Here is a 256,687-nt window from a genome sequence, read left to right as displayed (position 1 = left end):
AAGAGTAGTTTTAACAAGTCAGAAGCATGAACATGATGTTGAGCAAAAGAAAGCAAAGTAGTACAATTTTGTTTATAGGAAGTTCTAGAACAGGCAAAACTAGTGAGTGGTGATGGGTTAGAATGGTGGTTACCTCTGGGGCTGGTGACTGGAAGGGGCCACAAGTGAGACTGGGACATTCCATGTCTTCTTCTTGGGGTAGCTACATAGATGTGTTCAATTTGGAAAAGTCATCAAATTGTACACCTATGAGTTGTGCACATTCCTGTGTGTATGCAATACAAAAGGGTTTTGTTTTTTGTTTTAAATCAAGAAGGCTGTGCTATACCTATCTTTTTTTTTTTTAAGATTTTATTCATTTGAGAGGGAGCACACAAGCAGGGGGAGTGGCAGGCAGAGGGAGAAGCTCCCCACTCAGCAGGGAACCCGATGTGGGGCTTAATCCAGGGAGCTTGGGATCATGACCTAAGCTGAAGGCAGACGCCCAAACGACTGAGCCACCCAGGCTCCCCATGTGGTATAACTATCTTAAAAGCAAAATGCAAATTTTCCACAGAATGTCTTTGGTGGTATAGGGTTGGTATTTCCCAAGTCCAGCTGTGCATCAGAATCATCACAGAAAGGTAGTTAAAAATACACAACCCTGGCTTCATCTCAGTGCCTAACACACAGTTAAGGACTCAAAACCCACCACCGCCAGGGCGCCTGGGTGGCTCAGTCAGTTAAGCATCTGCCTTTGGCTCAGGTCATGATCCCAGAGTCCTGGAATCAAGCCCCAAATTGGGCTCCTTGCTCAGCGGGGAGCCTGCCTCTCCCTCTGTCTCTGTCTGCCACTCCCCCTGCTTGTGCTCTTTCTCTCTCTCTCTCTCTCTCTCTGTCAAATAAATAAAATCTTAAAAAAAAAAAAAAGAATTACAGGGGATGCCTGGCTGGCTCAGTTGGTAGAGCCTGTGACTCTTGATCTTGGGGTCGTAAGTTTGAGGCCCATTTTAGGTGTAAAGATTACTTAAAAATAAAATCTTAAAAAAAAAAAAGAATTGTAAGAGACAAAAACTATTATCATCCCACTTTATAGAGAGGTTTAGAGACCAAACCGGGGTCACCAAGCTGGTAAGTTGATGGACTGGGGATTTGAACCCAGCTTTGTCTAGCTCCAGAGTTTGCCCTCATAACCTCTCTACCAAGGGCTTGCCTAAGTTCCGGGGGTCTCAAGTCCAGGAAGAATTCTGTGGCCAAATGCTGCAAACTGTGTCAAAACAGTGGGTGCTTCCCTTAATTGCCGCCATTTTTCAGGCAAAATTGATCATCTACTCATATGGAAGTGTCACCAGCCTGACCCAGGAACTCAGGAAATTTCTAGAAGCTTCTGCTTCACTGTCCATTTTACTTTTAGGAACTAAACTCCTAGCTGCTTCTGCCTGTCTACCTTACTTTTTAGAAACAAACTAACAAACTGCCAGAACAGAAAAAGAAACATCTGAGGAAGATGCATGCAGAGATGAATCAGAGAGTGCTAGAAATGACCAACAGTTACCTCAGCCTCGTTGTAATGTTGAAATCCCCTTTTGAGTATTCATCCCAAGGACCCTGCTTTCCCTTGTTCGGAGAGTCACAGCTTTGGAAATTATTCCCCACAATCTCCTTATTTGTACAAATAAAGATGACGTGTATGGCAACTCCATCTGATGTAAGTCTCTGTCTTATAACTCACCAAGGAATAGACCCACTTCCGTCTGGTAACAGAAGGGGCAGAAAAGTTGCCGGAAACTCCATGTTTTTTCCCTCTGGCACCACACACATTGGGCACACAGGAAATATAATCTGTATTTTGGTGATTGGTTGGAAGGAAATCATGAGTAGCGGCCTTTGGCACAGAGAAAACTTAAAATAAGACTTCTGGCAAAAATGTATGGGTGAGTTTCATCTTTCCTTATGGGTATTAATATCACCAAGGTTTTGGAGCTAAATAACAGACCTGTAAAAAGACAAATCAACCAATAAGACAACTAGCTTCTCCAAATGTGTCTCAGTTTCCTCAGCTGTTAAAAGGGGTCATTAATACCCACTTCATGATCATCAGGAGGTTTAATGAGATAATATAGACAATGCCGGGGACGTGATAGGTGCTCCAGAAATTTATTGGAGAGGAAGAAAGGAAGGAAGGAAGGAGATTCCCTATTGGTTGGAGTGTTGACCCTTATATTTCCTTTATCTCTGTTTCCTCTTCTTTGCCAGAAGAGATTAATAAGGAATGTGAACTTCCAAAGGAGACATCTTTGTCTAAGCTAACATATGTCCAATTGAATTAAATTAAAAAGCCACTTTAACAGAAGAAGCCTTAAGCTATACATTAGTCACACAATATGGAGGAATTGGGGGCTTCAATTCTCTAGATGAAAAGAAAAACAACAAATAGCTTACTTTAAGAGCAAATATTTAGGTTGACAATGAAAGTGAATTGTCTGTGGTGCCCGTAACCAATCAAATCTAGGGATATCTTGGGAGAAAAACTGTCAGTAGTTGGAGCTGGAAAATCGGCATAGGACTATCTGGGCCTGAATCCCGCGGCCCCGATGCTTGGAGCCACCTAAAATGAAATAGTATCATCTTAGTGCTTCACTCTTTCAGCAAGTATGTGTCCATGGAGAACCCATTGTTGGGTTAGCTGTTGTGTGGCTCACCCAATGTTCATGTCCTCTGTTCACCTTCCCACTAAAAGCAATTTGATTACTCCTCAGGGAATCATTCCTTCTACTTCAGTCCACATGGAGTAGGACTGATTCCTTACCCAAAGTTGAGGGATAAATAATTTTATTAGTTATGTCTGCTGTTCAACAAATCACCCCAAAACTCAGTGACTTAAGGCAATAATTATCATGGGGTGCCTGGCTGGCTCAGTCAGAAGAGCACGTGACTCTTGATCTCAGAGTCATGAGTTTGAGCCCCATGTTGGGTATGGAAATTACTTAGAAAAAAAAAAAAGAAATTAAGAAAACACTTCTATTTACAATAGCATCGAAAATAATAAAATACTGGGGCGCCTGGGTGGCTCACTTGGTTAAGCATCCAACTCTTTTTTTTTTTTAATATTTTATTTATTTATTGAGAGAGAGAGAGAGAATGGTAGAGAGCATGAGAGAGAGGACGGTCAGAGGGAGAAGCAGACCCCCTGCTGAGCAGGGAGCCCGATGCGGGACTCGACCCCGGGACTCCAGGATCATGACCTGAGCCGAAGGCAGTCGCTTAACCAACTGAGCCACCCAGGCGCCCCAAGCATCCAACTCTTGATTTTGGCTCAGGTCATGATCTCAAGGTTGTGAGATCCAGTCCTTCATCAAGCTCACGCTGGGCATGGAGGCTGCTTAAGATTCTCTCTCTCCTTAGGGCACCTGGGTGGTACAGTCAGTTAAGTGTCCGACTCTTGATTTCGGCCCAGGTCATGATCTCAGGGTTCTGGGATCAAGCCCTGCATCAAGCTCCATGCTCAGTGGGGAGTCTGCTTGAGATTCTCTCTCTCCCTATCCCTCTGTCTCTCTCCCCGCTTGCATGTGCTCTCTCACTCTCTCTCTCTCATAAATAAATAAATAAATAAATAAATAAATAAATAAAATCTTTAAAAAAAAAAAGCAGCAGCAACACCTCTATGACTTAGGCTGGGAAGTCACATGGCATCACTTCAGTTGTATTACTATTGTTCACATAGCCTTGGTTTAGTGTAGGAGGGGACCATATAAGGGCATGAATATCTGAAGGCAAGGTCACTGAGGGCCATTTCAGAAACTGGCCATCGCATCCATCTCAGATGAGCCTGGCCAATCGGCAATTCCCAAATCCACAGACACAGTGATTGGCTCAGGAATGGATACATGAGGGGCGCCTGGGTGGCTCAGTCGTTAAGCGTCTGCCTTCGGCTCAAGTCATGATCCCGGGGTCCTGGGATCGAGCCCCGCATCGGGCTCCCTTCTCGGCGAGAAGCCTGCTTCTCCCTCTGCCACTCCCCCTGCTTGTGCTCCCTCTCTCGCTGTGTCTTTCTCTGTCAAATAAATAAATAAAATCTTAAAAAAAAAAAAAAAAGAATGGATACATGATCCACACCTATCCAATGAGACCTAATTCTGGGATTTTTGTTGGAGTCAAAGTGATAGAAAACTCTCTTTCTGATGAGACTGATGGCAGTAAGAAAGAACTAAGCCTAGAGCTGCCAGAGGCCACTACCTGGAACTTAGGAATGAAGCCACTACAAAGGATGCAGAGCTGGGAAAAGAAATGGCAAGCGGGGGGGAGGGGAGAATGAAAGAGCCTGATTATATCATTTGATCCCAGGATCCAGGTGCACCTGAATCCAGATTCCCCAGACTTTTCTCATTCCTGCTTTCCATAAGCCATTTTGAGTTGGGCTTCCATTCTATACAACCTCCAGACGCAGAGTCCTTCTTGTGTTTAGTTCATTAAATTTTTCTATAGATTATGACTGGCACCCACTCAGACAAGAAGGATAAGGCTGCTCGCTAACTGTTCAAGCTTAGGAGTTGCTGGCATTACAAGTCACGGCATAGCGATGAGAAGTCAGCTTGTGGATTGACCAGGTACACTTTGGGTACGCGCCACCAGGTGTGTTCAGGAGTAAAGCGAGATAAGAAGAAGTGGGAAATAAATCGGTGGTGGAGCCTGAAGACCTGGTTTGTGCCACCTACTCACTGAGCAACTTTGGACAAGCTGGTTAGCTTTTCTGACCCCCCATTTCCTTATCTGCATGACAGAAATAGTAATACTTGTTCAACCTACTATGTTCACTCAGCAAATATTTATTGAGGGCCTATAATGTGCCAGGTACTGTCCACAAAACAACAACAACAAAAAACCTCAGTTCTAGCTTTCAAGGTTTTCACAGTCTCATCAGAAGTGTGAATAAAACAGGGGGCACGTGACTGGCCCTATGCGACTCTTGATCTCCGGGTTGTGAGTTCGAGCCTCATGTTGCGTGTAGAGATTACTTGAAGATAAAGTCTTTTAAAAAAAAGAAGCATGAATAAAACATGAAATGCAATGTGGTTTGAGGTAGGTGTACATAGTGTGAGACATATACATGGTTATTTTGAGGTCATAAGGGAGAAAGCATTTCAGATGGGATCTGCATGGACTTTCTGAAGAGGATGCTATCTAATCTAAATTTTCAGGGAGTGTGTGAACTTACAGGTTAGAAGAGAATAACAGGCAAAGAGCACAGCCTGAGAAAGGACCCAGAGGTATAAAAAAGAATGGGCTGTTCAATAAATTGCAGGTAGACATGTATAGTTTGAACCTCAGGGTTTGAGGGTATCCTAAAGAAAGACCAGATTATAAAGGGCTCTGTGGACCATGCTAAGGAGTTTGTACTTCCTCCTGTCGATGGTGGGGAAGGCCCTGAAAGGTCTGAATTGAGGAATTTCACAATTTTATTTTATTTTATTTTATTTGACAGAGAGATAGAGAAAGCCAGAGAGCAAAGTGGGGGGGAATGGTAGAGGGAGAAGGAGAAGCAGACTCCTCACTGAGCAGGAAGCCCGATGTGTGGGTCGATCCCAGGACCCTGGGATCATGACCTGAGCTGAAGGCAGATGCTTAACCAAATGAGCCACCCAGGTGCCCCCCACAAGTGTATTTTAGAAACACAAATCTAGCAGCCTTAAAAGTGCGGAGAATGAATGGTAGCAAGAATGGAGATAGGCCTGTATTGCAGTTATCTGTTGCTACAAAACACATGACCCCAAAACTTAGTGGCTTACAATGATATATTATTTCTTGTGATTTTGTGAATTGACCAGGCTCAGTTCTTCTGCTTCATGTGCTGTCAGCTAAGGTTACCATTTGGTTACATTCAGTTGGGTGTTCCCTTGAGGGTGGAACATCCGAGACGGTTTCACTCCTATGTCTGGCTGGGGTGGTTGGAGCAGCTGGTGGCTGGCTGGGCCTTTCTTACCATGTGGCCTCTCATTCTTCAGTAGTCTAGTCCAGTGGTTTTCAAGCAGGGGTGATTTTCTCCCACAGGGGATGCATGGAAATGTCCAGAGATCATTTGGTTGTCACAATTGGAGCGTCTAGTGGGTAGAGGCCAAAGGTGCTGCTAAACATCCAACAGTGGTTCAGCTAGCCTGCCACCACAAAGAACTGTCTGGCTCAAAACGTCAATAGCATCAAGGTTGAGAAACCTTATTCTTAGCCGAAGCTTGCTTACATGGTGGCTGGGCCTCTAGATGGTAACAGTGGGAGTTGCCAGATCTTTTGAGGCCTGCATTCTGGAATTCCTGCATTATTTCCTCCACATCCTACTGGTCAAGGCAAGCTACAAGGCCAGCTCTGATTCAAGGAGATTGGAACTAGCTCTCCTCCCCCATCCATGGGCAACCACTAATCTACTTTCTGCCTCTATAGATTTTGGGTGGCCATTTTTATAGGCAATCTACCACAGCCAGGGAGACTACACAACGAGAGAGATTCACGTGGAGATGACAGCGGTTTGAGCTCAAGCAGTAGCAGTTTCCCCAGGAGAAAAATGAAACAATGGCAGTGAAATCTCTTTGCAAAGTGTTACATAAAAATACTAATTTCATAATCCTCACTGTCCCCCGCCTGGAACTGTTGTCCCTAGCAGCTTTCTGTTAAGCCAGGCTTTCTCTCAACAGGCCTCTGCTCTGTGCCTGTCCAATCCCCCTGCCCTCTGTTGAGTTCATCAAAGCTTCTGCTGACTCGAGAAGAATCTAGAGAATGATCACTGCAGTGAAAGTCTCAAATCATCCCCCAGGGCCCCTAATAACAAAACATCTGCTTGTCATTCTCCCCTGCCCCTCTGGGTTTTTGTGAGAAAACAGTGTTCAATGATGATAATGATAAACAACTTAGAAACTAAGCCGCTTGGCTTCCAAGAAGGGAGGCCTAATTTGAAGGCAGCTTATCATCCACTTATTATAATTTACAAATAGTGGTTGTCACTGGTCTGTGAACAGTAGTCAAAAAGATGGGGGGAAAATGTCTGAGTAAACACATTTTAGAAAGAAGAGGTTAGAGAACCGCCAAGTCAAAGAATCTTATCAAACATGGAGTCTAAATCTCTTACTTTATGGTTAAGGAAACTGAGGCCCAAAGAGGGGAAGGGGACTTGCCTAGAGTTGCTCTGTAACTGATGGGTGGCAGAATGGGCACTGGAACCAAAATTTCTGGGCAGGCTCCAGCCTAAAACTCCACCCAAGGAGATGAAAGGGTAGCTCTGTCTGCCCCATGCAGCCTGGAGACTCTGCACTCAGACCACCCATCAAAGTGGCAATTGGCACGTCCGGGCTTCTCCATAATCATCGGTGTGAGACGATGGAACCACAGACCCAGGAGGTGGAAATAATTCCTCAAAGGCTGGGACATGGTTTAAATTGCAGAGGGGGCTGGGGCAGAGAGATCTTTGCTACTTTAAGATTAAACAATTTTTATTTGGTAGCCTGTTGTGCTTTTCATATAGGACCTGAGAAGAAGGGGTTTCAACTACTTGGAGATGGGAAAGGTTGGTACTTAATGTCTTTAACCATTGAACCTGGGGTTTAAATGCAATGGAATATTGCCAGCTCTTTAGCTTTCTTAGGGAGGGCATGAAAAAGAAGTTACTAGAAGATACATGCCTTTACCAACACAAAAAGAGGGAAACCCTAGCCTTCTCATGTTTCTGAACTGCACAGACCCCAGAGGACTCCAGAATGCAGCCAGGTTATAATTATTCCCTGACATACACATTCCTAGCTAGCTCCCTGCACTTCCCTTGTGTAGCATTGATCACATTTCATTATCTTGTATTTCTTGTGTGATTGCTTAGTCAGTGACCGCCTCCCTCATTGGACTCTGCATTCTGACAAGTTAGGGACCCCATCTGTTTTGTTTCCCAAACTCATCCCCAGTTCTTAGTTTGGTAACTGGCATCTGATAGAGTGCAATAAATATTGCGGAAGGAGGGGTGCCTGGGTAGCTCAGTCGGCTAAACTTCGGCTCGGGTCGTGATGCCAGGGTGCTGGGATCGAGTCCTGCATCCAGCTCCTTGCTCAGCGGGAAGCCTGCTGCTCCCCCTGCCTGTGCGTGCTCTCTCTCTGTGAAATAAATAAATAAAATCTTTAAAAAAATATTTGAGGTAGGAGGGGTGCCTGGCTGGCTGAGTCAGTGGAACATGCGACTCTTGATCTCGGGGTTGTAAGTTCGAGCCCCATGTTGGGTGCAGAGCTTACTTAAAATGAATCTTTAAAAACATATTTGCAGAAGGAATGATTGAATCAAAGCACCAAGGTACTCTAGACCAACTCTTCCAATTCCAAGTAAAGAAAACATGGCGCAGTGATGGGCCAGGGTTACAGAACAAGTATTTAATAGCTCCTTGCTATTTATTCACTTACCTAGAGTAGTTGCCAGACACAGGGCTATTTCAAGGAAATGCAAAGCTGAGGGACTGACCTGTTTTTCATGCTCTGGACAATTGTAGTCCTTCTACTTAAGAGATGACTCCCTTTGAGGCAGGAATTCTAAAGATGGGTCCATGAAGGGGCTCCCAGTATCTATGTATCCCCTGAATTGCATGCAGATGTATTGGGGAATTTTTTTTTTCAATAATGAGGATGCAAGACTCTCTTCTGATCCTCAAAAGAACAAGAACCCCAAAATGCTAAGAATCATTCACACCAGCTCTCTGCTAAACCTTTCATCTCCTTCTAGCTGGAAAAGGCACTTCACAGCCCGAGAATTTCTGGTGGCAGAAATATGGCTTAGTGTGCGGCTGTGGGGTCAGCAGTGTTCAGGACAAGTGGCTAACACACGGGATCAGAAAGAAAAAAAACTGTCAAGATAAATAAATAAACGTTCAGCTTCAGTTGGGTGGGGATATCAGGGAAAGTTTCCTGGAATAGGTGCCAATTAAGCAGGGCTATAACGAACTGTGAAGGTTTGAGAGGCTGGAAGTGACATGGGGAGGACGATAGGGTCCCAGATTCCCTTCTGGTGGCCCCAATGTCCTCATTAACTCCCCATGCCCCAAAGGAGGGCTTGTTTAAATTTTCAGTATCAGAGTCATTTTGGTCCAGACACCAGCCTAGCTGTAGTATCCCTTTTTCCCCTCTCCCTTTAGAAGGCAACATAGGCTGTTTTTGTGATGACAATCATCGCTGGTGGCCTTTGTCCCCTCTGTTGAATTATTCATCCTGCAAGATGAATTATTAATTTCCAATTTTGTACAGCAAATGCCAGGCAAACAGGTAGAAACAGAGTTGAGACCCCGGGCATGGAGCCACAGACCTCCCCAGGTACCCTGAAGCATAGGCCACCGGGGCCAGGAAATTATACAAGAATCTTCAAGGGGCTCACCCTGGAATGCACTTGACTGAGGGCAAAGTTTGCACAAGATCATGGTGCCTGTGAAGTGACTGGGCTCCATTCTCCTCTGGCCCTCAGGCCCCTGGCTTTCCTGGGTCTTAGCTGTGGCACTCCTGCCTGGGTCCAGGGCTGGGCCACCCTGCACATCCAGAGTGGGCTCAGCTGCCTTCAGCAGAGTGACTTGGGTTTGATTTTGAACCTAGAATCTGAGTGGCCCCAGGTTAGTCCAGCAGGGTTTCTCAACCTCAGCATTATTGGCATTTGGCCCAGATAATTCTTTGTTGGGGACTGTTCTGTGCATTGTAGGCTGTTGAGCAGCATTCCTGACCTCTACCCACTCGATGCTAGCGGCTCACCTTCCTCTCCTCCCAGTTGTGGCAACCAAAAATGTCTCTAGACATTATCAAGTGTTTCCTGGGGGGGAAAGTTGCTCCCACTTGAAAGCCACTGGGTTACTGTTTTCATTTCCTTGAGTCTTTTTTTTTCTCTCATCTGTTAAGTGGGGATCAGAGTAGTAGTTATGAGGGTGCATTATGGTGATCACAGGAGATCACAGATGTCAAGTCTCAGTGTATTCAGAGTGTCTCCACCCTGGGACTTGTCTGCTGCATGACCTGATGGTTTTCTTTTGTGCTGAAGTCCAGGTCTTAGTTAGGATTGCACTCAGGTGCAAGTAACGGGACAGCCACCTTAGCCTGACTTGGCAGTGAAGGAGAGCAAGGGGTTCCCATAACTGGCAATCCAGAAGTAGGTGGAGCTTCAGATTTGGTTGATTCAACAAATTGCACATGTCGTCATCCTCAGAGACCAGTTCTTTTTGTGTTTTTGCTCTGCTATATACAGTGAGGACTGGTACTGGGACCTCAGGGTCCTAGAATGACCTCCAGTAGCAGTTGGCACTGTGGCCTTCTTACTCATTTTAGCGTCTGAAAGAACACATCTGTTCCTGCATCCCAAGCCAGAGCCCTCAGTGTCAGCCTGGCTGGGCCACTTAGGTCACAAGCCCACTCTGAAATTAGCATCTACATCCAGTGGAATGGGTGTGCTGGTTGGTTTAAGCCCTTTAAGTCCCACCCCTGGAACTTGGCATGGAATCACCTCCCCCAGAATATGGCCATGCAAATACCCAGATGAAGATCTAAGCACTGATAGGATCTAGTGACCATTCCTGAACCACCAATCATTCTAGCTAGATGGGAGGAACAGACTATGCAGATTGGCTGGACCTGGGACTTGACCGAACTTTGGAGTTGAGGTTGTGGGGAGGTCATCTTCACCCAGTCACAAGGACAGAAAGTGGGGGAGGTTTGGTTTCCCAATCACCAAATAGGGATGCTGCTACCAGAAAAGGGGGGATAGGTGCTGGGCAGGCAAGAATGAAAGGTGTCCACTGCAGGCGGTTAAGAGAGGGCCCATGGGTGGTGGGGAGGGGGGAATGTTCGTATATCTGTAGAGTAGATCACACATCTCTGCATACCACTTCAGGTCCTCTTGGGCTCACCTTTTATTCTGACCAGTGATAGATGCTCCCTGGTGCAACTTGACAACGCCTCACCTCTCTCACTTCTCCCACAGGGGATATGGGGGGGGGGGAGTACTTGTCAGGCTCAGTACTCACCATGTGTAACCTGCAAGTGTGAGATGTTAATGCCACATAAACCAACCCTTGACCAATGGGAACGGGAGCTGATGGCTAAATGTTTCCCCAGTTTGGGGCGCCTGGTTGGCTCTGACAATGGAGCATGGGACTCTTGATCTCAGAGTTGTAAGTTAGAACCTCACGTTGGGTGTAGAGATCACTCAAGAGTAAAGTCTTTATGGGGTGTCTGGGTGGCTCAGTTGGTTAAGCGTCTGACTCTTGATCTCAGCTCAGGTCTTGATCTCAGCACCGGTCTTGATCTCCGGGTCGTGAGTTCAAGCCCCGCAATGGGCTCCATGCTGGGCATGGAGCCTACTTAAAAAAATAAATAAATAAAAAGAAAAGAAGATCTTGAAGTGCTTCCCCCTTTATTCTTGGAGTAGATGCTCCTGAGATATATTTCCTAAGGCATTTCAAAAGATCCCGAGGGATATTCATGATTCATTCTTGTCCTGGCCCTTGCTCCTTGACTGTCCTTCACTCCTGCTTCCTGGGGCTATTTCCTAAATAAACTATCCACACAGAAACCTTTATCTCAGACTCTAATTTTGGGGGAACTCAGGATAAGACAAAGATTTTAGCTGGTCTAAGATTTAGATTTAAGTTTTTATGCTTTTTAGGCAACATGTGAGACATCAACAAAAGTAAGTTTTATGCCTTTACATTAGCCTCCTGCCTGCTGACTGGGGGCCATGCTCAGAAGATAATGCACTCAGGGACTGGAAGTCAAAAAGACTCTTGAAACTTAGTAAGTGCCAGGCCTTTGCTGGCAGGAGGCAGCAACCTGACAGCTGGGTGGGCAGGCGTGCAGCAGGAGTGGCCCAAGATGAAACTGCTCCCCGGGAGGAGCTTCAGAGGCTGACCGTAGGCCTTGGGAACTTTATCAAGATGTTACCAGGCAAACTGGGAAGGCTGCCCTGCCTCAGCTGAGACCCTGTGATTCCGACTGATGGGTCAGGACACCGACATGTCCCCACCTCCGCTCAGGCATGAAGTGCTCTCTCGGGGTGGCCTGCTGGGGACAAGGCACAAAACAAGCCTTTGCAGAGACGGTGAGAAGGGCCTGTAGAATGGGCCATCTCCCTTTCTCTAGCAGCCTTGCCTCTCCACTACTGGCTACAGACGTATGTCATAATATGTCTCTGCTTCCTGCTCCGCTGGGCTCAGTTTCCTCCGCTGATGCCCACTGACAATCCTTGATACTGTTTGGAGGAATTCCCCACTTTCACAATCCTCTGGCCCTTACTCATATACCTACTCTGCCGCCCCTCCTGGTAGGGCCCTCATCCACCTCTCCTGGGCTTGCTCCTTGCTCCAGTAAGGCCAACAGGCCCAGGACATCTTACCTTGCCACAATCCTCTACCTCCCCAAAAGAAAACCACAGCAGAGTCAGCAGGGCACAAAGGCAGGCCAATTTATACATATTTGGCAATATCTCAGTTTATGGACAGGCATATCAGAGGAATTTGGGGCAGGACTGAACAGTTACTGATTAGCCCTGATCTGACGTGCCACTCCTTGTCTTCATAATTTTCGGCAGCAGCCCATGGTAGTTCAAGGGCCTGTGCCGGGTATTCAAGCCTTGTCTTATCTGTGTCCCATAACCTCCTACCGGTGAGGTTCATGACCATCCCACACTCCCTCTAGCTCCCATGCCTATGCCCCAGCTGGCCCCACTGCACAGGAGGCTCTTCCCACTCCTATTCCCTTATTACTTGGCTTACTTTGAACCATTTTTCAGGTCGCATCTGACTGCCACCTCCTCCAAGAAGCCCTCCTTACTTTCTCAAACTGACCGAGGTTTCTCCTGTAAGCTCCCAAATTACCTAAAATAAACTTTAGCACATTGCCCTGTACCTGTCTATTTATGTGTTTGTTTCTTACAACAGGCAATAAATTCCTGGACATTCAGGTACTATCCCTAGTTTACCCATCATTCCCTCAGGGCAAAGCACTATGCCTGACACAGAGAAGGTGCTAAGTAAGTTTTGTTGAATAAATATTAGGAGACTTCAAATTGTCTCATGATTTGAGTTGAGGGTTTGTTAGAGAAAATAAAATTTCAGGTTTTATATAATACCTAAAAGTAGAAAAATGATTCATGCATTAATATGGAGTGCTAATAATATTACCACATTATAGAGGCACCTGGGTGGCTCAGTCAGTTAAGCGTCTGCCTTTGGCTCAGGTCATGATCCTGGGGTCCTGAGATCGAGCCCGACATCGAGCTCCCTGCTCAGTGGGGAGTCTGCTTCTCCCTCTCTCTCTCTCTCTGCCCTTCCCCCTGTTCATGCTCTCTCTCTCTCTCTCAAATAAATAAAATCTTTAAAAAAATTACCAAATTATATTCATATATCAAATATATATTTGTATAGACACATATTTTAAAACTCATATGGCCACAAATTTTAAATAACACTGCTAAAAACAGAAAGTAAATAAATATGCAACAACCTAACAACATAAGCATTGTGTATTTTCCTTCAGTCTTTGCCTTTGGGCAGGCATATTTTCCCCAATTACAGCAAGAGCTATTTCTACCCTTCACTTAACATGACAGCATCAACATTTTTTCTTCTTGGAATCACTGCCTTTGGAGCTAAAAGGAACTTAAGAAATGGTCCCATCTATCTGTTTCATTTTCAGAGAGAGGAACTGAGGCCTGGAGCCATGACTGCTTCAAAAATCACCCAACAAAATGACAACTCTAGTTTCTAAACTTCCTGATATGTGATGTCATTTTCCTGCCCCACAGCCTTTGAGATTTTCTCAGACACTCTCTACTTTGGGATCTAAACAGGAAAATACTTTGAAAAGAGGATTCTGAAGCACAGATGGATCTTAATTGGACTTGCATGCAATTGCTTTTTAGGGTTTAATGACATGCAGTTTTTTACTTCGGCTGGAACTCTCACACACAGCTGGTGGGAGGGTAAATTACATTGGTACAACCACTTTGGAAAACTTGCTGGGAGTATTTCCCAAAGCTGCACATCCACCTACCCTATAACCAAAAATTGTTCTCCTATGTACACTCCCATCAGAAATGAGCACTTGGGTCCATCAAATGACATGTACAAGAAGATTCACAGCAGCCTTATTCATAGTAACTCAAAATTAGACATGACCTAAATGTCCATCCACTGTAGAATGGAGAAATAATTGCACTATCTTCATAGAATAAAATACTACACAGCAATGAAAACCAATGAACCTCTACTACATGTCAAATCATGGATGAATCTCATGGACTTAATGCTAAATGAAAAAAGCCAGACATAAAGGAGAATAACCTGTATGATTCTATTTATTATTTATTATTATTTTTAAAGATTTTATTTATTTATTTGATGGGGGCACGGGAAAGCACAAGCATGGGGACGGCAGGCAGAAGGAGAGGGAGAGGCAGACTCCTGATGACCAGAGAGCCCAATGCAGGGCTCAGTCCCAGAACCCTGGTATCATGACCTGAGCTGAGGGCAGATGCTTAACTGACTGAGCCACCCAGGCCCCCCCTTATTATTTTTTGTTAAGATTATTTATTTATTAATTTATTTATTTGAGAGAGAGAAAGAGGATGAGCAGGGGGAGGGACAGAGGGAGAGAGAGAAGCAGACTCCCCACTGAGCAGGAAGCCCAACCTGGGGCTCGATCCCAGGACCCTGGGATCATGACCTGAGCCCAAGGCAGAGGTTTAACCCACTGAGCCACCCAGGTGTCCCTGTATGATTCTATTTATATAAAGTTTAAAATAGGACAAATTAATTGATAGTGACAAAAAAGTGGTTATGGGGGAGGCTGTTTACTTAGAGGGGTCATGAGGTAGGTTTGGGGGCTGACAACATTCTATACCTTCGTAGAGGTGTTGGTTACATTAGTGATTACATACATAAAACTTCATTGGGCTGGACACTTAAGATTTGTGTATTTTCTGTGTGTGAAATAAAATTTTAAAAATATATTATGTTCCCTTAACTGGTGCAATCTGAGTAAGGTATGTAGTCTTGTTAATGTCCTGTTTCTGAAAATGCACTATAATTGCATGAGATGTTGCCATTGGGGAAGCTGGGGAAGTACATAGAATCTCTCTGCACTATTTTTGCAACTTCTTGTGAGTCTGTAATAATTCCAAAATATGAAAGTAAAAAAAAAAAACTTATGCTCCCTACTTCCATGTACAAAATTGACATTGCAAACCTGTTACTTTTTTAAGCATATAACTTTTTCAATCACACTCCTTACCTTCAACCAAGTTTATGGATCAAATAAATTTATTTTCTTTTCCAAGTACTTTTAGGCCCTCTTCTCCCTTCTTTTTTTTTTTTTTTTTTTTTAACTAGACTCAACTCCCAACATAGGACTTAAACTCGTGACCTTGAGATGAAGAGTGGCACATTCCACCATCTGAGCCAGCCAGGTGCCCCTCTTCCTTCTTTTTTTTGAGAGTCATTATATCTGGCCCGTTCCTCTTTTCCGCCCCTTCTGCATCACCCCACCTTTGTGAATGCCTTCTCTGAGAGGGCATCTCCATAAGATCTTACTATCCACTTGCTGAATCCAAGAGCTGGGGAGCCTAGAGCTCTTCATTTCACTCTCCTCCCTGCTCCGACCCCTAGTAACCTATGGCTCGGCCTCTAATTTGTAAGTCTGGGTTTACCTGTTTGGAAAATGGGTTGAATAATAGATGCCTACCTCACTGGGGTGTTGAACTTTAATTACTGTTTGCAACATTGCTTAAGATGTTGAGATGAAAGGCAGTTTTAAAAGTCCATGTTATTGGTATTAGTAATAAAGCCGAGGAATTTGTTTGTGAGTTTGCAAGGTTGTCATAACTGGGAAAGGGGGAAAAAAGTTGATTTTATGTGGAAAAACCTTGCCCAAAAACCAGCCACAGATCCTGGTTGTTTGGTATAAATAGCAAGAACATGTTGTACCTCAAAGGACTTTACAAATTTCACATTCTTCCATGCCCCTAAAAAGATAGAACCCACACTTCCCAAGTTGAAAACAAGGAGTTACCTGGGGTTAGAAGGCAGGAAATTCAGGGACCAATTTTTGGCTGAGATCATTCTCAGTTCTTTTCACAATTTACAAGAAAAATGCAGTTAAAGCACAGGGTTTTTTCTACTGTCAATACTTTGTTTTTTCTTTTTGCATTCTGCTCACATTTCTACGAATATAGCAGTTTCTTCTTAAAGAAATCTACCATTTTTGTGTGCACTTTATAAGGGGAGGGTAGGATCATATAAAAAGCTAAAACTCAGCCCGTGTCCTCAGAGCTTTTACCATCAAGCCAGAAGATAAATAGGAACGAGGAGCCTATATTTAGAATTTATTTCATGGTGCCCTGTTATTAATAATAACTGCCCCCCTTTGGAGTGTCCAAAGTCCTTTGAAATGCTTTACTTCATTTGATCCACCGACAGTGCTAGAATTACAAGCTCTGATTTGAGGGTGAGGAAGCTCAGACAGAAGTGACTTTCCTAAGGCTACACAGCTTGCAAGTGATGGTGTTGGTACTTAAACATAGTCTTGGGAATGAGGATGGTCTAGAGGAATCGAGTGGAAGCATCTAGTGTTCTTTCCACTATACTGTCCTTCCTGGTCGTTACTCAAGAGAGTCCTGGCCTTTTGTCTCAGGTTCAAGCCAGCCTAGACCAAAGACCAATGCCACGTTGCATCTAATCCAAGAAAGGAATCATATAGAGTTTAAGGGTACGAGTCTTGAACTCAGGCTCTGGATTCATTCCTGGCTCTTAATGCTACGTGGATTGGGCAAATGACTTTACTCTACCGAACCTCTGCTTCCTCATATGTTAAATGGAGATATAATAAGTGTTCCCTTCTTGCTAGGTTCAATTAAAAGAGATAATCTATGGAGAGCACTTAGCCCAGTGCCTGACATCTATAGATCTTTCTAATGGTGAGACCTTAATTGGCAAATGAATGGTAAACACACCTTCTCCACTGAAAGAAACCATCCTGGGTCAGGCAGTCAAAAGAATTAAAAAACAAAACAAAACAAACAAACCAACCCATGGGGCGCCTGGGTGGCTCAGTCGTTAAGCGTTGGCCTTCGGCTCAGGTCATGATCCCAGGGTCCTGGGATTGAGCCCCGCATCGGGCTCCCTGCTCTGCGGGGGGCCTGCTTCTCCCTCTCCCACTCCCCCTGCTTGTGTTCCCTCTCTCGCTGTGTCTCTCTCTGTCAAATAAATAAATAAAATCTTAAAAAAAAAAAAAAAACACCCCAAACACCTATTTTGAGACAATGGTAGATTTATATGCAGTTGTAAGAAATAATAGCAACAGAGATTCCTTATGCCCTTCACCCATTTGTCCCTAATGATCACATTTTATCTAACTATAGTACAATATCACAGCCAGGAAATTGATGCTGATACAACCCATCTAGCTTATTTGGATTTCACCAGTTTCACATGCACTCATTTGTGTGTTTGTGTTTGTGCCTAGTTCTCTGCAATTTTATCACATGTGTAGATTTGTTTAACCATCATCACAATCAAGATACAGAACACTTCTGGGGCGCCTGGCTGGTTCAGCCAGAAGAGCATGCGACTCTTGATCTTCGGTTTGTGAGTTCGAGCCTCACGTTCCGTGTAGAGATTACTTAAATGAGTAAATAAACTTAAAAAAAAGATATGGAACACTTCCAATACTTCCATTTCAAGGATTCCTTGGGTCACGCTTCATAGTCATAGCCTTTCCCTTCCTCCTCACTTCCTTAACCCTTTGGCAACCACTAATCTATTCTCTTATGTCTATAATTTTGCATTTTGTCATTTGAAGAATGTTATGTGTATATATAACATCATACAGTATGTAGCCTTTTTGAGGTCAGTTCTTCTCACTCAAGCATAATTCCCTCGAGATCCCATGCAGTTGTTGCATGTATCAACAGTTCCTTTCTTTTCGTTGCTGAGTAGTATTCCATAGTGTGAATGTATCACAGTTTGTTTTAAATTCACCCACTGAAGGACATTGCATTTGTTTCAGTTTGGGGCTATTACAAAGAAAGCTCTGAATGATTATGCACAGGTTTTTGTGAAGTTTTCATTTCTCTGGAATAAATGTTCAAGGGTGCAGTTGCTGGTTATTGGTTATTATATGCTTAGTTTTGTAAGAAACTGCCATACTTTTTCTCAGAGTAACTCTGCCATTTTACATTCCCACCATCAGTATATAAGTGATCCAGTTTCTCTGCATCACCACCAGCACTTGGTGTTCATTATTTTTTATTTTAGCGATTCTGATGTGTGTGTAGTTATATCTCATTGTGGTTTCAATTTGCATTTCTCTGCCGATGAATCGTATGGAACCTGTGCTATTTGTCATCCATATACATCTCTTCAGTGGGATGTCTGTTCATGTCGTTTGCCCATTTTCTAATGGGATTGTTTGATATTTACTGTTGAGTTTGTCAGGAATGTAGTTTACAAATATTTTCTCCCAGTCTGTACCTTGCCTTTTCATCTTCTTTGCAGGGTCTTTCAAAGAGCACAAGTTTTTTGTTTTGACGTGGTCCAATTTCACAATTTTTCATTTTGGGGCTTATGCTTTTAGTGTCAAGTCTAAAAACTTTTTGCCTAGGCCTAGATCTCAAAGATTTTCTCCCTTTTTTTTCTAAAAGTTTTATGGTTTTACATTTTATGTTTAAGTCCTTGATCCATTTTGAGTTAATTTTTGTATTTGGTGTGGGTTTAGGTCACTGTTCAATTTTTCTGCCTGTTGATGATCAATTTCCCCAGCACCAGTTTTTTAAAAGACTATTTTTTTCCTATTGAATTGCTTTTACAAAAATCAGTTGCCATATTTGTGTGGATCTATTTCTGGGCCAAGAACCGAAAACAATCTTGACTCAGATATTGAACTTGCGTGAACAAAACACAAGAAATCGATCCATACAAAGACTGAATGAAGATTAACATGTGATGCATTTATCAAACAGTCTAATGCTCTATGTAATTAAGTGTGACACTGTAAGAAATTGACTGTGAGTACCCTGATCATTCAAACACAGGTTCAGGGAAGTGATCCAAAGCAGCAGGGTATATTGAAGCAGGCCCTGACTTTGGGGCCGAGAGCCCTGCAATCAGACTGTGAGTCCATCATTTATCACCTGAGAGACATTGAGCAGATAAGTGAGTTAACTAACCGGGAGCCTCACCTTTTCCCTCCTTCATGGAGATCATGTTACCTGCCTCACAGGGTTAGTTTGTGGACCATTGAGATGGGGGCCTGAAAAATGGCTAACAATAAATTTGGTCCACAATAGCTATGTCAGGGACAGATCTGAGGGATGGTTTGGCGGTCTTATCCCATGTTCTCTATCAGCCCCATCCCAAGTATCCACTCTAAAAAGCGTGTGTACTATGTAAATATGCCTTACAAGTGCAGCATTGAGTCCCTCCCTCAACCAAGCTACTGTTCTTAAGCCCTTCTCTAACAGAAATTGCAGAGATTCTACAGGTCTACAATATAGATTAGGCATCTTTTCTCCTGAACATCAGAATGTGGTGGGTTTGTCCTCAGGATTGGCATTCAAGCGTTCCCGTTTCAACTTTATCTGGCCACTGACTCACTCTGCAAATGAGGTTTATCTTCTTTCTCTGGACATCAGCTTTTCCCTGGAAAGGGGAAGAAACTTGATGCCCATCTCCTAAGGTTGTTTAAGAGCACCAACAAATGAAATGGAGAATACCTTGTGATTTCTTCATACCTTCCTTGTGTTAAGCACGGTTGAGCAGTGGTCAGTAAACTATGGCTCAGGCCCCAGTTCTGCCCTCCCCTCTCCCCTCAGCCTGTTTTTGTATGGCCTGAGAACTAGGCATGGTTTTCACATTTTTATTTTTATTTATTTATTTTAAAAAAAGATTTTATTTATATATTTTACAGAGAGAGAGAGAGACAGCGAGAGAGGGAACACAAGCAGGGGGAGCGGGAGAGGGAGAAGCAGGCTTCCTATGGAGCAGGGAGCCCGATAGGGGGCTCCATCCCAGGACCCTGGGATCACGACCTGAGCCGAAGGTAGATGCTTAACCAGACTGAGCAACCCAGGCACCCCAGTGCAGTATTTTTCAAAGTGAATTCCAAGGAGCCCAGATTCTAGGAGTTGCCCAGAAACAACATGTCCTCTACTCAAATGACTTTTGGAAACTGAAAACTCTGTAACTTCCTCTTAGAATGTCACCATGTCTATCAGCGTATCAAAGCTCTGAGATGTTCAACAGCAAAGAAAATAACCTGGTTACCTTTGTTGAACTCAGCATATCCCCCAATTTATTCACCTGGGAAACTTACTTTGTTCTATTTATTTTAGTGATAGCCATGTAGTATCATTCCCCAGAAAAATTTGGGAAATTCTGAAGTTGTAGGCCAATCACTTTGTTTGAAAACTGGCTGGGCAGGCCACTTTTTTTTTTTTTTTAAAGATTTTATTTATTTACTTGAGAGAGAGAGAAAGCACATGAAAGGGGGGAGGGTCAGAGGGAGAAACAGACTCCCTGCCGAGCAGGGAGCCCGATGCGGGACTCGATCCTGGGACTCCAGGATCAAGACCTGAGCTGAAGGCAGTCGCCCAACCAACTGAGCCACCCAGGCGCCCAGGCCACTTCTTTGTTATAGGAACCTGCACAAGTCACCCAGCCTCCCTGAGCCTCATTGGCAGAAAGTGAAAGCTCGTTTCCACATACATAGACATCTCTGATCCTGTTTTCTGCCTTTGGAGCCACGTTTCCCACCAAGGTGTTTTGTTGGCAATCTTCCATGCTATTGGGCTCAGGGTAGAGGAGGTTTGGCCTTTATTTTTTCTCTCTGGTTGGGTCTAATTCTGTAATTTCCCAGAAAGATGGAGGCCTCCGGACCATACTGGCTGCCCTTTTATGTCATGTAGGTCCTGATGAAGGAGCATGGAATGGGTCAGGTTCTAGAATACTTAACCTTAAAAAGTCAAGAACACAGGACTCAGGGAGACAGATGGAACACATCCAATAAAAAGGATTTGTTAACATCCAGAGACTTGTTGGAACAAGGTTGATTATTTCCTAGAGGTGCTGATGAAGGAATTCGTAATATTAAAAGAATGCAACCGTTATGGGATCCAGCCTGCACTCTGTGATTAACACAGCATTAAATCATAGAATTTCAGCAAGATTCTAGTCTTAGAATGAATGGTAAGCTTGCCTCACAGAGATGCCCAAATAAACCTATACTTGCTCCAATTGGTTGGTTCAATGAATAGGTCAGTTCTCTTCTGCCTTTGGGTCTTTGCATGTGCTGTTCCATCTCCCTGAGTCATCCTTTCTCTTGACCTATGTCTAATTAACTTCTACCTTTCCTTCCAGTCTCTGCTTCAATGTTACCTGCCCCCCCCAATAACTGTGGGGTAGGTTCCCTACGTAACTGCGGCCATAAATCCTGTATCTTCTCCATCAGAGCACTGACCTGGACTTCTGTTGACTTTGTCTTGCCAAATAGACTGTGAATCCCAGGAAGGAAGAGCCTGGTTTTCTCTTGTCACTGTTGTCACTGTTGCTTCTATAGAGCTTGGCATGGTGCTAGAGAAAGGGGGTACATTTGCAACAGAGATTGACTGACTGTGTACACTCTTTGAACTCCTTGGTTTTCAGACACATTGGGGAAACCGAGGCAGCTTGGCAGACTTTGTAGAGGTGTGGCAGGGCTCAGAATGGAACTGAGATCCTTTTACACTAGATGTGAGATTCTATTTCATACCCCTCAACCATTTCTTTCTTTTTTTTTTTAAGATTTTATTTTTAAGTAATCTCTACACCCAATGTGGAGCTCGAACCCACAACCCTGATGTCAAGAGTCTGACACTCTACTGACTGAGCCAGTCAGGTGCTCTGATACCCCTCAACCACTTGTTAAATAACTTAATTCCTTCCCAACAGAGCTTCCACAGCCTTATTTCAGTCTTTCTTGTCATTGCTGTAGAGGTTAAGACTGTTTTGGAGAATTATTTTATAACAAATGGGATCTTGGGGCAGAAGAAAATTTATCTAACACTCAGGGATTGGAGAAATGTGTGCCTTTGGACCTTGGATTTAAATGAGCCAGCAAATCCCTGCTAATTCTCTTCCCTTGCTGGGTCCCGTCTGCTTCATATTTAGCAAAGGAGAAAGCCAGCCTGCGTCACCCATGATTTATGCCCTGCTGTTTGCTCTCTTCCCCTAGAACATTAAACACCCTGAGCAGAGGGGGAGAAGAGGTAATCTCAGGATGCCTGGCTGCCAGACGGGTGTTTGGGGCGGGCTCTCTCCTCTGGGGGGAAAAGGGAGGAGGTTGAAATGTGAAAAAGAATAAAGGAAAAGACCCATGGGACTTCCACAGAAAAGGAACAAGGGAGTCTCTGTTTGCTTCAACCTCTGCAAAAACCATGGCCACTGTGCTGAGAGACCTAGGTGCTTGCTTTACATGTTTACTGAGTGCTTTTCCTCTCTCTGGGTCTCAGTTTCCCCAGCTGGCTAAGGAGAGTCTGGATGGCTTGAGCTCCCCACAGCCTCAGGGATCTGGAGCTAGTTGGTACAGAGGCCTTATATGGAGTGCAGTGAAGTGGTTAAACCATGTGGACTCCAGCTCCACGTCCCACTGGCTGTTTGGCTCTGGGCAAGCCCCCCACCTCTCTATAGACCTTCTTCATAGGGTTGCTGGGAACTAAAGCTCCTGGTGGTACTGGCACCGAGCCAGCACTTAATAAGAGTCTGATATTGGGGCTGCTATTTCTTAGGTGGTCCCCAACCTTGGCCTTGGTGTCCCTCTACCTGAGTTCCCTGCTTGGGGCCTGGCTGGTAGGGGCAAGGCATCCCTGCCAGCATTTGGAAACTCTGGGCAGAAGGGAGGAGGAGCTATTTTCAGTGGATTCTGGTTCTATTTGCGGCTGCGAATTGGCCCAGGCTGCAGGGAAGCTTTGGGTAGATGAAAGCTGGCCACTGAGAGGGGTGTGTTGTCTTACAGGGGAGAGGGTGGCAAGAGGAGAGGGAGGAGAAAGAAAGGAGGGAAAATGGAGAGAAGGGAATGCCTCCCCTTCCCTCCCAGAGTCTCCCCCCTACCCCATCCCTTTCTATCCTATCCTCTTGCCAATTTCATCTCCTCTGCCTTCCCTGGGGTGGGGGTGGGGGGTTGGTGACTGACCTTTCAAAGGTGGATTTAATTAGTAACACCAAGCAATCCATCAATTCAGTTAACACAGTGCTCCCAACCCACAGCATTGATTTTTCTCAAGCTGAAGTGGGATTTGTATCCCCCAGTGGAATTGCAGGGTGTTTGCTAAGGCGTGAGTGGTGTCTAAACCACCAAATGCCTATATCATTTATCAGAGTGAAGAGGAAGCATTCATATTTCCCCACTGGACCCTGAGACGTTACCCCCTTCCCCCGCCCCTCCCCTCTGTGGCCAAGCAGGTGGCTTGACTTCTCAACCTCTCTGGGCTTCAATTTCTTTGTTTATGAAATTGGTGGGGGGCATGCCAGGGAGACATATTTAGAGTCCTTTCCAGCTGCAGTTCTGTGATTCTCTGATGCAATAATCAAACAAGGTGAGGCTGGATCCTTTAATCAGAGAATGGTTGGTAGGACTGGGAGGCTCCGGAGAGGATGACATCCCACTCTGTCATTTTCTAGATGAGAAAACTGAGGCCCCGAGGGTGGAGTCAGGTCAGTGAGTCAGTGGCTCAGCTGGGTCAGGAATCTGGACTTCCTACCTCCGATTGCAGCAGGCTTCTGTGACACTGGACTACCAGGTACCTTTCCCTGGGAGGACGATGGGAAGCACATCTCCTGAGCACTACTGCACATGTGTTAACTCATTTAATCGAGACAATAATTCATTTTCCAGATGAAGTTACCCACATAGTAAGGTATGGTGGCGGGTTTGTCTAATTCAAAAACTTCATCGCTGTTTGTTTCTCAAAGTCCAGTCATTTGGGAACTATCCTCATGAATTTTTTAAACATTTTATTTATTTATTTGAGAGAGAGAGAGAGAGAGAGAGAGCGCGAGAGCATGCATGTGAGCAGGGGGAGGGGCAGAATAGGAGGGAGAGGGAGAGAATCTCAAGCAGACTCCGAGCTGAACATAGAGCCAGACATAAGGGCTCCATCTCACGACCCTGAGATCATGACCTGAGCTGGACCAGAGTCTAACTGACTGAGCCACCCAGGGGCCCCATAGCCTCATGACTTTTTGACACAATCAGCTTTGTACTAACATTTACCATTGTTAAAAAACAAAATTCAACCGAGTAAATTTGAAGATCCAATTGGCTTTATTAAGCAATTCATGAATTGGGAAGCAGCCCTTCTTTAGCAAGGAGAGAGGTGCTCAGAGGAACTGTACAAAATGGAAGGTTTTTATAGGAAGAAGGGTGGGGCAAGGAAGTTATTAGCAAAAGAAAAGATTGCTTGGCCAGGACAACATCTTTTTGGAGGAAGGGAATGCAGGGTTTTTACTATGCAGATTACTTCACTAGCGCTGTTAAGAACATTTCAGACTTTTAAAAGGTCATGTTTGGGCGCCTGGGTGGCTCAGTTGGTCAAGTGTCCAACTCTTGGTTTCAGCTCCAGGTCACGATCTTCTGGTTGGGAGATTGGGTAGGCCCCCGGATCAGTGGGGAGTCTGCTTTCCATTCCCCTGCCCCTGCCATGTTCTCTCCGCCCTCCCCCTGAAATAAATAAATAAATCTTTTAAAAGGTCATGTTCCTGGGGCACCTGGCTGGCTCAGTCTGTAGACCATGAGACTATTGATCTCTGGGTCATGGGTTCAAGCACCATGTTGGGTGTAGAGCTTACTTTTTTTTTAAAAAAAGTAACATTTCTGTTCAATTTTGGTTTGGGCACCAAAAAAACAAAAAATAAAAAGGTCACATTCCTGGGAGAGGCTGAAGCTGTAACCAAGTCTTGGTTTTCTGTTGTGTGGGGTAAATGACTTCATTCTGGGCTTGTTTCTTTTTTTAACACTTCATACTTTTCCTTAAATCAGTTCATCATTTTATATAAATAAATTTAGCCTCATCCTAAGCAACGATACCTGTGATAACTGAATTTAGTTGGCTATATTTTACCATATATATTAAATAGCTATTTAAACAAAAAAATCCAAGTATGAACTAAAAATGCCTTTGCATTTGAGAAATACCAATGAATACTCTATCCTTGTGGTTCTCAACCTTGTTAGTTTCTTTAAAATTATTGAAGACCCTAAAGAGATTTTGTTTATGTAAGTTATGTCAATTGATATTTATCTTGTTAGGAATTAAAACTGACAAGATATGAAGTTATATATTAATTTACAAAAATAGCATGATTTAGGGGTGCCTGGCCTGCTCAGTTAGTAGACCGTGCGATTCTTGATCTTAGGGTCGTGAGTTTGAACCCCACATTGGGTGTAGAACTTACTTAAAAATTTTTTTAAATGAATAAAAAAAAAGCATGATTTAAAAAGTAATATTGTAAACCCATGACCTAAATACATAAATAATATATCTTTATGAAAAATAACTAAACTATGTTTTCCAAAACAAACATTTTAGTGAGAAGAATGGCATTGTTTACACAGTTGCAGGTCTCCTTAAAGCTTGACTTAATAGAAAAATTCTGCATTCTCATATCTGCTCCTGCATTCAGTGCATGGCAGTTTGTTTTAGTTGAAGTACCTGAGGACAATCCAGCCTCGTACAATGCAGATAATTGAGCAGATTCTTTTTTGATACTACACTAAAACTTGACGAGTGGAAGTTTCTTTAAGTTTAGTTGCATAATTCACATGAATGAATTTTTTGTAACTACACTAAAATCCATTGGTTTATTTTGCATTTTGAATGGATTTAAAATTTTTTTTGTTGTTATTTTATTTTATTTTATTTTTATTTATTTTTTTTTAAAGATTTTATTTATTTATTTGAGAGAGAGAGAATGAGAGATAGCAAGAGAGGGAAGAGGGTCAGAGGGAGAAGCAGACTCCCTGCTGAGCAGGGAGCCCGATGTGGGACTCGATCCTGAGACTCCAGGATCATGACCTGAGCCGAAGGCAGTCGCTTAACCAACTGAGCCACCCAGGCGCCCCTTTTATTGTTATTTTAATCACCACACATTACATCATTAGTTTTTGATGTAGTGTTCCATGATTCATTGTTTGTGCATAAAACCCAGTGCTCCATGCAGAACGTGCCCTCTTTAATACACATCACCAGGCTAACCCATCCCCCCACCCCCCTCCCCTCTAGAACGCTCAGTTTGTTTTTTCAGAGTCCATCGTCTCTCATGGTTTGTCTCCCCCTCCTATTTACTCCCCTTCGTTCTTCCCCTCCCGCTATCTTCTTCTTCTTTTTTTTTCTTGACATATATTGCATTATTTGTTTCAGAGGTACAGATCTGTGATTCAACAGTCTTGCACACTTCACAGCACTCACCATAGCACATACTCTCCCCAATGTCTATCACCCAGCCACCGATCCCTCCCACCACCCCACCATTCCAGCAACCCTCAGTTTGTTTCCTGAGATTAAGAATTCCTCGTATCAGTGAGGTCATATGATACATGTCCTTCTCTGATTGACTTATTTCGCTCAGCATAGCACCCTCCAGTTCCATCCATGTCGTTGCAAATGTCAAGATCTCATTCCTTTTGATGGCTGCATAATATTCCATTGTGTATATAATACCACTTCTTCTTTATCCATTCATCTGTCGATGGACATCTTGGCTCTTTCCACAGTTTGGCTATTGTGGACATTGCTGCTATAAACATTGGGGTGCACGTACCCCTTCAGATCCCTACATTTGTATCTTTCTGGTAAATACCCAGTAGTGCAATTGCTGGATCGTATGGTAGCTCTATTTTCAACTGTTTGAGGAACCTCCATACTGTTTTCCAGAGTGGTTGCACCAGCTTGCATTCCCACCTACAGTGTAGGAGGGTTCCCCTTTCTCCGCATCCCGGCCAACATCTGTCATTTCCTGGCTTGTTAATTTTAGCCATTCTGACTGGTGTGAGGTGATATCTCATTGAGGTTTTGATTTGGAATTCCCTGATGCCGAGCGATGCTGAGCACTTTTTCAGGTGTCTGTTGGCCATTTGGATGTCTTCTTTGGAAAAATGTTCATGTCTTCTGCCCATTTCTTGTTTGGATTATTTGTTCTTTGGGTGTTGAGTTTGATAAGTTCTTTATAGATTTTGGATACTAGCCCTTTATCTGATATGTCATTTGCAAATATTTTCTCCCATTGAATGGATTTTTTATTCATGCATGTGATATGGTAACATCATGCATTGGTCATTTGGAAAATATTGGTTCACTGGGTTATGCAGCTCTTTGAATTGTTGGCACAGTTCATTATACAATATCAAAAATCCACTTTTGTTAAATATGACTACCCATCTGAGTAGAAAAGATGTTAGGGATTGGGAAGCTGTCAAATTCATAGTGGGACATTCAAATTTTCTTTTTTTTTAAGATTTTATTGATTGAGAGAGAGTGAGCAAGAGAGAGAGGAGAGAACCATGAGGAGGGAGGAGTAGTGGGAGAGGGAGAGGCAGATTCCCAGCTGAGCAGGGAGCCCGACATGAGGCTCAATCCCAGGACCCTGGGATCATTACCTGAGCTGAAGGCAGACGCTTAACTGACTGAGCCACCCAGGCACCCCTCAAATTTTCAAAAATTCTAATTAATCTCAAATGCTATCATTTGTAACAAATACTAGCAGCTATTTGTAACAAATACTAGCAGCTATTTCATACATAGATGTAAGAACTCATGTCATATATTTTTTAAAAAAGATTTTAAGTAATCTCTACACTCAATGTGGGGTTTGAACTTACAACCCCAAGATCACAAGTTGCATGCTCCACTGATCCAGCCAGTCAGGCACCCCTCATTTGATACATTTTTGAGAAAAGTTTGCCAAATACCCAAATCTAAATAACTGTAGTTTGTATGTTGACCATTCTTTCAGGTAAAGTAAAAATAGTGGGTTTTTTACACTCCCCCCTCCCCTTAAAAAAAGAGGCTAGTTTAGCTTGCAACTCAAACAATCATATAAATGCTTTCCCTTGTGACAACCATTCTACTTCTACACATGGCAGGAGTGCTTTATGTGTGGGGAGTAACTTGTTAATGGGTATGGGGTCTTATTTTAGAGTTATGAATGTGTTTTGGAACTGGATAGAGGTGTTGGTTGTACAACACTGAGAATGTATTAAATGACACAGAATTGGTCAGGACTCAGTTGGGAGAGTGTATAATTCTTTTTTTTTTTTTTAAAGATTTTATTTATTTATTTGACAGAGAGAGACAGTGAGAGAGGGAACATAGCAGGGGAGTGGAAGAGGGAGAAGCAGGCTTCCCACAGAGCAGGGAGCCCAATGCGGGGCTTGATCCCAGGACCCTGGGATCATGACTGAGCCACCCAGGTGCCCTGAGTGTGTAACTCTTGATCTTGGAATTGTGAGTTCAAGCTCCACGTTGCCTGTAGAGATTACTTAAAAAAAAAAATGACACAGAATTGGTCACTTTATTTTTTAAATGTATTCTCTCTCTCTCTCTTTTTAAGTATCTCTGCACCCAATGTGGGGCTCGAACGCACTACCTGAGATCAAGACTCGCATGCTCCACCAATTGAGCCAGCCAGGATCCCCAGAACTGGTCACTTGAAAATGGTTGATTTTATGTTATGTGAATTTTACTTCAATAAAAAGCTTAAAAAGTGCTTTACATGTAATTTCCATTTCATCATAGAGGATATTAAAAAGATTTGTATTCAAAGGTCTAGAGTTAATAAAATTAGATCTTTTTTTACTGCTTTCTCAAAGATATTCTTTTTTTTTAATGATTTTATTTTTAAGTAATCTCTACAGGCAACGTGGATTCTTATACTGTACCGACTGAGCCAGCCAGGCACCCCCTTGAGGGTATTCTTAAGTGAAACTGGCTTTTTGTTTACTACCAGTGCACATTAAGTGAAGACTACAATGGCTCCTAATACAGGTGGTACCACTGCCTTGATTTGTGCCAGCAATCTTACCACCACTGCCTTTGCATCATCAGTACAAGTGGCATCATGGTTTAAAAAAGGTAAATGATTTCTTTTTTTTCCCCTCTAAGATTATTTATTTATTTATTCGACAGAAAGAGACACAGCGAGAGAGGGAACACAAGCAGGGGGAGTGGAAGAGGGAGAAACAGGCTTCCCACAGAGCAGGGAGCCCAATGCAGGGCTTGATCCCAGGACCCTGAGATCATGCCCTGAGCCGAAGGCAGATGCTTAACGACTGAGCCACCCAGGCGCCCCATTTCTTATTATTAAAATAATTTTGACCCATATGGGCCCCTGAAAAATCTCAGGACTCCCCAAAGACTCATGAGCCACACTTTGAAGACCACTGCTCTATGCTGAATTGTCAGTGAGCTGACCCACCCCAGCTCTCAGGGTACAGTGTGGTCACTGGAAAATCCCAGGAGATGTTGAATCACATAAATGTGAGTTCAATTCTAGTTCCTAGCTGACTCTGGGCTAGCAGTTCCCCAAAATCTGAGACCCCCCAGTTACCCCTGTCTGCTAGGTGGGTGGGGAGGCCAAAGAGATGCTGGAGTTGTAAGAGTTGGATAATCCACACAAAGAGCTCACTGAAGGGGAAGTGACTTTTATCATTAAGCAGCAGGATCTAGCTTTGGAAAGGCTGCATTTGGGGGACCTGAGGGACTCCTGCCTTTCAGGGGACCTTTGTGACCTCAGGAGGCCTCTATCAATCAACCTTTCCATCTGTCTTAGGCTACTTCAAAGAGTCCCTGAACAGCTGGAAGAACATTTTCAGCTTTTAAGATAGCAGGGGGGGAAGGAGGCTGAAGGGGTAGCAGGAGGAGGGGAGGAAGGTCAGGCGGGTAGAGCAGGGCGCCTCACATAAGAAATAGGGCAGTGAGAAGCCCTCACTGAGCCTGGATCGGTTTTCTCTCTCTTTTCTTGACTCACTGCACAAAGTTTAAGGCTTTGTCTTTAGTCAAAGCCCAAGAGGAATCCCATCCACTGGTTTGGCTTTTCATAAATTACAAAAAGTTTTCAAACTCATTACCTTAAAGAACCCTTACACACCTCTGTGAGGTGAGCCGAATAGTGATTAGGACCCCACAGGGCCAACGAGGAAACTGAGGCATAGGAAAGAACAAGTATGTGGAGGGGCCAGGATTCAAATTTATCTTTAGACCCAAACCAGTTTTCTTTACATTGTTTTTCTTTTTTAGGCCTTTCTCCTTGAAGTGAGTACTCAAGGCCACGCAGCAGTTTTCTCTTTCTTATTTAAAGACAATTTACGAAGTTTGCTTAATGATAAGCAGGTGGGCAGCAGTGGGGGATGACGTGTAGATGAAGTTTAAAAGCATGCTCTCGGAATCAAATTGGGTTCAAATTCGGGCTTTTATACTGCCTCCTGTGTAAAATCAGGTAGAAAAACAATACCTAGGGTGGTTAAGATTCCATTATGTATACATGTAAGGCGCTCACATCGCGTCAGCACATCTTAAGATTCAATCCATGTTAGCTATTATGAGAACGAGGAGACACAAATAGCGATTTCATGGGCACAGAGAAACTCCTTCCATGTACTAGTTGAGGACTCAGCTTAAAATTCCTTAACCCAAGTTAAAAGGCAAATAACGATGATATTCTGCCTAGAACAAAACTAAGTGGTATGCCAACGGGCCCCTCTTTCCCTGCGGATTGCAGGGGAGCTGTTGCATTGGTTGAATCTTTGCCCCTAGCCACCTCATTGGAAGATACCAGCCTATGGGCAGGCTGTCCTGGAGTCAGGTGCTAGCTTCAATCCAATCAGAGGCCATCCGACTATGGAAACCCATCCTTCGGTTTTTGCCTGAGCAGGGGCCCGGGTAGCAGAATATACGCATGGAAGGGACGAAGCTGATGGGAACCTTACTTTATCAGACAATAGGAAAAACAGGTGGGAAAGCTGTGTTTTTGTTTGTCATTCATCTATGTACCTACTATTTCCGCTCTCGGAAAAGGATATAATCATATAACGGAAAGGGGAAATAAGGACAGTAAAATATAAATAAAAGTGCAAAGTTGAGGTGGGAGAGAAAAACCACAGTTAATATGCGGACCGGAAGGGCCAACAATAGGCTACTTACCGCTGAACTTCAGATTTAGCCTTGGGCTAAAAGATACACAATTAGCTGCATAATACTAATTAATTATCAGAAAGGAAGTATACCTGATTCTGTGGGAGTACAGCAAAGCATTTCCTAACTTTGAACTCTAATGTGATTTTTTTACTTGGGATTCTGTTTCCGGCGACAGTGCATGAAGTGGGCAATACAGTCCAGTGGCTGGTAGCATAATTTCTGTTGTCAGTTGGGGTTGGGTTTGAATTTTGTTTTAGTGCATCTTGGCTGCAGTTTCTTGATCTGTAAAATGGAGATAATAGTATCTGCCTATTAAGGCTGCGAAGATTCAATTAGATGAATTGTATAACTAAATATTAGCTGTTAATTAAGAAATTTGAGGGCGCCCAGGTGGCACAGTCGGTTAAGCGTCTTGCCTTTGGCTCAGGTCATGATCTCAGGGTCCTGGCATCCAGCGCCGCATAGGCTCCCTGTTCAGAGGGGAGTCTGCGTCCTCTCCCTCTGCCCCCCCCCCCGCCCCCGTCCCCAGCATACTCTCTCTTGCACACTCGCGCGCTCTCTCTCTCTCTAATAAAGAAAACCGTAAAAAAAGAAAAATTTGTCCACTACTTGCCATGGGCAGTTCCAGGTGCTGGGGATAAAGTGATGAAAAAACAAGAATTTTATCTTAAAGTAGCTTTTACATTGGAATGGGATAGAAACACAATAAACGTGAAAGATGGATAAATAATTGCAGAGTGCTGTGGGAAAAAAATAGAACAAATGCAAACACAGATTTCATTTGACTGGTCCTCTTAGCTATTTTCCAGAAAAGTCGAGGGTATATTGTTGACATGCCACTCTGAAGAGGTTAATCTGTTAAGGGTCTAAAATAATTACACTCTGGCTTGTAAAATTCGTAGGCAGGCTACTGTGGATAGGGTACAGTTTTTGTTTGTGTGTTTGAAAACTCATTTCTTCCAGCCGAGGTTCAGCTGAAGCAGTTTGAAATTGTATTCCGAGAGCCTTGAGCACACAGTACTTATATGCGTTATATTAAATTAGTTATAGCCTCACCGTAACTACAGGTGAAAGATAACTACTACTATTCTATTTTACTGGTTAAGTAGAGTGAGGCTTTGTCTTGCTCAGGGCTATAGGGCAGGGAAAAGATGCCTCCCCCAAATCTTAGGAACACCATTGGTTTTCTTCCTTGCCTGTTGCCCACCTGTTTCTAATTCCTTCTCCACTCGAGCTTCTCTGCCAGCCTTTCCCGCGGAGGGCATTCTGCTGGTGTGCAGCCCCGCCCACCACCGGGGCGTGGCCATCGTCCCGGGCCCCGCCTCTGCCCAACCCGCGAGGGCCTGCCTTCTTTTCCCTGACCGCAGACTGAGGGCCCTAGCGTGCGCGCGCGTCCCCGCTCGCGGCCCGGCTCGGCGTCGGGAGCGCGCTCTGTGTGGCCGCTGCCGCCATGTTGTTGTGGTTGTGAGAAGGCGGCGGCGGCAGCGGAGGAGCAGCCGGACGAGACGCTCCAGCGGCTCAGGCGCTGCCCCCCGCCGGCCCTGGCTGGGAGCCTAGTGGGGTGGCGGAGGAGGCCGTGCCGTGGCGGGCCTCGCCATGCCCTGTTGCCCGGTAAGAACGTCCCCCCTTCCTCCGGGGGTGAGGAGGGGCTGGAGGAGGGGCCGCTTTCGGCCCCGGCGCAGTGGCTGTCACCCTCTGAGGAGGCGGCGGCCCGCGGGGGGCAGGGGACAGCGTGCGTGGCCCGGGGAGGGGTGTCCTGGGTGGCGGCCGCGGCCGCCAGGGGGAGGCGTGGGGAGTGGGAGCGCAGCGGCCGGGCTCGGCCGGGACCCTCAGCGCGGGGGAGGCGGGGTCCCGGGCCCCGGCAGCCATCCCGGACCTGGGACAGGCCCGTGGGGCTGGGATTGTGAAGTGCTGCCCCCTGAGCGTCCGGACAAGTGCCCGCCGACCCCGGGAGGTGAGTGTGCCTCCCTCGCTCCCGACTGGGTCTGTGGGAGTCCACGGTGGCGAGAGGCCGGAGGTCGGGGGCCAGCAGAGCCCCCGGGGCGAGCGGTGAGGGCTCGGGACTTGTGGGAAGGAGGAGTGGCCGACTGTGCAGCCGGGCATCTTCCTGACCTGGTAGTACTTGGGTGGGAAGGATGGTTCGGAGGCGATTGAGAGTTCAGGGAACACTGATCAAAGAGCTCCGCGAAAGATTATTTCCCTGGTGGAAATTGTGCTGCTTAGGACCCTTGGCGATAATATTACTGCTTGTACTTTGGGCTGGAAAACTTACCTCAAAATAATGGGGTCAGTTTTATGGCACTTTAACCAACTTCTCTGGGGTCTGATAATCTCGTTTGAGTTCTGCACTTGGTCTTCGGTTAGCTATTGATGTGCAGGTGTCTTCTCCAGTTAGAGGCCTTAATTCTTGACTGGTTGAATATCTTGACATCCACTTTGTTTATCTGACAATCTAATTTTTCAAAAGGAAAAAAATGCATACTCTTCTAGTTGAGGTTCAGCCATTCTCACAATGTGGACGGTGATGCTATCGAAGGCTTGGGTTGAATTACATGAGATGATTTTTTTATGTAAAACGTTTGTGATTTGTACATGAAGAGGTGACAGGGACTTTCTCCTTTTTAAAGGCTGTTTCTGTAGGGCCAGAGACATGATCTGTGTTATTTTTGCTGGGAGACCCAAGTAAGGTGGTTTGGTGGCATGCAAAAAGTCTTCCCTTCTAGGGCCTATGACTTGAGTGGGTAGAAGAGCTTACAGAATGACGGTTTTTCTTTGTTTTATTTAAAGATTTTATTTGACAGTGAGAGAGGGAACACAAGCAGGGGGAGTGGGAGAGAGAGAAGCAGGCTTCCCACGGAACAGGGAGCCCGATGCGGGGCTCCATCCCAGGACCCTGGGATCATGACCTGAGCCGAAGGCAGACGCTTAACGACTGAGCCACCCAGGCGCCCCCAGAGTAACACAGTTTTGGGTAAGCCCAGTACAATGTGTGATATTAAACTAAATTTGGAGTGTTCTAGAATTTTAGATTGGCTGCCTATGAAGGCCTCTTTCAGCTCTAATTACCCTCCCTCATTTTCAGGTGACCCAGAGCAGTTCAAGTGACCAGCACAGTGGTGCAGCCCCACTTGTAGTTAATAGCAAGCCACAGGAGAACCCATGTTTCTCAGCTTGTAGGTCAGGTTCTTTAGTTCAGTAGTTACGTAAATACGGTCATCAGAAATAGTATGGACTGCCTTAAATGCTGATTCCTGAACTCCATGCAGGAGGACTTGGTGAATTAAAATCTCTGAGGGTGGGGCCTGGGAATCCATCCTTAAGAAGCTCCCTGAATGGTTCTGGTCAGCCAGGTTTGTGAACCTGTAAAAGTCAGCTTTAGGTCGCCTTTGGTATTCCATAAGGTTCCCATTAATTATGACTTCTGAGAGTGCTTTTAGTTCTTTATAGAGCTTTAAGAATTTGAGAGGTAGGGAAGAAGGGGAAGCCTGAGAAATTTAAAACTGAAAATTGATCATCTCTTAAAATATAATGGATTTAGGTAGGGGAATTAGGTTTGTTGCTAGAAGTTATTCGTGCAAGTCTTTGGGAACCCACTTGATAAAATTAGATGCTGCTTGACTGGAGGTATATCTAGAGATACATAAAAGGATCTAGAGGAATGAGAGGGAGAGGCAGTAAGTCTACTTCTGGTTCACAAAGGGGTCCATGGAAGGTGCTTCCCAACATTTCAACATGCTTGCTCCTAAACCATCTGACTCAGGTTTCTAGTAAAGTGAGGGTAGGGTGGGTGGGTTAGCAGTCATCTGAGATGAGGGTTGTGCACCAGGAAGGTTTATTGTGGATTATGAAAAGTTCTTGAAATTAGCCCCAGGCCATGAGGAGTGGTAAAGTCAGTTTTTAAATCTGTTGTAGTTCTGGTTAACACCTTCTGTGGTAAAGTGGAATGGTGAATTACCCAAGAAGTATTCATGTTGCAGAGGGGGTGTGGTGAGGTTTGTTATAAGTTTGGAACAATCGGCAGAAGATGTTAAACTTATGTAGAGTAGTGAAGGAGTTCGGTAAATACCGTGTCAAATCATGTAGCAGTAGTTTAGAGACGTGTATCCAGTTGTCCAATTTGAGAGGCAGAGGCTGTTTTGTTTTCTTGGTGTCTCCAGTGTCTAGCATAGTTCCCACAGCATATACTGTGCTCTCAGATATCTTTTGAGCAAATGAATAGTATTGAGATGGGGGGAAAAAGTTGTGGTTGATAGCTTTAGTTATTAAAAGCTACTTGAGGGGTTCCTGGGTGGCTCAGTTGGTTAAGCTTCTGATTTCAGCTCAGGTCATGATCTCAGAGTCCTGTGGTCCAGCCCCACATAGGGCTCCCCACTCAGCGGGGACTCTCCTTGTCCCTCTGCCCCTCCCCCTGCGTGTGCGCTTTCTTGCTCTCAAGTAAAATCTTAAAAAAAAAAAAAAAGCCACTTGATACCTTGCATTGGATCGAAAAGCCAGTTTTTACCTCATGTGGTTTAGAACTTTGGGATTCCTTTAAAAGGTTCTGTATTCTAGGGGCTCCTGGCTGGTTTAGTTGGTAGAGCATGTGATTCTTGATCTCAGGGTTGTTGGAGCCCCATGTTGGGTGTAGATTACTTAAAAATAACATCTTTGGAAAACAGAAGCTTTTTTTTTTTTTTTTTCCTCCTAGGACTGTCATTGTAAACTATCCTGTCCCCCAGTTTTTGGGTCTTGAATGTGTCTTAATTTTTTTTAGGTGTAGTGGCCCTTTTTAGTGACTTTTTATTAGATCAGAGACATTTAAAAAAATTAAAATTTTTAAAGTTTTTAGTGAATATTTCCATCAATTTATTTTCAGTATTCCTTAAAAACAAATCACAAGTTTAATACTAATGCTTTAAAATATTATACACCAAAAGAAAGCCAACTCTCATTCATGCTACAAGTTGGTCTTTGTTCTCTTTACTTCTGTTTGCCAAATGATCTTCAGTAATTTCTGCAAAGAGATTCCTCTTCAACAGATTATATGCAAGAGGTAAAAGCTGGCCAGCAACTTTATAAAAATAGTGTGAGCCATACCAAAAGAGATCCATTCCCAGCTCAAGCCCCATACCATAATCACATTCATCATTAGCATACTGCACAAAGGTCATCATTTCCTGAATGGGAAATGGGAAATAAAAATCTCTTTGGATTGGCAGAGATTCTGTGTCATTAATTGGCTATATGACTGCTATTAGGAATGTCACTTCTCTGGACCTCTGTTTTCTCATCTGTACAATTAAAGGCCTATACTTGTTGGTCTCAGGTAGTTTCTTCAGACTGATTCTGCAAATCTTTTTTTCTTTTTTAAAGAAATATTTTATTTTTTAAGTAAGCTTTGTACCCAACATGGGGCCTGAACTCCCAACCCTAAGATCAACAGTCATGCGCTCTACTGATAGAGCCAGCTAGGCGCCCCTCTGCAAATCTTCAATAATTTGTAATTATGTTATTTGGTATTCATTTTATGTAGGTAGATGAACCTTAAAAAAAAAAAACTTGAACATTTTTGGGTTCTAAGCTTACAGATTTTAGATGTTGTCCAAAAGTGCTCTGGAAATTGAGTGCATGTTGCAAGTATTATGCAGAAACAACACACTTAATGCTGTTGTAATTCACTTAGTGTTGAAATCAAAATGGATTTCACATAAGGAACTTCATAATTTAGTGTGAAGCCACAAGATTAAGAATGGTTTAGGGAAGTTTGTGTAATTTATGTGCCTAGTTGTTTCTTACAGACCACCCAATTCTGTAATTTTCTATGGTAAATTTATATGTAATTTTATAATCAGTGAAACGTTCACTTAAGACACAGTGAGATCAAATCCATATTGGATTGAACTAGAATTCCTAATAATTTTAGAGGCTACCAAAATTAACATCCATTGCTATTTTTAATCTTTATTTTGATACCATATTGATATGCTTTCATTTTCACTTTTGTATCTAGAAATTAAAAAAATATATTTCTTATTAAATAAACTCTACACCCAGTGTGGGCTCTGACTCAAAATCCTGGGATCTAGAGTGGCATGCTATACTGAATGAGCCAGCCAAGTGCCCCTCATATCTAGAAACTTAACATACTTTTTAAGTTCATGTTTGTATCAGATATTCACAATGAAAATTGTAGCATGAGAATGGATAGACAGGTAAGTCCTGGGTTCAAGCTTGAGTTGTGTTCCTTGTTAGCTGTGTTGTTTCTGGCAAGCCACATAAGCGCTCTAAGCTTCAATTCCCTCGTTAATAAGAGGGAGAATAACACTTTATTTTTATTTATCTCAGTTTGTCAGGGAGGATCAAATGGAATGGTGTATATGAAAAGCAATTAAAAAATGTAAGGGTATGATACTATATTAGAATCCTATTTTATTTTCTTGGAAGAGTTGGCTTTTGGAGCAGTGGTAAACCTATTCCATGTTGTCAAGTGTAGAATTTACTAATGTCACTAATACGGCAACAGAAAAGATTTCTACTTCTGTACTCAGCCTAGAGAAACCTTTCAGCACTTGCGTCCTGTATGCCAATAGGAATAGTCACCGGGGTATCTTACTGGCTCAGGTGGAAGAGCATGAAACTCATTGATCGCGGGGTCGTGAGTTCGGGCCCCACGCTGGGTGCAGAGAGTACTTAAATATTAAAAAAAAAAAAAAAAAAAACCCCAAAAAGCAAAACCCAAGAAATCATCACAATGTGGTAGGAACTTCATAGAGGGATCTGGGACGTCTCACAATTTGCACTTGGAATACATTTGCTAGATTTCACCCATTTTATTATGTTGGAGTGGTGGTAGAAGGAGTTTAGTATATTCTGTGTGAAGTTTAGGGCTATGTTTTCTAAATGGCAGGTGGCAACATCATAGGGTAAAGATAACAGTGTGGTGATTTATTTTTATTTTTTAAAAGATTTTGTTTATTTGAGAGAGAGCGAGAGAGGGGGAGAGAGCACAGAGGGAGAGGGAGAAGCCGACTACCCGCTGAGCAGAGAGCCCGATGCAGTACTCCATCTCAGGGTCCCGGGATCAGGACCTGAGCTGATGGCAAGACACCCATCTGACTGAGCCACCCAGGCACCCCTGAAATTGTTACTTCAGATTGTGAAAGCTACAAGTACATATTCAGTGCGGTGGGGGGGAGGGGGGGAGTCATACAAAAAACAAGAATTGAGAAAACTCAGGAGAATAAAGTAGAGATAACCCATGATCCCACTTAGAGTAATGTTTGCTATTTTCCTTTTTTCTTATACATTATCTACTGAATATTTCAAAAAGAACAACTTTCCATGTCAAACTGATGTTCTGTTAATGGTTATTTACTGTTCTGTGATATGGATGCATTATAATTTACAACAATTCCCTGTTAATGGATATTTTCAATTTTTCTCTTAAAACAGTGCTGTCATGAATTCCTTTGGACTTTTTTTTTTTTATACAACTGTGCTTTTATTTCCATAGGCTAAATTCCTAAAAGTGGGCTTATATGGTCAAAGGGTTTGTGCATTTTAAATTTGAATATAGGTGTCCTATAGATAGGATGTCTATTTTAAAGTCTCACCAACAGGGGCGCCTGGGTAGCACAGTCGGTTGAGCTTGGGACTCTTGGTTTGGGCTCAGGTCATGATCTTAGGGTGATGAGATCTAGCTGAGTCTGGCTCTGTGCTGGGCTCTGGGTCTGCTTGAGATTTCTCTCTCCCTGCCCTTTCTGCTTGGCTCTCTCTCGTGCATTCTCTCTCTCTCTCTAAAATGGGTAAATAGGGCGCCTGGGTGGCTCAGTTGTTAAGCGTCTGCCTTCGGCTCAGGTCATGATCCCAGGGGCCTGGGGTCGAGTCCCGCATCGGGCTCCCTGCTCGGCGGGGAGCCTGCTTCTCCCTCTGCCTGTCTCTCTCTGTCTTTTCTGAATAAATAAATAAAATCTTAAAAAAAAAATAAAATGGGTAAATAAATCTTAAAAAAAAAAAAAAAGTCCCAGGGCACCTGGGTGGCTCAGTGGTTAAGCATCTGCCTTTGGCTCAGGTCATGATCTTGGGGTCCTGGGATCAAGCCCCCGGATAGGGCTCCCTGCTCCACGGGCAGTCTGCTTCTCTTTCTGCCCCTCCCCCTGCTCGTGCTCTCTCTGGTGTGCGTGCGCTGTCTCTCAAATAAAATCTGTTAAAAAAGCCCCACCAACAGTGTATTAGTGTCCAGTTCTGTATATTCTTGCTAGTGATTTATTATCTTTTAACTTGTTGGTGGGAGTTTAAAATAGTTTGGGAATAGTTTTCCTTTTGTTCTTTTTTCAGCATCAAGTCTTAGCCTCTACAGTGGAAGGGGCAGGTAAAAATGAAAGTGCAGTGACAATACATCAGGCCAGTGGTCTCCAAAATTTTTGATCATCTCAATGGTAAAAAATTTTGAGCATTAATCCTCATCCTTAAGTATTTATTTAATTTACAAACAATATGTATAGCAACTGGTTATTATGTACTTTATAAAATTAATCAAAATTAACAAGGATGAGAAAAATAAAGTGGGGCACCTGGGTGGCTAAGTCGGTTAAGCGTCTGCCTTAGGCTCAGGTCATGATCCCAGGACCCTGGGATCAAGCCCTGAGTCAGGCTCCCTGCTCAGCACGGTGTCTGCTTCTCCCTCTGCCACCCACCCCCACTCATGCTTGTGCGTGCTCGCTCTCTCTCTCTCAAATAAATAAAATCTAAAAAAAAAAAAAGTTAAAAATAAAGTTCAAGTATTTTTCTTCTTTACCCCAGTGGAGCATTTTTTTTGAATATCACTGCTTTAGACTTGTAAGATTTAATGTTGGGCCTTTATGATTGTTTTTGGGCATTTCCTCTTGTTCTGCAGGTGGTCCAGTCTGATTGGATTATGATAGTCTAAAGCGCGCCATGCTTTTGAGAGTCATATCTGCAATAGGGCAAACATATAAACCTTACTCAGAGCACCTGGGTGGCTCAGATGGTTAAGCGTCTGCCTTCAGCTCAGGTCATGATCCTGGGGTCCTGGGATCGAGTCCCGCATCGGGCTCCCTGCTCCTTGGGAGCCTGCTTCTCCCTCTGCTTCTCTCTCCCTCCTCCCCCCCCCGTCTCTCATGAATAAATAAATAAATAATAAATAAACCTTACTCAAAGTATCAGTTTGATACCGTTTGTCATTGTTAAGATGGCTGAATTTGAAAAGGGAAAATCATGGGATAGGAAACAATCTTAAGTAGTCTACTTCTTTTAGATATGAAGAACTGATACTGTGTAGAGTATATTTTTAAAAGTCTGCTTTATGGAAAGTGGTTTGGTTATAACATATCCCTGTTTTCTAAGAGCCTAGAAACTAAGGGAGGGGATGAATAATTGCTGCTTGCTTTCCTTTGCTTGCAAAGTACCACAATTAGTCTGTCACTCTAAGTCCATTTGGAAGAGCCTGAACCTATCTATAACTTTTTAAAAATGCTTTATTGGGCCGAAACTTTCCATGATGAATCTTAGATTAAAAAGTAACTTTTTTATTAAGTTTGAATAACTTGCACCTCCCCCCGCCCCCTACCGTATGTTATGAAATCAGGAAATGGTGCTTTTTGTACTAGAAAAATGAATCTCCCTTTTTCGTCTCATCCTGGGGAACTTAATTTCAGTTATTTCATATGGTTCATTGTCAGAGAAAGATAATATTGAGGTCTTAGAGATTGTGAAAAGAGCAACTTGTGATTATTTTTTTGTCAGTTAAAAGAAATGAGATAACATATTGAAGGTGGTTGCTCTATACAGTGCTTTCTTTTTACCTTACGTAGCATGATTTATAAGGTGCTTTCACATATACCCTCAAGTACTTAAGAGCATAATTTAATGAGTGATGTGATTTCTATTCCTTTGAGGCCACATGCCTAGTGTTTGACATCATATTTAAAGAGGTAGACTGAGCCCTGCAGAGTAGGTACTGATGGCTGTTCTTTCTCACTCCCTGCACTTATGTGCTACTTGGTACAGAGTTAAGGTATCCGTACTTATGGGCAATTTAAACTCTTACGTATTTATTTACACATGTAAATAAGTTATAGTATTGTAAAACAAATAGTTACAACTTTCTGTAGTTACATTGTTCTTTCATCTGATGTGCACAGAAAATATTTTTGTGGGAGAGATCAATTAATTTTACATCAGCCTTTCAGATATTTAATTTTTAAATTTTTTTCAGCCTTTCAGATATTTTGCCTTCTCAGGATAGTTTCAAGGAGACAAAAAAAAAAAGTCTTGATTTAATTCCTTTTACTACGTGTGTTCCTCTTACTGCCGACACTGGTGTGTGTGTGTGTGTGTGAGAGAGAGAGAGAGAGAAAGAGGGATTTAGTAGGCTGCTACTTAAGAAGGAAACATTAGTTTTGGGGTATATAATGGTTCTTGAAACATAGACTCAGTGGTTTCCATGGGGCAAATGAAAAGGAGCACATAGGATTTCTCTGATTTGTCTTATTCTCTCCAATTCCATGTATACATACATGGTTTTGGCTTAGAAAACACTAAAGATGATTAGTCTTCAAAAGAACTAGTATGTTATTTCCCTTTTCTGCTGTACTTAAAATCGTGTTTAGTAAGTGAACTAATACACTTTTATAAAAGAGAGCCTGGAAAGACAGGAATAGAAATACTAATAATGATTACTTTCTGGCTGGTGGGATAGTGTAATTGTTTTCTGCTTCATATTCTTCTGTAATTTCCCAATCTTCTATGAGCATGTATTACTCTTATTAGGAAAAATGGCTATTTTAAAGTACATTTTGATGTTTTTAGTTTTCATTGGGTGTCTTAAGAGGGTTTAAGTCATAGTCACCAATGAGAAAGTGGGTGGTTAACTGGCTCCACTTCCTAAGCAGAGTGGCAGTTGTAGGAAGTGGTAGGGGAGGAATGGTGCAAGCAAGCATTTGAACTTTCATTGTAAACTCCACTGTGGCTGAGACTGAGCTCTGATCACATTTAAACACATGAAGACCTCCATCTAATTTTCTTCTTCCTGATGAGCTGATTGAGAATTAAGAATGTTGCCTTGAAAAGAAAAATCGGATTCTGTGATAGAAATCCTAAACACAGGACTCAACCTGAATTCCCAGTTCTCCTGCTGACTTGCCATGTGGACTTGAGCAAGTTCTATAGCTCTGTGTGTGTGTGTTTTAAATATTAAGTGGGATTATAGCAACTAAGAGGTGATAGGATTTTATACATGTAATTTGAACTGGAGGGTATTTAAAGAAATTACTTTTATTATGACAATGTAGTCTCATTGCGATTTTGGTGTTAATATACAGCTTAGAGTTGAGTCACTTTAAGTTTATATACTAGTGATATTTTAGGAAGATCTATGTAATTTATCCTTCGGAGTTTAAGTGATTAGATAGAGTCTGCCAGCTTGTGTTATTTTTCTGCACATTAAATGTTAGATTTTTGGGGTAAGGCATTTGTAATTATCTACCCTTTATTTTTTTTAAAGAATAAGATTAAAGTTGAAGAGCAATCAAGGTAATAAATGTAGGTACCACTATAAGTTTATGGGGTTTTTCAGTTAGAAGTTTTATAGTAAAGAGTAACAAGCTTGTGAAGAGAAAATACCCTATAGAAGTCTACAAAGCCCATTCTTCTGTTCTTAAATTCCATACCCTGCCTTTCCTTTTTTTTAAAGTAAAATTTAAATATTTCAAAAATTCAGAAAAATACAGAGAATAATTTAACAAATGTCATGTACTTAGTAGATGTTGATTTAGATTTAGTAGATACTGACATCTTGTTAGATTTGCCTGAAAGGTTTGTGTTTGTTTTTAAAATTTAAATATCATACAATTGGAGTCCCTTTTGCTCTCCTCCTAGATCCTGTTTCTCTTACCGAGGTTATCTGTCTGTCTTTTTTTTTTTTATTTATTTATTTGCGAGAGAGAATGAGAGAGAGAGAGCACGCACATGAGGGGGGAGGGGCAGAGGGAGAAGCAGACTCCCTGCTGAGCAGGGAGCCCGATGTGGGACTCGATCCCGGGACTCCAGGATCATGACCTGAGCCGAAGGCAGTCGCTTAACCAACTGAGCCACCCAGGCGCCCGGTTATCTGTCTTTCTTAACCTGTGCTCTTATATTCTTCCTATAGATGTATGTACTTGTAGTAGTATGTGTTTCAGACATGTATGGTACCTAAGTATATACATTCTGTGATTTGAAAAGCTTGAAGTTTATCTGTATCAATATATATGTATTTACTTAATTTATTCAGTTGTGTGAATAGGAAAGTTTTAGTTCCCTATTGATAGTTGTTTTCAATTAATATATGGATTTAAAGATTTCTCTCTAATAGGATTAAACTATGCTGATCTACATTTTGCTTTTTTTCTCACAATAATAGTGTATTACATCTTATCCTATCATAAAATGTAGGTATACCCATTTTTAAGGACTGTAGGTATTTTTTTTTTAATTTTAAGTTTATGTAAGTAATTTCTGTACCCAATGTGGGGCTCAAACTCATGACCCTGAGATCAAGAGTTGCATGCTCCACCAACTGAGCCAGCCAGGCGCCCCCTATGTAGTTTTTTGTTTTTTGTTTTTTTAAACTTGATAGACACTATTATTTATCCTAGTCCCTACTGATTGACATCTAGGGATTTTTTTTTTTTTTAACCTCAAAAGTGCTGTCTGTAATGGATAGTGTTGTACTTTATACTTTTGAACAATGGTCGGATCATTTCTACAGAAATAGTTCTGCAAAATAAATTCTTGGGGAATAGAATTGCATGTAATGTAGATGCTTTTATATTAAAGCTAAACCAATATGTATATTTGTAACTTTCTTGTTCCTGGTCCGTTCATTTAGGTTTGTTCAAAATGGGTGCTACGTATGAGTTGCTGAGAAGATAGTTTCCTAATGTATAAACTAATATATTAAAATTGCATGGTAGAGGGGAAGCCTGGCCAGCTCAGTGGGTGGATCCAGTATGGGATTCTTGATCTCAGGGTCATGAGTTCAAATCCAATGTGGGGCATAGAGCCTTCTTAAAAAATTGTAGAGAGGAGGAAGAGTCCCAGCTTTATATAGGTAAGGGACATAAATCAGTGTTTGGGGAATGGTTTTGATTTTTCTAGCTAAGACAGAAGGTAGAGGATTCAAAGACGAGTTTGCAAAGTACGTTGGCTACAAATTGTTGAAATAATTAAGGTGTTTGAATATTCTTTTACTCTCTATACTGAGTCCTTTTGGGCTTTTGAGATAAAAGGCAATTTTGGGGAAGAGGTGTGTGATAGCAGTTGCATGATTAGGAGCAGGCGAAGATTGGAAAACAGTGAAGAATCTGTACTGTACACACAATTAGGTAATAAGGACCTGAATTAAGGTGGTGGCAAGGTGGTAATTGAGGTGGCTAGATTAAGGTAGAAGATTGCTAGTTGACACCCTAAAGGAAATAGACAAGCATTTGTGAACTAGTCGAATTGGAGGTAAGTAGCAATGATTTAAAGTTAATGGGTTTTGGGCCTTGGTGAATAGTGATAGTACAGAAATGTGGAATTGGGAGGAGGAGCTAGTTTTGGAAAAAATGAAATCCTTCCCACATTTAACATTGAGGCCAGGGGATAAGTAAAAATGTCCTGTAGGAGCTTGGAGATTGAGAATTGAGGTAGGAAGAAAGGTAGGTTGGCCTCATCTGGATGAGATCTTGAACCTAGAAGAGCCAAAGATTGAGGATCACATTTAGGGGGGTGGGAGAAGAAGATAAAATGAAAACTTAAAATTAGGTTAATGAGGCATAGTGGAAGCAGAGGAGAAGAGAGGATTTCTAAATTAAGTGATGATCAGTTAAGTTCGAGAGAAATGAGGGAAGCTGAGGGCTAGGGAAATAATTGGATTTGGTGATCCATGCTAGTCACTGATCATCATTTTCTTAGATTAAGGTTTAGTATACTAAAGGGCTAGAGGTGAGTGGTAGATGAGATCGCATTTATAGAACAGGTGCTGGTTCAGTAGAACTTCTGATGATCCTTCTGGTGTTCGATATCTGCACTGTTCAGTACATATTGAGCATTTGAAATTTGGCTAGTTTGACCAAGAAACTAAATTAAAAAAATTTTTTTAAGTTAATTTAAATGTCCTTTTTTTTAACTGTAGTTGACAGTTTAACTTAATTAGCCACGTATGGTTAGTGGCTATCATGTTGGATAGCACAGAGTATGGACTCAAACAGATGTAGATTAAGCCATAGGAAGAGATCTCAGGATAAAATAGAGGCATTTAGTTATCTAAAAATTTTATTGCAGTGTTATCAAAGTGGTGTTGGAATTAGACATTCTAGTACAAAACAGATTTTTACATTTTTACTCTGTGTTCAATGTTGGCAGTAATGGATAACTCTTTTCAATGTATGAGAGCAACATTAAAGAATGTAATTTTAAGGGGCTCCTGGGTGGCTCAGTCATTAAGCATCTGCCTTTGGCGGCTCAGGTCAAGATCCCAGGGTCCTGGGATTGAGCCCTGCATTGGACTCTCTGCTCAGCCGGAAGCCTGCTTCTCCCTCTCGCACTCCCCCTGCTTTGTGTTCCTTCTCTTGCTGTGTCTCTCTCTGTCAAATAAATAAATAAAATCTTTAAAAAAATGTAACTTTAAGATAATTATGGTCTGAAATCTCTTCATGATTATTTTCCTGTCTCTTAAAAAAGGTTACAATTCAGTTTTACTGATGAAAGAATAATATTTGAGACATTTTGGGTCTCTGTTTCCTCAAACTAAAAGTAACTGAAAATATCTTAGAAATCTCATTGGGGACTTTAACTGTAGAGAGCAAATTGATGGTTACCAGAGGGGTGGTGGGTGGGGGCATGGGTGAAATAGGTGATGGGTTTTAAGGATTGTGCTTGAAATAAAAACTTAAAAAAAGAAAAATTCAGTTTTCAAGCAAAAAAACCCCAATTCATTGGGTAGAGAAGAAATACCAGCTATACTTGACTTTAAAGAAATCAATATTTAGATTGAGAAATGGTTTGCTTTGAGAATGATTTATGGTTTAAAATTGAATTTTTGATAGTATTGAAAGAATGTTTCTTACTATCTGGCTAACCTAAATGCTTTTTGTTTGCAAGAAGAAAAATTAAAAGTATATGTGAAAGAACCCATTCATAGGACAACATACTGTGTGATTCCATTTTTATAAAGTTTAAAAAACAGACAAAACTAAGAGATGGTAATTGAACTCAGAATAATGGTTATTTACCTTGGTGATGCGTGCAAGGTAGACTTTAGGGGTGCTGGTGATGTTCTGTGTCTTGATCTGGGTGATAATTTCATGGTTGTGTTCAGACAACTGTTTATGAGAATCATTGAGTTTTATACTTAAGTGCACTTTTTTGTAGGTAGATTATACCTCAGTTTTTAAAACTTTTACCCTCTCACAAAATTTTAGTAAACATGATCAGTTGAATTTGTCTCCCTTTAGCTTTTTTTTTAACTTTTCCACTACTTCCATTCATAAAGGAATACACTTAATGATGAAACATTTTACCTGTGTTTTTTTGTTTGTTTTTTAAGATTTTATTTATTTGACAGAGATAGAGCAGGAACACGAGCAGGGGGCAGTGGGAGAGGGAGAAGCAGGCTTCCCGCCGAGCAGGGAGCCCCACGCGGGGCTCGATTCCAGGACCCTGGGATCATGACCTGAGCTGAAGGCAGACACTTAACGACTGAGCCACCCAGGCACCCTTGTTTGTTTTTTAAAGTAAGCTCCATGCCCAGTGTGGAACCCAACACGGGGCCTAAATCCATGACCCTGAGATCAAGACCTGATCAAGACTTGATCTTGACCAAAACCAAGAGCTGGACCCTTAACTGACTGAGGCACCCCTTACCTTTTTCACTTATGATTATAAAACAAACATACAGAGGAGTGCACACACAAGTGTATAGCTTAATGGATTTTTAAACTGCATAAATTGGCGGTGGTTTCTTTGTTTTTGTTTTTTGTTTTGGTATGTCATACCTTATCAGAAGGGAAGGAGTTGATGGAGGGCTAAAATATTTGGAGAGAACAAAGTTTTGAGAGATCGCAGAATAGCAGAGCCTTGTCTTGGCTACGCCTTCATCTTACTGTCCTTTTGGGCAAGTCATTAACTTATTTAGGCCTCAGATTTTTTTTTTTTGAAGATTTTTTTTTTTTTTAATTTGACAGTGTGTGCGAGCAAGCACTAGCATGGGGAGCAGCAAGTAGGGGGAGAGGAAGAAGCCGCCTCCCCACCGAGCAGGGAGCCCGATGTGGGGCTTGATCCCAGGACCCTGGGATCATGACCTGAACCAAAGGCAGACGCTTAATGGACTGAGCCACCGAGGTGCCCCTGGGCTTCAGATTTTTCTGTATAACAGGGGTATTACTTAACATTCTTTGCAAGGTGACTTGGTGCAGTTCAGGTAAAATTATAGGAACATAAAATGGTATCACTACATAGGTGTTTGGGGCATTGAATTTAGGTCTCTTACCTTACAGGGCAGAATTGTGATATACAAAGGTAAAATGATTTGTCCAAGGACACTCAGCTGGTGATTATTAATATTCATTTATATTCGCTTGAAACTTGCTGAGGCTTAAGTATGTCAGGCACTGTTCTAAATGATTATATGTATATCAGTTCATTTAATTGTCTAGAATTATTCCCAGACATAGGTATAATTATTCTTTTACGATGAGAAAATTGAGACAAATGAGGTTGAATAACTTGCTCAGGTAGTTGAGTTGTTGAGCCTGAGCTCTTAACCATTTTGCTGTACTGCCTATTTAAGTGAAAGCCACTTAAAGATTTTAGGCAAATGTTAAGAACTTACAGTAATCTCTTGCAGGTTTTTTGAAGTGAAATTTTGGATTTTTGAACCAAATTTAGGAGAGGAAACTCACTTGTGACATGAATCTAGAAAAGATTGATGTTTATATATACAAATTATCTATATATATTTTTGATGTTAATATTTATTGCTTGGGTTTTATTCCCTCCTTGACAAAGCTTATTTTCTTCCAACACTACTAGGATGTAAATAGTAGGTAGTTTTCTTAAAAAACGTAAAAAATTTTTCTTAAAAACCCCCAACGTGGGGCTGGAATTTACTACCCCAAGTTCAAGAGTCACATTCTCAGGGCGCCTGGGTGGCTCAGTTGGGGCTTGAATTCACCACCCCAAGATCAAGAGTCACATTCTTGGGGTGTCTGGATAGCTCAGTTGATCGAGTGTCTGCCTTCAGCTCACATCATGATCCCAGGGTCCTGGGATAGAGCCCTGTGTCCACCTCCCTGCTCAGCCAGGAGTTTGCTTCCTCCTCTCCCTCTGACACCCTCTCCCCACCCCCTGGCTTGTGCACATGCACTCTCGCTCTCTCAGATGGATAAATAAAAGATCTTAAAAAAAAAAAAAATCACATTCTCTACCGATAAGCCAGCCAGGTGCCCTTAAATGTATATTTTTATGTATGTTTTTATATTTATTATATATATTTATATATATTATGTATATAAACCCAATCACTCTCTATATATATTTACTTTTTTAATCCTAAGGGAATTTGTAGCTACAAATATTATTTCAATTTCGAGGCCAAAATGTTAATGGAAGGGAGTTTTCAAACTGGAGGCAGATCTAACAAGGTTTAGTGTATCTGCTTTGGTTGTTTAAGCAGCATCCGGTCCTGTTTTCAGAGCAGTAATTAAGATTCTACCACCTCCATGTTTTAGAAAAATTTTACAACTAAGGTGTAATTTACATACAGTAAAACTCACCCTTTTTGAGTACAGTTCTGTGAGTTTTGGAAACACATGTGATCACAGTGTTGGAGATAGAGTATAGTTCCATCATCTCAAGAGATTTTTCTCCTGGTCCTTTCTAGTCCACCCATTTCCCCACTTCCCATCTCTGGCAAGTACTGATCTGTTTTGTCATTATAGTTTGTCTTTTCAAGAATTCCATATAAATGGAATCATGCAGTATGTAGCTTTTTGAGACTGGCTTCTTTAACACAATGCACTTTGACATATCCATATTTTGTGTAATAGTAATTTTTATTGCTGAGCAGCATTTCATTGTATTGGCGTACCATAGTTTATTCATTCTCCAAGCTCATTTGGGTTGTTTCCAGTTTTTGGTGACTACAAAAAACTGCTATAAAAGTGTTTGTACACACATACATGCCCTTTTTTTTGTTTTTAAGATTTTATTTTTAAGTACTCTTTACACCCAGTGTGGGGCTCAAATTTACAACCCCAAGATCAAGAGTCATAGGTTCCACCAACTCAGCCAGCAAAGTGCCCCATGCCCGTGTATTTTTTTAGGGGGGAGGGGCAGAAGGAATGAGAGAATATTAAGCAGGCTCCACGCCCACTGTGAAGCATGAAGCAGATCTCAATCTCACAACCCTGAGATCAGGACCTGAGCCGAAATTGAGTTGGACTGAGTCACCCAGGTGCCTCATTCCATGTATTTTTTTTTTTTAAGATTTTATTTATTTATTTGAGAGAGAGAAAGAGAGCACGAGAGGGAAGAGGGTCAGAGGGAGAGGCAGACTCCCCGCTGAGCAGGGAGCCCGATGTGGGACTTGATCCCAGGACTCCAGGATCATGACCTGAGCCGAAGGCAGTTGCTTAACCAACTGAGCCACCCAGGCGCCCCCATGTATTTTTTTTTAATGTTTTCTAAAAAATATGGTGCTCAGAACTTTTGTAACTTTACCATGGAACCTGAAGAAGCTTATAATTTTCATAGAACATTGTAAATTGCTTGTTAAACTTCATCCCCAAGAAAGCCCACTCTGGAATGAGAATAGTTTGTTATATAAATAATCTTGTAAACTGTAAATCATTAGACTTTAAGGAAGTAGGCAGACATACTTAGTCAATGGACAAATTTACTTATTTACTTATAAATTACAAAACTCCTTAGTGCATTATTTCATATTTTATGTTTTTAGTAGCTCTTGAATTGTGAATCCTTGACTTTGTTTTGTTCCTCTAAGTAACAGATTGGTTATGTAATTGGTTATGAAAAGTTTATAAGTAAAACATGTTTAGCTACAGAGTTCCTGCTCCATCTCCTCCCCTCTCCTAAGATGGCTGGAGGTATTAATATTGGTAGTCATAGGTTCATGTGAACAAGACATAAAATTTCTGTTTTATGGCTTATGGTTGATTAGCTACTTGAATTAAATTATCCTCTTTGTTACTAGGTAATGAACTTTCTTTTTCTTGCAATATGAGATCAAGAGTGAGAAATGGGACCTTTTTACATTAGAAAAGAGATTGCAGGCAATTTTTGCAAGTTAATGTTTTGAACTTCAAATTCTGACCCTGTAAAGGAGTACAGAAACCACGGGTGGTTTCATACTTTCAAGAATAGTATGTGTGTGTGTTTCTTTTGTTTAATCTAGAATCTTAGCTTTAGATTTAAATCCTATGATTGAGGTACTTGGTGTACAGAGCTATAGATCTTCTTTCAGCAGTGTATATTTCTTCTAAGTTAAAATATTCAGAAAACAATATTGTGTTTAGAACTAAGAGATAGTACATTTCAAATACCAATTTGTAAGTGGTGATTTGATATTTCATTTGTGGGTTATCATGTGTCTAGCCTTTTCACATGGAAATACCTACCTGGAGATGTCCAATCTTGACAGTAATGGAGATTGCAAATTAATAGTTGGTCTTCTGTATGTGGTTTTGCTCGATAGGGACAAGACTTAGTTATTAGGCTTTTACTTTTTCTGATACTACAATGTTGGTGATCCAAATCTAGAATTCCAGCATAAGGTCGCCAATATTAAAAACCTGGGAATATGGAAGTAACAACTATGGGTCCGGTATTACAAATAAGATTTTAATTAGCTGTATTAGTTGCACACTTAATTTTCATTGCTATCTGTGAAGTAGGCAGGGCAGGCCATATTGTAACTCCTACTTTACAAGTGAATAAATTGTTTCAGAGCTGTCAGGACTTGTCTGAAGTTGCACTGCTAGTGAATAGCTGAACTAGAACCCAGATCTTCTGACATCAAGTTGGATGCTCTTGGCACTATTGCAGTTTAGTATGGTGAAGGGTGAATAAGAGCTCAGGCTTGGGTTTGAATTGTGGTGCCACCACTAGTATCTCCCTCTGATCTTAGGCAAATTCCTTAACTTCTTTGTGCCTCAGATTTCTCAGTTTTAAAATGGGGATAATGATACTTGGTGCTTTTGCGAGGATTAAGCAAGTGCTTATAACAGTAGCTAGCCAATAGTAAGCATTCCATATATGCTAGTTGCAGTTGCTGCTGCTGTTACTACTACAGTGATAACAAGAACACTGCCTCTTTTACGGGGATCAGTGTTAGAGTTGAAAAAAGGTAAATGCAAGAATATTCAAAGATGACAGATTTAGATAGAGCCCAGGAAAATAAGTAGCAAGGGCAATTGATTTTGGTAGAAAGATGCGGAGTGTTGGGGGGTGTGTGTGTGTGTGTCTTTCTTTTAAGGATAGAAACAATTGGATATCTAAATACAAATAGATTAGGCAGTTAGAGCTTTAGGACAGGGCTGAGGAGGACTATCAGTGCTGAGGAGGTAAATTTTTTTTTTTTAAAGATTTTATTTATTTATTTGAGAGAGAGAATGAGAGAGAGAGAGAGAGAGCACATGAGAGAGGGGAAGGTCAGAGGGAGAAGCAGACTCCCCGCTGAGCAGGGAGCCCGATGTGGGACTCGATCCCGGGAATCCAGGATCATGACCTGAGCCGAAGGCAGTCGCCCAACCAACTGAGCCACCCAGGCGCCCGAGGAGGTAAATTTTTTAATCATCACAGATGATATATGGGAAATTTACCAAGATTTAAATAACACCAAGTTGTTGTCCTTTATTACATATGGTTCTTAGGGCTTTGTTACATAAGCAGTAAGAAGCTTACTATACATTTTCCATTTTTAGTGGTTACACAGAATAATACAGATACTCAACATGTATCCTAGTATAAATAACAGGGAAATACATCTCCTTAAAATAAATTAGTGAATATTTCTTGAGGTCTTTTACCATTGCATAAAACTCTTAACGGCTAGGAATTCTGAAGTATACATTAGAGGATTATGCCTTTTGGTGCTTGGGTCCTTGTATGTGGGTAAGGTACTTTCTTGGTATAAGATAATATTCTTCCAAGCATTCTAAAATGAATGCAGGTTGTTTGAATTTACTATGTTGGGAGGGGATCTCTTGCCTTTACTGTAATAATGTTATATAAATTATATATTTTATATATTTTTAGTGTTTTTGAATTTGCAATTATTTTCTTAAATTTTTTTAAAGATTTTATTTATTCATTTGACAGAGAGCACAAGCAAGGGGAGCGACAGACAGAGGGAGAGAGAAACAGGCTCCCTGCTGAGCAGGGAGCCCCGTGTGGGGCTTGATCCCAGGACCCTGGGATTGTGACCTGAGCTGAAGGCAGATGCCCAACCGACTGAGCCACCCAGGCACCCCAATTATTACTAGTTTTTATAAAGACTTATTTTTAGAGAGAGAGAGTGTGTGCAAGTAGGGGGAAGGGATAGAGGGGGAGGGGAGAGAGAGAGAATCCCAAACAGACTCCATGCTGGGCGGAGCCTGATGTGGGCTTGATCCCAGGACTCAGATCACAATCTGAGCCGAAACCAAGAGACAGACGCTCAACTGACTACGCCACCCAGGTGCTCCTGAATTTGCAATTATTATTGTATACTTAGATCTTTTCTCCTGTGGATATTAAAACAACTTTTATGGGTTTTATGGGTGCATGTTTTAAATTTATACACTAAAATTCTGCATAAGCACATTTTAAATTATGGTAAGTCTCGTAAACCTGTAAATCTGTATATATTAGCTTTTTACCAGAGTTGTCATGTATTCTTTTATTGACAAACCTGAAATGAGCTCTGAGCATCTTATAAGTAGATTCATCCTGAACATTTGCTCTCATGTCAGTTTTTAAAGTTCATAGGAAAAACTTTGCTGTTTTCTAAAGAAAACCATACATGAATATTTATCTTACTTTGTATATCCTGAAAGTGGGTGTTGTTATTGTCCAGTATTTTCTTCAGAGCTAGGAGTTTTCCTGTTCTTGCTCTGTGGAACTAGTTAGTTGTACTGCATATACTATTCTCTGTTGCCAACAGTGTTTTCCCTTCTCAAAACTAAGAATTACACATTTTTTTTTATTAATGGGTTCCTCTAAAAAGATAGAATGGAATAGATTTTTTTTCCCTTCAGAAATATTTGATGAGAATTTCAGAGAATTCTTGGGTATCTCAACTTTCTATTTTATTTTCATTTTTTTATCTCAAGTTTTTATTAACTTCAAAATTCTTCAGCTCATTTACCTGATACATAAAAGATGACTTTTCCTTCCTCAAGGACATGAGAACTTTTATATGTACTCATCTGCATAAAATCTACTTAAAAATATCAGAAGATTTTACAGTGTATCTTTGGACTCTTGCATGTAAGATAATTTTTACTATGATTCTATGAAAACTTCTTTGTATTACTCATCCCTTTTCTTACTAAAACATGTGAGTGGCTTGCTTGGATATGTATCTGTGTCCTTTCTTTGATAAACACTTTGAGGGATTCTTTTGAAATTGTGTTGTGGCCACCCTATCAACTCTACAGAAATATGGTTTCATGATTAACTCAACAAAAAGCACATTGGCAACAGTCCAGGAGCTGACTCACCAAGGAGTAATGATAGACACTTTGAAGGGAATGGCCTATCCCAGGGTCCTATTTCAAAGCTTCGTGCTATGATTACATCAGTGAAAGGCAGCCAAGAAATCAAGATGAGATCTTGCTTGTACCTCCTGGGGATAATGGTAGGAAGGACTTAAGTAGTAGGATGCAAGTAAGATTTTTTTCCTAACAATCTTGTAAAACTTGGGGACAGAAACCAGGTGAGGATTCAGAATGGTGGTGACCTTTGTGGTGCTGCAGTGGCATTTCCTTTTTGGGCCTGGATGAAAATAGTCTTGTAGTGACTAAGGGTTAACTCAAGGAGCTCAATGCCGTATCAGTTTTCTAGAGCCCAGGGAATATACTTAGCTCACTAGTAAGCACAAGTATCATGTTCATGTCAGACACTGTAGCTACTGTTTTCTACTTGAACAGACCAGAAGAAACCAAAGCAAGACCAGAATCAGTTCAGTTTTGAGGAACAGACCCTTTTTGCTTACTAGTACTGCACATTTTAGGAGTAAAAATACTATGAAAGTAGTAGACTTGCTTCAGAACTGTGAAATACCAATTGATTGTTTTTGTGGATTAGAATGATTGCAGCTCCATTTCTAAATCCAGTTTCATAGCCTTAAGTTTTTCTAGGTGACAAATTAATCCTCTGTAATCACTACCAAAGATCACTTAATTGTTAACTTTGTGGAAATAGCATTATGTCCTTTTCATGTTCTTGAAGGTTGTCTCTCAGATAAGAAAACACCTTAATAATCTGAAAATATTTTTGAGATGTAGCTAAGTGAATATGCCATGATGATAGACTGACCCATTTTTGATTATTGTAGTACTTTCTATTTCTCAGTAAAAATTGTTGCACATGGTAGTTCTTTCCTATGGAATATTATGAAAGATTGCCTTGAGGAATTTGCTACATTCTTTCAAGCATAGTATTTAGGAATGAAAAATTAGTATTCAAAGTGCTGTCATTTCGTATGATTTTTCTCCAGAATGTGCCTCTCAAAAGTTAAAAGTGCTTTCCTTTCTTTTTTTATTTTTTTAAGGTTTTTTTTTTTTTTTTTTTTTTTTTTAAGTAATCTCTATACCCAGCGTGGAGCTGGAACTCATGACCGGGGAGATCAAGTTGCATGCTCTTCCAACTGAGCCAGCCTGGTGCCCCTGAAAGTGTTTTTCTTTAAGAAATACGTTACTTTGTGATATTTTTGTATAGTTTGAGAATATAGATATTTTATCCCTCAGTGATCTGGGCCTCCTTTCATGTCACTGAGAGAAAAAACAAACAACTTAGTTTCACTAGTCTATGCTGCTGTTCTGCCTTTTTGGAATGGAATACTTTGATATTGGCCATTTTGTTTTTGAATTGGCCTTACATGTGCTAGTCCTACTTAGTTTCTTACATGGTTTAAACTTGCATGTGTAAATTATTTATTAGCCAGCGGACAAGTTACAAGTTACCTTATCTCTGTGCCTTAGTTTCCCCCTTTGTAAAATGGGATGATACCTTGTAGGGTTGTTTTAAGTGCTCTATGTTGTGTTGGCTATTACCATTATTATAAATAAAAGCATTGACTTCTCCCATACACTATTTGCAGCTCTCTTTTTTGTAAAATTTTCAGAGGCAGTATGACTCAGAATCTAATAGAACTTTTTTTCAAGGAATAATAAACATTTGTATTTAATTCTTTATCATAAATAGCTATGGGGGCGCCTGGGTGGCTCGGTCGTTGGGCATCTGCCTTCAGCTTGGGTCATGATCCCAGGGTCCTGGGATCGAGCCCCACATCGGGCTCCCTGCTCTGTGGGAAGCCTGCTTCTCCCTCTCCCACTCCCCCTGGTTGCGTTCCCTCTCTCCTTGTGTCTCTCTCTGTCAAATAAATAAATCTTTAAAAAAAAAAACTATAAATTTGCTACTTGTTAAAAAATAGTATTTTATTCCCTCAGGTTGAGCTTTGAAAGATAAAAAATTAGTAGAAAGTGAGCCGTCTCTGTGTTTTAGAGGTGCCCGGATACTACTTAAATGTAGGTCATTATTTGAATTGAATTCTGAGTGTACATGCAGTTATGTAGAACAAAATCAGCTTGCATGGGACTGGAAGTACTGGAAAGATAAAACTAGTTGGTAGCAAACTGTGTCAGTTAAACTGAGTGATGGATCAGCAAAGAATTTGGTACTGCTGGGTTTTATTTATAACACCCAATTGTTTTGGAATGATTAACTTTGAAACAAAGTAATTTAAAACTTAGATATGCCAGAAAATTTGAGATTCCTTTCCACTTAAAAAATGTCTTTTAAAGAAGGAGGTATTTCTGCAGAGAGATTTAGCTTCCCAAATGTTGTAGGAATCTCAGCTATTGCTGTGGTAATTATGATTGCCCCGAATATGGGTCTCATGTTATCCTTTAGTTTTGATTTGTGCCATCACTGAATGAATTTTTAAAATAAGATTGCTCTGTTTCTTGATAAACTATCATATGTAAGCCCATTAAATTGAACTTTTCCTTTTTTTCCCCATCATAGGACTTACTGTAATTTTAGGTCAGTAGTTCAGTTCCAAGGGTTGGATTTCCTTATTATTTTTTGGGGGGGGTTATATTTGGAGGGTTATTACTGATTCTTAGGTTGTATCCTTAAATCAATTTTTTGGACATTAGGGACTCCCCCAACACTTGATTATATATACTAGCAAAAGGAATAGAGTATTCATTGTGTTTTTGAGATCTTGTATTTAATTCATGGAATCAGAATAATTTATAGATAGTAGCAAGTCATTGCTTTTAATTTATTCAGCAAGATATCTTAGTCCTCATTTTCTGGTATCTTAAGGTTGAACATGTGTAGCAGGTCTGGCCAATTTTTTGTCTGTCCCTCTTGAGTACTGATTGGCATCTGACCCAAAGGGCCAATAGGCATACTTGACTGGTATTGATAACATGACAGGAGCAAGCTGTCAATTTTCTTCTGGGCTTGTGAAGTTAGGAAGCTAGCAGGAGGCAGGAGGGCCGTCTACAGTGGGAGAGAATGAGGCCAAATGAGTAAAGAGGAATGTGAGATAGATGGATCTGTGGCACTGAGCCTTTGAGGCCCTACTGCCTGAAGTTCATTCTTTGTTTCAGTATCCTGTGAGCCAGTCAGTTCTGATTTTGTTAGCTTGGTTTTCTTTCACTTAACAAATTGAGAGTTCTGACTAATATCTAGTATTAGTCTAATACTGTTTCTGCAGTGACTTTCTAAGCATTTAAAGATAGTTTGGACTTCAGTCTCAGGGTAAATGCTTAAGATACATGGATAAACTCAGCCCATAGTGGAGTGAAAATAAGTATCTTTCCATTTGCAGTGGGGTCTTTACTTAGAGTGAAACGTGTTTAAAATGGATATGGAGGGCGCCTGGGTGGCTCAGTTGGTTAGGCGACTGCCTTCGGCTCAGGTCATGATTCTGGAGTCCGGGGATCGAGTCCCACATTGGGCTTCCTTCTCAGCGGGGAGTCTGCTTCTCCCTCTGACCCTCTTCCTTCTCATGCTTTCTATCTCTCATTCTCTCTCTCTCTCTCAAATAAATAAATAAAATCTTTAAAAAAAATAAAATAGATATGGAATGGATCAGTATTCTTTTACAACCACTAATACCTATACAGTGTAGATGTTTCCTTTAATTAATTAATTAATTAATTTTTTAAAAGATTTTATTTATTTGACAGAGAGAGACACAGAGAGAGAGGGAACACAAGCAGGGGGAGTGGGAGAGGGAGAAGCAGGCTTCCCGTGGAGTAGAGAGCCTGATGCGGGGCTCGATCCCAGGACCCTGGGATCATGACCTGAGCTGAAGGCAGACGCTTAACAACTGAGCCACCCAGGCACCCCAGAAGTTTCCTTTATTTAAAGAGATTATCACCATAATAAATAGAAGAGCAAAGATATGAAGTCAGATTATAATAATCATTGCACTGATTAGGCATAAATATCCTCTTTAGTGTTTTCTCACAAAGAAGGTATAGTAAGGTAGATGTGATTAATGAGGTATCCAGAGCAGCTTTCTCGTCTTCCTTTTTAATAAGCTGTTGGCATTATGTTGTGTTACAAAATTTGGTTCTTTTGTAATGTGATTGTAATTGCTCGCGTGTAACACATTAGGTGAGAATGAAAGGTGAGTACTCAGAACTTTCTTTCAGAATTGTTCTTTTGGAAGCCTTTGATTAATGTAATTAATGGGTAAGAGCTGCAGTGAACATGAAGAACTTTAAAATATTCCAGTCCCAAAATAAACTTGACCATTGGCAAGAGCTTGGTGTAAGCAAAGTGTTTGAGATGTCTGTGCTGCACTGTCCAACTTTTAGTTTAATTTGTTTTAGCTGGCTTGCTCTGTGTAACTTGAAACTTCCTTTAAGCTTCACTGTGGGTTAAATGCAGTACATGGAGCTCCATCAGAAGGGACTTAGTTGTACAAATCTCTTGGTCATCCCCAAAGCATACATTCTGAGTTTAGATTTCAGTGAAATGGTCTGTACCCCTAAACATGGTTCCACTAGTTACTAAAGGTACTTTAAGATTTAGAAAAATACTTGCTTTACTCAGAGCACATGTGTATACTTCTGATTTTTTTTGCTGCCATGGGGAAAAGATTAGCTTTATTGAAGCATAATTTGCATAAAATAAAATTTACCCATCTTTAATTATGTAATTTGAGTTTTTCTAAACGTAAAAAGTCATATAACCACTCATATTTGTCACCTCAAAAAGGGCACCCCTTGCACCCTTAAAGGTCACTCCCCTTCTTCTCCCTATCTCTGGCAATTACTGATCACTTTCTGTAACTATAGTTTTGCCTTTTTCCCTAAAATGTCATATAAATAGAATCACACAGTATGTACTATTTTGTGACTGCCCTCTTTCACTTAGCATAATGCTTTTGAGATTCATCCCTGTTATTAAAAGAAGTAGTAGGTTCTATTGATTTGATTTATTTATTAAGATTTTATTTATTAATTTGACAGAGACACACAGGAAGAGAGGGAACACAAGCGGGGGGAGTGGGAGAGGGAGAAGCAGGCTCCCCACCAAGCAGGGAGCCCGATGCAGGGCTTGATCCCAGGACCCCTAGATCATGGCCCAAGCCGAAGGCAGACACTTAGCAACTGAGCCACCCAGGCTCCCCTCTGTTTAATTGCTAAGTAGTATTCCCTTGGATAGTCCACAGTTTCTTTATTCTCTAGTTGATGGATATTTAGGTTTCTAGTTTTTGGCTGTTATGGTAAAGCTCTTATGAGTATGTGCATAGAGGTCTTTGTTATGGGCATGTGTTTTCATTTCTCTAGGTTAAATACCTAGGGAGCAGAAATTGCGGGATTGTATAGTAAATGTATGCTTATAACTTTATAAAAAACTGCCAAACTATTTTCCCAAGTGGCTATACTGCTTCACATTCCCATCACCAGTGTATGAGAATTCCAGGAGCTCAGCATCCTTTTTTTTTTTTAAATTTTTTATTAACATGATGTATTATTTATTTCAGCGGTACAGGCCTGTGATTCATCAGTCTTACACAATTCACAGTGCTCACCATAGTACATACCCTCCCCAATGTCCATCACCTAGCTATCGCATCCCTCCCACCCCCCTCCACTCCAGCAGCCCTCAGTTTGTTTTCTGAGATTAAGAGTCTCTTATGGTTTGTCTTCCTCTCTGGTTTCATCTTGTTTCATTTTTCCCTCCCTTCCCCTATGATCCTCTGTGTTGTTTCTCAAATTCCTCATATCAGTGAGATCATAGGATACTTATCTTTCTATGATTGACTTATTTCACTTAGCATAATACCCTCTAGTCCCATATATATCATTGCAAATGGCAAGATTTCATTTTTTTGATGGCTGCATAATATTCCATTGTATTATATACCACATCTTCTTTATCCATTCATCTGTTGATGGACATCTAGGCTCTTTCCATAGTTTGGCTATTGTGGACATTGTGGTGCATGTGCCCCTTTGGATCACTACATTTGGATCTTTGGGGTAAATACCCAGTAGTGCAATTGCTGGGTTGGAGGGTACCTCTATTTTCAACTTTTTGAGGAACGTCCATACTGTTTTCCAGAGTGACTGCACCAGCTTGAATCCCCACCAGCAGTGTAGGAGGGTTCCCCTTTCTCCACATCTTTGCCAACATCTGCTGTTTCCTGACTTGTTAATTTTAGCCATTCTGACTGGTGTGAGGTGGTGGTATCTCATTGAGGTTTTGATTTGTATTTCCCTGATGCTGAGTGATGTTGAGCACTTTTTCATGTGTCTATTGGCCATTTGGATGTCTTCTTTGCAGAAATGTCTGTTCATGTCTTCTCCCCATTTCTTGATTGGGTTATTTGTTCTCTGGGTGTTGAGTTTGGTAAGTTCTTTATAGATTTTGGATACTAGCCCTTTATCTGATACAGTATTTGCAAATATCTTCTGCCATTCTGTCGGTTGTCTTTTGGTTTTGTTGACTGTTTCCTTTGCTGTGCAAAAGCTTTTTATCTTGATGAAGTTCCAATAGTTCATTTTTGTCCTTCTCTTGCCTTTGGCGATGTTTCTAGGAAGAAGTTGCTGCAGCTGAGGTCAAAGAGGTTGCTGCCTGTGTTCTCTTCAAGGATTTTGATGGATTCCTGTCTCACATTTAGGTCTTTCATCCATTTGGAGTCTATTTTTGTGTGTGGTGTAGGGAAATGGTCCAGTTTCATTCTTCTGCATGTGGCTGTCCAGTTTTCCCAACACCATTTGTTGAAGAGACTGTCTTTTTTCTGTTGGACATTCTTTCCGGCTTTGTCAAAGATTAGTTGACCATAGAGTTGAGGGTCCCTTTCTGGGCTCTCTATTCCATTGATCTGTGTATCTGTTTTTGTGCCAGAACCATACTGTCTTGATGATGACAGCTTTGTAATAGAGCTTGAAGTCCGGAATTGTGATGCCGCCAGCTTTGCTTTTCTTTTTCAACGTTCCTCTGGCTACTTGGGGTCTTTTCTGGTTCTATACAAATTTTAGGATTTGTTCCATTTCTTTGAAAAAAGTGGATGGTATTTTGATAGGGATTGCATTAAATGTGTAGATTGCTCTAGGTAGCATAGACATTTTCACAATATTTGTTCTTCCAATCCGTGAGCATGAAACGTTTTTCCATTTCTTTGTGTCTTCCTCAATTTCTTTCATGAGAATTCTAGAGTTTTCTGAGTACAGATTCTTCGCCTCTTTGGTTAGATTTATTCCTAGATTTATCTTATGGTTTTGGGTGCACTTGTAAATGGGATTGACTCCTTAATTTCTCTTTCTTCTGTCTTGTTGATGTATGGAAATGTAACTTATTTCTGTGCATTGATTTTATATCCTGCCACTTTACTGAATTCCTCTATGAGTTCTAGCAGTTTTGGGGTAGAGTCTTTTGGGTTTTCCACATAAAGTATCATATCATCTGCAGAAAGTGAGATTTTCACTTCTTTGCAGATTTGGATGCCTTTTATTTCTTTTTGTTGTCTGATTGCTGAGGCTAGGACTTCTAATACTATGTTGAATAGCAGTGGTGATAGTGGACATCCCTGCCGTGTTCCTGACCTTAGGGGAAACGCTCTCAGTTTTTCCCCATTGAGGATGATATTTGCTGTAGGTTTTTCATAGATGGCTTTTATGATACTGAGGTATGTACCCTCTATCCCTACACTGTGAAGAGTTTTAATCAAGAAAGGATGCTGTACTTTGTCAAATGCTTTTTCTGCATCTATTGAGAGGCTCATATGGTTCTTGTTCTTCTTTTTTACTGATGTATCACATTGATTGATATGCAGATATTGAACCAACCTTGCAGCCCAGGGATAAATCCCACTTGGTCGTGGTGAATAATCCTTTTAATGTACTCTTGGATCCTATTGGCTAGTATTTGGGTGAGAATTTTTGCATCCATGTTCATCAGGGATATTGGTCTGTAGTTTTCCTTTTTGATGGGGTCTTTGGTTTTGGGATCAAGGTAATGCTGGCCTCATAAAATGAGTTTAGAAGTTTTCCTTCCATTTCTATTTTTTGGAACAGTTTCAGAAGAATAGGTATTTATTCTTCTTTAAATGTTTGGTAGAATTCCCCTGGGGAGCCATCTGGCCCTGGGCTCCTGTTTATTGGGAGATTTTTGATTACTGCTTCAATTTTCTTACTGGTTATGGGTCTGTTCAGGTTTTCTATTTCTTCCTGTTTCAGTTTTGGTAGTTTATACGTCTCTAGGAATGCATCCATTTCTTCCAGATTATCTAATTTGCTGGCATATAGTTGCTCATAATATGTTCTTACAATTGTTTGTATTTCTTTGGTGTTGGTTGTGACCGCTCCTCTTTCATTCATTAATTTGGGTCCTTTCTCTTTTCTTTTTGATAAGTCTTGCCAGGGGTTTATCAGTCTTACTAATTCTTTCAAAGAACCAGGAGCTCAGCATCCTTAACACTTAGTATTCCCAGTCTTTTTACTAGTTTTAGCCATTCTTGGTGGGTCTGTAGTGATACCTTATTGTGGTTTTATTTTGTAATTTCCATATGATCGTCTTTTATGTGCTTATTTTTCACTTATTTTCTTCATTGAAGTATCCCTTTCAAATCTTTTGCCCGTTAAAAAAAATTAGGTTGTTTTTTGTTTACTGTTGCAAGAATTCTTCATATGTTGTGGATATGAGTCCTTGACCACGGGTTTTGCAAATCACACGCTTTATAAATGTGTTCTTGCAGTTTGTGGTTTGCCTTTTCATTTTCTTAACAGTATCTTTTAAAGATTGAGAAACTTTTATGAAGTCTAAGTTACTGGTTTACTTTTTCCTTTATAATTAATGCCCTTCATAGCTATTTAAGTGAGTCTGCTCTAAACCTAAGGTCACTAATATTTACTTAAATTTTCTTCAGGAATTTTTATAGTTTTATGTTCTACATTTAGATCTCTGAAGCACTTCAAGGTAAAGTCTTTAATGAATGAGGTAAGGGTTGAGGTTCATCTTTTTGTATATGGTTATCTAAATTTTTCTCAAATGCTTTAGCTGCATCCCACAAATTGACACATTATGTACTTCCATTTAGTCTAAAATATTTTCCAATTTCTTTCTGGCTATTGGTTATTTAGATATGTACTGTTCAAATTAACAGGTATTTGGGGTTGTTTGAGATATTGTTATGGATTTCTAATTTAATATTGTGATCAGAGAACAGACTATAAGATTTCAATCTTTTGAATTTGAGATTTGTTTTGTGGGAAGGCATATCATAGTGAATATTCTGTGTGTCCTAGGAAAGAAGGTTTATCTTGAAGGTAGATATCAATTACTGGTTGGTAGTATCATTAGAGTCTTTTTTTTTTTTAAGATCGATTTGAGAGAGAAAGGGATAGAGAGCAAGAGCGCTCGAGAGCCAGTGGTGGGGACAGAGGGAGAGAGAATCTCAAGCAGATTCCCCGCTGAGTGCAGAGCCTGATGCAGGGTTTGATCCCAGATCATGACCTGGGCTGAAATCAAGAGTTGGATGCTTAACTGACTGAGCCACTGAGGCACCCCTTATTAGAGTTTTTTTTTTTTTTAAAGATTTTATTTATTTATTTGACAGAGAGAGAGCAGGAACACAGGCAGGGGGAGTGGGAGAAGGAGAAGCAGACTTCTCGTGGAGCGGGAGCCCGATGAGGGGCTCAATCCCAGGACCCTGGGATCATGACCAGAGCTGAAGGCAGATGCTTAACGACTGAGCCACCCAGGCGCCCCTAGAGTCTTTTATATACATATATATTTTTTGTCGACTTGTTCTATTACTGAAAGAGGAGTGCTGAAACCTCAGACTGCAATTGGGGATTCAGTTCTGTCAGTTTTTACCTCATATATTGTGAAGGTCTGTTTATTTGTTTTAAGATTTTATTTATGGGGTACCTGGGCAGCTCAGCTTAGTCAGTTAAGCGTCTTCCTTCGGCTCGGGTCATGATCCCAGGGTCCTGGGATTGAGTCCCATGTCAGGCTCCCTGCTCAGCGGGGAGCCTGCTTCTCCTTCTTCCTCTGCCATTCCCCCTGCTTTTAAAAAATCTTAAAAATGATTTTATTTACTTATTTGAGATAGATTAAGAGAGAGTGAGCATGAGCTGGTGGGGAACGGTCAGAGGTAGAGGGAGAAGCAGACTCTCCCACTGAGCAGGGAGCCTAATGCGGGGCTTGATCCCAGGACCCTGGGATCATGATCTGAGCTGAAGGCAGACACTTAATTTGCTGAGCCTCCCAGGTGCCCCTTGAAGGTCTGTTTTTAGTACATACATATTTTAGGATTGTTAGGTCTTCTCAGTAAATTTACCCTTTGATCATAAACGACTTGTCCCATTTTATCTTGGTAATATTTGCTATCTCCAGGACGTCTTTGATATGAATATAGTTCTTGTAGCTTTTCTTTGACTAGTATTTGCATGGTGTTGTCTTTTTCAATCCTTTTATATTCAGCCTATGTCTTTATATTTACAGTGTATTTCTTATAGTTAGCATATAATTAGGTCTTTTTTTTTTTTAAGGTTTTATTTTTAAGTAATCTCTGTACCCAACGTGGGACTCAAACTCATAACCACAAGATCAAGAGTCCCATTCTCCCATCAACCGAGCCAGCCAGGTACTCTATAGGCCTTGATTTTTAAATTCGGTTTGACAATCTCTGCCTTTTAATTAGTGTCTTTACAAAGATCCATTAACATTTAATGTAAATATTGATATAATTAGGTTTAAGTCTGCCATCGTGCATTTGTTTCCAATTGTGGGTATCCTCTTGGACCTACAAGATTATTGAGGTATAGTTGATACTTAGTGTTACATTAGTTTCAGATGGAATCTAAGATTACTTTAAATTGACAGTATTTGATATACAATAGATGCAGAAGCCCTTTCGGAGCTTCAGTTATCTCTCTAAAAGCAGAAACTTGGGAGTGAGTCTTCCATGAATCCCCTTCCAAAGGAATTTTCATGGCCATAAAGAAAAAAAAAATGAATAAGACCACTCACCCCTACATAAACAGACATCATCACAAATTTGCTTATCTTCTGTTTATTCCTCTAGAAACCCATTTGTTCTTCCTAAAGGAGCCTTTCAACTCCTCCCTCTCCTAATAAATTAAGTATATAAGGCCCCATCTTCAGCTGTTTAGAAAGTCACCACTTCTGTGTGTTCATATATATATATGAGTAAACCTTGCCCTCCCCCCATCATTTTCAGTTTAATTTGCAGGCCTCCAGTATTGAACTAAAGAGAGCAGAGGAAAAGTTGTTCCTCCCCGATGCTATTCATCTCTTCTTCTTTTTTTAATTACAGAAATATTTTTTTTGAAGTAATCTCTACACCCAGCATGGGCCTCAAACTCATGATCCTGAGATTAAGAGTCGCATGCTCCACTGACAGAGCCAGCCAGGCCCCCCCGCCATCTCATCTATTCTTAAGTTTTTCTTTTCTTGCCATTTTTTGGATTAAGTGTTTTGTGATATTTACTTTATCTTCTACATTAGTATATTAACTGTACTTATTTATTTCTGTAGCTGCTGTAGGGTGTATAGTAAGCCCTTTTAACTTATCATGGTCTACTTTTAAATAGTAATATACTACTTGATGTATAACATAAGAGTCCTATGGTAGTATATCTCCATTTTCCCTTTTAGTCTTTGTGCTATTTGTCATTTTACTATGAGATATGTTATAAAACCCATAATTCAGTGTTGTTATATTTGCTTTAATTTTTTTTTTTTTTTTAAGATTTTTATTTGTCAGAGAACACAAGCAGGGGGACCATCCGGCAGGCAGATAGAGAAGCAGGCTCCCTACTGAGCAAGGAGCCTGTTGCGGGACTTGATCCCAGGATGCTGGGATTGTGACCTGAGCCGAAAGCAAATGCTTAACCAACTGAGCCACCCAGGTATCCCTATATTTGCTTTAAAAAGCTATCTTTTAAAGAGGAACAGTTATTTTATATTCAAATTCTTCAAGACTTGTTTTTATTTAAAGCTTTGTTGATATAGGCCAAGAGAGGAGTCTTTGTCCTAGGGCTAGTTTAGCTCTGCTGATGCCTTCTCATCTGAATGCTCTTGAGTGTTCAGTAAGGTCTCTCTCTACTCTGGTTGGTCAGAATCAGAGGTCTGTAGACTCCAGTGGTAGTTATGTTTATAGTACCCAAGTAGTTGCTCATTACCCAATGGTTCTTCCTTTTTTTTTTTTTTTAAAGATTTTATTTATTTATTTGACAGAAAGAGAGCGTGTACAAGTAGGGGAAGTGGCAGAGGAGAGGGAGAAGGGAAGCAGGCTTTCCACTGAGCAGGGAGCCTGATGCGGGGCTCGATCCCACGACCCTGGGATCATGATCTGAGCCGAAGGCAGACACTTAACCGACTGAGCCACCCAGGCGTCCCTCTCCCAATGGTTCTTCTTTACCCACCTTTCTGGACTCTCACCCTATGCGTGTACAGCTTAGTTTAGTAAAGACACAAGAATGCCCCATAGGTTACAGCTGCCTCAGCCTTCTGAAACTTGTATTTGAGTTTCTGTTGGATTTCTGCTCTGCTTGGATTCCCCTTTTGGCCAGGGTGTGGAAAGTGCTTCGGGGCAAAAAGTTTAGGTAGTTACAGGTTTCAGGTAGTTTGTCTCCCTTCTGTCAGGGATGGCAGTTCTGAGCTGTCTATTGTCCAACATCCAAGAACTGTTGTTTCATGTATTATGTCCAGTGTTCTAATTGGTTATGGTGAGAGGGCTAGTCCCAAACCAGTTACTGTATTGTGGCTAGACTAATCTTTTAGAAATGAAAGATACTGCATGATAAAAGCTATTATAATGGGCACCCAGCTGGCTCAGTCAGTAGAGCAGGTGACTCTTGATCTTGGGGTCGGGAGTTCAAGTCCCAAGTTATAGATTGCTTAAAGAAAAAAACAAAAAAAACCCCCCAAAACCCCAAAAGCTATTATAGCCTTTGACTACTTAATATATTGCCTTTTGCAGGCAACCTTTTGTAGCAGTTGTCCTGGCTTAGCCAATATCCATGTTCTAATTTTTATTACAGGATTTTATGTAAATTAAGAAATGTTTAGCCTGTATGATAGGAATTGTAAATAGTACCCTGGATCTCCTATTTTACCAGTTGCTTCATAATGCCTACAATTGATAGCTGGCACTGTCTCGCTGGCCACTGTAACCACAGTAGTTTGAGCTTAAAGTTACAATGTCAGTAATTAATTATGGATTCTGTTCTTGTTTTGTGATATCCTAACACTTTCAGTAAAAGATTTTGTATTGGCTTTTACAAGCTGGTGTTCATTAGAATATGGGAATAATTAAGAGGATTAGCCTCTTAAGAACCCACTTTAACATTAGAAGAGGAAAGGTGAGGGACACCTAGGTGGCTCAGTCGTTAAGCGTCTGCTTTTGGCTCAGGTCGTGATCCCAGGGTCCTGGGATTGAGCCCCGCATTGGGCTCCCTGCTCGGCAGAAGCCTGCTTCTCCCTCTCCCACTCCCCCTGCTTGTATTCCTTCTCTCGCTGTGTCTTTCTCTGTCAAATAAATAAAATCTTAAAAAAAAGAAAAAGGGAAGGTGATTTTAAGTGACTTATTTTTTCAGATGAAGGAGGCATTACATTTTCATATGTATCGCTTAAGGGAAAAATTGTGTGGCTAAAGGTATCTCTTTATAGTTGGATCATTGTTTAGGACTACAAACTTCAGTTTCGTTTTCTTTTTAATATTTTCTTTTCCACTCCTCATCACCCAAGGAAAAAGAACCTTTATATAAAATTTAAAAATTTGTACTGTACTGGGATTTGTTTTTTGTTTTTGTTTTTGTTTTTAAGAGTGAGAAAGCATGCAAACAGGAGAGGGGGAGAGAGAATCTTAAGCAGGCTCCATGCTCAGCTCAGAGTAGAGGCAGGGCTCTATCTCACAACCCTGAGATCATGACCTGAGCTGAAATTATCACTTGCTCAATCTACTGACCCACCCAGGCACCCCTGTACTGGGATTTGTATTAAAAGTTGCAACACATACCTAGTGGACTTCATAATCATAATGTGTAATTTCCATCTAATTTTCACTGAAATTGGGGCGCCTGCCTGGCTCAGTTGTAAGAGCATGCAACTCTTGAACTCAGGGTCATAAGCTCAAGCCCCACGTTGGGTGTAGAGATTACTTAAAAAAAATAACTTTCCTGAAATTGGGCCATCTTTGTTCACCAGAACCTTTATCTCACTGGAACAAATCTTTGTGTCAAATTTGGAACCACTTAAAGAATAGTGTTAGCATTTAAATGTTGACAAAAGATGTTCAGTAATTTCCCCTCATTTTTTATTCATTTATATTTTTTAATTAATTTTTTCCAAAGATTTTATGAATTTATTTGAGAGAGACTGCGAGAGAGAGCACATGGGGAGGAGAGGGAGAAGCAGGCTCCTCGCTGAGCAGGGAGCCCAATGCGGGACTTGATCCCAGGACCCTGGGGTCATAACCTGAGCCAAAGGCAGTCACTTAACTGACTGAGCCACCCAGGTACCCTCCTCTCATTTTTTTTAAAAAAAAGCTTTATTTATTTTAGAGAAAGCACAGGCGTGATCCTGTGTGCAGTGGGGTAGGGGCACAGGGAGAAAGAATCTCAAGTGGACTTTGTGCTGAGCTTGGAGCCTGACGTGGGGCTCAATCTCACAACCATGACATCACGACCTGAACTGGAACCAAGAGTTGGAAGCTCAACCAACTACACCACCCAAGTGCCCTCCCTCATTTTATTCTCATTTCATTCTCATTTCTACTAGGTAAACAGAAGGTTATAAAAATATTGTGTATTTATTTAATACCTGTTGTTTACTTTCCCTTTATGGCTTTTTTCCTTTTATAGCTTTAATGTCTTGGTAAAAAGTTAACTTATGAGTAAATTGACATATTGTGTCCATGATGTATATGGGTAAGTAAAATCTTCGTATAGCTTGAAGATCTTATGAGTACACAGTATTTGCTGATGATTAAATGGGATTTGAATAACTGGTAAGGGATCATTTGACACATGTAAGTTGCTTATTTATCCTGAAATTGTAAATACTTTTTCCCCATCTAAAATTATCAAATGTCTTAGGTTGCTAATGCAGAGAGTTTAAGTGTTTAATTTAGAAAAGATGAGTAATTGCTGGTGTTATCTGGTGTGAGATGAACCTGGAAGGTAAGTGTTGGGAGCATGATCTGTACTTGTGCTGTTTAGAACTTTTAGAGATGTATATAGTTCTTTCTTTTACTAGTCTACCAGTGTATGCCAGAATAAGGTTTTACTTCTAGATACATTGAAAAATAAGTCCACCACGTTAAGCATCTGTAAATTGGTTGTATAATTTAAAATAACTTCCATGTATTATTAATTTTGAACTTAAAAATTTTCATTTTGATAGGTAAGAGCTCTCTGAGGCATATCCTCTGCCTTGAAACCTCTTCCTTTTTCAGTTTTACTTGTTTCCTTTATAGGATTTGGCTTAGGTTTATAAATAAAATATTTACCAAATGCCACCTGTTTACTAGACACTCGTATGCCCTAGGCCTTGTGGATGCAGTAATGAGCAAGATTACGTGGTCTCTGACTTCAGTTTGTGGCCTATAAAGGAAAAGGAGTAGGGAATTATTCATGTATAAGTTGCTTTCTTGAGTCAAGTGGGTAAAATATGCTGAATGGTTATGATAGTCTTCTGCTTTCTTTTGGTACACTGGGGTTTTACCAGAATCTGTCTGGAAATTGTCGATCAGCTGTTAATTTAAAGGGATCATATCATGTCATGTGTTAAGAGTAAAGGGAATTTAACAACGAAAAAAATGCTACTGGTGTGGATTCTAAAAGGTAGAGATACACAATATTGCTTTTAAGAATACATAGAAAAGGGGCGCCTGGGTGGCTCAGTCATTAAGCGTCTGCCTTTGGTTCAGGTCATGATCCCAGGGTTCTGGTATCAAGCCCCACATCGGGATACCTGCTCAGCGGGAAGCCTGCTTCTCCCTCTCCCACTCCCCCTGCTTGTGTTCCCGCTCTTGCTGTATCTCTCTCTGTCAAATAAATAAATAAAAATCTTAAAAAAAAAAGAATACACAGAAAAGATTGTCTTTATGTTCAGTTGAATTATGTCTTTCCTCCCCACAAGAGACATTTTAGTATCAGGCTAAAATCTAAAATTATAGCTCTCAGTGTCCTGTCATATGACTACATAGTTTTGCTGGTAGTCACTGGGTCATTAATTAAATTTCCTCATTTTGTGCTTCTTTTTTTTTTTTATTTCTTTTTTCCTAGGGAGGAAAAAATTTTCTCTAGCCCCCACCTCTTCCTAATTCTTTAGCATGTCACATTTTTATTCTTTAAACCAGAAGTGTACATATTTAAAAGTAAATGCCATTCTGGGGTGCCTGGCTGGCTCAGTTGGTAGAGCATGAGACTCTTGATCAGGGTCATGAGTTTAAGCCCCATGTTGGGTGTGGAGTCTACCAAAAAAAAAAAGTAAATGGCATTTTTTTTTTCCCCTTCCTTTTTTGGACTGTTAATTCCTTTAAAAAAATTAACATAATGTATTTGTATTATTAATGTATTTACATTAATACATTAATGTATTAATGTATTATTTCAGCGGTACAGGTCTGTGATTCATCAGTCTTACACAATTCACAGTGCTCACAACAACACATACCCTCCCCAGTGTCCATCATCCAGCCACCCAATACCCCCACCCCTCTCCCCTCCAGCAAACCCTCAGTTTGTTTCCTAAGATTAAGAGTCTCATGGTTTGTCTCCCTCTCTGGTTTCATCTTGTTTCATTTTTTCCTCTCTTCCTCTATGATCCTCTGCCTTGTTTCTTAAATTCTGCATATCAGTGAGATCATAGGATAATTGTCTTTCTCTGATTGACTTATTTCATTTAGCATAATACCCTCTAGTTCCATCCACGTTATTGCAAATGGCAAGATTTCATTTTTTGATGGCTGCATAATATTCCATTGTATATATACACCACATACCCATTCATCTGTTGATGGACATCTATGCTCTTTCCATAGTTTAGCCATTGTGGACATTGCTGCTATAAACATTGGGGTGCGGGTGCCCCTTCGGATCACTACATTTGTATCTTTTTTTTTTTTTTTAAAGATTTTTATTTATTTGACAGACAGCAAGGGAGGGAACACAAGCAAGGGGAGTGGGAGAGGGAGAAGTAGGCTTCCCGCTGAGTAGGGAGCACTATGCGGGGCTCGATCCCCGGACCCTGGGATCCTGACCTGAGCCGAAGGCAGATGCTTAACGACTGAGCCACCCAGGTGCCCCTACATTTGTATCTTTGGGGTAGATACCCAGTAGTGCAATTGCTGGGTCATTAAAAAAAAAAAAAAAAAAATGGCATTCTGTCTTGGCATGGATTTCTCACTGATACATTTGGCAAAATGGTTTAAACTGTCCAATTTTATATACATTGAAAGCAAATGCTAGTTTTGAAGGGAGAAAGGGAAGTTTTCTCATAAAGAAGTTAATAAAATGTAAAATAGTGATATATGCCCCATCGGACATTTGCCTCTTGAAATTTAATAAGTATTTCTGGTCTATTAATTTATGTTCACCTTTGGGCATGTTTATAGTCCTGGTTTTAATCTGTAGGAAGTATTTTTCTAGATTAAATTCAACCCAGTATAACTATGTTTGAGTGTATTTCACGTATCTAACTTTATTAGGATTTCAGATGATGACTGTATGTGTATTTTATTTTTCCTGTGCTTTTATTATTTTTAAGATTAAGGTAATTTGTTCAGATGACTCGGGAACTCAGTTATTCCTTATTAGCTAAAAAAAATTATTAGATCACTCCATATTGTGCTAATTTAGTGACTCATTTCTGCTAATTTAACCATCTATAATTGGCTAAAATAACATTTTGTTGGAGTCTACTTTGTAAAACTAAGCCCATCAAGAAATTCATGCAAGATTAAGACTTTAGAGACACTTAAGTTGAAGTCTGGATATGGGACTTCAGTAAGGAGTACTTTGTTAAATTTGTTTATTGTTTTGGTACCTCCTGGTATTTAGAATATTTGAATGTTATATTCATTTGGATACCTGTATTTTGTGTCTTTATAACAAAAAGGAAATGGTTGATGTTTAAACTTTTTGAATGGTAGGAAAAGAATTTTAGATGTGAAGGAAATCATGTCAAGAGCAGTATTGTACATCTATTATGAATAAAGCTTTTTGTTTTCAACCTTATATGCAGATCTCTAGTGGGGCGTCTGGCTGGCTCAGTCTGTTGAATATGCAACTCTTGCTCTCAGGGTTGTGAGTTCAAGCCCCACTTTGGGCGTGCAGCCTACTTAAAAAAATCCCTAGAACTCTATTGTTCAGACTTTGATATAAAGCATAGATATAAATTGCATTTGGTTTAAAGATTGATGGTGACCAAATTCAAAAGCTAGAATTTGTGAGTTTTGCTGCTTCTAATTTTTTTTGCCTTTTGTTATTCTTCTTTGAAGCTATATGAGAGACTGACTTCTTCAGGTTTTACTAAATTTTGTTTATTTTAAAGATTTAAAACATACACAGAAACAGACCTGTGAATACAGAAAACAAACTGACGGTTGCCAGAGGGGAGGAGGATGGGGGGATATGCAAAAATGGGTGAAGGGGTGTGTGAGGTATACAGCCTTCCAGTTATGGAATGAATAAGTCACAGGGCGGGTGGGGCTGGGGTAGGGGGTTTGAGGGTGAAAGTTACATCATAGGGAATATAGTCAAAGGTATTGTAATAGTGCTGTATGTTGACAGATGGTAGCTACACTTGTGGTGAGCATGGCATAAGGTATAGAGTTGTTGAACCACTATGTTGTACACCTGAAACATTGTGTGTCAACTGTATGTCAATGGAAAAAATAGTTTACAAATTTAATGTCAGAGTTGTAACAAAAACTCCAGGATGGTGGTTTTTGTTTTGTTTTGTTTTTTTGTCCTCTTGTACATCCTGTTAATGAACATCCTGTTTGGGGAATTTCTTTTGGGGGAGCTTAGGATTTTTGTTTTTGTTTTTTTTTTCAAAATTCTTATTTCACTTTACTACTTTTACTTTATAGATGTATGTATGTGTATATATATATATATAGAGAGAGAGAGAGAATTGTAAAATATAACATGAAATTTACCATTTTAACCATTAAAAAAAATATTTAGAGAGGGTACATGTATGTACAAGCAAGGGATGGGGGGAGAGAATCTTCAGCAGACTCTGTGCTGAGTGTGGAGCCTGATGTGGGGCTCGATCCCACAACCCTGAGATCATGACCTAAGCTGAAATCAAGACTCTGATGCTTAACCAACTGAGCCCCCCACTTTAACCATTTTTAAGTGTACAGTTTGTGGGTGGCATCAAGTACATTCACATTGTTGTGCATCCATCCCCACCATCCATCTTCAGAACCTTTTCATCTTCCCTAACTGAAACTCTACCTATTAAACACTAACTCCCCATTCATCCCTCTCCCAAGCCCCTAGCAACCATCATTCTGCTTTCTTTTTCTCTGAATTTGACTACTCTAAGTACCTCATGTAAAATGTAATCATACAATATTTGTTCTTTTGTGACTGGCTTATTTCATTCAGCATAATGTTGGTTCATCCATGTTGTGGCATGTGTGAGGATTTCCTTCCTTTTTAAGGCTGAATAATATTCCACTGTACATATATGTCATGTTTTGTTTATCCCTTCATCCACTGTTGGACACTTGTGTTGTGTCCACCTTTTGGCTGCTGTAAACAGTGCTATGAACATGGATATATAAATACCAGTTTAGGTCCCTACTTTTCAGTTCTTGTGGGTATGTATATCCAGAAATGGATATACATGCTGGATCATATGGTAATTTTATGTTTTAATTTTTTGAGAACCATCCCGTTTTCCACAGTGGCTGCACCATTTTACATTCCCACCAGCAGTGCACAAGAATTCCAGTTTTTCCACGTGGTAGCCAACACTTTCTTCTTCTTTTTTTTTTTTAAATTTTAAGTAATCTTGGGCTCCTGGGTGGCTCAGTTGTTAAACGTCTGACTTCGGTTTAGGTCATAATCTCAGGGTCCTGGGATCAAGCCCCACGTCGGATTTCTCGCTCTACGGGGAGCCTGCTTCTCCCTCTCCCTTTGCCTCTCTCCCTGCTTGTGCTGTCTCTCACTATCTTTGTCACTGTCTGTCTCTATCAAATAAATAAAATCTTAAAAAAATTTTTTTAAGTAATCTCTACACCCAGCATGGGGCTCAAACCCACAACCCCGAGATTGAGACGCATGCTCCACTGACTGAGCCAGCCAGGTGTCCCTAAACTTTATTATTTTCTGTTTAAAATAGGAGCCATCATTTTTTTTTTAAGATTTTATTTATTCATTTGAGAGAGAGTAAGAGAGACAACAGGCAGAGAGAGGGAGAAGCAGACTCCCCGCTGAACAGGGAGCCCCACTCAGGGTTCGATCCCAGGACCCTGGGATCAAGACCTGAGCTGAAGGCAGACACTTAACCAACTGAGCCACCCAGGTGCCCCTCTCTGCATTTTAATATAACACTTGTTATTTACTTTGATTTCTAGGCATCCTTAGTGGATTTGAAGTATATATCATTGTGGTTTTAATTTACATTTCCATAATGACTAATGATGTTGAGCATCTTTTTATGTGCTTATTGACCATTTGTATAACTTCTTTGGAGAAATGTCTGTTCAGATTCTTTGCCTATTTTTAAAAATTCTTGTTGATTTGTAGTGTTCTTTAAAAATTGTATATACAAGTCTCTTCTATAATTTGCAAAGATTTTCTCCCATTTCATGGATTGCCTCTTTTCTTCCTTTCTTTACTTTGCTTTTATTTTGTGCTGAATTTACTTTCCTGGGCCATAAGTTTTCTTCAGTTTCTTCTGAGATATCTTTTTTTTGTGCAGCCCCCTCTTCTGGCTTAGGAACAGTCTGCTCTTTTTCAGTAAGGATCATCTCATTGTGACAGGGAGAGCTTGTATAGGGGTTAGTCCCAACTCTTAAATTCTGGGTCGTATCTTGGGGCTTTTTTCACTTGGTTGTGTTCAATGACTAGAGAATCTAAACTCTTAGGTTCAGCATTACTCTCTGCAATTTTAAACCTATGCAGTAAAAAGTCACTCTTTTGGACCACCAACCCTGTGTCCAACCCCACTGTTTGGCCTGGGCACACCTACCAATTCCACCATTATAGTGACAGAATGGCACACGTTTCTGTAAAGTGACATCCTTCAGATACTTGGTGGCTTTTTGGAAATGCATACCCTTGATGGCCTGGGCAGTTTCATGAGTGTTCTTAAAGTGAACACAAAGATTTGAACCTCTTGGTTGGCGTAATTTTTTGGGTTTTTTTGGGTCAAATGAATAGCAAACCATTTCCGAGATCACCTCAGGCTGCTTACAGGAAAAGCTGTCTTTCCCCTTTCTTGATGGTGTCCTTTGAAGCACAGATATACTTAATATTGATAAAATCCCATTTATCTATTTTATCTTTGGTTACTTACAGTTTTGGTTTTTTTTAATCTAAGAAACCATTACATAATTCAAAGTCATGAAGTTTTACTCCTAAGTTTTCTCATAAAAGTTCATAGTATTGCCATCTTAACAAATTAAATCTTTTGAGCCATGAATGTGGGGTGTCTTTCCATTTGTTTAGGTTGTCTTTAATTTTTTAACAATGTTCTGTAGTTTTGAAGTTTCTTGTTTTATTTATTTTTTTAAATTTTTTAATTTTTTTAAAAGATTTTATTTGAGACAGAGAGAATGAGAAATAGCACGAGAGGGAAGAGGGTCAGAGGGAGAAGCAGACTCCCCGTCGAGCAGGGAGCGCGATGTGCGACTCGATCCGGGGACTCCAGGATCATGACCTGAGCCGAAGGCAGTCACTTAACCAACTGAGCCACCCAGGCGCCCTCTTGTTTTATTTTTAAATTAAAAAATTTTTTTAAAAGATTTATTTTAGAGGGGGGAAGGGGCAGAGAGAGGGAGAGAGAAAATCTTAGGCTCCACACCCAGTGCGGAGCCCCATGAGGGACTGATCTTGAGAACCTGAGATCATGACCTGAGCCAAAATCAAGAGTTGGATGCTTAACCAGCTGAGCCACCCAGGCACCCCTGAAGTTTTTTGTTTTACATTCTTGGTTTTTTTTTTTTTTTTTATTATCTCTTATAGATTTTGAGGTGTATTAGAGAGTAATGTTATTTTTCCTTAGTGGTGGTAGTTTATTAGAAAATTTGAGTATTGATGGGCTTTCCAAAGTAGTGTGCAATATGGTGCATTATAGAGACACAGCAACTTGTGTGAAATAATAGTAATATTTCTCAGTTTGAACTGTTTAAGGGAAGAAAACTTAATACATCCGTTTCTTGTTTGCATCAGTGCTTTCCAAAATAAAATTTCAGTATGTGAGTTAGGTGAATACTTTCTCCTTGTAAAATACTAAAACATTAAAGATAAGGCTAAAATTCCTTTAACCGTGATTTTTAGTCCTGGTCTTTTATTCTCTCTAGAAATAATCACTATAATTCATTCAGTACATCCCCCACCCCACCCCCCACCCCTGCGCAAAGGCTTTTCCCTCATGTGTGTGTGTGTGTGTGTGTGTGTGTATCCATCCACACCCCCAAATAATATATGGCATTCTTTCCCTTTTTTCTTTTTACTATACTGTACATCTCTCTCTACATTTTATAATTTTTCTCTGCAATATGTCTTAGAGACATTTGCTTAAATACTATATAATGTTCCATAATATGAACATAATTTTTTGTTCATGTAGTTATTCCTCTGTTGGTAGATATTTAGATTGTCTTTAGTCTTTTGTTCTTACTAGCTGTTGCAGTGACAGATTTTTTTATTTTGTTTTTAAACATCTCTCTCAATGGGTGACTACTCTGAAGTATCTGAGAAATAGATTTGCTGGGTCAGAGCCCCAGGCTGACTGAATTGGTAGAGCATGTGACTCTTGAACTCAGGGTTGTGAGTTTAAGCCTCACTTTGGGGGTAGAGAGTACTTAAAAAAAAAAAAAAAAAAGGCAAAACAGATTTGCTGGGTCATATGGTATACGTAGCTATAGTTTTTTTGCTTTGTTTTGTTTTTCCAAACGTAAGCTCTGCACCCAACATGGATTTTGTGACTCTTGATCTTGGGATTGAGAGTTTGTGCTCTACGTACTCAGCCAGTCAGGCATCCCTACATAGCTATAGTTTTAATAATACTGCCAAAATGCTCTTCAAAGTATCAATAATAGGGACGCCTGGCTGGCTTAGTGAGTGGAGCATTTGACTCCTGATCTCAGGGTTGTAAGTTCGAGTCCCATCATTGAGTGTAGGGATTATTTAAAAATAAAATCTGTAAAACAAAAACAAAAAAGTTGCTATAACAATTTTACTTCTACCCAAAGTGTATGCAGGTAGTCATTTTCCATGTTCATTCCAGTATTAAGTAAATGGTATCTTAATTTTGGCCAGTCTAATGGATGGAAGATAGGAAAATAGTTATCCTCACTGTTTTTATTTGTATTTTTCTGATTATTTATGAGGTTTAGATTATTGTAAGATAGCTTTAGCAAAGTGTGCATTTATTATTTTCTGTTGTCCATTTACTCAGACTTGGTTCCCTCCCCTGAGACTTACTATTTTTAAAGGTATCAATAATGCTTAAAGGCTCTGTATCTTGACTGAAATGCTTATAGCATTGAGCAAGTGGTTGAGGAGTGGGAGTGGTATGTGGAGAGTAGAGCTGGTGAGGGTCAAGTACCTTTGGGAGTCACTTTTTTTAAAAGATTTTATTTATTTGAGGGTGCCTGGGTGGCTCAGTCAGTTAAGCGTCTGCCTTCAGCTCAGGTCATGATCCCAGGTCCTGGGATCGAGCCCCGCATCGGGCTCCCTGCTTGCGGGAGGCCTGCTTCTCCCTTTCCCACTCCCCCTGCTTGTGTTCCCTCTCTTGCTGTCTCGCTCTCTGTCAAATAAATAAATAAAATCTTAAAAAATATTTATTTATTTGACAGAGCACAAGCAGAGGGAGCAGCAGGCAGAGGGAGAAGCAGGCTCCCCACTGAGCAGAGAGCCTGATGTGGGATTTGGTCACAGGACCCTGGGATCATGACCTGAGCCGAAGGCAGCGGCTTAACCGACTGAGCCACCCAGGCGTCCCTGAGAGTCACCTTGATTGGCTTCTATACAAGTACCTTTCTTTCAGTTAAATCAATTTCAGTGAGTTTTTTTCCCTTAGCATTTGATTTACCAATCATTTTTCAAATTCTCAATTGTGTGTATTTACTTTTTAAGTCTGCTTTATTAAGATATTTATATGCAACAGAACTCATCTAGTGTACTTTGATAGATGTATAGGCTTATAAAATCACCACCCTATTCTAGACAGAGAATATTTCCATCACTACAGAAAAGGTTCCTAATGCCCTTCAGCAGTTACTTCTCTCATTAGTCTCAGCGAACCACTAATCTGATCTGTCACTGTAGATTAGCGTTGCTTATTATAGAAATTTGATATAAATGGTCATTTCCAGACCTTTTATGTAGACTTCGGGGTTTATGATTATATTCAGTTTATTAAGAAAGCGAACTTGAAAAAATGATTAATTTCTTAGATGTTTTTGGCTAAAAAAATTCTTGACTTTCTTTAGAGTTGAGAGTGATTTCTGAATGGTGACTTAGCAACTTCACTGTTGAATTAGAAAAAAACTTTGGTTTCAGTTCTGTGGAAATACTGACACAGTAAGGATAACAGTACTTGAATCTCTGAAATGAGATATAGCCCAGTGGAAGGAAGATAGCAGTAGCTGATTTACCCCTATCTATTTCCATACTTGCCTCTTAAATGTTAGTTTCATGGTACTGTTTACCATTATGTACATTGATTTGGTTTATATTGTCCTGAATGTGCAGGCATTGTTTGAATAAAGGACAACATCCACAGTGGTAGAGTGTTTAGTTTTTTGCCAAAGCTATATTTTAAAAAATAGTTTTCTATTCCCATAGTTTCCTCAAAGGGAGGAAAAAAAACTATGCGTTTTATCTTTTTTTTTTTTTTTTAGAGATAGGGAGAGGGAGGGACCGAGGGGAGAGGGAGAGAGACCATCTTATGCAGGCTCCATGCCCAGTGTGAGCCTGGTGCGGGGCTGGATCTCACCACCCTGAGATCATGACCTGAGCTGAAATCAAGAGTTGGACGTTTAACCAACTGAGCTGCCAAGGTGGCTTATCTTTTCAAGCAGGCTAAGACTAAAACATAAAAGAGTAGAGGAGAGTGTGTCTAACCTTATTTCTAGCTCTTTGTAAGATCATAATGTTACAGATTCAGCAAGATTTCATGGTACTTGTTGGGAACTCCTGACCTTCCTTCTTCCTTGCATGTGTCTTAATATCTTTGAACACCTTCTATTTAAAGTTTTGCAATGGTTATTCTTTAAAACAAAAACAAAAACAAAAACAAACCCACCTCAACCAACCCACCTTGGTATACTCATGTTAACCAAGATTATAGGGACTGGTTATAAATCTGAGTGCCAGTGGGACACCTGGCTGGCTCAGTTAAGCGTCTGCCTTTGGCTCAGGTCATGATCCCAGGGTCCTGGGATCGAATCCCACATCGGGCTCCCTGCTCATCGGGGAACCTGCTTCTCCCTCTCCCTCTGCCTGCCACTCTCTCTCTCCCTCTGACAAATAAAATCTTAAAAAAAAAAAAAATACTATAAATCTGAGTGCCAGTGTAATCTGTGTCATTCTATCGCATTGCGGGTTTTAGATTTGAACTGAGAATGTCTTCTTTGAAAGCACTACTTGTTTGTTTTAATTTATTATAAAATTGAGAAATAATTGTACCTGTAATAAAGTGTGGTAACCTTAAGCTTGGTAACTTTTTACATATGTATAGACCCATATAACCACACCCAGATTAAGATAGAACATTTACAGCTCTCCTCCCGTAAGACTCTCTCCTACTCTTTCCCAGTCAATACATACCCCGAAGAGATAATCACTATTTTGACTTCTATCACTATAGTGTCTTTGTTTTTGTTTTTAGTTTCATAGTAAAAGTTCTTTTTAAAACGTTTCTTTTTTCGGTTGTAGGTTTAATAGAGCACCAGGCTAGCATACCTAACCTATTAGTAAAGTTATAATCGGAGATTGCTTGAAAGGCATGGAAGTGAGCAAGGCTTAATTGTCTGATACAGCTGATTAGTAACAAAATTCTAGTGTAGTCTTATGCAGCCTTCCTCATGGCTGGAATATACTTTACTTGGGACTAGAGTACAGCCTTTTTCATTTGGATTTTTTTTTAATCATGAGAATCTAGAATAATAAAGTAGTGTAATGAATATTCATGTACCTACAGACTAATTGAATAATATTAATCTGTCATATTTGTGTCAGATTTTAAAAATGTTTTGCTTTGATACAATTTCAAATTTAGTAGAAGTTACAGAGATGAGGAATTTACCAATCTTGCCCTTCACCAGTTGTTTACATTTTGTGTCATATGCTTTATAATTCTTTCCCCATTTTTTTTTTTCTGAACCCTTTGAGAGTAAGTGGGAGGAACTGTGCCCCTCCAGAATTCCTTTGATTTCTTTAGAGTTTATTTCCTAAGAATAAGGTAGGGACATTCTCTTACATAACCATGTAGTAATCCTTTATGGATTTTTAGAGTTTAATTTTGAGGATAATCTTATATCTGAGTTCTTGGATACACCTCACAGTTGGCAAGATATTTCACGTACTGCCTCAGGTTCCTCTATCAGCAGAAGTTTCAGTATATTTTTAAGCTTAACTAAATGCAAATGTAGTTTATTTTACTTTTGGTCAAGACGTTTTGAAATTTGAAAATTAAAATGCGTCTTGTTAACTTCGGCTTGTATTTCATTAGGTTTGTTGTCACAAAATTTACTATATTACAGTATCTTCACATAATTTTTGAACTGAGAGTTACTAATTATAATTAGGCCTTAGTCTGTCAGTGTTCTTTGCTCACTAACACTATGAAGTGTCAAGATAATACCTAACAGAGCATTTTTAGTTGTCCCTTATCACTGCCTCCCACAGAGATGATATGCTTGTCCAAGCCACATTTATTTTCCTTCCTGTTTTCCCGATAATAGTATATGTTTTTAGGGCAGTCGATGTATGGATAAAGGCATTTATATTGTGCTTACTGTCTATGGAAGTGAGTAAATTTGTTTGTGAAAAACTCAGTACACTAAAGGTCTTAGTACACATCTCACCAAATGAGCAGCTATCCATGTTGGAGTATCTAAAGAAGGATGGTTTTGCTTGTGCCCTGTTTAGATATTCTGGAGCCCAATTTTTCTCTTGTACATCTAACTTCAGAAGTTTTCTCTGGTTATATTTGCATTTTAGTGTAAAATTTATAGTATCTCTTTTCCTTAGTATCTGAGTTTTAGGACTTGATTTGTAGAATTTGAAAAGATCTTACCATTGTTTTAGGGGAAAACTGCATTCAAGTGATCATGTCACATCATGCTGAGGCGTCCATTCTAGCATGGTATTTTAGAATCTAGAAATATACTAGCTCTTTGACCTTGGGCAAATTACTTAATCCTTGGGCAGATTACTTAATCCTTGGGAGATTTGCAGTCCTCGCTGAAGTGGGGATAAATAGTACCTATCTCAACAACAACCCTATGAAGATTAAATGAGATAATGTATGAAAAATACATAGCTCAGTGATAGGCACATAGTTCAGTAAATACTAGCTTTTAAGTAGGAAGATGATACTTATTTAGACTTTGGTTTTGTTTAACAGAATAATACTTAAATAGTCCTTTAGACTAGTTTTACTAAGCCTATAATGTTCTATAGTATTCACACAGAGCTCTGTATGCAGTGTTTAACTGTAGTTTTTTTTGTGAGCAGAGTAATGGATAGATCCATAATGAAGACTTTTTAGTAGCTTTTTTTTTTTTTTAAGATTTTATTTATTTTTTTGACAGAGAGCGAGAGAGGGAACACAAGCAAGGGGGAGTGGGAGAGGGAGAAGCAGGCTTCCTGCTGAGCAGGGAGCCCAATGCGGGGCTCAATCCCAGGACCCTGGGATCACGACCTGAGCCGAAGGCAGCCGCTTAACGTCTGAGCCACTCAGGCACCCCTTTTAGTAGCTTTTTTATGTATATTGGCTTATTTTCCAGTAATCCCATGAGATAGGGCAAGACAGATAATTATATTTCTTTTGAGAGCGCAGGAAACAGGTATCTAGAGAATGTGTGGTGTAACTAAGTTATTGATATATAACGGTATTAGTAGGAATAGCTAACATGTATGCGATTACTAAGTGCTAGGTACACTTCTAGTTGCTTCTGTGTATTAGATCACTTATAATAACACTGAGATATTTTTGCTGTCAGGAACATGTTAATGAAAAGAGACCTGCTCAAGATGACAGAACTAATAAAAGCCTGAATTAGGTTTTGAGGCAAGGTCAGCCTGACTCTAAAGCTGTGCATGAATGCCTAAAAGCTAACACTCTTTGAATGCTAGTGTATGTTTTTAATTCTTAAACACCAGTATTCCCTTGAAGCCTTCGTTTAAAAGAGCAGAAAGTGAAGTGACAGTGCATAGTAAAAGGGGAAATCATATTCCTCCACTCTGCCACAAGCTGTGGGGAGTAGAATAAAGACATAAAAGCAGATGTGGTCTTAAATACGGACTTTTGCAAAAGAATGTGCCTTTCTGATTAGGTTTACTGACTGGTTGAATAATCTTTTATCTTCCCATACCCTTTTGCGGGGAAACGTTTAGAGGCTGGAGACAAAATCAGCTCTCTGTTCTGATATCCCTTAGATGGGTTTGCATTCTTCCTGTTCTATAGTCTATAATTGTAATTTGGAAGGATTAGATTTAAGAAGAATAAAAGATTCCTTAACTGCTATAGTTTTATTAAAGTATTGACCCTAACCCCATAATTTTATATATACATATACACATACACACACATATATATTATATATAATTTAACTCTATTTGGTTATGCTACCCAAGCATAACCAAATAGTTACAGTGTCATTAATATACTGAACACATAGACCAATTGTCTTATCCGGTCAGCTTTTTGCTTCCTTGCCCTTATATTGTTTTATTGTGCTGGTGCCCATAACAACACAAACTTACAGCCCAGTAATGCAGGGCAAATAGACTTCCTTCCTTCCCTGGAGGCTTTTCCTGTACTAGATGCCAGTTGGGAGGTTGGTGAGCCTGGGAGTTTAATGGAAAACCTGATTTCCTGACTTTCTCTCCTTTAGATTAGATTGTCTTAGTGCTGAAATAGGCTTTAAGAAGTTAGTAGAAAGCAGGGCCCAGCTTGAGGTTATTTAAAAAATATTCAGCTTGGGGCGCCTGAGTGGCTCAGATGGTTAAGCGTCTGCCTTTGGCTCAGATCATGATCCCAGGGTCCTGGGATCGAGCCCCGCATCGGGCTCCCTGCTCAGTGGGGAGCCTGCTTCTCCCTCTGCCTCTGCCTCGGTCTCTCTCTCTCTCTGACTCTCATGAATAAATAAATAAAACATTAAAAAAAAATTTCAGCTTTAGAGTGAATGGATTTCTTTGTTAACATCTCAGAAAATGTTGATGGGTTTAATGTTACTATTTAATAATAATCTGTAGTAGAACATTATTTAGTGACACCCAAGTTTTCCATTTAATAGTCATTTATTTGCCTTGGCAAATTTTATTTTTAGTTTTATTTTCTAACTTAAGATCTGGTTAAGGAGTGTCACAGTACAAATTGTTCTTATAGGTTAAAATAAACACAAAACTATGGATCTTAAAAGATGGGAAAGGGACTGTTTTGGACGTGATTGTTTTGTTTTATTCAGAGATTGAGGTCTTGTAGAGATAAACTTTTTTTAATAGTCAAAGAATTATTTTCTTTAAATTCCAGTATAGCTAACATACAGTGTTAAATTAGTTTCAGGTGTACAATATAGTGATTCAACAGTTCTATCCATTACTCAGTGCTCATCAAGATAAGTGTGCTCTTAATCCTCTTAACCTGTTTCACCCATCCCCACCCCCCTCCCTTCTGGTAACAGTTTGTTCTCTATAGTTAAGAGTCTGTTTTTGGTTTTCTTTCTCTTTGTTCATTTGTTCCGTTTCTTAAATTCCACATATAAGTGAAATCATATGGTATTTGTCTTTAGTTAAGGAATTCTTTTTTTTTTTTTTTTAAAGATTTTAAACTTTTGGAAATTGGTCCTGAGTTGTGACTTTAAGTCACGTGCTTACCTCACTCTTGAGATAACTTTATAAACCTTTTCAGGCATGCTAATTAAGGTTAGCTGAAACTACTTTTAGCAAAAGCCCTGTGCTTGTTTTCCCAGTGAGCTAAATCAAGCATTAATTTCTGAAGATAATTTTTTTTTTGACAGGAAGTAGGATTTATTGGGTGGGCATGAGTAGGGAGGGGGCAGTGCCAAGGTTTTCGAGTGCAGAGCCCTCCATTTGTCTGAGGGGTCACGATTAGGGTTGTATTTGACCCCACAGCCATCTGGGATGAGCTGCTTCTCAGCCACCATGTCTTCAAATTCGTCTGCATTAAACTTAGTAAAGCCCCACTTCTTGGAGACGTGAATCTTCTGGCGGTCAGGGAACTTGAACTTGGCCCTGCCTAGGGCCTCAGTCACATTCTCCTTGTTCTGCAGCTAACAGTTACAGATGGACACGATGACTTGGCCATCGTGCACCCTGGCCACTGTGCCCTGGGGCTTTCCAAAGCCACCCCGCATGCCTCTCTGCAGCCTGGCTTGGAGATAGCATGTCAGACCTCAATGTCCACTGGAAAGGGCTGTCTCCAAGGTCTCTTAGGGCAACCCATGCAATCAGCAGGCTGCATACACCACCGAGGAGGCTACTCTTTGCAGCCATGACACACTGGTCCCCCATGGAGAAAGAGCACAGTTGGCTTGAAGATAAAATTTTTTTTTTAAAAGATTTTATTTATTTATTTGAGAGAGAGAGAATGAGAGATAGAGAGCACAAGAGGGAAGAGGGTCAGAGGGAGAAGCAGACTCCCCGCTGAGCAGGGAGCCTGACGTGGGACTCAATCCCAGGACTCCAGGATCATGACCTGAGCCGAAGGCAGTCGCTTAACCAACTGAGCCACCCAGGCGCCAGAAGATAAAATTTTTTAATGAAAGTTTTAAAGTTTTTCAGGTTTTCCAGGTAGACATTATTCTGGGATGACTTCCTGTATATTGGGGTATTACTTGTGTATTTTATACAAAAGAATAACAATTGATGTAGACTATCAGCAGCTGCAACTATTAGTAAGAATATTACTGTACTTTTAACAGGTAAGTTTTATGGGAGCTGAAACAAGAACTCCCCCCTCTTTTTTTTTTTCCCAAGTAGGAAAATCAAAGGTCCAACATTTTTTTTTCCCTCTTCTTCCTCCTCACCATCAGGTTAACAGGTGGTTAAACAACCATTTCCCTGACAGAAGGTGCTGGGTGATGGACAAAAGCTGTCATATAACACATTCCCTTGATCATGTCATGAAGTTGATCTCCTTAGAAGTTGATTAACTTCATGGAAATTTCTGTACCTTAGAAAAACTTTAGACTTTACCTAGAACACTGATCACCTGTAAATGCTTATCCTTTGGTTATATGGAAGACCACAAGTTCATATGCATTCTCTCAGAAAGAGAGATTTGAAACAGTTGGTGACCTGTGTAGGGTGGTACATATGATCTGGTTGTACAACTTTTTCTGGATACTATACCTGCTACTTTTGGATGAGGGTCAGAGCCCCTGCTTTAGGATACGATGTTAGGATTTTCTAAAAATTAAAATAGAATTTATATAGTGAAATGCACATAGAAGTATGCAGTTTGAATTTCAGTAAATGTTTACAGCTGTGTAGCCACTGCCTCAATCCTGATATATAACTTTATAGTAGAACGTTCTCTCATGGCCCCCTTCTGGTTATTTCCCCTTCTCTTCCCACCCAAACTATGCTTCCAACCTAAAGTATGTTTCTGTCACTATAGATTAGTTTTATCTGTTTTTTCATTTAGATGGAATCATATAGTATTTACTCTTTTGTAAGTGTTGCTTTGAGTCAGTCTAATGCTTTTGAGATTCATCTATGTTGTTCATTTTTATTGCTGAGTAGTATTCCATTGAAGAAATGCACCCACAACTTGTTTATCTGATCACTTGATACTGGAAATTTTGAGTTCTTTCCAGGCTATTATGAATATAAAGTTGCTCTGAACATTTGTTTCCACGCCTTCTTGTGATCACATGTTTTCGCTTCTCTTGGGTTAGTATCAAGGAATGGAATTGCTGGGTCATAGAATACATGGATGTTTAACTTCATAAGCAACTGCCAGACTGTCCTCCAGAGTGGTAATGCCAGGTTTATACTTTCATGAGCCACGTATGAGTTTCAGTTACTCAACATCCTCACATTTGTTCTTGTAAGTCTCTTTAATTTAGTTATCCCATTGGGTGTGAAAGAGTATCTCATTGTGTTTTCACTTGGATTTCCCTAATAACTGATGATGATCCACATCTTTTAATGCACTTAGTGGCATCGATAATATCTTTGGTAAGGTTTTGGGGCATCTGGGTGGCTCAGTCAGTTAAGCATCTGCCTTTGGCTCAGGTCATGATTCCAGGGTCCTGGGATCGAGTCCTGCATTGGGCTTCCTGCTCAGCGGGGAGCCTGCTTCTCTCTCTCTCTCTCTCTCTCTCTCTCTCTCTCTGCTGTTCCCCCTGCTTATGTGTGTGCATGTGCTCTCTCTGTCAAATAAAATCTGTAAAAAAAATAATAAAAATCCTTGGTAAGGTTTCCATTAAAATCTTTCGTCCATAAAAATTTTCTTCCTTGGGCACCTGGGTGGCTCAGTCAGTTGGGCAGCTGCCTTCACCTCGGGTCATGATCCTCGGGTCCTGGGGATCTCCCTCTGCCTACTTGTGCTCTTTCTCTATCTCTCTGTCAAATAAATAACATTTTTTTTTTTTAAGATTTTATTTATTTGACAATGAGACAGCGAGAGAGGGAACACAAGCAGAGGGAGTGGGAGAGGGAGAAGCAGGCTTCCCACAGAGCAGGGAGCCCGATGTGGGGCTCGGTCCCAGGACCCTGGGATCCTGACCTGAGCCGAAGGCAGCCGCTTAACAACTGAGCCACCCAGGCGCCCCAATAAATAACATATTTTAAAAAAATTATGAAACAAAATTTTCTTCCTTTTATTGATTTGTTCTTTATATATTTTGGACATGAGTCCTTTATCAGATATATGTATTTGCAAATATTTTCCCCCACTCTGTGAATTTCATTTTCTTAATGGTCTCTCTAATAAGCAGGGATTTTAACAATTTTTAAAAATCTTTTTTATTGGGGCACCTGGGTGGCTCAGTTGTTAAGCGTCTGCCTTCGGCTCAGGTCATGATCCCAGGGTCCTGGGATCGAGCCCCACATCGGGCTTCCTGCTCGGCAGGAAGCCTGCTTCTCCCTCTCCCGCTCCTCCTGCTTGTGTTTCCTCTCTCACTGTGTCTCTCTCTGTCAAATAAATAAATAAAATCTTTAAAAAAAAAATCTTTTTTATTGGGAAGATATACATAAAATTTACCATTTTAACCATTTTATTTTTTTTTTAAATTTATTTATTAGAGCATGAGTGGGGAGGAGGGGCAGTGGGAGAGGGAGAAGCAGACTCCTTGCTGAGCAGGGAGCCCAGTGTGGGGCTCGATCCCAGGACCCTGATATCAGGACCTGAGCCAAAGGCCCCCCATTTTAACCATTTTAAAGTGTGCAGCTCAGTTGCATCAAGTATATTCACAGTGTTCTGTAACTGTCACTATGTATTTCCAGAACTTTGTCATCATTCCAAACAGAATCTCTGTACCCACTAAATAGCCAGAGATCTTTTAAAAAAGATTTATTTATTCATTTTAGAGGGGGAGGGGCAGAGGTAGAGGGAGAGCCAGCCAGGTGCCCCAAAATAAGATATTTTTTTGTTTTTTGTTTCTTTTTTCTTAGAGGGATGGGGAGGGGTAGAGGGGAACAGAGAGAATCTTGAGCAGGCTCCATGCCCAGCACAGAGCCATATGCAGGGCTTGATCTCACAACCCTGAGATCATGACCTGAGCTGAAATCAAGAGTAGGACGCTTAACCGACTGAGCCACCCAGGCACCCCTTAGTATGATATTTGTAGCATAAAAGTTTTTGTGTAAAAGCTGTCAACAGTTTGCCTTTTGAATGCCTTTAAGTTTTTAGTTTATTGGCCCTTTCATGACAACTTCAACTACGTGATGTGTATAGTTTTCTTGTCTAGCTTTGCCACTCTTAGCGGTAGAGGGGATAATACATTAAGATACTGTCTGTCATTTTCAATTGCTTTAGGTAAGAACTTAACCTTTACTTCTTTCTGACTTGCCTGTTTTGTGATACTTTATTCTAGACCAGGTATCCTCACTTGAAGTCATGTTTTTAATCATGATGGGGAAAAAGTCAGACTTTGAGTTTACTGGCCTTTCTTCCTACTCAAGAGGACAGGAAGTGGATAAGGAAATATGGAGCTGAGTTAGATGAGAATGGTGTTAGTGGTCTTCCAAACAGATTCTGTTATCCTCAGGACATCTGTAGCTTCTGGCATACAGAGGCAACATGACTTTTGGAAAGTAGGCACCAATCTTCTTTTCTGTGATGGTCTTAAAAAAGTTTTGCAAGCTACTCTGCTCTGTTGTCTTCAGTGTTGATTTGTTTATTTCCCCACTCCCAACCAAAAAGACCTCTTTTTTCTAGAATTGAAGACCCTTGAATATCCTTCCCTTGTTCCAGAAATCACACCATCACAAGTTTGTTATTCTCATGCATTTCTTTCTCCCAAATTGTCTTTTTTTGAGTACTTGTAGTGAAACGTGACACACAGTTAAACTGCATGAGACGCAAATGTACAGTGTAATGAATGGTTATATAAAGTGAACGCTCATGTCACTACCACCCAATCAATAAATAGAACATCCCCAGCACCTCAGAATGCTGCCCTGGTCTCTGTTCCTTCCTACACAGCTCCCTCTCCCTTCCTCTTAGAAATAACTAACCACTGTTCTAGTCTTGATGGTTATCATCTATCTCACTTTCACTGATATTATTACCTACCTGTGTATCCATAAACAATAGTTTAGTTTTGTCTATTTTATTTTTTTGTTTTTGTTTTTATTTTTTTAAAGACTTTATTTATTTATTTGACAGAGCGAGACACAGAGAGGGAACACAAGGAGGTGGAGTGGGAGAGGGAGAAGGAGAAGCAGGCTTCCCGCGGAGCAAGGAGCCAGGAGCCAGATGTGGGGCTGGATCCCAGGACCCTGGGATCATGACTTGAGCCGAAGGCAGATGCTTAACGACTGAGCCACCCAGGCGCCCCATGGTTGTTTTTTTTTTTTATTAGATTTTTATTTTTATTTAACAGAGCACAAGTAGGCAGAGCGGCAGGCAGAGGGAGAGGGAGAAGCAGGCTCCCCGCTGAGCAGGGAGCCCGATGCGGGGCTTGATCCCAGGAGCCTGGGATCATGACATGAGCTGAAGGCAGCTGCTTAACCGACTGAGCCACCCAGGCGCCCCTAGTTGTGTCTGTTTTTGAATGGAACTATACTGTGTGTGTTTTCTATCTTTTGCACATTCCTGTGTGTTGTGTTGATCTAATGCATTTTTACTGCTGTAATATGGTACATTTTTGATCATGATAGGGGAAAATATACTACAAATTATCCCACTGTTGCTGGACATCTGGGATGTTTCCAGGTTTGGGCTACTATGAACAATGCTGCTATGAATATTCTTACACATTTCTTCAGGTGCGGTGTCACATTCTAGGGTGTATACCCAGGAGCACAGGTGCCAGGACACAGCATATATCTTCAACTTAAGTGCCATGTTGTTTTCCAAAGTGATTTATCAGTTCACATTCCCATTATTAGAGCATTATTAGAAATACAGAGGTGAACAAGAGTTTCCGTTGCTCTGCATCCTGATCAACACTTAATATTGTCAGTGTTTTCAATTTTTGACGAATTTGAGGAGGTAAGTAGTAGTATCTTGTGGTTCTAATTTGGATTTCCCTGATTATTGGGTTTGAGCATCTTTGCCTATTTTATGGGCCATTTGGATTTCTTCTGCAGTTGCCTATTCTTTTCTCTATTTTTCTATTGAATTATCTTTTTAAAAAAATACTAATTTATGGTTCTTTATATATTCTGGACTCTTTGTCAATTAAGTTTGGGCAAATATTTTTGTCCATTCTATTTGGCTTTGTTTTCACTGTCTTTGTGCTCTTTTAATTAGTAGAAATTCTTAACTTTAATGTAGTCAGACTTGTTTTTTTTTCCTTTATGGTTACTTTTTTGTCTTAACTTGAGAAATCTTTACTCAGAGGTCATGAAAATATTTTCTTCTCAAACATTTTTTAAAGATTTCTATTTTTGGGGGGGTGCCTGGCTGGCTTAGTTGGAAGAGCATGTGACTCTTGATCTTGGGGTTGTGGATTCGAGCCCCACATTGGGTGTAGGGATTATTTTAAAAAATCTTTTTTTTTTTTTAAGATTTTATTTATTTATTTATTTGAGAGAGAGAGAATGAGAGATAGAGAGCACGAGAGGGAAGAGGGTCAGAGGGAGAAGCAGACTCCCCGCTGAGCAGGGAGCCCGATGTGGGACTCGATCCCGGGACTCCAGGATCATGACCTGAGCCGAAGGCAGTTGCTTAACCAACTGAGCCACCCAGGCGCCCTTAAAAAATCTTTTAAAAAAAGATTTATCTTTGCCTTTCATGGTTATGTCAGTAGCCCACTTGATGTTGTATGAAATAGGGGCCAATTTCATTTTTTTCCTCTCCTCTTTATTTCTAATAATGCTTTAAAGTCTAGTTTATCTTGTGTTAGTATACCCAAACCATTTTTCTGTTTGTTAGTATTTGCATATTTCTTCATTGTCTGTTTTTCAGATTTTCTGTTTCCTTAAATTTCAGTTGTATGTTTCTAACAGTGTGTGGTTGGACTGTTTAAAAATTTGGAGGCTGGGTTCCTGGGTGGCTCAGTCAGTTAAACATCCTACTCTTGATTTTGACTCAGGTCATGATCTCAGGGTTGTGAGATGGAGCCCCATGTCGGGCTTCATGCTAGGTGTGGCTCTGCCCCCCCCCCCCCAGATTTAGAGGTTATAGGATGTACAGCTCTGTCTCTCTCTCTTTAATTTTAGCAAATAACCCAAGGGCAGAAGCCGACCCAAGTATTGGACTCATCTCTTCTGAATTTCAGTCTTCTTTCATATCTCAGGGAATTTAATTTTGATAATAGCTTACTGTATTTTTAGGTCTTTGCTTTTAAGAGTATTTTTTTTTTTTTAAGTTTATTTCATTGACAGAGAGAGGGAGCACAAGCCGGGGGAGCAGGAGGAAGAGGGAGAAGCTCCCTGTTTAGCAGGGAGGCTGATGAGGGGCTTGATCCTAAGAACCTGGGATCATGACCTGAGCCGAAGGCAGGCACTTAAGCGACTAAGCCCCCCTAAAATAAAGGTGCCCCTTTATTTTATTATATTTTTTATTTTTTTTAAAGATTTTATTTATTGGACAGAGAGACAGTGAGAGAGGGAACGCAAGCAGGGGGAGTGGGAGAGGAGAAGCAGACTTCCCTCTGAGCAGGAGCCCGATGAGGGGCTCAATCCCAGGACCCTGGGATCATCACCTGAGCTGAAGCAGATGCTTAACGACTGAGCCACCCAGGCGTCCTGCCTTTATTTTATTTTTAAAAATTATTTTATTAGTTTGTGGTGCCAAAACCCAGGAATGAACCACGTTTAAGATAATTTTAAATATTTTATCAAGCTTTTTGAGTTTCTTTAGCCCGTTGGTAATTTGAATTACTCATTGTTGCTGGAAGTGTTTTAATCTTTATTTGGGTTTCTGTTTAGGATTCTGTACTAAGATTTTGTGTGTTTGGATTCCTTCTTAAAATTTGGACTTTGCATAAATAGACTTGGAGGGAATTACTTGGGTTATACAATAGACTGGGGTCAGGGTTGCAACGTGAATTGATGTGGTAAAGGTTAAGGTATGACCTTAAGATATACTTTGAAATTTGTTAGTTAAGTGCTTTTTTGTGACCTGACTTCATCCTGGGATGAAAGTTGCTTTAACTTATCTGATATTACCCCCATTAGTTTTGTAGTGGACTGACGGGAGGCTGGATCCTTCTGTTGCTAGGTTGAGAAGCATTGGATAAAGAAGCAGGGGAAACATGCAGCAGTGCTGGATTGGAAACAGGGAATGAAGGATCCTGGACAAACTTTGAATCCACTTGAAACTGCCATTTCACCCCAGTGATAATCTGAAATAGTGTCTAATATATTTTAGAAATCTTAGCTCTTTTCAGAGTTGGATGTAAGTGCAAGATGGAATTAGAATTCTAAAGAAACCTGGAGTGGCTCATGGATCTGCCCATTGGGTGGTGAAAGGAATTATTTCAAAAATAGGTTGTCAGAGGATGGAACTGGAGGGTGTTATGCTGAGTGAAATAAGTCAATCAGAGAAAGATATGTATCATATGACCTCACTGATATGAGGAATTCTTAATCTCAGGAAACAAACTGAGGGTTGCTGGAGTGGTGGGGGGGTGGGAGGGATGGGGTGGCTGGGTGATAGACAGTGGGTAGGGTATGTGCTATGGTGAGCGCTGTGAATTGTGCAAGACTGTTGAATCATAGATCTGTACTTCTGAAACAAATAATGCAACATATGTTAAGAAAAAAGAAAAAGAAGAAGATAGCAGGAGGGGAAGAATAAAGGGAGTAAGTCAGAGGGGGAGACAAACCATGAGAGAGGATGGACTCTGAAAAACAAACTGAGGGTTCTAGAGGGGAGGGGGGTGGGGGGATGGGTTAGCCTGGGGATGGGTATTAAAGAGGGCACATTCTGCGTGGAGCACTGGGTGTTATGCACAAACAATGAATCATGGAACACTACATCAAAAACTAATGATGTAATGTATGGTGATTAACATAACAATAAAAAATTAAAAAAGGTTGTCAGAACATGAGGGTAAAAAATCTAGAAAGTAGTTCTGTAGTAACTGTTTTGAATGCATGGGAAAGGGGCGCCTGGGTGCCTCAGTCAGTTAAGCTGCTGCGTTCGGCTCAGGTCATGATCCCAGGGGCCTGGGATTGAGCCCCGCGTCGCAGGGAGCCTGCTTCTCCCTCTCCCTCTGCCTGCTTCTCTGCCTACTTGTGCTCTCTCTGTCAAATAAATAAATAAAATCTTAAAAAAAAAAAGGGCATGGGAAAGATTAAAACCAGAGATATACTAGATAAGCTAGGAGCTAACATATTTTGCATTGGGAGGGAGACATGATTAACCCAAATTTGTGCATATGCACCGTGATATAAAGATCACTTCATTCTTCATTTAATACACATTATCTCTGGGACCTCTCTTTTCTCCTCTTCATCTCCTGCTTTCATTTCTCTGTTTTCTTATTTGACTGATACAGATACCAACGAACTGTTGAAAACCTCAATTGCTTTACATTAATATATATCCAGATTATTGAGTTCTATCTCTACCTTTCTATTTTTGTTTATGTTTTTAGTAATCTCTACACCCACTGTGGGGCTTGACCTCTCAGCCCTGAGATCAAGAGTCGCATGCTCTTCTTGACTGAGCCAGCCAGGTGCTCCTCTCCTTTTTTTTTAAGTAAACATTTAATCTCTGTATTTCTTTCCTCTTCATCTTTAGGCCTCCAGGAATTTATACAACTCAGTAGACTGCATAGTCCAGATTCTCTTTTGGGGAGGTTTAATTGAACATGTGAATTACAGTCTTCACAGATTTACATTTAAGCTTTTAAAAAACTTTAGACTCTTATGTTTTACCCTAGAAATTTTAGGCAGTCTCTATCAAATCAGAGTTGCATTGGGGTAAGAGGCACTTTAAATATTAAACATTTAAATAATACTGAATAATTATTAATAAACAGTGCTACATGAAAAAATAGACATTTGGGGAAAATATACTGAGTCAAAAGGGAAGTAGTTTGGGAAAAATTTGCATTTTCTTTTACAGACTGGGGCTAAATATGTGTGTATGCACATACGTATATATTATATAAGATTAATAAATCCAGGGGCACCTGGCTGGCTCATTTAGTGGGAGTTTGAGCCCCACATTGGGCGTAGAGATTACTTAAATATTAAAAAAAAAAAAAATCCAGGGACCCCTGGGTGCCTTAGTCGGTTAAGCATCTGCCTTCGGCTCAAGTCATGATCCCAGGGTCCTGGGATCAAGTCTTGCATCAGGCTCCTTGCTCCACCTGCTTCTCCCTCTGCCTGCCACTCCCCCTTCTTGTGTGTGCTCGTACTCTCTCTCTCTCTGGCAAATAAAGAAATAAAATCTTTAAAAAAAAAAACAACTTTTTTTTTTAAGTAATTTCCATACTCAACGTGGGCTTTGAACTCATGTCCCTGAGATCAGGAGTTGCATGCTCTACCGACTGAGCCAGCCAGGCACCTCCAAATCCTATTTCTTTTTTTTTGTTGTTTTTTTCTTAAGATTTTATTTCTTTTTATTTGCTAGAGAGAGAGAGCGTGTGCGAGAGAGTGAGCGAGAGTACAAGCAGGGGGAACGGCAGGCAGAGGGAGAAGCAGGCTCCCTGCTGAGCAAGGAGCCCAATGTGGGACTTGATCCCAGGACCCTGGGTTCATGACCTGAGCTGAAGGCAGACGCTTAATGACTGAGCCACCTGGGGTCCCCTGTGCCATGAAAGTTTAATGGGTATTTTGGTCAAGAAGAAATCTATAGGGGTGCCTAGGTAATCTCAGTCAGTTAAGCAGCTGCCTTTGGCTCATGATCCCAGGATCCTGGGACTGATTGAGCCCCACTTGGGCTCCCTGCTCAGTGGGGAATCTGCTTCTCCCTCTGCCCCTCCCCTCCACTCGTGCTCTCTCTCTCTCAAATAAATAAAGTAAAATGAATCTATAAAACTTTAAAAACTGAATTTTGTCTAAGTTTGCAATATCTAATAGGAGTTACCTTGTATTCAGTTAATACAGGACATGGTAAATGGGATGATTTGTATTTGAGTTACAGTAGCCCTAATTCTGCCTCTTTGTTTAAAAAAAAAAACCTGGTATACATTATTTAATTATGGTTTTTATTAAGGAAATCAGGCTGAATGTGTGAATCATCTGATTTTGTTATTCAGGACTCTTGGTTGCTGGTGACAAACTGAATTAGAGCTTAAGTAAAAGAAGGTGTGGCTTTACTGGCAGGATACTGGAGCAGTTCATATAATTGAAAACCTGTGACAGCCAGATAGAGGACTTGGAATTGGGGATAGTGTTTTAATTATTCTAGTTTTGCATCTCTTTGGGCTTTGGTGTGATTTCTTTCAGGCTTCTCCTGGCTCATGGCTGTACAGTCCAGAGTCTCTTCTTCCTCTTGGTGGCTCAGTAATATTTTCCACTGTGCCCCTTTACCAAAAGAAATAGTAATATTTCCATTTATTAAGGTTAAGTGTTTATTTCCTAACAATTTAGCTACTTGAAAAGTTGATACATATAATTTGAAAGAAAACATTTTAATTTTAATAGGTGTGACTTGGGTACCGTACAAATTCTCAGACCTTGGAATCAGATATTCCAGCCTTTTTTCCTGTTTGACACTGATTTTTATATGATACTTTTTATCATAGCAATTTGCTTAAAACCCTTGTTCTTTAAATATTTTTTTTTAAAGATTTTATTTATTTATTTGACAGACACAGCAAGAGAGGGAACACAAGCAGGGGGAGAGGGAGAACAGGCTTCCCGCTGTTCCTTAAATATTGAAAGGAATGTTTTTTGAGCTAGTTTTGAAATTATGAATGACCTTAGATAGTTGTTTGTGTGGTCCACATACGTCAAGTATTGCTGTTTCCCTCAAAAAACTTGAGAGTCCCTAGAGTGCCCCTGTGATTTTACTGTGGTACCCTCAAGGTACCTCAGCACACAGCTTGGAAACCATGATTCTAGAAGAGAGGGTTTTTTGTTTTTTGTTTTTTAAAGTAATCTCTATGCCTCATGTGGGGATTGGACTCAGGACCCTGAGATTAAGAGTTGCATGTCTACCGACTGAGCCAGCCAAGCACAAAAGGAGAAGGATTCCGTTTGTTTTTCTCCTTGGATCATGTGGTTGAGGGGAATAGTCTATAATTTGGTCAACCTGGGATTTTCATCCACTCCTGTGCTTAGAAGGGCATACTATTCTATTGTATAGCTATATCAATTTACCTATTTATAAATGTTTTAAAATTACATACAGGGCATAAATTAACATCTTGTGTATCTCTGACTATTTCCATAGCACAGATTTATTAAGTCTCACCTAATACTTAAACTATAAAAAAAATTGATGGATTTGAAAGCATGATCTTTGTGATTTCATAATTATCTGGGTAATCGAGAATCAAAGACCTAAACTTAAGAGCTAAAACTATAAAACTCTTGGAAGAAAACGGGAAAAGTTTCATGGCATTGCATTTGACAATGATTTCTTGGATCTAACATCAAAAGGCCAGGCAGCAAAGGAAAAAAATAGATAAATTGAACTTTATTAAAAACTTAATATGCATTGGAGTATACTATCAAGAATGAAAAGGCACCCAGAGAATGGGAGAAAGTGTTTGCAAACCATATATCTGATAAAGGATTACTATCCAGAATATATAAACACCGCTCATCACTAAAAAAACAACCCAACTAAAAAATGGGCAAAGACTTGAATAGACATTTCTTCAAAGAGGTTATAGAAATAGCTGGTGAGCACATGAAAAAATGCTCACCATCACTTACTAGTCATTAGGGAAATGCAAATCAAAACCATGAGATACTACTTCACACCCATAGGATGGCTCGTATCAAAAGGGTGGAAGTGAGCTGGTGAGGATATGGAGAAATTAGAACCCTTGTGCATTGTTGGTGGGAATGTAAAATGGTGCAGCTGCTGAGGGAAAATGGTGTGGTGGTTCCTCAGAAAATTAAACATGGAATTACCATATGATCCAGCAATAACGCTCTTAAATATCTATCCAAAAGAAGTGAAATCAGGGACTAACAGATATTTATACAGCAATGTTCACAGAAGCACTATTCACAGTAGCTAAAAGGTAGAAACAATTTAAATGTCCATCAGTGGATGAATGTATAAACAAAATGTATATACATACAATGGAGTATTATTCAGCATTAAAAAGGAAGTTTGGGATAAAGAAAAAGTCCTAGAAATGGATAGTGGTGGTGATTGCACAACAATGTGAATGTATAAACAAAATGTGGTATATACATACAATGGAGTATTATTCAGCATTAAAAAGGAAGTTTGGGATAATGAAAAAGTCCTAGATATGGATAGTGGTGGTGATTGCACAACAATGTGAATGTACTTAAGGTTATTCAGTTGTACACTTAAGATGGTTAAAATTGTAGATATGTATATTTTACCACAGAAAAAAGAAAAACTTTAAATGTGCAGTTTGTTTTACTTCAGTTATACCTTAATGAAGTTAAAAATCTTGGGGTATTTGACCCAAAAAATAATCTGTGATTTTATTTAAAGATGATGAAATAACAAACTGCATAGCTTTGAAAGCCCTACAGAGTAGTATCTTATGATGGGGACTATGGAACATCCACAAGCAGTGGATATATTTTAACTTTACAAAAGCTTCTAATTATCTCTGGTTGGCATCTTCATCTATAGGGGATGAAAATGTCTTACTGCTAAGTGGTGCAAAGTGAATATATTCATTGTTACTGGAGGGTTGCTATCAGATAAGAGACAACAGATGGTTTTATAAAGAGGCTAGGATTGTGCTCTCTATATAATGTTCTGAAGAGTGATACAGATGATGAAATGAGATGACTTGTCAGTACCTTGGAGGATGGAATTAAGAGTTCAGAACTATCGTGACAAGGGAGAAGAGGTTGTAAGAATAAAGATATTTAGGAACAAGTGTCAAGTAGCATTCTCGAGATGGTGGATCATAAAACACTGATGAATATCTTTAGTTTTTTGTGGGAGAATGAAACTTAATAAAGCCAATGCTGTTCTTTGAAAAATATAGTAGCACATGTCATATATAAGAAACATATTCTCAATATATAAGGGCTTTCCTTGGATTTGCTTTATGAGAAGTATAGTTAACATCAAATTTTACTATATTAACAAACTTATTTTATTGAATGGAGAAGGCAGTATGGCATGGATGTTTATAATGTAAACTGTGGAGCCAGAATGCTTGGGTTTGAATTCTGGCTTCTTAACTGTATAATCTTGGGAAAATTACTTCTCTGTATGTCTGTTTTTTCGTGTGTGTGTGTGTGTGTGTGTGTAAGAGAGGGAGGGAGGGGAGGAGCAGAGGGACTGGGAGAGGGAAAATCTTTTTTTTTTTTTAAAGATTTTATTTATTTATTCATGAGAGAGAGAGAGAGAGAGAGGCAGAGGGAGAAGCAGGCTCCCAAGGAGCAGGGAGCCCGATGTGGGACTCGATCCCAGGACTCCGGGATCATGACCTGAGCCGAAGGCAGACGCTTAACCATCTGAGCCACCCGGGTGCCCGAGAGAGAGAATCTTAAGGCTCCGTGCCTAGCATGATCCCTAAGTGGGGCTTGATCTCATGACCCTGAGATCATGACCTGAGCCAAAATCAAGAGTCGGATGCTTAACTGACTGAGCTACCCAGGCACCCCTCAACTGTTTTTCAAACTATAATGGTCACTACCTTACAGAATTATTGGGGGGTTAATTGAGTTAATACATATAATACTTTTATTTTATTTATTTTTTTTTTACATATAATACTTTTAAACCAGTGCCTGGCATATAGAGAAGTGCTCAATAAAATTAGCTGCTTAAAACATCCTTTTTTTTTTTTTTAAAGATTTTATTTATTTGAGGGGGGGGCAGACTCCCTGCTGAGCAGGAATCCTGTTGTGGGGCTTGATTCCAGAACCCAGAGATCATGACCTGAGCCAAAGGCAGATGCTTAACCGGCTGAGCCACCCAGGTGCCCCTGCTTAAAACATCCTTAACAATTGGTCTCAGTTGGCCCATTAATATGAGGTTATACTTGTATTGATAGTGTTTTCTCTCCCTGTTCTTACTGTCACTGTAAAAAAACAAAAACAAAACCCAACATTATTAAAAAAAAATTGGCCGTGTATTTTCTAATAAGTACCATGCCTGATATTATTACCATTGCTTTCTGGTGCTATAGAGTTAGCTATTCATGTGAATGCAGTACCATTCAGGTTCTTTGCAGTTATCAGAAATTGTTAAATATATACAACTGAAAAATTATCTTGGCTTCAAGTTGGAAGAAACTATGTAGTCTCACCAATTTGTGAACCTGTCTGCTCTTCCTTTGTTAATTCAGGAAAAGTTGAGAAAAGGACGGAGAAGCAATCCAGTTTTCAGGGGAGAAACAAAATTATTACACAAAGAATGGAATGTAAAAAGGATTTTCTAGGAATGGCTTGATCATAAGAACTGTTTTTTTTTATTTTTTTTTTTAAAGATTTTATTTATTTATTAGAGAGAGAGAATGAGAGATAGAGAGCACAAGAGGGAAGAGGGTCAGAGGGAGAAGCAGACTCCCCGCCGAGCAGGGAGCCCGATGTGGGACTCGATCCCGGGACTCCAGGATCATGACCTGAGCCGAAGGCAGTCGCTTAACCAACTGAGCCACCCAGGCGCCCCATAAGAACTGCTTTTATATGATTTCCTCAAAGAAGTCAAAGAGGATTAAAACCACTTCCCTCTTGGGGCACCTGGGTGGCTCAGTCGTTAAGCATCTGCCTTTGGCTCAGGTCATGATCCCAGGGTCCTGGGGTTGAGCCCAGCGTCGGGCTTCCTGCTCAGTGGGGAGTCTGCTTCTCCCTCTCTCACTCACTCTGCTTGTGTTCCCTCTCTCGCTGTCTCTCTCTCTCTGTCAAATAAATAAAATCTTAAAAAAAAAATAAAATAAAATCACTCTTTAAAAAAAAAAAACCACTTCCCTCTTGCTGTCACTTTTATATTCCATATCCTTATCTTGAAGCAGTGTTTTTTTTTATCTTTACAAAAACCACCATTTTATACAAAAGCATTTTTTTTTTAAATTGGCATTTTTATTAATACCAGTTCAGGACTGATACTGCAGCCATTATCAAGTTCCTAGTCACTTCAAGAAGTCTTTATGTGTTAGTCAAACGACATTATACCATTAATTATGATCACGTATTACCTATTTTTAGCTTAATGTTGGAACATGAAAGGAGAAAGCACTTCAGTTTTCCCAAAATTGTTATGAGAATTATCACCTATAGCTATTTTTAATTGCTTATGAGAAAATTTTTTATGATTTATCCCAAAACCCTTAAGGGGAAAGAAATATTTCATTGACTAATCAAAACATTTTGAGTAGCTCTTGTGGGAACTTGCAGACTATGTGTGTTTTGGAGAGAGAGAGAAGGAGAGAGGGAGGGAGAGGGATTTGGAGGAGGGGGAGAAGTGGAATTTGATAAAAGAGAATAAATGCTAAGTCATGTCTGTCTGCAAAAATGTGGTAAAAGTTTAGTGGCCTAAAATACTAGAAGAGCTCTGATGATCTTGTTGGTAGAAAAAAAAGCCAGTCTGTGTATAGGAAACAACATAAACAATGGCAAGGAATTTGGAATGAACATAGAATGTCCTAGAGGGGAAGAGTAAGATCCTCATTTGAGGCAGACCTGGTTGTATGAGAGGGAAGGGCCTCATTTTGGGGAGACGTTATTGTTGAGATGGATGCAATAGATCTTTACAATACAATGATAGTACCCTGAGAGTTCATTGATAATGTGTAGAGAATAGTGGTTAATGTTGCTTGGCTCACTCAGTTAAGTGATTTCTTCTTAAGTCTTAAGTGGCTACTCAGATCTTTGCTTCAGCAGAATCATATACTACTTTTTTATTTTGGACTTTGAAGGTTTATAATGCCAATTTATAATTGGAAACATATATCTGTTATAAGGGCTTATTCTTTATGAAGACAGGCAGGTAGAACTGTTGCATTTATGGTAAGAACTAGAATGTAGAGGTTTTAAATGGACGTGGGTGTGCTTCAAACATTTATTTAATGGGTGGTAAATAGAAGGCATGGTTAATTTCTTGTATTTACCTAAATTTTTTTTAATTCAAAAATTCGTTATTGGGCATGTTTCTTGTCCTTGTCAGATTAGTGTTCATTTGATTTTAAGTTACTACTAGTGCAGTAACTCTCCTAATGTTATCTCCATTTTACAGATGAGGAAACTTCGGGAACTACCCAAACTGATACAAGTAAGTTTAGAGTCAAAATTCATATCCAAAACAGTCTGATTCCAGAACCTGTGATCTTACCTAATAAGCTATATTGTAGTGCCTCTCATTAATGCATAGTGTAACGCCCTTGGCTTCCATTGTTGAGTAGGAAAATGACCTTACATAAGAAATCATAATCTGTCTAGTAGAACAGATAGAAGTGTAAATAATCATAATGACATTTAGTATTATAAAATAGAGCTACATTGAAAGTGCACATGAACTCTGCAGGGAAGCTTTCACAGTGAAAGCTTTGTTTTCAAGAAAGAATTGAAGGATACATAGTATTTAACCAAATAGATAAAGCAGTGTGAGTAAATCAGGCAGAGGTAACAGCAATGGCAAAAGCTCATGCATGGAAAATTTAAAAGCAGCTTCAAGTTGTTCATTGTGGGTATAAATGTCATAGGGCATATTTTTTTTGAGCAGGGATGTTTTAGTGAAACTTCTGTTGATCGGATTGAATGTATCAGGTGATGTTAAAAGAGGAACTGACCAGAACCAGTTCTTTTGTAACTTCTGTTGTAACTGGTTATTTTGTTTCTTAGGTAACTAAGGTCTACATAAGTTTAATTCAAGAAATGTTTGAGAATCAGTTAGCTAGACCAAATGGTGGTGATAACTGGTGTCATGGACTGGAAAGATGGAAATTGAGCGTTTCAGGAAAAGCAGTAGGAGCTGGCATCAGATTTTGTTATTGGAAGTAGTCAAATGGTTGCCAGCCTTGAAGTCCTAGGCCTACCAAGATTTCCAGTGGAAATAGAATATTATGTAGCCATCAAAAGGAATGAGATCTTGCCATTTGCAATGATGTGGATGGAACTGGAGGATGTTAGGCTGAGTGAAATAAGTCAATCAGAGAAAGACATGTATCATATGACCTCACTGATACGAGGAATTCTTAATCTCAGGAAACAAACTGAGGGTTGCTGGAGTGGTGGGGCGTGGGAGGGATGGGGTGGCTGGGTGATAGACAGTGGGTAGGGTATGTGCTATGGTGAGCGCTGTGAATTGTGCAAGACTGTTGAATCACAGATCTGTACTTCTGAAACAAATAATGCAACATATGTTAAGAAAAAAGAAAAAGAAGAAGATAGCAGGAGGGGAAGAATGAAGGGGAGTAAGTCGGTGGGGGAGACGATGAGAGACGATGGACTCTGAAAAACAAACTGAGGGTTCTAGAGGGGAGGGGGGTGGGGGATGGGTTAGCCCGGTGATGGGTATTAAAGAGGGCACGTTCTGCGTGGAGCACTGGTGTTATATGCAAACAATGAATCATGGAACACTACATCAAGAACTAATGATGCAATGTATGGTGATTAACATAACAATTAAAAAATTTAAAGAAAAAGAAAAGATTTCTAGTGGAGTATTAAGAAAGGAGGAATGGCGGGGGGCAGGGGATGGAGGCTGATGGTGGACTTTGTTAAGGATATGTAGAGTTAGGACATGTGCTACAGTGACAGTCCAGGAGGCCCTGTACCCTGTGGTATTGTCCGAGTAATAGCAGCTGGGGTTGGAGAAGGTGCCAGAACTCCAGTGGTAGCAGAAACCTTAAAGAGAGGTTTATCTTTTGTGTGGGGGGAAGACTAGATACTGTTGCATGTGGCCCTGGTCAGGTCTGCTTATGAACGGTTTCAGATTTTTGATGGATTGAAAAGATAAGTCTTATGAAGAAAAATGAGAGAATAAAGCAGCTTGAAGAAAGATAGTTACGTGTTAATTTCTATATATGAAGGATTTATAATAGCATATAGTGCAGTATCACCTAGACCTCTCATTAATATATTACCTACATGATTTTTCTTCAGTATCTGTATACTAAATGGGAATGCATCTTAAAATCAGTGGCATGTTATAGTTGGAGTTTTTTTTCTTTCTTAGTGGTGTGTAAATTTAATAGTGTGCTTTGAATTTGATGGCATCTGAGTCAATGAAATGCAGAATGTTTTTTCCAGTGCTCATTAGCATAAATACAGTTTTTTTTTTAAGGTATGCGTATTCCATTTAGGTCATCTCAAATATCGCTAATGGTCTGTAATACCGTGCCATGGAAACACTGGTAATTGAAAATTAACTATATGCTGTAGAATGTAGGATTTGGGTTCAATATTGAGGATGTAAATCAATAGAAAAGAAAAAGGGTAAGCCCTTTCTAAGGTCTTCTGTTTCTTTGCATTTTAGCATATATAAGTGTCCTCATTGAGGGGCGCCTGGGTGGCTCAGTCATTAAGCGTCTGCCTTCGGCTCAGGTCATGATCCCAGGGTCCTGGGATCGAGTCCCACATCGGGCTCCCTGCTCGGTGGGAAGCCTGTTTCTCCCTCTCCCACTCCCCCTGCTTGTGTTCCCTCTCTTGCTGTGTATATCTCTGTCAAATAAATAAATCAAATCTAAAAAAAAAAAAAAAGTGTCCTGATTGAAAACAGTAGTACACAGTGTGTTGTTCAGTCATAGGCCTGCTGTTGTTTACCGGATAGCTGTATAAACGCGTTATTCTTTCTGCCTCTTTGAGACATTAGTTCCTGTGACTATTTTCAGGTTAAAAAATGCAAGAAACTTATGATGGTGCTGATTGACCTTGGAGGTGTGATGTTATTCTTAATAGTTGTGTCCACATACTTATTGGAAACTTGAGAATTTGAATTATTTGTGTGGATCGTTTTTTCCATGTTGAATAGTACTTAAGTTTGTAATGTATAAACAATATACTGTGGAATACTTCATAGTTTGTGCAGAATAGGTTTAGATTAGGTTGTATGAGAAGTTTTTCATCTTGTTTTAGAGAATATTTTACCAGTATTTTACTATGTTTGGTCTGAATAGAAGTAATTTAAGCCAGTATGCTTTTTTATTATCCCTGCTCCCCATTAATGGGTTAAGCAAAATGATAGATTAAGAATTTTTTTAAATACAAAATTTGTTTTTTGTCTTCAGTATGAACCCATGACTTGAGTTTTTGGAGTGGTTATTTTAAGTGTAGTTACTTAAAAACAAAAAGGGAGAAATCCCTTTTGCTTCAGAGCTTATTTCTTATTAGCCCTGATTTAACGTAGTACTTTTGCCCTCCTTTTCTTTAAAGCATGTTGATGAGTTCTACTTCTTGACTTTAGCTGAAAGTTTTTTTTTCTTTCTGTATATTTGGATGGCAGTCACATGTTGCTCTCTGTTTACATGAGATAAATGTTACTAGTTTAAAAAGGTGGGTCTTTTTCTTGGGTTCTGTTTAATTGTCTTAAAAAGGATGGTCTTAAGAAGATGGTGTTCTGGTCAAGACAATTTCTGGTCTTTTGGCTATTTAGTAATTGAGAACCACTTTGAAAGAGTAGGTGTTTGAGCTCGCCATTTAAAACAGAGCCTGCGTTGTAGTGTGTGGTTACTGGAGGTTATTTGGGTTTTTATTGGCTTGCTTTCAAAAATATGAGTAGCCCCCTACCTAATTGCCAGAATATTAATTTTAACTAGGCCAGTAGAAGAGTGGATTCTTTTCATTGCATATAGCCTTTATAACTTGAATTTTGTCTCTCTTCTCTTGGGTGTACCTGTTGGCTAGCTGGAGTTGGACAGTTTTTAATTGTGAATACAGCAGCTAAAATTTAAATCTGTTCCTTCATTAAGTTGTATGCCTAAAAGATGGATTTGCATTTTCATTCAGCTTTCTGTTCCTTGTCCATTTTTTTTTTTTTAAGATTTTCTTTATTAGAGAGCAAGCATGTAAGAGAGTGAGTGCATGAGCAGGGGGGAGGAGAGAGAGAAGCTGACTCCCCACTGAGCAGGGAGCCCGACATGGGGCTTGGTCCCAGGACCCTGAGATCAAGGCAGTTGTTTAACTGAGCTATCCAGGCGCCCCTTGCTCCTTGTCCATTTTGATGCCCGTTACTCTGCATAAAACTGAGTGAAGGGAACCAGAACTTTGGACAGTCTACTTACAGACTGGGAGAAGAATATTAACATTTCTAAATATAATGTTAATATACTAGTAAGCAATATGCGGATTAGCTGGGTTTGAAATACTGATAGGTATTTTTTTGAAGAGTGTAGTTTACTTACAATTTTCCTAGAATTGGCATTAAAACATCTCAAGTACTTAGGCAAAACAGGAAAATCATGCTCATTTATACATGGGCACACTGTTGAGTTCCCATGGTAAACTGACCTTCAAATTAAGTTGTTTGTCTTTCTAGAAAAGAAACCTCTTATGCAGCTGTGAGTGGGGAGGCTTGGTATAAAAAGGGTGGGGTTTGGAGATTGTATTTTTGTTTCTTTAGGGCAGGGTCCTGCAGGAAAGCATATTAGAATAAGCCGTGTAAATCTGCAGGTTTCAAAATGACATTGGTGTGTTGAATTTTGCCTAGTTTTTTAGTTGCCCTTTTTTTTAATTGCATTTTTGGTTTTTGCTACCTATCTCATTTGATTAATTTTCTTTTTCTGTTGAGTACATAAGAAATAGGAATTCATAATTTAAGCTTTTAAAACTTTTTGAGACCGTATTGTAAAACTGCTTGTCTTCATAGGGATTGGTCATTTAGATGTTTTGTCCCAAAAAATGTGGTTAAAATTTTATTCTTCGGACAGTGGGAAGCAGGGACAGAGTCTGCAATCTCATGTTACTATAGATCAGAAATCAGGAATGTTTTTCTTTCTTTTAAATAGAACATTGACCTATGCAATGCCAGTGAGAGCTCTGATTTGGGGCAAGGTAGGGGAGAAGAAAGGAGAGGTGCAGGGGGAAACAAAGTTAACTTCCTTCCTCTTTATCGGAGGTTAACTGGGAGCAAGTAGCAGGACATTAATATGAGTGTGCAGGAATTTGCCTTATGTTAAATTCTCAAGGGTAGACCTCAGAACTAGTCAAAGAAACAAAAATCAGGAAACATTTTTCCGAAATGGCAGCTAGTCTTTCAGATCTTTCCATGTGATTATAAATATTGAACTACCTCTGGCACTTAGATAAAATGATCCGCTTGGCTTTAAAAATACAGTTAATTTCTAGTGATTTGAATACCTGGATTTTCTATTCTCTTAACATCCAAGACTTAAGTATTTCTTCTGTTTTCTGTTAAATTATAAGGGTTTTTTCTTTCTTAGGAGATAGGGAATGTTTCATTTAAGATGAACTTAAATGCTGCCTAATTATAAAATTAAATTCTTAATTTCAGTAATAAAATAATGCCTACCATGTGATTTCTCATGGAGGACATGGAGTCAGAAAATTACATTACAAATTACACATAGAAATTCTTTGCAGTCCTATAAATAATGTATCTGAGTAGTATGAAGTGAATGTGTTGTTATAGAAGTGATTATAAAGAGCAAGTCAGAACACTAAAAAAATCTTTGCATTCTTAAAATTATTTAATTTTTACCCTTTTTAGAAGATTGTATGTGATCAGTGTGTGTTTTTTTAAGATTATTTATTTTATTATTTATTTATTTTTTTTTTTTTTAAGATTTTATTTATTTATTTGACAGAGACAGCGAGAGCAGGAACACAAGCCGGGGGAGTGGGAGAGGGAGAAGCAGGCTTCCCGCTGAGCAGGGAGCCCGATGTGGGACTCGATCCCAGGACCCTGGGATCATGACCTGAGCTGAAGGCAGACGCTTAACGACAGAGCCACCCAGGCGCCCAAGATTATTTATTTTAGAGATAGAGCGCCATGCACGAGAGTTGGGGACAGGGCAGAGAGAGCAAACTTCAAGCCGACTCCCACTGAGCAGTGAGCCAAAGTGGGGCTTGATCTCCGACCCATGAAATCATGACCTGAGCTGAAACCTAGATTCAGTCACTCAGCCGACTGAGCCACCCACGTGCTGCTGTGATCTGTGGTTTTAATCTTTTCTGGTCACCATTAGAAAATATCTTCACCAAGACATCATGTAGGGTTTATGGTCCCCCTTCCTTTCCTACCCTGTTGTATAAGGATTAAGTTTAAAAGGAAAATACTTGTACATTAAATGATTTTCAAAGGTATAAATCAGGGGCGCCCAGGTGGCTCAGTTGGTTGGGCATCTGCCTTTGGCTCAGGTCATGATCCCAGGGTTTTGGGATTGAGCCCTGCATGGGGCTCCCTGCTCAGCGGGGAGTCTGCTTCTCCCGCTCCCTGTTCTTCTCTGCCCCTGCCCCCACTCGTGCTCTCCCCCCGCCAAATAAATAAAATGTTTTTTAAGAAAAGGTACAAGTCAAGTTTGCTAAAATTGGTTTGATCACAGTTAATCTTTTCTGAGAACATGATTGGGGCTTCCTTTTACCTACTTGAGATGGGAAAAGCAATAACATTCATCTGAAATGCAACTGAATTTTGATGTCTAAAAATGCTAGAGCATAATTACTTTGCTTTTAATTTTTGACATTTGGGGTCCACTTTTAGAAAAGCAGCTTCAGTGTTTCAGCCATTTAAATGACAGCAAATGATTTTCAGTATTGATCACTAACCCAACTGTTGGGAATTCTGTGTATCGCAGAGCCTCCTTTGTGGAATATATTCAGAACTTACCCCACATTTAACCCACCCCACCCCCATGTATATACATACATACACATACATATGTATGTAGAATATAGAATGAACCGCACTCTGTAGCACTAGTGTGGTCACAGATGATATAGGATTGATTTTTGGTGGTTATCTATCGAGGCAGAGATTTTTTTGTTATTTTGAACATTAAGTGTTGCTGGTTCATGAGACTTACTACCAGTTAAAGGCTCTTTGATACAGAAATGTGATTATAACATGGAGTTTAAGTGGCAGTTTCTGGCAACTTGCTCGGTTTTTGTTTTTTCAAGGAGAAGATGGTTGGTCTTGGTTAGGAAATTATAATATGTTAGCTGCTTATCTGTGCTCTGCAGCTGGCAGAGGAATGTACACGGATCGTGAATTTGCATCTGGATCCCTCAAAACTCACAGACATTGCTTAATGTTTCCAAAAGAAGTAGAAAAGACATGTAGAGTCAGTCCCTCTCTCTTTCTCTCTCATCTTGTTTAGAGATTTCACTGAACGAGGTCACTGACTCAATTTTATATTTACTTTTCCTTTTATCTTTTTCAAAGCATGGACCTAATAGGTAGGGGAGAAAAGTCATACTGAGGGCATTCAGCCATGTGAGAATATTACAGTTGACATAAGAATTACAGCTCCCTTAAGGATAGGAACTTTGTTTTGTTCATTGCTGCATCATCCCCAGTGCCTAGAATTGCCGTCCCACTCCCAGATATTTGTCTTGGTAGGTGACAAATGAACTTGTCATGGTAGGTGAATGAAGTCATGCTTTTTGAACTCTTTGTTTCTATTTTTATTTATAGTTGACTTCAGCAGCAAAGGTTTTAGAAAACCTGAGGTTTGGGCTTCTATTCAAGGAATGAGACCAAGCCATAGTAGTTTTACTCAGCTGGTAAGTGCTGGTGATTAAATCATCTTCCCACCGTGGAATAATCCCACCCAGCATGCCCCAGAGTCCTAGTTTGGGAAGGTCATATCATCCATCAGATACCTGAAAAGTTACTAGGCATAAATAAGGAAACATGAAGAAACTGTAAAAACTTGCCTAAAGTAGTGGCAGTTGGAAAGCCACTTAAAATTTAACATCTCTGAATTATTTTATATTGCTTCCACACTCAAATTTTCCTCTGTATCTGTTTCTTTTCTTTTCTTTTTAAAGATTTTATTTATTTAATTGACAGAGACAGACACAGAGAGGGAACGCAAGCAGGGGGAGTGGGAGAGGGAGAAGCAGGCCTCCCGCTGAGCGGGAAACCCGATGTGGGGCTCGACCCCTGGGACCATGACCCAGGCTGAAGGCAGACACTTGACTGAGCCACCCAGGCACCCCTGTATCTGTTTCTTAATATGCAGTGCATGTGTAAGAAAAAGCATTTCTTGGGGCGCCTGGGTGGCTCAGTTGGTTAAGCGTCTGCCTTCGGCTCAGGTCATTATCCCGGGGTCCTGGGATTGAGCCCCGCATCGGGCTCCCTGCTCAGCCGGAAGCCTGCTTCCCCCTGTCCCACCCCTCTTGCTTGTGTTCCCTTTTTCGCTGTGTCTCTCTGTCAAATAAATAAATAAAATCTTTAAAAAAAAAAAAAAAGAAAAGAAAAAGCATTTCTTTTACATACAGTGAAAATAAAGGATTCCTTTAAAATTATTCAGTGTTGCCGCCTTAAAGTTGTCAATTCTTAATTACCCTGCATTTGAAAGTGAGACAGGACTATATAAAACAGTCCATTGTTTTTTTAAAGTTAAAATGTACACTAGCCAAAAAAGTGCTGCTTTAGCTCCCTGTGCTTACTCTCCCCGACCCAATATTTTAAGATGCCTGGCCTGAGTCTCGTAGTTTTCCTCATTAATTGATTCAATCTGATTAGTTTTTGTAGTTTGAATTCTTTTATTATATAAATGACCCAAATTGGTATGCCTCTTTGCCCTTTTGAAGCTGATATGGTTGGTCCTTCCTTCCTTCCTTTCCCCCCTTTTTAAAAAAAAAAAATTAGGGAGCAGGAGAGGGACAGAGGGAGAGAGAGAGAGAGGGAGGGATAAGCAGACTCCCACCTGAGCAGGGAGCCCAATGCGGGGCTCGATCCCTGGACCCTGCGATCATGACCTGAGCCAAAGGCAGATGCTTAACTGACTGAGCCACCCAGGCGCCCTGATGTGGTACTTCTTTAAATATATTCAGTATATATTCAGAGTCACCCAAACCTAACTGCTGTTACTCTTTGACATATGTGTATACATGACTGTATCATGGAATATCTGCTGCTGTCATTGGCAGGTAGCTTATGGCACCAGAGAGCTGCTTTCAGATTCACCTCTGCGTGGCCTTTATCTGGGAAATAGTCCTAAGAGGCATGGGCAGTTTTTTTTGTTGTTGTTGTTGGCAGTGTTTCACAAAATGACATACTTGTTTCCAACCAAGTAGTTGTTTAATTGTGGTTATTGGGAAGAAGAGTCATTGCCAGCATTGAAGCAGACCTGCCTGAACCTTTTTGTTGAAACTGCCTGTTGTTTGGTCTGTCTCTTGGAACTTTACACCCTGTGGAAACTTTACACAAACATTTCTGTATTGACGGACTTCTCATATGTTTGACAGAGTAAGTTATCAAGTAATTTAAAACATGTCAAATGATTTTTATAGTGGATACAGTGATTTCCTTGAATTAAATTTAGCACCTTGAATTAAATCAATTCATTTTTACCCCTAGACTTGAACTGTCTCTTGAATTTAATCCTTCCATCCTCCACCTGCTGGATATACATCTACTTAACATTGCTTCCTTGGAACTACCTTTCATTTTTTTTGCTTTTCTTTTTATTTATTTTTAAGTAATCTCTATACCCAGTGTGGGGCTCAAACTCATGACCCCGAGATCAAGAGTTGCATGCTTTTCTGACTGAGCCAGCTAGGCATCCCACCTTTCATTTCTTAATGATACTGTCCTTTTTCCACTCACCGCAGGCCTTAACATTTTGGAGTTATCTTTGACAACTTGCTCTGCCTCTTTTTCCCCCCCATTTCTAATCAGTTACTAAGCTCAGGAAATTAATGCTTTTATTCACTTTGATGTCTTCCTCTGCATTTTCACTACAGTTGAGATAGGCTGTTAGCAGTTCATATCTGAACTACTAGTCGAGGAACATCCTAAGTCAGTTTTCCCCTCCAGACCATTCTACTTGCTGCTTGCTGCTGTTTAACACCACCACTTTTGTGTTATTATTTTCCTGCGTATAAAGCTCTTGATTTCATGCCATTGAATTAAATCTGACTCCTTAGCCTGGCGTTGAAGGCCCACAGTTGTGTCCTGCCTTTCTAGTCTTCTCTTCTTGAACTCTCTCTTGATATTCTGACCTCTACTTCTCAAAAATGTCATGTTTTCTTCTGTGGTATTAATAGCCATTCTCTCTTGAATTATCCCTGTCCTTTTTTTTTCTTTATTTAGATCCCACCCATTCTATAAAACCCAGTTGAAATTCTTCATCTGTTGTGAAGCTTCCCTGCACTGTCCCTCATCTGAACTCTGAGCACATGCATGTCATTGGACATTGTAGTACTCTGACACTTGAGCTATGTTTCATCATTTCTTGTTTGTAATACTTTTTAAGTGAAATGTGTCTTCACATACATTATTTCATCTGGTTTTTTTTTTTTTTTTTAAGTCAAAGACAAAGAGACCGAGCATCTCTTCTTTTTAACAAATGATTCTTTATTATCCTAAAGTAAAAATCATAGGTAGTGGGTACTTGGGTGGCTCAGTCGGTTAAGCGTCTGCCTTTGGCTCAGGTCATGATCCCAGGGTCCTGGGGTCGAGGTCTGTATTGGGCTCCCTGCTCAGTGGGGAACCTGCTTCTCCCTCTCCCTCTGCCTCTTCCCTCTGCTCATGCTTGCTCTCTCTCAAATAAAATCTTTAAAAAAAATCATAGTATAATGTACCTACTGACATAACTAAAAAGGAAAAAACTGTAATGTGTATTTCAGTATTCAGGTGCTTAACCAAAATTACACTCTAGCAAGAAAAGGTCCTGCAGATTTACAGACCTCCAGCTTTTCTTCTGTATTGTGTTGTACCTTTTAAAACAATAAGACTCGATACTTAATTTGGTTTGTATTTCAAGTTGTAAATTATGAATAGCTTTGTTTTCCATATAGTATGTGGTTAATATGGCCTCTAAGTTACAAAATTTAAATTAAAAGTTACGGGAGACAAAAATTCTACTTGTAAAATGGTTTAAAACACTTTATCGGGAGTGCGTGGGTGGCTCAGTCGTTAAGCATCTGCCTTCGGCTCAGATCATGATCCCAGGGTCCTGGAATCAAGCCCCACATCGGTCTCCATGCTCAGCGGGAAGCCTGCTTCTCGCTCTCCCACTCCCCATACTTGTGTTCCCTCGCTCGCTGTCTCTCTCTCTGTCAAATAAATAAAATTAAAAAAAAAACAAAACAACAAAACAAAAACACTGTATCGTTGCATATTTAGCCTCCTTTTTATGGTTCTTACTCAGTTAAGATTTTTTTTCTGGAAGTTATGGATGTAATGTGCTATGTCGACTGATTCCTTAATTTTAGGATTTTAGTGTTTTATACAGTTTTGTTTATTTATGTGATTTCATGTCATGTAACAGCCCAAAAGAATGAGTTGTCTGCAACTACTGAGAGAAATCATTACAAAGGAATCAGGTCATGGGGCGCCTGGGTGGCTTAGTTGGTGCTCAGTGGGGAGTCTGCTTGAGATTCTCCCTTTCTCTCTCCCTCTGCCCCCCCCACTTGCTCACACATGTGTGTGTGCATGCTCTCTCAAATCTTTAAAAAAAAAAGTCGATAATGTATTTTATCTCTGTAAAGGTCAGATTGTTACCGAGTTGTGACAAGAATTATTTGTGTTTAGATCATACTCCTTCCACCCTGATTTTTTTCTTACACATGAAAGATCCCTTGGCTCAGTTGGTTAAGCGTCTGCCTTCGGCTCAGGTCCTGATCCCAGGGTCCTGGAATCGAGTCCTGCATCGATCAGGCTCCTTGCTCAGCGGGGAGCCTGCTTCTCCCTGTGCCTGCTGCTCCCCCTGCTTGTGCTCTCTCTCCTTTCTGTGCCTCTCTGACAAATAAATCTTTAAAAAAAGCCCCAAGAGTAAGTCTAGATCTCTGATCTTCATTTTTTAAAGTACTGGTGCATGTAGTGGCAAAGGTTTAGCTGAGAAACCATCAGAAATGATGATTGAGGAAAAACCCTGAAATAGAGTATGTGTAGGTTCTTGGAAAGTTCTGTCTATATAGTTCTGTAGTTTCTAAAAGCATGATGACGCCTGATTGGGCTCATTTTGGGCAATTAAACATTCTAAAATCTGTTGACTAGTCAACATTATAACAATTTAAAAATAATATATTGTCACAGCATTCTAACTTACAGAGAAAAGTCTTGTGGGGAGATCTAAGTGGTTTAACTTTATTCTTAGGATATTTGTAAAACTACTGGTTTTTCTTTTGCAGATTGACTTGTGAAACCTAATAGAGAAACTTCTTGGGACGAACTTCACTTGGTAAGTTTGTCATACCCTTCCCCCCACTTTGTGCTGTTTTGAGCAGCAGAAACTAATTTACAGATTAATTGTGGGGGGGTCTGTTTGTCCATGTACACAGTTATTTAGATGAGCTTTTATATGTTCATTTTAATGTCAAATCTCTAAATATGATTTTTTTTTCCCACTAGGGTCAAGGCAGATTATTTTTTCCATATATAATTTGCTATACTTGGGAAACTTGTATTTAAGTTGAAATTAAATGAGTTGTAGCCCTAATATTTTGTTTAGAATAGACAATTCTTAACATGGAATTCTTTAAATTGAAACTTGATTCTTTTATTTTATTTTATTTTATTTTATTATGTAATGTTAATCACCTTATTTTGAGTTTTCTTAACTTGTTACATATCTGTATAAAAATGCCTCATTACTAGACTTAGTGGTACTAATGTGACATTTAAGTAGAAAAGATCTAAAAAATTTAATCCTGTCCCCAATGTGGTTATTAATCCCAATTCTTCTTTTAATAGACTTGTGTGTATCCATGACTATTTCAGTCTTCATTACTGCCTCTTGTCTGCCATTGGTTTAATTTAGGAAATTATAATCTAATTTTATTGAGAAGTTGTTGCTTTAGTTTTAACTTTTTAGATCCACATCAATACCTTGTTCTGCAACCTTTAGCTTGACATTGCCTCCAGAATAAGGATCAAGCTCATTACCATGGCATTTTAGGCTCTTGACAAGTGGGCTTTAAACATTTCCCCCATACACCTAGGGCACCTTTTGCTGTAGTCACATTGACTTATTTTCCCTCGAGTACTCACTCTCCAGTATGCTTTTTTTTTTTTTTTGGTCTTGTTCTTTGCTTGTGCCATTCCTGTTTCCTCTGTCTCAGTAGCTCAGACCCTGACTGGCTCAACTATTAGAAAACTTAGTTGTTCCATAAAGCCTTCCCTGAGTGCCCAGACCAGAATCCATTTCTGTCTTTTGCATCCTCATGGAGTTCTATTTCTGCATCTCTTTTCACATTCTGCCTTATTAGTTAACTGTTTGTTGTCCCCACAAGATTATGAACACTTTGAAGGCAAAAACTATGTTCATATTTGAATTTTTAATTCACAGAGACATTTCCAGAGTCCTGGGATATAGGACTTCTCACTATAATTTGATTTTAAGTAGGATTTTTGTTTTTGGTGGGTGTGGGTGTTGGTAAGAATAAGGGAGAATAGATTTTGTGCCATCTGTTTAATTTAGAAAATTATCATCTAACTTTTAATTGAATTTAGTAGGGATTAGTTATAATCTTGATTCAGGGTACTGTTTTTTTCCTTCTTTCTGTATAATGAAGGATTTATATGATATGTATATTCTATGACCTTATAGTCTGAGTTGCTCAGTATCTTACTTGGTTGAGTTATTGTTTGTGAGTGTAAGTTTTAGTTCTTGAGAAAGAAATTGGATAATTTCTGCTTTATAGGTGCCTGAAAGATGAGATACCATGTTCACTAGGAAGATTAAATGATATTTTACTTTTGTAAAGACTTCTCAGAAGTTGCATCTATGGGGTGGTACTGATGATGGAGCCCAGAGAAGCCTGCAGATCCTAGCTGTCAAATTCTCATGCATATATTAAGAAAAGAGCAGTCATTTGACTTTAATGCTTAGAATAAGAATCTTATCCTTCATTTGGCCCGGTGGGTCCATATTAGACCTTTAAAGAAGGAAATGTAACACTAATGTATTACTTGGCTCTGTAGTTTAATTTTTACATTGGCATAATAATGTAAGTGTTCACTGATTTTTAATTTTAGAATCAGTATTGACTTGAGATGAGTCATCCAAGACCTCTATTTGCAAAACAGTGAATTAAAGTGTTACTTTTTTTTTTTTAAGATTTAAAAAATTTATTTATTTAGGGGTGCCTGGGTGGCTCAATTGTTGGGTGTCTGCCTTCGGCTCTGGTCATGGTCCTGGGATTGAGCCCCACATTGGGCTCTCTGCTCAGCAGGAGGCCTGCTTCTCCCTCTCCCACTCCCCCTGCTTGTGTTCCCTCTCTCGCTGTCTCTGTCAAATAAATAAATAAAATCTTAAAAAAAAAAAAAATTTGTTTATTCATGAGCGACACAGAGAGGCAGAGGAAGAAGCAGGTTTCCTGTGATTAAGAGATTATTTTGTTCTTAGGAAGTATATACTAAAGTAATAAGGTGTACAGAGGCATGGTTTATACAGCTCTCATTTTTAAAAAAGATTTATTTATTTATTTGAGAGAGAGAGAGAGAGAGAAGGGTGAGAGGGGCAGAGGGAGAGGGAAAAAGAGTCTTAAGCAGACTCCATGCTGAGCGTGGAGCCCAAGGCAGAGCTCAGTCTCACGACTCTGAGATCATGACCTGAGCTGAAACCGAGTCAGATGCTTAACTGACTGCCACCAAGCACCACCACAACTCTCAATTAAATGGTTCTGAAATAGGGGCACCTGGGTAGCTCAGTTGGTTAAATGCCTTCAGCTCAGGTCATGACCTCAGGGTCCTGGGATCAAGCCCCTCGTCAGGCTCCCTGCTCATCAGTAAGTCTCCTTCTCCCTCTCCCTCTGCTCCTCTCTCCACTTATGCTCTCTTTCTCCCTCTCTCAAATAAATACATAAAAGGTTCAGAGATAAGTAACTGTGTATGGACACACGTATGTGTGTGTGTGTGTGTGTGTGTGTGTGTGTGTGTGTGTTAAAAAATAGGACCTTGGTGGGAACTATCCTATCTAAGTTCTTTGTATGTAATGGACTATCTTAATGATTTAAAAGGTGCTTATTTCTATGTCAGTAACTATATTAAGCATACCATATGCATTATCCTTTAGCCCTCACAAGTCTTTCATGCAATTGTTAATTTTTATTTATAGATGAAGAAACAGGCTTGGAGAGGTTAGTATGACTTCCTCTCAAGGTCATAGAGTTCATAATATGGCAGACTCAGAACTCGCATCTCATCTGCCTATAGAACCATTGTTCTACACCTCTTGGTTTTTTAATTTTTTAATTTTTTTTTTATTTTAGAGTGTGGGAGTGGAGTGAGGAGCAGAGGGAGAGGGAGAGAATCCTCAAGCAGACTTCTTGTTCAGTGCAGAGCCCAACGCAGGGCTTGATCCCAGGACCCTGAGGTCGACTGGAGGAGAAATCAAGAGTTCAGTGCTAACCTACTGAGCTACCCTGGTGCCCCTTCATTTCTTATTGTTTTTTTTTTGATTGAGGTCATTATCTTCACACTGTGCCTTAGATTAAGTGAAAACCTTTTATGTAGTATTATTCTGAGTTTCTTCTTTAAAACACTTCTTTGTAAAAGTTTATTTTCCTAATTACAAATGTAAAGTAATTCTAAAAGTATAAAATCTAAAAGTCCCCAGGGCGCCTAGGTGGCTTAATCATTAAGCATCTGCCTTTGGCTCAGGTCATGATCCCAGGGTCCTGGGATCGAGCCCTGCATTGGGCTCCCTGCTCAGTGGGAAGCCTGCTTCTCCTTCTCCCACTCCCCCTGCTTGTGTTCCCTCTCTCGCTGTGTCTCTCTCTGTCAAATAAATAAAATCCTTAAAAAACAAACAAAAAACACTAAAAGTCCCCACTTCCACTTCTCTTTCTTAGAGGGGTAACTGTTGATAAAAATTCCTGTATCATTTTTCTGTGTGTGTACAAACATGCTTCAGAATTAATACAAGTAATGCTTATGTGTATTTTTAAGTTAACCTTTTAAATTACAGTACATTGACACTTCTACCAAGTTGCAGTGGGAATTAGTCTTTAGAGACCATACTATAGATGCTTGGAATGCTTATTGCTGCTGGATTAGTCCCATAACTTTCTTGCTGTAAGGTTATTTTTAGTGTTTTATGAAGAGTTTGATTATATGCACACTCTTTACATTTTTAAAAATTCTTTTTCTTTTTATTTTTTTTTAAGATTTTGTTTTTAAGTAATCTTTACACCCAGTGTGGGGCTCAAACCCACAACCCTGAGATAGAGTTGCACGCTCCACTGACTGAGCCAGCCAGACACCCCAACTACATTTTTTTTTAAATTGAGCTATAATTCACATCATATGAAACTTATCTTTTAAAGTTTATAGCTCAGGGATTTTTACAATGTATATAATGTTGTGCTAAAAACCACTATTATCTAATTCCGGAACATTTTTATCACCCCACAAAGATACCCTGTATCTGTGAGCAGTTACTCCCTATTCCTTCTTCAGCCTAATCCCTGACAACCGCTAATCTGCTTTCTGTCTTTATGGGTTTACCTGTTCTGGACATTTCATATAAATGGTATCATGTAATAATGGGTTTTTTTTGCCTGACTTTTTTCACTTAGTATAATGTTCTCCTAGTTCGTTCACATTGTATCATGTATCAGTATTTCAGTCCTTTTTATTATGTGACTTTTCAGATGAGCATAGCATATTGGGGCGATAAGACAGTTTTTTCAGATTTTGCTTACTAAGCCAGTTTGGTTCTCACAGATAGGGAGATCCATTTTGAATTATATAGATCAGCACAGAAACATCCTATAATATTATAAGAGTATTGTTTTTGCATTTGCAGATTGGTTTTAATCTTTATTATTTCATCCAGAGTTTATAACATTTTTCATATTACTGTCAGCCTTAGGAACATGAGTCTTTGCTACGTTTTTGCTCAAATAGGACCATGAGGATTTTCACAAAGGCATTATGGAGTTTGGATTTAACTAGTGGGAATTGGCTGGGTGATATTTAACTTGCTCTTAGGTGACTCTGGTCAGGTCTGCAGGTCCAAGTATGTGTAGTTCTTTAATTAGAATATGGCCAAGTAGGGAGAAAATTGCCAATTTTGTCCTTTTTTTTTTTTTCTTTCTTTCTTTTTAAAGATCCAGGTGTAAAGGAAAGAAAAGCCTTGCCAGACACTGAAGAAGGGAAGGGGATTTCTCCTCCTAATCTGGGTTTCCTGTCATGGTAAGTAAAAAGAAATAACAAGAAAATTGTAATTGAACTCTATCCTGAAATTGAGTGAACACTAATAGGTCCATACATTTTTGTTTTTGTAAATCATTTTACTTTTCTTTTCCTGAACTCTCTTCTTGTTACCTTTCTTTTATTATTTATTTAGTAATAATGGAGCATTTTAGTGTTTTAGAATGGTTTATTTCTATTTAATCCTATGAATTAGATATTGTCTCTTACTTTTCAGTCAGCTAATAAATGGACTCAAGACTAAAATTTGTGTTTCTTGGATTCTAGGTTTCTTAATCCTTTTCTAGGAAGCAAGATGTAGTGAAAACCGTGTGTGTGTGTGTGTGTGTCTGTTTAGAATTATGATATGGTCATATACATACTCTTTATGAATTCACCTTTCTGGATAGAAGTAAATCTCTACCTTCCCCTTTCTGTGTATTTAAGACAGTATTTTTATCCCAAAGAAGGTGAAGCAGCTTTGCATACCTCCTGCCTACATCTTTGACTCTACATCTTTGACTGAAAAGAGCGTATAATGGACATTTCAGTGACTTGTAGGCCATTTAGGGCTCAGTCCAAGCAGAGAAGATGGAGCAATGAGCCAACCACATGTCTCAGTCCTGAGCATATGTAAACAGTGCTTCAAGGCTTAAAAAAGAAATGGCGCTCTGTAATATTGTTCTGCTTCTACCTTGTTATGTCTCCTAGATCCAAACTCTGTTTCATGCTGGCGCACAAAGAAGGAATTGAAAAGGCCATGTTAATTTCAAGCTTCATTAGGGACATGGGTTGAAAATGCTTTTTAAAATTAAAAACGAACTAAAACACAACAGAAAAAGTAGTTGTGCAGAAATGTCATACTAAAAGGAGGAGAAAGGTAACTGCTTTCATTTTGAAGCTGGGTCAGTTTTTTCTTAGTTTCTGGGTATAACAACTTTTTGTTAGATTGTATATCCAAACACTGATGAACTTTTAATATTTCTCTAGACTACAGTTTATTTTATTGGTTTTCCCATAGAGTTTTTAATGAATTGAAAAAGTGTTTGCCTAATATTTATATGGTATGTATGCCAGTGCTAATGAATAACAAATGACAGCCTTATAAAAGCAGCTCTGTTCTGTACTGAGGGGTTGTCCTTTATTGTATACCATGTAGCTAGCAACAGTGCGGTCCTCATCCTGGTGCAGCTGGGGTCTCTGTTAGTGCCCTGTGGATAGTCTTCTGGTGCACTCTGGGGAAGATTTTGTGTGCTGTAGTTGGGGAGCAGTATGGCCATGTGTCTTTTTTTTTTTTAATTTCTCATAAAGTAACATTATAACAAGTTTTTACAAATACTCATTGATAATTCTGCTACCAAAACCCATGATTGTGTTCCTTTCTACCTACCTGTATTCCTTTCTACTGTATATTTTTTATGTATTTGGAATTAAAGCATAATTAAATTTCTATTTTGCTTATTTCACTGAAGGAATTAAACATTTTCCCGTGTTGATTCATTGGATTCCTAATGTTCATTTTACTAGCTGTATAACATTTTGAAAGTTGTTGAACCATTGATATAATTAATATCAATTAATTGGTGTATTCTGTTGTTTCAGCATTTAGGTCATATATGCTTAATCATTATTTGTGTAGTGCATTTAGGAGTACTGAAATTTTTTTTTTTAAGATTTTATTTATTTGAAAGCACAAGCAGGGCGAGTGGCAGGGAGAGGGAGAAGCAGGCTTCCTGCTGAGCAAGAAGCCCGATGTGGGGCTCGATCCCATGACCTAGGATCATTACCTGAGCCAAAGGCAGACACCTAACTGACTGAGCCACCCAGGCGCCCCAAATTTTCTTTTTTAAAATGTATAGCTCTGTACTAATTTGAATAACATCCTCTTTATGCTTGTAAAGATTCTTAAATGAGATTGAAGTCTTTTTTTGGGAGGTTAAGCATTAAGAGAATATGTTTTCATGTTTTATGGAAAATCTCAAGCTTGTATAAAGAGAATAGTGCAATGAACCATCATGTGCATCAATCCACTGCAGTAATCATTAATTCGTGGCCATACTTGTTTCTTCTGACTCCCTCACCATCAGCTCTTGGATTATTTTGAAATAAATCCCAAGCGTTATATCAAGAGAAATTTGTATTTTTGATGGCCTTCAATACCAGTCTTAAGAAAAATGACTGGAAAAAAAAATAATGACTGGAATTGACAATGAGACTGATAATTATTTTCATTTTTACGTTTTGTCCAGTATTCCTACACATATTTTACTCTCAGTAGTAGTTTTTTTTTTAAATCCTGGAACATTGTTTTTTGTTTTTTTTTTTTTTTAAATCCTGGAACATTGTATATGAATTTAGTTAATAGGCATTTTGACTTGTTGGCAGTCTCTGCTTCCTGTGTTCTTTAAATATTTATTTGTAATGTTGATTTCCCCTCTTAAGCATGGATTACCTCTCTTACCTACATAAGCCAATAGCAGAAACTAGCCTGGAACTGTGGTGACTAATCCCTTTTCAAGATTTTTATAGGTAGCTCCACTGATGTTATGGAACTGGTAGAGGCTAAGAAGTGCCAGATTCCACAATGCCTGGTGTCTGTCAGCAATACCAGGAAATCGACCATGTGGAATACATGCTCCCTAGTACTAATAAATTACTACTTGTAGCCTGGGAGAAATTTTGCAAGCCTCTTATGAGGCCAAGACTTTCTAGTCTATTTCTTCCCTCCCTTTTGTCTCCTTCCAGCTCCTTACTCTATCAACCATCTCAAGTTTGACCTTTTTTACCCATGAAACTTAAAAACTATAATAAATTAGGCAGTTAATTCAATTTATGTGTTAGCCAAGTAATGTTTTTTGAAATACCATTCTTCTAGGATGTCAGTAACTTGTCCTAATGTTAATTAAGTCCTTGGTGATTAAACGCATATTTATGTACAAGGGGGAAATCAGCTCTAAAGCTTTATAGGTAACGTGAATTGAGATAGTCTTTTAAAAAGAGCACTTATTTTGACTATGAAAAAATATTACTTCATGATCTTGCCTTGCTGACTTAATTCTCTGTTCTCTTATGTTCAAAATGATTCATTCAATTTTCAGTTTTCACTGGCTACTTTGGTTATATACATTGGCATGGATTAGCACCTAAGTGAATGTGCCAGCAAGAATAGATGTGTAATGGCTTCTCATTTTTGGTTTTGTTTTTAGCTTGCCTACGTTATTTTAATTCTGTGCTATTTAAAGGTCAGTAAAAAACTAGGTCCGATAATCACTTGAAGAAATGAGTGTCTCTGTAAAATGATCTTGAAGAGAATAAAAGTTTAGGCCTATATATTTGTGTGAGTTAAAAAGTTAATGTGATGGTGAGGAGGCATGTTTACAGTGTACTTTTATATAATAATTTTTTAAAGATTTTATTAGAGCTGGGGGAGGGGCAGACGGAGAGGGAGAGAATCTCAAGCAGACTCCGCGCTGAGCACGGAGCCCCACACAGGGCTCGATCTCATGACCCCCCAGATCACAACCTGAGCCAAAATCAAGAATCAAACGCTTAACCGACTTATACACACAGGCACCCCTTTTATGTAATAATTTTTAAAGCATTCCTCTTCATGGTGTTTCCTACCTCTCCCCTATTGCTTTATGAGAAAAATCTTCCTAAATTCAAGATTCCTCTTATCTTTTCTTAGTTTTAAGTGTAAACACTCAATGTTCTTTGAGTCAATAGCTAAAAAAAAGGTAACACTTAGAGAAAAATGAGTTCCTTTCAAAGATGACTGTATCCCTTGTTATTCCTTCACCCAGTCATTGACCTTGGAGGAAATGACTGAAGAGGGATAAAATGGAACATATTGACACAGATCTCTTCATCTAACAAGTTATTTTGGTGTTGATGGGAGTGGAGCCTTTGTACAAACCTTTGTATACCCCCAAGTAATTATATTTTTAGAGGCTCTAAGCTACATGATATCAACCTTACTAAAATGTACTGCCTCAATTAAACTTTTTTTTGCTATAAGAAAATAAGTTTTCATACTTTTGCTTTTATAATTATCAGCCATAATTTCTTTCTTTTCTTTTCTTTTTTTTTTTAAGGTTTTATTTATTTATTTGACAGAGACAGCAAGAGAGGGAACACAAGAAGGGGGAGTGGGAGAGGGAAAAGCAGGCTTCCCGTGGAGCAGGGAGCCTGATGCAGGGCTCCATCCCAGGACCCTGGGATCATGACCTGAGCCGAAGGCAGATGCTTAATGACTGAGCCACCCAGGCACTCCTATCAGCCATAATTTCTTAATTCATCATGGTGAATACCTCACAGCCCTAGGGGTGCGACTCTATTAACACATGATTTGTTTTCAAATATAAAAAACTTTATTTAATGATGACTGAAGTTTCATAAATTTTTTCTGGATTTCATGAACCATTTATAAAGTTGTTATAGTTTTATTGTTAGAACTTGAAGTCAGTAATTTCTTTCTATATTTTAAATATCAAACCTTTAAAAGGGTTGTAAAATTCTTGTTCCTCAAAATAAAGTGTATCCTTAGAGGGGATGGAATGGGCCCAGTCATCTAGTAGCCAAGAGCCTGATTTTATGGTGGTGGATGGGTGAGGGATTGTTATTCGATCCCTGTATGGCTCTTCTTGTCACAGATTAGCTCTGGAAGAATGGTTTGAGAGAAAGTGACTTCAAATGAGACCACTTGAATTAGTGTTGTGGTGTAGTAGATAGAGCAACAGTTCTCCAACTCTTTGCTTTGAAGATCCCTTCTTACATTCCTAACTTACTGAGGACCCCAGAGGGGGTATGTCTGTCTATACTTGATTAGAAATTAAATCTGGGAAGTCTTTAAAATGTTCTTATGTTCGTTTAAAGATAACTAACTGGGGTGCCTGGCTGGCTCATTTGATAGAGTGTGCAATTCTTGATCTTGGGGTTGTGAGTTTGAGCCCCATGTTGGGTATAGAGATCACTTAAAATCTCAAAAATAAAATAACAAAAACCAACTAAATGTTAACATAACGTTTTTGATGAAAATAACTTTTTCCTCATCCAGAAATAGTGTAACCAGTGGCATTATTAATATTTTTTTTTTAAAGATTTTATTTATTTATTTGAGAGAGAGAATGAGAGACAGAGAGCATGAGAGGGAGGAGGGTGAGAAGGAGAAGCAGACTCTCTGCTGAGCAGGGAGCCTGATGTGGGACTCGATCCCGGGACTCCAGGATCATGACCTGAGCCGAAGGCAGTCGCTTAACCAACTGAGCCACCCAGGCGCCCTGGCATTATTAATATTTTTACAGATCTCTTTAATGTTTTGCTTAATAGATGATAGCTAGATCCTTATATCTACTTCTGCATTTAATTTGTTAAAATATGTTGTTGAAAAAAATGTTGAAAATAAGTAAATCCAGCCTCACACAGATACGTAGTTAGAAGAATAATTTTCTATCTGGAGAATATTGTGTATATTCTTCTGTTATACCAAAACAAGGAATATTTGTGTTTTTTTTTTTTTGACAAGTAATATTTCTTTAAAGGTTAGTTGCAATGTGAAACCTGAAACCATATCGGTGAACTTACTCTATTTACTGTTATATTTTTTAAAGATTTATTTGTTATAGATGGGGGGAGGGACAATGGCAGAGGAAGAGAGTGTCCTAAGGGGACTCTGCGCTGAGTGCAGAGTCGGACATGGGGCTTGATCTCCTGACTCTGAGATCACAACCTAAGCTGAAATCAAGAGTCAGACACTTAACTGACTGCACCATCTGGGCGCCCCAATATATTCTATTGCATTTAAAGCCGTTGGTCTATCTTGCACTTTAAATGGATCTTTTATTCATGCATGATTTTTTAACATTACACATTTGTCATTTTGAAAATAATTGTTCATTAATAATGCCAAAATTCCAAATATAGACATATTTCTCTGTATCATTTCTTTTATTATTTTATTATTTTTTATTTTCTTAAGTAGGCTCAACACCCAGCATGGAGCCCAAGTCAGGGCTTTGAACTCACCATCCCGAGATCAAGACCTGAGCTGAGATCAAGAGTTGGATGCTTAACTGACTGACCCACCCAGGCGCCCCTATAATTTCTTTCAAAAATCACATTTGGGGGACACCTAGGTGGCTCAGTTGGTTAAGTGTCTGCCTTCAGCTTGGGTCATGATCCCAGAGTCCTGGGATTGAATCCTGCATTGGGCTCCTTGCTCAGTGGGAGCCTCCTTCTCCTTCTGCTGCCATTCCCCTTTCTTGTGCTCAGGTGCACTTTCTCTCTCTCTGACAAATAAATGAAATCTTTAAAAAATACATATATATATGTATAAATAAATTACATTTGGTAGTATTGCCTCTGATTTCATCAGAAAAGTCTGCTTAAGTATTGGGAATCTGTGAAGTTCTTCATTTTAGCAGTTGGTGGGTTTTCCAAGATTCAGATTTTCACATGAAAGCTTTATCATTAGTAATTAATGATGTCATTTGGAGCTTAAGTCTGAATTATAGTCTGTCAGTTCTTTTAAAATGGTATTTAATGGAAAAAAAAAACTGGTTAGTTCAGCTGGTAACTAAAACAGTTGCACAGATGGTTTACCTTGAGACAACCGTAATATTGTCAGTATGTGGCAGAAGTGTTTCATGTTATTTCCTTTATAAAAAAAGACTTACCGAAGGGTCAAGATTTAATAAAATTTTATCATTTTTATTATCAAGGACATCCTAAGTGAAATTGGTGTTACTGCTTATACTAAGGTGCCAATAGTTTTATCTACTAATTCTTTTTGTACTGTTAGTACAAATGTCAATACAGTGAAAAAAGGCAGGTAATGTCTTTGTACTAATGTGGAAGTGTTTCTGACCACATAGAGCCCCTGAAAGGTCTCAGAATCTGTAGACCTCACTTTGAGAGCCACATTAGTAGTGTTACTGTTTTATGATTAAGATTGCTATTAGGTAAAACCGTAAGTGGGTTTTATAATTAGGATTTATAGGTAGGATTTATTTTTTCCTTTGAGGAGATTTAAAGAATTGCTAGAATTGTGTTAAGCAGAACATATAGGTAGAACTGTCTACTAACTAGTGGTTATAATTCTTAGTGCTGTCAGGGGAACATGATACGGCTTTTGCTCTTGTAAAATGCGCTGTATAAAACAGATTCTATAATAATTTACAGTTCGGCTGTCCAACAGATTGCTTTTTTCCTGTCTTCCTAAACCATAAAAATTCATAATATAAAAGACTACTTTTTTATACACATTCTAATTAGTTCAATTCAAGTGCCATTTAGATTAGAATTTATTGCTTTTTTTGAAATTGTCTTAATAGAAATCGGTTTTGTAATTTAAGGCAGATTAAACTGGGGACAGTGGTTCATACATTTTCACTTTTAGTGGGATTCAGTTTCTAAACTTAAATTTTTAAAGAAATCTTTCTGTTATGGAAATTTCACTTTTAACCAAAGTAGACACAATGGTTTAGTGAACCACTGCTTTTCCCAGTTTTCCCAGTTATCCCTCATGGATAATCCTGTTTCATTTGTTTCCCATTCACTTCCTTCCTACCCTCCCCCTTCCAATTAATTTTAAGCAAATTGTAAACCTCACATCATTTCATTCTTAATTCAGGATATAGCTTTCAAAAATAAGAATTTAAGGTCATAACTTACAGAGAAAAAACTCTTGGTTTGTCTTACAAGTAATGTACTAACAGCTTATTTGTGCTTAGTAAAAATGTTCTTAACCTCTCAAGACTTTTTTTTTTTTTTTTTTTTTTTGCACCCATGTATTCTCTGACTAGAGACACCTAATATATTGGCTGGAACACTTTGGGGATGAATATTTTTTCCTTGAGCTTTCTGCCTATTCACCTTGGTAACTGGACTCTCAATTGTGATCACACTACTAGACATGGCAGAACAATAAAATATGGACAACTGAGAGCTTTGAAATTATTTAAAAGTTTTGGGTTTTTCCAGGATGAAGAGACTCGGCACAGCCTTGAGTGCATCCAGGCCAATCAGATCTTTCCCAGGAAGCAGCTGATCCGGGAGGATGAGAATCTTCAGGTAATGACAGGCCATTTTGATTATAAAATAAGTATTTAGCATCATAGTAACAGTGTAGCAGAACTAATGGATTGAAGTAATGCACTGTATAATTTTGTTTTTCCCTAAACCATACACATAGTAGAAATGCAAGCTGGAAAACATCTCTTTTTAGAAAGACTTATTTCCTGAGAATTCATTATTTGAGATGATCATATCTCTGTCATTCCTTCAGTAGTCTAGAATTTGAATAACTAGGTATATTTGGATTATGTGGATATAAATCATCCTCTTTGGGTCCCTTATTTATTTATTTTGAGTAACAGGTTTTTTTCATCCATTCGTCCAGCCTGTGCTTGAAGACTTTGCTTTTACTGCTTTAGAACTCTGAAAGGTTTCTTCTTCCATTTTGAAGGTTCCTTTTCTTGAACTTCATGGAGAAAGCACAGAGTATGTGGGCCGTGCTGAGGATGCCATCATTGCCCTTTCTAATTATAGACTTCACATCAAGTTCAAGGAGTCTCTTGTTAATGTAAGTGATTATCAACTGTTTTTCCACTAAAGTAGATGGAGAAAGGAAGTAAAAAAAACTTGTTAATGTTCTTAAAGAGAGGAGTGTTATACACAGTGGGATATGAAAACATTGTGTGCTCTGCTTTTCTCTCACTTAATTTAGCACTCAGGGGACACTAGGTTAACAAGCAACTCTTATGCTTGATTTAAAATGATACATGTAGTTGTCAGCTGAATTGTCCATTGTTTAGTAACACCGAACGATTTGTACTAGGTAATGGTGTATCATTAAGCTTTATAAGGGTACAAAGGCTGTATAGGCTTTTATTCTTCAATCTTTAGGACTTACCAACTGCCTCAGTTGAGTTAATTTCTGGGACCTTAATGTGAAATGATGAGATGTACTTTGAGCTCCATGCAGATTCTCATTATAGGATGAAGTTAATGCTAATGGCTTCTTAGTGGAATAAGCATGGATGTTAAATACAATGTTTATTTGCATAATGGACTGTATTACTGAAGAAAAGGGAGGCTCTCAGTTCTTAAGAGTGCATTTAACCTTTTCAGTTATATGAGGGTATTCTCAGTGAACTGGTTCTTCAGTGCACTGCGATCGTTAGTAGTTTTCAGTGAATGTGCCTTTCACCACAAAGGTAATGCAAGTTCATGTACTTCCACCAAATGAATGCCTTCTTCCTTTTTCCTTTGCTAGTATTATGGCTTTCTTCAGTTTTATTCTGGCACTGAGAAATGTATTAAGATGTTTTATAAAAGTTCAGGACTGTCCTTTCATTCAGACTTCACATTGTGTCTTTTGGGGTTCATTTTGGGATTCTTTGAAATCTGTCACTGAAGTTCATTTTACTTAGTGGTCCAGAAGTTACCTCCTTTGTCAAATTTTTTCATTTGTCAAAATGCTGCCATTTTGTTTGTAATTGGCATTTATTATTTATGTATTATTTATTATTATTCTTTGTAGGAAATATTTATATCCAGGAGCCGTTGTGGTCTGAATTCCTCCTGGCATCTAGATTTGGGCTATGATCATAGCTATTGCTGTCCATCAGCTAAAAATACACATTGGATTGATCAAGGAAAGAGGCATGCTGTGCATTCATACCATATAGCACGTATAGTGTTCAGAGGGTTCATTTGATATTGGATAGTCATGATAGGAAGGAACGGGATGAAAACTCCTATAAAATCCTGGCAACCAGAAATTGCCTCCCAGCCACTGTGGAAGTAAGGACGGTAATAATTAGAATTGCCCAGTTTAATCTTTTGTTTAAATTGTTTATATGATTGGAATTATTGAAATTGTAATTAAATTGCATGGGGGATAATATAGTTTCATGTTACCGTATTTTCCCATATTGTCCCCTATTTCTCGACTTACTGCCTTAGAGCCAGGTATTTGAGGCTATTTTTAGATCTATTTGGGAATAGGGTCTGTTGGAGAGAAAGCATGGATTTGATCATGTCATCTTCCAGCCTAAGGCCCTTCAGTGTTTCTTTACTACTTCTAAGGTGAAATTACTTAGCCTGGTATCAGGCTAAGTGGTGTGATCCTTGGTCTCTGCCAGCTTTTCTGTCAGTTTCTCTCTTTTGTATTATTAGTAAAACTACCCTCTTTGAAGTATTCAGCCACACCTCACACCTTTGAATTCTCTTCTCTCCTGCCTGGGGAATTTCTCTTCATCTGTCAAAACCCAGGTTAGGTGGTAACTTCTGTGAAGCCTTTCTCCGTTCCCTGGCAGTTTGTTACCCCTGCCTCTGACTTCTTCAGTGTCTCAAACATGCCTTTACAACATTTGCGAGATGTGTTATAGTTTTTTGGTTATTCATCTTTGTATCTTCGGAATTAGCATGTTTTCCTGGTGCCATGGTATTTAGTAAATATTAAGTGAATTGAAGTTAATATGAGTTTGAAATGGATATTAGACCATTTTAAAACCCCTTTTGGGTTTAAAGCCCATTTAAAAACAAATTTCTGTGTGACTAGGACTGTGTCCTCATCATCTCTAACAGTAGCTGTATGAGTAGGCCATTTACTGGAATTGTTGATCCCCCATTGTGATTGAGGTACAGTGCTTAAGAAAACTTACCACTGTTCTTACTTTTGACCCATTTCCTCACCTAAAAGTGTTTTCTCAGCATAATAACCCTCTAAGGCATAGAGCCTGCATGTCATGTAAAAGTCCCAAGATAATGGCTTTGTACTCAGAAATGATTGTGCAAAAGTATTTTGGCATTGTAGCAACTTTAAACATTTCAAATCGAGAGAGACTAGGATTTCTCCATACAAATAATCACATCACAGTGCTAAGGTTCCTCAACCTGTGGTTACTCCACAAAACAGAGGCTCTTCCTGTGCTAGGTTCTGGGTGGAGACCAGAGAGTTGGTGGTGTCGCCCCTTTCTTTCTTTCTTTTCTTTCCTCCCTCCCTCCCTCTTCCCGCCTCTCAGCAGATAAGTATTTCAGTAAAACACACATGAGATCAAGGGACTCCCTTTTAAAGGTTATAATATCTAAAATACATTTCAACCATCAAAAGTCCAGATGTGCCAAGTATATACTGTGGCATGCCTTGGTTTTGCATCATTTTGTATGCTTTTTAATCAACACATTTAGCACTTTAGAAAATGGCTTACCATCAAGTTTTAAATAGCTACCTGATACATATATTCTCTTTTAATTTTACAGCACGTTGAATGAAATATGCCTGTAGGTTTAGATACCATAACATCATTACTTCAAACATATTCATTGGGTATCAGGTTTCCAAGTCCTAGAATAACGTCTGTAGGAGAGTTCATTTGTAGCATTTCAGGTATGAATTGCTCCCATTCTGTGCTTTTCCCAAACTGTATTTTTAAATATGTACAGGTATATTTCTTTGCTGAGCTCATTTATAAACAAGTAAGTGTTCAAGGGGAATTCATGAAAATTTAAAACAATTTTTGTTGTGTAATTCAATAGACTGCCTCTCAATCTGCTGCTTCTGAAATCCCAGTAAGTAGCATGAGAATCTTAGGTGGTTTTTGCACCTGTGCTTTGGAACAAGTTGGTTTTGACTGTCAGATGCTCACCTTGCAAAGCAGCAGAATTTGTGCTCTCTGCATGAGTCCTTTCCCTTTTACTAGACAAAGTGCTAGTGGTACACTATGATGAGAACAATTTGTGGAGTGAGAAAAAGTCCCACAGTTTATACATAAACAGATGGAATTATCTTCAAAAAATGTAAAGTGAATTTCAACTAGGAATAATTTGTAAAATCAACAGTATCTAAAAGGACATTAGAACTTCTATTTCCAGGCTGGTCTATTAATGCTTTTTAGGAAAAATGTGCAAGTGTAGCAGCTGCAAACACTTTCTTTAGCATTTTTTCACATTTTTTTCATTGTCTAACTGTAGTACAGCAAAAGTCTTTATTCCCCAAGCATCAGAAGGAGGTTATTGTTAACCCTTCATGCACCTTGGCCACTGTATTCATATGCCAGCAGAGATCTCTGAATCAGTGCTGGAAGAGCAGTTTGTAAACATAAAAGGTGAGCAGTAAAGAGTTTGGATCTTTAACCTGTGATACAGTCTTCTGACTGGTTTTTATATAAGATTTAGGGTCCAGATATTCCACAGCTTATTACAGATTTTAGGTTTAGACTCATTATTCTCACTGTTACTGCCATTTTTAATTCAAATGTATGTACAGAATTAGTACTTTCTGTTCAGGCTATAAAAAGGGCATTGTTTTTAAAAGGTAGAAATATCCCACTTTTAAATTCTGGTGCTTAAAAATACTGCACATGTGCGTGTGCACACACACACCGAGAAAGAATTAAAGTACACATACTAGGGTATGATGACGTAAAATTCCCTCTGGAGTGAGACAATATGGATCTTTGATACTGTGCATGTCTGTTACAATTTTTAACTGCTGCTCTTCTGCTTTTTTGGGTTGATGCTCTTATGAATTTTGGTGTCCGTGATGTAACTGTTGGCCTTTTGAGGAATTAACAGCACTGAGTGTGTTTGATGCATTGTTTTGAGCATGAGTTTGGTGGAGATTATATAAGAGGAAAATCACTGTAAAGGAAGATAGAATTATCTGGCAGGAAGAAGGTAGAGGAGAAAGGAACAAAAAGAAAATGAATTGCTACAAAACACTGGAACCAGTGGGCTAGGGAGGATTTGAATGTGACTTTAGATTTCTTCCTACTCTTCCATGGATAGAACTGTCCATAAGGAATCTGGTTTAAATTCTATTTTCCTCCTAAAGGTCCCTGGTGGAGAGGGCACTTAGTTCTGAGAGAAATATTAAAGTACAGTTCATACAGAAAGGAGGGGTAATCTTAGAGGAAGAAAGAAAGGTGCACCATTTTAATGGAAGGAGCCTAGGCTAGAAGACAGACATGGATTCTGGTCCTGTCTTTGCCACTAGCTTTTAGCGTAGAAGCTTAACATCCTTGGGCTATAAAATGGCTTGGATTCAATGGTATAGATTGAAGACAATCTATAATTGTTTGCTAATGGGGTTGAATATGGGGTTTGCCTGGTTACAGAAATGGTAAGAGATACTCTTGATGTGTGAGGAAAATTTAGAAACCTAAAGCAGTGGAGCAGGCCTTAAAAAACAGTAGAGAAAGTATGTTTTGGTTGGATGTATAAGAGGAAAAGAAGGCCTGTTCTGCCTGTTTGGAAGAGAAGGAGGCAGTCTGTGGAGGGAACATTGAAGGGGACATTGGGGTAGAAAGGAGAAGAAAAAAGGGAGTTGTTCATTTGTTATATATAATCAGATATTTCTCTCTTATATGTCTCTTTTTATTGCTGCATATTAAATTTGCATGTGACAATCCGCATGAGCATTAAAATCTGTTTTCCATATCTATGACTTGAGTACACATGGTTGTTTCTGGCAACTTGCTAGTAGTATCTGCATACTAGCATCTGGTATTTTTATCCTTCTTCCTTAAATTTGTGATGTTAAAATGTGTGAAAATTTGCATATCGAATGCATTTTAGGTAGCAAATATTTTGCATGCTCTGAGGTGTTTCATTATTCTGGAAGTCTGGACACAGGCGCTTGGGGTCTGGTCCGACAGTAGGGGATGTAAAGCTTACCTGTTCTTTGTAGCACAGCACAGGCTCATTCACTCCCTCCAGCAGCTGCTAATAGCATTAGTTTTCAGATTTTGTAGTTATAAGGAAGGTGACTGAAGGGAACCTGGGATGCAGGTGACTTCTGAGAGAGCAGCCTCCCCGTGCGGATTTGTAAAGCTACTCTCACTCCACTCCAGACTCTTCCTCTTCCCTCTGCCTGGGACTTCCTATGTTGTGACCATTTGATATTCAGAAAACATAGAGGAAGGTTGAAAACTGGTCCAAGGAAGTCAGGAAGTAGGCATACTTTTAGTTGGTAAAATTTTAGAAAATTGAAATTAGAATTCAGGCCTCTTGATTGCCATTCTTGCAGGCACTTTTGGGAAGGAAGGGAGAAGGGAAGGGGAGGTACATTAAAACAAAACAAATACGTTATGAGGGTCTGTTGTAGGGCACCCAGAGGACTGGCCTGCAGACAAGTCAGTGTCCTCCTCCAAGCTCCATCTTTTTTTTTTTTTTTTTTACAAAGTTTAGTTATTTGAGCGAGAGAAAGTGACAGCATGCATGTGCACACACAATCTTGGGGAGAGGGGAGGGAGAAGCAGACTCCCCCCTGAGCAGGGAGCCTGACATGGGGTACCATCCCAGGACCCTGGGATCATGACCTGAGCCGAAGGCAAATGCTTAACCGACTGAGCCACCCAGGCGCCACCTATCTCCATCGTTTAAATCTGTTCTTCCTTTACAAATTATCCCTACCCATTGGTACATGTTGTTGTTTTTTTCCTTCTGAGTTGTACAGGTCTTGAAAGAATTTTTAGCTGCATCAGCTCTAGTTTCTCACAGTACCTTGTGGTTAAGGACTTAAAAACAGGGCCAAAGTTCCTTTTTTCTCAGAACACAAGATTTCTTCACTTACTCCCAGTCCTATTATAAGTATAGGGGAATTTTGTGGATTATAGATTTAGAACTAAGCAAGAAGGCTCTGATCCTGAGATAGAAACTCCCATTTTCTATATATTATTATTTTGCTTGTTTCTCTTGTTTAATCCCGCCCCAGTTTCTGTTTCTTGTACCAGACATCCAGCACTGGACTTCTTTTTGATTCTCACATAATTGTTCTGAGAGTTCTCTGCTGACTCTGGCAACTTCATGGTGGGGCAGGGTTTGCAGGAAGCCTTTTTCTGAAACTGGCTCAGCTAATATGATGGCCACTCTGTGCAGGCAGCACTCTTGTTTCTCTGTTGGAGACTGTCTGTCTCTTCTCATGCTAAACCATGAATTGTTGGAATGCTACTTGGGATTCCCAGAGCTACATTTTGCCTGGGCATGATATAGTATAATAGACAGTGGTCTACTCTTTCTCTAAGGAGTGAGTGTATCCACAATTATTTTACCAGGCTCTCTTGAGAAGTCTTGGAAATTGCTTTTTGAAACGAAGGGTTGAGTCAAGGTGAATTGAGCCAAGAGGGAGAGGATTCTCATGTCAACTTGAAGATTTGTCACCTGTTCAGATGCTTTCCCTATCTGCCTCCCTTCCCTTCTCTCAGCCCTCTCCACTGTTGTCCTTACTTCTGTGTTCAGTAGAGTCTGCTCACCAGATTGGCAGGGAGAGGACCATTCCAGCTTGCGCATACCTCAAGCCCCACTTGGCAAACAGGGATTTTCCTGGTCTTTGGAAGCAAATTAGACCTAGCTAGTTTTAGGACCTTTGACCGCTGTGTGGCCTGCTCCCTCCTTTTTGATGTTTATGGGTCTATTCTGAGCACAAAGCCTATCAGCCAGGTCTTTTCCCTGCAGCTTGCGGGCAGTTTGGATCTCCAGTCTTTTTCAGGATTTTCCTTTGTTGACACAAAGCCACAAGCCCACTTTGTCATTTGGGGCAAATAAGGGTAGTCCTACTGTCACCTTGATCGGCACTTTTCTGTAAACGACAAGATTACCCTTCTGGTTCCCTTTAGCTTCTTTGTCGTTGCAAATCACAGCTAGCTGCAGTGTGTAAAGTAGTACTTGGAGAGGTGGTGAGTTTGATACTTGAGAGATGACATATTTCCCTGCTCTTTCAGAGGCAGTGCCTCCTCTTCATTCCTTGTCTTCATGCGCAGACATGACTTAAGGCTGTTGATTTAGAAGAAAAGGAAGGGAAACCCTCATTCACTCAGTAGTAAATCATTTGAATACTACTGATTCAGATAAATTTGCAGTTCTGTTTGCTGCTTTCTCTTGTAGAGCTTTTGAATCTTGTTGGACCTATTGAGGGGACTGCAGGATCAATGCCTTCTTGACTAAGGGGACTTCATCTTTTTTAATTGCAGGTTCCATTACAGCTTATAGAAAGTGTTGAATGCCGAGATATATTTCAGCTTCATTTGACTTGCAAAGACTGCAAAGTTATCAGGTATGTGATGTGTTTATGCTGCTTTTTAGTGTGGAAAATATGTATTTTTAAAAGAATGGATTCATGGTTTGTAACAGAAAAACAGCTTTTGAGGGTCAGCCTTGTTAGGAATATTTTCTGAGTAGTTAGTGCCTGAAATATTTCATCTTTAGGCTACTTTCCTATTTGAAAGTGATTTTTAAATTTTTTACTTGGAAATAATTTCAGATTTACCAACAGAAGTGCAACAATTAAAATATTACAGAGAACACCAATATTAACATTTTACCCCATTTGCTTTATTGTTTGCAGGGGCTGTGTGTGTGTGTGTGTGTGTGTGTGTTTCTTTTTCTGAACAATTTGAAAGTAAGTTATGTAATCCTGGCTTTTCACCCTGAAATACTTTGGTGTGCTTTCCTAAGAATAGGGATATTTTCTTACATAACCATGGTATCATTATCAACTTCACAACTTCACACTCCTAATACTTTTATCCAGTCTTCTATCCATGTTCCAATTTTGTCGCTTGACCTAATAATGTCCTTTATAGCATTCCTCTTACCCCCACCTTGTTCAGGACTGGATCCATGCAAGGTCAGGTATTGCATTTAGTTGCTATGATTCTGTAGCCCTCTTTATTTTTTAAAAGATTTTATTCATCCATTTGTCAGAGAAAGAGAGCGCGCGTGCACAAGCAGGGGGGAGCAGCAGGCAGAGGGAGAAGCAGGCTCCCTGCTAAGCATGGAGCCCGATGTGGCACTTGATCCCGGACCCGGGGATCATGACCTGAGCCGAAGGCAGACACCTAACTGACAGAGCCACCCAGGTGCCTCTGTAGCCCTCTTTAATCTAAAACATTTTTCACTACCTTTCTTTGTCTTTTATGACATTCACATTTTAAAGAATATAATCTTTTATTTTAATTGAATTTTTTTCATTTTGTGTCTGTACAGTGTTACCTCACGATTAAATTGAGGTTGTGTATTCTCGGCTACAGTACTGTACGTGTGAGGTTGTGTTCTTCTCAGGGTGCTCTATTATATCTGGAGGCAAGCAGTGTCCATCTGTCGCTTATTGGTGATATTAATTTTGATCACTCTTGTTGAGGTGTCGCTTTCTGTATAATTTCTACATTTTCTCCCTTGCAACTAATAGACAGTCTGTGAGAGGCACTTTAAGACAATGAAAATATCCTACTTTTCATCGTTTCTCCATTGATTTAACATCCATTATGGTTTTTATCTGATAGAATCTTTACTATAATGATTGCAAAATGATGCCTGAAATGTGTTTTTAAATTTAGTAGCTCTAGAAGTTCTAAATTCCCTTATCTCTTTGACTAATTTTGGAGTGCCAGTACACACAGTGTGGCATACTGATGAGCCACATTGATTGGAATGAGGGAGAAGTGGCCTTCTTGGTTTTAAGGTATATAAGTTGCCTTTTAGCCATTGAGATTTGGTTTGCTTTCTAACTACAACTCATATTTAAAAAGCTTGTTTATTAATTACTCAGTTTTAAATACTGTCTGCATTTGAAAAGGTGAAGTATTTTTTGCCCTAATTGAATCTAAAGATACGTACCCAAAATTACAATTCGTAATAGAATTGTTTGGTTCTCTACATGGTCACAGCTGAAAGTTTCAGTGTAATATATCTTATTTTGGATCTGCAATTGCTCATTTATTCTAATTGCTGAGTAGAGAGATTTTGAAATTATTATCAAACTGGCCAAAAGTTGTGCTGTGATTTATTTTTGAGTTTGGCCTGATAGGTTATAACAAAACAAAAAGAACTTCTCTTAAACCTATTTCTTGACAACTTTTATAAAGCTTTGGTGGAAGATGTAGAAGGAAATCTTACTCATGAAAGAGAAGACTGCCATTTTACTTTAATAATTACCGTTAATCTCAGAAGCAATTTCGCCAGCCTAAAAAATAAGTTTTCCACATGTCCATTTTTTTTTTCTTTTTGACATTTTGCACCATTGGCTAAAATTTGTTGGACCTCTTTTTATTATAAATGATGAACATGCAAATGGCCACCTCTGATGCTTTCTTGACTATAGTCACTGCACCAGGAGGTAGGCACTCTTGATATGGTTGCTTCCCTTAGGTTTGTCAACTGTCTGCTAATTACATGCATACTTGTTTGGCTTTACAAAGGTGTCAGTTCTCAACCTTTGAGCAGTGTCAAGAGTGGCTCAAGAGACTGAACAATGCAATCCGACCACCTGCAAAAATAGAAGATCTCTTCTCATTTGCATACCACGCTTGGTGCATGGAGGTCTACGCCAGTGAAAAAGAGCAACATGGAGACCTGTGCAGACCAGGTAGACCTTTCTAAAATGTGCAAATGGTGGCTTTTTTGAACTACTGTTTGAGGTACCCTTAACATGAAATGGGGCTCCTAAGCATACATGTATTCATTCAGTGTATATTTTATGGGGCACCCAGCATGTGCTCATCACTTTAAGCTTAATAGAACATCTTTCCTGCTTTTTGGGGGAAGGGAAGAACACTAGATTTGGCATCACCATCTACTGGGCCTAAAAACAACTATAGTAAGGTTTAATGGGTGTTGTAAAGAAGCCTAATGGAAGGGAGCCATGAGTATTGTATACACATTTGGGAAGACTTCACATTCAAAGTAGCTTTTGAGTAGGCTTTGAAGGTGGAATAAGGAAGGGTTCATTGATTACAGAAAGGGGGAAAATGTTAACACAAGTTTCATGAACAAAGGTCCAGAGGTATGTGAGGGTAGGGTGCAGAATAGTGGCATATCTTATTTTCAAGTCAGAGATTTCCTATCATCACCCCTTTTATTTCATAGGTGATGAAACAGAGGTCTAGAGAGGCCAGGTGACTTCCCTCAGGACAAACAGAGAAGCTGAGCCTGTGCTGGAGCCCAGGCCTCCTACCTTCCCAGGAGATCTTTGTTCCACTCTGTCTTTCTCCCTCAGAAATGGCTTGGATCAAGTTCATGTTATTTCTCCACATGTATTTGTCTGTAAACTTTATGCTGCCATAAATAGAACTTTGCTGGTCCAACATTCAATCTTTAGTATGTCCAGCCTGGAAGCAAAGTTGACTTTATAAACAGTGAAAAGTTGTGAGCCTCCTTCCATTTCAGCTTACCCTTAGGACTTTTTTCTTTAAACCTCAGTTTTTAATCCTGAATTGTCAATCTTAACCGTTCTGCCCTGTGTCATTTTAAACATTTGAGGCTAATCTAGCTTTGCTTGCATCACTTTGGTTTCCTGGCTCATTCACTGGTTGAAGTTTTTGGTTCATAATTAAAATACAAGCGTCATCTTATTTTTAAAGATGCTTTGATACATACTTTTGTTTGACCCTCATGACCTCATCAAGCAGGCAAGGTAGCCTGTGTCTCTGTTTTGGGAGCCAAAGAAGTGGAACTTAGAGGTAAAATCTGCTGCCAGGTCCCACTGCCAGTCAGTGACAGAGCTAGGACTTAACCCCAGTTTTCAGCTATTGAGAGTTGCCTGTGTGGGGTGCTGTGGATGCAGAGATGAAAAACAGGCACTGCCCTTGTGGAGCCACAAGGAAAGCCTCAGGAATCCAAGCTACCCATGAGCTTGGTCAGGCCAGTGAAACCCAGAGTCAGCCATAGGAATCCACACCATCCTTGAAAAGGGTATGAGAATGTGCTTAAACTGTGTTTGACTTCACTCCTTCATCCATTGCATCTTTTTCTTTTTCCTTCTTTATTGACATGCCATTGTATTTTGTTATTGTTGTTTATGGCTCTTTTCGTCCCCCCCCCCAAGGTAAAATTTACATACAGTAAAACACACAAATCTTAATGTATTTTTGCTGAATTTTTAGTCTTTTTCCTAGGATAATGAAGTTAGTGAGTTATATCTTGCTGCATGATGTTGGTTAGTCAGCAAGGCTTGCTTTTTCTCCTAACCTCCTTTTGTCACAACTACAGACTGAAAATTCCTCATCTGTTTAGATGACTCCTTATTCCCTTGATAAAATTAGTTTCTTTGGATTTGAGCCATCTCTTAGGATATTGCTAAGGTGTGCCAGGTCAGAACTTCACTTGACTCTCTTAATTATGGGTGGCCATGTCTTGAGCTGGGATGACTTCTGTCCCCAGATCCTTCCCTTCCTGATGATATCTGGTATTCTTTGGCCACCGGAACATACAGATGTCCACAGTGTTCTCTGTCTTTTCATTAGTTTGTGATGTATAGAGGTATTTGGGGGGTAACATACTAATTTAAGAACTAGGGAGCCTGAATTCAAACCCATACTTTATCATTTAATTAAAAAAATAATACTGGGCAAGCCATATCTTCTTTGTACTTTAGTTTCCTTTGTTCTTCAGACTGGGACATTCCTTTTCTCCCTGCCCAAGCTGATCTGGGTATCCTGAAGATCAAATCTGTTATTGCTGGAGAGTTAAGTTCAGTAAATATCTGAGTGCTTCCTATGTGCCATGCTTGTCAGAACATTTTGGAAATTATGACTATACAAGGTGATGCCATTGTAACTGATGGGTTGGAACTTTGTGTGTGAAGGTTGTATTTTGTTTCTTCCTAATATGTCACAAATCCACACTGAAGTTCACCTGCTGCCACTTACATGGAGTCTTACTGTACTTCAGTGACTTGGTTTGAGTTTGTTTACATGTATGGCTTTTTCCTTTTTATATATTTTCACTGTGGAGTACAGAGGGGAAAACTTGCTCTTAATAAAAAATACCATGGTGGCATTTTTAAAGCCAGTCAACCTGGTTCTTCTGTCTCCACCCAATATTGTTGAGTGTTGGTGGTGGCTATAACATTACTCACCAAGTAGGAGCATACCAGACAACCACATTCTTATAAGTCATCTTTAGGGTGAGACAACACTTGAAATATTTCAAAGTGATGCCTTTGTATAATCTCCAACATATGAGATCATAAGCATAGACTCTGAAAGGCTGAAGTTAGTCTTTTAGCAGTTAATAAAGCCTTTTATGGATTCTTCTCTGCCTACTCTAAAAGTAGAATGTGTCAGAAAGGAGGGAAATGGGAAAATTGCATCATTACCTTGTATTTGTATAAATCTTAAGTTTCTGACTGTTGAAGCTGTCATAGTTAAGCCAGCCATATGGTGGCCAAAGCTCTGAATCTTAATCTGCTTTGGAAGAAGTCTCAATATTGCTATTGGAATTTACCTGTGAAACTTGCAAAAGTCTTGGCGAAACTCTTGACTTGACTCTTAGACCCATTTCAAATTCTAAAAAAGGAATGGACGGAAAGCTTAAAGCTTCTCTCCCATGTACTCGGTTTTCTTCTCTTCATTGTAACTGCCTTCTTGGTGATCATCCTGTACTTGAGCATTAAGCAGGGGTCCTGACAAATGATTGGGCAATTTAGTTACTAGTTTCGTAGCATCAGGCCCATCTCTCTGACCTCTCTTCTGTGAAATGCCCATTAAGCAGATCTTGTTTAACCATGAACAGCATAGGACTCTGGGTCTTAACAACTGTTGTGCAGCTGCCTGTTTAGTATAAAGTCAAAGTCCTTGTCATTAGAGTCTTACGAATTTGAACAAAGTCCAGTACGTGTACATTTAGATGACTGTACTGGGACCTTTGTTCATAGAAAAGAATGATTCCTCCTTTCATATTTGAAAATCTGGGAGGGCTGGTTCTTACCTTCTCTGACTCTGGTACAGTTCTTCTTCCTCACATCCTGGATAGAAGACTGGCTCTTCTATCCCAGACCTTTAGGCTTTGTATAATTGTGGGCTTGAATGCTCAGAATCACCCAGGGAGCTAGACTTTTGGGGGGATAATTTTTTTAGACTGCCTCTTGACACTGGTTATGATAGAGGGTCTCATTTCTTTAAAAAGGTTTTTATTCCCACTAAAATAAGAATTGCTGGACTGTTTGCATTTGTTGTACAAGAAATACTAAACATTAAAAAAGGACACATCCTCATTTGGGGGTGGGAGGAGGGCAGACAGCAGGGTCGAAATGGAAATTCAAAGCCAAAGAAACAACCATAATATTTAAAATGGGATATTATAGTATATTTACTATTGAATCAGTGGAAACCTAAGAATTCTTAGAGGGAAATTCTTAAGGGAAATCAGCAAATAGATATGCTTGGCATTCACTCTTGTAGCTGAATAAACATAAGGGAACTTCTAACACAATTTGGCAAAAGCCAATTGAATTACTCATGTATTTAAGGTCTGTTGCTAGATTTTTTTTTTTTTTTAAGCATTGCTTTTCAAACTAAGTTGTGATCCACTTGTGGGTTGTGAAATCAAAAGTTTTAAGGAATGAAATATAAAATGAAACATGTAGGATAGAAAATATCAAAATGTATCACACGTAGTAAGGGTGGGTAGTTTTGTGAAACACTTTTAAAAATAAACATGTATTGGATTATGTATTGGATTACCTAATTCTTATTTGGGTTGTGATGGTCAGTTTCAAAGTTAGGAACTCACTGTTTTAGAGGATACAAAGGTAATTAAAACTCCTTGTTCTCAAGGAACTTGAATAACATGTTTTATGCTTGCTACACAGTATATATTTCTTTGTGTGGAGCTCAGAATTTCATGCTCCTGATGGTGGTTCTAAGCTTTTCTTTGGGCAAATTGCCAGTGATGGAGGTGGTGATTTGCCAGTGATTATTTTAAAATTAGAGGGTCCTTTTAGGGCATCTGTGTGGTTATGCTAAGATTGGAGGTACTAATGTTAAGAGTCATTAATTAAAGTACTTTTACCTTTTGCAAAGACTTTGGAGCTGTATCACAGGTGGGAAAAATCTCATTAATTACTGAACTTGGAAATTGTCATGGTTTTAGTTTTTAGATTGGGATTAAAAGTGAAGGACTCTCTAATATTCTTGATGGTCACTATTCCTTACAATTTGTAGACAGATGGCACTCCATTTCAGATAGCTTTTTTCCTGTTTGGGAGCCTACATCATGTCTAAAACTTTTCCAAATGGGATTCATTCAGCTGATTATTTCTTCCTGAATCTCTGCACCTCATCTTTTTATAGCTCTCCTTCAGGAAACGTATAATACCTAGTTGAAGCTCAAGAAAAGCAGTTTAAATGGGACGTAGTTTTATAGAATTGTCCTTCATTCAAGTAATTGCTGTTTCCTATTCTGAAGCTCCTTTCCCAGGGAGAGCAAAGCTTTATACTTTGATCACCAAAGCAGTCTAGTCTGCTTTGTGCTTTTATTTGTTATTGTAGTTTCTCCCAGCACCCACCAGCATTTATTTTACAACCTGTAACACTACATATTAGAGATACTGCTTAATGGTTTTTTGTTTGTTTTACTGCCCTAGGACTCTGTGTGTTTTCAAGGAAGAAAGTTATTTCAGATTTAATGACTTTTATGTTAGGTTCACTTTTGCATTTGTCGCTTGCTGTCTTTAGGAAGAGAAAGCCAATTTCATTAGGGCAGATGTAGGCGGGTTATACATGTTTGGATGGATATTCTTACAAATGCTTAGCACTTAGTAGTATGGTGTTTCCTGGGTACTGGCAGTTACAGTTTCATGATCTCTTATCTTCAATTCCATAATCTATAAGGCTCTGAAAATCAAAATATTTCTCTTATTTGGTGGCTTGACCTGATCTGAGTTGACATGAAGCTCTTTGCTGCTTTACTTATTCCAGTTAGTGTGAATTACCCATGTATTCACTGTAGAAATATTAATGTTTGATTAATAAACCCTGTTGAGAATGTTAATCTAATATTATATTATATACACCATCTTAAACTCCAAAAAACTCAAGTTTTGAAATCTGGCCCATAGGGTTTCTTATGAGGAGTTGTAGATTTGTATTACTATTCTTGGTGAACTTGTTGATTTTATCTTTTATGTATACTGTGAGTGTGGAAATAGGAGAGTAGCCAGTATAGTGACAGGGACTGGGTTTTGGGACCAGACAGATTTGCTATAATAACCTCTTTCAGTTCATTTTTATCCTCTATAAAATGAACTCGGTGATAACCTCTCTGAGTTGGTAGTAGTGATTAAATGAGATAACAGTTCTTGATCAAAATTCTAAGATGTGGGAACAACCTAAGTGTTCGTCAAGAGATGAATGGATAAAGATGTGGCAGGTGTGCACGTGGGCGTGCGCACACACACAGGAATATTAGTAATAAAAAAGAAAATTTGCCATTTGTGACAATATGGAGGGACCTAGAAGTTATTATGCCAAGTGAAATAAGACAAAGCATCATATGATTTCACTTATATGTGGAATCTAAAAATGAAGAAACAAAAAAAAAATAGATACATTCATAAATACAGAGAACACGCTGGTTCTCTGGTTGCTAAAAGGGAGGGGGCAAAATGGGTGAAGGGGATTAAGAGGTACAAAGTTCCAGTAATAAATATGTCAAAGGCTATGAGGTACCGCATAGGGAATATAGTCAGTAATACTGTAATAACTTTGTATGGTGACAGATGGTACCTGCACTTACAGTGAGCATTTCATAATGTCTGTCATACACCTGAAACTAATGTAAATTGTATTAGCTGTATTTCTATTAAAAATTAATTTCCTCATTCTTTTGTGTAGTCTTACCCTGACAGGGACTTTTTAAACTAAAACTAAATGTATGTTATTTATCTAACTGAGCGGGGTAGCTATGCTTTTATTCTACTTGTTTTGCAAAATGGTATTAATTTCTTTCTTTCTGCTGCCCGTGGCCCCTAGGGGAGCACGTAACGTCAAGGTTTAAAAACGAAGTGGAGCGGATGGGTTTTGATATGAACAATGCTTGGAGGATTTCCAACATCAATGAGAAGTACAAGTAAGTTGTATGGGTGCCTGTGGACTGTGTTTCACAGCCAGTACCTTTGCAAAAACCCCAGTTCTCATGTGGCAGAACATTTGAACTTAGACATAGACATTTTTTTTCAATGGAATTTTATTTATTAAATCTAACTGCGTGGTCTTCAGGGTACTTCATGAGTCTTCTGTTCCCATTGCTGTCACTGGCGTGGAAAAATGATATTTTGTAGGATTCTGGAATCTTCCTTTCCATTCCCTCCAGACCTCTGTTCTTCCTGGTGCGTGCATTTCCTAGACAATATTGTGTTCTCATGTAGGCAGGCAGTTTCCATTGGTCTCTTCACCACTTGATGTCACATTGGAGATAGAATCCGTGATCTCACAAGCAGTGATAAAACACTTAGAAGCTAGTTTTTATGACTAATTTTACTCCAGATTCTATGAAATAGGCATAAGTACTATTCTGTTCTAACTTCATAGCTATGACCATTTAATCATTAAATATTAATGTAATCACTATTAAATATTTCCCATTTCTTGTTTCCTTAAAAAGTGTAAGTACTTTGGTGTGTGTCGGGGGGGGCAGTTAACTACTATGATTTTGGTGGTCCAGATTTCTATAAAACAAAAAATTGTTCAGGAGATTTAGATTAATATTTTTCTCCTCTTAAGATTTCCTCTAGCAGTTGGAGGCATTAATCATTGTTTTTTTTTTGAACTGCCTCGAATTATGATAGCCATTTTCCTGGTCTATTTGTGGGTAGCCATCAGAGCATTTCATTTTTCATTGGAAAAACTATAGCTGATTACTGTATGCAGCTCTTAACATGGACATTGGCCAGGGAATTAAGAACCTGGGGTGTTGTGAAGAAATAGGAGCTACAGACCTGTCATACCTTGCCTATTCTCAGTCACAAGCCAAAGCAGAGAAGGGAGTTGGAGACTGGAGGCGAGGCCTCAGAGAGCCTGAGACTGCCACAGGCCCTGTTCATATATAGCCCTCCTTTCCTATGCTAGAAACTGCTTATCTACATGTAAGTAGCTAATATTTGCTAAAAAGGTGACTACTAGATAGTGTAATACTTACAGGACAAGGAATATTGGGTGAAGTCAGAAAACCGAGTTAAGCTAAACTTGTTGGAAAAAAAAATGAGTTCAAAAGCCATTTGGTTTTTCAAAATCGCTATTCAATATGGGTTTTAAAAATTAATTTTTGTCTTTGAGTCCACCATTTCTACCTCAAAACCAGTCTTCAGGACATTGAAAAGTTCTTCCTACTACAAAGAAGGAGAGCTAAATTTACTAAGTTTTAAACAAGATAAAAGAAGACAAAGAACAGGACTTGTGGTTAGCATATTAACTATGCTCACAGTGTCCCAGGTCATTTTTAGGCATTTGTGGGCATTAAGTTTATGAACTACTCTTGGTCGTGGACATTCTCTTTGTTCATTGGCTTTTAATTAATCTTCTGGAAATTGAGAACACGATGGAGATATTTAGTGCAGAATGGTCAAAACCCCCAATTCCTAAGCTACTTGGTGATGGAGATATTTAGTGCAGAATGATCAAAACTCCCAATTCCTAAGCTACTTGGTTTTCTGCCTCTTCCCCCAATGCATAAGGTAGGCTAGGGCCAGGCGGTGGTGGTACAGGAGGGGGAGGAATTCGTGTATTTTAAGATTTGGATTAAAGGTCTTCTTGCCTTCACTGTTGAAAAGGAATATTGGGATACCCGTAGAGAGATACTGTCCTATAAGTGAAAAACCTGTCGGAAAGAACTGCTTTTTAGGGCACCAGCTTGACTAGCATGCAGTTACTGGCTTCCTCCCTAATGAAAAGAGCTTTTTTCCCCCTTGAATATAATTCTGAATTATGTTTTATAGAAATTATGACTACTAGCTTATTCACATTACTATCTTGGGTCAGTGGGGCTGTGATTATATATGCAAATGTCCTGATTTATGGTACTGCTTCTGCATACCCATGCCTGCACCTGTTAACCTATAATTAGGCTACATCAGAGAATATGTTAGTAATTCTATAAGGTCTCTGGAAACTTGAAATTGTGGGCTTTTGTCCTTCACGTTTCCCTTTGACAGAAGCCTGAAAGAGTGAGGGAGTCTGATTGAGGTGACAGACTTTCACTTCTGTAGTTGGACTGTGCACTTTGTGTAGTTAGGAAATTACTTATATGTTAGTTACTTCACGGTAACTCTCTGTTGTAACAAAGTAACTGCCTGTGGACTCCCCTTATATCACAGATGTTAAGATCACCAAATTTCCAAAAGCAGCCTAAAGTGGAACAGTCCAAGATAGTATCACACGACATATGCATAAGTAAACACCCAAGGCCACTAGTTCTGCGGAGTAGGCCAAGACTCAACTAAAGCTCCTTATTGCCTTTTAACTGGTTCTGGGGTAGCTTGATCAACATCCTTATGCTGGCTCACCTCGTGTCTCTCCCTCTTCTCCCTCCGTGTCTTCCTGTCTTCTTCCCCCACTTCCTCTTTCTCACCTTCCCCGTTAGGCTATGTGGTAGCTATCCACAGGAGCTTATAGTGCCTGCCTGGATCACCGACAAAGAACTAGAGAGTGTGGCAAGCTTCAGGTCCTGGAAGCGCATCCCTGCTGTTGTCTACAGGTAAGTAAGCCTGGCCAGGCCCAGCCAGGTCTGGCTGCTGTCCACTGCACGGGGTCTGCTGCTCTGCTACCGCTAACCTGGGAAGGAAGGGAAGGGTTCAGAGACCTTCCCAGGCAACTGTTCTTCCTTTTATAGTTAAAGTCACTCTTCCGGTGACACACCAGTACTTACCGCATCCAGAACACTTGCTGATGTTTCAAGTGACAAGAAAAATTTAATAGGAAAGTGGCTCGTCTTGTATTTTAAGATCCTTCTGACATTCTATGGGAAGATAATGTGTTACTGCATTTAGCTTCCGACGTTGGTCTTTGGATTGAGAGAGAGGAGTTCCAGAAAGTGAGAGTTGAGTCATCTGTGATTGTTTTTGTAGTTGAAACTTTGACACATGAGAGAGTTCTGTTTTGAGAGGGAGCATTTAAAGAAGAAGCCTAGGGCTTGGCTAGGTAGAAGATCTTAAAGATCAAAGGCATGAGAGCCAAGGGAGTCAAGTTCTAGAACGGGATGGTGGCGTTATGTTGAGCACAGATTTGGGAGTTCAGGTCTTTTCACTGATACTCTTGCTAAGGCACCTTGAGTAAATTCCCTGACCTCAGCCTGTTCCTAATTAGTAAAATGGGAATGATGGTCTTACTTTACAGGTATGCTGTGCCACTGAATGAATCTGTAAATATTGGGCTTCCCTAAGCAGTACATGGAGTAGGTTGTGTTCCTGGGGGCTGCTTTTATATATAATTCATTGAATAGCTCAGTTCTCAGTGTCTCATCTTAAAACTTGAAGAAGTCATTCCCTCTTATTTTGAAACTGTTTCAGATGTCATCTCTTTATAATATTTACATTCTCCATTTCATTTTTCCAGTTTGCAGACTTTTTGGGCTTTCCTTGAATTTGGGCCCAGCCAGTGGGGCTTACAGACTTTAATGCCAGGAAGCATTCCGTTGAAATATTGAGGTCATAGGAAGGGATTTATCTCCTTGTGGAATTTCCACTGAGGTAACCAGCTTGTCATTTAGTCCACTGATGGCAAATTCTGATGGTCGTCCTGAATAGGGAGAGATGAAAAAGTATTTGTTTCTGGCCCAGTGGAATCCATTAAGTTTTCAATCTCAATTTTCATCACTGTTGTTTTCAGACACCCTAGAAAAGTAGGTCACCAAATTTACCTATCACTCAAGTGACAAGGATGACACAGGAATTAGAGAGCAGGGAAAGCTGAAAGGATTTGCATCTTATCAGTGATCGGCCCAGCTCAAATAGGGGAAGCAGCCCGGGCTGCTCTGTGACCAGCAGCTGTGTTAGATCAGCAGCCCTGGAATTTGTAGGGTTTGCTGACTTGGAGCATCAGGGGGAAGGACTGTCATTTTCAAAGTACAGGGCTTTAGGTGAATTCTCCTTGTTGGTAGAGAACTCTGTAAGTGCAAGTTAAAGAAAAACTTCTTAGAATAAACAGGGGAAACCTTTTTTCCCTTCTAAAATTTATTCTACAGGGCATGAGCCATGGGTTTTTTTTTTCCCAGCCCTTTCTAGAGACCATAGTATATATACAAATGAAATTTACTTCCAATTTCTCTGAGAAAACCTCTCAAAATTCTTGGTATTAAAAAAAAAAAAAACTTGGTATAGCCCACATAAAATCAGACTTCTAGGAACTAGCCTCTGTTTTGGAACATGTGTCTTGTATCTCTGAGCTTCAAACTGGGTTGTTAAATTGTTGGGGAGCTTTGTAAGCGATATATAGAAGAATGTTTTGGGGATACTCTGCCACTCTCTGCTTTGCCAGCCCAGGTGGCAAGATGCTTCTGAATCCAGCATGAATTTATTTGTCTGTAGACTGCAGTGTTGATTCCTGAAGTTGTTAGCAGCAGTTACTTGACAGCACCATGCTGAACCAGTGCCTGATTAGTGTTTTTTCCCCCACTGTGATGAGAGAGTGTTTAATTGGGTTTATCACTGAAGACAGAGATTGCTCTAACACAGCAACATGGTGCAAAGGGCATCCATCTGTAGTGCAATTCACAGCTCCCCCCTTTGTGCATTGAGTGGTTATTAGAAGTTTCTAGTCCTTTAGTGAGCTTGCCTAATACTAACTTAGGGATAGTTTAAATATTTATGTATTTCTATATGAAATTGAAGCATTCAGTGTTAAGTAGGGCATCTTAATTTTTATACTTTTTCCTGGTTTGTTTGTTTGTTAATATGGTAGAAATGCTCTTTAGTGATTTATTGTATTGTTTTAGTTCTTGATCATGCAGTCAAAAGCATTTTGGAAGACTGCAGAAAACTGCTTATTCCAACAGCTCAGTTGCAGTCTGGCTGTTAAAATGCATGACCCTTTAAACCCAAGATCCAAGCCGAAGAGTGCCATCTTCTGTTCCTCTTGGGCACTGCTGGGAGCATTGCAGAGAAAGAGGATGCTCAGGAAAGGCCCTGCCAGCCTCTTTTATGAAGGTTTGGCATTGGTCAGCTCTGTTGTTTCCCCAGTGCCTATTATATATGCTAGTAGGCATTTTAGGAATTAGGTTTTATTTCCCGTTGGGCTCCATTCAGCAGGTGAGCCAGTTGAGCATATTGGCAAGTGTTTTCTGTTACTTGTCTCTCTGTTCTGAAGGATTTAAAAACTACAAGCAAACTGATGGTTCCAGTGGAATATGGTTCTTGCTGAATTTCATTGATAGCTGGTGATTAGAAACAAAAATTGTTCTCACGTTGTTCCTTAAAGGTGACAAATAGATTCAATAGTATGTTTTATTTAAATCTATCTCCTACATATGTGTTATATGTGTGTATGAATGTATCTATTTAGATTTTTAAGAAGATTTTATTAATTTGAGAGAGGCATGTGAGGTGGTGGAAGAGCAGAGGGAGAGGGATAAGCAGACTCTGTGCTGAGCTCGGAGCCTGACGTAGGGCTCCATCTTAGGACCCCAAGATCATGACCTGAGCCAAAACCAAGAGATGAACGCTTAACCGACTGAGTCACCCACCTGCCCCTGTATTTAGATTTTAATGGGAGGTAAGACATGGACACTTCCTCTCTGGGAGATAGAATTGGGGGGCATTTAAATTTTTTGCTTACTACTTATTCTGTTTCATAATGAACTGATTCCTCTTTATAACTTTTTAAAAACTACTTCATGATTGTCACAGTTCACCCCTTTAATGTGTACAGTTCGGCGATTTTTTTAAAATACATTTACAGAGTTGTACAACCATCACTACAGTCAATTTTAGTACATTTTCACCACCTCAGAAAGAAACCCCAGACCCATTAGTAGTCAGTCCCTATCCCCTTCCCAGTCCCCGTAGCCCCAGGTCACTAGTAATCTCCTTTGTTTCTACAGGTTTGCCTATTCTGGAACACTTCTAATAAATGGAATCATACAATATGTGGCCTTTTGTGACTGGCTTCTTTCACTTAGCATAACATACTCCAGGTTCATCCATGTTGTAGCATTTATTGGAACTTTATACCTTTTGATTGCCAAATACTTTTATAGCTTTTTAATTGTTAAAATTGCCTAATAAATTCCTAAGTAGGAAAAGACTGGATATTTATTTATTTATTTATTTTAAAAGATTTTATTTATTTGACACAGCACAAGCAGGGGGAGCTGCAGAGGGAGAGGGATAAGCTGACTCCCTGCTGAGCAGGGAGCCTGATGTGGGGCTCGATCCCAGACCTGAGCCAAAGACAGATGCTTAACCAACTGAGCCACCCAGGCGCCCCAAGAGACTGGGTTTTAGTATCATCTTAAAGTAGACTTTTGAGTAAGATTTCTGGTCTTAATTTTTTAAAAAAGGATCTATCAAAAAATAAAGGATCAGAGTATGGCTTATTGAGGTTTATGCTGTTCCTTCTAAGAGCTTAAGGAAAGGTAGCTGGTGCATTGAGCTATCTGCCTATAATAGCAATTTGTGAGTCATGAAATCTCAGGAGATTTTGTAGAGTAGTCCACTGTGGGCCAGGTATTTGTAGATTAGTTTTTTACCTGATTTTTCAAAAGTAAATTTTAAAGACTCTCAAACATTTACCTTATGAATATAAATTTGTTTTTTCTAAGAGCACACATTTATCATTTTGTTGGTAACTTTACAAAGGTCTCTAAGATGATAAGATTTTTGAGAAAGATCCAGATAGGTTTTGTTGTTTATTCTTGTTGTTCTAGATGATTTCTGCCCTGAGAGGACTTGAAGCTAACCCATCACTTACCTGTATTCATGCTCTTCATTAAGGCATTTAAAATCCACTACCTTACTTTTGTGTGATCACAGAGCACTGGAATGGGGCCACTGAGATGGAAACGATTGTTGTGTCTTGTTCCTTGCACAGGCACCAGACTAATGGAGCCGTCATTGCCCGCTGTGGACAGCCGGAGGTTAGCTGGTGGGGCTGGCGAAATGCTGATGATGAGCACCTGGTGCAGTCAGTAGCCAAAGCTTGTGCCTCTGACTCCCGATCAAGTGGCAGCAAGCTGTCGACTAGGAACAGTTCTCGAGACTTTCCCAATGCAGGAGACCTTTCTGATGTGGAGTTTGGTAAGATGCTCCCTGGATCCAATGGCAGCAATTTTTAGAGTATCTGTGAGAACTTTTTCTTGAATGGCCTTTTCCTTGTAAGACCTATAATTTGTTCCATAGGAGAGAGAGGGTGAAGCTTTAGTTGATGGGATTATTTGAGGAGTCATAGGTCTTGACAAAGAACCAGAAGACTTTCAGACTTGGCTTAAGAGGGCTAGTGTTGTTGGTTGTCTTTCTAGTCATTGTGACAAGAATAGGGTATATATATGATAGGGGACCTGGAATTTCTCCAGACCATGGCAGGAGACACCAGACTTCATTAAAAGACTATACATGTAGACATGAGATAAAGGAGATTGTAGGCAAAACAGAAGATAAAGAGAGAAGTCCTATGTATCAAGGGTTCTGGTTAGGTGGGTTTCACTAATTGAGGTTTTTGTTTGCTTGTTTCTTGGTATTGCAGTAGGTGTTTTGGGTTCTTATTTTGCACAATTCTGGGAGATGGGTTCATTTAGTTTTTCATCCCCACTCCTGATGTTCCTAGATTCTTCTCTGTCAAATGCTTCAGGAGCAGACAGTTTAACCATCCAACCGCAGAAGCTTTTGATCTTGGATGCACGTTCCTATGCAGCAGCTGTGGCAAACCGAGCCAAAGGAGGAGGCTGTGAATGCCCAGGTGAGGTGTATGGTGCTTTGTATCCTAACATTGTTCTTGTGAGTCCAGCCATGTCCAACTGGGTCTTAGTTCTCAATTTGAAATGAATGGCAAACCATGTTCCTCAGCCTATCTTGAGAGAGCCAGAGCTGTTTGGATTCTTTTTTTTTTTTTTTTTTTTTTAAAGATTTTATTTATTTGACAGAGAGAGACATAGCAAGAGCAGGAACACAAGCAGGGGGAGTAGGAGAGGGAGAAGCAGGCTTCCCGCGGAGCAGGGAGCCCGATGTGGGACTCGATCCCAGGACCCTGGGACCATGACTTGAGCCGAAGGCAGACGCTTAACGACTGAGCCACCCAGGCGCCCAGCTGTTTGGATTCTTAACACTAGTTTCTTTACAGGGAAGAAATGGAGGAGGAGGTGCAGTGAAACCAAATAATCTTCCTTCCTAACCTTTAGGTGATAAAGAAAGTAAATCCTCTCTCTAATAAGGCCTGTTCATGTTTGGAAGCTGCTTCTTTAGTGGCTCAATTTCTCAGCCTTCTAAAAGATTTTGTTGCCTTTGACAGTGGGTTTACTCATCACTGACCTCACAGAAAACTTCCCACATGGCTTCTACTTAGAAAACCTGGGGTGGAAATTGAAGCAGTAAATACAGAACTCTAGCAACGCACCTCTGTCCTGACCTATAGCACCCCCACTATTTGATTGCTGACTTTCTCCAAGGAGGGACCCGTTCGGTGCCAGTTGTGTGCTGATAGAGCAGGTAGAGGCTCCAAGCTCTTTATTCGGATGTGATCTCAACTGGAAGGTAAAAGCAGTTGTGTGAAGGTGAAATGTGAATGCATAAAATGCATTGTTCTGCCAGGTTCTTTTCAAAGAGATTCCAGAGCTGCAAGTTAGATATGGCCTAGGAAGTCAACCTTGGGTGAGATGGAAGGCTTTAGATCTTTTCCTTAAAAAAAGAAGAGCTTCTGTTTTATGTTCATATCTTCACAAATCTAACTTTCCTTTTTGCAAAAACAGCTAAAATTCAAACACTTTTTCCTTTCATAAAAGGACTAGACTAATAGGCATCAAAACATTGCAATTTCATTAGTCAGCAACTATAATGGATTTGCTTTATAGCCTGTTTAATGCTTTTAAATTTGGCCATGTGGGCTTTAAATTCAACATATTTTTGTTCTCTTTATTGTTAATCTCTGCAGAGTATTACCCAAACTGTGAAGTCGTGTTTATGGGGATGGCAAATATTCATTCAATTCGGAGGAGTTTTCAGTCTCTGCGGTTGCTGTGCACACAGATGCCAGATCCGGGAAAGTAAGACCTTGGCCTTAGCTTTAATTTTGCATTGCCCCCCCCCCCAGCCCCCTTTTTTAAATGAGTTTGGAGGTGTACACTTCAGTTTTACTTTTAGTCCCTGTGGGCCTTCTCCTTTCTGTGTTAGCACAGTAGCACAAAGGAGATGCTGGGAGAAAAATCTAGCCCTTTGAAAGGTTTAAAGATGTGGAGCACAAAACAGATTTCAGTCCTCAGAAGCCCTGCCTTCTTGTTTTTCCTGGGACTTCTTCTCTTCTACATTGTTTTTGGCTCATTTTTAATTCTTTCGTTTTTGATGTCCTGTAGGTGACACTTAATCTGCTGTGAACTGGGTGGGACATTTTACTTGAAAGTCAAAATTTATTCATCGTGTTGTAAAAAAGGGTTAAACTTTCTTTAAACTTGCCATTCAGTGAATTCCTTTTACATTTGCTTCTGATTCCTAAACTACCCCCTCTTATTTATTAAGAACATTACCACATTTTTGTTATTAAAAATGAATGGCTGGCATTTGTAGTGAGATAGGTGAAGTAACACTCCTTCCCCCTAAGGGAACTGGTTGAATACAAGATAAATTTAGCAGGAATGGTCTGTAAAACAAATACGGACAGATAAATATTTAAAAGCCCCTGTTTTACTCTTTCAGGAAGCCAGAAATGGAGCCAGAGAAGACAGAATTTTCTCTTTTCTGGTGTTTGTGCTGGAGCCCATAGCTCTTTCCCTGGGTTCTAGTCAGTAGATCTGATCACATCAAGTTTTGCAGAATTCCTTGATTTATTCAATCAGATGGCTGCCTGAATCACTTGTACTAACTCCTGGTAGTAAGTGATTAGATTCATCACAGTTGGAATCAGCCCAGAGGGTGAAGCAGTTGTCTTTGGGGAAAAAGCCTGACCAAAGAATGAGCTTGCTGCTCTGCTTTGGGGATTAGCAACTTGTATCTGCTACGCATTTACAGAAACCAGCCAGTAGTGCTCTCTTCCCCAGAGGTGGGGCATAGAAGGAGCCTGACTAAGGTCTCAGAAGATCTGCTACTAATTGTGTGACTTTGGCCAAGTGGCTTAATTACTATGGGTATCAGTTTTCCTATTTATAAAATGATGAAAGGGACAGAATCAGTACTACCTGATCACAAATATCTTCCATATATTAAAATTCTTTCTTAAAAAGCTCTTTTTTAAATCCAGAATCAGAAAGATGTAATTGGCCCTCACCTGGTCCACATGAATGTCTGGGGATTTTATTAAGGAAAAAGGTAATGCTTTGCCTCTATTTGGCAGCAAATCATAAGGCAGTACTGAAGCCTTCCTTGTGAGTCAAAGGAAGCCCTGGTAGTGATGATATCAGCTACAATCAAGCCTCTCAACACTTGCTTGAGGCTGTGGAACCACAGATCCGATCACATTTTGGAGAAATCAGAGCTTTCGGGGGTGGGCATGTAGAGAGTGGAATCCATGACAGGGCACAAGAAACAAAATGTCAACACAGTTAAAAAAACAAGCATGATCAGCTTGTGATTACTTCAAGGGGTAATTCTTGGATCTGATACTTCCTAAAGGTCTTTTCGAAAAAAGGTTCTTCTAGATCCCTGCTGAATTCAGTCTGTGTTAAGTCCAGTAACACCATGTAGCGATTGGTATACTAATTTATTTGAGTCTTCAGTCATTAGCTTGGGCTCACTCAGTTTTAGTCCATAGAAATTCAAGACTTTAGTGGTAGGTGTTAGGGTGTGTGGAGCAGGTGCTGTTGTCTGCACTGTTCTTGTTTGTGGCATCTGGCTTACATCTCCTTATGGCATGTTTGTGTGAATTTTCTATATTTTTTTTTTAGAACTTGTAGGGCGTCGTTGCTGATCATTAAATATAAGTACCTTCTGTTTTACAATGTCGTAAGTGGCTTCATTTCCTTAAGAAGACTCCAGAAAGAACTGCTTATACTGGATATATAACTACCATGGACTGAAAAATACTAGATATTCTCAGAAACTAGCCATAAGATTTTTGGAACAAAAATTCTATTAATTACTGTCCTATTTCTAAAGCTGTCTTCTATTGCATAATAGGTCTGAAAGCCTCATCTTTGTACATGCTTTATAAAGACAGAGATTTGTTTGTTTTGGCAGTTTTATTTGGAGGGAAAGATCTTTGGGAATTGCTTTTTAATTTCACGGGTATTTGGCATGATGCAGTAAATCATAAAAATCAGCATTTCCTTATCCCCTTCTGTTTTTATTTTTATAGTTGGCTCTCAGCCCTTGAAAGCACAAAATGGCTCCATCACCTGTCTGTGCTTCTGAAGTCGGCACTTCTGGTAGTGCACGCTGTGGATCGTGATCAGCGGCCGGTACTAGCGCACTGCTCAGATGGCTGGGATCGCACTCCCCAGATTGTGGCATTGGCTAAGCTCTTGCTGGATCCATATTACCGAACCATAGAGGTGAGTGCATCCAAAGAGTAGGATTTGGTACGTCAGTATGAGTGGGGGAAACCTTGGAGGGTTTTATGATCAGTTTTGGTCTTGGTGGTTAGACCTAAGGAAAGTGAAATTTGTTTTAAAACCCTTGCTCCTTTACTTTGAGCTAAATTGTGGTGGTGCCTCCCGTAGTTCTTGTGCCATTTAAAATGGAGCAGAATGTGTATAACAAGGTATTGAGAAATACAGACATGTTTTCCTTTGCAGTCTATCTACTTGGAAAAGTTTTGGCTACTCCAGGAAAATAGGGCTACTATAGAAGGATCTTGGCATGCTCATTATGATAATGGGTCGGGATATCACAATAGTGTTCTGTGGAGAAAGAGCTCTGCTCTGAAAGAACCACATGTTGGGTTAAAGATGTAAGAAAAGCCATAAAGGTGCCCTAAAATACATGTAAATCTAGGGGTAGGGAAAGCTATTAGAATTAAGACTTTGTAAGTATAACACGAAATACAGAAATAAAATAAAAATAAAAATAATTAAAAGTAAAAAAAATTTAGAAAAAATGTGGCTTTTATACTGTACAGTGAATGAAAGTATGGATTCAGGAAAGGCTTAGATAAATGCTTAGTACCCTTTTGATGATTATGGAATGGAGTTGAGGGAAGTAGGAAATTGCCCTGAGCTCCATTCCATGGAACCCTTGGCTATGGGGCTGGGTCAGGGCCTCCTGTTGGGCTTACTGGGAGTTTGCTAAAAGGGATTATTGCTGTTAGTCCTGACAGGCTTAGGGCTGTCATAGTCTCCAAGTACGAATGGTCTCTCCTGGGTGTTTCCCTCCAGGGTTTCCAGGTCCTCGTGGAGATGGAGTGGTTGGATTTTGGCCACAAGTTTGCTGACCGGTGTGGTCATGGGGAGAACTCCGATGATCTGAACGAGCGCTGCCCAGTGTTTCTGCAGTGGCTTGACTGTGTTCATCAGCTTCAGAGGCAATTTCCTTGCTCTTTTGAGTTCAATGAAGCATTCCTTGTGAGTTTGGGCTTATAATTCTTCATTTTGGGGACCTTCTAAAATTATGGGGGTATTAACGCAAATGGTAGCGGGCTAGTTTTCACATGAAACTATGGATTCTTTTTAGAATTTAATAAGGAGCCATTCTATGTCCCAGTTTTAATTAAAAACACTGAGAAGTGTGTGTTTATTCAGTGAATGTAGGTATGTTAGGTTTGCATAAAGTCTTTGTTTTAAACTTAGTTTTTTACTTATTTTTTTAAGATTTTATTTATTTGACAGACACAGTGAGAGAGGAAACACAAGCAGAGGGAGCGGGAGAGGGAGAAGCAGGCTTCCTGCTGAGCAGGGAGCCCAATGCGGGGCCCGATCCCAGGATTCTGAGATCATGACCTGAGCCGAAGGCAGATGCTTAACAACTGAGCCACCCAGGCACCCCAAAAAGTTTTTTTTTTTAATTGAGGTATAATTGACAATATAACATTAGTTTCAGGTATACAACATAATAATTCTACTATTTGTGTATATTGTGAAATAATCACAATAAGTAATTAATGTCCATTGCCACACAAATTTTTTTTTTCTTGTGAGAACTTTTAAGACCTACTCTTTTAGCAACTTTCAGATATGCAGTAGAGTATTATTAACTATATTCACCATCCTGTACTTGACATCTCCAGGACTTACTTATTTTATAGCTGGAGGTTTGTATCTTTGACTGTCCTCATTTTACTCTTTTGCACTGTTTCATCACACCTTTCTTGAAACCCTTTCTTCATTTGACTGCCAGCACAAACTCTGCCTTCCTTCTTCTCTGCCTCACCGGCTGGTCTTTTTTGTCTCCTGTGCTGCTGCTTAATACCTTCCCAGTGCTGAAGTTGGAATGCTCCAGGACTCAGCCTCCAATGTGCTTCTGTATCTTACTGCCTCTCTGGGGATTTCATCTAGTCCAATGGCTCTGATTGCTATCCATGATTCTCACATTTATAATTCCGTCTTCAGCTCAGATCTCTCCACTTAACTCCAGACTCATACCCAACTGTGACTGCTCAGTATCTCCACGTGGATGTCCTAATGGTATTTCACACTTAACTTGTTCAAAACTTGGTTCTTGATGTCCACATCTCCCCACCCCAAAATATGATCTTCCAGAAGTCATCAGCCTCACCAGGTGGCAACTCAGTCCTTCCATTTATTTAGGGCAGAAACTTATATGGCCTGCCCAACTCTCATCCTCCCCCTTTCACACTCCACGTTCAGTCTGTCAGCAGATTCTGCAGCTTTGCTTCCAAAATCTATCTAAAACCTGATTACTTCCTGTTGTCTCCACTGTTCCCACACTGGTCCAAGGTACCACCACCATCTCCTGCCCCAAGAGCAACCCAGCAACTAGAGGGATCTTTTTTTTTTTAAAGATTTATCCATTCATTTTAGAGAGAGAAAGCACACAAGCGGGGGGGGGGGAGGGGGGGAGAGAGAGCGAGGGAGAGAATCTCAAGCAGACTCCCTGCTGAGCACAGAGCCTGATGTGGGGCTTGATCTCACCATCTGAGACCATGACCTGAGCCAAAATCAAGAGCCAGCCGCTTAACCGACTGAGCCACCCAGGCGCCCCTAGAGGGATCCTTCTAAAACATGATTGAGACCGTATCATTCCCCTGCTTAAGAACCTCCAATGACTTTCCATTTCACACAGAGTAAAAGTCAGTCCTTAAAATGGCCTGCAGAGCTGTCCTAGAGGTTACCTGTCTAGATTCATTTTCTACCATTGCTCTCTTTGTGCAATGTTCTTCAGTTACACTGGCCTCCTTCTGTTTCTTGGAAATCGCAAGCATGCGCTCACCTCAAGACCACCGTGCTGGCTGTTGCCTCTGCCTGGAGCATTCCCCCCTCAGAAACCTTCTTAACTTGCTCTCTCACTTTTCTCCTGCTGTCCTGCTTGTGCCCTGTCCGCTCACCCTGCCTTATTGTGGTCCACAGCAGTGGTCACCCCTCCCCCACAACTAGAGCCAGCTCCATCAGGGCAGGAGAGTTGTCCGAGAGTTGTTTCCTATTCAGGACCCATAGAAATGTCTGGGGTATGTCAGATGCTCAGGAATGATTCGTTGAGTGAAAAGTTATTTAGAAGTGTGCTCTCAGTTCAGACTTGCATTGCACACTGACCTGCTCTTGTACCCGGGTGATAATGATCTGTCGCTCTGGAGTGTGGCTGTTAACTTAGGACTTGCCAGACTAGTTGCCAGGGAGGCCAAGAGGAATGGGGTGCCTGCAATCTGTCTTTGCTCTTTTGACTCAGGAATGCTAGTGGTTGGGGTTGGCGCTCTGGGGTTGGTGTTGTGAGGAGGCAGCTCTTCTGTGGCTTACTTGGTTCCCTCATCCTTATGGAGTGTGAATCCTGAGGTGCTCTCAGGGATGTTGGGGAAGCGTGGGGCTCAGCGGGGCTACCCTTCCCCCGGAGAACATACACGCTATGGCTGGCTTTTGGACTCCCACAGGTGAAACTGGTGCAACATACCTATTCCTGCCTGTTTGGAACATTCCTGTGCAACAACGCTAAGGAGAGAGGGGACAAGCACACTCAGGAACGGACGTGTTCTGTGTGGTCGCTGCTTCGGGCAGGCAACAAGGCGTTCAAAAACCTCCTGTACTCATCTCAGTCAGAAGCCGTATGTATCCTTCAGCCTCTCCTCTCCGACCAGCAGAAGGAATTTGGGGCTGGAGACCTATGGGCGCCGTTTTCGGTAGTGACTGTTTTCTCAAAAGCATCTCTCTTGTCTCTGGGTGGGTGGGTTCCCTTTTTTCCCCATCTGTCCTAAGGAAGGCTTGTTTCCTAGTACTGCTCTGATCTGCTAACCACTTCTTGCTCAGGGTGGTTTGATTTAATACACATTTCTATTTTGCACTCCAGACACGAATCTTTTCTGGCACCTCTGTCAGAGCATAACTCACTCTCGGCATGTTCTAACAAGTGGAAGGGGAACCTAAGTCGTCCCCTGGGTGTCCCTGCAAGCCCCCGGCACCCTTCCAGTGTCCTCAGGTGATGATACGCACTGCAGCTCCTGTCTCAGAGAGGAGAAGAGTGTGTGTGACGTTAGCATGTGTGTCGGTGTGATTTTCTGCCCCCGTGGAGAACTGGCAGGCCCTTTTAAGACTTTTTTCTTCAAAGGGACACCTGCTATTAAGCAGAGGAAAGGAGGCACGCACATCTGTGTTGATACCTGGTAACGTTCCTTTTGTCAGAATGCATCTCAAATTCTAAAGTCAAAAGGAAGTTAATCAGAGGTTATATTGCTTCACTGGACTATTAATATGCTTCTCACTACATTTAAGTAGTCAGAGGAAAGATTTACACTAACTGCTTCTCTCTTTGCTTCACTGCTGGGGAAGTCATAAGAAGAAAATTCCCTTCTTTTCACATGATTAATTTAAATGATCCTATAAAACAGGTTTGACAGTGTCTTCTGAAGCCACGTTTTTGTACCAGGAAACACAATCACCATCTAGTGGAATGACTCACCTTCGTATGAAGTAAAAGCAACAAATTAAGCTGATACGAAAGTCAGTCATTCAATAAAGGGGACCTAAGAAGTAATTAATGAGAAATAGATTTAAAAAAAAAAATCCTTTAGATTTTCACGCCCACAAGAGGCTCTCAGGTGAGAAATGTAGCTGGTGCAGACCTGTTGGGTGTTTCACCTTGGTGACTGTTTTCGACCCTCATTTCTTGTTGGGACTTGTTTAAACCTGTATCCCCACTGCTCTCTCAGGTGCTGTACCCTGTGTGTCACGTGCGTAACCTGATGCTTTGGAGTGCAGTGTACCTGCCCTGCCCATCCCCGTCCACCCCCGTGGACGACAGCTGTGCACCATATCCGGCCCCTGGCACCAGCCCTGATGATCCGCCCCTGAGCCGGTGAGCCCAGGGTTGATGCTGAGGCCTCAAGTCCTGTATGGGTGTACTTCTGTGTTGGGGCACATCCAGGCATGGTTAGAGATCATGACGTTGTCTGGCTCCACACGTCTCGCTTAGATCTCTGAGGTTTTCTCAGAGAGGGTATAAGGGTTTCAGGCTTCGAGGCCATAAGAGCCTCATTTCCTGAAGGGCGTTGGGCCCTACACTATATTGTTCTGCTGCATGCACCGAGCGGTTTCTCAGTGATGGAGCAAACCTCTGGGTTCCTTGTGACCCTCTGGCTTGAGTTTCAGCCATGCTCTGTGCCCCTGCCTTTCTGCTATCATTTGTCTTTTGGGGGTTGAAAGGCAAATGCTGTCAGATGATATAGAAAGTTCGGCTTTGCCACTTGAGAATTAACTTTATTGAATTCAGACTGCTAAATACATTAATTTAGAATATTGTAATAGCAGAAAATCAGCAATGCTACTTTCCTTTGCCACTAGTGGAGAAACAGAGCAGTGTCATGAACGTTTTTTAAACATAGCATTTGCTGTTCGTTTCTTTGTATATATGGACACGGGGCGGGGCAGGGCGAGTGGGGTGGGTTGAGAGGAACTTTGCCGACTAGAAGGGCCCATCCTGGAGTTTTTTGCCTTTCTGTCCGTCTGAGTCTCACTTTAAAAGATGCCAAGGCTCTTTGAGTAGCTACAGTGGACCCAATTATGAAACAACTGCCTGTTAAAACTGATTGTCTCCTACTTTCCTCTGAACAGCCTCAGATTCTCATTTCCCTCTAACTCCTTTTGTTTAGGCTACCAAAGACTAGATCATTTGACAATCTGACTACAGCTTGCGACAACACAGTGCCTCTAGCCAGTCGGCGCAGCAGTGACCCAAGTCTGAATGAGAAGTGGCAGGAGCACAGGCGCTCACTGGAATTGAGCAGCCTGGCTGGTCCTGGGGAGGAGCCTCTCGATCCTGACAGCCTGGGGAAGCCAACCAAAGTGCTGGGCGGCGCTGAGCTGTCTGTTGCAGCTGGAGTGGCCGAGGGGCAGATGGAGAACATTTTGCAAGAGGCCACCAAAGAGGAGACTGGGATAGAGGAGCCTGCCCATAGGGGGAGCATTGAGATGCAGGAGGTCAAAGAGGAGGCTCTTTTAGAAAAGGAGATCATCAGGGTGAAGACCCCTGAGGGCTCGGCCATTATCTTTCCTCAAGAACTAGAACTGGGTGATGCTGCTCTGGCGAACTATCCAGGCACTAGCCTTTCCGTGTTCTCACGGGGTATTCCTGAGCAGCAGGGTGGGCACAGTGTTCTCCCCCATTTTCTCCAGGAGTCCCCCAGGGGAGAGGATGCCCAGGAGGTCCCTGTGGAACAGCCCCGAATAGGAGCTATTACAGAAGATAGGGAGGAAGCGTTTCTTCCAATCCCAGTAGATGCAAAAGTTGGCTATGGTACCTCACAGTCGAGTTCTCTCCTGCCCTCCCAAGTCCCATTTGAGGCCAGAGGACTAGAGACGGACAGTTCGATGGACATGTTAATAGAAGATCAAGTCAAGTCAGAAGGTGGGCCCGAAGGCCATCATAGACCTTGCCTGGTGAACAGTGGCTGGTTCAGTGGCAAGGACATGCTTCCTCAAACCATGGAGCCCTGGCCTTCAGAGAAGACCCTAGCTGAGAGGCCCCAAGTGGGATCTGTGGTCCATAGGACTTCCCCTGGCAGCACCCACAGCCCAGTGCGTTCTCCTTGTGCCTTGCCTTTAGCCGAATGTAAAGAGGGGCTGGTGTGCAATGGTGCCCCAGAGACCGAAAATAAGGCTTTAGAGCAGCCCCCAGGGCTTAGCACCCTCCAGAAGCACCCCACCCCCAATGGGCACTGCACCAATGGGGAGGTTGGTAGGAGCAAGGACTCACTGAGCCGCCAGCTGTCTGCTACAAGCTGCAGCTCTGCCCGCTTACACTCGAGGAACTTGTACCACAAGTGGCTGCACAGCCACCCGGGGAGGCCATCTACAGCGGGCAGCCCCGACCAGCCTTCCCGCAGCCACCTGGACGACGATGGCATGCCTGTGTACACGGACACTATCCAACAGCGCCTGCGTCAGATCGAGTCAGGCCACCAGCAGGAAGTGGAGACCCTGAAGAAACAAGTACAGGAGCTGAGGAGTCGCCTGGAGAGCCAGTACCTGACCAGCTCCCTCCGTTTCAATGGGGACTTTGGGGATGAAGTGGTGAGTAGACCACAGTGCCTCCATAACTGCCCAAGGAGAGGGCACACTGAGGCTGGGCGCTCTTTGTGCCCAGTGCACAGTGATTGGTACAGATTTCTACAAGAATTGGAAAGGTCCAGAGCAGTCCTGTTGAGAGGCTGGAGATCAGCCTCAGCCACGTGAATGGCAGTCTGCGTGGTGTTCTTTCCTGCCTTGCTCACTTGCCACAGGTGTCCTGTTGAGGCAGTTAGAATAAGGAAGAGAGCACTCAGTATGTGGTTGGTCAGATCTCTTTGGAGAGAGGATCATGTTTTAAGACAGGGCATGAACTCCTGGGCAGAATGACATTAGAGCAGTGTCAAATATTCCTGTCAAAATGTAATGCCTGTCCTACCCCACTAGCTAGTAAACTGTGAGTGCCCCCCGCCCCCCCGCCCCAAACACAGGCTGTAGCTGTGAAAGTTTAGTTTAACAAATGTTTGTACCTGCCCTCTGGCGGCTGATGGCAGTAGAAATGGGGAGAAGGGATTGGTTTCTGGCACTGTGGAGGGGTTAGCACTGATGGGGCCTGGTGACTGGAAGTGAGGCTGCGTGAGGGGGCGGTTCTCAGGGAGATGCTCTCCTCGCTCGCTGAGTCTGACTTGATGTGTTCGAATGCAAGCAGGAACCTGGCTCTGAAGCAGTCAGCGTACATGAAAGGCGGGCTCATCCAACGACTTTCAGTTCGAACTGACTTCTCTGTATTTCCTTCATACTAATGATGGTTTCTCATTTTCCCAAAGAGTCCTTCAGAGAAAGGAGGACGTGCCCAAAGCACTCAGTTCGCACACGCAGATGTAAGTGGCAGGGCTGGAGCAACAGACTCACTGGAACAGCTGACACTCAGTTCACACGCCTTCCTGGTCACTTCTGCCCCACTCACTTCCTGGAACCCAAGGCCCATCTTTTCACTGCAGTCACTGCACACAGCCTTAGACCTGTGCATCTCTCTGCCACCTGAGTTCAACCCTGTCTCTGCACCTGCTCAACCCGTTTCTTGATGGCTGAGGCGCCAGCAGATCTGGCCGCCCTAATACTCAGGCCCGCCTGAGGTCCCCAGTGCTCCCTTCTTTACCAAGCCCTTTCTTCTCCTGGGAGGAGCCAGGTTCATTCTGTTCAGCTCTGTTTGTTTGCCAACAGACGTCAATCCCCGACTCGGAAAGCAATCTGGATCAGAACTGTTTGTCTCGCTGCAGCACAGAGATTTTCTCTGAAGCCAGCTGGGAGCAGGTGGATAAACAGGACACAGAGGTACAGGCTCAGCCCCTGTTCTGAGTGCCGTCCATGCAACTGTCTTATGGTTCTCCTCCACCCCATCCCTGTCCCGTGCCCCTGGCCAAGGAATAACCTCATAGCACACTTAGCCTTGAGCCTCTGTGAATCCCCATCAAGCCTAGAATTTCTGAGCCAGGGAGACTCAGCAAGCCGGTCCTCTCTCCTCCTTGCCTCTGTGAACTGGAGCCTTGTTGGCTCTCATAGCGACCCAAGGTGCTGCTGCCTGATACTTGATCTCAGGGGAGTTTGGAGTCCCCTCTAGGGAAACGATTTGGACGCGCCTTTCTTGTATTGCTGACATCAACCTGCTGGGTCGCTGCCACCGGAGTCAGTATGGTCCTTGTGACTCTTGCCGCCCCCAGCACGGCTCTGCTGGCTCCAGCTGGATGGCCCATCTCCTGTCACTGACCTGGCCCCATCTGTTTTACAGATGACTCGCTGGCTCCCGGACCACCTGGCTGCCCACTGCTATGCGTGCGACAGCGCCTTCTGGCTCGCCAGCAGGAAGCACCACTGCAGGTGCCGTTTGAGGGTGTGGTGGGGTGGGGCCCGGGTTTGGAGGCTGAGATTTGGCCCGCAGAGCCTGCAGTTTGGAGAGATGCAGGCGTCTGGCAGGCGGTGTCCCAGCTGAGGCAGATCCTGGGGTCTGTAGGCCCCCAACTCATCTTTTGTGCCTCTGAAATTGGTGTTTGCATTTGGTGGGGTTTTCCCCCCCAATTCACAGTGATCATGACTGAATTTTAAAATGTGCAAATGATGTCCCCTTTTGTTCTGTTTTGCTTCCTGGATTAGCAGAGCAACAGCCACCACCCAGACTACCATTTCTTCCCGTTCAACATGGCTGCTATGAGCAAAAAAAGTTTTCCTGCTATGGGCAGGGAACTTCAATTTCCTACTCCTTACCCTGCTCCCTGACCCCAAACTCGTTTTCCTTGTGCCAGTAGTGAGGAGACCTAGCTGTGGGGACTGGTAGGGACAGAAGAGGACATAGTCTTCAATCCTTAAGGCTCCTGACTTCTTTCTTGATTGGGGTAGTTAGTTGCTAGAGATGCTTTGCCCCAGCTGGGGTGGTGACTGACTGGAGGATGTTCAGTGTTCTTGGGATAGGAAGTTCATCTGAATCCTGACATCGCTCACCCACATGAGTGAACCCAGGTAGAAAATGGAACCACCTCTTTGTCTAGTAATGATGCTTCAGGACTGTATATCTCCCTGCCCCGTCCCCCAAGCCCAAATGTCTTTGGTTGGCTTCTCTTCTGAGCTCTCTCTCCCCTCCTTGCAGGGACACTGACCGTGTTGATCAAACGTGGTGAGCATTTGCAACAACCTGTCTGTGATGTCTGCACATCTATAATAACTTCTCCACACTAACGCTGCCATTTCCCCCTCTCTGCACTCACTGGGATGAAGCCTGGGGCTGGGAGCGTAGGCAGGCAGGTGGGCTTAGGGGGAAACCAAAGCAGCCCGAGTCAGGCTGCAGCCGTGCACTCCCCTCCTGATCACACAGGTCAGCTGAGCCATCTTGCTTGTGACTGAGAAGCCGTGCTTCAGCCGAGGCTGGTCTTGTGGCAGAGCCATTTGGGTTTTCAGAGCTATTTCCTTTGGGTTAGTCATTCAGTGGGATGCTAGAATGATGCTTCATGATCTCCAAGTCAGACAGCATTGCTGCTCCAAATTTTTTTTTTTTAACAAAGAGACCAGGACTGAACAGAGGTGGTCTTTCCAGAGAACTGTTTTAGCATGGAAGACTTTAGTGGAGGGTTCCACTTAGGGTCTGTCAGGATCCCCTGAAAGAAGCCAGATAGAAAAGCTTAACTGATCAAATTCATATCAGGATGAACTCCAGCAGATACGTTAAATAAATGCAGACATTCAGAAGTAGATCTAGGCAATTTTTCTGTGTAACCACAGGTTCTTGCTGATTCATGCTTTTCAGAAATGTGAGGTGCTTACTGCGTTCTAGAAGATGAAGTTATGTTTTAGTTCTTCTTCCATTGCCCCATGTCTAGCCTTTTCCTTTTGTGGTATATATACATATATTTGTCCCCAAAGGGTATTTAGTATTCTCTCCTCTGTGCCCAGGTGGTCCTTAATTCTGCGGTGGGTTTGGATTCCGAGGAGCATAAATGAAAAGGTAGTGAGTGATGCTGGCTGAGGAGGAGGATTTCCCTTCAGCTGCTTTCCCCAAGTCTTTGGTGGACTATGTCAGGCTCCTTGAAGTCCCCCATTCTTGGGTTTATTGAGATTGATTTGTACTTTAGGGCCTAGCAGAGTGGGCTTGTAAGGTGGGCAGGACCTTATCCTCTGCCAGTTCCTTTTCCTCTTGGCTGCGAAGGGCAGCTGTTCGGTTGTGTGCACCTGTGCTGCGCGGACACGTCAGAGCTGGGCTTTCAAGTGGAGGAGGAGAGGGAGGCCTGGGGCCCTGAGTACAGTCAGGCCCTTAGGTGGAGCTCTGATATTCCCTGGTAGATGCATGGGGCCCGGGGAGTGAGCCATAAATGACTGACACCTATCTAATAAGGGGGGGTGGGTGTTGTGCACGTGTGTTCATCTGTGCTCTTGTCCTTTCACCCTGAGCATGTGTCACTGGTTGCTTGTCTTCTGGCTTTGCATGCTGGCAACAGGGCAGTCCTAGATGGCAATGGTCTTTTCTCCATTTTGCTGCCTCCGAGCCTCTGGGGATGTAGCCCGTTGGACAAGGCTCCTCACTCCCCAGCTAGACTAGGTAGTTTGTCTTATCTGAAGTGCTTGGAGGTAGTTCCATTGGACTCTGGCCTCTCTGTGACCACAAGCTACACAGAGGCCATTGCCCAAGTGGGTATGGCCAACTGGGTTTTTCTGAGCCAGGACTGAGCCAGTGTTCTAGTAGCCACTCCTGCCCCGGGCCCTTTTGTTCTCCTGGATCTCTCTTGAGCAGCATCCTCCTGTACACCTGTAACTTTGAGCCATAATGGTGAGACAGCCAAGTGCCCTTGGCCCTAAAGTCACAGTGGTGTGAAACTACACTAGGCAGGAATTTCTATCTCCCCCCCCACCCCGACCCCCGCCCAGCTTGGCTTGTCCTGGGCTAGACCAATGAAACAGTTCAGTCTTGGAGGAGTCTCTAGCACATCCGAATTACAACAAAGTTCTGTCTTTTTTTTTTTTTTTTTTAAAGATTTTATTTATTTATTCATGAGAGACAGAGAGGCAGAGGGAGAAGCAGGCTTCCAAGGAGCAGGGAGCCCGATGCAGGACTCGATCCCAGGACCCTGGAATCATGACCTGAGCCGAAGGCAGACGCTTAACCATCTGAGCCACCCAGGCACCCCAAAGTTCTGTCTTTTGAAGTTGGTTTCCTCACACCATACCTGCTACCGAAACTAACTGTTTTTTCTTCTTCTCATCTCAAGGAATTGTGGGAATGTGTTCTGCTCCAGTTGTTGTAATCAGAAGGTTCCAGTTCCCAGCCAGCAGCTCTTTGAACCCAGTCGAGTGTGCAAGTCTTGCTATAGCAGCCTACATCCCACAAGCTCCAGCATTGACCTTGAACTGGATAAGCCCATTGCTGCCACTTCAAACTGAAGCTCAGTGACCTGGGGCGGGCAGAGGCCAAGCTGCTGTTCCTCTGACAAGCCCACACAGCCTGGGCAGACCGAGAGGCCCGTGCACTTTGGAATGGGGGCATGGAACCACCTGTGCAGAGTGACAGAAATTTGGGATGTACCACTGGATTGTAGATTGATTTTTCTTTACTGTTTTTTTTTTTTCCTCTCCCTTTTCCATCTTCCCTCTGCCTCCAAAAAAGAAAAGTCCCCTGGTTGTCTTAATTTTTTTTTTTTTTTTTTTAATTAAATGGAAGACCAGAGGTTGCCAGGCCCCCTGTAAACTGTTGAACCACCTGCTGTCCTGAGGTGCTGAAGGTTGGCTTGGTTCCTCAGGACGGGAGGAGGCTGTCAGAGTCAGGAGTGGAGGCCCAGGATCTAGTGAGTGGGGAAGCAAGCCAGGGTTGATGTTTATGACCATTTCTCGTGCCATTGCCACATCAGAGCTGATTGGAAAAACCTTTGCTGCTGAGGAGGCTGAAGCATCTTCCCTCAGAGCACTGCCCTGAGTGCCGTCTCCCTCCTGAGAGGAGCCAGGCCAGTCCGACCTCACAGATAAATGGGATTGGCATTTGGAGGGAGGGACACATAATAAATGGAATCCTTCCAGGCCCCCCTTTGGGGAAGGAAGGTGTTTGTTCCTCTGAGGCGAGTGAGAGGGCCTAGGAATGGTGGTGGCCCACACGTTCTCTCTTGCATGGGATTCTGTTTTTAACTTGACCCTGGATGGTCTAGGGCTCCCTTCACTCTCATGAGTAGGTTTCCCTCGGCCAGGCTGTGTAGCGCTTCCCACCCTCAGGCATAAGAGTGCAGACTGGCCAGACTGCAGTGTCTTGCTGCTGTGGCCAAGGCCAAAGCCTGCCCTGAGCCCGGGCATACCTGGAAGCCCCTTCTGGGGCCTGGTCCCCCAAACAATCTCTCTTCCTTGACCAGCACAGGGAAATCCAGACTCAGGGTTCCAAAAATTCCCCATTCCCAAACCACAAACAAATCATGGATCTTCCCCTTAAGGGGTAGAATCAGCCTTTTAGAGTGCAAGCCTCTGGAAAAGGGAGCATGTCCTATACAATCAGCCTTCCTCCTCCTTCCCTTCTTGGGGCAGTGGGAAGGGCCCAGCAGGCCCCCTGCCCTGCTCCTGTGCTGCCAGCCAGCAGTGAGGGGCCACTTGGTGACTTTGCAGGGTTCTTTAGAAAATCGGGACACAGCCCATAGGAGATTTGGGGCACCTTTCCTCAGTAAGCTTTGATGTGGTCCAAAAAGAGCCTTAAATCAAGAATATTTGTGGTCGAGTGAGTGTGGGGAAAGGTGGAGAGGAGTTTAGGTTTGTGCTTTGTAATCTTGGCATCCATGTTTTGTGCCTGCCCTCCCTCTCGGGGAAGGGCCATGCTTGGCTCTGCTAAAAGCTGCTAACTGGTAATGGCGGACTGTGGTGAGCAGATGGGGGTGAGGCCAGGGAACTCTCTGACCCTTTGGAAGCAATTCCCTGGCCAAGGGAAGTTGTGTCTCAGGAAGGTGGCTCCTATGTGTGCCTGGGTGTGGTTACAACGTGGCCCCGAGTCTCTCCTGGAGCTGTCAGTCCAGGCAAAGCCAAGAGCATCTGAGTGGGTCTCTGACTTCCCAGTGGCAGCAGGTAGCTCACAGTCTGAGTTTAGTGAAACAGGGTGTAGTTCTTCTCCGCACTCTGTGTGGTCTGGCCGTGCAGGTAGGGAGAAGTCAGTCTAATTAAAGATTGTGCAGTTCCTAGTGACAGGTGCCAAGAGGTTATGATACGGGTTTCTTGGGTCTGATGTACAGTGTGAATAAATGCTTGCAGCTCTTAGCCCTTTTCGATCAATGAAGCACTTTTTTATTAATATTTTTCTTTGTATGTAAAGGAGGAACCGTAACTCTCCGTAGCTGTACATATAACCCTTTTCTCCTAAAGAGGAGTCAGTCAGTGCTCCTATATTTTTCATTTTTGTCAAAACAAGAAGTAAATACTTTAGAACTGTTAAATATATAAATAAAGTGAATAAAGTTTAGTGTTCCGCATGGTAGCATTTGCTAACACGTTCTAATTCTTTGCCCTGTGGTTTATTCCCTCTTCATCCATTTTCCCTCTTACAGAGCAACAGTTTGAGGTGCTGCCAGGAAACTGAACTCTGGCAGAGGAAAACTACAGGTTTCGGTTCTACTCTGGACCTTGGCAAGGGGGCGCACCACAGTGCCCAAGCACTGAAACACATGTCCTTGATGGTTTTGCTTCTGACATCTAAAGCTACAAAGGCAAAGCAATCAGGCATCCTAACAGTCAGGGGGTTTTCTTATCCAAAAAACAGCATCAGTAGTAAATATAGTAAATAAAAGTACCTCTGGCCTCTAGCCCCCATCCCCGCCCCCCCCCCCCACCCCGAGCTCTGGCCCCTTAACCCCACAGCAGCATCAGCTGCATCTGCAGTGGTGGTTAAGCACAGAGCCCTGCAGGGCGAGCTGGAAAGATGTTGGTACAGGTAGAGGTGGCCAGAAAGCGCTTCTGCCTGTTGTTCTTGGATGAGAGCGAGTGGGTGGGCAGAGAGACCCTGGGGTAGAAGCTGAAATGGGTGTGATTGGATTATGTGCCTAACTGGAGGTCTTCCTCCACACAGCCAAACCCCTGCTCTGTAGATCTGCAAACCAGCCAAGCAAGCAAGACCATAGTTCCTAGTCACTTCTTGACTAGTTTCTTGCTCTTCGCGGAGGTGGATTTTCTTTCCCCGCATCACTATTGGGCATCCTTCCCATCCCACCCCACAGGTCTGTGGGAGAGCTACATTATGCACTTCCGCCCTGGAGAAGGTTGGTACTGAGTAGTGCCCAGCTCTGGGGTCTCCAGACCAGCGTCTCTGTTGAGTTGGCTGGGCTCTAAAGAGTGACCTGCTCAGAGCCTCCCTCTGGGCCTCAACCCCGAGGCAGGCTTTCCAGGGTCACTTTCTGGATGTACTCTCTGCCTAACGTATATGAAGTACCTAAAGAGCTCAGATGATTCTAATCTGAAGGCTGCATGTGCCATCCAGCAGGTGTTTGAGAAACAGCCTGTTCTTTGGGAGAAGGTGCCCTTCACCTGCTCTCAGGGAAGCCAGACTGCATTCAGACCAATTTGTAAAAATGAGTGCGTTCTAGCCAACGTGTATCCACACAGAGCTTCTTACTGTTTCTAAGGTCTAATGGTTTAGCCCTTGGCCAGTTAAAACACTAAGCAGAACCTAGCAAGGCTGGCGGGGGCCCATAGGTGGGGAGCTGCTGGGGGAAGGTGAAGATGAAAAGCCAGAGCGCGCTGGTGAGACCTGCACAGTGTGGGTCTGAGGCAAGGAACTGCTATGGGAGATGTGTGTGGTGGTTCAAGGGCAAGGCCAGCTTTCTTCAGGCACCCACAAGGAGGCATTTGGTACGAAGCAATGAGATACTACCAGTGAGCTAGCTGCCAGGATGTCTTCATCTCTGAACCTTCTTATCCTGGCAGTTTCTCAATATTTCCCTTCTCTACTTCGGCCTTAATCCCAGTCTAAAAAATGATAGGGCTGCCTTAATCCATTGGGATTTTTCTAGTGAGGATGTACAGAAAATTTTTTCTTCCATTATTTTGCTAATATGCTCACTGTTGATTTCTGTGTTAGCAATGCATATTCTAAGACTTAAAAAAAGGTACTGTGGCAAATTTGAAAGAAAATGAAAAAAGGTGCCAGAAGATCTGTTAAACAATATCCATCTATTGAATATATCGAAATGGGAATCAAGGGTATACCCTGGAATAAGATTATGGGCTCTTGAGATGGCTGATACACTTCGGCTGCTGTGCATGAAGCCAGGAGATTAGATTCCATGTTTGTTGAAGTTAACTCTAGCCCTGACCTCTATTGATCTTTTAGAGAGAGGGCTGATTTGAGGGTGCTGTTGCAAATGATATCATTTAGCTAGTGCCTGTTCAAGTGGCCTGTCCCCAGGGCTGCAGCTGCACCTACCCAAGTGAATTCACTGAGGAAAGGCTAACACAGTTGAAAATGGACCCTAGGTTGTGGAGCAGTGACCGACTCTCCATCTGGAGTTTTGAATAACATGGCAAGAATCCCAGGTATTTAATTTCTAGTCACGTTTTCTAAGAACATTTAAGTCGAAGTTACTGACAAGGTGTCTCGAGGGCGGGCCTAGAATGTGTGAAAGGCTTCTTGCAGTAAGAGGTGACTCTCCTAAGCCTCTGCCTCTTAAAACACAAGGCCTGCTGTTCCCAGCAGAAACCACGCTGATACTTTGTTTCTCTCCTCTGTATGCAGAGCTCACCTGCTGCACATTTTGCACAGGTACCAGCTGCCTCTCCTGTGGAACAGGCCTCTTCTGAGCGAGGCCCATGTTCAGACCCTTGAAGGGAAGGAGCCCCCCCCCCGCCCCCACGGGAATCTCAAGGTTTTTAAAATGTTGCTATTGTATTTTATTTACCACTTCGACCGTCTTTTTTTATCCTACTTGAGTTGGGTCACCTTTTCTTACAGTGCTCCTAGCGGTTGCATTTCAATTGTATTTTCAAGTGAAATTTGTTTTACATTGGCATTTAAAATTGGCCTTTAACTGCTTCCTCAATTGGTTTATAAGATTTCTTTTTAATGCAAACGTAACCTGTGAGACTTGGATGCTGTTTAAGAAACATGCTGTGTTGCTGCAGACAGTAGTGCTTGCCTATTGTAACAGCGTTGATTCTGCTGTAGCCTCAGTGACCATGTAAATGAAATAAATGTGTCCTCTTCACCCACAAACAGTTGTTCGGCCCCTGGATTCTGGTTGCCACTGTGGTTCTCTAGTCAGTGCTGTGATCAGCATACTAGGTGCTGGGGATGATCAGCTCAGCTCCTTCGTTGGTCTGGGAGAGGGAGGGGCCCGGCCAGGAAGGGGCTCAGTGTTTGTGTTTCAGAGGCAGGGGACTTGAAATCCTGACGTTTAGAGGTGGAAAGGATCTTAGATCATCTGGTTTTGTGGTTTTCATGCTATTTTGTGGGGTCTTTGTGGGGAGGAAGCCCACCACGCCCATTCAGTATTAGACTTCCAAGTAAGATATGATTTGAAGAAAGGTTTTGATGCTTAAAAATCTGAAAGTGATTTGATTTAATCCAAACTCCTGTTTTTTTTGTTGAGGGAAAACAGCCTCAGGGAGACACAAAGACTTAACAAGATTGCTAGTGGCTGGAATTAACAGCAAAATCTGAATAAGAAACATTCTCTCCCGACTCTACTTCCACCACCTCCTAGTGCTCCTGGGCTTCCAGAAGACAACCTTAGATAAACGGCTATGTTAACCCGCTCCTCTTTCAGTTAGCCAAGCCAAAATCTTAGAGAAGAGCTTAGTAATGCTACCAAGCCTTTCAAAAGGCTTGAAACTATGAGCCCTCCTCTCCCTCCTAACCCAAATCAAAAGGTTTTGATATTATCATCGTTTTTCACCTTTCAGATATATAATGTTATTAGCATGAATTGTCTCGTTCAAGTAATAACATTGTCTTAAATCAATGGGATTAGGGGGAGCATTTTTACTCCTGCAAATGGGTTAGTTGTGAACGATCTCAGCCTCCAATTTATTTCTGAATTTGATACAGAGGAAAAAGTCCTTATAATAGGTAAGTGGTTGCAAATGATAATAGTCACAGCTTGCCTGCAATCTGTTATTGACAAAAGTGGATGCTTGAAAAAGATTAATAGAAGAATATTCAACACCTGCTTTCAATCTTGTCCTCCAAAGATCAGTAAGAAACACCTAAAGGTTATAAATAAGCACTCAAATTATTCTACAATGAGAGCCACTAGCACTGAGTTGCAGCTGGGCATGGCGATCCAGCACCAGGCTAGCACCCTCTGTCACAGGCAGCCTACCCAAGCACAGCTACGGAGGCCCTACAGCGGTCTCAGGCAGTCTAAGCTAATGTGTGCTTTACACTTGAGTGTGCACATTAGAGATGATTTTTACCATTGAAGATATTTGAATTGTTTGCAGAAAACCCCTGAAGCACTGCCACAAAAGCCAGTTTCACAATCACTAGTTGGGTGGGGAGAACCTGAGCTGCTGAGCCCACAGCCCTGCGGCACCAGCGGAGTTGCCTGTGGGAGGGTGAGGAGCTGAGCATTTCCTCATCTAGAGCACAGCACTTTGCCAGAAGAGGGGGTTGAAGGTGGTTGCTTAGTAGATGCTCCCCTCCCCACTGTTCATGGGAGAGATGGCATTTCTATTTCTGGCTGCTGGCAGATACTCTGAATGTCTGGCAGACCTTCTATTTCACCATGTTTTAAGACTAGAAGACAACTGGCCCCACCCCGGGTCTTCCACTTTACAGAGGTAAAATTCTGACCTTGAAGCATTCTGATCTGAGTTTTGCAATAAACTGCAAATGTATCACTACTCAAAGACTTTAAAGTTCACATATGTATTTTATTAAAGGATTAAAATGTTCTAATGGATGCAGGTGAACTGATGCATTAAAATTGTGTAAAAGCAATGGAAGGCTCTCCCTCCCCCCCCGCCCCCCCGAGAGAGAAACTGCTTGTTGGGGTTGAGGCTGCACCTAAGAATTCCTGAGCCCTGTGGAGACTGACACGGCCTCACTTGCTGTGAGGTTCCTGACTAAAGACTGAACAGCTGTCCAGGCTGAGGAGCAGGGGAGGCGGAACCAGGTGGCCCTTACCTCTGTAGTGCAGATGTCCGAGGCAGAGGCCTGGGCCCAGGCTGTGTGTCCTGTCTAGCAAGAAAGCCTCCATGAGGACCCTAGAGCCCAAGGTTGGAAAATGAAGCAAAGACCCTGCATTTGTAGGATTCCCACCGCCCCGCCATCTCCAATGCCAAAGGAGCCCAAGGTAGCTGCACATATTTAAGGCTTTGTCACCCAAGTTAAACCAGATTAGTGTTTGTTGTAAATGATTCCCCTACTGTACTTTGCCATTTGGAAGGTCAATTCCTAGACTGGCAGTTCTTTCAAGTCCCCCAGAAGGTGCTGCACCCAGCTAGCATACATTCTTCACTGGGGTGAAGAACTCCCACTCTTGAAGTCCCTGTCAGCCCTTGGGACATGACCTCTGTGCTCGGGCACCTCAGGCGTGTGATTCATCTGACTTGATAAACCAGTTGCTGCCTCACAGGCTCCTTTTGCCCCCTCTGACACTGTGCTCATATGTCCCCGAGGACTCGCCAGCCACGCACTCCAGCCACTGCCCCAAAGCATTCCTTCTCAAAGCGTTCAACTGCAAGGCAACCTCCGGCTGGCGCTCACACCTCTGCGCACAGCCTACAGCACCTGGCCTTGCTTTTTGTCCCCTGCTCAGTCTGGTGGTCCTAACCAACCAGTCGGTGCCGGGAGCTGCGGCAAACACTAGTGCCAGTTTGCCCTTCCCTCCTCTACTCCCAGGTAAGAAGTTAACCTCTTTGCAGACACCTTTCCTGGGACTGGGAAACGCTCCATCATGCAGTCTGGTTATGAAGCTCAGCCTTAAGTTCTGAACCATACCAGGCAGGAATAAACCAGAGCACCCAACGCCATTTACACAGCTTCTGTAATGCTACTGGAGGGGAGGCCAGAGGAGTGGCAGCAGGGGCCTCTGCCTTTCTTTAACTGGGCATCCCTGATCACCCTTGCCACTCGCACCACCTCCACCCAGCCCTGCCCTGCAGAGCACTCCAGACTTTTGGAGATTACTGCCAATGCCTGAAAAGCTTAGAGCTGAGGACAACAGCCTGGGTATCTGAGGTCATCTAGTCACCCCTCCTTGCCGGGGACCCTCACTGCAGGTCTTTGCTTCCAATAGCTCTGGATATACCGGGACTCCTTCCTTTAACGAGTAACTGAGGGCTGTGGGTCTGCCCAGGCTTCACTGGTGAGTCACGCACACGTATCCGCCCCCACCATCCCATGAGATGATGACATGGCATTTCTGTCTGTCCCGCCACTGTTTGCCCCAGGAGTGTGCCGTCTGTTAGGGAAGATGGGGCAGATAAAAATAAGTTAAAAGGTGCTCATTATCCAAAAAGAACTGAGACTTGAAAAAGCCTCTTTGAGTCAGCCTACTTAAAATGGAGACCAGAGTCACATATAATAAACAGCGGAAAAGGTTTGATTGGAACTTCTTGGAAAATGAAACTACTAAAACTAGTAGCTCTTAACAAAGTGAAATTGCAACTATGGGTGAATTCTTAGAACAAAATTATTTTATGTATATTTCCCTCCTAAAATTATGTGATTGCACAACAGGACACCATTTCCGCAGGGCAGTCATTTTTGCAAAAGTTAGGGGCTTCCTCAGTTTTCCTGAAAGCCTCTCTTAATCCTTTAGTTCTCAGATCCTCAAATCGCCCCCTGCAGCACCTCCCTGGTTCCATGAAGCTCTTCATTTGTTAACAGACCTAACCCTCCGCTCCTCCTTTGCCAGTGACTGCAATCATTTGAGCAGTTTCCCACCAATACTTCCATGACTTTATGGCCTTCTACATTTTAAAACTTAAATTGTACTCTGGCACCATTTCATTGTATTGTCAATGTCAGAAGTTTACAACATCTCGCAATCGCAAGTATGAGATGGGAGAGAGGGGCTATGGTGGGGGGAGGGTGTTAAGCAGGGGGATGCTTAAAAGAGACAACAGGCCCCAAATGAAGTCACCTGTGCTAAGCCCCATGTCAGCAAATCCTGGCTTGCTAACTAAACTGCACCTCCAGCACCCCAGGCAGAACCTTTAACCAGTTGTCATGGAATTACCTAGTCAGCACTGGTGAGAGAATCCACTTGATGGACCCCTTCCGATCCTGTTAGAAAGGCCACCTTCCTGAAACAATGCATTCTTTACTAATCGTTCTCCTTTACCACCCCATTTTTGCTTTTAAAAATCCTGCATTTTGTACAGCCCTCCAGAGTTTTTATTGCTGGATGGGATGCTAACCAACTCATGAGTCACTGAATCAAAGCCAATTTGATCTTTGAAGTTAACTCAGCTGAAATTCTGTTTAACAATGTCTAAGTGGAAAGCAATTTTTTATATGCTCGGTTGGAGAATACTTTTCATGTCTGATGACTTTAGCTTTCCTCTACAACTTTGGAAGACTACTTAGATATGCCTTAAAGGAAGAAGAAAGCCCATCGGCATGTCTGACCAGAGAGCCTGCCCTGGAGGGGCAGCAGTGACGTCAACTGATGGCAATACTGGGTCAGCATGAGCCAAGGCAGGAGGGCAGGTTTAGCAAATGAGGAAATACTTGTTAAAAGAGGCCAAGGAAGTATATTTCAGGTTAAACACTCGTCTCAATTCTATAACTCTTTGGGGTTTCTGAACAGAGAACTGAACAAGATGATAATAGTTAAGATTTATTATGGGTCAGACACTGTTTAAGTACTTGAATTAACACATTTAATTCTCCTATTAACCTGGTGAGGTCAGTACAATCATATCCTCATTTGAAAATACGGCAACAGAGGGGCGCCTCAGTGGCTCAGTTGGGCATCTATCTGCATTTTGGCTCAGGTCATGATCTCAGGCTCCTGGGATTGAGCCCCACGTCAGGCCCCCTGCTCAGGGAGTCTGCTGCTTCCTCTCCTGCCTCTCCCCCCAGCTTGTGCTCTCTCTCTCTCTCTCTCAAATTAAAAAAGAAAAAAAAAATAGGCAACGGAGCCAGCATTGCTGTTAAGGCCCTGGCCCAAGGTCATACAGCAAATAAACAGCAGAACCATGGTTTGAGTCCCGGCCCTCTGTCTCCAGAGACCACACTCGAAACCACTGCCTACCCAGTCTCTCCTTAGTCAGGGCCAGCTTGGAGTGGGTGCTAGGAGGATGAAGTCGTGGGAAGAACAGTAAGAGGCCATGTGCAGGATAAAAGGCCTAAATCAGAGAAGTGAATTGCTCAGGAGCAATTCCAAAGGGACCTTTGGACTATTCATTTCCAAAATCCAGAACCGTATTATGTTACACACAAAGCAGTCCATGTTGCAAGAAGGAATCAGCTACTCATTAAAATGCACTAAATTTCTTAGGTGGAGCTCCCTCCCTCCACTGTAAGACCTCCACCTCTAGCACAGAGACAAATCTGTTGGCAGCAGACACCAACTCTATCAGGGGTCGAGACAGCTCTTAGCCTGAAGCAGCTACGGCGTGGTGTCTGTCTACATGTGTGGAGCCCTAGGTGGCCCAGACCTAGAGACTAGGTAGCCTGTGTGCTAGCCTTGACCACTCTACTCTGCTTTAATTTCTCATCTGTGGAGATGTTTGTCCAATCAACCCACAAGGCTGTTGTTTTTCCAGGAAGAAACGTCCTGTTTTACAACGTCTAGTTGCTCCGCAGGTCACATTGAATGCCTACTCTGACTTTCCACACCTTACCAGCTTTCCAGTGTATCCAAAGTTGGAGGAGGCAGGAACCCTTCTTGTTTTCCATGCAGCCTGCCCTGCTACAAGGCAATGACACGTCTCCTCCGCCAAACCAGAGAGAGGAGAGAAATAAGTCTTTCCAGGGGTGACAGAGACTCCCGGCCATCTCCAGCCAGGAGGTCCCCAACAGGAAATATTTCATATTCAGCAACTGTGGTTTGGAGTGTTGCCAGGGACAGGTTTTTGGGCTAGGGTAGATCTTTCCTAGGCTTCTGGGAGTCTCTTAAGAGAGGGGCTTCGTGGGGCAACCTCGCTCCCAGGACAGGTAAGGGCTGGGTGAGCTGTCAGTAGGGGTGGCTGGCCCCTTTCCTTCAGGACTCTGGCTGCCTTACCTCCATTCAGGCTAGTGTCTGGATGTACAGCAGGTGACCCCTGAATTCCCAAAGACAAACCTCTGGATGTGTGCCCATCCTGGAAAAGGAGAGGTACCAGAGGTGACTCCTTGGCCAGTTTGTGGTGTTTTCTCTGCCCCTAAGGCAGTCTTTTGCAATATGGTGCCTTTCCTGGCCTTTTCTCTGGGCATGCAGAGCTGGCCCTGCACCCCATGGAGAGCAAAGAAGTGGGGTCAGACAGCAGGTCTGAAAGTTGGAGGAGTGAAGCCCATCCCTGTAAAACTCCTGACCGTGGCCTTGGGCAGGCAGAACACTTGCCCTCAGAGGGGAAGTACACTCCTCTGAGTAGTCCTCTGGTACCCTTTCCTCCATGGTACCCTCAGCCGTGTTCTGCACGTCTGCAGCTCTGCCTGACCTGAGAGTCCCTCCCACCTACTCCATCCCCTATGCCTTTCTGGGCCTTATTTTCTGTCCCGATGATCTATCTATTGATGTAAGTGAGCTGTTAAAGTCCCCTGTTATTGTATTACTCTCAATTTCTCCCTTTATGTCTGTTAATATTTGCTTTATAGATTTAGGTGCTTCTATGTTGCGTGCATATTTACAATTGTTGTATCTTGCTGGATTGATCCCTTCATCATTACGTAAAGCCCTTGTCTCTTTACAGTTTGATTTTAAGCCTATTTGGTCTGATGCATTGCTACCCTAGCTTTCTTTTTGTTTCCATTTGCATGGAATGTATTTTTCCATCCCTTCATTGAATTTCAGTCTATGTGTCTGTAGGTCTGAAGTAAGTTCTGGTAGGCAGCATACAGACAGGCTTTCAGTTTTCTGGGGTTTTTGTTTGTTTTGTTTTGCTTTTAATCATTTTATTTATTTTGATTACGTTATGTTGATCACCATACATTACATCATTAGTTTTTGACGTAGTGTTCCATGATTCATTGTTGTTTGTTTTGTTTTTTACCATTCCATCACTGTATGTCTTTTCAGGACAGCATTTAGTCCATTTACATTTAAAAAGTAATTTTTTGACAGGTATGTACTTACTAGCATTTTATTCATTGTTTTCTGGTTGTTTTTGTAGTTCTTCTGTTTCTTTCTTCTCTTGCTCTCTTTCCCTTGTGATAAGTTTTTAGTGTCATGTTTGGATTTCTTTCTCATTAATTTTTTGTGTATCATAAGTTTTTGGTTTGTGGTTACCATGAGGTTCATATATAACATCCTATCTGATGCACTCTATTTTAAGTTGATGGTCACTTAAGGTCAAACATACTCTAAAAGCACTACATTTTTCTCCTCCCTCCACACTGTTTTTGATGTTGTATTTTACATTTTTATTTTGTGTATCCTTTATTATAAATATAGTTGATTTTCTTTAAGATTTTATTAATTGAGGGAGAGAGGGGGAGAAAAGCAGACTCCTCGCTGAGTACAAGAGCCCAAAGTGGGGCTCGATCTCATAACCCTGAGATTATGACCTGAGCTGAAATTAAGACTTGAACCCTTAACTGACTGAGCCACCCAGACGCCCCTAAATATAGCTGATTTTACTACTTTTGTCTGTTAGTCTCATACTAGCTTTATAAATGGTTGGCTCATACTACCTTTGTATGTTTGCTTTTGCCAGGGAGTTTTTTTTTTCTTTCCTAATTTTCTTCTAGTTATGGCCTTTTCCACTTAAAGAATTCCCTTTAACATTTCCTGTAAGGTCAGTTCACTAGTGATGAACTCCTTTAACTTTTGTCTGAGAAACTCATTATCTTTCCTTCAATTCTGAATAATAACCTTGCTGGGTAGAGTATTCTTGGTTATAGGTTTTTTCCATTCAGAACTTTTTTTTTTTTAAGATATTATTTATTTATTTATTTGACAGGCAGAGAGCACAGGTAGACAGAGGGGCAGGCAGAGGGAAAGGGAGAAGCAGGCTTTCTGCTGAGCAGGGAGCCCGATGCAGGGCTCGATCCCAGGATTCTGGGATCATGACGACCTGAGCCAAAGGCAGTCGCCCAACCGACTGAGCCACCCAGGCGCCCCTCCATTGAGAACTTTGAATACATCTTGCCACTTTCTTCTGGCCAGCAGAATTTCTGCTGAAAAATCAGCTAGCTAGTCTTTTGGGAAATCCTTTGTATGTACCTGGTTGCTTTCCTCTTGCTGCCGTTAAGATTCCCTCTGTATCTTTAATTTTGGACATTTTAATCATTATTTGTCTTGGTGTGAACCTCTTTGGGTTCATCGTCTTTGGGGCACTCTGCTTCCTGGACCTGGATGTGTGTTTCCTTCCTCAGGTTAGGGAAGTTTTCTGCCCCTTTCCTTTTTTTCTCTTCTGTGAATGTTGTTATATTTGATGTTGTTGAGTTCCCTTAAATTATCCTCATTTTTAAAATTTCTTTTTCCCGGGACACCTGGATGGCTCAGTCAGTTGAGCACCTGACTCTTGATTTTGGCTCAGGTCATGATCTCAGGGTCCTGAGATCAAGCCCCACATTGGGCTCCGTGCTCAGTGCAGAGTCTGCTGGAGATTCTTTCTCTCCCTTTGTGCCCCTCCCCAACTCTCTCTCTCTCCCTCTCTCTAAATAAGATCTTAAAATAAATAAATATTCTTTTTCCTTCTGGCTGTTCAGCTTGGATGACATCTACTACCATCTTCCAGATTGCTGATCCATTCTTCTGCACTATCTAATCTGCTGTGGATTCCCCTCTAGTAGATTTTTCACTTCAGTTGTTGTATTCTTCAGCTCCAATTTTTAAAAAAAAAATATTTTCTACCTCTTTGTTGAAGTTCTGTGTTCATTCATTCTTCTCCCAAGTTCAATGAGCATCTTTATCACCATTGCTTTGAACTCTATCAGGTAGATTGCTTATCTCTCTCTCATTTAGTTCTTTTTCTGAGGTTTTGTCTTGTTCTTTCATTTGGAACATATCCGTCTGTTTTTTGCCTGGCTCTCTGTGTTTCTTTTCTTTCTTCTTCTTTTTTTTTTTTTTAGATTTTCTTTATTTATTTGAGAGAGAGAGAGAGAGTGGGCACAAGCAAGGGGCAGGGAAAGAGACAAAGCAGACTCCATGCTGAGCGTGCAGCCCAATGCTGGGCTCGATCCCACAACCCCTAGATCATGACCTGAGCCAAAATCAAGAGTTGGACACTCAACTGACTAAGTCACCCAGGCACCCCACTCTCTGTGTTTGTTTCTATGTATTAGGTAAATCAGCTACATCTCCTGGTCTTAAAGGAGTACCTGTAGAAGCCGTTCTGTGGGGCCCAGAAGTGCAATCCCCCTGGTTACTAGAACCACACATTCCAGAGTTGCCCTTTGTGGGCTGTGTGTGCCCTCCTATAGTGGCTGGGCTGCGACTATTGCAAGCATGCTAGTGGGCAGGGCTGGCCCCTGGCCTGGCTGGCTGCAAAGCCCAGCTGTGGCTGCTGCAGGTGGGCTGATATTTGGGAGTAGCCCCCAGTGTGACTGGCTGCAAGGCCCAGCTGTGATTGTTGGGGGCATCCCAGACTAAATAATTTTAGGGTGTGTGCTTGAGGGGCAAGGATCTGTAGGGACTTTCTCTGAGAAGAGAAACAGTGGCAGGCACCACTTTTCTTTCCCTCCGTCTAGCTGGCCTGATGCTAGTGGGTGCCTGTCTGACATTCTTCATCTACCTTGCTAGCACTGCTCACCTTGCCCTGGCATTCCCATGCAGACCTGCCTGGTAGGTACCCCTCCAAAGCAGCTCCTGCCCTGCCATACCAAGCAGGCAGCCTCAGCCAGGACCAGTGCCCCACTGCCTTAATGGTTCCTGCCCTGCCATACCTGGCAGGCAGTCCTGACCAGGACTGGCGCTCCCAGCACCCCCCCCCCAAGTGGCTACAACCCCACCCCACCCAGTGGGTAGCCTCAGCCAGACCAGCACCCCTCCAAAGCAGCTCCTGCTGGAGAGTGGGTGCAGCACCAGAGCCACCCAGGTGCCTCTAAAATAAACAATTAAAAAAAATTAGTCAGCAAATCTCCTCCCCATATGACACAGGCACTTTTCAAACTGCTGCCTCTGTGCTGAGTCTCAGAGCAAGTGAGTCTGTACATGGGCCCTTTAAAAGTGGAGTTTTGGGGCACCTGGGTGGCTCAGTCGTTAAGTGTCTACCTTTGGCTCAGGTCATGATCCCAGGGTCCTGGGATCGAGCCCTGCATCTGGCTCCCTGTTTAGCAGGAAGCCTGCTTCTCCCTCCCCCACTGCCCCTGCTTGTGTTCCCTCTCTCGCTGTGTCTCTCTGTGTCAAATAAATAAATAAAATCTTTAGAAGTGGAGTCTCAGGTTTCTACAGCCCTCCTCGAGTTAAGCCCTGCTGATTTTCAAAGCTCCTGAAGTAAGGCACCACTGATTTTTTAAAGCCAGATGTTATGAGGACTCCTCTTCCCAGTCCAGATCTCCACAGCGAGCAGGGTTTGAACCCCTCACTTCTGAGGGAAGATCTCTGTGCCTGCGATATCCTTCCCACTGGTGAGTCACTGTACCCGGGGTATGGGTCCCCACCAGGACATATCTTTGCCCCTCCTACCCCTCTCCATGTGGCTTTTTCTCTGTATCTTTAGCTGTTCTATATATCTAGCTGTTCTGCTATTCTTCAGATCATTCTCAGTAGAGTTGCTAGGTAGATAGGAGCAGCCTTGGGAGCAGGTAAGCTCAGGATCTTCCTACTCCACTATCTCGAACCACTCCCTAGGTTTATTTCTTATGGAAGGGATCTGCTATGATGAATCACCCCCAGTGCCCTAGGTTTAACTTAAATCTGGTGGGATACACTTGGTCTCTTGTTTGTTTACATCATCTACCCTCTTACTTAACAGTTAGTCAAAAACATTACGGGGACCCCAAGCCTGGGAACCTTTGATTATTATGAGGACACCAGTCAAATAACAAAATAGAGGAGTTTCTACTCCATGTCAGGCACCTCATTAGGCAGAAAAAAACAGAATCCTTGTCCTGATGGAAAGGACAGTTGAGAGAAGACAGGTAAGTGTGACGAATGTTGCAGAGCAATCTGCACTGCTGGGAACCTGCACTGAGTCTGTGGCAAGTCAGGAGAGGGGGACCTAAGGAAGTAATATTTAAACTAAGGCCTGAAAAGGGGCGCCTGGGTGGCTCAGTTGGTTAAGCATCTGCCTTCGGCTCAGGTCATGATCCCAGGGTCCTAGGATTGAGTCCCACATCGGGCTCCTTGCTCAGCGGGGAGCCTGCTTCTCCCTCTCCCTCTGCCTGCCTGTCTGTCTACCTACTTGTGATCTCTCTCTCTGTCAAATAAATAAAATCTTTTAAAAAAAAAACAAAACAATAAAACCAAAACCAAAAAACTAAGGCCTGAAGGATGAGGAGGGAAAGAGAAGGAAGATGCTGATTCATTGAGTACATACTGTATGCTAAGCCACTTGCATCATTTCATTTTGTCCTGACAACAACCCTTTAAGATAGGTATATTGTCCCCATTTTTCAGATGAGGAAACTGAGGCTCAAAAAGCTGAAGAGCCCTATTCAAGGTCACCCAGTTAACATGTGGCAGAATGAGGACTTAAACTCCAGTCAGCATGATTTAAAAGCCAATCTAATTAAAAGGCTGTTGTGATAGTCATGGTCAGAAAAGATGATAGCATCAGTAGATATGGAGAGAAGTGGATGTGTGGGCTCAAGAGGGACAACTGCAAATAGAATTGATTGGACTTAGTAAGTGGTATTGCAATAAAGAAGGAGGAATCAATCAAAGATGACTCCCGGTTTCTGTTTTGATCAACTAGGTGAATAGTGACCCACCCAGGTGGATCCTTTACCAAGATGGAGAAAAGGGAGAAGCAAGCTTAGAAGGAAAAAATCATTCATCTAAATTTGATACACTCTACTTCAGTTAAAAAAAAAATTGGTTGATTAAATGAAAACAAAACAGGGAGAGTTCCATGCTCCCTAGAAACGCCCCCCTTCATGCCTCCTCAATCCCAGTGTTCTCTATACCCATTCATCACCCCTTCCTTCTGATGTCCTAAGGCACCCTGATTCTTTTCTGATCCTTGGTCCCTCTGATATCCAAACTCCAAGGAGATCATGACCGAGGACTGCCAAAAGAATGTTGTCCTTGGCCACACCATTCACTCTCACAGAAGTGGCCCTATGACTGCCATGTGCTTTCACCTGATCTGACACTTTCTTCTCTACTGAGGTTTTGCCAGGGAGGAGCTGCTCATGTGGATGAGCTCCTTCAGGCAAAGCCCCTTCATCATCCTAGCACTCAAACCATTCTGTGTGAGCAGCCTCTGCCTCCCCATGCTCAGAAGGGCCCTGCCCCTGCTTTAATGGTCTTCTGTTGCAGGCTTGAAATTCCTACTGTATTTAATGAGGGGCCCACATCTTCATTTTGTACTGGGTCCCACAGATTATGTAGCTGGTTCTATCTGTACATTTGCATCATAATGATGGGAGACAGGGAGTGGCATCCTTCCCATCTGTGGGAATGAGCCTCATTTCCAACTAGGAAGACCCACTGCTTTAAGTCAGAGGGAGATAAAGCAAAAAAAAAAAAAGAGAGACCTCACTTCCTTTGTTTCTATGAAATGCAGTTTTATGTGCAGTTTTATGTTTCTTCCTGGGTAATAACCAGGGAGGGAAGGGAGCCCTGGGACTAGAATGCAGAAATAACAAATTACGGGCTATTAAGTGTGGTTAATTAGTTCTTTATAGCTTACGTAGAGAGGCATGGCTGAATTCCTCTGGCATACTCAGTTATAGGTAGGGACATGGGTCTGCTTAAATACAATTTAGGGTCCCTCAGGAGGTAGGGGGAAGAGCAACTGAGTAATCCCAGCCTGGCTTTTGAAGTTGAAACCTCCAGCAAGGCCTCCCCACCAGTCAGTGTATGTTCTCTCACAAGCCTAATCACTCAGTGATTAGGGACCCTTTACCTGAGATCTCCTCAGCTCTCTGAGTGTGGAGGTGGCCTATGTGCTATCTGGGCATCATGCAGCAGCCTCTGCGTTGTAACTCATACTTGTACCCCAGAAGTCTCCAAGTCGGTTTCATCTGCCACTCAGGCTCCAAACAGCTGCAAATCCTTTCTCACTTCAGTAAACACCTATTAAAAAAAAAATTTTGAACCAAAAAAATGTTGCTTAGATTCCTTGCTAAATAGGATACAGAAATGCTCTGCTGCCTATTATCAGAGCCCTTTGCATCCTGATGAGCTAATGCATGAAGCACTATGACCACTGAGTGAAAGTCTTCCAGTGTCACTTACAGTAGTAATATCAAAGACTCAATAGGCACAGCACACGCAAAATATAATCTGCCCCCAAATTCCTTGTTCCATAGCCAACATCAATTCAAACGGTTCTCAAAGGCTTTTAGAATGTACTAGGTCATCCCATTTATTCTCCATTGAACTGATCATATAACTGCTGTCCTGCTCAGGAAGCTTAGTTGACATCCTTGATTGACAAAAAGCTTGAATTCCTTAGTCTGGTATCTGCATCCCAGCCACACCAAATTATTCTTTACTCCACATACTTTCTCTCTTTTATTCTTCTTACCTCTTCTCCCTCAACTTTTACATTCCTATTTATTGAGTGCCTATCCTTGCTAGGTCTGGGGAATACAAGAGGAGGAAAGCAGACCCAGTCCCTAGGCTCGGGGCCTTATAGTCTAGCGAATCCATGAGTTATGCAAACCTTCATGGTGAAGTGTAAGAAGGGCTATGGAGGAAACGAAAGGAGGCTCCAAGTGCCCACATCAGGGGTTTGGTCTAGTCTGGGCATCAGGAAAGCTTCCCTGAGGAGTGTGATTTTTTATTTTTTGGAAGATTTTATTTATTTATTAGAGAGAGCACGCGTGCGAGGGCCTGCGCATGCGCGAACAGGAGGAGGTGAGGAGGGAGGGAGAGACTCCCAAGCCGACTCTGCACTGAGTGCAGAGCCCTACACGGGGCTTGATCTCTCAACACTGACATCATGACCTGAGCTAAGATCAAGAGTCAGAGGCTTAACCAACTGAGCCACCCAGGCGCCCTTGAGGAGTGTGATTTCCGTGACAAGAAACAGAGGTGGTAACTGGGCACCAACTAGCAGCCAGGGAAGGCTGTTGGGAGGCCAGGCTCTAGGCCAGCCTAGCAAGGGCAGGGGCCCTGGAAGCAAGGCCATTTTGGGGGAGGCACTGAAAGACCAGAGAGGCTGGAGGGCAGAAGGCAAGAGGAGATGTAAGTTCAGGTCAGGATAAGCTGAGTCTGAACTTAAAGAACGTGGAGTTGATCCCTAGAGCCAGAGGAAGTCTTTGAAGGATTTTCAGTAGTAATATCAGAGTTTGTGTTTTTTTAAGTAGGCTCTATGCCCAATGTGGGGCTTGAAATTTCAACCCTGAGATCAAGAGTTGCATGCTCTACCAACTGAGCCAGCCAGGCGTCCCATCAGAGTTGTTTTTAAGAGGCTTCTGGAAGGGGTGCGGGGAACTTGTTGGGGAATCAGATGAGAAGGGAGGAGCAGTGCAATAAAGTATTTGGGGGGCACCTGGGTGGCTGAGTCGGTTAAGCTTCTGCCTTTGGCTCAGGGCACGATCAAGCCCCATGTCGGGCTCTCTGCTCAGTGGGAGCCTGCTTCTCCCTCTCCCTGCCACTCGCTGCTGCTCCCCCTGCTCTGTGTCAGATAAATAAATAAAATCTTAAAAAAACAAAAACAAAAACAAAACAAAGTGTTTGGGTCATAGAGAGGGTATAAGCCAGATCTCTGTCCTGCAGTGGGAAGGACAGTGGCGTCATCTAGTGAGGGTCTGTGTGTCCTGGGGAAGTCTGGGGGCTCGTTTTGAAGGCTCTCCAAATGTGCTTAGAGGGCTGTCTGGGGTGGAAGTGAATGTGTGACAGTCGAGGCAGAGTGATGGAACTGGAACAGAGGATGGGAAGGTGCTTGCCCAGACAGGAAGAATAGGAGACCAAGGACTAACCTAAAGACCAGGGAGAAAAAATGGAATTGGCAAAGAGGGTCAAAAAAGAAAGAGTGAGGATATGGTGCCAAAAGAACAGGGAAGAGAGATTGTCAGAAAGCACAAGCCACAAAGGGCAAGTAAGCCTCTCAAAGAAAAGGGGAAAAGAATGGCATAAAGAAAGAAGAGTAAATTCGAAGTCCAGAAGGCAGAGCACAGGGAGTCCCTGGAGCTGGAGCTTCACGTGCAGGTGGGACTGCAAGGAGGCTGGGGGAGAGGTGGCAGAGGCCTGGAGGCCAGTGGAGCTGGATCGAGAGGGGCCTCAGTAAGGAGTTTGGACTCGATTCTGAGGGTTAGTAGAGGGTTGTTAAAGGTTTGATTTGGTTTGTCTTTTTAATTAGAAACAAAATGCATGCTCCTTGTAAATAAAATTAGAACCACCCTCCACCAAAACAAACTCTGTAGCACCACAGAAATGTATATGTTAACAACTGAAAGTTCCTTCTGTTAAATCCCACCCCTCAGCTAGCACTTTGGTGTTATCATTCCAGACTTTCTGCCATGCACAAACTTCTTTAATTTTGTAAAACAGGATCATGCTACATATAATTTTTGCAACTTCCCGTATGCAATCGGCGGTAATCATGGGCTCCCTTCTGGGTAGATATATGCAGATGTGCCCCACTGGTCTGATTGGCTGCATCGTACAGCCTGGATATACCTTGGTTACTACTGCTGTGTAACAAATCGCCACGAAATTAGCAGGTTAAATGATACGAAGTTGGTATCTCACAGTTCCTGTGGGTCAGGAGTCTGGCACAGCATGGCTGGTCCTGTGCTCAGGGTCTCCCAGGGCTGCTCTCTCATCTGAGACTCGGGGTCCTCTTCCAACCTCTTTCACATTGTTGGCACAATTCACTTCCTTGCAGTTTCAGGACTGAAGTTCGTTTCCTTGCTGGCTGTCAACTGGGGCTACTCAGCGACTGGAGCTTTCTTTCATTCCTTACCATGTGATCCCCTCCATCTTCAAAGCCAGTAACAAATATACCTCAAGCTTCCCGCTTCTTTTAGGAAGAGCTGAGTCCTTTTGAGGAGTCACCTGATTAGGTCAGGGCCACTCAGGATAACCTCTCTTTCTCAAGGTCAGCTGTGCCCTCTGACAACCTAATCATGGGAATAGAATCCATCCCATCCCAAGTTTCATCCACACTCAAGGGTAGGGTCACTGGAGCTTCATCTTGGAATTCTGCCAACCACAATACCATTCAATCGCCTTCCAATATATGGCCAGGTAAATCGTTCCCCATATTTTGCTTTCTACAAACAACTATGATTACTTTTTACATATATTTTATATGTTTTGTAAATATTTTTGTTGGGTTTTAAAAAGTGACATTTTTGGGTTGAGCAAATAATCACACTATAATTTTTTTAAATGTGCATAGATTTATGTAAAAGAAATAAGCCTTTGGGGCTTAATATGTAGCAGTCCTTTTTATTTTTATTAAAAAAAATCTTTTTTTTTTTCAGATTTTATCTATTAGAGAGAGAGAGACAGAGGTAGGCAGAGGGAGAAACAGGCTCCTTGCTCAGCAAGGAGCCCGACGTGGGACTTGATCCCAGGACCCTGGGCTCATGACCTGAGCCGAAGGTAGACGCCTAACCGACTGAGCCACCCAGGCGTCCCTGTAGCAGTCCTTTTTAAAATAAACTTTACTTGGGAGCGCCTGGGTGGCTCAGTTGTTAAGCGTCTGCCTTCAGCTCGGGTCATGATCCCAGAGTCCTGGGATCGAGCCCCACGTTGGGCTCCCTGCTCCGCGGGAAGCCTGCTTCTCCCTCTCCCACTCCCCCTGCTTGTGTTCCTGCTCTTGCTGTCTCTCTCTGTCAAATAAATAAAATCTTTAAAAACAAACAAAAAAAACCTTGGACTAATTTTCTATCTTTTTTTAGGTATGATTTCTCATGATTTTTAAAAATAACTTTTTATTTTAAAAAGTTTTAGATTTACAGAAAAAGTGAGCAGAAAGCACAGAGTTCCCATGTACCCCAAACCTAGTTTCCCCTATTATTAACATCTTACATTACATGGCAACATACTTAACTAACTACAGTCCTAACTTTATTCAGATTTCCTTAGTTTTTCCCTAATGTTCTTTTTCTGTCCCAGGATCCCATGGAGAATAGCACCTAACATTTAGTCATCACATCTCTTTAGGCTCTTGGCTTTTCTTGTTTCTAAGACTTTCCTTATTTTTTATGACTCTGGCAGGTTTGAGGTACTAGCCAGGTATTTTGAAGAATGCCCCACAATTAGGATTTTTCTGATGTTTTTCTCATGCTTAGACTAGGGTTTTTAGGAGAAAGAGTACAGAAATTGCCATTCTCATCACAGCCACTCAAAGGTACATACTATCAACATTTCACTACTGATGTTGGCCTGGATCCCCAGGATGAGGTGGTGTTTTGTCAAATTTCCCCACTGCAAAGTGACTCTTTTTTCCCCCTTTCCATACTCTCAATGTTGGAAGGAAGTCACTAGGTGAAGCCCACACCTACAGAGCAGGAAGTCATGGTCTACCCCACTGAGAGCAAAGTATCTACATAAGTTATGTAGAGTTCTGCACAGGGGAGTTGTCTGTTCTCCTTTTTATTTATTTACATGACCATTGATTAACATCAGCATGGACTCATGCATATTTACTTTACACTTTGGATTATACTCCTTTAGGGTTGACACAGGGTTTATTTGCCTGCTTGGGTACTGTTAGGCTTTTGCACTAATGGATAATATTTCTACATGTGACAATCTCTAGTCTCTGACATTCTATGGTACAGTATAAACTTTTTTCTAAAGATTTTTTATTTATTTATTTGAGAGAGGCAGAGTATGAGCATGAGCTAGGGGAGGGTCAGAGGGAGAAGGAGAAGCAGACTGCTGAGCAGGGAGCCTGACTTGGGGCTTGATCCCAGGACCCTGGGATCATGACCTGAGTCGAAGGCAGATGCTTAACCATCTGAGCCACCCCGGTGCCCCAGTATAAATTTTTCTAATCCTGATGGCAAATTTAATTCCCTACTTTATTTTTATTGTTTAAATTGTTCCAGTTTTGGCCACTGGGAACTCTTCCAGTTGGCTCCTGCGCCCTTTGGCATATGCCATCTTTGTGTTGTTTTTGTTTCATGAGCACAATGTGGGGCTTGAACTCACAACCCTGACATCAAGACCCGAGCTAAGATCAAGAGTCAGATGTTTAACTGACTGAGCCACCAAGTCACTCCTCCTTACTTTCTTCCTTACACAAGGCTCATCTTGTGTATTTCCTGTTTCAGTCCTAGAATCAGCTGTTTCTCCAAGGAGCCCTGGTTCCTTTTATTAGAGAATAGAATTAGAAACCAAGATCTAGGGGCCTCTGGCTGACTCAGTCAGTAGAGCATGTGACTCTTGGTCTCAGGGTTGGGCACAGAGTTTGTGTAATAAAAAAATATATTTTTTTTTAAAAAGAAAAAGAAACCAAGATCTGGGCATTAGATGTGCTCATCTCTGGGCTGGGGTGGGTGTCATTGCTGTTTGGCCCTCTCAGCAGAGCTAGTAAATATATATGTGTATACTAACCCATATATATATATATATATATATATATATATATATGTATATATATATTTCTACATCCAACCATCTCTACTGTCTCTAATATTCCCTTGGTGTAGTATAAAATGTTATAATTCTGTAAGGAAATTTAGTTCCCTGATTATAGTTTTTTTTCTGAGACAAAGTGTATATTATCACCCAACATTGTGAAAGCCTAGCAGCATCCAAACATACAATTAACCCTTATGTTGGCCCTAAGTCTAGTATGTGGCTTCACTTTGTGGAAGTAAAGTCATCCCTGTTTCATAGGACCCCTGTATTTCTTCCTTTTTCTACTCCGAGAGAGAGCCACTTAGCATAAGTCATAGAAATATGTGCTGGGAGCTATCAGAAACATTAAGAGAAAGGTTTTTTGGTCCAGCATATGCTCCACTCTGAAGAACTGAGGGCCCAGGACTGTTCCTACAGTCCACAGTGGAACCAGAAACCCAGGTTGGGATGGGGCAGACATGGGCAGAGAAAGGGAAGGGCAACCTGAAGGGAAATGGGTATCCAGGAACCTTCTGAAGTTGACTCTAGAGAGAGACCAAAAAGTAACCAAATGGGGAAGTGAAGAAAGAGTTTTACCACTAACTGGGATCCATGAGTGCTGGAGAAGGCGCTTTTCTTTCTGGCAATGAACAGTTCCTTCTAGATGTGACAGGGCAACATGACAGGGTTACAATTCCAAACTGCAATATCTTGGATAATGAACCTCCAACTGTATCTAAAAGTAGGATTTTCACATAAAGAACAATTTAAGTTTTCAGAGTTTTTATCTGAGTTTCTTTCAGAGATTTTTAGTGCTTATATCAATACTCTAGAAAAGACAAACCCAACCCATTAAATGCCAGTATAAAGATTTCAATAAGGGTGGAATGAAGACCAATTGTACCGGTTTAGGAATAAAACAAAATAAGTAAAACCCTTCTTTCCATGACTATATGCTAACCTGGCAGTACCTCTAACCACTTAAGTAATTTTCTTCCTTTTAATGACCTTTGTTTATTTATTTTATTTTATTTTTTTGCTACAGAAACAATCTGTATCATAATTTTAAAGTTCAGGTAACACCAACAAGCAAAATGAAGAAAATAAAAATCATACATAATTCCAAGATCCAGAAACAATCACTATTTATATTTTTGAACAGTCTTTTTTCCTCCTATGAACATACACATAAATATAATTCATAAAAATTGAATCATGTTTTATATAATGTTTAGTATGAAACCTGCTCTTTTACATCTAACACTATAGTACGAACATCTATGCTCACTTGGACTTGCCTTTCTCCAATATTAAGCTGGATCTAAACATGGAAGGGACATGGACTGAATCCTCACTTTTAAAGGTTTTTATTTATTTGACAGAGACGGCGAGAGAGCACAAGCAGGGGGAACAGCAGAGGGAGAGGGAGAAGCAGGCTCCCTGCCGAGCAGGGAGCCCAATGCAGGGCTCGATCCCAGGACCCTGGGATCATGACCTGAGCGAAAGGCAGATGCCCAACCATCTAAGCCACCGAGGCACCCCTGAATCCTCACTTTTAAAAAAAAAAGATTTTATTCATTCATTTAAGAGAGACAGAGAGAGCACAAGCAGGGGGAGAGACAGAGGGAGAGGGAGAAGCAGACTCCCTGCTGAGCTGGGAGCCTGATGTGGGGCTTGATCCCAGGACCTGGAGATCATGACCTGAGCTGAAGGCAGACGCTTAACCACCTGAGCCACCCAGGTGCCCCATGAATCCTCACTTTTTTTTTTTAAGATTTTTAAAATTTATTTATTTGACAGAGAGAGAGACAGCGAGAGAGGGAACACAAGCAGAGCGAATGGGAGAGGGAGAAGCAGACTTCCCGCGGAGCAGGGAGCCCGATGTGGGGCTCGATCCCAGGACCCTGGGATCATGACCTGAGCTGAAGGCAGATGCTTAACGACTGAGCCACCCAGGCTCCCCATGAATCCTCACTTTTAATAGGCATTGCCAAACCATCCTCCAAGAAGTTTTGCTGTATATATAACATTCCCACCAATAATGTGTGCACATTTCCCCTCACTAATATCAGCTGATGGATTTAAATCTTTCATTTGGAGATGGAAAAAAGGTAATCTCACTAGTGTTTTAATCTAGATTTGTTTTTATTACTTGTACCTTACTACCTTCTGAGCCCTCTATCCCTTCTTTGCTTAGTTTTAGTTTCTTCCATATACTGAACTGACTCTGTCTCCAGAAAAATTTCTACTTTTCATCCTTTGACAGATCTAACTGTAAGTATTCTGCATCTATACTCATAAGGGATATTGATCTATAAGTGTCTTTTTCTGTAATGTCTTTGTCAAGTCTTTATAGCAGGTAATACTGGCCTCATAAAATGAATTCAGAAGTGTTACCTTCTTCTCCATTCTCTCATAAGATTTGTGTTAAGATTAGTGTAACTTCTTCCTCAAGATTTTGCTTGAAATTATCAGTAATAACTGCTTTTTATTTCTGGTATTTTCATTCTGTAATTGATGTTTCCTTCTTCAGTCCATCAGGCTAGAGCTTAACAATTTGGTTGCTCTTTTTACAAAGAACCAACCTGTAACTTTGGTAATTTTCTCTCTGGTTTGTTTTCTCTATATTAATTTCTTTTATTTTCTTCTTTCTGCTTATCTTGGGTTTACTTCCGTTTTTAGTTTCTTAGGTCATTGATATTAAACCTTTCTTCTTTTTCAATATAAGTATTTATTTCCCAGCTTTACTGAGATATAATTGACATATATATAACATTGTTTAGATTCAAGGTATACAGTGTATCGACTGATAACACTCACATGCTGTGGAATGATTACCACTGTTCAGCCAACATCTTCATCACCTCACCTAATCATTTTTTTCGTGGCGAGAAAATTTATTATCTACTCTCTTAGCAACTTTTAAGTTTATAATAGATTATTACTTATAATTACCATGCTGTACATTAGATCCCCAAACTTACTCATCTTATAACTAGAAGTTTGTATCTTTTGACCAACATCTCCCCATTTCCCCCACCCCTCAGCCCCTGGCAACCACCATTATACTCCTCTGTTTTTATGAGTTTGGCTTTTTTAGATTCCACATATAACTGACATCCTATTTATCTTTCCCTGTCTGACTTATTTCACTTTGCATGATGTCCTTTAAAAGCCCATCCATGGGGCTCCTGGGTGGCTCAGTCGGTTAAGCATCTAACTCTTGGTTTCCACTCAGGTCATGATCTCAGGGGCCTTGGGATTGAGCCCTGTGTTGGGCTCTGTGCTCAGTGCAGAGTCTGCTTAGAGAGTCTCTCCCTCTGCTCTTCCCCCAACTTGCTCTCTCTAAAGTAAGTAAATAACTCTTAAAAAAAAAAAAAAAAAGTCCACCCATGTTGTCATAAAGGAATTTCCCTCTTTCTTATGGTTGAAAAATGTTACACACACACACACACACACACACACACACACACACACACACACCCCACATGTTCTTTATCTGTTTTTCCATCAATGGACAACGTGGGTTGTTTCCATTATCTTGGCTATTATGAGTCACGCTGCAATGAACATGGAAGTGCAGCTATTCAAGATCCTTATTTCATTTCCTTTGGGTACATACCTTTGAAGTGGGATTGCTGGATATCATACTTCTAATTTTTTGAGGAAACTCCATACTGTTTTCCACAGTGGTCAAATCAATTTACATTCCCACCAACAATGCACAAGGGTTCCCTTTTTTCCACATTCTTGCCAACACTTGATATCTCATCTTTTTGATGATAGCCATTTTAACAAGTGTGCGGTGATATTTTAGTTTTGATTTGCATTTTTCTGATGTTTAGGGATGTTGAGCATCTTTTCATGTTCATGTTGGCCATTTAGATGTCTTCTTAATTTTTTCTGTTTTATTTATTTATTTGAGAGGGAAAGAGAGAATCAGCAGTGGGGAGGGGCAGTGTGGGGGAGGGAGACAGAGAGAGAAGCAGACTCCTTGCTGAGCAGGAAGCCCGGTACGGGGCTTGATCCAAGGACCCAGAGATCATGACCTGAGCCGAAGGCAGACTGAGACATTCAGGCTCCCCTAGATGTCTTCTTTAGAAAAATGTCTATTCAGATTCCTAATAATTTTTTAAGTTGGATTTTTCAGTTTTTTGCTATTGAATTTTTATATATTTTGGATACTAACCCTTATCAGATACATGGTTTGCAAGTATTTTCTCCCATTTTATAAGTTGCCTTTTCATTTTGTTGATTCTTTTGCTGTGCAGAGGTTTGTAGTTTGATGTAGTCCCACTCACTAATTTTTACCCCTGTTGTTTGCGTTTTTGGTGTCCTATCAAAAAAAAAAAAAAATTATTGCCAAGACCAAGTCATGGAACTTTCCCCCCATATTTTCTTCTAGAAGTTTTATGGTTTCAGGCCTTATGTTTAAGTCTTTAATCCACTTTGATTTAATTTTTATGGGACACGTGGGTGGCTCAGTTGCTTAGGCGTCTGCCTTCGGCTCAGGTCATGATCCCAGGGTCCTGGGATCAAGTCCCGCATCAGGCTCCTTGCTCAGTGGGCAGCCTGTTTCTCCCTCTGCCTGCAGTTCCCTCTGCTTGTGCTCTCAAATAATAAAATCTTTAAAAAATTTTTTTTATGAGTGGTGTAAGAGAGGGTTCCAAATTCATTCTCCAGTTTTCTGAAAACCATTTATTAAAGAGGCTATCCTTTCCCCAGTGAGTATTCTTGGCTCCCTTGTCAAATATTAGTTGACTATACATGTAAGAGTTATTTCTGGGCTCTCAATTCTGATCCATGGGTCTATGTTTCTATTTTTATGTCACTACCATGGGTTGTTTTTTTTTTAAGATTTTTTATTTATTTGACAGAGAACGAGAGAGAGACAGAGAGCAAGCACAAGCAGTGGGGAACGGCAGGCAGGGGAAAAGCAGGCTCCCCGCTGAGCGAGGAGCCCAACGTGGTGCTCGATCCCAGGACCCTGGGATCATAACTTGAGCCGAAGGCAGCCACTTAACCGACTGAGCCACCCAGGCGCCCCTACCATGGGGTTTTGATTACTATAGCTTTGTAGTATAGTTTGAAATCAGAAACTGTGATTTTTAGGATTGCTCCTTCTATTTCTGTGAAAACTACCATTGGAATTTTGATAGGGATTTTTTCGAATCTATCTATGACTTTACGTAGTATGAACATTTTAACCACATTAATTCCTCCAATCTATGACCATGGGATAATTTCCATTTGTGTCTACTTAAATTTCTTTCATCAAAGCCTTATAGTATTCAGTGTACACATCTTTCATCTCTTTGGTTAAATCTGTTCCTAAGTATTTTATTGTTTTTGATGCTATTGTGAATAGGACTGTCTTCTTTTTCAGACATTTCAGTTAGTGTATAGAAATGCAACTGATATCTGCATGCTGATTTTCTGTATTTCAACTTTACTGAATTCGTTGATTATTTCTAACAGTTTTTTGGTGGAATCTTTGGGATTTTCTATATAAGATTATATCACCTGCAAACAAAGACAATTTTACTTCTTCCTTTCAAATTTGTATTTATTTTTTATTTCTTTATCTTGCCTGATTACTCTGGCTAGGACTTCCAGTATTTTGTTGGAATGGAATGGGAAGTGTGGGCACCATTGTCTTGTTCCTGGAAAAAAAAAAGCTTTCAACCTTTGACCATTGCGTATGGTGTTAGCTGAAGGCTTGTCATATATGGCCTTTATTATATTAAGGCATGTTCCTTCTATACCCAGTTTGTTTAGGGTTTTTATAATGAAAAGTGCTGTATTTTGTCACATGCTTTTTCTGCATCTATGGAGATGATCAACTGTCTTTAAGAGTATTCTCCAGGAGCTCTCAGACTGCAGCCAGGTGGGGCTAGAGCTAGTTCACAGGCCATTGCAGGGTCCACAGTCTGCAGGGTCCACAGCCTGCAGGGTCCACAGCCAGGACTGAGGTTTATATGCCTATTACCTAATGCATGGATGGGCAGGACTCCTCCCAGGTCCCTTGGTGTATGGTGCTGGATCCCACAGCTCCCACAAAGGCATTTTTTCCATGGATGGATGCTGAATTAGCATTGGGGGGGGGGATGTATGAAAATGAAGGACATCTTATTCTACCATGATGCCAATGTCACTGCCCTATATTTAGTAATATATTTTACTTCATTTGACACTGATAAACGGTATGATCATCATTGCCTAGAGACTCTCTAATTGGTTTCCCCTGGCTCTACACCCTTCCCAGAATGTTCAGGCACATCACTACCCTGTACCCTGGGCTTACTCCTTCTTAGAACTTCTTATATCTGGCTTATGGCGTATCAGATTGATCTGGGGTTCCTAGGAGTGGGCCAAGCTACTAGTAGTGTTCTCTAAAGTGGCTGCTATTTCCAAACCAAGTGCTCTACAAAAGCAGATATTACATGTGATGTTATTCTCTTGATTAAATTCCTTAGGAGCACCTGGCTAGCTCAGTCAGTAGAACATGCAACTCTTGATCGCGGAGTTTTGAGTTCAAGCCCCACATTGGATGTAGAGATTACTTAAAAAAAATTAAAAAATAAATTTTTATATCTGCACATGCCCATGAAGGCCCCCCTTTTTAAAGATTTATTTATTTATTTCAGAGAGCGAGCAAGCAAGTATGAGTTGGGGGAAGGCAGAAGGAGAGAATCTCCAAGCAGACTCCCTGAGGAGCAGGGAGCCTGATGCAGAGCTCAGTCCCACGACCCATGAGATCATAACTGAGCTGAAACCAAAAGTTGGACACTTAACTGACTGAGCCACCCAGGCACCCCAAGGCCCTTCCTTTAGCATGACTTGTATATTAATGTTATATATAGTCTTCCTGTTTTGTACCTAGAGAAACACTATTCACTGATCCACTAATTCTTGGTGTGCCAACTTGTGTTTTAGCTGTGTCAAAATAAAGGATCAAGACATCTTCCAAACAAAAGGAATTAGCTCCCTCTGTTGGGTCTAGGCCCTAAGGCATTCCCCTGCTCACTAATGAAGTTAAGGATATTTCTGTGTTTATTGGTCATTGTGAATTTTTTATTCTTATCTTTGCCCATTTTTATCGGGTTGTCTTAGTTTTACTGGCTTATTAAAAATAATATATTGTAGTTGCTCTTTATTAAATATAATGTAATCCTAGGCTGTCACTTGTTTAAACATTTTTAGTGGTATCTTCATCAGTTACTAAGCTATTGTTTCTAGCCTTAAACCTATCCTTCTATATTCTGCTCTGCAATGCTGGGACTGAAATTCTGCAAAACTACAGTTCTCCTTAGCCAGCTGGCTTCCTGACAAATACCACCAATGGCACTAGAGAGAGACAAGAATACAGGAGAAAGGAGTTGCTCCTTCCTGTTTTGCCTGCTGCTCCTGTCACTGTTGCTCTAGGATTGGTTCTTTATCATGAAGGCAGCACTCAGTTCCAGTTTCTAGGCTCTTGTGGCACTTCCAGAATGAGATTTATTACACCTCTTGGAGGTACCAGCCAGGTAGTACTCTGTGACAGACAGTATAATATCAAAGATATCCATCTCTTTCTTCCCTGGAAGCTGCTGAATATGGTATCTTACAGTGCAAAAGGGAATTTGCAGATATGAGTAAGTTAAGAACCTTGAGATGGGAGATTATCCTGAGTAATCTGGGTGGGTGGGCCCAATGTAATCACAAGGGTCCTTAAAAGTAGAAGGAGGAGACTGACAGGTCAGTGTCAGAGTGGTGTAATATATGAAGGACAGAGCCAGCCTTTGCTGGCTTTGGACGATGAAGGAAGGAGTCATAAACCAATGTGGGCATCCTCTAGAAGCTGGAAAAAGCAAGGAAATGGATTCTTCCCAAGAGCCTCCAGAAAGGAACATGGCCCTGCTGGTACCTTGATTTTTTTGCTTAGTGAGATCGATGTCAATCTGTGTCAAACTTCTAACCTATACAACAGTAAGAAAATAAATTTGTTTTAAGCCATTAAATTTGTGGTGATCTGTTACAATAGCAATAGAACACAAATAATATACTCTAGCATCAGAGGTCTAGGTTCCAGCTCTTGTTGGGACCCTCTTCCAAGCTTCTAGGTACTCATAACTCCAAACTCTTCCTTTGTTTACCCAGCCCCACGGGTGGTAGCTGTTTCCTGTGGGTACTATTTCCATGATACCTCAGGGTTTCCCCACTCCTTTTTGAAACTTCCATACCTTTTTAAGGAACCACCTAGAATAAGCTCTTCCTGTTAACATAAGCAGTATGGTTGCTGTTTTCCTGACTGATCCAGTATCTTCTACAAAGTTTTGCTACTTTTTATTTTTAAAGATTTTATTTATTTATTTGACAGAGAGAGATACAGCGAGAGAGGGAACACAAGCAGGGGGAGTGGGAGAGGGAGAAGCAGGCTTTCCATTGAGCAGGAAGCCGAATGCGGGGCTCGATCCCAGGACCCCGGTATCATGACCTGAGCTGAAGGCAGACACTTAACAACTGAGCCACCCAGGCGCCCCAAAGCTTTGCTTTTATTATAGTCACATCTCTTAGCATTTTCTGCTTTTAGGTTTTATGATTTACATAAGAATTTCTCTATTCCAAAATTTTTTATTTCAATTTTTTCCAATTATATGTATAGGTATAGCTTTATATTTTATAGTTTTATATTTTAAATTTAGTTGTTTTTTTTTAAAAGATTTTATTTATTTGATAGGGAGAGAGAGAGAGAGAGAGCCCACGAGCAGGGGGAGGGAGGAGACTCCCCGCTGAGCAGGGAGTCTGATGCAAGGCTCAATTCCAGGATGCTGGAATCATGACCTGAGCCAAATGCAGTCGTTTAGCCAACTGAGCCACCCAGGCACCCCTAAATTTAGTTTTTAATCCATCTAGAATTTATCTTTGTACTTAAGTAGAAAAATGAGCATTTAATGTGATCATTTTCCCCAAATGACTAGCTTATCTTCCAACATCATCTAGTCCACACTTTGCCCACTGATGTGAAAGCTATCCTAGTCATACACTGAATTACTATATATATAGCTGTTTTTGGACTCTCTTTTCTGTTCCATTGTTTATTCTTGACCTATAATATGCTGTTTTAATTTCTATAGCTTTATACAATGTCTTAATGTCTTAATCTCTAAAAGGGTAGGTCTTCCCACATCTCCATTATCCTTTCTCAGAATTTCCTTCTTCTCATGTGTTTATTCTTCCAGATGAACTTTATTTTTTAAATTTAATTTTATTTTTTAAATAGGCTCCCTGCCCAGTGTGGGGCCCAACAGAGGACTTGAACTCATGACCCTGAGATCAAGACCTGAGCTGAGATCAAGAATCAGATGCTTAACCACCAGAGCCACCCAGGTATTCCTCTTCCAGATGAACTTTAGAACTTACTTGTCAAGTCAAGTTTAAAATAAAATGGACTTCTGGTTAGAACGGCCTTCAGTTTATAACTTAAGGAAGAAGAAATAGCTTTACAATATAAAGTTTTACTATCCAGGAGCACCTGGCTGGCTCAGTTGGTAGAGCATGGGCCTCTTGATCTCAGGGGTTGTGAGTCTGAGACCCATGTTGGGTATAGAGATTACTTAAAAAAAAAAAAAAAAAAGTGGTCTGTTTGGGGTGCCTGGCTGGCTCAGTTGGTGGAGCATGTGACTCTTGATCTCATGGTTGTAAATTCGCGTCCGGCACTGTATACAGAGATTACTTAAAAACACAATCTTTAAAAAAAAATAGGGGTGCCTGGGTGGCTCAGTTGTTTAAGTACCTGCCTTCGGCTCAGGTCATGATCCCAGGGTCCTGGGATCCAGCCCTGCATCAGGTTCCCTGCTCAGTGGGGAGCCTGCTTTCCCCTCTCCCTCTGCAGCATCCCCTGCTTGCACGCTTTCTCGCTCTCTGTTAAATAAAGAAATAAATCTTAAAAAAAAAAAAAGTTTTATTACGGGAATATATTTCAGGAAGCATTAAAAACTTGATTATTCTTTTATTTTAAAATGTATTCCTAGGAGCACCTCGGTGGCTCAGTAGGTTAAGCGTCTGCCTTCAGCTCAGGTCCCGGGATCGAGCCCATCATCATCATTATTATCATCATCATCATCATCATCATCATTGGGCTCTCTGCTCATCAGGGAGCCTGCTTCTCCCTCTGCCCCACCCCCCTGGTCATGCTATCTCGCTGGCTCACGCGCTCTCTCTCAAATAAAAAATAATCTTAAAAAAAATAAAATCTTTAAAATAAATAAAATAAAATGTATTCCTAAATATTTTAGTTTTTAGGGCTATTGTGAATGGTATTTTCCTATTGTTAATTTGTAACTGGTTGCTGCTAATACATAGGAAATCTGTATTTATCTTATTTCTAGCTCTTTGCTAACTCTTACTAGTTCTAAAGGTTGTTTTTACTGTTTACTTGGATTCCTATTTAGATAATTGTCAGCTTGCAAATATTATGGCCTTTTCCAATATTTAGACCTCATATCTTTTTCTCACCCCTAGATCCTAGAATCTAAAACGATGTTAGGGGTGCCTGGGTGGCTCAGTCGGTTAATCAGCTGACTTTTTTTTTAAGATTTTATTTGAGAGAGGAGAGAGAGAGAGCACACTCACATGAGTTGGGGGAAAGGGGCAGAGGGACAGGGAGAAGCAGACTCCCTGCTAAGCAGCCCCAGGTGGGGCTCAATCTCATGACCCTGAGATCATGACCTGAGCTAAAACCAAGAGTCAGATGCTTAACTGACTGTACCACCCAGGTGGTCTGTGGCCCATTCTTGATTTTGGCTCAGGTCATGGTCTTGGGGTCCTGGGATGGAGCCCCACATTGGCTCTACACTCAACGGGGAGTCTATTTCAGGATTCTCTCTCTCCCTCTGCCCCATGCCCTGCTCACTCACTCTCTCTAAAATAAATAAATAAAATTTTTAAAAAGTCCCTCTGTTGTTTTTTTAAGATTTGCTAATGATCTGTGAAAAATATTTATCAACTTAATGAAGTTTCTTTCTATTCCCTAGGGGCATTGAGTTCTAGTCTGGTTGTACCATTAATCACTGGCTTTGAGGATGACATGGTCCCTACGGGGCCTCAGTTTCCTCATCCACTACACGTGTACTGGGTACTATTATCTCACAAAACAAAGTGAGTGTTAATATTTGTTATCACTGAAGGGCTTTAGACAGAGGAATGGCAATGATTAGATCTATGCTTCAGAAAAGTCATTCAGGCTGCAGTATGAAAAATGGTTGGCTCTTTCTTCTCATCCATATTTGTCAAAATTTCACCAATCTTTTAAGGTCTAGTTCAAATTTGCCTTCTTCCACAAGTCCCCTCTCCATCATACCCAACCTCTTAGTCAGAATGCTCCCATTTCTCCCCATAAAATCCAGAACTACTTTGTATAGGCATTAAACAACAGGTCGCTCCTAGATGGGCCACTCTGGCATGGACGTTATTTTGAGTTAAAAAGTAATTAAAACCAGTAGATTCAGGAAAAGGGTTTTTTTTGTTTTTGTTTTTGAAGATTTTATTTATTTATTTGAGAGAGAGACAGCATGAGCAGGTGGAGGGGCAGAGGGAGAAGCAAACTCACTGCTGAGCAGGGAGCGGATCATGACCTGAGTTGAAGTCAGACGCTTAACTGACTGAACCAACCAGGCACCCCTCAGGAAAAGCTCTTTACCGCCTCCCCTCAACTGCCTGAAAAGAATTTAGATCAAGGACTTGCTCCAGGAAGAGAGCTAGGCTATTATCATAGATAACTACATTATGAAATGAACTAGGGGGTTGCCTAGGTGGCTTAGTCGGTTAAGCGTGTGCCTTCGGCTTAGGTCATGATCCCAGGGTCCTGGGATTGAGCCCCATGTCAGGTTCCTTAGCAGGGAGCCTGCTTCTCCCTCCCCCTCTGCCATTCCCCCTGCTTGCGCTCTCTCGCTGTCAAATAAATAAATAAAACCTTAAAAAAAAAAAGAGAGATGGACTAGGTATGGCAAACGGAGAGGAACCCAGCAAGGCCTATTTAATCAGAGTCCTCTAGGTCCCATTGTTTCCCAGTGGCCCAGCAAACATTTGTTTACAAAACATTTACTCTTTTTCATCTTCCTGTGAATTACACTCCTTCCCTCTGAAGTCCCAGACCCCTATCCCTTCATCCTTAGTTCTGAATGACATATATACCTCATTTTGCCTGTCTTGGAATTTTATATCTATGTGGATTCCTGGTATACATGAAATTAAATTTGATTCTTTCCTGTTAATCTGTTTCATATCAATTTGATTTTTAGTCCAGCTAGAAGAACGTTGAAGGGCAGAGGAAATTCCTCCTCTCAAACAACTGCAAACCCCTTGAAATTTGGAATCATGTTTTCATCCTCACATGTTCCACAGCGATAGGCCTATAGGAGGACTTAATAAATAAACGTTTGTGCAATTATTCATGCACTATAACACAATTTTAGTGGAACAAAAGAAGTAAGAAGCAAGCCACTCAATACTTGTTTGGGATTCAAGCCTTCTTTTGATATGAAGTTTATCCTCAAGCCTCAAGATGTATATGATTAAGCACTGCAGGAAGTATTTTCCCCTAGCTCTGAAAGATTCCAACCTGCCTGGAGTGCTGATGTTGAATGTGATCATGTGGGAAACAGGTCCTGAGGCCCGTATGGTTTATTGTCACAGAGCTTAATAATAACCTGCAACTCTGAAGCCTGAGAGCTTCCTTTTCACCTTGCACAATACACTGAGAGCTTTGCCTTCAATGGACCATTGATATATGGGAATGAGTGATAGTGACCTGTTTTTCTCTTTTCTTTTGGAAGTTTTACCCATTAAAATTATTCTTCCAAGATCTATGTAATTCAGTATTTTTCAAAAGATTTTATTTATTTGAGAGAGAGCACGAGAGAGTGCACAAGTGGGGGGGGCAGAGAGAGAGGAAGAAGCAGACTCCCCACTGAGCAAGGAGCCGGACAAGAGGCTTGATTCCCAGGACCTCAGAATCATGACCTGAGCCAAAGGAAGACCCTTAACCAACTGAGCCACCCAGGCGTCCCCTATGTAATTCAGTGTTACGGAAATAAAATGCTTATATCGAACATGCTTCGCTGCTTGAAGATCAGTTCTGTTTCATAACTTAAAATGACTTATAGGAAATAAAGTCATATATACAAAATATCTATTATCATCTAAGGAAAGACTAGAAATTTTCTATGACTTCTATAGAGTCTGTAATGAACAATGGGTCTAAGTAATCCAGAGATTTCCCAAATAATTTAAGAATTTTGCTAGGTTAAAAAATTATTCTGAAAACAGGCTGCTGCCTCTCGGAGTGTGGTGAGTGTGGTGAGCTGTCTCCCTAGTGTAGTACTCAGACTGACTGAGGAGGGCCATGAAATAACTCTCTGGCTGGGATGAGTGATATTTTATAATTCAATGTAGGACTGCTGTGTGAATGCGTCTGTCAAAATTCACCAAATAGTGTAATCACAATTTATCCACTTTACTGGACGTGATTTTTTTTTTAATTAACAGCAGTCATGGTCTTTTACAGACAGAGCTCATTCTCCTGACTTGACTAATTTTTTTTAAAAGACTTAATTTTTATTTATTTATTTATTTATTTATTAGTTTTAGGTTCACAGCAAAACTGAGAGGAAGGTACAGAGATTTCCCATACATCCCTTGCCCCTGCACATGCACAGCCTCCCCTATTATCAATATCACTCACCAGAGTGGTACTTTTGTTATAACTGATGAACCTACATTGACACATCATAAATACCCAAAATCTATGGTTTACATTCGGGTTCACTCTTGGTTTTGTACATTCTATGGGTTTGGATAAATGTATAGTGACATGTATTCAGCATTACAGTATCATACAGAATATTTTCACTGCTCTAAAAATCCTCTGTGTTCCACCTGTTCACCATCTCGCTCCCACCCCCATTCCCTACTCGCCTCTCTGGCAAACGTTTATCGTCCTCATAGTTTTGCCTTTTTCAGAATGCCATATGGTTGAAATCATATGATATGAAGCTTTTTTTTTTTAGATTCGTTTCTTTCACTTAATAATATGCATTTAAGTTTCTTCCATGTCTTTTCATGGCTTGAAAACTCATTTCCTTTCAGTGCTGAATAATATTCCATTGTTTGGATATAATACAGTTCACTTAACCATTCACCTACTAAAGGCATCTTGGTTACTTTCAAGATTTGGCAATTATGAACAAAGCTGCTGTAAACATCTGTGTGCAGGTTTTGTGTGGACTTAAGTTTTCAAGTCTTTGGGTAAACTGTATGTGAATTTTACCTTTAAAAAAACCACCCCTGTAAACAAATATTAAGCTCTAGTTAAATACATGCATGAAATGTTTAGGGGTGAAGTGTATTTATGTCTACAACTTACTTTGAAATGCATAAAAAATAAGATGATTTATGAAATAGAGATTGATAAGTAGATATATATATGTAATAAAGCAACTATAGTAACATGTAAATTGTAAAATCTAGGCGGTGACTACATGGATATTTGCTATAAAATTCTTTCAACTTTCTCGTATGTTTGAAATTTTTTATAATAAAATGTTAGAAAAAATTCTGAAGGATATGTCCCACTCCCTCACATTAGATGCATTTTAGAAAGTCAGCCAGTATCTTGCTAACAGTCATCTGGCTGTACCCAGCAGCTTTAAACTAACTAAAAACACACTAAGAAAGCAACGGAGTGCCGAGTCAAGGTCCTTAATGCAGCACTGACTCTGGAAAGGACAGTGATGTGAACTTACTCAGTCATTGCTCAAGGTGATTCCCATGTGGTCACAGGGGTGACCTGTTAGTTGAAAGATGAAACAAAGTCTCATTCTAGAAGCAAATTATGACGATAATTATGCTAAGAGGGTGGAGTGATCAAGGTTACCTTGAAATGGAGCTCAGCTCCTGCCATGCTCCTGTGTTCTAGTGCTTTCATCTCCCTGCTGTTGGAATATGGTCTCCACTACAGAGGGGCAGTGTAGAGAGGAAAAAATATCCTCATCTCCATAGCTATCGAACCTTGAAAATGTAAGGGACACAGGGGACAGAACTGTGAAAAATGAGAAAGATACTAATGAACCTGCATAATAAACAGTAGCTAACATGAACCCCGTTCTAAACTTGGATATTTCACTTTTCTTCTAGCCACATGGTAAAAAGGCAGCATAGGTGGGCAGGTGGGAGCAGTGGCTCCCAATGTGTAGTGAACGGGGCACTCTAGGGGCTCTGAGACTCTTTCAGAGGATCATGAGGTCAAAACTATTATTATAAGCCACTTTTTGTCTTTTTACTCATTTTCTCCTGTACGCGTAGAGTTTCCAAAAGGCTGCGTGACATGATATCTTAACAAACTATTTGCAGAAGCAGGTTTGAGAATCCATCCAGCTATCTTCTTTAAGCCAGACATTAACAAATTTGCAAAGATGTAAAACAATGTCACCGCTATAATTTGTTTTGTTTTAGAAAATATAGTCATTTTTCATAAAGATACTTTTAATATGCAATGAGTTATAATTTTAAAATGAGTTATCTAAAATTTCTCCATTTCAATTTCTAATATGGTAAGATATCATTAGATATAATTCACATAAAGATTCTTTGGGGGTCCTCAGTAAATTTTTTTTATTTAAAATTATTTGGGGGCACCTGACTGGCTCAGTCAGTAGAGTGTGCAACTCTTGATCTCAGGGTTGTGAGGTCAAGTCCCATGTTGGGTGTAGAGATTACTTAAAAATAAAATCTTTTAAAAAGTTAAAAATAGGGGCACCTGGGTGGCTTAATCAGTTAAGCGTGTGACTTCAGCTCAGGTCATCATCTCAGGGTTCTGGGATTGAGCCTACAAGGGGCACAACACTCAGCAGGGAGTCTGCTTGTTCCTCTCCCTTTGCCCCTCCCCCCCGTTTGTGCACATGTGTGCTCTCTAGTAAATAAAATCTTTTAAAAAATTAAAAATAAAACTATTTTTTACTAAGGTATAATTTACATGCAAAATGCACACATCTTAAACATGCAGCTTTTTACATATGTATATACAATGTAACTTCCACCTGGTTCAAGATATAGGCCATTTCCATCACCCTGGAAGGACTCCTTGTGCCTCATTTAATCAATACCTAATACACCAGAGGTAACCGTTATTCTGATTTCTATCATCATATGAATGGAATCTTATAGTATGTATTCTTTTGTGACTGGCTTTTTTCTGTCAGCATAGTGTTTTTGAGATTCATACATATTCTGTGTATTAACAGTCTGTTCATTTTTACTATTGCTGGTAGTATTCCAGCAATATTCCAGCAGTATTCCAGTGGACATATGAACTACTTTTTCTTGAGCATATGCCTGCATGTGGAATTGTTGGATCCCACAGGTTTATGTTTGGATTTATAAGAAACTGCCAAATAATAACGTATGAGAGTTCCGGTTACTCTATAACCTCAGCAACATTTGATAATGACAGCTTAACTTGTTTTTATCCATTCTGCTGTATGTTACTGTGGTTTTAATTTGCATTTCCTTGATATGATTCTGATTACCTTTAAATATGTTAATCGGCCACTTGAATATCCTTTCATGAAATGTTTGTTCAAATCTTTTGCTCATTTTAAAACTGAATGTCTTTTGCTTGATTCATAGTTCTTCATATATTTTGTATATGAGTTCTTCTTCAGTCTATAGCTTATTTACTTTGTTAATGATATCTTTTGATGATCAGATATTCTTAATTTTAGTTAAATCCAATGTATCAATTTTCCTTTTTTAGTTTAGCTTCATTTTGTGACTCGATTAAAAAATTTTTTACCTATCCCAATATCAGGCAAATATTCTTCTATGCTTTTATTTGGAAGTTGGATTGTTTTAGCTTTTGAATTTAATTTATGATCCACTTAAATAAGAAATTTTGTGTATAGTTTGAGAGTCAGGCTTCATGTTTCTCCATATACATCCATTGTTCCAACATCATTCCCCTATGTAATTACAGTGGCACCTCTGATGTAAATCAAGAAAGCATTCACCTGTGGGTCTATTTATATACTATTCTGTTCTGGTAGTGTATTTGACTCTCCCTCTTCCAAAAGGTGTACAGAAACAAGTGTTCACCATAAGTCACACTGTTACCATGATCTATCTGGTCAAACTGATACAATGTGACCAAGGCTTCAGGTATACAAAAATACTCTTATTAGGCAGGATATTCCAAAAGCTCAGAGATCATATTCCAGGAGCTGTTCAAGGGCCAGTCCTTTCTTCGAAATGTGTAGGACTGAAGTAATGCATACCCGCTGTATTAACACTCAGGGTATGGCTATATCAAGATGTTAAAATCAGAGTTCATGAGTATACATACAACTCTACCAAAATTTGTATTTTGTATTTTATGTATATGTACTGTTTTTCTTAGAGGGAAGTTTCAGTTTTCCTCAGATTACCAAAGATCCCACAACTCAAAAAGTTTAAGAATCTGGAGTGATGTCAGCAAGATGGTGGAATAGGAAGCTCCAAATCTTATTCCCCCAGAGACACTGACTTAATAATAACCTACGGTCCAGAAAGCCTTTCTGAGAATTCCAGAGACTAGTTAAAAAGTGACAGTACCCCAGGCAAGCACAAAGCTAAGAACAGCTGCTCGGAAGTAGGTAAGAAAAAGCCATTACACTTCACTGACAGCCCTTACTCCAAGCCAGTACAGCTTGGTGTGATCAGGAGAAAACACCCAACTCGCAGCTTCTTCTTTGGGAGGGAAAGGGATGAGTGGCACATATGTTCAACATTCTGGCTTCTGAGGATTTGCCTGCAGGACTGGTTTCTGTCTTGCTTTAGAATGCTGACAGGGATCTGGCATACTCTGGATGCCTGGGAACTACTGAAGACAAAGGAGAACTGAGTGGCTTGTTGCACAACAGAGAACGTGCAGTACCAGAGAGAGACACCAGAGAAAGCAAGGAATTATAAGCTGCTGAAAAAGAAAATAGCAAATCTCTCTAATTGGGAAATTACATGGACAAGCTCAAAGAAGATGCATCCCCAGAAAAGGTTTGTAAAGCCTTTAGAGTCTCTATCTGGGCTGACTGGTGAAGTTCTTCTCCTGTGTAAAACCAGTCCATAAAGACTAGAAGAGGGCACCTGGGTGGCTCAGATGGTTAAGCGTCTGCCTTCGGCTCAGGTCATGATCCCAGGATCCTGGGATCGAGTCCCACATCAGGCTTCCTGCTCCTTGGGAGCCTGCTTCTCCCTCTGCCTCTCTCTCTGTCTCTCATGAATAAATAAATAAAATCCTAAAAAAGACTAGAAGAGGTGGCTGTTTTCCTCAAATGCTCAAATCCTAGCAAAAAAATTTACAAGATACACAAAAAAACAGGGAAGTGTGGCTTAATCAGAGGAACAAAGTAAGTGTCCAGAAGCCAACACTAAAGAAATGGAGGTCTATTAATTACCTGACAAAGAATTTGAAATAAAAGCCTTATAAAGAACTCAATGAGTTACAAGAGGACACAGATAACTAAATGAAATCCAGAAAAATAATAAACAAAATGAGATTAACAAAGAAACACAAACTATAAAAAAGAACCAAACAAATTCTGGAGCAAAAGAATAACTGAAATAAAAAATTCACTAGAGAAGTTTAACAGCAGACATGATCATGTAGAAGAAAGAAATCAGTGAATTTGAAGACAGATCACTTGAAATTGAGTCAGAGGAACTTTTTTTTTTTTAATTGAAGGGGGAAAAGAAAGTAAACAAAGCAAAACAAAACAAAAACCTAAGGGACTTATGGAACACCGACAAGCAGGGTAATACATGCATTATGGGAGTCCCAAAGGAGAAAAGGGAGGGTGGGTGGGGGCAGAGTTTATTTGAACAAATAATGGCTGGAAACTCCCCAAATCTGAAGAAAGAAATGTACATCCATATTTATGAACTCAAAGGACTCCAACAAAGATGAACCCAAAGAGGTCCACACACAGAAACATAATCAAACTGTCCAAAGTCAAAGACAAGGAAAATATCTTGAATGCAGCAAGACAAAAATCATGAACAAGGAAGCACCCATAGGAGTATCAGCAGATTTCTCAACAGAAGCCTTGCAGGCCAGAAAGGTGTGGAAAGATATATTCAAAGTACCAAAAGAAAACAACTGTCAACTAAGAATACTATATCTGACACAACTCTCCTTCAAAAGCGTAGGGATAAGAAAAACCTTTCCAGATAAATAAAAGCTAAGGAAATTTATCACCACTAGATCTGCCCTATAAGAAATTCTAAAGGGAGGGGTGCCCGAGTGGCTCAGTTAAGGGTCTGACTCTTGGTTTTGGCTCAGGTCATGATCTCAAGGTTGTGATATCAAGCTCTGCATTGGCCTCCATGCTCAGTGCAGAGTCTACTTGGGATTCTCTCTCCCTCTCCTTCTGCCCCTCCCCGCCTTGTGCTCACAAATTTTTTTTTTTTAAAGGAAATACTAAAAGGATGGACACCTGGGTGGCTCAGTAAGTTAAGCATCTGCCTTCAGCTCAGGTCATGTTCCGCAGGTCCTGGGATTGAGTCCTGGATCGGGCTCCTTGCTCAGCAGGGAGCCTGCTTCTCCCTCTGCCCGTTGCTCACCCTGCTTGTGCTCTCTCTCTCTCTCTCTGACAAATAAATAAAATTAAAAAAAAAAAAAGAAATACAATTTGAAACAAAAGGATGTGAGACAGCAAAATAAAAACAAAAATATAAAACTCTCTGGTAAAGGTAAATACATAGACAAATACAGAATCCTGTAATCCAGTAATGGTGGTGTGTAACTCACTTTTAACTCTGGTACATAATTTAAGATGAAAGTATAAAATATCACTAACTATAAAACTATATTAATGGGCAAAGAAAAAGATATAATTGACGGTATCAAAAACGTAGAATGGGGAGGGATGTGTAAAGGAAGAGAGCTTTTGTAAATGTAGTTAAGTTGTTTTTACTTTAAAATAGACTGTTATAAGATTATTATGTAATCCTCAGGGTTACCACAAAGAAAATACCTACAGAAGATACACAAAAGAAAATGAGAAAGGAATCAAAGCATATCACTACGAAAGAAATTATTGAAATAAAATGGAAGGCAGCAAGAGAAAAAAAGAGAAACAAACAATTACAAGGCATATAGAACACAATTAAATAGGGGCCCCTGAGTGGTTCAGTTGGTTAAGCATCTGACTCTTGGTTTTGGCTCAGGTCATGGTCTCAGGGTCGTGAGACTGAGCCCTGTGTTGGGCTCTGCACTCAGCATAGAGTCTACTTTAGATTCTCTCCCTCTCCCTCTGCCCCTCTCCTGGCTTGCATGTGCACACATGCATGCTCTCTCTCAATAAATAAATAAAATCTTGGGGCACCTGGATGGCTTAGTCAGTTAGTGTCTGCCTTCAGCTCAGGTCATGATCCCAGGGTCCTGGGATAAAGTCCCACGTCAGGTTCCCTGCTCAGCAGGTAGCCTCCTCTTCCTCTCCCCCTGCTCATGCTCTCTCTTGCACACTCTCTCTCTCTCAAATAAAACCTTTTTTTTTATTTAAAGATTTAATTTATTTGACAGAGAGAGACACAGACAGAGAGGGAACACAAGCAGGGGGAGTGGGAGAGGGAGAAGCAGGCTTCCTGCTGAGCAGGAAGCTTGATGCAGGGCTCGCGTGGGATCATGACCTGAGCTGAAGGCAGACGCTTAACGACTGAGCCACCCAGGCACCCCTAAATAAAATCTTTAAAAAAATAAAAATAATAAAATCTTAAAAAGACAATTAAATGACCATAAGTCCTTCCCCATCAGTAATTACTTTAAATATAAATGGATCAAAATTCCCAATCAAAAGATAAACTGTGGGCACCTGGGTGGCTCAGTTGGTTAAGCATCTACCTTCAGCTCAGGTCATGCTCTCTGCCCAAAGGGGAGTCTGTTTCTCCCTTTACCTCTCCCCCTTCCCCCCTCATGCTTTCTCTCAAACAAATAAAATCTAAAAAAAAAAAAAAGATGAAGTGTAACTGACTGGATAAATTAAAGACAAAACAAAAAATAAGATCCAACAAGAGATTCACTTGAGATATAAGGACACACACAGACTGAAAGTGAAAGGATGGAAAAATATATTTCAGCAAATTGTAACCAAAAGAGAGTAGGGGTAGCTATATTTATATCAAACAAAATAGACTTTAAGTCAAAAACTGTCATAAGAGACAAAGACATTATATAGTGATACAGGAGCAATTCATCAGGAAGATATGACAGTTACAAATATATATATGCACCTACACCAAAGCACTCAAACATATGAAGAAAACACTGATGAAATTGATGGGAAATTGATTGGGCTCCCTGCTCAGCAGAGAGCCTGCTTCTTCCTCTTCCTCTGCAGCTTCCCCTGCTTGTGCTCTCTTGCTTGCTCTCTCTCAAATAAATAAATAAAATCTTTAAAGAAAAAAAAAAGAAATTTAGGAAGACTGAAATCATACCAAGTATTATTTCTGACCACAATGGAATGAAACTAGAAATCAACAGCAAAAGGAAAACTGGAAAATTCACAAATATGTGAAAATTAAACAATACATTTGAAAAACCAATGGGTCAAGGAAAAATCACAAGGGAAATTAGAAAATATATTGAGACAAATGAAAACAAAAAGGTTAAGAATTTGGTAAATGATTCCAAGAATGATCAAGTTTAATAGAAAGAATATGATATTTGTAATATGTTGACCTAGGTTTGAATCTCCAACTTTAACCCTTACCAGCTATGTGGCCTTAAACATTTTAAGCTCTCAGCAATTCCATTTCCTAAACTGTTTAAAATGGGATAATAATGGGGTGCCTGACTGGCTCAGTCGGCGGAGTGTGCAACTTTTGGTTTTGGAGTTCTGAGTTTGAGCCCCATGTTGGTTGTATGGTTGTAGAGATTACTTATTTTAAAAGTAATAATAAATAAAATGGGATAATCATAATTTCTTCATAAAACTGTTGGAGGATCAAATAAAATATTAAGTAGGACCTTATAAACTGGAAGGCTGGATATGGCACTACTCTTTGCCCTCTTTGTTGCCTTCATTGGCACTCACTGTTACCCTAGTTATTGCACTGCTCAGGTGCTCCATGTCATATGTTTCAGCTTGAAAACAGCACTTCTGACTCACAAGGCCTGTTTTAATACTATTAATGTTCATATTATAAAAAGCAGAACTTAGAGCTTAAGCCTAAATTATAAAATGTGATTAACTCCTGTTTTTATATTCACTATGTATGTAGTCTGGTTAGGTCTACAAACTTTTGGTTAGGTCTTCCCTCATTAAGGAAATGGCAGAATCAATTTGAGCTTTGTCTATCTCCGTGGGTGGTTGTGCTGTCTGAGAACATATATGGGAAAGCATGCTTAAAACATGATTATTATACTGGGGCACCTGAGTGGCTCGTTCAGTTGAACATCTGACTCTGCTTTGGTTCAGGTCACAATCTCAGTGTTGTGAGATTGAACTCCGCATAAGGCTCAGAGCTCAGTGTGGAGTCTGCTTGTCCCTCTCCCTCTGTCCCCCACCTCCCACTCATGTGCACTCTCTCTCAAATACATAAAATCTTTAAAAACATTTTTAAAAATAAAATAAACAGATATCTCCCAACGGTCCTGAGGTTTGAAGTGGGGAGCTGTGATTCTGCACACAGATATCAGAAGATAAGCAGAAGGGAGAGAGAGCCGCCGTAAGTTGGCGCCGGGAAGGTGAAATAACACCAGAGTGCAAAAGCCTCTGGTGCTGGGGACCAGGCACAGACTCGCAGACTGGTAGCAGCGGGGAAAGGACTTTAGTGCAGGAGCTGAGGGTACACACGCCCCCGGAACTGGGTCGGCTTGTAGTTTTAGAAGCACAAAGGGCAGAGACATGCTGGCCCTGGGTTCCACCACTAGGAGTGTTGCTGTGGGGTGCACAACTGGAGAGGCTGTGGTCTTTAGCACTGCAGACAGAAATGGAGACAGTGTGGCCTGGAGAGCTCACTGAAGAGCAGACTGCGATTTCTCTGTTCTGAGACAGAGGTTTGGATGGGGTCACTTCTGTTCTGACTCTTGGAAGAGACACAGAAAGCCACTAGGGAAAGCCGCCAGAGAACGAAAGCCCCTAGAAACCGGTTTTCACTGAGCCAACCCCCCGACAGAGGGCAGGGCAACTCTGTCCAAGCAGGGTTGCCTGAGTAACAGTGCAGCAGGCCCCTCCCCCAGAAGACAGGCTGAAAGAACAAGAGGACGACAACCTTAAGGTCCTTATAAAACAGGTACATCTTGCTTGGGTTGTGGTTAATACTTTGGACTCTGTACATTTCCTCAACCACCCCTCAACAGAATGACTATGAGGAGGAAACCCCAACAAAGAAAAGAATCAGAGACTGTGGCCTCTACCACAGACCTAATGGATATGGATATAAGCAAGATGTTAGAAATAGACTTCAGAGTAACAATTATGAAGTCGGTATCTAGGCTTGAGAAAAATACTAGCGACAATATAGAATCTCTAAGTGTAGAAATAAGATCTAACCAGGCCAAGCTTAAAAATGCTATGAATGAAAGGCAGCCTAAACTGGATACTCTGTCAGGGTAAACAAGGCAGAAGAACAAATTAGTGACCAAGAAGATAAGATGATAGAAAAGAAGGAAACCAAGCAGGACTAGAAAAACAGATTAAAGCCCAAGGGTTCAGATTAAGAGAGATTAATGACACAATGAAATGTTCCAATGTCAGAATTATTGGGATCCCTGAGGGGGTGGAGAGAGAGAGGTCTAGAAGATATATTTGATCAAATCATAGCTGAGAACCTCCCTAATCTGGGGAAGGAAACAAGCATTCATGTCCGAGAGGCAGAGAGGACCCCCTCCCAAGATCAATAAGAACAGACCGATGCCACGACATACAATAGTACAATTTGCAAATCTTAGATCCAAGGAAACAATCTTGAAAGCGGCTAGGGGGAAGATATTTCTTATGTACAGAGGGAGGAATATCAGAACAATGTCAGACCTGCCAAAGAGACCTGGCAAGCCAGAAAGGGCTGGCAAGACATATTCAGGGTATGAGAAGAACATGCAGCCAAGGATACTTTATCCAGCAAGGCTGTCATTCAGAATGGATGGAGAGACAAGGAGGTTCCCAGACCAGCAGAAACTGAAAGAATATGTGACCACCAAGCCAGCCCTGCAAGAAATATTAAGGGGGAGGGGTTCTAGAAAAGACAAAAGACCCCAAGAGTAATGTAGACCAGAAATTTACAGAGACAATCTATAGAAACAAGGACTTCAGCAATTCAGTAATGTGGCAGGATACAAAATCAATGCACAGAAATCAGTTGCTTTCCTATAAATGAAGAATGTAACTGTAGAAAGAAAAATTAGAAAATCTATTCAATTTACAATAGCACCCAAAACCATACAATACCTTGGAATAAACCTGACCAAAGAGGCAGGGGATCTATACTCAAGAAACTACAGAACACTTACGAAAGAAATTGAAGAAGACACAAAAAGATGGTAAAACATTCCATGCTCATGGATTGGAAGAATAAACATTGTTAAAATGTCTATGCTGCCCAGAGCAATCTATACTTTCAACGCCATCCTAATCAAAATACCAATGGCATTTTTCAAAGAGCTGGAACAAACAATCATAAAATTTGTATGGAACCAGAAAAGACCCCGAAGAGCCAAGGATATGTTGAAAAAGAAAAACAAAGCTGGGGGCATCACATTGCCCAATTTCAAACTATATTACAAAGCTGTGATCACCAAGACAGCATGGTACTGGCACAGAAACAGATACATAGATCAATGGAACAGAATAGAGAGCCCAGATATGGACCCTCAAATCTATGGTCAACTAATCTTTGAAAAAGCAGGAAAGAATATCCAATGGAAAAAAGACAGTCTCTTCAATAAATGGTGTTGGGAAAATTGGAAAGCTATATACAGAAGAATGAAACCCAACCATTCTCTTACACCATACACAAAGATAAACTCAAAATGGATGAAAGACCTCAATGTGAGACAGGAATCCATCAAAATCCTAGAGGAGAACATAGGCAGTAACCTCTTCGATACTGACCACAGCAACTTCTTTCAAGACATGTTTCCAAAGGCAAGGGAAACAAGCAAAAATGAACTTCTGGGACTTCATCAAGATAAAAAGCTTCTGCACAGCAAAGGAAACAATCAACAAAACCAAGAGGCAATCCACAGAATGGGAGAAGGTATTTGCAAATGACATTACAGATAAAGGGCTAGTATCAAAAATCTATAAAGAACTTATCAAACTCAACACCCAAAGAACAAATAATCCAGTCAAGAAACGGGCAGAAGACATGAACAGACACTTCTGCAAAGAAGACATACGAATGGCTAACAGACACATGAAAAAATGTTCAACAGGGGCGCCTGGGTGGCTCAATCGTTAAGTGTCTGCCTTCGGCTCAGGTCATGATCTCAGGGTCCTGGAATTGAGCCCCGCATCGGGCACCATGCTCAGTGGGAAGCCTGCTTCTCCCTCTCCCACTCCCCCTGCTTGTGTTCCCTCTCTCCCTATGTCTCTCTCTCTCTTTAAATCTTTAAAAAAAAGAAAAATGTTCAACATCATTAGCCATCAGGGAAATTCAAATCAAAACCACACTGAGATACTACCTTACACCAGTTAGAATGGCAAAAATTAACAGGCAAGAAACAACAAATGTTGGAGAGGATGTGGAGAAAGGGGAACCCTCTTGCACTGTTGGTGGGAATGCAAATTGGTATAGCCACTTTGGAAAACAGTATGGAGGTTCCTCAAAAAGTTAAAAATAGAGCTACCCTATGACCCACCAATTACACTACTGGGTATTTACCCCAAACATACAGATGTAGTGAAAAGAAGGGACACATGCACCCCAATGTTCATAGCAGCAACATCCACAATAGCCAAACTGTGGAAAGAGCTGAGATGCCCTTCAACAGATTAATGAATAAAGAAGATGTGGTCCATATATATACAATGGACCAGCCATCAGAAGGGATGAATACCAACCATTTGCATCGACATGGATGGAACTGGAGGGGATTATACTAAGTGAAATAAGTCAAGCAGAGAAAGACAATTATCATATGGTTTCACTTATATGTGGAACATAGGAATAGCATGGAGGATATTAGGAAAAGGAAGGGAAAAATGAAGGGGGGGAATAAGAGGGGGAGATGAACCATGAGAGACTGTGGACTCCAGGAAACAAACTGAGGGTTTCAAGAGGGGATGGGGGTGGGGGGATAGGTTAGCCCAGGGATGGGTATTAAGGAGGGCACATATTGCAAGGAGCACTGGGTGTTACATGCAAACAATGAATCATGGAACACTACATCAAAAACTAATGAAGTAAATGGCGTGCCTGGGTGGCTCAGTCGTTGGGCATCTGCCTTCGGCTCAGGTCATGATCCCAGGGTCCTGGGATCGAGCCCCATATCGGGCTCCTTGCTCGCAAGAAGCCTGCTTCTCCCTCTCCCACTTCCCCTGCTTGTGTTTCCTCTCTCACTGTGTCTCTCTCTGTCAAATAAATAAATAAAATCTTAAAAAAAAAAAAAAAACTAATGAAGTACTATATGGTGACTAACATAATAAAAATTTTAAAAATTTTAAAAAAGGAAATAAATGCTTGCTACTAAGCTGGTTAACATGTAAAAAATAAAATAAAATTAAATAAATCTTAAAAAAATACAATTATTATTATTAGCCCATCTGTATGGCATGTGATAGAAAAGTTTGTAAAAAAATATATCAGAAATACACCTAGGGCACAATGATTAACCTTTTTTTTTTTTTCTTAAAAAGAGGGAGAGGGGAAGAGGGAGAGACGGAATCCCAAGCAGGCTCCACACCCAGGATGGAGCCCAACACAGGGCTTGATCTCGCAACCCTGAGATCACAACCTGAGCTGAAATCAAGTCAGATGCTTAACTGACTGAGCCACCCAGGTGACCCCCCCAACACCAAGGATTAAGCTTAAGTAGGTATCTTCAAAGAGGATACAACTTGGTTTCTTCATTAAAGACCAGTTTCACTAAGAATTCCAAAGACACAGTTAACAGTGTTACTCAGAATGTTTCATAAGACTAGGTTCTTAACAATAACTTTACATTTCTTTTTTTTTAAGATTTATTTATTTGAGAGAGAGAGAGAGAGAGACAGAGTACAAGTGGGAGGGGCAGGGAAAGGAAAAGAGAATCTCAAGCACACTCCACACTGAGTGCAGAGCCTGGCATGGGGCTTGATCTCACAACCCTGAGATCAGGACGTGAGCTGAAACCAAGAGTCAGATGCCAAACCAACTGCAGCACCCAGGTGCCCCTAATTTTACATTTCTTAACTGAGAAATCTTTTAAATTTCTTACCCATTACCATTCTAATACTTTACTTTCTCTCAGACTCCTGGATCACACTTAACCTTCTCACTCTGAACAGATGAACTCTGAAAATGAAACTTCATGCACTCTCTCACCTGCCTTCTTCTATCATCTGCACTCTATTCATCCCTAGCACCTTCAATAATGTCTCAGTAAATAAACCCTCCCCCCCCGCCCACCATTCCCATGTCAGATATTCCTGGACTAATTCTCTCCCTCTAGGACTTTATGTTGTAAGTCACTCCCCATTCTATCCTATCTGCAGTCACTCTGCCACAAGATTCTTCCCAGTTTACAAACATGCATGTGTCTTCTCCAACCTAAATCCTTGAAACATTTTGGAAAAATTTTACTTGGTTAGGGAAAAGACAATGATTAAACCATATTTAGAAATAAAACCAGTAGTGGGGTAGTTTAAATCAGAAAGATGGTGAGCTAGAAATGAGTTGTTCAGTTTCTACAGTAATCAAGGTAAGAAATAACTGGGACTTGAGCTAGAGTGGTGCCATGAGAATGAAAGGAGTGAATAATTAAAAAATTATGCAATTAAAACTGATAGACCTTGGCAAGTGATTGAATGTGGGACAGAGGGACAGAAAAATAAAATAGTTTTAGAGCAGAGACTTCTTATAGCCACACATAACAAAGAATACAGATTTTATAGTTAGTTTAGGAAAGTCACAAATAAATAAATAGTAATAACAAACTACTGGGGGGGGGGGCCTGGTTTTCAGAGTTGCCACATTATATTACTTAAAATGTCCACTTCTCACCAAAAATTGCAAGACTGCAAAGAAACAAGAATTATAACCCATACACACACACACACAAAGCAGTCATGAAAAACTGTCCTCAGGAAGCCCAGACACTGTACTACACAAAGACTTCAAGTCAGTTCATAAAAATGTTCAAAGACCTAAAGAAAACCATGGACTAAAGAACAAAAGGGAAGTATGAGAATGATGTCTTACGAAATGGAGAATATCGATGAAGGAATAGAAATTTTACACACACACACACACACACACACACACACACACACACACACACACCCCAAATAGAAATCTGGAGTTAAAAAGTAAATAGCTGACATGAAAAATTCACTAGAGGGCTCAAAAGCATTTGAGCTGAGAGAAGAATTAATGAACATAAAAACAGATCACTTGAGGTGCTCCGGTCTGCCACCAAAAAAATAAATCAATAAACAGAATCTCAGAGTACTGTGGCACATTTTAAGTATACCAATATATGCATAAGGAGAGTCCCAGAAGGAGAAGAAAAAGTATTCAAAGAAATAATGACTGAAAACTTCTCAAATTTAATGAAAAACATGCCCCTATACATCCCAGAAGCTTAACAAACTCCAAAAGGATAATATCGAAGAGATCTACACTTAGACACCTCATAATCCACCTTTAATCAAACTACTAGTAGTCAAAGACAAAGAGAGAATCTTGAAAGCAACAAAAGAGAAGCAAATCATCACATATAAAATACCCTCAAAAAGAGTAACAAATGATGGGGATGACATATTCAAGGTAATGAAAGAAAGACTTTCAAACTAGAATTTATATCCAGAGAAACTAACCTTCAGAAACAAAGGAGAAATTAAGACATTTCCAGGTAAACACCTGGAGAGAGATCCAGTCACTCTCAAATCTGCTCTACAATAAATATTAAAAGGAATCTTCAGGCTGAAATGAGAGGACACCAGATAGTAACTTAGATTCACATAAAGAAATAACACTTTGACAAAGGTAACACACATATAACTATAAAGACAACACAAATGTGTTTTCTGTTTGTAAGTTATTTCTCCTATCTGATTTAAAAGACAACTGCAATAATCATAAAGCTGTGTTGCAGGTTTATAATGTTTATGTATAATGTATATGTGTGATAATAATAGTATAAAGGGAGGGGGAGGAAAGGGAGCTACATAAGAGCCAAGTTTTTGTAAACTACTGAAATGAAGCTGCATCAATCTGAGCTAGATTGCTATAAAGATATTAATTGTAATCCCCAGGAGACCACTAAGAAAATTTTAAAAAATAGTCAAAGAAATGACAAGAAAATTAAAATGGTACATTAGAAAATAACTACCAAAGAAGACAGTAATGGAGAGGAATAGAGGAATAAAAAGATATAAGACATGTAGATGGGGCGCCTGGGTGCCTCAGTCGGTTTAGCGTCTGCCCTTGGCTCAGATCATGATCTCAAGGTCCTGGAATCAAGCCCGCATTGGGCTCCCCTGTTCCCTCTGCCTGCCACTCTGTCTACTTGTGTTCCCTCTCTTAAAATCTTAAAAAAAAAAAAAAAAAGTAAGACATGTAGAAAATAGCAAAATGATAAACATAAATTCTACCTGTCAGTAATTGCATTAATTATAAAAGTAAATGGATTAAATACTCCAATCAAAAGGCAGAGGTTGATCTTTTGAATGGATAAAAATAACATGACCAAACTATATTCTATCTATGAAAGACACTTCAGAATCAAAGACACACAGAGATAGAACGTAAAAGGATGGAAAAAAATAAACCATACAAACAATAATCAAAAGAGAGCTGGAGTGGCTATACTTAGACAAAATAGACTCTGACACAAAAAATTGTCACTAGTTAAAGAATGACATTTGGGTGCCTGGGTGGCTCAGTCGTTAAGCGGCTGTCTTCGGCTCAGGTCATGATCCCAGAGTCCTGGGATCGAGTCCCACATTGGGCTCCCTGCTCGGCGGGAAGGCTGCTTCTCCTTCTCCCACTCACCCTCGTGTTCCTGCTCTCGCTGTCTCTGTCAAATAAATAAATAAATAAAATCTTTTTAAAAAATAAATAAAAAAATAAAGAATGACATTTAATAATAAAAAAGTCAATTCATCAAGAATATATATATATATAAATAATTATAAACATATACCTACTTAACAACAAAGACTCAAAATACATGAAGCAAAGAAGTATAGAAATAAAGGGAGAAATAAGTCAACCGTAATAGTACCTCACTTTCAATAATAAACAGAACTAGACAGAAGATCAACAAGGAAACAGAAGACTTAAACAACACTAGAAACTAACCAGACTTAAGAGACATCTGAAGAACACTCTGCTCAAAACACCAGAACATACATTCTTCTCAAGTGCACATGGAACACTCTAAAGAATAGACAGTATGTTAGGTCATAACACAATTATCAATAAACTTAAAAGGATTGAAATCACATAAAGTATGTCCTCTGATTATAAAAGAATTAGAACCAAAAGGAAATGTGAGAAATTCACAAATATGTGGCAATCACACAACACACTCCAGAATAACCAATAGGGCAAAGCAGAAATCATTAGGTAAACTAGAAAATACTTCGAGGTTAATGAAAACAAGAACACAATGTGCCAAAGTTTATGGGATGCAGCTAAAAGCTTAGAGGAATATTTACAGCTGTAAGTGCTATATTAAAAAGAAAAACCTTAATTACATAACCTTACACCTTAAGAAAATAGGAAAAGAAGTGCAAACTAAACCTAAAGCAAGCAGAAGGAAGAAATAATACATTTTAGAGCAGAAATAAATGAATTAACAGAAAACAATAGAAAAAATCAATGAAATAAAAAGTTGGTTCTTTGAAGAGATTAACAAAACTGACAAACCATTAGTTAGAAAGACCAAGGGGAAAAAGAGAGAAAACTCGAATTACTAAAATCAAAATGAAAGAAGGACATTATTAGTAACCTTACAGAAACAGGAAGGTTTATAAAATAATTTGATGAACAAATGTATGCCAACAAATAGGATAACTTAAATGAAACATATAAAATTCCTATAAAGACCCAAACTACTAACACTGGCCCAAGAAGAAAAAGAAAATCTGAATAGGCCTATAACAAGCAAAAAACTGAATCAGAAAACTTCCCAAAAGAAAACCTCAGAACCAGGTGACTTCACTGGAAGTGTACTGAACACATAAAGAGGAATTCACAAACTCTTGCAAAAATATAAAAGAGAAAAGATTTCCTAGCATGTTTAAAAATCACACAAAAAGAACATTACAGACTGATACTTCTTATAAGATGAAAAAGTCCTTAAAATGTACTAGCAATCTAAATCCAACAACATATAAAGATTATGCACCATGACCAAATGGAATTTATCCCAGGATTGCAAGGCTGTTTCAATATATGAAAATAAGTCAATTTAATACATCATATTAAAAGCCTAAAGAACAAAAACCACATGATCATCTCAATTATGTAGAGAAAGCATTTGACAAAACCCAACAACCTTTCACAATGAAAACATTCAACTAAGAATAGAGGGAAATTTCATCAACCTGATAAAGGGCATCTGTGATAAACCCCAGTGAATATGATACTTGATGATGAAAGACTGGATGCTTTCCTCTAAGATCAAGACAAGACAAAGATGTCCACTCTTGACAGTTCTATTCAACATAGTACCAGAGGTGGGGCGCCTGTGTCGCTCAGTCACTTAAGTTCTGACTTCAGCTCAAGTCATGATCTCAGGGACCTGGGATAGAGCCCTGCATGGGGCTCCCCACTCAGCGGGGAGTCTGCTTCTCCCTTTTCTTCCCCCACCCCCGCTCATGCTCTCTCTCTCAAATAAATAAATAAAATCTTTTAAAAAATCAACCAACCAAAAAACAACAACAAAAACCACAGTACTGGAGGTTACAGCCAGGCATTAGGCAAGAAAAACAAAATAAAAGGCACCCAGATTAAAAATAAGTAAAATTATCTCTATTTGCAGATTACATAATCTTTATGTAGAAAATCCACAAAAAATCTATACGAATTAATAAGCCAGTTCAGCATGTTTGCAGGATACAAGGTCAATATGTAAAAGCTAGTTATATTTCTATACATTAGCAGTGAACATGCAAATAAAATGCAGAAAACAATTCCGCTTATATTAGCATTGTTATAGACTGAATTGTGCCCCAAATCATATATTGAAGTCCTCACCCTAATTGGACCGTATTTGGAGATGGGGCCTTTAAGAAAGTAATTAAGGTTAAACGAGGTCAAGGGTTAGGATCTAATATGATAGGACTAGTGTACTTACAAGAAAAAGAAGAGACATCAGAAACTGATCTCCCTCTCTACAGATGCACAGAGGAAAAGCGACATGAGGACACAGGGAGAAGGTGGCCATCTGCAAGTCAGAAAGAGAGGTCTCACCAGAAACCAAATCTGCTGGCACCTTGACCTTGGTCTTCTAGTCTTCAGAACTGTGAAAAAATACATTTCTGTTGTTTAAGCCACCAAGTCTGTGGTTCTTCCGTTAGGGCAGTCCAAGAAGGCGAATAGAAGCATCAAAAAGAATAAAAAATTCAGGAATAAATTTAAGCAAAGACGTTCAAGACCTGTACACCCAAAACTACTAACATCATTGAAAGAAACTGAAGATCTAAATAAATGGAAAGATACCCGTTCGTGGATTAAAATGGCAATACTCCCCGGTCTACAAATTCAATGCAACCCCATCAAAATCCCAGTTGTCTTTTTTGCAGGAATTGACAATTGATCCTAAAATTATTGCAAGGGACCCAGAATAGCCAAAACAATCTTGAAAAAGAATGAAGTTGGAAGACTCACCCTTCCCTCATCTCAAAACTTATCACAAGGCTACTGTAGCTAGGACAGTGTGGTAGTGGCAAAAGAGCAGACATATATATCAATGGAATAAAAATATGAGCACAGAAATAAACCCTCACAATTATGGTCAATTAATTTTTGACAGGGGTTGACAAGACAATTCAATGGGGAAAGAACAGTCTTTTCAACAAATTACACTTGGGTAAGTGGATATTCACATACAAAAAAAATGAAGTTGGATCTCTACCTCACATTATATATGAAAATTAATTCAAAATAGTCTGAAGATCTAAATATAAGTATAAAATTCTTAGTAAAAAGCACTGGCATAAGTCTTTGTAACCTTGGATTGGCAATAGTTTCTCATATACGACAGCAAAAGCACAGACAACAAAAAAAACAAATAACTCAAAACCTTTTGTGTATTGACATCATCAAGAAATTGAAGATAACCCACTGAATAGAAGAAAATATTTCAAAATGATATTATCTGATGAAGGATTTGTATCCAGAATATATAAAGAACATTTACAACTCTACAATAAAAGCACAAATAACCCGATTTTAAAGTGGGCATAGGATTAGAACAGACATTTCTCCAAAGAAGAAATACAAATGGCCAGCAAGCACAGGAAAAGATGCTCACCACCATTAGTCATTAAGGAAATGCAAATAAAAACCAAAATGGCCTATCGTTTCATACCCACTAAGATAGCTATTTAAAAAAGTGGGGGGAGGGATGGAAATGACAAGGCAAGGATGTGTAGAAATCAGAACCCTCATACACTGCTGATGGGAATGTAAAATGGTACAGCTGCTTCTGCTTTGCAGTTTGGCAGTTTCTCGAAAAGTTAAACAGAGAGTTACCATATGATCCAGCAATTTCACTCCTACATGTATACCCAAGAGAAATGAAAACATATACCCACTCAAAAACTTGTACACAAATGTTTATAGCAGGATTATTCTTATTTATTTAAAATTAAAGTACAGTTGACATATAACATTATATTAGTTTCAGATGTATAATATAGTGATTCAACATTTATATAATTACAAAATGCTCACCATGGTAAGTGTAATTACCATCTGTCACCATACAAAATTATTATAATATTATTGACTATATTCTCTATACTGCACTTTACATCCTCATGACATATTTATTATTGGAATTTTTTTTTAAATTAACATATAATGTATTATTTGTTTCAGGGGTACAGGTCTGTGATTCATCAGTCTTAGACAATTCACAGCACTCACCATAGCACATACCCTCCCCAGTGTCCATCACCCAGCCACCCCATCCTCCCCACCCCCCTCCCCTCCAGCAACCCTCAGTTTGTTTCCTGAGATTGAGTCTCTTATGGTTTGTCTCCCTCTCTGGTTTCATCTTGTTTCCTTTTCCCCTTCCTTCCCCTATGATCCTCTGTCTTGTTTCTCAAATTCCTCATATCAGTGAGATCTTATGATAATTGTCTTTCTCTGATTGACTTATTTCACTTAGCATAATACCCGCTAGTTCCATCCATGTTGTTGCAAATGGCAAGATTTCATTTTTTGATGGTTGCATAATATTCTATTGCATATATATACCACATTTGCTTTATCCATTCATCTGTTGATGGACATCTAGGTTCTTTCCATAGTTTGGCTATTATGGACATTGCTGCTATAAACATCGTGGTGTATGTGCCCCTTTGGATCACTACATTTGTATCTTTGGGGTAAATACCCAGTAGTGCAATTGCTGGGTTGGAGGGTACCTCTATTTTCAACTTTTTGAGGAACCTCCATACTGTTTTCCAGAGTGGCTGCACCAGCTTGAATCCCCACCAACAGTGTAGGAGGGTTCCCCTTTCTCCACATCTTTGCCAACATCTGCTGTTTCCTGACTTGTTAATTTTAGCCATTCTGACTGGTGTGAGGCAGTATCCCATTGAGGTTTTGATTTGTATTTCCCTGATGCCGAGTGATGTTGAGCACTTTTTCATGTGTCTGCCGGCCATTTGGATGTCTTCTTTGCAGAAGTGTCTGTTTATGTCTTCTGCCCATTTCTTGACTGGATTATTTGTTCTTTGGGTGTTGACTTTGATAAGTTCTTTATAGATTTTGGATACTAGCCCTTTATCTGATATGTCATTTGCAAATATCTTCTCCCATTCTGTTGGCTGTCTTTTTTTTTTTTTTTAAAGATTTTACTTATTTGACAGAGCACAAGCAGAGGGAGAAGGAGAAGCAGGCTCCCCGTTGAGCAAGGAGCCCGATGCAGGACCCTATCCCAGGACCCTGGGCATGACCTGAGCCGAAGGCAGCGGCCCAACTGACTAAGCCCCCCAGGCGTCCCATGTCTTTTGGTTTTGTTGACTGTTTCCTTTGCTGTGCAAAAGCTTTTTATCTTGATGAAGTCCCAATAGTTCATTTTTGTCCTTGCTTCCCTTGTCTTTGGAGGTGTTTCTAGGAAGAAGTTGCTGCAGCTGAGGTGGAAGAGGCTGTTGCCTATGTTGCATTAAATGTGTAGATTGCTCTAGGTAGCATAGACATTTTCACAATATTTGTTCTTCCAATCCATGAGCATGGAACGTTTTTCCATTTCTTTGTGTCTTCCTCAATTTCTTTAATGAGTGTTCTACAGTTTTCTGAGTACAGATTCTTTGCCTCTTTGGTTAGATTTATTCCTTGGCATCATGGTTTTGGGTGCAATGTAAATGGATCAACTCCTTAATTTCTCTTTCTTTTGTCTTGTTATTGGTGTATAGAAATGCAACTGATTTCTCTGCATTGATTTTATATCACTTTACTGAATTCCTGTATGAGTTCTAGCAGTTTTGGGGTGAGTCTTTTGGATTTCCCACATAAAGTATCCTATCATCTGCAAAGAATGAGAGTTGACTTCTTCTTTGCAGATTCAGATGCCTTTTATTTTTCTGTTGTCTGACTGCTGAGGCTAGGACTTCTAGTACTATGTTGAATAGCAGTGGTGATAGTGGACATCCCTGTCATGTTCCTGACCTTAGGGGAGAAGCTCTCAGTTTTTCCCCATTAAGGATGATATTCACTGTGGGCTTTTCATAGATGGCTTTTATGATATTGAGGTATGTACCCTCTATCCCTACACTGTGAAGAATTTTAATCAAGAAAGGATGCTATACTTTGTCAAATGCTTTTTCTGCATCTATTGAAAGGATCATATGGTTCTTGTTCTCTTTTTTATTAATGTATTGTATCACATTGGTTGATTTGCGGATGTTGAACCAACCTTGCAGCCCACGAATAAATCCCATTTGGTCATGGTGAATAATTCTCTTAATATACTGTTGGATCCTATTGGCTAGTATTTTGGTGAGAAGTTTTGCATTCATGTTCATCAGGGATATTGATCTGTAGTTTTCCTTTTTGATGGGGTCTTTGGTTTTGGGATCAAGGTAATGCTGGACTCATAAAATGAGTTTGTAAGTTTTCCTTCCATTTCTATTTTTTGGAACAGTTTCAGAATAAGTATTAATTCTTCTTTAAATGTTTGGTAGAATTCCCCTGGGGAGCCATCCGGCCCTGGGCTCTTGTTTGCTGGGAGATTTTTGATTACTGCTTCAATTTCCTTCCTGGTTATGGGTTTGTTCAGGTTTTCTATTTCTTCCTGGTTCAGTTTTGGTAGTTGATACATCTCTAGGAAAGCATCCATTTCTTCCAGACTGTCTAATTTGCTGGCATATAGTTGCTCATAATATATTCCTATAATTGTTTGTATTTCTTTGGTGTTGGTTGTGATCTTTCACTCATGATTTTATTTACTTGGGTCCTTTCTCTTTTCTTTCGGGTAAGTCTGGCCAGGGGTTTATCAATCTTATTCTTTCAAAGAACCAGCTCCTAGTTTCACTGACCTATTCTACTGTTCTTTTGGTTTCTATTTCATTGATTTCTGCTCTGATCTTTATTATTCTCTTCTCCTGCTGGGTTTAGGCTTTATTTGCTGTTCTTTCTCTAGCTCCTTTAGGTGTAGGGATGGGTTGTGTATTTGAGACCTTTCTTGTTTCTTGAGAAAGGCTTGTATTGCTATATACTTACTTTCCTCTTAGGACGCGTTTGCTGCATCCCAAAGATTTTGAACAGTTGTGTTTTCATTTTCATTTGTTTTCATTTTTTTTTTATTTTTAACTCTTATTTTTTAAATTTTTTTAAACTCTTAATTTTTTTTACTCTTAATTTTTTTAACTCTTAATTTCCTGGTTGACCCATTCATTCTTTAGTAGGATGCTCTTTAGCTTCCATGTATTTGAGTATGTTCCAACTTTCCTCTTGTGATTGAGTTCTAGTTTCAAAGCATTGTGGTCCAAAGATATGCAGGGAATGATCCCAATCTTTTGGTACCAGTTGAGACCTGATATGTGACCCAGAATGCGATCTATTCTGGAGAATGTTCCATGGGCACTAGAGAAGAATGTATTCTGTTGCTTTGGGATGGAATGTTCTGAATATATCTGTGAAGTCCATCTGGTCCAGTGTGTCATTTAAAGCCTTTATTGCCTTGTTGGTCTTTTGCTTAGATGATCTATTTCAGTGAGGGCAGTGTTAAAGTCCCCTACTATTTTTGTATTATTGTCGATGTGTTTCTTTGGTTTTGTTATTAACTGGCTTTATATAATCGGTTGCTCCCATGTTAGGGGCATAGATATTTAAAACTGTTAGATCTTCTTGTTGGATAGACCCTTTAAGTATGATATAGTGTCCTTCCTCATCTCTTATTATAGTCTTTGGTTTAAAATTAATTTGTCAGGGCTCCTGGGTGGCTCAGCTGAGTCAGCTCAGGTCATGATCCTGGGGTCCTGGGATCAAGCCCCACGTCTGGCTCCCTGCTCAGCGGAGAGCCTGCTTCTCCCTCTCCCTCTGCCTGCCACTCTACCTACTGTGCTCTCTCTCTATCTGTCAAATAAATAAATAAAATCTTTTATAAAAATAAAATAAAATAAAATCTAATTTGTCTGATACAAGGATTGCCACCCCAGCTTTCTTTTGATGTCCATTAGCATGGTAAATGGTTTTCTACCCCCTCACTTTAAATCTGGAGGTGTTTTTGGGTCTAAAATGAGTCTCTTGCAGACAGCATATTGATGGGTCTTGTTTTTTTAATCCAATCTGATACCTTGTGTCTTTTGATTGGGGCATTTAGCCCATTTACATTCAGGTTATTGAAAGTTTCTACCTCTTAATCCCCTTCACCTATTCCCCAACCCCGTTCCCCTCTGGCAACCACCAATTTATTCTCTGTATTTATGAGTCTGTTTCCATTTAGCTTTATTTGTTCATTTATGTATTTATTTAGATGCCACATATAAGTAAAATCACACAGTATTTGTCTTTCCTGGATTTATTTCACTTGGCATAATATTCTCTAGATCTATCCATGTTGTTGCAAATGGCAAGATTTTCTTATTTTGATAGACGAGAGGGGAAGATGGCTGCAGAGTAGGAGGACCCTAGGCCCACCTCGTCCCATAAATACAATTAGGTAACTATGAAATCATCTGAAATAGTCCAGACATTGATCTGAAGACTGGCAGAACAAACTCCATAACGAAAGGTAGAGAAGAGGCCACATTGAAGAAAATAGAAAGCACAGAGATGTGCTTGGGAGAGAAGGATTGTGGCCACTGCAGTGGTGAAGGAGCTGTGGTCAATGAGAAGGGTGCGAGACAGACTAGCATAGAGGTGCACAGGGATAACAAATCCCCATAGCAACTGGCTTGGAAAGCAAGAGGGCCCGAATTTCGCTGAGTTCTTGCAACCAGCGGGGCTTAAGCCTGGAGTTTTAAAGGTCAGTTTGCTTGGCTTTGGGAAAGCTCAGAGGACATTGGGGCTGTTCTTGGAGAAAAGGCAAGGCAAACAGCCCACAGACATACAGCATGGAAACAATGATCTGAAGAGTGCCTGGGGTACAGAGTAGGGAGGTTAGCTGCTTACCTTGGAGCATGTCCCAGAGAGGCAACATTCACTGAGAGGCCCCTCCAGGAACAAAGGAACTGCTGCTGCCATTTCCCTTCCCCTCCCCTCGGCATCAGCACAGGGCCGCCTACGGGAACCAGCACAGCACAGACACACCCTACCTAACTTGCTTACAAGCCCCGCACCCCTCATGCTCCAGAAGAACCACCCTTCCTAGTCACATTTGCAGTCCCAGTGCAGCAGCTCCCCTCCTCAAGAAGACCAGCCTAAACCCCTGCCAACACCATGTCTCCCGACCCTGGAGTTTTGTGATGCCCCAGTTCCAGTGGCAATAGCAACAATCTTATTTCACAAGCAGACCAGAGCACACCTAGTTAAAACGTACCACTCAGACCAGGGACCAAACACTGCCTACAACAGGCAAAGAGAACCTCTGTAGACAACTGGCCTGAAGGATAAAGTGGCCAGGACACAACAGCAGAGTGCATGCAGCACATACTAGAGACACTCCCAGAAGTGCCAAGTACTGGGGAACACGAAACAGTACACTGCAGGACCTCTTTCTTCATAAAGCCATTACTCTCAAGAACAGGAGACATAGCTACTTTCCTAACACACAGAAACAGGCATAAAGATTTAGGCAAAATGAGAAAACAGAGGAATTTGTCCCAAAAGAAACAGAACAAGGCCATGGCTAGAGATCTAAGTGAAACAGATATAAGTAACATGTCTGATGGAAAACTTAAAGCAATGATCACAAGGATACTTACTGGACTTGAGAAGAGAGAGAAGAATGGAGGTTATCAGTGAGATCATTAACACAGAGATAAGGAATAACACAGCAGAGATAAAAAGCTCAATAAATGAAATGAGAAACACACTTGATGGAATGGAAGCTTGGAAGAAGCAGAGGAACAAATTAATGACCTAGAAGACAGAGTAATGGAAAGTAATCAAGCTGAACAAAAGAGAGGAAAAAAGAATTATGCAAAACAAGAACAGACTTAGGGAACTCAGTGACTCCATCAAACATAATAACATTCAAATTAGACCTAGAAGAAAAGAAAAAAAAAGGGGGCTAGAAAATTTATTTGAAGAAATAATAACTGAAAACTTCCCTAATTTGGGGAAGAAACAAATATCCAGATTCAGGAGGCACACAAACCCCCAGCTAAATCAACAAAAGTAGACCCAAACCAAGACATATTGTAATTAAAATGGCAAAATAAAGTGATAAAGAAAAAATGTTACAAGCAGCAAAAGAAGACAGTTACATACAAAAGAAATCCCATAAGGCTATCAGTAGATTTTTCAGCAGAAACTTTCCAAGCCAGAAAGGCTTGGCATAATAAATTCAAAGTGCTGAAAGGGAAAAACATGCAGCCAATAATACTCTATCCAACAAGGCTATCATTCAGAATAGGAGAGATAAAGAGTTTCCCAGACAAACAGAAACTAAAGGAGGTCACGTCCATTAAACCAGCTCTGTAAGAAATATTAAAGGGGATGCTATGAGTGGAAAGACCAAAAATGACAGTATGAAGGTAAGAAACACAAAAGCCATAAAAAGAAATATTTATTTTTCTTTTTTTTCTTAAAGATTTTTTTAATTTATTTGAGAGAGAGAAAGAGAGAGAGCATGCACACAAGCAGGGGGAGGGGCAGACGGAGAGAGACAAGCAGACTCCTTGCTGAGCAGGGAGCCTGACTCGGGGCTCAACCCCAGGACCCCGGGATCATGACCTGAGCCAAAGGCAGACACTTAACCGTCTGAGCCACCCAGGCACCCCTAAAAAATTTTTTTCTGTAAAAAAAAAATTACTCAAGGAACTCACAAAATAAAAAGATGTAAAATGGGACACTATATATCTAAAACGTGAGGAGAACAGGAGTGAAGAAGAGGTTCAAACTTAAACAACCATCAACTTAATATAGACTGCTAGATGCAGAAGACATATACAAAATCTAATGGTAACCACAAATCAAAAACCACTAAAAAATATGAAAGAATAAAGAGAAAGAAATCTAAATATATCACTAAAGAAAACCAGCAAATCATGAAAAGGAAAAAGACATGAGAGAATCAGAGAAAATCTTTAGAAACAACCACAAAACAAGTAATAAAATGGCAATAATACATATCTATCAATAATTACTTTGAATGTAAATGGACTAAATGCTCAATCAAAAGAGAAGAGTGACAGATTAAAAAAAGAAGAAGAAAAAGAAAAACAAGACCCATCTATATGCTGCCTACAAGAGACTCATTGTAGACCTAAAGACACCTGCAGATTGAAAGTGAAGGGGATGGAGAAATATGTGTCATACAAATATATGTTAAAAGAAAGTTGGGGTAACAATACTTGTATCGGAAAAATAGACTTTAGAATAAAGACAATAGATGAAGAAAGGCACTATATCATAAGAAAGGGGTCAATCCGGGGAGCCTGGGTGGCTCAGTCATCAGGCATTTGCCTTTGGTTTAGGTCATGATCCCAGGGTCCTGGGATCAGGCCCCGCGTCAGGCTCCCTGCTCAGTGGGGAGACTGCTTCTCCCTCTCCCACTCCCCCTGCTTGTGTTCTCTCTCTGCCTGTCTCTTTCTCTGTCAAATAAATAAAATCTTTAAAAAAAAAAAAGGGCAAAGAAAGGGGTCAATCCAACAAAAAGACATAACAATTGTAAATACTATGTACCCAACATGGGAGCAACCAAATACATAAAACTGTTAATAACAGAAAGGAACTAATTGATAATAATACAACAATAGTAGAGAACTTTAACACGCCCCATACATCAATAGATCATCTAAACAGAAAATCAGGGGCTCAGTTGGTTAAGCATCTGCCTTCAGCTCAGGTCATGATCCTGGGGTCCTGGGATCGAGTCCCGCATCAGGCTCCCCCTGCTCTGCAGGGAGCCTGCTTCTCCCTCTCCCTCTGCTGCTCCCCCTGCTTGTGCTCTATCACTGTCAAATGAATAAATAAAATCTTAAAAAAAAAAATCAACAAGAAAACAATGGCTTTGAATGACACACTAGACCATATAGATTTAACAGATAAATTCAGAACGTTCCATCCTAAAACAGCAGAATACACATTCTTTTCAAGTGCACACAAAGCATTCTTCAGAACAGATCACATATTAGGCCACAAAACAGGCCCCAACAAATTCAAAAACATGCAAGTCATACGATGCATCTTTTCTGACCAAACACTATGAAACTAAAAAATCTAGAAGGACCACAAATACATGGAGGTTATAGCATGCTATTAAACAACTAATGAGTCATCCAGGAAATAAAGAAATAAAAAGTACATGGAAACAAATGAAAATGAAAACACAACAGTTCAAAACCTTTGGGACTCAGCAAAATAGGTTCTAAGAGGGAAGCTTATTGCAATACAGGCCTACCTCAAAAAGTAAGAAAAATCTCAAACAAACAAGAAGAACAACAAATAAAACCAACGGAAGGAAGGAAATAATAAAGATGAGATCAGAAATAAATGATATAGAGACTAAAAAACAATAGAACAGATCAATGAAACCAGGAACTGGCTCTTTGGGGGAAAAAAAAATCAATAAAATTGATAAACCTCTAACCAGACTTACCAAGAAAAAAAGGAGAAAGGACCCAAATAAATAAAATCACAAATGAGAGAGGAGAAATAACCAGAGAAATACAATTATAAGATAATATTATGAAAAACTATATGCCAACAAATTGGACAACCTAGAAGAAATAGATAAATTCCTAGAAACATATAACCTACCAAAACTGAAACAGGAACAAACAAAATTTGAACAGACTGATTACCAGCAAAGAAACTGAATCAGTAATAAAAAAAAAACTCCCAAGAAACAAAAGTCCAGGACCACATGGTTTTGCAGGTGGATTCTACCAAACATTTAAATAAGAGTTAATACCTATTCTTTGCAAATTATTCCAAAAAAATAAAAAAGGAAGTAAAACTTCCAAATTCTTTCTATGAGGTCAGCATTACCCTGATTCCAAAGCAGATAAAGAGACCACAAAAAAAGAACTACAGGCCAATAGCTCTGATGGACATAGATGCAAAAATCCTCAACAAAATACTAGCAAACCAAATCCAACAATACATTTTAAAAAATCATTAAAAAAAAAATTCACCACAATCAAGTAGGATTTATTCCTGGATTGCAAGGGTGGTTCAATATTTGGAAACCAATCAATGTGATACATCACATCAATAAAAGAAAGGATAAGAACCATATGATATTTCAATAGATGCAGAAAAAGCATTTGACAAAGTACAAGATTCATTCATGATAAAAATCTTCACCAAAGTAGGTTTAGAAGGAACATACCTCAACATGATAAAGGCCATATATTAAAAGCACACAACTAACATAATCTTCAACAGGGAAAAACTGAGAGCCTTTCCCTTAAGGAGAGGAACAGGCAAGGATGTCCACTCTCAACACTTTTACTCATCATAGTACTGGAAGTCCGAACCACAGCAATCAGACAACAAAAGGAAATAAAAGGCATCCAAATCAGTAAGAAAGAAGTAAAACTTTCACTATTTGTGTAGATGACATGATACTACACAAAGAAAACCCAAATGACTCCACTAAAAAGCTGCTAGAACTGATACACAAATCCAGTAAAGTCACAGGATATAAAATCAATGTACAGAAATCTGTTGCATTTCTATACCCCAATAATGAAGCAGCAGCAAGAGAAATTAAGAAATCAATCCCATTTACAACTGCACCAAAAACAGTAAGATACCTAGGAATAAATCTAACCAAAGAGGTGAAAGACCTGTACTCTGAAAACTATAAAGCACTGATGAAAGAGATTGAAGATGACATAAAGAAATGGAGAGACATTCCATGCTCATGGTTTGGAAGAACAAATATTGTTAAAATGTCTATACCACACAAAGCAATCTACAGATTTAATGAAATCCCTATCAAAATACCAAGAGCATTTTTCACAGAACTAAAACAAATAATCCTAAAGTTTGTATGGAACCAAAAGACCCCAAATAGCCAAAGCAATCTTTAAAAATAAAAGCAAAGCTGGAGGCATCACAATTCCAGACTTAAAGTTATATTACAGAGCTGTAACAATCAAAACAGTATGGTACTTGCACTAAAATAGACACATAGCTCAATGGAACAGAACAGAAAATCCAGAAATAAACCCACAGTTCTTGACTAGTTGTCTCGACAGTTGTCGAATCATCAACAAAGCAGGAAAGAATATCCAATGGAAAAAAGATGGTCTCTTCAACAAATGGTGTTGGGAAAACTGGACAGCCACATGGAAAAGAATGAAACTGGGCCACTTTCTTACACCATACATGAAAGTGAATTCAAAATGGATTAAAAACCTAAATGTGAGACCTGAAACCATAAAAATCCTAGAAAAGAGCACAGGCAGTAATTTCTATGACATCTGCCATAGCAACTTTTTTCTAGATAGGCCCCACAAGAGAGGGGAAACAAAAGCACAAGTAAACTATTGGGATTACATCAAAATATAAAGCTGCTGCACAGTGAAGGAAACAATCAACAAAACTAAAAGGCAACATACAGGGGTGCCAGGGTGGTTGTTGGTTGTGCAGCCGGATCTTGATTTTGGCTCAGGTCATGATCTCAGGGTGGTGAGATCAAGCCTCAAGTGGGCTCTGCACTCAGGAGGGAGTCTGCTTGAGATTCTCTTCCTCTCCCTCTGACCCTTCCCCTGCTTGTGTGCTCTCTAAAACAAATAAATAAATCTTAAAAAAAAAAAAAGGCAACCTACAGAATGTGAGAAGATTTTTGCAAATGACATATCTGATAAAGGGCTAGAATTCAAAATGTATAAAGAACTAAAACTCAACACCTAAAAAACAAATAATCCAATTTAAAAATGGGCAGAAGACATGAACAAACATTTCACCAAAGAAAACATCCAGATGGCCAACAGATACATGAAAAGATATTCATCATAATTTACCATGGGGGGTGGGTGCCTGGGTGGCTCAGTCAGTTAAGCATCTGCCTTTGGCTCAGGTCATGATCTCAGGGTCCTGGGATCAAGCCCCATGTTGGGCTCCCTGCTCAGCAAGGAGTTTGCTTTTTCCTCTACCTCTGAGCCTCTCCTCTGCTTGTGTGCACGCTCTCTCTCAAATAAATAAATAAAATCTTTAAAAATAGTAATAATAACTTACCATCAGGGAAATGCAAATCAAAACTACAATAACATATCACCCCACACCTGTCAGAATGGATAAAATCAACAACACGAGAAACAAGAGGTGTTGGCAAGGATGTGGAGAAAAAAGAACCCTCTTGCACTCTTGGTAGGAATGTGAACTGGTGCAGCCACTGTGGAAAACATTATGGAGGTTCCTCAAAAAGTTAAAAAAACTACCCTATGATCCAGCAATACTGAGTATTTATCCAGAGAATACAAAAACACATTCAAAGGCATGTATTCAAAGGCATACATGCACTCCTATATTTTTTGCAGCATCATTTACAAACTAAGGAAGCAGCTCAAGTATCCATTGACAGATGAACAGATAAGGAAGACTTGGTAATATATATACAATGGAATATTATTCAGCCATAAAAAAGAATGAAATCTTGCCATTTGCAACAACATGGATGAAGCTAGAGAGTATAATGCTAAGTGAAGTAAGTCGGTCAGAGAAAGACAAATACCACATGATTTCACTCATATTTGGAATTTAAGAAACAAATGAGCATAGTGGGGGGAGAGAGAGACAAACCAAGAAACAAACTCACTCTTAACTATAGAGAACAAACTGATGCTTACCAGAGGGTAGGTGGATGGGGGGCATGGGTGAAATAGGTGATGGGGATTAAGGAGTGCACTTATTGTGATGAACACCAGGCAATTAAAATAAAAACTTTATTTTTTAAAAAAGATTTTATTTGAGAGACAGCCCGTGCATGGGTGGGGAGGGGCAGAGGGAGAGGGACAAGCAGACTCCCAGAGCTTGATCCCAGGACCTGTGATCAAGACCTGAGCCGAAGGCAGACCCTTAATTGAGCCACATAGGTGCTCCTAAAATAAAAACTTAAAAAAATTTTTTTATTCTTTTCTCCACATACTCACCAACACTTGTTGTCTTTTTGATAATAGCCATGTAAGGTGATATCTCATTATGATTTTGATTTGCATTTCCTTGATGACTGGAGATGTTGAGTATCTTCTCATGTGTCTCATGGCCATCTGTATATTTTCTTCGGAAAATGCATATTCAGGAGGTTTCTTAATAGCCAAAAAGTGGAAACAAGCCAAATGTCCATAAACTGATGAATGGATAAACAAAATGTGGAATATCCATACAATAGACTATTTATTATTCAGCCATAAAAAGAAGTGAAGAATTGATACATGCTATAACATGAATATCACACTTTAATTTTTATCCTAAGTGAAAGAAGCCAGATACAATTGTGTGATTCCATTTATGTGAAATATCCAGGATAGTCAAATCCATAGAGGCAAAAAGTAGATTAATTGTTGACAGGGGTTAGGGGAGGAAGAAATGGCAAGTGACTGCTGAGCATGGGGTTTCTTTTTGGGGTGATAAAAATGTTCTGGAATTAGTGGTAATGATTACACCATTTTATAACTATAGTAAAAACCACTGATTTGTACATTTTAAAGTGGTGAATTTTATGTATATGTAAATAAAAGGTACATTTAAAAAAAGATGACGTTTTTCTGTATGTATACTATACTTGAATAAAAAGTTAACAAAAAAAAGACAGTGATTTCAAATTAGGATAGATGGAAAAATAGTACTAACAACAGAAATAGAAATTTGCAATGCATCTTTTCAAAGATCAACCCGATTATGCATAATTTGAACACATCCAGTACATCACTGGGATATCTGGAATTCTTCTAACAACATACGTGCATTCATTCAATGTGAGTTTATTGAGCATGTCCTATGTCTAGGCACTCTTCAACAAATAAAGCGGGAGAGATGTCCACAGATTATTGATAAGGTCATATTTTGAATTCTCCCAATGCATCTTACTATAGTAAATCTTTCTGTGTTGTGTACTAATATGACCAAGATTAATGTAGCCCCTGGCACATTTGAGAATATGGCATTCACAGGAATCTGGCTTTCTGGGATAGTTTTCTTAGGTTAAATCAGTAAATCTCTAAATGATGTCTTCTTGAAATTCTTTCTCCCTTCCATTTTTAAAAGCTATGTAGGTAATTTTCCTGTAATATCTTACTCCCTTTCCAGTTGTCAAACTTTTTTCTTGGCAGAAAGGAGTTGCTTTTTGTTTGTTTAATGAGGAGAGATATTAGAAAAGCCTGCCCTGGGGGTACCTGGCTGGCTCAGTCAGTAGAGCATGTGACTCTTGATCTCAGAGTCAGGAGTTTGAGCCCCACCTTGGGTATAGTGATTACTTAAAAAATAAATAAATAAAAAATAAGTAAATAAAGGGGCAATTATTAAAAAAAGAAAAGCCTGCCTCAGATGTCTTATATTTGCATTCAATTTGCACTAAGATCGTTAAGTATTCTGAATCTTAAGTTACGGACCTTCTCAACCAGAGGTCATTAATACTTACACATTTATTATTGGGTTAGTATAAACTAAAAGAAGAAAAAAGGCTCTCACAGGGCTGAGGCTCCACTATGGTCTCATAGGAGTTCGAAACAATGTTTTTGGTAACTGTCATTTTCCAAATATCAAAATATGCAGAAAGTAAAGGTCTTCAAAATATAGGCTGTCAGTAACTGTGGTAAATTTTGAAAGTCACCTCATCTCAGACCTCTGTGCAGATGTACCAAGTAACAATCATGGAAAGCCAGTTTAAAATCTATTTCATTTGAAACCTTTTCTATTAAATGATAAACATTAGGAGGCATAACATCATTTTACATGTCACCAGAACTTCATAGTCAGCAGAAAAGAGAACCAAGTGGCCAAATGAGCATTTCTATAATGTTTCATAATTATTACCTTCCTTGACATCGTGTCTTAGGGCACTCAAGCAGGTAGCACTAATAGCCCCTGTCATTTCCTGTCATTAATCCCTAGGTTTTCCCCAGAAACATACAACCCACAAGGAGATTCTTCTGCCAGTTAGCAAAGATCAATTCAAAAGATGCAGAAATCAATATGCAACTCTGAATGGGCATGAAGGCCATAATAAATTGCCGCCTACACATGGAATTATATTTTGTAGATTGACAGTGTGTGGGCAGAAGCAGCAGAAGCTTATGTTAAGACCTTATACTTATAGTTGGGCTTATTTTGTATTGACTGGCTTATTTCATACTGACTGGCTTTTCTTTGGCTGCCAAAGAATGGATCACGCTCAAAAGCTAAAGCCAAGCTGGCAATCCTTTCTTTTTGCCCTTCTCTCTAAAAATTACCCTAAATAGGAGCGCCTGAGTGGCTCAGTCTCTTGAGCACCTGACTCTTGGTTTCAGCTAGGGTCATGATCTCAGGGTCTTGATATCAAGCCCTGCGTGGGGCTCTGCGCTCAGTGGGGAGTCTGCTAGAGATTCTCTCTCTCCCTCTCCCCCTTCTGCCCCTCCCTCCACCCCCCAACCCCCGTATGCATGCTCACACACTCTCTCAAATAAATAAATCTTTTTAGAAAATATAATTACCCTACATAAGTTAGGCAATATAGCCAGTTTACACATAGAGGCCTGATTCAAAACTTCAGTTCTCTAAATCATTTTGCCTCTCTTCTCAGTGATACTTAAAATTCTAGGACTCCAGAGTTACATTCATAAACACATTTATAAATACCACTGACCCCCCCCGCCCAAACATACCACATGACTAGTACATGCCCCAATGGAGACCAGAATAAAATAACACCCTACTGTGGAAATGAGGGCTTGAAATAATGCAGCTGGCACTCTCCTCTTATCCATGAATGAGGCATTTGGGATTGCTAAGAAAACATTTAGCTTTCAGAAGTATGCTGCTACCAGGAATGGAAAGGATCTCACACCTCCTTTTCTTTCCTAATTCTAAAGTGGTGGGCAAAATGTCTACTTTTATTGGTTTGAAGTTGTCTAACCATTGCCAAAGAATAAGCAAAGCAAATTATATACACATGCTCTCCTCCTAAACAGCTACCTCCTTTGCAAAGCTGTCTTGATTCATTATTTAGAATGCATAGCTCTCTTCTCCACATTCTATCTTATAATTTATACCTCCACTGATATTTGCATTAATATTTTCTATATGAGTAATGTGTTTACAGGTATCCTCTTACTAAACTGTAAACTTCCACAACTCAGAGACCAAATTATTATCTCTCTGGTCCCCAAAATGCCAAGCAGAGTACTTTATAAATGGCAGGTCCAACATAAATTCTTGATGAATGAATAAATATGGTGGTGTTAGCTTTATGATGACTGGAAGTTACGATTTGAGTTCTAATAAAAGTTGAAAGTAAATAGGGTAAAGAAAGCACCCTTCTTTTCTCTGTATTTGGTATCATGATTGTGTACACTCAAGAGGGAAATGGATTTACAGATGTCCTCTTGAAAATACATTTTATATTCAATATGTCTAATTTTGACAACTTCAAGTAAACTATCTTTTAGAGAAGACTTCCAAGCTTACACTGAACTTGATGAGGAAAGTTCCAATCAGTCAGACAAATGGTACCTACTTCCTGTGATGGAAGAGTGCTGTTAGATGCCTCAGAAAAACACTGCAAAATCCTAACAGCTGAGAGCATGACGCTGCAAGACTCAACTAAACAGGTGCTGCCTATATAAAGCAATCAAGAGAAGAAACCCTGAATTTAACTGAGAAGGAAAAATGGTCTTTAGTTCTCAAAAAACAAGGGTTTATGAGAGACTACAGACTCTGAAAAACAAACTGAGGGTTCTAGAGAGAGGAGTAGGGGGATGGGTTAGCCTGGTGATGGGTATTAAGGAGGGCACGTTCTGCATGGAACACTGGGTGTTATACGCAAACAATGAATCATGGAACACTACATCAAAAACTAATGATGTAATGTATGGTGATTAACACAACATAATTAAAAAAACAAGGGTTTAACTAGGGACTGATTTATGAGGATTGACAACTGTTTCAGGTATACAGAGTAAGAGGTAGAATGTGTCTAAAGAGAGAAAGGAAATGAAAGTCATCTCAAATAAAATTCCCCTCACCCACTCTATTTTAATTTGTTTGCACGTTATTTTACTACTGGATACAGGGTTTGGCCAAACTTTAACAACTAGTTACTGGAAATTTCTACACAATGATCAATTTCTCCCACAATGTACATTTTTTCCTTCCAAAACAAACAAGATATTTTGCTCTGACAGGGACAATTTCCAGTCTCTTATTGAAAGGTACAAGTGAAGATGGGTAATTGAATATCATACAGCACTTTTGAGTTCATTAGGCCATTATCCCCTGGGGTAGATTTAATCAAAAGATGAAGAGTACAAGCTCAAAAGCTTTTAGTTGACAAGAAGCAAGTCTTTGGCTTGGGATTTTTGTGTTTGAGTTGTAAGTCAGCTTCACAGAAAAGTAATCAGAAACTAGCCTGGCCAGAGATTAGAAAAGATCCTTGAAATGAAAGGTGTGAGACCATGGGTTCTACTTGTGACTTGGTCTCTTAACAAGCGTAGGGACCGTGCACGAATTACTTAAAACTCTCATCTGTAAAGTAAGGGACTAGACTAATAATTTCTAAAGCCCCCTGTGGCACTATCAATTTTTCATTGTCTAATATTGTTCCTTAAGTCATAGACTGGTTCATTCAATTATACGAATACCTTCAATGAACATAATAAAGGACAGCTTCTGCCCTCAAGGAGTGGATAAATCAGTGGGAAAAGTGAAGACTTACCCATAGCTTCTAGGTGCTCATTCATCCATTCAAGTTCTAAACAAAGGTCACAAGGAGTAGGAGAAACTCCACAGAAGCTCTTAGGAGGAAGAGAGGAATTTACCAATGTTTACTGAGTGATCTCTGTGTACCAGGCACTGTGCTGGGCACTGAGGATCTTGGAGTGACCCAGACAGATCAGGCCTCTAATAAAGCTTACCTGCATTCTCGGTGGTGAAGAAAAACAGATTAACAAATAAATGAAATCCAGACAGCTATAAGTTTTAGGAAGGAAAACAATAGTAATGAGAAACAATAACTGTGTTTGTGTGCAGGGTGGGGTGGGATGAACTTTCATTAGCATAGGGTTGAGGAGAAAGCGAAGCTGAGACTTGAGGGCAGATGAGAATGAGGACAGTCAGCATGGAAGGACCCTCCAGAGGGAAGTGGGTAAATACTGATGCCGAAAGGGCTGGAGCAGAGAGACCATCTACCAGGTTGGACCTTAAAGAGCAATTACTTCTGGAACGTTTAGGATTAAGGCAGTCATTCTCAACCAAGGGCGATTTTGCCCCTCAGGGGACACCTGACTACATCTGGAGGTATTTGGGGTTGTCACAATTTGGCAAGGAGAGTACCACTGCGAAGGCTGAGAAAACCTGCACTAAAGAACTATTACAACCCAGAGCACCTGGGTGGCTCAGTTGGTTAAGCGACTGCCTTTGGCTCAGGTCCCGATCCCGGGATCGAGTCCCGCATCGGGCTCCCCGCTCAGTGAGGAGCCCGCTTCTCCCTCTAACCCTCCCCCCTCTCATGTACTTTCTCTCTCTCATTCTCACTCTCTCAAAATAAATAAATAAATCTTAAAAGAAAAAGAACTATTACAGTCCAAATTATGGTTTTCGTCATTATGTTATTAACTCATGTTTTTACCAACTTGGATCTTTTTTCCTTTACTGCAGAAACAAAAACAGGTTACAAGCGGCCCCATGCTTCATCCACTCTCTAAGAAATCTCATCGCAGAGATTCAAGGGACTCCGTGAACCTCTGAAAAACTCCACAAGGTAGTGAATTTGTCCCTGAACGCGCGGGAAAGGATCTGAGGAAACCCACCACCCAACTGCTCACGGGGGTCACCTGTACGGAAGGGACTGCGACTAGGGGCAGTGGAAGAGGAGAACAAACTCAGGTTTCACTTGCCTAATTACAAATCGATGTTCAAAATAATGCAAAGTGGGGTCCATGCTAGGGAAGAAGTGGAGATGCCTCAAGGATTAAAACCTCTGTCTCTAGATCTCTAGCTCCCGCTGCCGACTTCCGCATTGACACCCGTTCCCCAAAGCTCTAGATGCTTCTCCCAGATGCCTCCCTGCGCTGGCTTCAGACCTCTCTGCCCCACCCCCTCGCCCCAGTCCGGGTCCCAGGCTCTCACCTGGCCCCGCCCGCGGCCCGCGAGGACCTCCCGCCGCCGCCTCACCTGGGCCTTCAAGCGTCTCCTCAGCAAGATCTACGGCAGGCTGTCCTCGACGTACCGGTTGCCGAGGCGGAGCGGAAGGCCCCGTCGGGGTCTGTGGGCGGCGCCGCGAGCCCGGCATGGGTCCCTCAGGCCCGGGAGCGCGGGGCCAGCCCTCGGAAGGGCGAGAAAGGCGGCAGTAGAGACGCTGCTCCGGCGACCCGAAGGCATGTGGCCTGCGAAAAAGGGCGAAGGAGGCGGGGCGCAGAGGACGCCGACGCTGAGGGGGCCGGGCCCACCAGGGGTCCGTTAGCGGCCGCTCGCCTCTTTTTGCATATTCATGAAGCCGAACGGGGCGGACCGCCCAGGCAGGCGCGGAGAGGTCATGAATTATTCATGAGGAAGCGTTTCGTCCCGCCCAAAAAAGGCCTGTTGACTCTTCATGAGCCTGAGAGGGTTTGGGCTGGAAAAGGCCGTTGGGTACCCACCCTTCTGTGAGAGGCGTCGACGAGCTGAGATGAGGGCTGTCCAGACGAAACGTCTCCGGGGAAAGAGCGCTTGAGCATCGTCAGTTTCCTAGGCTTAGGTTAATTTTTTTTCTTTTCTTTTCCTTGAGGCTTTAAGTTTGATTTGAAAGTATTTCGCTGAGGCTCGAGGTACTCTGAGGAGAAAGGGGAAGGCGGGGGCTGAGGAAAAAGAGAAAGGGAAGCTTCTAGATAGCACCCCACCCCCTCCCTCTACTCCCGCCCTCAGCGTTCGATTTTGAAAATTTTACCCTATAACAGGAAAAAAAGAAGTGGAGAGAATCGTAGTGGGAACACCCGCATTCCCGCTATCAAAGGTAGCTCTTGAATTCAGATTTCTGTGGGAAAGAAGGAATGAGTTTTGGTGAGGAAGCAACAGCGGTAATTAGGGGCCAAGCAGTGGGTCAGGCCAACGACTTCTGTGTATTGCTGGGGGTCGGAAGTGGAGCTTTGGGGGTGATCTTGGCTAGATCAGGTTTTCTCCAGTCATGGAGGTGTTCTGCCAGAATCAATGCCTGGCGCAGACCAAGAGATGACAGAGCTGGGGATTGGTCCCCACGGAATGACCTCGGCTCCTTTGCTACCTTTTCCAGAACGTGCCGTTTAATTTCCACGGACTTTAGTTCCCCAAACAGTACAGGGGGAGAAAGTGCCTTGGAAATGCAAGATTAGCCAATCACCAACATGTGTTCAGGTGTGCAGAGCATGGGACGGGGGTGTGCAGTACACCGTGCACTTGCCTGGTGAAAACGAAGATAAAGCACGGTTCTTGCCCCAAAGGAGTCTGATTTAAATTAGGCTGAGTCTAATTTCTCCCCCATTGGATCGTCTATCTCTTGAGATGTGAGCAGTATTTTGCATCTTTGCAATCCTACATGATGCCTGGCACATTGTAGTCACCCAGTAAATGTTGAATGAATAAATAATCGAAGTAGCCCGAAGAAGATATTAAAAAAAAACAAAAGAGCATGAACAAATATCCAGTTAATATAGTGGAAACCATTTACTCTGAGTGAGCGTGGAGAAAGGGAATTATCAGAGCCAAATGGGATTTGTTAAAATGGTGAATAATAACTTATGGAAGCAAACTCTGAAGCCTTTGAGTAACTGGGTGACCTTTGACAAACCAAGTTCTTTTGTTGGACTTCACTTTCCTCTTCTTTATAGTTTTATATTTTACATTTAAATCCATGACTCATTTTGAATTAATATTTGTATACAGTGCGAGATTTAGGTTGAGAGTTTTTGTTTTTTTGTTTTTGGGTGTTTTGTTTTGTTTTGGCCTATGAATGTCCTATCATTCCAGTACCATTTGTTAAAAAGACTGTCCTTCCTCCACTAAATTGACTTTCCTTTTCTTTAAAAATGAAGGAATTGGATTATCTGTTTCTCCTTTCCCTTCCAATTCTATGATGCTAAGCCCATTTATGTCAAAATGTACTTTGTGTAAAGTCATCATTCATATCAGGCAAGAAAGGTCATCTAGTTGCATTTTAGAATCCAGCTATTAGATATTGTTCATTTGATAGAAAGGGGATTTTCTTGTTAAAAAAAAAATGGTTTGGGAAGATTGGGAAAGATGGGTGGGGAGCATTAAAGTATTATTGTCTTTGTGCAAACATAATAAAACTGGTTTTTACTTCACTCAGAATGGCCAAAGGCAGGGGGCGGGGAGTGGTTTAGGCTTTAATATGCTGAACAATAGCTGGTTAATCTTTATCTGAATCTTGGATTCACACATACAAGGGTAAAGTAGTAAGCAATTGTGTCACCATTTTAAATAGGGCAGTTGAGATGTAGGTTAAGAGGTAAGCCTAGCATGAGTCTTTATCTGAGAAAGCACAGATATCTTTTCTTTTTAAAAGATTTTTATTTATTTGACAGAGACAGTGAGAGAGGGAACACAAGCAGGGGGAGTGGGAGAGGGAGAAGCAGGCTTCCTGTGGAGCAGGGAGCCCGATGTGGGGCTCGATTCCAGGACCCCGGGACCATGACCTGAGCTGAAGGCAGACATTTAACGACTGAGCCACCCAGGCGCCCCAAGCACAGATATCTTACCTCTTCTCAAGATCATAATTCTTGTCACAGAGTGGAGATATCAAGTATAAAAGTGAATGCTATTGATGCCCTGTGAAATTTCAGATGTTTGTGGGTCAAATATGCAAGCAAATGTATAAATGAAAGACATTTGAAAGTTAGAGTTCTGTTCTTAAAATCTGTAATTATGAAATCTCTCCTAGGCTTTTAGATAATGAGTTAGAAAAAAGTGATAAAAAAAATCACAGTTATTCTCTGAGAGTGCATTATCTGTACTGTCATACCTCCTGGGGCTGTCAGCTTGTGAGGTTTCAAAATTAAGCAGAGTTTGTACTTGAATAGGAGACTTCCACAAAACACCTGCTCAAAGAGAAAACAACAGTAGCAACAGAATAATTAAAGGTTAAAAAGAGTCTGGCTATTTAAAAAATATATATATTTAGATATGTTTTGCTTTTCTAAAGCAAGCTCATTCTAGAACAACAGAAAAAGACACTACTGTGTTTAGAAATACACAAGCAAGCTCCACAACTAGGAAGGCACTGGTAGTGCATCATTTTAAATGGAATGAAAGCAAAAAGGAATTTCACTTTAGGGAGTCATTGTAGAAAAACCCCTAAATCGTGAGTCAAAATTTCTTGAGTTTTATTCTCAATTCTGCCACTAAGTGTTTGACCCTGAGTAAGTCAGTTGACTTCTCTGGACCTTGATTTCCTCATCTAGAAAATTAGATGTTTGGACTAGATGACATTTAAAGCTCCTTCTATCTCTAATATTCTGTGATTCTTTTCTAGACACTTAATACTTGTTCTTGTATTACTTCTCTATTGATTCAGCAAATGTTTATTGAGCATCTATTTTGTAATGGTGCTGAGGATTCAAGAATGAGCTGAACGAGACATAAAAGGTCATATATTACATGATTTCATTTTCTTTTTAAAGATTTTATTTATTTACTTGTCAGAGAGCACGCACAAGCAGGGAGAGCAAGGACCTCGATATGGGACTCGATCCCAGGACTCTGGGATCATGACCTGAGTCAAACGCAGGCATTTAACCCACTAAGCCACTCAGGTGTCCCTACATGATTCCATTTATATGAAATGTCCAGAATAGGCAAATCCATAGAGATGAAACGTAGATTAGTAGTTGCAGGGGGCAGGGGGAGGGGAGACTGGGGAGTCATTGGTAATGACTACAATTAGTGATGGTTGCAAAACTGTGAATATACTAAAACCCACTAAATTGTACTTTTTTTTTAGATTATTTATTTATTTATTTGACAGAGAGAGACACAGCGAGAGAGGGAACACAAGCAGGGGGAGTGGGAGAGGGAGAAGCAGGCTTCCCACCAAGCAGGGAGCCCGATGCAGGGCTTGATCCCAGGACCCTGGGATCATGACCTGAGCCGAAGGCAGATGCTTAAAGACAGCCACCCAGGCACCCCTAAATTGTACCTTTTAAAAAAAACTTGAAAAAATAAAGAATGAGCTAGACAGACACAACTTTACCCTCATGTTAGCTCACAGTAGGGTGGGATGGATACTTAAATGCAACCATGATACTGTATATGTTACAGTGGGCATATAACAACTTGGTGGTGGTGGTGAATAAGGAAATAGTTCCTTGAGAACACTATACTAAGCCAAATCTAGGAGATAAGTGGGTATTGAGAATGGAGAAGGTTTCAGGCAGAAGGATTATTGCTAAAGCCTGAAAGCTGGAGAGAATATGGTGTAGGGTAACTAATGTTGATAAGAATAACTGATGCATAAAAGTGTAAGGGAAAATGGTTAGAGATGTGCCTAAGGAGGCATGAGCCAGATCTTGAAACCATGGTAAGGAGTTTGGATTTTATCCTGAGGGCAGTGGGGAGCCATTGAAGAATTTCAGTCTACAAAGTTACATAATCAAGTTTGCAATTTAAAAAGGAAACTCTGGCTGCAATACAAAAGACAGACTGGAGAAGGGCAGAATCAGTGACGGGCAGACTGGTGGTTGTAGCAGTCCAGGCAAAAGATGAGGCTAATCTCATCTAAGCAGAGATAACAACAACATGTGTAAAGTGAGGAATGGACACATTTGATAAATAGTAAGGAGACTGGATGCGGAAGTGAGGGAGGGTCAGGATTGAGTCATAGTTTTTAGGCTTGAGCAGTTAGGTATTTGATGATGTCATTTACTGAGCTAGGGAACAGAAATAGGTTTTGGGGGAAAAGAAGTGACATTTAGATGTGTTGGGAACGTCAAAGTGGAACTGTCTCATAGAGGTACAGATCTCTAACTCCCCAGAGAGGCCTGGGCTTCTGACATATAAGAATCATTAGAATAGATATAGTAATTGAAACAATGGAAATGTATTTGTTCATCCAGGGAGTGTGTTTAGAAGTAAGAAAAAAAAAAAAAGGAGCTCCTAGTACAGAACCCTGAACACCAAACACTAAGAAATGGGCAGGGGAAAAAGTTTGAAGTAGACAATGAGAAGGAACAACTGGAAGGCTGGAAGAAAACTAGGAGTTCAAATACTAACATAAGATTTTTATTTTTTTATTTTTTTTGAAGATTTTATTTATTTATTTGACAGAGAGAGACACAGCGAGAGAGGGAACACAAGCAGGGGGAGTGGGAGAGGGAGAAGCAGGCATCCCGCGGAGCAGGGAGCCTGATGTGGGGCTCGATCCCAGGACCCTGGGATCATGACCTGAGCAGAAGGCAGATATTAACTGACTTTGCCACCCAGGCACCACAGGGCTTGGTTTTCTAGAAATGCCATCAGAATGTCTTATGATCATACAAAAAAAAATATTTTTTAATCACCTTCTGCTGATTCTTTTTTAATTATTTATTTTTATTTATTTTTTTGTTTATTTGAGAGCGAGAGTGAGAGAGAGAGCACAAGAGGGGGTAGGGTCAGAGGGAGGAGCCGACTCCCTGCGGAGCAGGGAGCCCTATGCGGGACTCGATCCCGGGACTCTGGGATCATGACCTGAGCTGAAGGCAGTCGCTTAACCAACTGAGCCACTGAGGCGCCCAAAAAATTTTTTTAAGTTTATTTATTTAATCTCTATACCCAGTGTGGGACTTGAACTCACAACCCCAAGATCAAGAGCTGCGTGCTCCACTTACTGAGCCAGCCAGGCATCCCCATAGAGAAAAACAAACAAACAATGTAGTGGGGTTCGTAAATGGCTTAGGTGGTTAAGGGTCTGACTTTTTATCTCAGCTCAGGTCTTGATCTCAGGGTCTTGATCTCAGGGTTGTGAGTTCAAGCCCTGCATTGGGCTCCACAGTGGGCGTGGAGCCTACTTAAGAAAAAAAAATCAATGTAGAATCTATTTAAAAACTCTTCTTTTTATTATTTATTATCTCTAAGGCTAATAACTACTCCAGTAGGGGGTCGTTTACATGGCTTAATGGGCCAGAACTAGAGCTTAAACTCTTTTTGCTCATTTTATTTCTGAAGTTTTAAGGCAGGCAATTGATGTGTTGAGTCAGATTTGAAGGTTATACACAGAAATGAAGGTTATATTCTGAAGTCAACAAAAGATACTTTGGAATCTTTAAGGACTGAAGGACTATTAGGTGGTTTTCAGTGTCCTATAAGATATTGTAAAACACTGTCCCCTAGTGTTGCTCTGAAGAAGTAATTTGAGAGAAATTACTTGTTTATAATCTCTATCACCATCTTGTGGCAGTGTCCTCAAATAATTCTGCCTTCTTTTATTTGCAAAATCATCCAGAATCTTGCATTAATCTATACAACAAAAAAGGTCACATGCTATCCTGGGTGATCCAGAATGGAATTACTTTAGATGGGTTATTTTACAAATACTTTGGTCAGAACTCCATAAAACATTGAAAAGAAGCCCCAGTATAAATTAAATTAAGGTCTTTGGAAAGAAAAAGGGAAATTTGCTTCTATTTTTTTATGCTAGTGAAGCAATAGAAGTGAAAACTGGATGTATTTTTTATGACTTAAAGTCCCTCTATTTATTGATTTTTTTTAGTAAACTCTACCCCTAATGTGGGGTTTGAACCCATGACCCCAAGATCAAGAGTCACATGCTCTACCAACCGAGCCAGCCAGGTTCCCCAAAACTAGATGTATTTTTAACATTAACATTTTTATTGAGTTAAAGTATGCATAAAATTCACCACCTCACCCGTTCTCAAGTGTACAGTTCAGTGGTACTAAGTGCATTCATGGTGTTGTGCAACCATCACTATTATCCATTCCTGGAAAAATATTGTCATCCTGAACAGAAACTCTGTGCTTTTTATTTTTTTTTTAAGATTTTATTTATTTATTTGACAGAGAGATAGCGAGAGCAGGAACACAAGCAGAGGGAGTGGGAGAGGGAGAAGCCGGCTTCCTGCCCAGCAGGGAGCCTGAGGTGGGACTCGATCCCAGGACCCCGGGATCATGACCTGAGCCAAAGGCAGACACTTAACGACTGAGCCACCCAGGTGCCTGAAACTCTGTCGTTTTTAAACACCCAATTCCTTCTACCCTCCAGCTCTTTGTAACTTCTATTCCTTCTGTTTCTATGAAGTTGACTACTTTAGGTACATCTGCCTCATATAAGGCAGATTTCATTGCATGAAATCATGCAATATTTGTCCTTTTGTGTCTGACTTATTTCACTTAGCATAATGTTTTCAAGTTTCATCCATGTTATAGCATGTATCAGAATGTCATTCCTTTTTAAGGCCTGTATATATCATTGTCTATACCACATTTAAAAAATCCATTCAACTGTTGATGGACATTTGGGTTATTTCAACCTTTTAGATATTTTAAATAATACTGCTGTGAACATTGGTGTACAAGTATCTGTTTGAATCCCTGCTTTCAGTTCTTTTGGGTCTATACCTAGAAGTGGAATTGCTGATCAATATGGTAATTCTGTTTAACTTTTTGAGGAGCTGCCATACTATTTTTTACAGAAGCTATAAGATTCCCACCAGCAATGCACAAGGGTTCCAATTTCTCCACATCTTCACCAACATTATCATCTTCCATTTTTGGGGAATAGCCATCCTAATGGGTGTGAAGTATAAATTTTAACTTTTGAGTTACCTTTAAAAACCAATAACCCGGGGTGCCTGGGTGGATCAGTCGTTAAGCGGCTGCCTTCGGCTCAGGTCATGATCCCAGGGTCCTGGGATCGAGCCCCGCATCGGGCTCCCTGCTCGCGCCGGGAAGCCTGCTTCTCCCTCTCCCACTCCCTCTGCTTGTGTTCCCTCTCTCGCTGTGTCTCTGTCAAATAAATAAAATCTTAAAAAAAACAACAATAACCCATAAAGTTAATTCAAGAAATGTTTTTGAGCCCCTGCTATATACAGAGCACAGTTGCACTCTAGGGGAATAACGAGGATGAATAAAATACATTGTTAAATCTTTAGGTCATTTACAATTTATTTTTCTCCTCCAAATGGATTTGGGAACAAGCAAATTAACTTAAATTCTCACTGGGTGGTTGAAAAAACCAATCCAGAGAATTTATGCCAAATTCATAGAAAACGGGTATTGGAGATAAAAATGTTTATTAAACTGATTTTCCAAAGAATACAGTCAAATGCTAATTATGTAGTTCTTCTTTGGAAAATTCACAAAAAGGATTATGTCGGGGCAAAGCCTCTAATTTTTTTTTCACCCCCACAGGTTTGACCTGTTAAAAGAATCCTGATACATTACTACAATGGCCACTGCTCAGCTCTCTCACTCTATCAAAATTCACAAAACATCTAAGGTAATTACTAAGAATTAAAAGAAAATCAATGGCTATTTAGTGAGTTACTTCAGAATCATGACTTTAATCTTTGGTGTTTTTTTAAAACAGCAGTTTTATCAGTTAATTGGCACATAATATTTTGTCAGAGTATATCTACATTTTAACTGCGTAATGGGCCGGGAATGTTCAAGAAGTTAGAATACATTCCTACAGAGTAACTTACTGGGTGCTTATTTCATGTTTATATATTTAGATTTTCTAGAGTGAAAGAAATCAGAAACAAAAAAAGATGTTTAAAGAGAATGGTTTTTTTGTTAGACATTTACTATGAAGCAATTAGGAAATTTCTGATAGGCACTGTGATGTAATTATAAGAACTGAGGAGAGAACACAGAGAGGAACTTGGAGGCTGGGCCCCTAGGGGAGCATGCCAGAGCCAAGTAATCTTTCTGGGTTCACAAGGGCAAGTTTGTCTTGCCCCAAGACATTCATTAATGAATTGTTCATTTATTAATTGAGAGCTTAATATTGTATAATATATATATTTACATATATGTGTGTGTCTATATATAATATGGTGTAATTCTCTGAGAGAATAAAAAAATCTTTATCTTCTAGAAGTTTAGAATCTGATAAGGGAAATACGATTTAGAGGAGTTAAGCCAATATACAAAGCAGTATATGTATTACATATATGTGAAAAAGAGTAAAGCAATACAAATTATAGGAATTTAGAGATTTTGTATGGTTTGTGTATTACTCATGAAGGAAATGTGACTTAAGGTGGACTTTGAATAATACAAAGGATTTGAGTAGAAGAAAGAGAAGAGAATTCTATGAGGAAAACCTACCAATGTGCCTTGGCTCAAAATGAGAAATGAACATGGCATATTTTAGAAAATAATGAAGAACCTATCCTTATTGGAGTTGAGAGACATCATGTTGGACAGAAGTAGGAAATAAAGTTGAATAGGAACTTTGGGAACAAATTAATATGGATCTTAAAAGCCAAGCTAAGGAATTTATGCTTTATTCTTTAATCAGTAGACAGCAGGCTTGATCAGGAGAGTGGATAAAATGATTGTTTTAGGAATATTAAGCTGTAGCAAAAACAGGGGCAAGATTCAGGTTGAAGGAGAATTAGGGCAGAGAGAAAGCAGTCATCTTTCTGGCTCAAATTCAGTATACTCACTAGATTCCTGTTCTCATTTGGTCTCCTAAGTGGGCTTCCTTCTTTGTGGGGGGGCAGGGGTACAGAATGCTGAGCTGGGTATATGAATTGCAATCAGTTTGGTAGTTATTTTTCTCACTGCAAATTAACAAATTGATTTTTTGATGTAAACAGATCTTTGTAGTTTGGATTATATTAACTGCTTTTCCCAGGAAATTTTAAGTGACTATGATTTTGCTATTTAATACTTAACAATAATAACAATTATAAAAGCTAACATTTATTCAGCACGTACCACGTACTGGGCACTGTGCCAAGGGCTTTGTATTATTATTTCAATTAAACCTCACATTAAGGAGGAAACTGAAGTGCAGAGAAGTAAAGTGACTTGTCTTGGGTCATGTAACTTGACAGCCAAGCTGTCAAGCATCACTTATGTCATTAGCACACTATCTTGTTAAAATAATTTATAATAGTGTTTTCTATTATCAAGTCATAGTATTTTCATGTATTAGACATTTATAAAAACATCAATGATGACCCTTAAAGTATTAGATCAGTTGAGCTAAGGAAAAAAAAATCCCTGGAGTATAGAGAAATAACAGAACTCTAGAGGGCTTTTCCAACTATTGATCTTCATTACTACAAATGGCCTTTTAGATCCTATATTAAAAATAAATGTATTTATACTTTAGGTTATTTAATTTTACAAATGGTTATTATTCAAGTATTGCCTCTAAGTTTTGGCAAGTTTTCAGTAAGTTACTATATATGCATGCCATGCCAGCTATTACCCAATTACTCAAAAGAACCTTAATTTCTCAGAATCTGTGGGTACAAAAAACAATTTTCTGTAAAATTTTAAATGCATGTGATACACAACATGCACACCACATACACACCTAATGCTCCTTCAGCTTCAGTTTTTCCTACTTCTACTATAGCTTAATATTCCTAAAACAGTTATTTTATTCACTCTCCTGATCAAATCCACTGACTTTCCATTGATTGCAGAATAAAGCATAAATTTCTTAACCTGCCTTTTCAGATCCATACTGATTTGTCTCCAAAGTTCCTTTCATACATGCAAGAGTAATAATTTTATTATATATTTTTAACAACTAAATATAATATAGTCTGATCATTCATTGCCACTATGTGGTATACCAAAGAAGAACAAAGCTTATACAGCAAAATCTAGCAAAGATCTAGAATGTCTTTGGGGTATAGATATAGAAAGTTTTTTGAGGGGTGCCTGGGTGGTTCAGTTGGTTAAGCATATGACTCAGTTTTGGCTCAGGTCATGATCTCACGGTTGTGAGATTGAGCCCTGTGTTGGGTCTGCTTGAGATTCTCTCTCTCCCTCTTCCTCTGCCCCTCCCCCCCAATAAATAAATAAATAAATCTTAAAAAAAAAGAAAAACTTTTGGGGGGTTACATGACTGGCTCAGTTAGAAGAGCATGTGACTTGGGGCACCTGGGTAGCTCAGATGGTTAAGCGTCTGCCTTCGGCTCAGGTTGTGATCCCAGGATTCTGGGATCGAGCCCCGCATCAAGCTCCCTGCTTGGCGGGAAGCCTGCTTCTCCTCCTCTCACTCCCCCTGCTTGTGTTCCCTCTCTCACTGTGTCTCTCTCTGTCAAATAAATGGATGAAATCTTAAGAAAAAAAAAAACGTGACTCTTGGTCTTGGGGTCATGAGTTCGAGCCCCACATTGGGTGTAGAGATTACTTAAATACATTAAAAAAAAGAAAGAAAAAAACTTTTTGGGAGTTCTTCTTCATCAAAAGCATATTTGTGGGTAGTACCTGCCTCTACATAACAGAATTATTAAAACTTCAACGGCTGAAACTGTGTAGTATAGTAAAAAGACCTCTGAATTTGATTAAGATAATGAGAGACTTAACCATCCTAACTTCTGACAGCATAGAAGTAGTAGTTTCACCTACTTTTGTATTTTCTATAAATGAAATCAGTAGTAGTCATTTGTATCTGGTCTCTTTAATGTATGAGAATCATCAGTACTGTTAAGATTTATGATGAGAATCATCAGTATTGTTAAGTATAGTTATAGATCATTCATTCTCATTTCTATATAGTATTCCATTGTGGGAATATATTACAATTTTTTATCCATTTTTTTGTTGATGGGCATTTGAGTAGTTTCCATTTTGGGTCCATTACAAATAATGCTGTTATGAATGTGCTTTTAGTGAGCATATGTATGCATATCTGTCAGGTGTATACCTATGAGTGAAATATGGGTCATAGAATATGTATATATTTAGCTTTAGTAGATACCACTGAGCAAATTTTCCAAAGAGGTTGTACCCACTTATTATGCTCCTATAACCAGTGTTTAAAAGTTTTGACTGATTCACATCTTTATCAACATTTGGTATTTTCTGATTTTTAAAAATTTTAGCCATTTTGTTAGGTGTGTAGTATTATTTCATTGTGGGTTTTTTTTTAACATTTTATTTATTTATTTGACAGACACAGAGAGAGAGCACAGATAGGCAGAGCGGCAGGCAGAGGGAGAGGGAGAAGCAGGCTCTCTGCTGAGCAGGGAGCCCGACGTGGGGCTTGATCCCAGGACCCTGGGATCATGACCTGAGCCAAAGGCAGACGCCTAACCGACTGAGCCACCCAGACACCCCTCATTGTGTTTTTGTTTTTTTTTTAAGATTTTATTTATTTATTTGACAGAGAGAGACATAGCGAGAGAGGGAACACAAGCAGGGGGAGTAGGAGGGAGAGAAGCAGGCTTCCCCGCGGAGCAGGGAGCCCAATGTGGGACTCGATCCCAGGACCCTGGGATCACGACCTGAGCTGAAGGCAGATGCTTAACGACTGAGCCACCCAGGCGCCCCCTCATTGTGGTTTTAATGGGCATGTCCCTGATGAAGTTTGAGCACTGTTTTTTTTAGGGTGGGGGAGGGGTAGAGAGCAGGAGAGAAAGAATCCCAAGCAGGCTCTATACCCAGCACAGAGACCGTTATGGGGCTTGATCTCACAACCCTGAGATCAGGACCTGAGCTGAAATCAAGAGTCGGACGCTTAATCAAGAGCTACACTGGTGCCCCATTTGAGCCCTATTTATTGGACATTTGGATATCCTGTTTTGTGAAGTGTCTATTCAAGTCTTTTGTCTCTATTTTTCTTTTTGGTTGTCTGTCTTTTTTAGTGAAGTTTAGGAGTTCTTCATATATCCTGGATATGAGTCCTTTGCAGATGTATATATTGAGACTGTCTTCTCCCATGCAAGTTGCCTGATTTGAACAGAAGTTCTTAAGTTTATTATAATCTAATTCATCAATATTTGGAAAATACTTTAAAATGAAAATGTATTGACACAATATCAGCTGGAGTTCATGAGACATATTTTGTGCTTGGATTAAATAAGAGAGCAAAAAGCAGTCTCAGACTAATTGTGACAAAAATGGTCAAATTTTTATTTTTATTTTTATACATGTACACAGTAAATACTGAATATGACAAACATGTTGAAATGATAACTCAAGATGCAAAATAAACTATCAGCAAATATTCTATATTTTATTTGGCAGACAATTCTTTTATTTTTAATATTTATTTATCCATTTTAGAGAGAGAGCAGGGTGAGGAGGGGCAGAGGGAGAAGAAGAGAGAATCCCAAAGGGATTCATGTGGAGCCCAATGAGGGGCTTGATCCCACAACCCCGAAACCACAACCTAAGCCAAAACCAAGAGTTGGATGCTCACCCAGCCGTGCCACCCAGGTGCCCCTAGACAATTTTTATACACTGAAGTAAAATTCATGCATCTGTTACTGTCTTACAACATTCCTAATATGGCACACCATTTCTTAGGTCAGACTATCCAGTCATTTAAGAATAACTGTATACATTTTCAATATATCATACATATACATGTATAAAATTTAGAAGGAAACTATTGTTAACGTTGATACATTTTGTGGAAGGCTATCTGACATTTTATAGAACCTTAATATTCTGCAGAACTCTAGCTTAAGCAAAGCACAGAAGTATCGAGATACATGGTAGTAGAATAGTAAATGAATAGTAGCTCCACATAACTAGAGTAAGGTACATAGGAGCTGATAGGGAATAGGGGCGGGGGGGTGGTGTGTGGCAGATGAGGCAGCGGAGTTAGGCAAGGATAAGACTTTGATAGTTCTCAAATGCCACACAAAGGTACTTGAAATCTATCTTACATGAACAATAGTCATGTCATAATAAGATTTGTATTTTTTAAAGTTAATAGTGATGGTAATATGAAGGACAGAGTGAATGAAAGGAACTGTTGGCAGGAAGATCAGGGGCTACAGCAGTAATAAAGGGTAGAAGTGAGTATGGCAGTGACAGAAGGGAAAGGAGAAAATACATTTGAGAACTCCTTTAGAGAGAATTATAGGGTTTAGTGATTGGAAATGGGGTATGAAATAAAAAGGGAAGCCAAAGACAACTCTACTTCTACCCTGAATGATTGGCGTGGAGGCTGATTCATTTGTCTGACAATGAAATTTCGGATCAGGTTTCGATGAAAGGTAATAGAGATAAGCTGAGTTTTGAGGGGTCTACAAAGTGGTCTAGGTGCAGAGGTTCACAGAACAGAAACATAGAAGTGGGGCTCGGAACACCCTGTAGAGGCTATAGCTGAAGCAGTGAGACTAGATGAGATTACCCAAGAAGAGAAAAGGACTAAAGATAGAATTTAAATGTTTAAAGGGCAGAAAAACTGGAAAAAATGAAAGAAATTGAGATAGATATGGGGGATGGGTGAAAAAATCAAAAGAAAACAGTGTTATGGCAGCTGAAAGAGAAGAGGGAAAGTGTGGGCAAAAGTGTCAAACACTGGGCGCCTGGGTGGTTCAGTTGGTTAAGTGACGGCCTTCGGCTCAGGTCATGGTCCCGGAGTTCCAGGATCAAAT

The 256,687-nt window shown here is 40.6% G+C and overlaps 2 protein-coding genes, 1 long non-coding RNA gene and 2 pseudogenes across 10 annotated transcripts in view; 2 read left to right on the top strand and 3 right to left on the bottom strand.

Moving 5' to 3' along the window:
* Window positions 1-32,603: 32,603 nt before the first annotated feature.
* Window positions 32,604-168,754, top strand: MTMR3 (myotubularin related protein 3). Of its 8 annotated transcripts, XM_088019570.1 has the most exons (23): window positions 32,605-32,790; window positions 101,296-101,331; window positions 113,322-113,371; window positions 116,403-116,558; window positions 118,245-118,329; window positions 126,307-126,396; window positions 126,791-126,907; window positions 134,301-134,383; window positions 136,527-136,693; window positions 143,079-143,175; window positions 145,684-145,797; window positions 150,126-150,331; window positions 150,858-150,989; window positions 152,178-152,289; window positions 154,530-154,725; window positions 155,548-155,733; window positions 158,211-158,381; window positions 159,483-159,628; window positions 160,422-161,841; window positions 163,000-163,110; window positions 163,565-163,653; window positions 164,417-164,443; window positions 166,527-168,754. In XM_088019570.1, exons 5-23 carry the CDS (start codon window positions 118,327-118,329, stop codon window positions 166,696-166,698), a joined length of 3,639 nt encoding a protein of 1,212 aa, XP_087875696.1. In that variant the 5' UTR covers window positions 32,605-32,790; window positions 101,296-101,331; window positions 113,322-113,371; window positions 116,403-116,558; window positions 118,245-118,326; the 3' UTR covers window positions 166,699-168,754. The 8 variants fall into 8 exon arrangements, with proteins under 8 accessions (XP_027980368.1, XP_087875696.1, XP_087875697.1 ...); XM_088019571.1 differs by lacking the exon at window positions 101,296-101,331 and having other exon boundaries at window positions 116,403-116,529; XM_088019569.1 differs by lacking the exon at window positions 101,296-101,331.
* On the bottom strand, window positions 84,329-84,831 carry LOC148162318 (large ribosomal subunit protein uL16-like; annotated as a pseudogene).
* Window positions 84,782-84,907, bottom strand: LOC114225252 (small nucleolar RNA SNORA70; annotated as a pseudogene).
* Window positions 168,755-220,009: 51,255 nt separating the features above from the next.
* Window positions 220,010-236,233, bottom strand: LOC148162317 (uncharacterized). The gene is made up of 3 exons (XR_015766988.1): window positions 236,099-236,233; window positions 222,627-222,723; window positions 220,010-220,224 (listed from the first exon to the last, which is right to left on the bottom strand). It is a non-coding gene; the product is annotated as an uncharacterized LOC148162317 (long non-coding RNA).
* A 14,318-nt stretch (window positions 236,234-250,551) lies between these two features.
* HORMAD2 (HORMA domain containing 2) overlaps window positions 250,552-256,687 on the top strand; it is an 86,118-nt gene continuing 79,982 nt past the window's right edge. Inside the window, exon 1 of the mRNA XM_028124784.2 lies at window positions 250,552-250,602. Within this exon, the coding sequence (XP_027980585.1) occupies window positions 250,552-250,602 (51 nt within the window). The remainder of the gene's footprint in view (window positions 250,603-256,687) is intronic.

This window comes from Eumetopias jubatus, unplaced genomic scaffold (genome assembly GCF_037043125.1).
Source record: "Eumetopias jubatus isolate StellerSeaLion01/CBP00866 unplaced genomic scaffold, mEumJub1_p1.0 scaffold_16, whole genome shotgun sequence".
In the NCBI taxonomy this organism is placed as follows: domain Eukaryota; kingdom Metazoa; phylum Chordata; class Mammalia; order Carnivora; family Otariidae; genus Eumetopias; species Eumetopias jubatus.
This window is presented reverse-complemented; position numbering and strand designations above follow the sequence as displayed.

Coding starts and splice junctions, on each gene's coding strand:
- MTMR3 (XM_028124562.2), top strand. Junction 126,397..126,790: donor GGGAGGATGAGAATCTTCAG/GTAATGACAGGC, acceptor TCCATTTTGAAG/GTTCCTTTTCTTGAACTTCA. Junction 150,332..150,857: donor CCTTTCTGATGTGGAGTTTG/GTAAGATGCTCC, acceptor TGATGTTCCTAG/ATTCTTCTCTGTCAAATGCT.